The sequence below is a fragment of the Salvelinus fontinalis genome, chromosome 18 (assembly GCF_029448725.1).
Source record: "Salvelinus fontinalis isolate EN_2023a chromosome 18, ASM2944872v1, whole genome shotgun sequence".
Lineage (NCBI taxonomy): Eukaryota > Metazoa > Chordata > Actinopteri > Salmoniformes > Salmonidae > Salvelinus > Salvelinus fontinalis.
Window position 1 is genome coordinate 13,888,894 of NC_074682.1, and position 288,358 is coordinate 14,177,251.

Here is a 288,358-nt window from a genome sequence, read left to right on the forward strand (position 1 = left end):
CATCTAACCACTTCCATATTGAGTGAGTCACTGGTACTTCCTGCTTTAGTTTTTGCTTGAAAGCAGGAATCAGGAGGATAGAATTATGGTCAAATTTGCCAAATGGAGGGCAGGGGAAAGCTTTGTATGCATTGTATGTGTCTCTGTGTGTGGAGTAAAGGTGGTCTAGAGTTTTTTTCCCCCCTCTGGTTGCACATGTGACATGCTGGTAAAAATTTGGTAAAACTGATTTACATTTGCCTGCATTAAAGTCCCCAGCCACTAGGAGCGCCACTTCTGGGTGTCCATTTTCTTGTTTGCTTATGGCCTTATAGATTTGGTTTAGTGTGGTCTTAGTGCCAGCATTTGTGGTGGTAAATAAACTGCTATGAATAATATAGATGAGAACTCACTTGGTACATAGTGTGGTCTACAACTTATCATAATGTACTCGACCTCAGGCGAGCAATACCTCAAGACTTCTTTCATTTTCGACATTGCGCACCAGCTGTTATTGACAAAAAGACACACACCCCCACCCCTCGTCTTACCAGACATAGCTTCTCTGTTCTGCCGGTGTATTGAAAATCCCTCCAGCTCTATATTATCTGTGTCAGCGTTCAGCCACGACACGGTGAAACATACGATATTACAGTTCTTAATGTCCCGTTGGTAGGATAATCGTAATCGTAAGTCATCAATTTAATTTTCCAATTATTGCATGTTAGCAAGTAGAATTGATGGCAGTGGGAGTTTACTCGCTCACCTACGGATTCTCAAAAGACAGCCCGATCTGTGACTTCTTTTCCTCCATCTTTTCTTCACGCAAATGATGTGGATCTGGGCCTGTTCCTGGGAGAGCAGTATATCTTTCTCGTCGGACACGTTAAAGGAAAAAGTTTCTTCCAGTTCGTGGTGAGTAATCCCAGTTCTGATGTCCAGAAGTTATTTCCGGTCATAAGAGACAGTAGCAGCAACATTATGTACAAAATAAGTACAAAAATAAGTTACAAACAATGCAAAAAAAACGAACAAAATAGCACAATTGGTTACAGCCATGTAAAACATCAGCCATCTTCTTCACCGCCATCTTAACAGCTAGATTAAAGTCGCGTCTTGGCCAATTTTGCATTTTAGCTCACCCTAACCCTTTTCCTTACCTTAACCTATTTCTCCTAACCTGCCACGGTAATTATCCTAACCTGCCACGGTAATTATCCTAACCTGCCACGGTAATTATCCTAACCTGCCACATTAATTCTCCTAACATGCTGTGTAAATTCTCCAAACCTGCTCCAAAAAGTCACTTCTGTGACACAAAACCGGCAGACCTGCCCTGAGAACAGTCTTGATTTTCACTAGATGACTGTTTTGAAGACACTATTCCTCCATCTTGGCACCCTCCACCATTTGTAAAAAATATTTTGAAGCTATAGAACTGCATTTATGTCAACATTTGTTTATTCTATTACAGACACCTTAATGCATACTTTTAAATTATTTTATGTGAGCTAATGTAACGGTAGACTTCGTCCTCCTCTGACGAGGAGAAAGAAATGTCGGACCAAGATGCAGCGTGGTGATTATTCATATTTATTAGAATACTTTCAAGAAAGAATTAAAACCATAAACTAACAAGAATAAACGAACGAAGACACAACAGTCCCGAAATAGTGAACACTAAACACAGGAACAATCACCCACAAACCACAATACAAAACAGGCTACCTAAATATGGCTCCCAATCAGAGACAACGACAAACACCTGCCTCTGATTGAAAACCATATCAGGCCAAACACATAGAAATAGACAAACTAGACAAACAACATAGAATGCCCACTCAGATCACACCCTGACCAAACAAAACATAGAAACATACACAGCAAACTATGGTCAGGGCGTGACAGCTAAACATAAAAAGCTTCCTAAGTATCTTTTCTTTAAAGTTATAATCTTACTGCCCCCACTACAACAAAAACTACTTAAATATCTGTAATTTTGTCCTCTAAATCCATTAAATTGATACCATTGACACCATAGGAATGAATTGGACTGCTCCTTCTGGGGAGTGCCAATATGGCTAATCGGTGGCTTCAAAGCCTCTCATTGTCCAATACATGGCATCAGCAATCCAGGGTTTATATACATAATTGAGTGGTGGTGAACACGAAAGAGGCAAACCATTTTAGGCGCTACACCGAGCGGTTTCACTAAAACAAGGTTCCTGCTGGTACAAATCTGCAGATGAACACAGAACAACCACACAAATCCATCTCAAAATGATATTCATATTGACTAAAATGAAAGGGAAAACAAAACAAAACACGACAAACATTTCACCTGCACTCTCCGTGGACATCTTAGCTTGACAATTAACATAAATACACGAATGACCAACTTAAATGTAACTAGCAGCAACACAATTCATTGTGATAGGAAAGGAGTGAGATATGCATCAAAAGGCAACCAAAAAAACTGCTGTGTCTGCCTTGCATAACTAGCTAGCTAACTACAAGAAAAGAGGGTCTTCCACATAAGTTACACCTACACCCAACTAGCTAGCTAACTTTAATGTTATGCTACCTTGACCAGCATGAACGTGTAACTAAACTATTTTGTAACAATAATGCATTGCTTTTGCCCTATAATATAAGCTAGCTAACCATCCAATAAGCTGTGATGCTAGCGAACGTTACACATTTTCAAATCACCTCCCAGTTAGCCTACTATGCGAATTAAATGTTCATATTGCACTCTACAACCTTACCCCATTTTATGGTTCCACAATCCATAGGTATCAGCCTACTCAGTGACACATACAGAACAAAAAGAGTTTAAGAAAATCCATAGGTTAGGCCGTACAGTGCGTTACGAATGTTCAACACACATAATAGACTTTCCTCCAGACGTGACGCTTGGCGTTCAGGGCAAAGAGTTCAATCTTGGTTTCATCAGACCAGATAATCTTGTTTCTCATGGTCTGAGAGTCATTTAGGTGCCTTTTCGCAAACTCCAAGCGGGCTGTCATGTGCTTTTTACTGTGGGGTGGCTTCCGTCTTGCCACTCTACCATAAAGGCCTGATTGGTGGAGTGCTGCAGAGATGTTGTGCTTCTGGAAGGTTCTCCCATCTCCACAGAGGAACTCTGGAGCTCTGTCAGAGTGACCATCAGGTTATTGGTCACCTCCCTGACCAAGGCCCTTCTCCCCCAATTGCTCAGTTTGGCCGGGCAGGCTAGCACTAGGAAGAGTCTTGGTGGTTCCAAACTTCTTCCATTTAAGAATGATGGAGGCCACTGTGTTCTTGGGGACCTTCAATGCTGCAGAAATGTTTTGCTACCCTTCCCCAGATCTGTGCCTCGACACAATCCTGTCTTGGAGCGCTACGGACAATTCCTTGACCTCAGTGCATTTCAGAGCAAAAACCAAGCCATGTCAACTGTGGGACCTTATATAGACAGGGGTGTGCCTTTCCAAATCATGTCCAGTCAATTGATTTTACCACAGGTGGACTCCAATCAAGTTGTAGAAACATCTCAAGGATTATCAATGGAAACAGGATGCACCTGACCTCAATTTCGAGTCGCATAGAGAAGGGTCTGAATACTTATGTAAATAAGGTATTTCCATTTTTTTGTTTTTATACATTTGCAAGAATTTCTAGAAACCTGTTTTTGCTTTGTCATTATGGGGTATTATGTGTAGATTGATGAAGATTTTTTTTATTTAATACATTTCAGAATAATGTTGTGGTGTAACAAAATGTGGAAGGGCTCTGAATACTTTCCCGAATGCACTGTACATTCAGTGAATTGTAGGAAAATTATTATTACGCACGCCTCTATAAAGAGGGAACGCAACTCCCTGCTGCAACTCAACTCTCCGTGAAGCGAAAGAGGTATGGACCGTAGGTGCGAGAAAGGACGACAAGGGCAGAATTTACTGTTACTAGGATTTATTTCCTACACGCTAATATGGGGAAAAGGGTCTGGACGGAACCAAAGGAAAGAAAGTAAATATCAAAGCTCCCCCTCTCCTATCTAACCTGCCTACCCACTTAACTTACCTAACTTAGCACCACCTGGTGCCCTAACCAAAATACAGGGGGTGGTCCGCCCAGGTCTTACCTAGTGTGCCTAGACATTGGATATACTACGGGTATATGTATGCCCTCGGGCCTCTTGCCTAAGCACTCCCTAAGTGCCTTCCCCTTCCCCCCTGGGAACAAATGAAACAGAATAATTATTAACAATTTCACAAACACTTTACAACAAAACTGAGTAAACTAACTCAGGCCTCTAAAGAAGCTTTGACAAAGCAACAAACACAGAACATATAAAAGCTGCTACCAACAACAACTAACACATTACATACCACACTTTCTGTTAAACAACCAACACTATATCACAATCTAATTCTCCAGCAAGGATCTCAGCCTGCCTATCATCTCTCCCTCTCTCTAATCTCTCCAAAATATTCAATCTTCTCTCTAATCTTTCTAATGATTTCTCCAAAACATTCAATCTCCCTCTAATCTCTTTTCTTCTGAACAGAACACTGGCTTTTATATCTTCAGGTGGCAATGGTGATTAGAGTCAGATGCTTCTTGACGAGGGGGCGGGGTCAGCTCCAATCATCAATTAGCCTGGGGTCGACCAATCAGCTGCTTGGGGAGTTTTCAGGAATCTATCTCCTGAAACACACACACTCAAATACAAACCAGAACACAGAAACTGGGGAACGTAACAATTATGGAACACAGAGAGACTATAGCTAAATTATTGAATGTTTTTTCTAAGTACATTTTTGGGGAAAGCCTGACTCACTGCTCCAACGCTGCAGACAGAAATACCTCATATAGAGCCGACATGGTTTCTAATTCAACATATTAGAGATGCATGTTTGTTCTTGTTATGAGAATTTTGTTCTCATGTTCATTAACTAATTCAATTAAACTACTCAGTCTACTATATCAGGATTTGTAGGATACTGATAGAAATGAAAACAGAGGCCAGTCTACAATAGTCATGAATGTTTATTTACGAGAGCTCTGCTAATCATTTCCTGTACATTGGTCTATATACCTCACATTTCGTCATAAATGTCCCTCCTCCTCTCCGAGACAATGACAATATAGTTCACAAGTCTTCTCCTTCTCATACATTGTCTGCCACCTGTTATACAATCTATTACAAGCCCAAGGTCTCTCCCCTCCCTGGGTGGGGACAGAATGTCCTGTAAGGAACACAGTAGTACAGCTTGTCTGTCGATAGCTCCTCTTATCATTTGTTTCACACTTGCACCCTGCTTACATACTAAAAGGAACAAAAAGTCCTTGTTTTAATTCTGACTAAAACTACACACATCAGATTTATAGATGTATGATTCTAATCAATTTCATACAATCATACAATGACAGGGTAGAATTCTATTAGTTATAGGTCTACGTTAAATGTATACATCATTTAGTCATTATTCATAAAATTCATAACAGTTCTACATAGCATATTTGTATCTGTGAAAAGATCTGATGTGGTGGGTCAAAACCGAGAGGAAGAGGTGAAGCGAGAGGGTTTACTCTGTCCAAAATCTGTCCCTGAAAATTAGAAAACGAAGTGAGGAATTTTTGTATGGAGGTCAATGAGAGAGTTTCGAATTTGGTCAACAAAAAATGTAATAGCTAAGTTGCTACGTGAGGCTTATTTTATCGAATAAAAGTTTGGTAATGGTTAGTTTATGAATGCACTGATACAAGTGGACGCACGTGGCATTTCCGCAACTTTGAAAAAAATGTCTTTATATCAGAGTTGTGCCTATTGTTCACATTCATATCTGCCCTCTCAATGGCTAGAATGGTTCCACCTGTTCTCGCCTCCTCCCACATGCCTTCCATCTTTGAGGACATGTATTTCCATTGTTAGAAAGGTCGCTGGACTATCTTGTCAGTATAATAGATACTCTTTGGACAAAAGTAGCCTGGCTGACACGGCACAAGTGACTGACAGCGCAGGGAGAGCTGTGACACACTGGTCTGGACAGGAAGTCGTTGTAAATGCAGTATTTTCACAGAAATTGTGTGAGCGTTATGATTGGTTCTCCTTAAAAATCCTTCGGGGTTGAGGCCTGTCATTGTTTGGATTTGAAAGGGGGGCGGCACTCGGTGTGGCTGTCCATGTGGGTGTTTGAGTGAGAAAGACACAAAAGAACCAACCTGTAAATAGCACAGCCCCCTTCATTATCGATGAATCATGCAGAAAACATCAAGGAGCCTTTTCAGACTGAACTCAGGTGGACTTTGAGTTAGGTGTCAGCCAAACTAGGTCAAAAGACCAATTTGTGTGTAAAGGCAACCTTAACAACATCATGTGACTTCTGGACTCGTTTATTGGAAAAGTCAGCTGCCCAAGGTACTGTACATTTTAGTCGAAGTTCAGCAGATAGCCTTGTTTACCATAACATTTGCATAATTGCAGTCAAATGCAGAGAGAAAGTTTTTTCATGCTTCAAGTTCATAGTGTGGGATCTACATCATCCTCTAATCATAGATATTGACCTACCCACTATTTTCCCTGATTTTCTATGTTGAATTCCTTATCACATCCTTGAATGTATCATTTCTAGATATGGCTAACAGTGCCATGTCAAGTATCAATGCAGCTCCAATGTGCCCAAGGAACGTCTTACTTTGATACAGGTTTTGGTAAACATCTGTGTTTGGGAATGGGCTTGATTTCCAGAAGCAGCTTGATCTCTTTTAGGTCATTTCAAGGGAGTGTGAATCCAATCTGAAAAAAATCTACGCAGTACAAACAGTTCAGCTGAGTTCATGTGAGGAACTTCATTTTATATCTTCGAGCAAGTAAGTAGTAGTTAATTATGCATTGATTTTCTCGAGTATAGTTTTTTTGTTTTTCCAACAACATCCCTCCTGTGACTGCCCTGCCTGTCTATCACTTAATGCATGGAGATAGAAGGCCTCTATGGTAGGTCCACTTCCTTGGTGGAAAATATAAATCACTTATTTCATTTAGATTGTGGTTTCAATGGAAGGTTTCTTGGAAACATTGTTACATAACCTTTCATGACTTAAGTGGCACAAATCAGAAATCTGTTTGCAAATGATGATAATTTACAAGTTTTCACTGCCTGAGACAAGAGTTTTTGGTAGAAACCTAAAACATGTTGCGACAACGGGACAGAGGATGTGGATAAAATCTTGTTTTGTTTGATTATCAGTCAAATGAACAAATGTATAAAATACTGATTACTATGTATAGCTTTGAGACTATAAATGACCATCCACCCAGCTTTAACAAATGAACCAAACTATTGTTACACTACCGACCGACCCTCTGGCACTAATGCTAGAATTTGAAGTGACTGACTGAGGTAGCCGAAACATGTACCATTTATAATGCATAGTTTTTTTGTCCTTTGTTGATCTTTTTTCCTTTACAGAGGAAGAGGTTGATGGGGTCAGCTTTAGTATTTGAGATCGAGACGTTTTTCAAGTCTGGCTTGGAAACGTATCTCTAGCTAGTGAAGCGAATATCTTAGGGAAAGTCTATGAACTCCTTCCGCACATAACTTTTAAAGCAGTGTTTTATAAATGTAAGTATGGTCTTTTGTTTTTGTAATTTTCTGACGACCTGATATTTTTGTATGTAGCAGTTCCATTTGTACGATAGTGGTGGTATGATTACATATCTGTTGTGGGCTGAACTCACCACGGCCAGGCGTGCATACGATTTACTTTAAAATGCATTGTATTGAATGATAATTATCCAGCCCGAAGCCGGGCGGGTCGGTGAACGCTTTGGTCGGTTTGATGATCTGTTAAATTAGAACATATGCTGTATGCCGTTCTTTTTCAAGCTTATTTGAATGAAAAAATTTATAAAAGGGTTGAGGCTTTACCCTGTCTGCTAATCTATCCCAATGCCCAACAGTGCATTTACTTCCCCAAGTTGCTAACAAACGTTGCTTTCTACTGGTGGTATTGGCTAGGTAAATACTAAACATAACTGATGGGGGTTCATTCATTTTTAGTAGCAGTAACGCGTAAAATCTTGCTAGCTATTGAGCTAGGATCCGATGTGATTTTCACACGCTTTTAGTTGGTTTCACCCCTCTGCCTGGCCCTCTCCACCTGCATGCCCCTGGTGTGTTTTGCCCATATTTTATCCAAGATAAAATATTAGCTTAGCATATAAAGTCAAGGGTGTACATTGGATATGACTGTTTTTTGAAAGAGGACGTTCAGGATATAAGCCTCTGATGCACAAATACATTCAAGAGGATACACTTTTTGATCAACCGTAGCCCCAGCACTTCACACAGAAGCAACAGAGCAAAGGACACCCCGCCCAGACCAGCGAGACACCCTCCCAGACTTGCAAGACCCCCTCCTGAAGGACCTGAGCAGACCTAAGACACTATTAAATTAGTCAAAACAGGAACATTTTACATCTGGCTAGAAATTAATAAGGAAATTATCTCAACAGAGAAAAATGTCCTCCTGTGTGCTACCTATATCCCTCCAGTAGATTCCCCATACTTTAATGAAGACAGCTTCTCCATTCTAGAGGGAGAGAACTTTTTCCAGGCCCAGGGATCTCCTAAAGACGAGTCCTATATCGACATAACCTGAAAGGCTGCTCAGCAAGGAAGAAGCCACTGGTCCAAAACTGCCATAAAACAGCCAGACTACGGTTTGCAACTGCACATGAGGCAAAGAACGTACTTTTAGGAGTAATGTCCTCTGGTCTGATGAAACAAAAATAGAACTGTTTGGCCATAATGACCATTGCAGGCCGAAGAACAGCATCCCAACCGTGAAGCACGGGGGTGGCAGCATCATGTTGTGGGGGTGCTTTGCTACAGAAGGGACTGGTGCACTTCACAAAATAGATGGCATCATGAGGCAGGAAAATGATGTGGATATATTGAAGCAACATCTCAAGACATCAGTCAGGAAGTTAAAGCTTGGTCGCAAATGGGTCTTCCAAATGGACAATGACACCAAGCATACTGTCAAAGTTGTGGCAAAATGGCTTAAGGACAACAAAGTCAAGGTATTGGAGTGGCCATCACAAAGTCCTGACCTCAATCCTATAGAAAAGTTGTGGGCAGAACTGAAAAGGCGTGTGCGAGCAAGGAGGCCTACAAACCTGACTCAGTTACACCAGCTCTGTCAGGAGGAATGGGCCAAAACTCACACAACTTATTGTGGGAAGCTTGCGGAAGGCTTCCCGAAATGTTTGACCCAAGTTAAACAATTTAAAGGCAATGCTACCATACACTCAAATAGTATATGTAAACATCTGACCCACTGGGAATGTGATGAAAGAAATAATAGCTGAAATAAATCACTCTACTATTATTCTGACATTTCACATTCTTAAAATAAAATGGTGATTCTAACTGATCTATGACAGGGTATTTGTATTAGGATTAAATGCCAGGAACTGTGAAAAACTGATTTTAAATGTATTTGGCTAAGGTGTATGTAAACTTCCGACTTCAACTGTACCTGCTGGAGCGGGTGCTACGGGTGGGTGCTGCTATGGTGACCAGTGAGCTGAGATAAGGCAGGGGTTTACCTAGAAAATACTTATAGATGACCTGGATCCAGTGGGTTTGGCGACGGATATGTAGTGAGGGCCAGCCAACGAGAACATACAGGTCACAGTGGTGGGTAGTATATGGGGCTTTGGTGAAAAAACAAATGGCACTGTGAAAGACTACATCCAGTTTGCTGAGTAGAGTGTTGTGGGCTATTTTGTTAATGACATCGCCAAAGTCAAGGATCGGTAGGATAGTCAGTTTTACAAGGGTATGTTTTGTAGCATGAGCGAAGGAGGCTTTGTTGCGAAATAGGTAGCCAATGCTAGATTTAATTTTGCATTGGAGATGCTTAATGTGAATCTGGAAGGAGAGTTTAGAGTCTAATCAGACACCTAGGTATTTGTAGTTGTCCACATATTCTAGGTCAGAACCGTCCAGAGTAGTGATGCAAGTTGGGTGTAGGGTGTGGGCAGCAATCGGTTGAAGAGCATGCACTTAGTTTTACTAGCATTTAAAAGCAGTTGGAGGCCACGGAAGGAGTGTTGTATGGCGTTAACGCTTGTTTGGAGATTTGTTAGCACAGTGTCTAAAGAAGGGCCAGATGTATACAGAATGGTGTCGTCTGTGTAGAGGTGGATCAGAGAATCACCAGCAACAAGAGCAACATCATTGATATATTCAGAGAAAAGAATCGGCCCAAGAATTTAACCCTGTGGCACCCCCATAGAAACTGCCAGAGGTCCGGACAACAGGCCCTCCGATTTGACACACTGAACTCTATCTGAGAATTAGTTGGTGAAACCAGACGAGGCAGTCATTTGCGAAACCAAGGCTATTGAGTGTGCCGATAAGAATGCCTTGATTGACAGAGTCGAAAGCCTTGGCCAGGTCGATGAAGATGGCTGCACAGTACTGTCTTTTATCGATGGCGGTTATGATATCGTTTAGGACCTTGAGCGTGGCTGAGGTTTACCCATGACCAGCTCGGAAACCAGATTGCATAGCGGATTAGTTACGGTGAGATTCTAAATGATTGGTAATCTTTTTATTAACTTGGCTCTCGAAGATTTTAGAAAGGCAGGTATAGCTCTATTACAGTTTGGTTCTAGAGTGTCTCCCCCTTTGAAGAGGGGGAGACAACTTTCCAATCTTTGGGGATATCACACGATACGAAAGAGAGGTTGAATAGGCTAGTAATAGGGGTTGCAACAATTTCGGCGGATCATTTTAGAAAGAGAGGGTCCAGATTGTCTAGCCCAGCTGAATTGTAGGGATCCAGATTTTGCAGTTCTTTCAGAACATCAGCTTTCTGGATTTGGGTGAAGGAGAAACGGCGTTGGGGGGTGGAGGGTTGGGCAAGTTGCTGCAGGGGGTGCTGAGATGTTGGCCCGGGGTAGGGGTAGCCAGGTGGAAAGCTTGGCCAGCCGTGGAAAAATGCTTATTGAAATGATCAATTATCGTAGATTTATCGGTGGTTACTCTGTTTCCTATCCTCAGTGCAGTGGGCAGCTGGGAGGAGGTGCTCTTATTCTCCATGGACTTTACAGTGTCCCAAAACATTTTGGAATTAGTGCCACAGGAAGCACATTTCTGTTTGAAAAAGCTAGTCTTAGCTTTCCTAACTGACTGAGTATATTGGTTCCTGACTTCCCTGAAAATTTGCATATTGTTGTGGCTATTCAATGCTAATGCATTACACCACAGGATGTTTTTGTGCTGGTCAAGGGCAGTCAAGTCTGGGGTGAAGCAAGGGCTATATCTGTTCTTAGTTGTACATTTTTTGAATTGGGCATGCTTATTTAAGATGGAAAGGGATTCACTTTTGAAGAGCAACCAGGCATCCTTTACTGATGAGGTCAATATCCTTCCAGGATACCCGGGCTAGATCAATTAGAAAGGCCTGCTCGCTGAAGTGTTTTAGGGAGCGTTTGACAGTGATGAGGGGTGGTCGTTTGACCGCGGACCCAGTACGCATGCAGGCAATGAGGCAGTGATCGCTGAAATCCTGGTTGAAGACAGCAGAGGTGTATTTAGAGGCCAGGTTGGTCAGGATGATATCTAAGAGGGTGCCCATGTTACGGATTTAGGGTTGTACCTGGTAGGTTCCTTGATAATTTGTGTGAGATTGAGGGCATCTAGCTTAGATTGTAGGATGGCTGGGGTGTTGAGCATGTCCTAGTTTATGTCACCTAACAGTACAAACTCTGAAGATAGATGATGGGCGATCAGTTCAAATATGGTGTCCAGGGCACAACTGGGGGCTATAAGGGATTTGTCAATTCAAATCTGGTGTCAGGACAAAATGTTATTCAGAGTCACCGAATATACTTTAAGTATTTTTATTAAACTCAAGCGATAAATGGTAAATGCAATTTTCGTATATACGGGTTCACTGTACCACCCCGCAGGGTAGAACAGGGAACTGGCAGGATGTAAGTAAACAGCTGTTCTTATACTGTGACAGACTAGTTCCAACCCGTCTGTTGGCCTATCACAGTAGAGGCTGAGCGTGGTTTAAACTCTACTCAGCCTATCGCCGGCGCTCAGGCTAGTCCCAGCCTCTTTGCGCTCTTTGGTGTCCCGGCGCTGTTGCTGTGTAGATTACGCTCCCTCACCCCAGAGACTGAGGTCAGATAGCTCTGTAACATTGTCTGAGCTATTTGCACCTGCATACAGAGCACACTGTTCTCGCTCAAGGCTAACCACAGCTTCCCAGCACACTTATCTGGGGCTAACTGTTACTTCCAGCACACACACACAGACACCCAGGCGCCCAGGCAAACAGTTGCTAATATTCAATCACATGTGATATAGCATTGGGTTATAGTGCAATAAACACAAATCCTAACAGGGCCGAGGGGGGTCTATAACAACCGGCAACGGTGAGAGACTTGTTTCTGGAAAGGTGGATTTTTAAAAGTAGAAGCTCGAATTGTTTGGGCACATACCTGGATAGTATGACAGAACTCTGCAGGCTACCTCTGCAGTAGATTGCAACTCCACCCCCTTTGGCAGTTCTATCTTGTCGGAAAATGTTATAATTAGGGATTAAAATGTCATGATTTTTGGTGGCCTTCCTAAGCCAGGATTCAGACACGGCTAGGACATCCGGGTTGGCGGAGTGTGCTAATGCAGTGAATAAAACAAACTTAGAGAGGAGGCTTCTAATGTTAACATGCATGAAACCAATTATTTCACGGTTACAGAAGTCAACAAATGAGAGCGCCTGGGGAATGGGAGTGATGCTGGGGGCTGCAGGGCCTGGGTTAACCTCTACATCACCAGGGGAACAGAGGAGTAGTAGGGTAAGTGTACGCCTAAAGATAAGAACTGGTCGTCTAATGAGTTGGGAACAGAGAATAAAAGGAGCAGATTTCTGGGCGTGGTAGAATAGATTCAAGGGATAATGTACAGACAAGGGTATGGTAGGTTGTGGGTATAGTGGAGGTAAGCCTAGGCATTGAGTGATGATGAGAGAGGTTTTGTCTCTAGAGGCACCATTTAAGCCAGGTGCGGTCACCGTATGTGTGGGGGGTGGAACATAAGGGCTAACTAAGGTATATTGAACAGGGCTGGAGGCTCTACAGTGAAATAAGACAGAAATGACTAAACAAAACAGCAAAAGACAAGGTATATTGACATTAGGGAGAGGCATGTGTAGCCGAGTGATCATAGGGTCCAATGAGTAGCTAGGCGAGCTGGAGGCACAGCGATTCAGACAGCTAGCGGGCTAGCAGAAGGACCTTTGGGGGACGTCGCAACAGGAGAGCCTGTTGAAACCCCTTCGGACGGTTGCGTCGGCAGACCAGTCGTGATGGATTGGTGGGGCTCCGTGTCAGCAGCAAAGGGTCCTGGCCAATTGGAAAAAGAGGTAATTGAAGCCCAGGAATTGCTTGATGGATCTCATTCGGCTAGCCGGGAGATGTGCCTAGTTCAAGGCTAGCTCCAGGCTAACTGGTGCTTGCTTCGGGACAGAGACGTTAGACAGGAGTAGCCACTCGGATATCAGCTAGCTAGCTGCGATGATCTGGAGTAAAGGTTCAGAACTTGCTGTAGGAATCCGGAGATGTGAAGATGTGGTAGAGAAAAGCAGTCCGATATGCTCTGGGTAGATATCGCGCTGTGCAGGCTGGCAGGCTGGCAGGAGTTGCCCGGGCTGAGGCTGGCAGTCCGAGTTAGCGGTGATGACCGCTAGTACTAGTGACTGCTAGCTAGTAGCTGGCTAGCTTCTGAAGAGGGTTCCGGTTCGAAAGTGTAAAAATAGCAGTTCCATACCACATTTGGTGAGGCGGGTTGCAGGAGAGTATGTTCAGTCCGTAGATGGAAAATTAGATAAAAAATAATAAATATATATACGAAGAGAAACGATATATACAAGGGACAGGTCAAGACAATCAAAACAGACAACCCACTGCTGCACCATCTAAAAGGAAGGGATTCCAAAACCTTCCATAACAAAGCCATCACCTACAGATAAATTAGCCTGGAGAAGAGCCCCCTAAGCAAGATGGTCCTGGGGCTCTGTGCACAAACACAAACAGACCCGACAGAGCCCCAGGACAGCAACACAATTAGACCCAACCAAATCATTATAAAACAAAAAGGTAATTACTTGACACATTGAAAAGAATTTACAAAAAAAATAGCAAACTAGAACGCTATTTGGCCCTAAACAGAGAGTACACAGTGGCAGAATACCTGACCACTGTGACTGATCCAAAATTAAGGAAATCTTTGATTATGTACAGACTCAATGAGCATAGCCTTGCTATTGAGAAAGGCAGGCAAAGGCAGACCTGGCTCTCAAGAGAAGACTGGCTATGTGCACACTGCCCACAAAGTGAGGTGGAAACTGAGCTGCACTTCCTAACCTCCTGCCAAATGTAAGACCATATTAGAGATACATATTTCCTTCAGATTACACAGATGCACAAATAATTAAAAAACAAATCCAATTTTGATCAACTCCCGTATCTATTGGCTGAAATACTATTGGCTGAAATACCACAGTGTGCCATCACAGCAGCAAGATTTGTGACATGTTGTGACAAGAAAATGGCAATCTATAATTGTTTATTTATTTTTATTTTTGTACTTTAACTATTACATATCATTACAACACTGTATATAGACATATGGCATTTGAAATGTCTTTATTCTTTTGGAACTTCTGTGAGTGTAATGTTTACTGTTAATTTTGCATTGTTTATTTCACTTTTGTTTATTATCTATTTCACTTGCTTTGGCAATGTAAACATATGTTTCCCATGCCAATAAAGCCCCTTACATTGAAAATGAATTGAATTGAGAGAGTCACACACAGAGAGAGAGTCACACACAGAGAGAGAGTCACACACAGAGAGAGAGTCACACACACAGAGAGAGAGTCACACACACAGAGAGAGAGTCACACACACAGAGAGAGAGTCACACACACAGAGAGAGAGTCACACACACAGAGAGAGAGTCACACACACAGAGAGAGTCACAAACACACAGAGAGAGTCACAAACACACAGAGAGAGTCACAACCACACAGAGAGAGTCACAAACACAGAGAGAGAGACAAACACAGAGAGAGAGAGACAAACACAGAGAGAGAGAGAGTCACACAGAGAGAGACACACACAAAATAATTGTCCTATACAATGCCTTCAGAAAGAATTCAGACCCCTTGACTTTTTCCACATTTTGTTACATTAGAGCCTTATTCTAAAATTGATTAAATAAATAAAAATCTCAGCAATCTACACATAATACCCCAAGTATTCAGACCCGTTGCTATGAGACTCGAAATTAAGCTCAGGTGCATCCTGTTTCCATTGATCATCCTTGAAATGTTTCTACAACTTGATTGGAGTCCACCTGTGGTAAATTCAGTTGATTGGACATGATTTGGAAAGGTCCCACAGTTGACAGTTTATGTCAGAGCAAAAACCAAGCCATGAGGTCAAAGGAATTGTCCTTAGAGCGCAGTGACAGGATTGGTTCGAGGCACAGATCTAGGGAAGGGTACCAAAAAATGTCTGCAGCATTGAAGGTCCCCAAGAACACAGAGGCCTCCATCATTCTTATATGGAAGAAGTTTTGAACAAACAAGACAACCGTCCAGCCAAACTAAGCAATTGGGGGAGATGGGCCTTGGTCAAGGAGGTGACGAGAACCCGATGGTCACTCTGACAGAGCTCTAGTGCCTCTGTGGAGATGGGATAACATTCCAGAAGGACAACCATCTCTGCAGCACTTCACCAATCAGGCCTTTATGGTAGAGTGGTCAGATGGAAGCCACTCCTCAGTAAAAGGCACATGACAGCCCGCTTGGAGTTTGCCAAAAGACACCTAAAGGACTCTCAGACCATGAGGAACAAGATTCTCTGGTCTGATGAAACCAAGATTGAACACTTTAGCCTGAACGCCAAACTTCATGTCTGGAGGAAACCTGGCACCATCCCTACGGTGAAGGATGGTGGTGGCAGCATCATGCTGTGGGGGTGTTTTTCAGTGGCAGGGACTGGAGGCAAAGATGAAAGGAGCTTTCTGAAGGCACTGTAACTATGTTAGTATTTGTAGCTGTTGCTCGTGTTTTCTTTTTGGCACACACACAATCAAGTCTCACCAATGTTAACATCAGAGTTGAAGTTGAAGACATTGCTCCTGTAACATTTACCAAGAGTTTTCTTCTATGTTTTTACCACCACAAACTGGTGCTGGCACTAAGGCCGCACTCAACGAGCTGTATAAGGCCATAAGCAAACAAGAAAATGCTCATCCAGAGGTGTCGCTCCTAGTTGCTGGGGACTTTAATGCAGGGAAACGTTACTGACTGGCCCAATGCTCTTAACCGCTAGGCTACCTGCCACCTCCCCCACCATTGAACAGAAGTCAATCCAGGTAAAAAACACCCATCAAAACCAGATGGTAAGGGTAGGCAACCACATCTGCCACGCTGATCCTCAACACGGGGGCCCCTCAGGGGTACATGCTTAGTCCCCTCCTGCACTCCCTGTTCACTCATGACTGCATGGCCAAGCACGACTCCAACACCATCATTAAGTTTGCCGACGACACAACGGTGGTAGACCTGATCACCAACAACGATGAGACAGCCTATAGGGTGGATGTCAGAGACCTGACAGTGTGGTGCCAGGACAACATCTCCCTCAACCTGATCAAGACAAAGGAGATGAGTGTGGACTACAGGAAAAGGAAGGCAGAGCAGGTTGAGAGCTTCAAGTTCCTTGGTGTCCATATCATCAACAAACGATCATGGTCCAAACAAACTAAGACAGTCGTGAAGAGGGCACGACAACGCCCATTCCCTCTCAGGAGACTGGAAAGATTTTGCATGGGCTCAGATCCTTAAAGTTCTACATCTGCACCATCGAGAGCATCCTGACTGGTTGCATCACTGCCTGGTATGGAAACTGCTCGGACTCCGACAGCAAGGCGCTACAGAGTGTAGTGCGTACGGCCTAGTACATCACTGGGGCCAAGTGTCCTGCCATCCAAGACCTCTATACCAGACGGTGTAAGAGGAACGCCCTAAAAATTGTCAAAGACTCCAGCCACCCTAGTCATAGACTGTTTTCTCTGCTACCGGATGGCAAGCGGTACCGGAGCGCAAAGTTTAGGACCAAAAGGCTTCTTAACAGCTTCTACTCCCAAGCCATAACAGCTGAACAGCTAATCAAATGGCTTGCCAGACTATTTGCATTGACCCCCCCCCCCCCCCACTTTACCTCTATCTACATGTACATATTACCTCAACTAACCTGTACCCCCACATATTGACACTGTACCGGTATATAGCCTGTTATTTTGTTGTTACTCTTTAAAAAATGTACTTCAAGTAAATATTTTAACTATTATTTTTCTTAATTGCATTGTTGGTTAAGGGCTTGTAAGTAAGAATTTCACGGTAAAGTCTACACCTGTTGTATTCGGCGCATGTGACAAATAAAATGTAATTCGATTTTTGTCCCCGACATTCTTATACCAATTGTTTTGTTCTATTAGTATAATTTTTTACATTTTATTGTATTCTGCATTGTTGAGAAGGCCCCGTAAGCATTTCACTGTTAGTCAACATCTGTTGTTTACCAAGCATGTGACAATTTTAAATTTTGATTTAGAACTGATTATGGTTACACTTTGGATTGTAAAGCTGTTAATATGCATGAGGTATTTTTGTTGTTGTATCATACACATTTTTTAACATTTAAAGTAGTGCATAAATATCGTATAGCACATTTAATTGAAACATTTCTGAAAGTGTTGCAAATGCATTCTTTAGAAATTATGTTTTGGGTGAATATGATAATAAAATTTAAGTAAATACTGTATGTACCGTACTAAAACTTTAATACAATTAGTTTCTCATTAAAAAAATTTAATGCTGATATTATGTCGTTCTCACCAGAACACACACACATATATTATTAATATATTAAATAATTAGTCCCCACTTCAACTAGGGCTGTGACGGCTATGACATTTTGGATGAAGGTAATTTGCCAGCCACATCATTGTGGTCACCGTAATAACCGTTCAAGTATATATATTTTTAACCTCACTAGGGTATGTGGGACGGTAGCGTCCTACCTCGTCAACAGCCAGTGAAACTGAAATTCAAAACAACAGAAATCCCATAATTAAAACTTACAATTCTTTTACACCATTTTAAAGATACCCTTGTTGTAAATCCAGCCACAGTGTCCGATTTCAAAAAGGCTTTACGACGAAAGCACACCAAACGATTATGTTAGGTCAGAGCCAAGTCACAGAAAAACACAACCATTTTTCCAGCCAAAGAGAGGAGTCACAAAAAGCAGAAATAGAGATAGAATTAATCACTAACCTTTGATGATCTTCATCAGATGACACTCATAGGACTTCATGTTACACAATACATGTATGTTTTGATTGGTAAAGTTCATATTTATATCCAAAAATCTGAGTTTACATTGGCGCGTTATGTTCAGTTGTTCCAAAACATGCGGTGATTTTGCAGAGAGCCACACCAATTTACAGAAATACTCATCAACATTGCTAAAAGATACAACTGGTATGCATGGAATTTTAGATCCACTTCTCTTTAATGCAACCGCTCTGTCAGATTTTTTTAAAAACTTTACGGAAAAAGAACACCATGCAATAATCTGAGTGCAGCGCTCAGAGACCAACACAACCCCAAAAGATATCCGCCATGTTGTGTAGTCAACAGAAGTCAGAAATAGCATAATAAATATTCACTTACCTTTGATGATCTTCATCAGAATGCACTCCCAGGATTCCCAGTTCCACAATAAATGTTTGTTTTGTTCGATAATGTCCATCATTTATGTCCAAATACCTCCTTTTTGTTCGCGCGTTTAGCCCAGTAATCAAAATTCATGAGGCGCGATCACTAGGTGCAGACGAAAAGTCAAAAAGTTCAGTTACAGTCCGTAGAAACATGTCAAACGATGTATAGAATCAATCTTTAGGAGGTTTTTAACATAAATCTTCAATAATGTTCCAACCGGAGAATTCTTTTGTATGTAGAATTGCAATGGAACGCAAGCTAACTATCACTTGAACGCGCGTGGCCAGCTCGTGGCTCTCTGTCAGACCTCTAACTCATTCCCCTCTCATTCGCCCCCACTTCACAGTAGAAGCCTCAATCAAGGTTCTAAAGACTGTTGACATCTAGTGGAAGCCTTAGGAAGTGCAATATGACCCCATAGACACTGTGTATTCGATAGGCAAAGAGTTGAAAAACTACAAACCTCAGATTTCCCACTTCCTGGTTGGATATTTTCTCAGGTTTTTGCCTGTCATATGAGTTCTGTTATATTCACAGACATCATTCAAACAGTTTTAGAAACTTCAGAGTGTTTTCTATCCAAATCTACCAATTATATGCATATTCTAGCTTTTATGGCTGAGTAGCAGGCAGTTTAATTTGGGCACGCGTTTCATCCAAAATTCCTAATGCTGCCCCCTACCCTAGTGAAGTTAAGACCCATTTTCTCCTCTCCTCCGCATGCATGTGCTGCCATATAAATAGAATGGGCATTCAAATTCAAGTCAATGATGTCATAATGTATGGGGAAATCATTTATATATACACTAGATGACTGACAGGGGGCGTTGTTTTGAAGCCACCACACCTCAATCTTGGCATTCATTTACATTTTAGTAATTCAGCAGACTCTTATACAGAGCGACTTACTGGAGCAATTTAGGGTTAAGTGCCTTACTTGAGCACATCGACAGATTGACTGGCCCAACGCTCTTAACCGCTAGGCTACCTGCAGCCTCCCCCACTATTGAACACATTTTCTTGGAGCTATAGGAATGCATTTTTTATTAACATAATTCAGTCTAATTAACATTTAAAAAATCCCCATCAAAATGTGTCAGTTTAAGCTAGAGATATCCGTTTTGTTGCATGGGCTAAGTGTCAATCTACCACATCTGCGGTGGAAAGTGGCAGAGCTACAGCGCTTTTTGTCAGAACAGGAGACATTCCAAAAAACGGTTCCCAGTCGGTTCCCAGTCCAGAGCTTTCGGCGACGGTTCCCGGTCCAGAGCTTCCGGCTACAGTTCCCAGTCCAGAGCTTCCGGCGACGTTCCCAGTCCAGAGCTTCCGGCGACGGTTCACAGTCCGGAACCTCCTGCGACGGTTCACAGTCCGGAACCTCCTGCGACGGTCCACAGTTCGGAACCTCCTGCGACGGTCTACAATCCGTAACCTCCTGCGACGGTCTACAGTCCGGAACCTCCTGCGACAGTCCACAGTCCGGAATCCTCTGCGCCGATGCCCAGTCCAGGCACAGTGTCCAGTCCTGCTCCATGGCCGGAGCCCTCTGCGCCAGTGCCCAGTACAAGCACTGTGTCCAGTCCAGCTCCATGGCCGGAGCCTTCCTCTGCGCCGGTGCCCAGTCCAGGCACGGCGTTCAGCCCGGTGCCATGGCCGGATCCGGGTTCTGGGACGGAGGCTACGACCTGCCCCGGAGCCGCTACCGACACTTATCACCCCCCTACCCTCCCCATTTTGATTCAGGTTTTGCGGCCAGAGCCCGCACCTTTGGGGAGGGTACTGTCACGCCCTGACCATAGAGAGCCCTTGGTTCTCTATGGTGTAGTAGGTCAGGGCGTGACTAGGGGGTGATCTAGTATATTTATTTCTATGTTGGTGTGCTTGGTATGGTTCCCAATTAGAGGCAGCTGGTAATCGTTTTCTCTAATTGGGGATCATATTTAGGTAGCCTTTTTTCCACCTGTGTTTTGTGGGATATTGTTTTCAGTTAGTGCATGTGGCACCTCTGATGTCACGGTTCGTTGTTTGGTTCTTTTTGTTTGGAAGTTTCGCGTAAATTAAATAGGTGGAACTTTAATCACGCTGTGCCTTGGTCTGTCTGGCCACACAACCGCGACACAATTAAGGAAGACATCCTCTTCTGCAAACCATTGGAATACAGGACAACAGGAGAGGATATTTTTAAAGTACTGGACAGCTTTGTGACATGGCGCAAAAGCCATGACAGGGAGACATAGTGGAGTAGACATAGTGGAGTGCGTGCAAGCAGTTGCTCCCGACGTCACTTGGGTACACTGCAGCATCCACCGAGACGCTCTTGCTGCCAAAGGAATGCCGGACAGCTTGAAAGATGTTTTGGACTCTACAGTGAAAATGGTTAACTTTGTTAAAGCAAGGCCCCTGAACTCTCCTGTATTTTCTGCACTATGCAATGATATGGGCAGCGACCATGTAACGCTTTTACAACATACAGAAGTGCGCTGGTTATCAAGGGGCAAAGTAATGACACGTTTTTAAAAAATTGAGAGACGAGCTTAAAGTTTTCTTTACTGACCATAATTTTCACTTGTCTGACTGCTTGCATGATGACGAGTTTCTCACATGACTGGCCTATCTGAGTGATTTTTTTTTTTCTCTCGCCTGAATGATCTGAATCTAAGATTACAGGGACTCTCCACAACTATATTCAATGTGCGGGACAAAATTGAGGCTATGATTAAGAAGTTGGAGCTCTTCTCTGTCTGCATTAACAAGGACAACACACAGGTCTTTCCATTATTGTATGATTTTTTTGTGTTTAAATGTACTCAAGCTTACGGACAATGTCAAATGTGATATAGCGAAGCACCTGAGTGAGTTGGGTGCGCAATTACGCAGGTAATTTCCAGAAATGGATGACACAAACAACTAGATTTGTTATCCCTTTCATACCCTGCCTCTAGTCCACTTAGTGATATCTGAACAAATCGTGCTGTTAAGACACTGATGCCCTTTGCAACCACATACCTATGTGAGAGTGGATTCTCAGCCCTCACTAGCATGAAACTAAGTACAGGCACAGACTGTGTTTGGAAGATTATTTAAGACTGAGACTCTCTCCAATACAACCAAACATTGCAGAGTTATGTGCATTCTTTCAAGCACACCCTTCTCATTAACCTGTGGGGAGTTATTCACAGTTTTCAATTAACAAATAAAGTTTTATATGTAAGATGGCTAAATAAAGAGCAAAATGATTTGTGCCCTGGTCCTATAAGAGCTCTTTGTCACTTCCCACGAGCCGGGTTGTGACGACAACTCACACTCATTCTCATGTTTAATAAATGGATCGTATAGTGTGTGCGTGGCAGGCTTACAATGATGGCAAAAAACAACATTTGAGAGTGCGCTGACCCTGGTGCTATAGGGGGTATGCAGCTGGAGGTTGAATGTTTGAAGGGGTACGGAACTATAAAACGTTTGGGAACCATTGCACTAGAAGAATCTCATGGACAATATGGACACAGATATAAAAAATGAATACTACACAGGAATATATTTTTTTCACGTTATTCAAGTATTAAATTACCAAAGTTACCATAGATTTCCATAACTTATGTTATGTTCTTGTCACTTTGACCGGTATCTTTGAAAGCCTAATTCTGATGCTTTGGTCATGGTCCCATTATTTCCACCTACTGGTAACTTTTTGTCATGACTCTTTTCTGGCATTTTTGCTGTAAGTCACTATTAGTTCTACTGATACTCCACACAGTATTATCACTTCTGAGATAAACAGAAAAGTACACTACAACAACAGAGCTTATTATTTGCAAACTAATGTAATTTTGCTTTGTCTACCGACATCAATCAATTGTTTGATCAACCTTAGCAGTAAAGAACAAGTAAAACATGAATATGATCCCCATAGGATGCTAGTTGTGAAACGTAGATGTGTGTCTATTTCCAGGCTTTGTGTCCCTTGCTGACAAATAGAGTAGACACAGATGGGTGAAATGTCCTCAGAAGTCATTATCTGTGAACCCTGTCCAGAAGTGGCTTCCTTTCATTACATGTAGAATGGTAGTCATCTAATGTTCCTCTGTTGCTCTTAATGCCCTCAGCAGCAGGGGAGAACATATGAAAGCCAACCCTTTGGAAATCGAGAGTAGATTCTTTTCATTTGCTTAATTACCTAATTAACAGAAAGCTAATTACTTTGTTGTGTGCATGAGTGCATTTGGAGAGGGTGTTACATAACTGATAGTAATCCTCAATTAATTTGTTTTAAAGCAGCACTCTATCAAGTCAAGGCCTAATCCACAGCACATTGGTAACATCAAACCAACAATATGTCAAAACAATTCAGACAAAACACTTGTGTGTTAGACACCGTTGAGCTTAATTTGCCCCATATACAGATACGTTTAGCCGACTATTGGCTGTCTTTGCAATTGTGTGTTGTATTGTCTTATTATGGATAAACATTTTGAATTCATTTTCACAAATTAGAAGTTTGCCTAGAGAATTATCTTTTTTGTTTGCATTGTGTGATTACTGCTTTGATGTTGCAAAGAGAGAGGGGTGCCATTGTTACTATAAATGTATGCATTACAATCCTATAATGTACATCAAACTGTGGACATGCTCAAAGTGTGGAAAACTATGGAAAAAAAATAAATATATATATATACATAATTCCTGTTCCAGGAGAGTGCATCTTATAATCAATTTAAAAACTTGATTCATTTCATTGCAAACATTGTCTGATTGATCAGGCAGGTTTTGTTTTCAGGAACAATACATGTTTATTTCCAGTGCAAAATATGTATTTTTTTATTTCATTTTATTTTTAATATCCTATGTTGGAATGGTTAATGTAGATAATTTCCCTATTCCCCGGTGTTTAGGGCTATCCATAGATATTCTTCTCTGTATTCCTTTTGTTTGTGTTTTGGGTGTAATGTACTGTACATTTGTTACAACTAATATTGTCTTTTGTTGTATGTTTTCTGCATTGTCTGGAACGGCTGCACGTTTTATTGAATTGACAACATTTTCTATCTAATTTAACACCTTGTGACTGACTGCATGGTTTGGACTTCACCTGGACTAAACACAAATCCCACACCTGCATGTTTCTTTGGCTGTGTGAGAGCAGAGCAGAGCAGAGCAGAGGACCATTAAACACAACACCGTGGTCTGGTCACGCTAAGGGCCATACCGTGATTGATGTGTCTCTCCCACGCCTTGGGGCTGCTTGTTTCTCCTCAACTTCTTTACGGGGAGAATATGGAACAGTGGCCCCCACCCTCCACCATCACCAGATGTCTTCCACCGTGCTAACAATGAACCTCTAATATGTCATCAGTACTCTTTACTATATGGCTTTGTGTTTTTTCAAGATTATTCAACTAACATTTGATTTTCGGCGTAATGTAGGCCTTTTCATTTTCAGCTGCAGAGAGCTGTACAGGTTGAAGGCATGTCTAAATGTTTCATAATTTACATATGATGGAGTAATTGTGTGACTGTTACAATTTACACATTTGATTATTAAAGTAATTATCACGTTCATTAATAGTCAAAGTGTTTACTGTTTTATCATAGGAGCAATAAGATGGTACCGGCTTCAACTGCTGTCAGAGGGTGGCGCTCTATACTAAAGAAACAGACTTTTCAAGAAAACCCATCAGCCATGCTGTGCCTTTTAGATGCAGCCATGATAAATTTACTGTCGTTTGTAATGAAATGAACTGTGCTTTTCAGACCTTGATCAAGGACAAAGAGACTTAAAATATTTTCTCTTGAGGTTAAATTAATGTTGCTTTTCAACGAGTGTTAACTGGACTATTGGACCGACCTGTGATAATTATTTTCTGTAGAGGGCAAATGACAGACTTTTAATTACTGCCATAATGCCTTAACACCTTCAGTGACAGTAAAGAGGGCTGGAACATGGAAAAGTCCGTTTTCATAGGCTTATACCAGTTATTTTGAGGAAGTAACTAATAATGCACTTTATAAGATAGGTGAAGACGTCTGCCACTACAACATAGTTTCCAACAAAGTTGAGGCCGAGACATAGGATACTTGTACGTTTGCTTGCATTCATTAAAGTTTGTCCCTCTGTCGAACTTTCACCCCTCGATCTCCCTCCTTTCATTGGACAAAGTGCAGAAAAAAGAAAAGAAAGCTTTTTTCTGCTTCAATTGTAATGATAGTTTACAACTAGACATTTTTACTTTATGACAATCCGCTTGTGTCGACCCTTTCAGCTAAAGCTAATGCATAATCTCCCAGCAAAATTGCATTATTGGACTTGGTTTCTGTGTAACTGGCAACGAATGTGACTTCAGTTCTGTTCAAATTCTGTGAAGATCTGCAATGAATATTGTTTACCCAGCAGGTGGATATGACGTCACGGACTTGGAACATCAGAAAATAACAACATCCAAATCCGCGATTCCGTTTTCTTTAATAGCGCATTAAATTGTAATAACAGAAGGAGCTCGCTCTCGTATTTGAGACAGAAGGTGTTGTGAAACTCTAGATTATTCTCCCTGTAACGGCGCTCTCCGTGAATGCAGCAGAGATATCTTCTCGTAGTTAAAGTTAGTCCCCCCAAGCGGAGTAATATTGTTAGTATTTACAGTGTGGTTGTTGCATGCTTTCTTGGTACACAAGATCGCATGTACAGTTCATTATCTCTAGCACAGAATTGTCTACTGCGTTCACCTACCATTGTCGATTCCGGTAAGTTGATCATATTATAATGTTCTCTCGTTACTCATTGCCTCTACTATATCAGCTCGCTCACATGGAGTTTGTCTTTGTTTGCCACTGTTTTTTTTGTATTGTTTCTATGGCGAAATAAACAAATAAACAACACAAATAATATTGCCTGAGAGCTGAAATACTGCTCGATGTCTTGTGTTATCGCTGTAAGCAGCGTATACCTTTTGAAATGCTCAGTGATAGTATTCGAGGAAGAGATACCGCATCTTCTACTTTTCTAGAAGTTTGGTCGGTAGTTGTTGCTCTCTTATTTTCTCATGTTTGTGACCCCGGGTAAATGTTACTTTAACATTCTCAAGAGCATGTAAGAAGTGCAAGTTATAGTTTGTGAAACCATGCTCTTGGTAAACTAAGTGTTTACACTTTAACTCAACATGAGCTTTCTGAATGTAGAGAGGAAGTTTGAGTGCCGTGATTTCTTTGGACCAAAATCAAGGATAAGGGACTTTTCCCACGTGCTACCTTCCACAAACTGCAGGACAGACCAGACTCACTGTATAGCTGTGACTCTGACGATTCAAATCGCGTAATTTCATAGATTTTGACACATTATAATTTCTTATGGTTACAGTAGGAAGCACAATTTTTGATAGTTCAATTATGTACGTTGACATAACCTAATGTATAGCACGATTTGATAGTTACTGTAACACTTGCATAGACAATACCACTCTCCTATAGTGTAATAACAATTGTGGTATAGTGCACTGCAATGGTATTGAATACTCTTTTTATACTTTAAGCATCTCCATATACAGGGGACATCTTTTGTCGACTTTTCTTATTTGCTACAATTACATCCCACTGAGTTGTTAGTGCTTGGCTGTTGGAGGATGAAAGTTTTACATAACTTTTTTGATTGGGTTGTAGTAGATTATATTTATATTTCTTTGCAAGAATATATTCCATGGTGAAAGTAGAACATTGAACTTTGATAAATGACATGTTTGTTATTGTAGTGGTGCTGTACAGCAAAGACCATATCAAACGGTAGTGTTCAAGTTTTTATAAGGTAATGCTAAGTGTGGAACTAACAGATTAATTAAAACATATTTTGGTTGCACTTGATAATGGCAAGTGTGTTCAGTTATTCCCTTTATTTTCTGTTGTATTATTTACATCTTAAACTATATTAAATCATCATTATTACAAATACATTAACTACACACTGTAACTTGCACACAGGGTGTATATCATATTTTAATAATTTTGTATGTATATATATATAGACCACGATTGTTTCCCTAAGATAGGATGGAACATAACAAGCACACAGCAGTTCGATATAAATTTTCCTCACAATAAGGGCCCAAACCAAACCAGCAGCTGGTGCGCTATTGGAGCTAAAACCATCAAAAAATGAAAGGCAACCGCAGCTTTAACATCTATCATTGGCAGAGCTCCCTCTTTCTTGCTCTTTGGATTAGTCATTGTCTGAGGGGAAAAAACACTTTTTGTAGGAGAAGTAAAGTAAATAGCCTTGAACAAGCGAACCTTGACAACCCAGATTAAGGAAAACATTGAAGATCAAACAATGCTGCTGCTGGGCTGTTGTCATGCGCTGCCTGAGAGAGAGCTGCAGACTATTTGAACAGGCACTGGGGTTTGTGTGCTCACTTATGCAGAAATGGACCTTCGCAAATGCTGACCCAGGTTTAAAAAGCACAGGGTGAACTTTCTTTGATACTTTCCAGCTCTGGTGTTTTATACAGCCAGTGTCCAGAGAGCCCCAGCCTTTCTTCTCCTGTACGACAGGAACACACTAACAGTGTCCTCTCAGAATGCTTTATGCCAGATACAACTACAGTGCTTTCCCTGCCCTCTAATGCAACTGAAAATATTCAGTCTGAAAAAAGTATTCAAATCAACACAGGGTAGTCATATGCAGTTTTATTACTTAGCCTCCTTGAATTCCTGTCCAATCCGTAATGTACTTCTGTGTTATTTTCAAAAGTCCTTATTTTCAGTTTGGCCTTTTTAGTGCATACACAGGCTTGTGTTTTGGGTCCTCTGTGTATAATGAGAATTGAGGCTAAATTGGTGAGAAAGTAATCAGTCACTCATGTATTCAGTCTGAGGAGGACTCCCATCCCAGAGTGGCCGGGCTTGCTCTTTCATCTGACTGCTCAGTATTTTGTGAACACACGCTGAAATACCCAGTGCTGGGTACGGAAGGCCTGTAAACTGACTGTGCCCTCGCTAGCAGCTCAATGATAAGAAAATTTATTCTGGTGGGAATGAGCTTTCACACAACATAGAGTTTCCAGATTAGGGCTGGTGTTAGGGTATTAGTGTATTTGCCCTGTCATTATTGTTTTATACAGAGTTACTGTAATGTAAAGTGGTAGCACTTTTGGATAACTTTCCCTACTTTTGGATAACTTTCCCTGTGTATTTAAATACCATCACCTCACTGTCGGAACATTCACATCATGAGTTTGTCATGTGACTCACATATGTTTACATTAAAATTGGTCGTACATGGACAGGAAAGGATGAGGGAATTAATAGTAGGATTGTAAGCAGCACAAGTGTGACTAGTATACCTACAGTATTTATTAGTGTGCTATTGCATTCTAATGGAATGGGTAACAAAGGAAAGCAGGACAATATTTTCAGGGTAAAGGTTAGTGTTGTCCCACTCCCTGTGGGGTGCCCAGGCAGCTGTTGTCTCTCTGCGCCGTGTCCCTGGCACACTGTGCTCTCCATGCCAGGCTGCCAGGCCATTGGTCAGGGAGTGGACGGCTTCAGGTGAGATCCGAGCAGCTCCTCTGTTTCCATGGAGACTGCACACGCTCAGGACGGCCATTAACTAATTCAACCATTAATTACTGTCTTCCCCTGTCATCTGTCCATAAAAAGGGAGGGTGACATAATGTCACTGGCAACAGGGGGAAGAAAGGAAGTGTGCCATTTCTATCAATTAACTATACATAATGAATGAATTGTTGTTGCACGATAAAAAGTTAGTACATTCTTTTTTGTTGTACAGTTTTCTAATGGACATTTGATTATTTTCACACCTTTTTTTCGGTGCAATGATTTTTTGGGGAAATCATTAGCGCCTATTTTGTTACCAGTTGCCAGTTTTGTTTGTCTACACTTTAGTATTTATGTATATTTCATGTTATACTGTACATCATACAGGTTTTTCTGTTATTTTGTTTTGGTGGATGCCCCACCTGAGACCTAATTGCTTTAGTTTCACCTGCGTATCATCAATAATCCATTGAAAGGAGATCAAATCAGTTCACTTATATACTAGAATGGAAGAGTAATAATGAAAGGGCAGTAGACAATTGTGCCATTTCAATGTGTCTACGGCTGCAAACTACACTCTCTGTAGTACTGTTGGTTTGCATTGAGATGTGAAAACTTTGCATGTGTGTAGGAGTGTAGAGCGTAGTGACTATGCCTGAAAGTAATGTTTCACTCAATCTACTCATAAAGAAAGCAAATGCTTGTGCAAATCTAAACACCTCTCATATTCAAATATGTACATCTTCCATACATTTTTCTCACACATTCTTTTTTGCCATAGAGCTGACTAGTCAAACCTCAAGGGCATCTGAGATGTGAGACGTATTTTGGAGATTGAAAGGATTGCAGCAGTTTTTCCTTTTAAATAAACGGGTCACAATTGGCATGGTTCCAATCTCTTGTGGTGTGTGTATATATATATATATATATATATATATATATATACTGTAGTATACTTCTTCCATAGTGGAGAATGGAGGTGTACCCCCCCCCCCCCCCCAGGTCAGAACTCAGGCCAGCATATCATCTTCCATGTTTGACCCATAGGCTGCAGAGCTGGGCTGATTGGATTAGGACTCCGATCTGAGGGAGGGGGGGGGGGGATCAGACCCATGGGTGGGTTTCTCCCTGATCCGGGGTTCCACGGGCAGGAGCCGCATGGGTAAAGGGAGGGATCCCACACAACACTGTTCCTAGTGGTGAGACTTTCTATGAATGTGACATTTGAAAACACCAAAGGATGCCTGCTATGATCCAGACTGTTGTGGAGTCTTGATCTAGATATTTCAGTAATTTTCTGTTTCACTATACTACTCACCTGTGTGTCTCACAAGCAGGTTGTAGTGGTCACATGTCGTGATATGCACATAGCCGATGTCAAGTATTTCACATCACATATGCATGCAGTGGAATCACTGTATTGAGCAGCACCTTCTTGGCTGGGAATATGACTACAGACACTCCTACAGGTTGGCCAAAGTTTTCCTATGCCTGGTGTCCATGTTGAGGGGTGGCCTTGGTCCCTTCTTTCTGCTCTCCTCAGTGACTCAATACTTATGGCCTTTGTCTCTGTGTTTTTCAAGGATGATATACAGTGCATTCGGAAAGTATTCAGACACCTTTCCACATTTTGTGGAAGCCACTCCTCAGTAAAATGCACATGACAGGCCGCTTGGAGTTTGCCAAAAGGCACCTAAAGGACTCTCAGACCATGAGAAACAAGATTCTCTGATCTGATGAAACCAAGATTGAACTCTGGCCTGAATGCCAAGTGTCACATAAGGAGGAAAGCAGGCACCATCCCTATGTAACCGATGTGAAATGGCTAGCTAGTTAGCGGGGTGCGCGCAACAGCGTTTCAATCGGTGACATCACTCGCTCTGAGACCTTGAAGTAGTTGTTCCTCTTGCTCTGCAAGGGCCGTAGATTTTGTGGAGTGATGGGCAACGATGCTTGGAGGGTGGCTGTTGTCGATGTGTGCAGAGGGTCCCTGGTTTGAGTTACACCTACAGCTTGAGAGGATCTGTAGAGAATGGGAGTAACTCCTGAAATACAGGAGTGCCAAGCTTGTAGCCTCATACCCAAGAAGGCTGAAATCGCTGCCAAAGGTGCTTCAACAAAGTACTGAGTAAAGGGCCTGAATACTTATGTAAATGTGATATTTCATAATTTTTTTTATATCAATTTGCAAGCATTTCAAAAAAATGTTTTGCTTTGTCATTATGAGGTATTGTGTGTGTATATTGGTGAGGGGAAAAACGATTTTAATCCATTTTAGAATATGGATGTAACGTAACAAAATGTGGAAAAAGTCAAGGGGTCTGAATACTTTCCGAATGCACTGTACTCCTATTATTACCTTGGCTACACAAGCACATTTTTTCCTGACAAATTTTTAGAATACTGCACTATTTACTGAAATTCTGCATTTCTTAGCAGAATTTCCCCAGTAGAATATGTCCAGCATAGCTTAAAGTTACCCACGCTCCCTTTTGGGTGTTTCACAGGTAAGCAGCAAACACTTTTAGGCAGACATCAGAGGCCCAGCCATATGCTACAATCTGTGTTCAGCTTCCAGGCGAGACCTCTACACCTGTTTCTCTCAGCTGGCCTGTGTGTGTGTGTTTCTACATTTGTGTACGAGGTCTCTTGCCTTTAAAGTAAAGATTCACCCAATTTGGATGTAATATTGTTTTTGTGCATCTCTGAGGAATGTTCTATCGATTCCCTGGGTCATTTCATGTTTTCATGTGTATCTGAGCTATTGCTTTTCAAGCAGGCAGAAATTAGGCAGTTCTGATGTAGCGTTGCGATAAAGCCACTCTCACTACACTGGAAGTTAATAGGAATCTGACTTTTAGATTGTGTAAATGTCTATCATACATGTCAGATTTCAATACAGGAGGTTGGCTTCTCTCAAATGAGCCATTGATCATATTCCTACCACGAGAACTGTATAATTTAACAGAGGGTCTAACATATTTATCCTATTTGTTTGCCTCTTCAGTCCAGAGTACGTTGCATGGCCGTTGTCGAATGTCAGACTCCACTCTGTGAGGCACGTATATCTGCAGGTTGACTATGGTGAGATTGTAGACTCTGAAATTGATAATTGATTGCAGTTTGTTTAGGAGATTTTCTAGCTAACTAGCTACTTCACATGCTGATATTTACTTTGGTATTATTGTGTTTAGCTACGTTTGCTAGCCAGCCAGCCCATTTTGTAGTTGACTTGAGCTGCAACAGATTTCCACAACGATTTTCACGTGTTGCTAACAACATTATTATAATGACAAAATGAAACATTTGTTCACAAAAATATTGTCCTCACATGTTAGTATTATATAACATTGTAAATTATAGGAATGAGTGGTTTTGGGTGGATTTTTCCTTTAAGGTCCAGGCACCACACCCTAATATGTTCGCTATTTTCCCCTTAATCATATCACAATCAATTTGTACCAGTTGAATGTGAACACAAATATAATACTTTCCCCCCACTGAAAAATTGTATTAAATTATGCACATTTTGTAATATCATTAAATATGCTCATATTTGCATATCACGGTAGTCCATTTTGCTGGACACTGGAGGAAGTGTGCCTAAATATTTTTCTTTCATTTTGTTAAAATACTCCATGACCGGATTTACACATAGCCGATTGTGGATTCATACTTTTTTCATCTTTCCATCTGTAAAATACTAAAGAAAGGTAAGTAAAAAGCATTTTTGGCAGAACATTTTTAAGAACATGTCGTCTAAAATACAAATTTGACAACATATAAACAATTCCCTATGTATAAATCTGGAGAATACGTCTAAGGATAATCACACACAGATTATCAGCTTCTGTGGCTGAGAAAAATGTGTTGCTGTGTGGGAAGAATTTGACTTTAGGGGAATGGCAGTTTAAAGACACGGACACTGAATTTAGACTACCGAACACCAAACACCTATTTAGACCCAATCACCATCTTCAAAGTAAGTTACTACATATAGTTCAGTTTGTAACATTCTTTATGAAATGTTCTTTTAAATTATGTGTGATTCAATGTAGTAAACTTTGACATTATGGATGTATGTCAATTTAAAAGTGGTTACAATTCATGACATTTTGATGATGGTAGTATGATAAACTAATGAAAATATACATTTTCACAAACTGTTCAACATTTTTATTTTGACCTTTTGAAAATACTAATATTAATGGACCAAAATACCCCCCCCCCCCCCCCCCACCCCCCCAAAAATCTAAATTGATAAGTACATCCAAAAATGTAATTTTTGCCTCGTGTGCCTGACCTTAAGGTATTTGCCTATTGGACCACAGTCCTTCTCATCATACTGATGCTTCCACTAATCTGGGATCTGCCTGCCTGTGCAGTGTGCTTCTCGACAATGAGAATTAGCACCAAACACCGAAACATAAGCAGTAATGCCTCCTTTAGAACACCAGCAACACTAGTTTAAATCAGCTATAGTATTTCACAACATGTGCATTACGGCCAAGGGAGCAGAGCACTGCTAAGGGAGTCAGCCAGCCAGTCCCAGCCTTGGCGTCTTTGGTGTGTTCTCAGTTGGCAGCCCAACCCTGACAAGAAACATAACATGGCAGGGTCTACTCTTCCATCATCAGTGCTGGGCGGAAAGTTGCTGTGCTTTGATCATGTTTTTGGGCGCATCGCTCCAGCTTAGCCCTGCCGCTCACGATGTGATAAGCCATCACAGTACTCAGATCTGAGCCGGCAGCACTGTGGGCTTGAGGAGAGACAGGGGAGAGCATTTGCAGACGTGGAGAGCAGCAATGCAAATTTTGTTGACAGGTTGTTAATGCACTCTTTCTCTCTGCCTTTGAATTAAACAATGTTGTTCCTTTCCTCTCTCTCTCCTTTCAAGAAAATGATCCGTTTCATTTGAACTACTACTTTGAGATGGAACAACACTATTCCCACATTTCCCTGTCATATGTTCACGATTAAAACACCTTTTAATTAGAGGTGCATATTAATTACCTTATCGGAGCATGTTTTGAATGATTTAGCGAAATGATGCCAATTTAAATATTCTAAGTAAATAAAACTGATGTAACTTAACTTTGAAGTTGAATGTCCCCTTTTGCTCTAGTCTTCTTCTGTATTAGATGTTAGTACATGCATGTTTTAGAACCCTGATTTTTAAAAAGGCTGCTCTTAATTGAGTGGTTGTTGCTTGTTTATTTGATATGTATTTACCAGCTGGGTGGTAATAGGGCAGCTGTAATTCTCAGAGATGTACTGCTCTCGTTCTCTAGGAGAGGATCAGCTACTTTGATGAGCACAGAACATAGATGAAAGTCTGAAAGTTACTGTTACAACTACTCTGCCTCATTTAAGGTACCAGTAGAAGACAGTAGAGCAGGATCATTATTTGTCCTACATCCGTGAGTGGTACAATGTACCTGGGTGGACTATTTGGGAAGTACTGTAAAAACGTAAATTGTCTCATTATTAGTCGTATATTTGACAATAGTCTGAGAGGGTAAGCTACATCATGGAAAGTGACAGGTGTTACACCAAAAGTGATTTGATTTGATTGAAAGACAAGTCAACATCTAGGCTACTGGTTTGATTAAATGGTTCAAATAGAAGTTCTCCCTCCTTGAGAAGAGTTATCCAAAGAATAACTGTATGGATGGTTTACAGCTCACTCTTCACTAGGCTTATTATAGTAGGCTGAAATATAAGCGTGGTGCTCAAGGCTGGTGATTGTGGAAGGCCTTGAGGATTTAGAGTCTCTCATGAGGACACAGTACCTTTGTAGATAATGGCTGTGTTAACCTAGATTCATGACTTCTATTTTCAGAGTCCCTTGAATATTGAGTTGAAGCATACGATATTGCATATTGAAAGGAAAGGCTTTACCTAAATGAAATCATACTGATGTGGTTTGTCCAAACAACATAGTAGATGAATAGATGCTGATGGTGACTTGCCTTACCTCAATGACTCAGATGACCTGAAAATGGGGGAATTACAGTGCCTAGTGAAAGTCTACACACCCTTAACAGTATCTTCAAATTTGGCTGTCTTCACATTAAGTGAAAGAAAGTAAAAAGAAAAAGGAAAACTCAAAATTAATACACAATAAAACAATGAAATTGTCTTGATTATGTATGTCTTCACACCCCAGAGTTAAAAATTATTGGAAGCACCTTTGGCAGCCATTACAGCTGTGAATACAGCTTTTGAATACAATTCTACTTTGCACAACTCTCTTAGAGTATGTCCATTATTTTTGTCAAAATTACAGACGCACAAATATCATACGCTCCCAAAAATGCTAACCATTGTAATGGTGAGAAGTTAGCATGTCTTTGGGGGATGATATTTGTGCAAATGCAGCCAACATGTTTGTAGAGTCACAAGCTTAATGTAATCATTGCGTGCTAGGAATATGGAACCATATACTAAACTTTTGACTACTCTAGCCCTTTCCAGCAGTCAAATGACCTAGTGGCCTCATTGGTGGAATGTTATAAAAAAATAAAAAATAAAGTTTTTTTTTATATATATAATCTGGTGTTTCGATGACAAATTGTGTTGTTATATTTCAGTCGTCTCTGATGTATATAAAGTGTAATATTGGGATGCAAACTCAAAATTCAATACATTTCAACTCTATATCTGACATGGTACAGGTGTCTTCTTTTTTTAAGCCCAAAACCATGTGTGTGAGGTGTATACTTTTGTTTCAAAGTAGATTTGTTTAAGACTATCAAGAAACACTCTGTGTGACCTTGATTTAGCCCACTGCAGTGAAAGATTAATAGACATATGTGAATTTGCCCCAATACTTTTGGTACACTAAAATCGGGGAACTATGTAAACAAAAGTGCTATAGATTCTAAATGGTTCACCCGATATGGATAAAAAATGTATCAGTTCAAATCCAAAGTGCTGGAGTACAGAGCCAAAACAACAAAACATGTGTCACTGTCCCAATACTTTTGGAGCTTACTGTATGTTTCCCTAACAGTTGTGCAAGGTTGGTAGAATCTTATTCAAAATTATCCACAGCTGTAATGGCTGCCAAAGGTGCTTACACCAAGTATTATCTCAGGGGTGTGAAAACATATGCAATCAATAGATTCTCATTTTGTATTTCTTAGTCATTTAGATTTTTTTTTGTATTGCCTTCACTTTGAAAATGAGGAGTAGGTTGTGTAGATCAATAGGAACAAAATCTTATTTAATTCCTTTTTAGATTACATTTTAGGGTAGCAAAATGTGAAGACTGTGCAAGGGGTGTGTTGAAATTGAGGAGGCACTATGGATCTGTCTCCGTCAGTATGTTAGTCACACACTATTTCAGACACCACTGGCTCAATTTTGAAGGAACTTGGGTGAATGATGCATCTTACCATAGAGTTCCGGCATTTACAAAATTACATTGATTGGCCCAAGGGGGCGCTATAGTAATCAACTGAAATGTGTTTGTCACGCGATATCTCAGACACCAAACTTTGAACAAGCATATCTCCTGTCCCGTTTGAGCTACAGTCGTGACATTTTTGTACAAAATAAATAAGAGCACCTTAACCTTTTCACGTGTGAGTTCCAAATATCTCTAACGGTCGCCCCAGCGTGAGTTTTTTTTTTTATGTGGCTGATGTCAGAATGCACTCACTGTTCCAAAGTGTGATTGTTACGCAACAGGACAGTTAACCTGCACTCCCCTCAAAACAAGGCATGCTGCCCTGCAAATGATCTATAGGCTCTTTCAACTTGTCAATTTCAAATTATTGTATAACAAGTTTTATTTTCTAACAGCAGTTTGAATTGAGGTGTGTTCCGCCTCCTCATTAATTCACATAGCAGTAGCCCATTTCACTGTTGCAGACAATTTATGTTTGAGGCTTTACTGAGCCGTCTACAACGAGAGCACAAGCACTTCCCTAGTGTTTCCCCAGATCAAGAATGCAGACATTTGCACATCTCCGTTCAAAACAGAACCTGCGCAAACTTTTTCCTGCTGGCACATTTTCCGGCTGACGCCCGCATTGCCTTCATTTTTGTTTTCCTTGCTAATTAAATCTTTGGACATGTGTGCGTTCCTATCAAGGTAAGTGCCTTATTACGTTATCATTATAGTTTCTGTATATTGTCGTTTCTACTGTATGTATGGAGCATAATGTATTTACTGTTTTATTCACGTTTTTGGATGGTTGTACTGTCCAAGCCTGAACCATGAAAATCAGCCCCAGACCATTATTCCTCCTCCAAACTTTACAGATGGAACTATGCAGATTCATCCGTTGGACGTTCGGATGGTGAATCGCGATTCATCACTCCAGAGACAGTGTTTCCACTGCTCCAGAGTCCAATGGTGGCTTTACACTACTCCCGCCAATGCTTGGTGATCTTAGGCTTTTGTGCAGCTCCCGACAAACAGTTATTGTGCTGATGTTGCTTCCAGAGGCAGTTTGGAACTTGGTAGTGAGTGTTGCAACTGAGGACAGACGATTTTTTACACGCTACAAGCTTCAGCACTCTCCGGTCCTGTTCTGTGAGCTTGTCTGGCTAACCACTTCGCGGCTGAGCCTTTGTTGCTCCTAGACGTTTCCACGTCACAATAACAGCATTTGCAGTTGACCAGGGCAGAAATGTCGCCACCTGACTTGTTGGAAGGTGGCATCCTATCACGCGGCCACGTTGAAAGTCACTGAGCTCTTCAGTACGGGCTATTCTACTGCCAATGTTTGTCTAAGGAGATTACATGGCTGTGTGCTCAATTTTATACACCTGTCAGGAACGGCTCTGGCTGAAATAACCAAATCCACTAATTTGAGGTGTCCACATACCTTTGGCCATGTAGTGTAAATGGCAGCTATGTGTGGCACCGTGTTTGTTGACATCATACAATGCATTCTAGTTGTCATGTAAACGTCTGTCAGACCAAAGATGTTATAGAAATATGAGGTGAAGGGATGGTTTACTCGACTGACTTAGATTGTAACTATCGTTTCTCAGGGTTGCCAGCGCAGACCCCCCTTTCCAGGGGTTTGCCCCCCATTTATTGATAAATCCCCCATCATAGTAATATTTCCTGCGTCATATCTCCCCACGATACCTTCCCCCATTTCTACCCCACATGAACTTGAAATCCCCCTCAAATGAAATGAACCCCACAAACCCCCCTAAAATGGTTTCACCCAAATTGGGCCACCCTGTTTAGCTTTCGTGCTACTGTTAGGCTATGCATTAGGCTTGTATTTGGGGTGATGATCTGTGAGGTGATAACATTTTATTTGCTTTGTGACTTGTCAAAAACTGTAAACGACTTGTCAAGACATGTGCTCCTGTTCTTGTATACACTGTAACAAGTACATCGAAGACTTGTAATATGCTGGGAAGTGGCCACATTTTTCGGGCTTTGGGCGCAGCCGTCTTTGACTTTGTTTATTTGCGTCTTATAGTGAATGGAATTCTGGGATTAGGGAGTTTTTGCTTGTCAAACATAAACAAACATGACTGCCATCAAAGAATTTAGCTGCTGTTAGGTTAGCTGATACGCATCTCTTTTCTAAACAATATTGCATTTTTCGCTTGTGCTCACCAGAGATGTGGTACATTGTAAACAAGTTTAGTTTTTTTGTCAGTGCAACAAGTTATATAGACTAGTTTATGGAGTGAGTTTGGCTGTGGATGTGTTCTGTGTGATGCTTGGATGATGTTTGCATTTATCTTTTACAATAAAAGGTGAAATTGAGGAATAAAGTTGTGAAGACTTATTTCCCATCAGTACAAAAACATTGTTTAGATGCATGTTAACATCAGAAGCCTCATCCCTAAGTTTGCTTTATTCACTGCTTTAGCATACTCCACCAACCCTGATATCCTAGCCATGTCTGAATCCTGGCTTAGGAAGGCCACCAAAAATTCTGAAATTTCCATCCCCAATTACAAAACTTTCCGTCAAGATAGAACTGCTAAAAGGGGTGGAGTTAGCCTGCAGAGTTCTGTCATACTATCCAGGTCTATGCCCAAACAGTTCGAGCTTCTACTTTTAAAAATCCATCTCTTCAGAAATAAGTCCCTCACTGTTGCCGCTTGTTATACACCCCCCTCGGCCCCCAGTTGTGCCCTGGACACCATATTTGAATTGATCGCCCCCCATCTATTGTCAGAGTTCTTACTGTTAGGTGACCTAAACTGGGATATTCTTAACACCTCCGCCGCCATTGTTGCAACCCCTATTACTAGTCTGTTCAACCTCTTTCGTATTGTCTGAGATTCTTAAAGATTGGAAAGCGGCCACGGCCATCCCTCTCTTCAAAGGGGGAGACACTCTAGACCCAAACAGTTACAGACCTATATCCATCCTGCCCTTCCTTTCTAAAGTCTTCGAAAGCCAAGTGAACAAACAGATCACCAACCATTTTGAATCCCACTGTACCTTCTCCTCTATGCAATCCGGTTTCCGAGCTGGTCACAGGTGCACCTCAGCCACGCTCAAGGTCCTAAACGATATCATAAATGCCATCGATAAAAGACAGTACTGTGTAGCCGTCTTCATCGCCCTGGCCAAGGCTTTCGACTCTGTCAATCACTGCATTCTTATCGGCAGACTCAACAGCCTTGGTTTATCTAATGCCTGCCTCGCCTGGTTCACTAACTACTTCTGAGATAGAGTTCAGTGTGTCAAATCGGAGGGCCTGTTGTCCGGACCTCTGGCAGTCTCTATGGGGGTGCCAAAGGGTTCAATTCTCGGGCCGACTCTTTTCTCTGTATATATCAATGTTGTTGCTCTTGCTGCTGGTGATTCTTTGATCCATCTCTACACAGACGACACCATTCTGTATACATCTGGCCCTTCTTTGGACACTGTGTTAACACACCTCCAAACGAGCTTCAATGCATACAACACTCCTTCCGTGGCCTCCAACTGCTCTTAAATGCTAGTAAAATGAAATGCATGCTCTTCAACCGATCGCTGCCTGCACCCGCCCGTCCGACTAGCATCACTAATCTGGACGGTTCTGATTTAGAATATGTGGACAACTGTAAATATCTAGGTGTCTGGCTAGACTGTGAACTCTCCTTCCAGACTCATATCAAGCATCTCCAATCCAAAATGTAATCTAGAATCTGCTTCCTATTTAGCAACAAAGCCTCTCACTCATGCTTCCAAACATACCCTCGTAAAACTGACTATCCTACCGATCCTTGACCGGCGATGTCATTTACGTACTAGCCTTCAACACTCTACTCAGCAAATTGGATGCAGTCTATCACAGTGCCATCTGTTTTGTTACCAAAGCCCCATATACTACCTACCACTGGGACCTGTATGCTCTCGTTGGCTACTCCTCGCTACATATTTGTCGCCAAACCCACTGGCTCCAGGTCATCTATAAGTCTTTGCTAGGTAAAGCTCCGCCTTATCTCAGCTCACTGGTCACCGGCAGGTATATTTCACTGGTCATCCCCAAAGCCAACACCTCATTTGGGCGCCTTTCCTTCCAGTTCTCTGCTGCCAATGAGTGGAACGAATTGCAAAAATCACTGAAGTTGGTGACATATCTCCCTCACCAACTTTAAGCATCAGCTGTCAGAGCAGCTTACCGATCGCTGCAACTGTACACAGCCCATCTGTAAATAGCCCATCCAACCAACTACCTACCTCATCCCATATTTGTTTTTGTTTTTCTGCTCTTTTGCAAACTAGTATTTCTACTTGCACATCCTCATCTGCACATATCACTCCAGTGTAAATTGCTAAATTGTAATTACTTTGCCACTATGGCCTATTTATTGCCTTGCCTCCTTACTTCATTTGCACACACTGTATACAGATTTTTCTATTGTGTTATTGACTGAACGTTTGTTTATCCCATGTGTAACTCTGTGTTGTTGTTTTGTCGCACTGCTTTGCTTTATCTTGGCCAGGTTAACTAGGCAAGTCAGGTTAACTAAATAAAGGTTAACTAGGAAAGTCAGTTATGAACAAATTCTTATTTACAATGATGGCCTACCCCGGCCAGGTAAGCCAGTTAAGAACAAGTTCTCATTTACAACTGCTATCATTGTAAATAAGAATGTGTTCTTAACTGACTTGCCTAGTTAACCTTTATTTCAGTAAAAATAAAAGTTGGCTGGATGTCCTTTGGGTGGTGGACCATTCTTGATAAACACGTGAAACTGGTGAGCATAGAAAAAACAGCAGCGTTACAGTTCTTGACACAATCTTGTGCGCCTGGATCCTACTAACATACCCCATTCAAGGGCACTTAAATGTTTTTTCCTGCCCATTCACCCTCTGAATGGCACACATACACAATCCATGTCTCAATTGTCTCAAGGCTTAAAAATCCAACCTGTCTCCTGCCCTTCATCTACACTGATTTGAAGTGGATTTAACAAGTGACATCAATAAGGGATCATAGCTTTAACCTGGATTCACCTAGTCATTCTGTATCATGGAACTTGCGGGTGTTCATAATGCTTTGTACACTGTGTTTATGCATATCCTCATGAGAAACACATTTTCTATAAGCTGCATCATTTGTGGGGGACGACATGTTTACTGTTGCCTTGTTCTTTCCATGCCTCTCTTTCTCTCGCTCTGCTTCTCTATCACACACACACACACACACACACACACACACACACACACACACACACACACACACACACACACACAGCCTCAACCTTGTTTGTGTGAGAGCTGCTGTTGTTTGATAGCCCAGTCTCCCTGTAGATCCTCTGACATTGTTGTTGTTTGTCTGTGTTGGTTGGAGCGTGTGACTTGTATTTGCCCAGGCTCCTTGGAGGGAGTTTGTTTTTGTTCTCAGTGTGGTAAGCAGGGCGGGGCTCCATTCCCCAACCACTCAGCGAGAGATGCTTATTTTCTCAGGTGCTATTTTTTGTTTATCAGTTTGGTCAATAGTCTTACTAAATTATGTGTTGGAGGGGATATTTAGCTGACTTGTTTGTTTTGGTCCTTGGACTGAGAGCGGATGAATCCCACCTTATGGACGTTACATTTGCACGCAAAATCACAACTTTTTAATGTTTCACAGAATGGACAAACAAAATAGAAATCAAGCTTTTGATGTGTGTCTATAGTACCTCTTGGAGGGAGTGTATACTCAAAAAGTGGACTTCTAAATATGGGCATGTTGGAGAAATACAGAAAATAAGAAGCGTTATGAATGCTACATGAAATGGAAAAGCTTTTTGGGAAGACTAAACATATTAGCAAAAGTCTGTGAGTTTGTATGTCTTGGGCAAAATAGGTATAGCCATTTTGAAGGAAAGGCTTGGTTAAACACAAAAAATATGATTTTGAATAGATTGAATTTTCCATTCTTACTTTAAAGAGCAAAAACAAACGTTATGGATGTGACCCCCTCCGTTATGGATATTACAGAATCTGAAATAGACATTCTAATCTTAACATGTTCTTGATCAAAATCGATTTGGAATGTCAGCAGAAAGCATAATAATTTAGGATTACATAAATATAGGTGGCCTGAATAGTATACCTGGCCAGGCACCACATCATAATAGGTACATTTTTGGCAAATAAATTATCACAATATCTATATATTCTTTAATTTGATAATGATAATTATCACAATATTCATCATATAATGTTTAAAAGGTGCATATCTGCTTCAGACTCAAGAATGTCTAATGCCTGAACAAACCACTAGGCAGGTAGCCTAGAGCATTGGGCCAGTAACCGAAAGGTTGCTAGATCAAATCCCCGAGCTGACAAGGTAAAAATCTGTCATTCTGCCCCTGAACAAGGCAGTTAACCCACTGTTCCCCGATAGGCCATCATTGTAAATGAGAATTTCTTAACTAGTTGCCTAGTTAAATAAAGGCTACATTTTTTAAAATTGTGAGCTACACATAAAATTATACTTTAAGGAAAATTGTTCCATGTTTGCGGCCAGGGAGCACGTACCTGGGGTCAATTCAATTGATAAGCCTCTTGAAACCTTTCTTTTCGACTGTGCTAATTGGTAGCATGTCCTTAGCAATGCAATGCATAATAGCATTTGTGATGTCTTTGTCTTTTCGGTGTTTGCTTGTAGGGCATAAACGCTGTCAGTGTTGACCGCTTCGGGCAAACATCCCTAGATTGGCTGGTGCTTGAGGAGCGTTTATCAATACCGTGGCGCAAACTCAAACTTCCTGCATGTTCCAAAGAGTGATTTTGCTTCAGATGTTGGAAAAGGGTTTGTAGTATTACCAGACTTCGTAGCCACCCGTCTACAGCACAATTTGCACCGAACATTACTGGGCTCTTTGTTGGACTTCAAAAAGCCAAACCACTTCCAAATTACTGAAACAGTTGAACCCTTTTTATCAATCATTTCTTTGTTGGAAGCTGCTCCTTCTCCATGGCTATCACTGCCACTGTTTTCGCCTACATTACTAATTTTTCGTGGTTAGTAGTGGCTACTTCATCACTCGAGGTGCTAAGTGGTTGTTAGGGGACGTATACCTCTCCACGTGCATATTGTCACTTCTCCGCACGTTCCTGCTGCGTCAGAGGTGAAATGGTCTGCTGTACCTAATTATTCTATGTTGACATTATCGAAAATTATTCTAAACGTTTTTATATCGTTATTGAGGGAAGTAATTACCTCGATAATTATTGATATTGAATTTATCGCCCAGCCCTAGTTGGAATGTTATATAAAATCAACAAAAGACAATAATTTGTTAATTTGACAAATCTGTTGAAATCACACTGGATGTATTATACTTTAGAATTGCATTGGGGGCATACTTATTTCACTGTACAGCCTTACCTATGGATTGTGGATCAATGACATGGGATATCAGTCTACTCAGTGACACCCAGAGAACATTAGCATCGTAGCTCTTATTGTAGGACTCTGAAACAACTGTGAATTGAACCACATTTATTGTCAACCTATGTGTATTGAACACTTCCCGAGGAAAAACAATACTGCGTGGATGTTTTGGATTCTGATAACTCTGAAGAGGACGTTGGGAAAAAATATTGTGTATTTAATAGACTGCTACCCCAATTCTTAGGTAAAGCTGTACAGTGCGATATGAATGTCAATACACACATATGCTGACTGGGGAGGTGATTTCACACAGCCACAGTCCCGTGATAAGAGCTACAACGCTAATATTTGTGTAAACTCTAACACAGTTGTGTTCTGCGGGTGTCACCAAGTAGACTGATACCCCATTTCATTGCTTCATATTCCAACCTTGTTTAATAACATTATCTAGTCTAAATATGGCATGATTCCACCAATTGTAACCTTCCGCATCACTTTCAAAGAGGTAATTTTATTTTGAAGGCAAACCGCAAATTCCACTATTGTGCCTAATCCTTATTGTGGCTAGCTTCACAACACATAACCCGGTCAGGTCGAGCCTCACTAGCCAGATGAAGCTAGCTGGCTGCTCATAACGTTAGATTTTGGCAACAGGGTTAAGTATCTGGCTAGCTATTTATTTTCATGAACTGAAGTTCAATTTCAATAGGTGAACAACAAGTGGCTACCTAGCTAATACTTACAAGGATTCCTAAATCATTGCGAAGAATTGTGAAAATGACTGCAGTTTCTACTGTCATTGTTTTCAGGCTGGTTGTATTGGTGGTATCTGGGTACCAAGCTAAAGCTAGCTAGCTACCCCAGAAGTTGTGTTCGAACAAATAATGCTTTATTACCAACGCGGGATTGTAAACACATTGTTCTTGGCCGTGCTACTGATAGCAGTATTGGCGCTTGGCTTGCAAGTGCAAATTCAGAACACACAACATTCTATAATAGAACTGTGTTATTTGACGTGTCAAATGAAAAAATTATTTAACGCGTCAAATAGTGTTCTTGTCATAGTGTTGTTTGACGTGTATCTTGTTTGACACGCAAAGACGCAAACGGCATTCCATAGTATGTCTTGAAGCTGATAGCAGTGACGTTATTGCTGTGTAACTCCGGTAGTGCAACATCTGAACAATAACGCACTTAGTAATGTTAGTGTGTACCGGTGCTCGACCAGTCGGCGAGCCAACATCAACCACGACAGAGAATAGTTGATTGTCAAGGTCAATAAATTCCATTATCTTGGCGTTAATGTATTTTGCCTTTGAGTTGTCTCGCTGAAATGTTCTTACTCTTTCAAATGACTGCTCGACTTGTTGACTGCTCGATCCACACAGCAGACATTGTGGGCTAGGTTAGGAATGCTGTGTTGCACGTGCAGCTCAAAATTTTATGTGGCGTCATCACATCATGTACCTACGTTATATAGGCATGCACACAGCTTTGACATTGCTTTTTTTCACATCGGCCTTAAAGTAGACATTGGGCTAATACCGATGTTGGCATTTTTAGCTAATATCGTACAATTCCGATATGTTCACCGATATATCGTGCATCCCTAATTTATTATATATATATATATATATATATATATATATATATATATATATATATATATATATATATATATATACATACATTAACTACCTAACTAAATACTGTATATACAGTACCAGTCAAAAGTTTGGACACACCTACTCATTCAAGGAATTTTCTTTACTTTTACTATTTTCGTCATTGTAGAATAATAGTGAAGACATAAACTATCAATTAACACATGGAATCATGTAGTAACCAAAGAAGTGTTAAACAAATCAAAATATATTTTACATTTTAGATTCTTCAAAGTAGCAACCCTTTGCCTTGATGACAGCTTTGCACACTCTTGGCATTCTCTCAACCAGCTTCATGAGGAATGCTTTTCCAACAGTCTTGAAGGAGTTCCCACATATGCTGAACACTTGTTGGCTGCTTTTTCTTCACGCTGCAGTCCAACTCATCCCAAACCATCTCAATTGGGTTGAGGTCGGGTGATTGTGGAGGCCAGGTCATCTGATGCAGCACTCCATCACTCTCCTTCTTGGTCAAATAGCCCTTACACAGCCTGGAGGTGAGTTTAGTCATTGTCCTGTTGAAAAACAGATAGTCCCACTAAGTGCAAACCAGATGGGCTGGCATATCACTACAGAAAGCTGTGCTAGCCATGCTGGTTAAGTGTGCCTTGAATTCTAAATAAATCACAGACAGCGTCACCAGAAAAGCACCATCACACCTCCTCCATGATTCACGGGGGGAACCACACATGTGGAGATCATCCATTCACCTACTCTGCGTCTCACAAAGACACAGCGTTTGGAACCAAAAACCTCAAATTTGACTCATCAGACCAAAGGACAGATTTCGACCGGTCTAATGTCCATTGCTTGTGTTTTTTGGCCCAAGCAAGTCTCTTATTATTATTGGTGTCCTTTAGTAGTGGTTTCTTTTCAGCAATGAAGGCCTGATTCATGCAGTCTCCTCTGAACAGTTGATGTTGAGATGTGTCTGTTACTTGAAGTCTGAAGGGGCTGCAATTTTGGGGCTGCAATTTTGGAGGCTGGGAACTCTAATGAACTTATCCTCTGTAGCAGAGGTAACTCTAGGTCTTCCTTTCCTGTGGCGGTCCTCATGAGAGCCAGTTTCATCATAGCGCTTGTTGGTTTTTGCGACTGCACTTGAAGTTTCAAAGTTCTTGAAATGTTCCGGATTGACTGACCTTCATGTCGTAAAGTAACGATGGACTGTCTTTTCTCTTTGCTTATTTGAGCTGTTCTTGCCATATTATGGACTTGGTCTTTTACCAAATAGGGCTATCTTCTGTATAGCACCCATACCTTGTCAGAACAGCACTGATTGGCTCAAACAAATTGAAAAGGGAAGAAATTCCACAAATGAACTTTTAACAAGGCACACGTGTTAATTGAAATGCATTCCAGGTGACTACCTCATGAAGCTGGTTTAGAGAATGCCAGGAGTGTCATCAAGCAAAGGGTGGCTACTTTGAAGAATATCAAATTTATTTGATTAACACTTTTTTGGTTACTACAGTACATGATTCCATATGTGTTATTTCATAGTTTTGATGTCTTCACTATTATTCTACAATGTTGAAAAGAGTAAAAATAAAGAAAAACCCTGGAATGCGTAGTTGTGTCCAAACTTTTGACTAGTACTGTATATACAGTATTTAGTTAGGTAGTTAATGTTAGCTAGCGCTAGTCGGACACACCTGATACACACCTACTCATCAGTATTTTCTACATTCTGAGAATTGTCCCAAAGCCACTCCTGAGTTGTCTTGGCTGTGTGCTTAGGGTCGTTATCCTGTTGGAAGATGAACCTTCGCCCCAGTCTGAGGTCCTGAGCGCTCTGGAGCAGGTTTTCATTAAGGATCTCTCTGTACTTTGCTCTGTTCATCTTTCCTTTTGATCCTGACTAGTCTCCTAGTCCCTGCCGCTAAAAAACATCCCCACAGCAAGATGCTGCCACCACCATGTTTCACTGTAGGGATGGTGCCAGCTTTCTTCCAGATGTGACTCTTGGCATTCAGGCCAGAAAGTTCAATCTTGGTTTCATCCAGACCAGAGATTCTTGTTTCTCATGGTCTGAGAGTCCATTAGGTGCCTTTTGGCAAACTCCAAGTGGGCTGTCATGCGCCTTTTACTGAGGAGTGGCTTCTGTCTGGCAACTCTACCATAAAGGCCTGATTGGTGGAGTGCTGCAGAGATAGTTGTCCTTCTGGAAGGTTCTCCCATCTCCACAGATGAACTCTGGAGCCATGTCAGAGTGACCATCGGGTTCACCTCCCTGACCAAAGCCCTTCTCCCCCGATTGCTCAGTTTGTCCGGGCGGCCAGCTCTACAAAGACTCTTGGTGGTTCCAAACTTCAAACTTTATCCATTTATACCACTGTGTTTTTGGGGACCTTCAATGCTGCAGACATGTTATGGTATCCTTCCCCAGATCTGTGCCTCGACACAATCCTGCCTTGGAGCTCTACGGACAATTCCTTCGACCTCATGGCTTGGTTTTTCCTCTGACATGCACTGTCAACTGTGGGATCTTATATAGACCGGAATGAGCCTTTCAAAATCATGTCCAATCAGTTTAATCAATTGAATTTACTACAGGTGGACTTGAATCAGGTTGTGAAAACATTGGACGATGACATGGTTCCCATTATTCCTGGCTAAAACCAAACACTGTTTTCCACAATAAGAACCTTATACCAACGGTCAGGCATGGTGGCTGTAGTGTGATGGTTTGGGGATGCTTTGCTGCCTCAGGACCTGGATGACTAAACGGAAGGAAACGGAACGTTGCGGGGATAAACCTACCGGAATTTGTCCAATAAAAACTCTCATCTGCAACTTTTGGACTAATGATTACACCCTAGATCAGCTAGATGCAGGCAAGAGTGTGCAAGGCGGTATTGAATGTGTCACTGTCTGTCACCTTGATTACTCTAATTTGTCACTCAACCTGTCCACCTACGGTATAAACTTCCATTCGTAGGCTAGGTTGTAACAACCTCATGTTGCGTATAAGGCTAATTAGAGTATCATGTAGTAGCCTAAACCTATCGCTGTTACATTGAGCTGGGTGAATGGAATATGAATGACAGTCATCCAATATGCTATAATAGAAATAAGGCCATGCTCATGAAATCTTTTCATTAAATAATAAAATAATCCTCCCATATGGGCACCGACCGCTACTGCTTCACATACAGTAGGCATATAGGCTACTGTATGCATTTGCACACTCTTGATAAGGTATGTTTTAGGTAGCACTTAAATACCCTAGTTACATGAGATTTTGGGAGTCTGTGGAGTTACATGTTATTATAACATACTGTAGGTGGTGAAATGTACGTCACTACCAAAAGGACCAAAAACACAGCTTCCTTGTGTTTGAAATCTGGAATGTTACACTGACAAGGGACATCAAAGCACTTAAGTGAATGCACATCCAGTATTATTCAGTAGCAGAGCATCCAACTCACTGGTAGGATTTCTAGTATTGCCATTGTGTTTAATAACAGGCTTACAGTAAAGTTGAAAAGGTATTTGTTGTGGATGGAGAAATAAGGTTGTGAGTTATTGGACTAGTTGTTTGGATGCTGATTGGTTGATATGCGGGTGTTGTGGGACACACATGTCCTGCAAAATACCATGACGTTAATACTATCGTTGTGGAATTATGACATTATGTACACACTTTTACGTGTTGACTTATCAATATCTCAATTTAACGGCGAGCCCCACAGTTGGAAATGAGTAAATCAATATTTTCACTTAATATTACAGAGTAGTCATGTTTAGGCTTCGGGAGTGCGTTTCTGTGTACTTTATACCCAATTGTAAGTGATGATTGAAGGGCTAATTCAAAGAGTTTTAATCACCATGTGAAACTCTTGCAGTGTCATCTTTTTTTGTAAATGCCTCATAAAATGAATAGACGAGTAGCCTCTTTTTAGAGCATAGTGGATACATTAGAATATGAGATGGATGGTAGATTAGTATCCCTCACAAGATTTCTCTATCTCGGCTCTCTTTTGTATATAGCGGCCGGTCTCACATAAATGACCTAGTGGAACACAATAAGGTGGCAGATAAACTTCACATGGACAGGTTAATTGAAAACGAGAGATGATGGAATTTGACTGTTTTGTATGCAGTCATTCTTCAAAGTGGAGTCGAGGGCTGACCACATCTCCTGGTGAGATTGACTGTCGGAACCTGTTTAGCTACTATATGACTTTACACTCTGCAAATACATTGCTGTTGTTTATTTTTGTTTAGTCTCCACCTCTGATTGTACCTGGGCTTACCCGCCCATCATACCAATCACACTGGAGCTGACTCTCCTTTCCTATCATGTGAGATCATGCTGTTGGAACTGAGGTGTGTTGTTATTTGGGTAAACTTCAAGGGTAGAATAAAAAACATGAGCTGCCGCACACCCAGAAAAATGATTTTGTGTTGAGGTGCTGACTAATGGCGAATAAACTATAAACTATCAAAGTAAAGGGAGTCTCACACTCCATATATAAACTCCCAGTAATTGATTGGGTATTTACCAACGTTTCGGCATCACTGTGCCTTCTTCAGAGTGGAGTGTGCGACTCTCTTTATTTTGATAGTTTATAGTAAACTTCAAGGGGGCCAACCGACCATTGAACAACATGTCAACAAAAGACAGCCAGGTTGTCATCACCAGGCTGACATGACTCTAGTTGTTAGATGATACATTACCTGAAGATATACTGGGCCAATAGCGGAGGTCCATAAGGATGGCGGCCCCTATGTACTTACCACAAATGCCACGTTTGCTAAGTTCGCTGTATTGTACATTTCTCTCCTTGACTTTTTTGTGTATCATCATTAGCGCAGTATAAATGATCCCAATTCTAGCTCCAAGACGGCGGCACTTTGAAAAACCCCAAAAGTATATTATGCTGATTTATTGGCGTGTTGAACCAGGTTGCGCGCCGTTGTTTAAAAACTTGGTGGATAGAGGTAAAACAATAACATCAAATCTATATTCTGACATCTTTATGCACCTTCGCCATTGCAACCATCGATGGCTACCAGATTATCACCAGCTGATCTCTTGTTAAACCATCAATATGTGCTAAATTCACCCGCACAGCTGATCTCTTGTTAAACCATCAATATGTGCTAAATTCACCCGCACAGCTGATCTCAATTGCAACCATAATTGGTAACCTCATTACCGCTCCCTAAAAGATGATGTTGGTGTCACCTTAGGCTTGCTTGTAACCAAAGTCTTTCAAGATATGTTCAGCCTCAGGTTGGTATAATCATCGGAACAAATTAGTCCTACTTTGAGCAGACTAAGGGCGATTTATCCGTTTGACAATCAGTCCATACAACTGAAATAAAGTATTTCCTCATTTTAACCAGGCAAATCTACTGTGTGGGAATTGACCTGACACGTATGAATGGAAAACTAATATTGGTGTAGCCTACTGTTATTATTATTATTCAATTAGTTTAATGTAATCCAATAAATACTGTCTTTAAAAGAAAATTGTCTGGTATAGTAATCTCTTATCAAGATCGGGGGTAAAATATCCCTGTACTGTCCATGTTTGAAATGTGCAACTAAATCAAGTCAATTGTGCTTGAGTTATATTATCTTTTTTTTTTTTTTATCAAATAAAAATGTGTATACTCTAAGTATTTTTTTTACATTCATTAGCCTTTGGTTTCCAATGCTCCTGATAGGTTGATATTTCATTGGGCGTGGGAGTAGAGAACTTAGACGCAGTTGTCTGGTATCATTATCACTTGACACGGTAATAACGAGATCAACTGGTCGGCTTGTTTATTCTTGTAGGTTTTTGGTTTGCTTTAACACGCAGGTGCATGTAACACACAGTTGCTGCCTTGCTATGTTGTTGTCTTAGGTCTCTCTTTATGTAGTGTTGTCTCTCTTGTTGTGATGTGTGTTTTGTCCTATATTTATATTGTATTTATTTATTTCAATCCCAGGCCCCCGTCCCCGCAGGAGGCCTTTTGCCTTTGGTAGGCCGTCATTGTAAATAAGAATTTGTTCTTAACTGACTTGCCTAGTTAAATAAAATGTATGTAATCTCCCATTAGTAGTTTTTTAAGAAATCCAGCGCTAATGTGTAGCACAGCGCACATACTAACTGTTGGTTGCAATGCACCCACTGTATCACAGGGTGTACATTCATGCTCCATTGTTATGTGTACTTCACATTGTCAGTGATTTCCAGTACAGTAGATGTTCTACAGAAAATGGATTGCACAAAGTATCTTTTGTCCTCCCCTGTTATGGATAGGTTGTCGTTAGGTCAAATACATGTTTACAATCCTATTTACAGCCTGTGAGGCAAGGTATCTGTTAAGTAATCAGGCGTAATATTCCACAGGGCAATTAGCAGGGTAAGTGGGTGAAAATGTGGACAAGTAAATCTTTGGATACAAATATGTTCTCAATATTGTATCGTAACCCCTTGGAAATTGATCTTATTGAAGCTGTCATTGGTCCTCTGGGCCTAGTTTTTCCAAAGTTATCTATCCGTATTTCGGCGATCGGATAGGATTAAATGCATAGAAATAGAATACATAGAACCAGAGTCCCCATTCAAGTCAACGATTCGTCCGTTGTATTCATTCTATTTCTATGCATTTAATCCTATCCGATAGGCAAATCCAGATGGATAACTGGGCCCTAGAGTTGACATTATTACCGCAGATCACCTGTTAGCCAGTTAATAATGGGCGCACGTATTGTTCTCACTCTGAAACCTTCATTATGTGAGACCTTTAGATGTGTTAGGCTTTCTTACAGTTTAGCTCATGTAAATGATTTGCATGTTTGTCCCTCCTGATTTAGGTTGTTTGGAACTCAACTCTTCTACTTTGGAACCATGCCAATTGAATTTTCTGCTTCCTAACACGCTAGGAGAGTAGGGAATATATAACTTAGGGCCCGAGGCTTGATCTCCTTACGTGCCCCCCCCCCCCCCCCCCATCCATTCACATCACTCTGACAATTAGTGAGTTCGACCATCCCCAAATGACCCACTAATTAAAGAGTTGGCATTATAATTACAATGTGTTTATTGTCTGTTTATGTGTGGTGTGCTGTACATAATGTGCTGGGACATTTCTTTGCTGTAAATGGATTGAGGGTTGTTAATATACTTGCTGTAAATGTGATTTCATGTGGTTAACATCTTCTATACCTCCTTCATCAGCCGTTTGACAGTTGCACTGTTTGTCGCATGTACAACGCAATTTGGCTGACAGCGGTAACTGGCAGCCGAAATAACCAAATTATTTAGTCATGGGTTTTTAACGGGCACAACGGCAAATGGATGTTAAGTAAATGATGCAATTTATTCCCTTCCTCCTCATTGCCAGGGTGGCTGCCACGGGACTTCTGCCAGCTTTAAATAAGTGGTACCCAGATGGTATTCACATGACGCACACTTGGTTACAAAATCGTCCCCGGGAATAACTCCGCTGCCACAACAACCAATAGGTCAATTGAGCAGGAGAGCCTGTTGCTTCCACAGTACTGCATATGCAAATCTGTTAATATTGTGTCATTTCGGTAAATTCTGGGGGAAGGTTGTATCTCAGGGGTCCTAAATGAATTGGAAAGGATCCCAGTTAATGAGCGGAGCTGGAGAGAGAGAGAGAGAGGGGAGACATCCTCCGCCTCAGCTCCTTTCCTCCTTCCTAAAGCATGGCTTCCTGGCTCCTCTACCGCTCGCTCGCCTGGCCTCATGCTCCTCCGTCGTGGAGAGGGGAAGTGCATGTGATGAGGATGGACCTGTAATGACATAGTCCGCCGGGCTCTGTTGGATAGAGTGATTTTTCTACCATCTTATGAGAAAAGTCATTCTATTTCTGGAACATGAGTGTGGAAGACAATGCCTGGCCTTTTTTCTCTCTCACTCTCTCTCAATCTCTTTCTCATTCACGCACTCTCTCTTTCTCATCCTCACTCTCACTCTCCCACTATCTATGTCTCTCTCAACCTCCATCTCCTCTCTCTGTCTGCCACACTTTTACACCCGCTCTCATCAGCTGCAGCTGTGGTGCACTCTGTCTCGATTTCTCCTGGAGAAGTGGTGAACTGTGTCGTCTGCAGCCACTAACAGCCAACAGCTGCTTCAGCCCACTGCAGAGGGAGGACAATGTGGAACTGATTTTCAGAGAAGGAAAAATAAATAAACAATGAACAAAAAAAACAATACCTCAACCAACACACAGCTTATGCAAATTGGGAAAATGTGTTTGCAAATCGATAAGCCATGCTTGTGCATGAAAAGTATGGAGTGACCACTTTACACGGAGATGTTCGTTACCACAAGCAGTTCTTTATCTGCAAGATATTGACCTACACATCTGTTTTTCATTTATATATACAGTACTAGTCAAAAGTTTGGACACACCTACTCATTTCAGGGTTTTTCTTTATTTTTACTATTTTCAACATTGTAGAATAATGATGAAGACATCAAAACTATGAAATAACACATATGGCATCATGTACTGTAGTAACCAAAAACAGTGTTAAACAAGTCAATGTATATTTTAGATTCTTCAAAGTAGCCACCTTTTGCCTTGACAGCTTTGCACACTCTTGGCATTCTCTCAACCAGCTTCATGAGGTAGTCACCTGGAATGCATTTCAATTAACAGGTATGCATTTACATTTAAGTCATTTAGCAGACACTCTTATCCAGAGCGACTTACAAATTGCCTTGTTAAAAGTTCATTTCTTTCCTTAATGCGTTTGAGCCAATCAGTTGTGTTGTGACATGGTATGGGTGGTGTACAGAAGATAGCCCTATTTGGTAAAAGACCAAGTCCATAATATGGCAAATAACAGCTCAAATAAGCAAAGAGAAACTACAGTCCATTTTTACTTTAAGACGTGACTGTCAGTCAATCTGGAAAATCTCAAGAACTTTGAAAGTTTCTTCAAGTGCAATCGCAAAAACCATCAAGCGCTATGATGAAACTGGCTCTCATGAGGACCGCTTCAGGAAAGGAAGACCCAGAGTTACCTCTGCTGCAGAGGATAAGTTCATTAGAGTTACCAGCCTCAGAAATCGTCAATTAACTGCACCTCAGATTGCACCTCAGAGTTTAAGTAACAGACACATCTCAACATCAACTGTTCAGAGGAGAATGCGTGAATCAGGCCTTCAAAAAAACGTTACTGAAGGACACCAATAAGAAGAAGAGACTTGCTTGGGCCAAGAAACACGAGCAATGGACATTAGAGCGGTGGAAATCTGTCCTTTGGTCTGATGAGTCCAAATTTTAGATTTTTGGTTGCAACTGCCATGTCTTTGTGAGACGCAGAGTAGGTGAACAGATTATCTCTGCATGTCTGGTTCCCACCGTGAAGCATGGAGGAGGTGGTGTGATGGTGTGGGGGTGTTTTGCTGGTGACACTGTCTGTGATTTATTTAGAATTCAAGGCACACTTAACCAGCATGGCTACCACAGCATTATGCAGCGATACACCATCCCATCTGGTTTGCACTTAGTGGGATTATCATTTGTTTTTCAACAGAACAATGACGCAAAACACACCTGCAGGCTGTGTAAGGGCTATTTGACCAAGAAGGAGAGTGATGGAGTGCTGCATCAGATGACCTGGTCTCCACAATCACCCGACCTCAACCCAATTGAGATGGTTTGGGATGAGTTGGACCGCAGAGTGAAGGAAAAGCAGCCAACAAGTGCTCAGCATATGTGAGCACTCCTTCAAGATTGTTGGAAAAACATTCCAGGTGATGCTGGTTGAGAGAATGCCAAGCGTGTGCAAAGCTGTCATTTATTTAAAGGGTGGCTAAAATCTCAAATATATTTTGATTTGTTTAACACTTCTTTGGTTACTACATGATTCTTAGTGTTATTTCATAGTTTTAATGTCTTCACTATTATTCTACAACATAGTAAAAATAAAGAAAACCCCTTGAATGAGTAGGTGTGTCCAAACTCTTGTCTTGTTTTCGTTGAATGACAACAAACACTTTATTGAAGAATCCCTACTGTTGACCAATGACAGACGAAGGGGTGTAGACTTTGGTTCCCGAACTTCATCTTTCCTCGAGAATTTGTGTGTGTGTGCACAAACAGACGAAAAAGACCAAAACAAAAACGTCACAAAATAATATATGCACAAACTGATCCGAACTGTTTCGGATGGGAATCATGTAGACGGTTTTACTGTGTACGTGGAAAAAAACATCAGCTTTACCGGGAGAAGTTTTAATCATTGTGGTGGGAGGTGGGTCAAACTGTCAGTAGGTCAAAGGTCAGATTGGAAAAAACAAGACAATGCAACAATGGCAGATCTAATTAGTAAACACATGAATATCACTGCCAAGTCTGCTTCTACCTTAACAAAATAGCCCTCATTCATCTCAAGTATATTTACAGTATAAGCACATATAGGCCTATTTCTAGATATTTGGATTGCATTGGTTTCAAATTTAATTGGTTTGGAGCCTTGAGACCATTTATACTTAATTGTAAAAGTACAAAACACTATATTATCAGTTTATCTTAAAATGTTCAATATTCTGTAACAAAAAGCAAGAAAACGGATCCATTGATTCCTAATGAAATTAACACAGTCTCTCCATTGTTTTATTATTTTCTGTCACCTTGTAATTGTCAGGATGTCATAAGCTGCTATTAGCATTGGTAGAAAATGTTAATGTTCAGAGGCTCATCTGCTCCAAAGAATGCCTCCTATCACTCTCACATTGCTTTAAAAGGGAAAAGGAAGATGAATTTTGCCCATAAAGGCTGTATCACAAGGGCTTTTTATCCTAAATGGCTCTGGGGATTGTTATCTGTGGAAAGTGTGTCCTGCCTCCGTCGTGTTCAATCAAGTGTCCACTTAGCTGTGACTGGGAGTAATTGTTCCCAAGTGAGCCACACACTGACCTGTTAATGTCTGCGTTGACCCTCTAACCTTGTCAGCACGTCTTAGGGAGGAGTTTAAATCATGTGGATCTCCTCCTTGCCTTTGCGCTGCCAGGTCAAGTGGGCGTCACTGCTGAAAGACCACTCTCTTATAATTGTCACCAGCAGCATGGGTCAGCCATGGGTGCTCCTGGAGCCCGGCTCTTATTAGATGAGGTACTAGGAGTGCTGTGACTTAATGGGTCAAGCCATTGATCCGATCCAGCCACCATGTTCTCTCTCTTTAGTCAGATGGAGCCCTGCTAGCTACCTGATGACAGGCAGTGGCAGCTCAGGTGGACTGTGTTGGACACAGACAGCATTCTGAGGCTACCAACCCCCATTTGGTCCAAATATAATGTTTTGGTATTGACGTTTGTCAATGGGGCCCTTAATATGTGTGGTTTGATGTCCCGTTGACTGTGATCCCTCTGTGTATTGGACACGGAGGGGGGAAAAGTAGGGTGATATGGCCAAAATAATGGTAACAAACCAAACATTCAAATACCGTTTTTTAGAAGATAAAGTAAAAACCCAAACCGGTCCGTGCATCAATACCGGTATATTGTAAAATACGGTGTACTGCCCAATCATGGTATTTTTCAAATTTTTGACGGTATTCTATGTTTTTGATTAATTCAAGTTTTACATTTGCTTTATGAGTAGTGCGTGACCCTAGTGTGGCAACAGACATTCTAAATAATTTCAATGGGTCTTTCTCCATTCTGATTGTTTTATACTGTTCAATTCAACTAGGGTGGCAGGTAGCGTAGTGGTTAGAGCATTGGGCCAGTAACCGAAAGGTTGCTAGATTGAAGCCCCAAGCTGTCAAGGTACAAATCTGTCGTTATGCACCTGAACAAGGCAGTTAACCCACTGTACCTAGGCTGTCATTGTAAATAAGAATTTGTTCTTAACTGACTTGCCTAGTTAAATAAAAAATAATTAAAACTTCAACCTAAAATAACTTCCTGCATTTCTATCAATTTCTGCATTTCCTGCACTCATTTGAGATCACACACTGCCACGATATGGGCAAAAAAACTAGGCCTTATTTTTAACCAAATGTTGCAATTGCAATTTAGATCAGAATCTTTATTCACGTAGCCTGATTTAGAAGATACTGTTGCACAAACAACATTAGGTCTCCACCAGCACTGGTATCAGGCTGTATTAGCTAGCTATGTTTGCTCTGACTCTGACTCAGTACTTTTTAGCTAGTTAGCTAGCCAACGGTATAACGCCTAGCTAGCCAGCTAACTAGTGATTAGCATTAGTGGATAACACGATTTAGGCTAACTTGCTAAGAAAATACAAACAATTTGTTTGCAGATGTAAGAAACACAAACTAATTTTGTAATTATAGAACGCCTGTGTACTTATATTAAGATCAAAGTGGAAACAACATCGTTGCGTGTGCTGCATTGACCATGTAGACTGAACGAAGGTGTCTCATGGTCAAGCAACAAGCTTGACCACTCCTTAAGTGACAGGGCTAGGTCTGTGTGGAAAGCGGTGCGGAAACGGATGACTCAAGTAGCGGAGTAAACTATACAAATGGACGTTACACACAGCCTATCACATTTAACAAACCAAACATTCAAATAGCATTTTAGAAGATAAAGTAAAAACCCAAATCGGTCCGTGCATCAATACCGGTATATTGTAAAATACGGTATACCGCCCAGCCCTAGGGAAAAGTAGGTTGTCCTTGCTCCCATCCAGTTTACCTAATGTTTCATGGACCTGGGTAGAACAAAAACCTTCTCCACAAGTTTGTCATCAGATCGCTTGGAAACTTGACACACTAATAAGTATCAATTAACACACTAATTTTAAAGTGGCTGGTTACTAGTTCGCTTTGAAACTGACAAAGATTGTAATTTGGGTGAAAAGGAGAGATTAAAAACACATGCTTCTGAAGCTGAAAGTTGTGTGTTGAGCAGCTGCTGTGTGGAAGTCCACAAGTGAAACATATACAGTACAACAGCTAAGCTATGTCTATTGGATGTTGTGGCAGTGAATATGACTTTCAAGATACTGTACTGTATCATACAGTGTTTGATTGTTTGTTCAGTTTTTTGGATGGAAAGCCAGTGGCACATCTATAAACTAAACAGCCACTCTTTAACTGCTGCCTGCTAATTTGAGAAGTGAAGTAAAATGACCTACCTTCAAAAGTACTTTTACTCTCACACTTTCTTTACATCCCTTACATGAGACCATGAATCGAATCTCTTTTAGAATGATCTCATCAATTAGATTTTCTTGGAGCCATTGTACATTCTGCATGGGGGTATGCTTTTTTATTGAGTCTTTTCTCAATAGCCTGTTGAGTGCCTTCTGTGCGGGGTCTCAAAGTTACAGGGCCTTTTTGAGCCAATGCTCCTTTGAGCAAAGTGGAGCAGCCATAAATTCAGAGGGGTGAAGCCGTCTATTGGGATCAACATATTTTTTTGGAGTAATGACAGGCATGCAGGCGGGTAATCAGAGGGGTCTTATCTGGGGTTCAGAGGCTGATGGCGGGCAGAGGAATGTGGCCCGGCTGTGGAAACAATGCCGCGTTAATGGGGTTAGCTGAATTCCACACTCATGAATTATGAGGAGTTGGGATGACGGGCCTGTGGCTTGTTGTGTCTGGTTTGGAGCCTCTACACACTACTGCTGCACAGAGAAAGAGTCAGAGTTATATATTTAGTCTTTTGACACTGGCTCTCATAGGCAAGGTCAATTAATGGAGCTGGATCTCCAAGGTCTGTTCTTCTGGTGGGAGAACAAAAGTGCATTATACACTCATGCCATAAACAGATAGGCCTAAAGATATAGATGGTCACGCACACACACGCCCACACACTAGGGCTGGGCGATATGGCTAAAATATGATATCACTGTATATTTGTTTTTAAGAATGACAGTATTTGACGGTATTTTATGTTTTTGAATAATAATAGTTCTAAATTTGCTCTGAGTAGTGAGTGATCCTAGGGTGGCAACACATACATTCTAAGTGATTTCAATGGGTCTTTCTCCATTCTGATTGCTTTATACTGTTCAACTGAATCCCCCCCCCCCCCACCAAAAAAATAATCTGTATTTTCATACATTTCTGTATTTCCTGCGCTTATTTGAGATAATTTCCACACTGCCACGTAGGGCTGCACGATATGGCCAAACAATCTAGGGCTTATTTTTAACCAAATGTTGCGATTTGATTTGCCATTTAGAGCAAAACATTTGGGTGAACTGTTGGTTCCATGGAAATATAATTATTATTCTAATTCTGTAGTTAGAATATAATAGTGGGCACTTTGAATACAATGTTGTTTGACATGACAACAAATGAAAATGCCAGGAAGGAGTTATTGTGACAGGGTAGGAACCAAAGTGTTGACAAGTGTTTCCTAGGGGACCCTGTAGTCTTTGGCTACATTGAATGTTTTGTCTTAGCTACTTTATGTACTTAACATATTCATGCTTTGAGTATTCCTCTTTGATTTAGAGGATACTGTAACACAAACAACATGCTAATTTAGGTATTGGTATTATCAGGCTGTATAGCTAGTTATGTTTGCTCTGACTCACTACATTTATTAGCTAGCCAGCTAACTAGCAATTAGCATTTGCGGCTAACATGATTTAGGCCCAACTGCCTAAGAAAATACAAACTAGCAGTTTTCAGATGTAAGAAATGTAAACTAGTAGTGTAAATATAGAACGCTAGGGGATTTATAATAAGAAGCAAAGTGAAAACAGCATTGTTGTCATCAACATTGTTGCATGTGCTGCATTGACCTTGCAGACTGAAGGCAAGTGTCTTATGGTCAAGGAACAACAAATGTGCTCCATGACAGGGGGCGGGGCTTAGTCTGTGGAAACCGGAATGCAAAGAGAGAGAGCTGAGAGAGATGACACAAGATGCGGAGTAAACTATAGAAATGGACATAACACACGGCGTGTCACATTTAACAAACCAAACATTAAAATCCCGTTATAGAAGGTAAAGTAAAAACCCAAACCGGTCTGTGCATCAATACCGGTATATAGTAAAATATGGTATACCATACACACATACCAAGTTCACAAATGTAATTTTGTAACTGACTGAATTTTCTGAATAGTGTTCAGAAAACGGCCTTGCAAAATTCAGACTATTTTGAGACAGAGCTCACAGACGATGGTGTGGGTTTATAGTTCAATGTGTCACTGAGAACATGTAGAGTTTGATGAGAATCAGAGTTCTGTAGTTGTATACGTTGTTATTTTGTTAACACTGACATTTTCATCAGCAGCATCATCACCACATTATGCAATCACCACTGATCTGTCTTTGTAAAGATTAAAACAGTGACATGACTCTATGTATTTAGGTCATGAGATGACAACAGGAATCAGTGTGTCATAACTCATGTAAAATATGTGTGGTTGGAATTGATCACGTTTAATTTTCCCTCTTCACATTCACGGTTGATGTGGGTTAAGTGAACTGTAGGGAATTTCCCCACCTTTTCACATCCTGTTTGTAATAGAAATATATCTATCTCCCCTGTCCTTCTCTTCTGTCTGTCCCTCGCATACTTAAATACAGTGTCATCTGTGAACTCCTGATGATCCCGCCTCCAAAGAACCTAAGCTGAATTCTCATTGGAAGAATGGATCGCCAGTCTTTCCTACACGAGTGAACACGGTAAGTGCACATTCTTACACTATCTACATCTACCCTAAAATTGCTTTTAATTTCGTGAATGAAACAATAATGAAACAACTTAAAAGAATGTGTACATTTATCAAGAAGTTTATCATATTGAAACTTGATGCGTTGCAGAAAATATTACTACACATGTATGGATCTTGAATGGTGACTTAAATTAGACATTATATTAAACATGTTTTCTCTTTTGTTTTGTCAATTAGAAACAGTTTTAGGGTTAGGTTTCTAACGTTACATTTTTTAACAGAGAACATGTTTTGCACAAACGTCTACAGAATATCATCATACCGATGGCAGTCTTTCATTTTTAATGACTATATCATTCTAAATGATCACCTTGTGTCATATTGGCAAAATCATTGAAAAGTAGCAATCAAAACAAAAAATACACACTTACACACATACTCGCTGAATGATACACCGGTCGTAGTAGCACCGGCAGCTTTGTGTGTGTGACTGTCCTTTGTTTTTAACATCTTTGGCATGCTCTAGTCTCCCTGTCCCTCTCCTCTGTCTGCCATGGGTTCTCTGATTGGCTGAATACTTTCTGCACTCTAGTCTGGCTGACTGCCAGGGCCTGCCTTGCCACTGATCAGAAGTGAACGTGACATTTGTGCGGAGGTAATGGAATCTGTGTGCAATTAAATCTCCCGACTGTGAAGAAGAATCTATCTCCCCTCCCTTCCCCTATCCCATCAGCAGGGGGGTGGCCATGATGATGAAACCGTCCCAGCAGGCCCCTCTCCCCGGCCTGCCCCGCCAGTACCCCTTTCCTCTCTCCCAATCTCTGTCAGGTTGCGTTTTTTAACTTCTCCCTGCCTCTGCCTTGGTTTCTGCCCAGCAATTAATTACAGCAAACGTCAATTAAACATTTCCCAAAATATTGTTGGAGAATTAAATTTCAATTACAGAAATGACATTATAGGAAATCAACATTAACATTGATTTAATGAATTCTGCTGAAGGTGACAGTTGTTATTTTGTGACAAAGCATTGTGGGCCATTCAACATGTTTTGATGTAAATGTGAAATGGAGGGAGTGGAAGAGGGAGGGAGAGCGGACAAATGCATGCATGAGAGGAGAAGAGGGGTAAATCTCTCTATCTCTGCCCCACTCTGCTGCTGTGCCACTCTACTTAACGCCTCATTTGTGGTCTCTGTGGTCAATGGTTTGAGTCTTTCTCTGTGCTGATGGTGCACTTGTTCATGGCTAATACCACAGACCTCCTCTATGTCTGAAACCTAATGGGTATGTATCCTCATCAAGATCGCCCATAAACATAAAAGGGTTCCTCCCAGGCATACTGGCCTGCGCGGACGCACATTTCCCTTGAACTTCTTGAAAAGGAGTATCTATCAGAGTTCCTTGTCCTCAGTTGGTGGACTGGGAGAGAGGCAGGATTTCCATGTCAAGGGTCATCTGCAGGCTAGAGCCAGGAGGGCAGGGCTTAATCTGCTTGCCCAGAGGGAGGTCACTCCCCTGGCTCTGACATGCAGTGCCTTCATAAAGTATTCATTCCCCTTGATTTATTCCACATTTTGTTGTGTTGCAGCCTGAATTCAAAATGGATTAAGTCGATTTTTTTCTCCCTCACCCATCTACACACAATACCCCATAATGACAAAGTGAAAACATGTTTCACACCTGCCTGTATAAGGTCGCACAGTTGACATTGTAGGTCAGATCAGAAACTATACCATGAAATCCAATGAACTATCCGTAGATCTCAGAGAATTGTGATGAGGCATAATACTGGGGATGGGTATAAAACCATTTCTAGAGTGTTGAAAGTCTCCAAGAGCACAGTAGTTTCAGTCATTGGTAAATGGAAAAAATATGGAACTAACCAGACTCTGCCTAGAGCTGGCCGTCCGACCGAACTGAGCAACTGGGCAAGAAGGATCTTGGTCAGGGAGGTGACTAAGAACCCAATGACCACTCTGGTAGAACTACAGAGTTCCTTGGCTGAGATGGGAGAACCTGCCAGAAGGACAACGGTCTCTACAGCACTTCCCTAATCTTGGATTTATGGGATCGCATGAAGGCACATGAGAGCATGTCAAAAGATTCTGTGGTCTGATAAGACAAAAATAGATCTCTTTGGCCCGAATGCAAAACCAGGTACCGCTCACCATCCCTACCTGAATCGTGTTGGTGGCAACATCATGCTATGGGGATGATTTTCAGCAGCAGGGACTGGGAGACTGGTAAGGATAGAGGGAACAATGAATGGAGCCAAATACAGGCATATCCTTGATGAGAACCTGCAAACGACCTTAGACTGAAGCAAAGATTTACGTTCCAACAGGACACTGACCCCAAGCATACAGCCAAAGCAACGCTGGAATGGCTTCAGAACAAGAATGTGAAAGTCCTTGAGTGGCCCAGCTAAACCCCAGACTTGAATCACATTGAAAATCTGTGAAAAGACTTGAATATTGCTGTTCACTGCCTATCCCCATTTAATTTAGAGTGACTGCCTTTAAAAAGCAACAAATCCCTTTGAAAATGACATAAATGGCATTGATATGAGTCAGAAACAGTTATTATAGTGTCAAAATTGACTATAATCTGTAAATAGGATAATTTTTGTCATAAAGTCTCATCTAAAACAGAGTTTGGAATATTCGTGCCTCACCACAAGTAAATTAAGGTTGGATTCTGATTTGACAGTGTCCATTTGCCTACTAACATTGTGTGAACAGCTGCAGTGATTTCTCTATCAAATAGCATAGACAGTGAGACAGACCCCCCAGCAGCTCCGTCTGTTAACATAAGACAACACGTTGCGCATTTTTTTACTTGAGAAGTAATGCACCAAACACCTTAGTTAGATGTAAAATTGCGCAACTAAAACATCCTCGACAAAAGCTTTAACTCAAGAAATCTGTAATAAATGTTGTCTTAGATTCATTCTGGGGATTTAGAGGAAGTGAAATAGGTTTCCTTCTAATGGGGCCAAATATCATTAACCAAATGCGGAATTGGTCAGGAAACACACCTCCAAGACTAGTTTTTCATAACACATTATGACACGCCATACCATGTCATCAGTGATGTGTTCAAGACCACCTAAAATGAGACTCGATTTTATCCAAGACCGTAGAAAATCAAGACAGAGTCAAGACCGAGACCAGGAGGGGGAAAGGGGTCAGAGACCGAGTCAAGAACGAAACCAGAAAAAAGTCCAATTCAAGACCATTATTGTAATTTTGTCAAATCACCACCATAATAAGAGTTCAAAATGTCCAGTATTTCTGTGTTCATATTTCAGAACAACACATGGATTATTTAGACAGTCAGAATAGTGAAAAAATGCATGCAGAGGTAAAATAGAGCTACGCTACACATTTTTACTAACCCAAACACAGTGAGGAACAATGGGCCTTCTACGCCTTCGTGATTGGCTCAGTATTCTGTCACTCATGGGGTCACTACGTCATCGTGAAGTTTATGTCCTTAGTAAGGGTAGACATCCAACATTTTTGCCCTTTGGGTCCTGCCATAGAGTTTTATATTACAAGTGCCCTTCCAAGAAGGCTCAAGGTCATTGGCTACAGATGTAATGACGTCAAATCACGTTATATGTACAGTAGCTTTGATCGGACTGATCATGTCAACATCTTACTTTCAAAGTCTTAGCTAGCAGTCATCATCATGAATCAAGTCGACAATCTACTGGCAAATCCTTTTTAATCTTTGTCTTATAAAGATAAATAAGGAAGATAAATTATAGATAAACGTATCGGTGCTCATTGGCCATTGGACAAAAAATTACACAGCAGGTTGGAAATGGCAAATTCAACAATGAGTTGTTTGGAAGGAATCAGTGGCTAACTGCAAGCAGTGCAAAGCAACCAGTAGCCCGCTATTCAATGAAGTGGCTGTGTGTGTTTTTTTTGGCCGCCTTTCATTCCAGTTCTCTGCTGCCAATGACTGGAACGAATTGCAAAAATGGCTGAATTTGGAGACTTATATCTCCCTCACTAACTTTAAGCATCAGCTATCTGAGAAGCTTACCGATCGCTGCAGCTGTACATAGCCCATCTGTAAATAGCCCATCCACCTACCTACCTCATCCCCATATTGTTTTTATTGACTTTTTTGCTCTTTTGCACACCAGTATTTCTACTTGCACATCATCATCTGCACATCTATCACTCCAGTGTTAATTTGCTAAATTGCAATTACTTTGCTACTACGGCCTATTTATTGCCTTACCTCCTTACTCTATTTGCGCACACTGTATATAGATTTTTCTATTGTGTTATTGGCTGTACTTTTGTTTATCCCATGTGTAACTCTGTGTTGTTTTTTGTTGCACTGCTTTGCTTTATCTGGTTAACCTCTAACGCCTACCAAATCCGATCCGGGAGCCCCCCCATCACAAAAGCTGACTAGCATAGCCTAGCCTAAAGCCACAGGGATATCATATAATAAAATGTTCATGAAATCACAAGTCCAAGACACCAAATGAATGATACACATCTTGTTAATAAAGCCATCATTTCTGATTTTTAAAATGTTTTACAGGGAAGACAAAATAAGTAAATCTATAAGCTAACCACGTTAGCAAAAGACACCACTTCCATACTCCACCATTTTCTTACTGCATCAGTAGCTATCACAAATTCGACCAAATAAAGATATAAATAGCCACTAACCAAGAAACAACCTCATCAGATGACAGTCTGATAACATATTTATTGTATAGCATAGGTTTTGTTAGAAAAATGTGCATATTTCAGGTATAAATCATAGTTTACCATTGCAGCCCCCATCACAACTCTCACTAAAATGACTAGAATAACTACAGAGACCATCGTGTATTAGCTAATTACTCATCATAAAACATTTCTTAAAAATACACAGCGTGCAGCATATGAAAGACACAGATCTTGTGAATCAAGACAATATTTCAGATTTTCTAAGTGTTTTACAGCGAAAACACAATATAGCGTTATATTAGCTTAGCACAATAGCGAACATTACAACAGCATTGATTCAAGGCAAAAATAGCTATAGCGTATAAACCACCAAAATATATACATTTTTTCACTAACCTTCTCAGAATTCTTCAGATGACAGTCCTGTAACATCATATTACACAATGCATATAGAGTTTGTTCGAAAATGTGCATATTTAGCGGCACACATTGTGCTTATACAATGAGAAAAGTAGCCAAGAGCTCAAGCAATCTGTCCGGCGCCATCTTGGAAAGCCACCTACTCTTATCGAAAACTATTCATAAACTTGACAAAAAAAATACAGGTTGGACAGCAATTGAAAGACAAATTAGTTCTTAATGCAATCGCTGAATTACATTTTTAAAATTAACCTTACTGCGCAATACAGGCTGCGATAACACAATGCTACACTGCAAGCAATGGCGTTTCATGCATTTGACATTTTTCAACAGAACAATGAATTATCAGCATAAATAGTTCTTACTTTTCGATGAACTCTCATCAGAATCTTGGGAAAGGTGTCCTTTGTCAAAAAGAATCGTTGATAGGTTGGAGAACGTCCTCTTCAGAGTTGCAATTAGCAGTAAACATTAGCACGAAAGAGAGAGACCCACATTCCTACAGCGCCAAGGAAATAAATACCCGAAAATCGCAATATACTGACAAACTGATATAATTCGGTTCAAAATAACAACATTACGATGTCTTCAACACCTATATCGAATAAAAACACAGCCGGAAATGTCTGAGATCTATAACCGATGGTTCCAAAAGAACGTCCCCAGGTCCTCAATGCGCCCGAGCGAAGGTGAAAAGAATCAGCCACCTCGTTCCCAATCAATTTATAAACTTTGGGAACTACGTAGAGACGCCATTTCAAGACTCCCTATTCGCTAACAACCAGGGGAAGGCGTATGCAGTGCATCTCAACCAATAGAAGACAGTCAGAGTTATCCACAGGTCTGGGAACAGCAAGCAGATTTCAGCATTTTCAAATCCTCATAGGAGAATTGCTCTAAGTCTAGTTCTGTTTCACTTACAGACATAATTTAAACGGTTTTAGAAACTAGAGAGTGTTTTCTATCCAATAGTAATAATAATATGCATATTGTACGAGCAAGAATTGAGTACGAGGCAGTTTAATTTGGAAACGAATTTGTACTATGTCGAAATGGCACCCCCCTAGTGGCAAGAAGTTAAATAAAGGTGAAATAAATACAAATTAAAAAAACATGTAGCCTATAACCTGTTTTTGAGAAATGTCATCATCTAATATTGTAAGAGGTTTCGTTGTCTGCTTTCTGCCCCCTTTATTTATCCTACGGTTCTGACTTGGTGTACAGGGAAAATACTGTCAGAGCGGCCCATGTTCTGCATTCTGTCGCTGTACATTTCAAAAGTGCTGAACACAGTTATATTAACTACGTCCGTCGTCGCTCGCTCATTAATGTCTTAATCAAAATTACGGAATGGGTTTTATCAGATCGTTCCCTTATGCCATAGTTTGCACATCTCAATTGTCAGTAGAAACCACAATTGTTTAAGCAAGTCAGCCATATCAGCTATGTTTTTTTAAAAGGCAGTAAATGAGGCTGAATTAATTGTTTCGCGGCCAGACAAGTTTCCGTTGATAGCCGCGGAGAGGATTCACTCAATTGTGCTGGAAAGAAAGCTCTGCTGTTGGGACAGTGTTATGTAGGCCCTAACAGTTTGTGGGCACGGCTCGTTGCCGTTATACTGCAATTAATGTATTGTTTAGTGTTGTGTAGTGTCTTTGCTGGCATGCATAAAAACATTTTTTTTTTGAGTTTGCCCCATCAAGAGTTACATGCTAAAATCGAGACTGCACAGAAGTCCTCTTACTTTTGGGAACTTTATAGTCCTATTGATCAAACAACCATGAAAAGGTAGGCTCTCTCTCCCTCAGCTATGCACATCAAGATCAACAACTAATGCCTGTCACACTCTGCCACACTCAGACGAGAGTGCTCTAAAATCGGAGTAGATGGCTAGAGTGAATTTCCAAATGCAAGAGATATGCTAACTGTTTAACAGTCATTCAAGTTCTTGCTAGCTAACCAAATGACACCTGCATCTCTAGCTGTGTATTGCCAAAAAACAATTTGAGGGGAAAAAGTCAGTCCTTCAATGGCATGGCATGGCATGACATGACATTCTCCTAGCAGCTAGCTAGCTAGCTAGCTAATGTTAGGCTCCATGTTTTTAGCTTGCTACATAAATAGTTACACTAGCCTATTAGCCACGTTATGACTAACTTGTGATCATTGCCCTATATAGTTTGACTGTATTGTCATTCCCAGCCTTAGTTACATTCGTCTGTTTTTGTCCAGAATATTGAGTCATTGACACTGAAACAGTGCATCTTGAATGGAGGCAGCAAATGTGTGATTTACAACTCGATAGCAATATTTTGGGGACTAGCATTGAACTGCATCCATTTATTCTGCCAACAATATCTTAGTGTACGTCATGGAACATTGAGTCAAATAGAACCTATTTTTATAACCTCTTATGAAGTTGGTTTTGTGGCATAAACTGGGAATTTGATATTTTTGATTGAAGTTATGATTGTCTGTTTCATATTTTCACTTAACTTTAGGTCATCCATTAATTTGTGTGCTGAACGTGAAATGTTTTTTTGCAATGGGAAGTAATAGTTGTACATTTTGTTTGGGAAATGCTTAATGGTTGTGTTTTTGTATTCTTATGATTGGGACCTACTCGCTTATTATGTCTGTGTTTATGGACTGCTTATCCTTTAACATCATGCTGTGTGTGACTGCTGTCTTTCCATCGGCCCTATGCAGTGTTGTAGTGGTGCATGGAGAAGTGGGTATACTCTAATTTTGCCAAAACGTTCCCAAACGGCCCACCCAGCGAAGGAAAGACACACTGTGTGAGAAATCCTGTTTAAAAAAAAAAATTGTTTCCTATAGATTTTTCAGATTTTCACTCTCAAAATCACAATTTTTTTAAATAGAAAAAATACAAACATTGATGATCTAAGTCCAGAATAATGCTTAAACCACATCAATCTGATTTGGTGGGCCTGGCTCCCCAGTGGGTGGGCCTCTGTCCACCCAGGCCCATCCATGTCTACGCCCCTGATGCAAACAGCACATGATGACAATTCCGCATCACAAATAGCACACTAACCAACACTTCGGACTAAACTTTTCCAGTACCTGGTTTACATAGCCATTGTTGCCTTAGTTTTAGTATTTACTGGTAGATTTTACTGGTTGATATAAGTTGAAAAGTCTTTCCTACCCTACCCTACCCTACCGGCTACCAATGTCATTATTCTGTGAGCTGTTCCATTCCAAAACCAGTTGAGATATGATATTCTGCTGAAACTAGGCTATGTGTGCGGCGCGCGCATGTGAATATATTTCACAGGCTTTGCGATTGTGTAGGCTACTTTGTGCATGATTTCTCTATTGTACTACATCATTGATCATTTATATACTACACTACTTTGATACGCATCAGTAGGATTAAGAAGTGAGTATAAGCAATGCACTCTGAAAAAAAGGTGAGTATACGGCTTATACCTGCCTATACCCTCCACTACACTACTGGCCCTTTGTGTTTTACTAAAAGTTCACCTCCTACTTGAGTGTGCTGGTATTACGGTTGTTGTCCTTTCAGAATCACAAATCTGTCACACACTGAAGGCCTATAGGTTCACCACTGCTCAAACATGTCTATAATAGATATAAAGGCTGTTAAGATATTAATGTTAAGAAAGGAGTGTATATATTTTGCCTGGCCACACAGTTTTATGCACTGACTGAATGGAAGCTGATAATTATGAGTTTTTTTACTCCGCTGGTCTTGGCTGATCTCGGGAAGAAATTAGGAGGCCTCACTGTCCGAGACCGAATCAAGACCGAGGACAAATGTATCCGACACCTAGACAAGACCTAGACGCTCAATATGTGGTCTTGCGAGTACTACATAATGTCACAATGTCTGACATAGGTTATGAAAAGTTGTCATAATATGGTGATAACACTGTGATGACACATACCTGTTGTAACAAATATTGTGTTATTTTATGGCTGGTTATGACACCTACATAAGAGTGTCAAAACTCTTATGTAGGTGTAGGAGCAGATTTCAGGAGCAGGACAAGACACCCTCTTTGTGACTAATGACCGACTTAAGGCCAAGTACCTGATAGGCTATCTGGTTTATACAATTATAATGGTCATAATGCTTCTTGACAGTGTCATCAAGTGTATTTTCTTAGTCCAAATTAAGTGACATGGGTGAAAGTCAAATTCATTTATTCCCAGTACGAGACATCCTATATGTGCATGCGCTGTACATTTTTATGGGCCTAATAACATTTCTGTCTGTAATAAAGCCCTTTTGTGGGGGAAAAAACTGTCTCCCCAGTCAGTGGGCCTGGCTCTCAAGTGGGTGGGCCTATGCCCTCCCAGGCCCATCCATGGCTGCGCCCCTGCCCAGTCATGTGAAATCCATAGATTAGGGCCTAATGAATTTCAATTGACTGATTTCCTCATATGAACTGTAACTCATTAAAATCTTTGTTATTGTTGCATGTTGCGTTTATAGTTTTGTTCAGTATAGATAAGACATGGATATAATACATTTCTCCTCTATTCCCTTTCTCTGTAGTTTTGCTTACAAAGGCATATTCAACAGTAACATTTTGTGAAATGATCACAATCATCATGTATGTATGAATTCTTATTTGATTTATCTTACAATGCCGGTCGGTATTGACCTTTAATTTATGACTTATTTGTTTAGCTCTGCTTTTCTTTGTCATAATGAATAATTTATGTCAAGTACGACAAGCGTAAGAGAGTGTTGTCTTAGAAAATAGTAATGTCACTCAGGTCTTTTTCTCTCAGTAACTGAAGGTTAATTTAAACCAACAGTCAAATGAACCTCTCCATTTCCTTGTGGCCCTATGAAAACGGTGGTTCATACTGAATGCCACCGGGTCCTGCTTTATTCATTAACATCCTGCTGAACAAATAGACCCCCTATTCCTCACAGCTCAGTTAGTGTTTTCTTCTGTTGCGGAGGATTCTGTCTAGTTGTGTGATCAAGAGGAGAGGGTTTTGCTCAGGGACAGAGCGAGTGAGGCCTCAATGCTCTAGTGTCATTCTAATGGCAAAACAGATCAGATGGACGCAGAAAATAGTTTTAATTGTATAATTATCTGTGGTTAGCCACTTGTGTGGAAAACTACTCTGATGTGGTTGAAGGCCAAGGAAGAGCGCGGTTTGGCCTTTATGTGCTTATTTTGTCTCTGAACAGGAAATGAACAACAACTAAGAATCCTCAGGATATAGGGCTCCCTCTCACAGACACATACACACACACACAGTACATATAAGGACATACACACTTTGATACAAACACACACTCACGACACACAAACACCCCCCTCGGGCAGGTCGAGGCATGCTCAGTGAGATGTTGCCCTTTAAGTAATGTGTCTGCCCAGTGAGTCTGCTCCTCAGGCATGGATTGAACACTGTGTGGTGTAGCCTGTAGCCACCTGACCGGCATGGCAGACCTCAAAACACATTTAACAGCAGCTCAACATACGGCCCACTTAACACGACTTCCACTGTAGAGAGCAGGCGGGTCTTATCAGATCAGTAACCTAGCTTAATCACTGCTCAACGGATTGCTGATAAGATGTTAAAATAGTACTGTACCCAATAGGATCCAGATGGCACTATTCGTTGAATTAAGGTGCATCACTCACTCAGTGCATGGTGTTTCTACACAACCTTAAAGAAAAAACCCACCCAAAACCACCAATTCCTTTAATTTACTGTGTTAAATAACACTTATATGTAAGAAAAATATTTTTTTGTGAACAAGTGCTTCATTTTGGCATTATAATAAGTTTGGTAGCAACATGTAAAATCGTTGTGGAAATCTGTTGCAGCTGAAGTCGACAACAAAATCCACAATGCAATGGGCTGGCTGACAGCCATGCTATGGGCTGGCTGTCTAGCTATCTAGGTACCTAGCTAGCAAACGTAACTACACACAATAATACCAAAGACAATATCAGCATGTAACACAGCTAGTTAGCTGTAAAATCGCCTAAACAAACTGCACTATCAATTTAGGAGTCTGTTCAACCTGCAGATCGATGTGGCTTACAGAGTGGACTCTAACATTCACAACAGCAGATATACTTTTGAGGAGATGGAAAACATTGCCGAGGCTACGTGAATGGGCCACGCGGTGCATTCTGGGCAATTCTGGGACAAGGAACGCTCTCCTTCAAGGAGTGAATGGGAGTCTATTGGGCACTAGCTAAAAAAACATTAGCATGAATTTCGTCAACAAGAAGTACCACATTACAAATATTTTCAGAGATGTGAGAATTAACTTGCTATCTGTGGTATCGTATAGCTTTGGAATCATTACATTACGTGCTTATTTTCCTCAAAAGTTTGTATCTCGTCATATACACTGACTTTGAGAAGGGATTGCATGACGATTAGCTTAGCAACCACGGGACGCAGCATGACAACGGCAATGCGATTGGTCGACTGTCTGCTGGGTGGGGCGTTATACGTTACTTCATTCATTGGATTTCTATCTCCTTTCTATAATATCTCTGGCAACGGCACCATGCAATGCACCCTGGACTAAAGAGGCAGACAAATAGGAACAATGTGCTAGACTAGACCCTCCGTTAAATTACACATTTCTTGATGTAGGAATATCGCAAAAATAGGATCAATCGCTCATTTGAGAGAAGACATCCTCCAGAGTTATGATATCGGCCAGTATTGAAATCTGACATATATAATAGACGTTTTCGTGATCGGAAAGCCGTATTCCTATTAAAACTTCTTAGGGATAGGGGGCAGTATTTTCACGTCCGGATGAAAAGCGTGCCCAAAGTAAACTGCCTGTTACTCAAGCCCAGAAGCTAGGATATACATATAATTGGTAGATTTGGATGGGAAACACTCTAACGTTTCTACAACTGTAAAAACAATGTCTGTGAGTATAACAGAACTGATTTGGCAGGCGAAACCCCGAGGACAAACCATCCAGGAAAAAGATTTTTGAGGTCACTGTGTTTTCAATTAGTTCTCTATGGGAAGCCCTATTTAATAGAAACCTGGTTGCAGTTCCTATGGCTTCCACTAGATGACAACAGTCTTTAGAAATTGGTTGATGTTTTTCTTTTGAGCAATGAAGAAGTAAGGCTGTTCTTTGTAAGTGTCAAGCCAAGTGGACTCTACTGTTTTGATGCGCGTGAACTGGAGCGCGCTTCACGTTGTTTTTATCCGGTATTGAACACCGTATATTCCGTCTTAAATTTTAGCGATTATTTAAGTTTTAGGATACCTTCGGTTGGATTAGGAACGTTGTTTGAAATGTTTGGACCGAGTTTACAGGTAACTTATTAGATACTTTGTAGTCATGTTGGGCGAGTTGGAACCGGTGTATTTCTGAATATAACGCGCCAAATAAATCGACAATTTGGGGATATAAAGAAGGACATTATTGAACAAAAGGACAATTTCTGATGTTTCTGGGACATTTTGGAGTGCCAACAGAAGAAGATCTTCAAAGGTAAGGCATTTATTATATCGTTATTTCTGACTTTTGTTTCGCCACTTGCCTGGTTGAAAATTATTTTCATGTGTTTGTATGCGGGGCGCTGTCCTCAGATAATCGCATGGTCTGCTTTCCCCATAAAGCCTTTTTAAAATCTGACACTGCGGCTGGATTAACAAGAAGTTAAGCTTTATTTTGATGTATTACACTTATATTGTTGTGAATCTTGAATATTGGTATTTCTGTAGTTTGAATTTGGCGCAATGCAATTTCACTGGATGTTGTCAAATCGATCCCGCTAAGGGGATTGGCGCGCGAAGGGATCACTAAGAGGTTTTAACTTTCAGTGTAGCGAGAGCGACTTTATCACAGTGCTACATCATACCGGACGAATTTCTGCCTGCTTGAACGCCAATAACTCAGATACACATAACAACATGACTTGACCCAGGGAATCGACAGAACATCACTCCGAGATACACAAAAACAATATAACATTCAAAATGGGTGAACCTTTCCTTTAATCCCATGGATGAGTAAGTTTCATATGCCTGGCTTTTCCACTGATTAGAGTGGAAATAATGATCTGAAAATAACTATCTGCTCCTTCTTCTGGCGTCTCTCAGCTCGTGTCCTGTCCTGTCTCCCATCTATGTTGAGAAGTGATGACGTTAGACCACAGTTGAAAGTTCTAATTGGGCAGAGCTTTTCTATCGGAGTAACTGCATGTCATGTTTTGCCTTCCCCTGTTTTCTGGCAATGAAAATACAGCATAACTATAAAGATTTGAAATAGTTACCAACAAGTCCGGCATCAACAGAATATGGGTCATGTAAGACACTTTCAGCTATCCATAATTTTGCACGCACGCACACACACACACACACACACACACACACACACACACACACACACACACACACACACACACACACACACACACACACACACACACACACACACACACACACACACACACACACACACACACACACACACACACACACACACACACACACACAAGGATGTTTCAAGCCTGGTGGACAATGCTGTACAAATTGGCAGAGCAGAGATAGGCTAGAGTCAGCAGCTGCATGCACTTTTCAGCTTGACTCATTCAAATGTAATAAAACAGTGTAAGGAGTGCTTGAGGGACCGAAGGTCTGGATGCTCTCTCCATTTAAGCAAGAGCTGGAGTAGGACAGCCATTGTGATGATGATTGTTTCAGATTCTGGTGACACAATCAAACCAAATATAACTTTTTCAAGTTAATATAGATAAACATCATTCTCAAGTAGATTTTGTAGATTTTCTTGTTTACCCCTCTTATGTAACGTGTCATGTTCAGCTTCATGAAGAATGAACTGCCTTATCATACCCCTTCATTTAATAAGTTAATCACACATGCAGCCTGTCTGCAGTGCAACAGAAAGCAATTTGTCAATGGTGAGCTTGTTGTCATGTCGCCGTTGTCATGCTCTGTTGTTTAGCTGTATCTCCTCTGATAATGTATATCTGATAATGCTTAATAATACAGTCAACTGTCTCTGTGCTGCTGTACGCTACAGGCTCGCTAGGCTACTACAGGAGCCCCGTGTTTGGCCTCAAGTATCTGTGCAGCGTGCTTCTTAAACGGTCCGAGTTGCACCTAATGGTGACTTCCTGGCGTTATGGCCGCCGCCTCCCCCTGGATAATGCACTAATGAAGGGTGGCAGGAAGGACCAGGGGTCCGGGAGCTGGCGGAGCAGGAGAATAGGAAGCACCGCCGCTGAGGCGAAACTGCAGCAAGAAGCAAATGAAAGCTCATATCTGCCATCTCCCTCGCCTCTCTGCACTTTCCTGTTTGGACTTGAAGGTGATTGGAGCCAAGGCAGTGACAGTTGACGGAAGCTTTGTGAGGAGAGAGTATTTATTTACCGTGAGACGCGGTGATGCTGTTCAGGATGCGGTTTCACGCAGGATGTGCCCCCCCCCCCCCCCCCCCCCACCCCCCACCCCTCAGGTTTGATCATCTCAAAGAGTTCTGAGGCAGGTGCTGGGAGGCCCCTGCTCTAGGCAGGCTGCATTGTGTAAGAAACTGGTAGGCTAGAGGCTGAGAGGCTGGGCCTAGACTGACTCAGCAGCACTCACTCAGCACGGCTTCCTGCTCTGCCTCGGGAGGTGGGCCCAAGGTTAGCACAGGTCACTACGAAAGGGAGTGGGAAACATTAAAGGTCCAATGCAGCCACTTCTATCTCAGTATCAAATCATTTCTGGGTAACAGTTAAATACCTTACTGTGATTGTTTTCAATCAAAATGGTAAAGAAATTAACAAAAAAAAGTTTTTTAGCAAAGAGCAATTTCTCAAGCATGAATTTTGCTAGGACTGTCTGGGAGTGGTCTGAGTAGGGAGGGGAAAACTGAAAACTAGTTTTTGTTGGCAGAGGGGTTTGGAACTTTCCGTCTTATTGGCCTATTAACTGTTCATTCTAGTGTACGATAATTTTGAAAAGACAGCTTGAAATTTCAGCCTGTTTCAGTGGGATGGAGTTTTGGCCTGCCTGGTGACATCGCCAAAACTCCATCCCACTGAAACAGGCTGAAATTTCAAGCTGTCTTTTCAAAATTATCGTACACTAGAATCAACATTATCATACTTTTCACAATTTCACAGTATTATGTCAACCTCATAGTGTGGAAACATATATTAAATGCAGGAAAATCACATTTTTGACTTCACTGGGCCTTTAAGAGTGTGTTCCGATACACACACAGAGTGTATGTTCATGTGTGTGTGTGCGTGTGCCTAAGAGGGTGTGTAGACCTTGCCAGGAATTCCGCTTGGCTTGTAAAACGGAAGGGAAGGGGTGTCAGATGTTTAAATCTCCATAATTATATTGTATGGTGTAGGTACTATGTAATTATCAGTGTTGTCACCCTCCAATACAGTAATCTCTTTAAAGCAAAAAGTGTGTGTGTTTACTGTTACAATTAATTGATTAAATTACTTACCTGGTAGATCTTGCAATTTTAAATATATTACTTCTTTTTCACCACACACATTGACTTTCACCTGTCTGAGTCCTGTTGTCCTGTAGCCATACTGCTAGTCTGGAGGCAGAGGGTGTTGTCAGCTAGTGAGCATGGTGAAAAGGTGAGCCACATTGACGCCTGCCTGCTCGGTGGTGTCATGTCGGTACTAGTCCACACAGGTTTCAAAGGTCGTTTTTTATTAGCTGCCTTACGGCTGGACACCAGAGTCTCAACTCAGACCTGCCACATAAAACGCACATTTGTTGAGAGTGTGCAAAGTGATAAACCATCCGGTCTCCAGGCAGCATCACGTTAATACACTTAAGTAGCTCACTGAACCTCCTTAGCAACAGTGGCAAAAGAAGGGAATTTTTTTTATATGTCATCCTCCATTTTGCAATCAATTGAGTCTCTTTTAAATTGCAGTGTTGCTCATACTTCGTTATTGTGCAATTTCATTGTCAGTGGTGTTTTGATTTTGTTGTCAGTGCTTCTTATTGATATTGGTAAATAAAAGGAACAGTTGTCATTCAGAAATGTATCTTCAAAACGGTGATAATAATTGAGGCTGCTCTTGCAACATTCGCATCATGGCTGGTAGTATATAAGGTTAATGGCTTTAATGAGGCTTTCAAATAAAAAAAGATATTGTACCTCCATTTTGTTCATGGATCACTTCTCTTAAGTAGTGAGATATTATACTGACCGCCTCATGCTTCAAGAGATAATGTAGAACTTAGGAGGCTGTGCTTAACACTTACAATGTGGGAGTTAAGCAGTAGCTCACATCTCATTATTTCTCATAAAATTAATACTTGGAACACTGGTGTTCATGCAAATCAGAATGTGGGCTTACACTGGTATTGATGTAACAAGGTGACTCTAAATTGGTCTACTTTATCATAAACAAAGACTATCTTTGTTTTCTTATGCTTTATGTGGATGTTTCGTCTGAATTCTGCCAGGCTGTAATGTTGCGAAGACACATAGAATGCAATACCTACTTGATTATCCAGAAAATATCTAGGTTATATTATTGTCTGTTTTCCACAATAATCAGCTTTATTGTATTTGCAGCTGACCCTTAATAGAAGCAGAGACTGTACTCCTCATCTTCATTTAGCCCCCCTGGAGGAGTGGATAACGTGCAGGGTGCTCCAGTGAACTCTGCCTCTCTCTTCTCTCTCTGGGTTCAGTGTATTAGTGAGTTCCTACAGGGCACATCTCCATCTCCAGAGATGTGATCCTGCCATTGACAGGCGGATAGAAATAATCCAAACAACAACTAGATACACGTCTCAGGGCTTTTGGCCAGCTCCAGCTGTTTTCAAAGAATCTCTCTGGTAAATAACCTGAGAGAGCAGCACTATTTAGACTGGGACAGCCTCTACTGAGTCTGTTGTGGTGGCTTTGGATCCGTAAGGGAAGTGGTGGAGCTATGCTCTTTGTGGTCCACCTCTTGACAATGTCCATCCATGTGCCTAACAAGCACTGACACATGTTTTATGTCACATAAAAATTGACTTTTCTCAATTAATCTACGTGTGACCGACCGGCTCGTTTTGGTCCTATGTAGCACAATTTGAAATTGTGTTTTTAACACTCGATAAAAGTAGAGACTCAGCGCTAGAAAATGGTATATCATGGGCTCCGGAGTGGCGTAGCGGTCTAAGGCACTGCATTTCAGTGGCTCGAATCCAGGCTGTATCACAATTGGCCCAGTCTCGTCCTGGTTTGGACGGTGTAGGCCATCATTGTAAATAAGAATTTGTTCTTAACTGGCTTGCCTAGTTAAATGAAGGTTACATTTAAAAAAATGTTTTTAAATATATACACTACCGTTCAAAAGTTTGGGGTCACTTAGAAATGTCCTTGTTTTTGAAAGAAAAACATAAAATTGATCAGAAATAGAGTGTAGACATTGTTAATGTTGTAAATGACTGTTGTAGCTGGAAACGGCTACTTTTTAATTATCAGAAACGATCACTCCTGTGTTCCAAAGGCACGTTGTGTTAGCTAATCCAAGTTTATCATTTTAAAAGACTAATTGATCATTAGAAAAACCTTCTGCAATTATGTTAGCAAAGATGAAAACTTTTGCTGATTAAAGAAGCAAGGAAACGGGCCAGCTTCCCGGATGTTGACGTTGAGACTGGTGTTTTGCGGGTACTATTTAATGAAGTTGCCAGTTGAGGACTTGTGAGGCCTCTGTTTCTCTAACTAGACACTCTAATGTACTTGTTCTCTTGCTCAGTTGTGCACCGGGGCCTCCCACTCCTCTTTCTATTCTGGTTAGACCAGTTTGCGCTGTTCTGTGAAGGGAGTAGTACACAGCGTTGTACGAGATCTTCCATTTCTTCTCAATTTCTCTCATGGAATAGCCTTCATTTCTCAGAACAAGAATAGACTAACGAGTTTCAGAAGAAAGTGCTTTGTTTCTGGCCATTTTGAGCCTGTAATCGAACCCACAAATGCTGATGCTCCAGATACTCAACTAGTCTAAAGAAGGCCAGTTTTATTGCTTCTTTAAGCAGAACAACAGTTTTCAGCTGTGCTAATATAATTGCAAAAGGGTTTTCTAATGATCAATTAGCCTTTTAGAATGATAGAGTAGGTTTTAGCATTCTGACCTAACAACAGCAGTCAAGCACCCAAGCTGACTAGCTTGCTAGTTACTTCTAGACACAAATGAGAGAGCAGCTCACTCGGACCATTTTACTCACCCTAGTAAAGCTGGTCAGGATGTTTTTAATGCTATACAGAGCGTTGGTGACTGCAACTGTGCTGCTGGCAACAATTTAATTATACTTTTTTTGCCAATGTTTCCTGACACGGGCCATATTCAATGGGTGTTGCGAGTTTGTAAATTTGTCAGTTATTCTGCGAATTTACCAGCGACGTCTAAGGACAGTTGTCCCTGTGACATCATGAACATTCTATTGAAATGGTTACTTGCATCGTGGAGTCTTTTGTTTAGACATGTAGCAAGCTAGCTAAACAATGAACCATAATCCCAACTCATAGCGTTGCTACCGTGCATGAATCTGCAAGTAGCTAACCAATCAGGTTCAATGTTAGCTAACTAACATTAGGCTATAACTAGCCAAGCAAATGGCTATGAGATACGAATAATATTACTACACAGATCATACATGTAGCATTAGCTAGCGAGAGCAACACTTATGCAGCTCTACTATGTGATATCTTTAAAATAAAACAGCATTAGAATGGATTACCTACACATACTGACGAGCTCATGTCATAGACAGAAGCGAGCTACATGGCAGAACAATCTGAAATCATCTCTCGGCATATCCAGCCCACTCATTATCTCATGTATGGCTAAGGGATGGTTGTTGTTTTCCCCCCGTGGCTAAACTAACTAGGCTCATAATTTAACAATTGTATTCGTATTTACAGATGGAATACAAGTTTGTTATTAAGGCACATGAATGTTCACATGTTCCAGAAGGCATTTCTGCCAAAATACACATTTTGATAAAAAAATCTAAGTTTACATTAAACATTTTTTTTTGCTGAATTCCTGGTGATTTCATTCTTTTTTTAACCAAATACTTTGGGGGACCAAAATAAATCACTTGAGGGCAGGTTTAGTGGCGAACCAGGTGTTATCTTGGTCAGAGGGTGTGGCTAGCAGCTTTTACAAGATGAGCCTGAGAATATTGGGCTGAGAAGATGACTTCTCAAAGACACTTACCTCAGTGCAAAGATTACTAGGCCAATGATTTAATATTATTGGCTATGGGGAATAGGGCTAAATGCAATTTTAATTTAGTGATATGTTCAGTGAGTAATTGATTGAGGATACTATTCGATCTTGCATGAATAGGCATGCAAAAAACAAGTTAGATAGCGTTGCATCAGCTCGTGTATTTACCATAGATATCTGTTGGATCTCAGCCCTAATTTATGTTTTGGAAGATGGGCCCTATTGGAGCTGACATAAAGCATAATCTCAGAGAATTATTAAAAGGCAAATGCCATAGTGGTGTTTTTCCCTTCTCATGATAACGGAGGGAGCATAGATTGGTAAGAGGCAGATAATATATGTGTGAGATTGATCAGTGAGTAGCGACCCCATTATCTCCAGAGATGTTAATTATACTGTGCTCAGCTTGCATGTCAAAAGCCAGATAATTGAAGAAGGTAAAAGATCTGCGCCACACTTTATTTATGCTTTCACTTTGAGGCTGGCGGCAGATATCCTCTCCTCTCACTTTACTTTCTTTCTTTTGCTCTCTCTCTCTCTTTCCCTTATTAGCCCCATTTTATTTATTGTTCGGTAATATTATACTGTCAAAGATGATCATTTTGCAGAGGTATTATTCACAATCATCACCTCTGTGCGCTCCCTTTGTGCTGCCTGGATGGTCTCAGGTTTCGAGTGGTCGGTCGGTCTGTGTGGGACAGCAGTGGGCCTGACTGTGGACCCTGCAGGAAGGAGGACAGCGTTGTGCAGTGCAGATATAACCCCTGGATTTAGTCCTCTGGAGTAACCAAAGACCCTCCAGCTGAGACATGACTCCTCTCCTGTTGTCAATACTCCCTTAATCACACTATTATTCACACCTGTTTGTCTTCCCTGAAAAAAATAGAGGTGTAATCTGTTTTAAAGCTGTGATGTAAAGAAAAGTAGGGATTTCCCCACCTCATGGTGCTCGGCTGCCAGCTTGTTGACCTCTGTGAAATGGCTTCATTGTGTAACTGGGGATATCAACAGTTAGTTGGGTTGTGAAAATGTAGAGATAGGATAAGCATATGTGAATGCTTAAGTTTGGTATTGGTGCAAACTAGAAAGATGAGATGGGGAAAAAAAGCTTTGTTGTTGAGTGGCAAACTGCCTTTCTCCGGTTACCCAGACAGTTATCTACCTAAAGTGGTCTTCACAAATGCATTGATGTGAGAGTCAATTGAAACTTCTTAAAAGGCTCTTGTTATTTCTGTTGTTTATGTTTTGAGTGTCATTCCTCTGCCTGAACCTCTGAATTCATCTCGCAACAAAATGAAACCCTGCAAAGGGACTTTTCTTTAACACTTTCTGTCTTACAAAAGTATTTTTTTCATCACCTATCCTGCTGATAGATGTAACATCAAAACAGTCTTTCCTGTGGTTTGAGTTGTGGTGTTTCTCTGTGCTGCAATCCATATGTCTGTACGCTAACAACAGACGCACGCACTAGTGTTTTCTCTTCAACCATTTGTATGCTTCACCACGTCCTCTCTGTTGACCAGTCTGTATAAGCTTATCAAACTCTCTCTGTGACACCTCTAGAACAATTACAAAATCTGTGTTGATGTTCGTACTACTGAATTAAACAATAGCCATATTTAGTCTGTCAGGACTATACCTTGAATTTATTTCATAACATTGCTTATATATGATTCGTGAGGTTCCTTCAATTCCTTAAGTATCTCCCATCACTGACTGTGAATCTGATTAGATTTAAGCTGCAGCACAGGAGTGTGATGATGCTGCTGTATGCACGTTCCTTCTCCTCCTGTATTGTCATGGTGACTGTGGGAGGGGGTGTCCCTGTGGGAGTGGATGAACAGTGGTCATCGTTCACCTCAGGGGCTGATGGACAGATGCTGATTTAGGTTGATTTAGTGCATCACCTGGTGGACACTGCTAGGAATGATCCCATCTGAATGGTGTAGGAGCTGGCTGCGGGAGGTGTGGGTTTGGAGAGCTCTACTGATTCCACATCATACAGGGTTCTACCACAGAGGGCTTATATGAACCTCAACTCCTTATTCTATGGCCTGCAAGAGAGAGAGCGTTTTCCGACAGGAAAGAAGCAGGTCAACTCTCTGACATCACCATCCTGAGGTTTAGAAGGAGGCCTTTTTCACATACTACCCTTTTAAGTCAGTATGTCATAAACTAGTTCCTAGGGCACAGCATTAGCTATTCATCATGTTCACATTTGTGACCCACCACCTGGATTCAGTCCAATGTAGCAAAATTTGAAATTGTGTTTTTTTACATTGGATAAAAGTAGATAGAAGTAGAGAAATGGTATATCATACACTACAGTTGAGGAAAAAGGGAAAGTAATTCTGCTTTGAATGTTGATAAACTTACAAGTTTATCAACATTCAAACTTTGGAGATGTTATTAAGGTGTAACTTCTGTGTAATTCCATTAAAACAGTATATTAGTGTTTTATTGGTCTAAATAACTTTACCTTTTAGACAGTAATGCAGGAGTAAGTCACCCTGGCTCTTTATGTCTCTGGGATCAACCCCACTTTGGAGAAAATGCCCCGTGAATGTTTTGGTGCTCTTCTTTGTCTACACCCATTCAGCATCATTCACACCCTCTTAAGCTTTAGCCCCACCCATCTCTTTAAAGATTCACATGTGAGGCCATGTGCTAAACAAGAGTTAGTAGTGTAGTAAACAACCAGTTTTCAAGGCTAAATATGGTAACAGTAGTAGTCTACAATAAGGAAGTCCTTGGCCTACATCCTAATCTGACTTTGGTGCAGGTTATGTTGTTCTTCACTTTACCATCTCTGGTAAACACACACTATATCAAATAAAAGTGAATTTGTCACATGCACAGGACACAGAAGGTTAAATGGTACAGTGAAATGGTTACTAGCATATTTGCATAGTAGCAATATCAAAAACAAAGTTTCCAGATACGAATATTTGATAATTATTAGGTTACGCTTACCCCAGACACACTTGTCTAAATTGACAGGTCATGTGAAGGAAATGCTATAACCTCCCCCCAGCCACATCTAGCTAAGTGGATGGGTCACTATTGTCTAGACATGTACACATGTTCATCAAATACAATAGATGGCCGTAATCCCCCCAAGACACCCCTGGTTAATTTGATGGGTCATGTAATCATCTGGCGAAGTAGAGTCTCTTGTTTAGACATGTAGCTAGCTAGCTAAACAATGAACCGGAATAAACAAAACTCATACTGCTACCAATACAAACGTATTGTCATACGGTAGCTGTAGTATGAATATGCAAGTAGCTAAAGCTAACCGACTAGGTTCAATGTTAGCTAGCTAACTAACATTAGGCTATAATTAGCAGCGCAACTAGCCCATCACAACTTTTTCCAACTGGTCTGTCGATAGCGCCTGTGATATAACTTCAGTTGTTCTCTGTGCTTCGTAATGCCAGTATGCAGCGTTATCTGTGTTGAGGTCATTACTTTAATAGGCTTTATTGATCTCAACAACATTAGGGGTTGCGGTGATGTTATTAAGGTAGAGATAACTTCTGTGTAATTCCACTAAAACAATATATTAGTGCTTTATTGGTCTAAATAACTTTACCTTTTAGACAGTAATGCAGGAGTAAGTCACCCTGGCTCTTTATGTCTCTGGGATCTTAATAAAGCATTTCCTCTGGACAGCCTGCTGTGAAGAGAGTGAAAAACGACAGGTTAAAAGGCATGCTGGGAAGTTTCCATGCCATCACTGTAAATTATTTCTTTTGAATACACAAATAAGGCTTGAGAAGAGCTGTGAGCGGGGAGAGACCAAGGGAGAGTTAGTGGAACCATAGGCCTCAAAACATTCCCTGTTTTACACATGAATGTACTGGTGGGAGTAGTGAGTCCAAGGTTCCCCATGGTTCTCTGTGTTTCCCCGTGCTCAGAGGGACGTGGGCACCTCCGTGTAGGCAATAGCTCAGTGGTTTACCTTGTAAACACCCATATGTAGGAGTTATTACAAATGTAGGATCTTAATTTGATCACCCTGTTGCAGGAGAACTTTCTTGCAATGCGGTTTAAAAAGGCTTCTGAAGTTTGTAATTTCCACTTTGAAATTTCAAACTTAATTTCCCTTATGAAAAATGTATCAATCCCTACAAAAATGTCCATTAATTCAAATCCAAATAATAAGTCACATTTCCAGTTGCTGCAGGATTATTTTCCTGCTGTAGCAAACTGGCTCAAATTAAGATCCTATATCTATATGAGTCTTAAATACTTTTCTTCCTCTGATCCATGTGTCAGAAATTAGCTTTGGGTAGACTAACATCCTGACATATTTAACAGATTTGTAGCAATAATTAAAGTATGGGTATTGTTTGTGTTTTTGTTATTGATTAAACTGTTCATTGGTTTATACTGCAAACTTTTTAATGGACAGTTGCAATATTTCTTTCCTTTCAAGGGCACACTATATCCAATATTTATATGAAATAACGATCCCATTTATCAGGAAGCATATTTTCAGGGGAATTTTAATTTGCAGCTATTTAAAGCCTGGGTTTTGGTAATGAATTATTTTGTCATCTTGCCTCTGATGAGATTCATCTTTAATAACTGTAACAATTATTTTATTAAAAAGAGAAGCCATGCATTATGGCTATCTCGCCAAGGTCTCGAGCGGGAAAGAATTCTCATTAAGAGCATTATATTACCCCGTAGTGCTTTCATTTGGATGTCCCGTTGAAATTACATTACGTGTCAACAATGCTTGTGTTAGAAGTAAGCAGTCATATTTACAGAGGCTAGCTTTTTTCATTTGCCAGCTGACACTTGGAGATTAAAAGAGATACTAATGCTTAATATCTGATTAAGTCCTTTTAATGGGAAAACTGTTCTAAAAGGTTGACTTTTAATATAAAGTGAGGAATTGAGTTCTCTACCTTCTGGCTTTGATATTAGTTTTACATTTTGGAACCAACTTATGATTGTTTGGGACTGTGGTAATGATACTTTTGTTAAACAAACCACTGACACCCAACCCACCCAATTTGATTCCTGTCCAAATTGGATGTATGTCCTAGTGTCATGATTGATCAAACCTATGTTTATTCTACGACATCATGAAGACATGTTGTGTTGTCAGGTTTATCATGCTTTGTGTCTGTCTGGCAAAGCGCTGGCTCAGGGAGGGTTTTCGTTAATGACATGGTTGTAATTGTTTGTCAGTGTGGTAATGTGTGATTTCCTATCACCATGTGAAGTTGGGAGGTTGAAGAAGGAAGGAGGCATGGTGTCAGACAAAGTGCTGTGATTTGTCACCAGCCAAATGTCTTGTAAAATAATTTTTACTCACCCACATAGTCTTCGGGGAGGGGGTTGTAACATCATGATAATTTAAATACTGTATAACTCCTTCATATGCCATCATTTCTCTCTAAACGGAACATACAGGAAGCCCAGCAGTAAATTAGCAGTTCTCTCGTCTGTAAACGTAATAGTGAGTTTGTCCCACACAAGTGTTCCTAAGTGAAACTGTGTTTTTGGAGGAATGACAACTTGGTGATCTGAGAGATATTGTGACAAGCAATAGACAAAAGCTTTTGGAGAGAATGAATGATTGTGTGTCGTTGTGTGTGCCACATGTTTGGATCAGTGAAGTGATGCCTAGCATCTCTGTTTTAAAGGAAGACAGAAGTGAAATCACCAAATGTAACGTAAACTTTTATTTTTAGATTTTGGTTAGAATCCTCACTTCCTTAAATGTATTATTTTTAACAGAGGCTATTTCACCATCTGATGAGAAGAGATATTTCAAATTTGCTCAGTATAAGTGGAAGACTGCATGTGACCAGGTAATTTGGGGTAAATCATTTCTTCACTTCATCACATTGTTGTGGTGCCCATGTACTGTATTGGATGGGTCTACTCCTCTTTCTACCTCCATGTTGGTTTGGTAGGGGGTAGATTCCCCCTAGTTATCAAATTAATGAGTTCCAATCAGGAAACTAGCCAAACAAAGGAGAAGTGTTACAGTATGCAGATGTCTCCAGAGGGTGCTACTTATTGTCACAATTGCCCTTTTGTCCGCCCCCCCCCCCCCCCCCCCATTTCAATTCATGTCTTCATTGGTTATTCTCAGTCTGGTTTTGCACACATGGGTAGTGTAATCAGCTAAATGTAGCTGTTGCTTTCTTATTATTACCTGGGTGCTTAACACAGATTTTTTTCCTTCAAGGACAAATGGTGTACGAGAAGGCTGATCCCGTGTGAAGTCCCTGAGCTCCCGGCGAGCAGCAGATCCCTTTTCAGCACCAGCTGTTCTCTCAGATACACTGGGCCGCACTGAAATTCTCTTAATATAATTTTGGGGACTCAGGAGAATAGCGCAAAACATGCGTCCCAGCGAGGAGAGCGTTGAATTTTTCATCAGCAGGCCTCAACTCGCTGAGTTAGTGGGCAGCGCTTTCATTCATGAGCAGATGTTCAGCGCAGTTACACTCTGCAGTTAATGTGAACTTATTGGCCTCTCTGCCATTGGCTGCAAGGACGTTGGCAGCGACCTGGCATCTGAGAATTACTCCCGGTAAAAAGCGCAAGCCAGGGAAGTGTAGCCGTGGCCTTTTTTTAGCCACTTCCCAGCCCACAAGCTGTAGCCGGAGAGCAGGGGAAGGTTCTGACAGGCCATCAGTCTTAGGCTCGACAGTGATGAAACACTCTGCTGTTTGCTGGCGGAATAGCAGTGAAAATTCCTGAAGACAAGTTTATCATTCATTTCTTATGACAAACTAAACATGAAACCCACACGACTTGGCAAGAGAATGCGCTGCGTGATAGGCTAGCACAGGAAGGTACAGGTCCCAGTTGTTAGTCAATGGGTACTAGGGATATAGTGGTTTCGATACCCTTGAAACAGGAAATTCATGTAAACCAGGCAGCTGCGAACAGGTAACTTTCTCTCTGTCAGGCCCTGGTTGGTTCATGGTAGAGCCCAGCTGGTACTGAGGTCAGCCTGGTTGTTCAGACATCTGTTGAACCAAGCCTCTCAAAATGGGTTTGATGTGGCTCTCTAGATCAGTAATACTTTCCTACAAACTCTGTAAAAGGCTTGCTAAAGGATTACATAAAGGCCTATTAACTTATCAAGATGAGTACGTGACTGCGTTTAGTGGGTAACATTCGGCTCACCATGGGAGCAGTGTGAAAGTCATTGCGGTAAAGTTGTGGATGTGGGACTTTAATAGGAGAATGACAAGTACTTGTTTCTGCTGTATGTCTCATTCTCACTTTCCAATTGGTCGTTTTCAGGTTGGGTTTATGAGAGCAAAACTAATTAGTGTTTCTAAATTCAGCAGAAAAAAAGTAAGTTGGGTTGATTGTTCTGGTTTCCTCTCCCGTGTCAGGCGCTCAACAATAAAATAAGACTCTAATCATTTTCTAACTGCTCGTATTTTTAAACCAGAGTTGAATGTCATTCCCGGTCTCCTGGCATTTTGTTTGGCAAGATCAGGGAACAGCGGTTGCCCTCTCGCCGCGCTGTCTTTGTGATTCGTGGGAAGTTTAGGATGGGGCTGGTGGAAAAAACAATGCGTGGGGTTGTTTCTGCTTTGATTGTGAACGTCCTGCTGACAGGAGCAGGCTAGTGAGATTACAGTAGCTCTCTGACATTCCCTGTTGCCTTTATTAAGAGAGCTCCAGCTGCAGCGAGCCCTCAGGAAGCACCAGCAATGAGCAGAGCAAACCCGTGGGCCGCTGGCCGCCGGGAGATGGAGAGGGAGCCCTGTTTGAGTTGGCATACAGTCCCCTCTCCTCTCAGGGAAGTTCTGCTGCCTCTGCAGAAAGGCCAGTGGCGGGTAGTTCTTACAGGACGCACAGTGGTGATTCCAAGGGCAGGATGGGCTTTTTCCACCTCTCCTTCCTTTCAGGAAACACATTTAGCCTTTTCTTCCCTCCATGTTTTAAAAAGGAGAGAAAAAGTGGAGGGGGGGATGCAGACCGAGTGACAGAAGTAAGCCACAGGATGTTGGTGTTAATCTGTGGCGTTTTATTTGAGATGGGGTGTGCAATGTTCCAACAAGTTATTTCAGTGTGCTGCGTGTTCTCTGAGCCCTCGACTCGGGGCTGGGGTTTTATTTATATTGAATCCCAAAAAGTTTATAGTTCTTTTTAACAACGTGCCATAAAACTTACACTGTTTTTTATTTTTCCATCCACAGCGGAGGGATTTGTGTTCAGAGGGCAGTAATTAAGCAGAAGGAGCTGTGGGTCTAGGGTTAGGGTGGAACGGTGTTTAAATGCAATTAGAGCGCAGCTAGAATACATTTGAACTCAATTACAGTTTTCTGAATGTGCCCTTATTTGTTTAATCAAGGGAATTCTCGTTTGAGATGCTAAATATGTATCCAAAGATATTTAAAACATGGAAAAAAAATAAGCTCTGAGGAACAACCTACTTGATGCTGCTCTAATGAAGAATTGTTTGAAAGTGACCCCACTCATTCACGCATGCACACACACGCAAGCACACATTGTGACATAGAGTATTTACTAGCATAATACTGTTTCTCAATAACAGGGTGGTACCCAACAGGAATGAAATACTGTGTTTGTCGTTTTTCGATTGAAGGAGTGAGATTTCTTAATTTCCTACTGATATTAATATCTTCCTCATTTTCTCCTTTTCACTTTTATTCCTCCCCTCCCTTCTCTCTCCCCCCCTCTCTCTCTCCCTCCCCCTCTTCCACCGGCTTGTGTTTTCCTCCAGCCAAGAGACTCCAGTGGTGACCCCCTTTTGAGACAGAAATCAAAGTAAGTGACTAGAGTAAGACCCCATTGACACAACCAGAGACTCCTAATAGACATGAGAGATCTATACTCATATTAAATACACTACATCCATGGACGTGAGTTTCCCCGTATAGAGGGTTTTAACTAAACATAGGCCTAGTCAACGGAATCCACATTACACTTGTTTGAGCTATATCTCAGAGAAACATAATACATGCAAATGTTTACATCTGATGAAAATTGAGATTGCAAAACAATAAATTAGAGTTTACATACAGATGTAGGATCTTAATTTGATCACTCTTTCGTTGAGGAGAATTTTCCTGCACCACAGGCAATGCAAACTTGTAGTGTTTTCAAGGTTTAAAATGTCAGACTTCATTTGCCATAACGTAAAAAAATTATCAACCCCTACAAAAAATATCTTATAATCCACATAATAATTCACATATCCTGTTGCTGCAGGATTATTTTCCTGCTGTAGAAAACTGTCTTAAATTAAGATCCTACATCTGTAGTAACAGGTGCTATTGTAATTGATCCGTTGTTTTTTGCGTTTTAGTATTTACATTACTTTGAATGATGCAGAAATGTTAGTGACAATGCATGATCAACATAGGTTCCCTGTACCGTAACCCCCGAATCCACACCACCGTATAGTCACAGTTCCCACCGGTTACACACTGGTTGAATCAAAGTTTTTTCCACCTCAATTCAATGAAATTACGTTGAACCAACGTGGAATAGGTGTTGAAATTACATTTGTGCCCAGCGGGTTGTGACTGAATTCAAGGCAAAAACATGACCAGATACTATATGCAGGTTCATGTCTGTAAGTCTCCTCGCACCGTCTCCCAAGTCATTTACACTGTGTGTGGTGTATAAACACATCCAAAACAAACAATGACCCAGAGCACACTCCACACTGCAAAACTATTTCAAAGCCTGGAGTATACTGTAAACACTAAACATGACTGCCCTTCCTACCGACCACACCACCTTCACGCTCGGGAGGCTCAGACTTAAATCTAGTGTTTGCGTTAAGAGCTCATTTTGACCTTGGCGAGACATGTTGTAGATTACATTTATCTGTTCAGTCTCTTGTCGGTTTCAGTCAGATATTGGTCAGGTTGTATTCTGTGACCATATGGCCATGATCCTCATGATCCTCAGTCTGCAATTGAATACTTACATATGACTTAAGCCTCCACAGAGAAATCCTGTCACATTTCATATGGTAACACTGTCCAGTGCCTTGATGCGGAGATGAAACACAGTTTGTCTTCCACTGGGTTGGATGGTGTTGTTGTTGGATTAGAGTAGGCTATCAGACATCAGGTATGAGTACAGGTTATCTCTTCTAGAGCCAGTTACTGTCCCTGACTGCTAGGCAGAGCTATACTGGCTTATTTGGATAGGCCATCAGTAGATGTCTACAGACTATCAGTAACATTTTAACTATCTACTAACCCTAGCCCAAACCCTAACCTTAACCTCTATCCTAACCCTAAACTTAACCCTAGCCCTAACACTAAACCTAATCGTAAGTTTAGCAATCAGTTATTTCTAAACAGACAGTTTGTTGATGGTAGGACCATCTGTAGAGCATCTATCCAAATCCATCTATCCAAATGAAGTGTGACCCTATACAGGTTTATATGAACTATACTGGTTTACATATCCTCTGCTGTGTTACCCTCAATGGAGTCCCCATTGGTGGGGTGCTGAGAACCCCTCCTTAACAGTGGTGAAAAAAGTACCCAATTGTCATACTTGAGTAAAAGTAAAGATACCCTAATAGAAAATGACTCAAGTAAAAGTGAGTCATCCAGTAAAATACTACTTGAGTAAAAGTCTGGTTTTAAAATAAAAGTCTGATTTTAAATATACTTAAGTATCAAAAGTTAAAGTATAATTAATTTCAAAATTCCTTATATTATGCAAACCAGATGACACCATTAACTTTTTGTTGTTTTTTTTTTTTTACGGTTGCACACTCCAACACTCAGACATCATTTACAAACAAAGCATGTGTGTTTAGTGAGTCCTCCAGATCAGAGGCAGTAGGGATAACCAGGGATGTCATAAGGTGAATGCACCAATTTGTAAGTCGCTCTGGATAAGAGCGTCTGCTAAATGACTTAAATGTAAATGTAAATGTTGTTGTGATAGGGGAGTGAATTGGACCATTTTCCTGGCCGGCTAAGCATTCAAAATGTAACGAGTACGTTTGGGTGTCAGGGGAAAAGTATGGAGTAAAAAGTACATTTGTTTCATTAGGAATGTAATGGAGTAAAAATAAAAGTAGTCAAACATATAAATAGTAAAGTAAAGTACAGATACCCCAAATATCGACTCACAGTTGAAGTCGGAAGTTTACATACACCTTAGCCAAATACATTTAAACTCATTTTTTTCACAATTCCTGACATTTAATCCTAGTAAGAATTACTTGTCTTAGGTCAGTTAGGATCACCACTTTATTTTAAGAATGTGAAATGTCAGAATAATAGTAGGGAGAATGATTTATTTAAGCTTTTATTTCTTTCATCACATTCCCAGTGGGTCAGAAGTTTACATATACTCAATTAGTATTTGGTAGCATTGCCTTTAAATTGTTTAACTTGGGTCAAACGTTTTGGGTAGCCTTCCACAAGCTTCCCACAGTAAGTTGGGTGAATTTTGGCCCATTCCTCCAGACAGAGCTGGTGTAACTGAGTCAGGTTTGTAGGCCCCTTGCTCGCACACGCTTTTTCAGTTCTGCCCACAAATTTTCTATAGGATTTGTGATGGCCACTACAATAGCTTGACTTTGTTGTCCTTAAGCCATTTTGCCACAACTTTGGAAGTATGCTTGGGGTCATTGTCCATTTGGAAGACCCATTTTTGACCAAGCTTTAACTTGCTGACTGATGTCTTGAAATGTTGCTTCAATATATCCACATAATTTTCCTGCCTCATGATGCCATCTTTTTGTGAAGTGCACCAGTCCCTCCTGCAGCAAAGCACCACCACAACATGATGCTGCCACCCCCGTGCTTCACGGTTGGGATGGTGTTTTTCGGCTTGCAAGCCTCCTCCTTTTTTGTCCAAACATAACGATGGTCATTATGGCCAAACAGTTCCATTTTTGTTTCATCAGACCAGAAGACATTTCTCCAAAAAGTATGATCTTTGTCCCCATGTGCAGTTGCAAACTGTAGTCTGGCTTTTTTATGACGGTTTTGGAGCAGTGGCTTCTTCCTTGCTGAGCGGCCGTTCAGGTTATGTCGATATAGGACTCGTTTTACTGTGGATATAGATACTTTTGTACCTGTTTCCCTCAGCATCTTCACAGGGTTCTTTGCTGTTGTTCTGGGATTGATTTGCACTTTTGCACCAAAGTACGTTCATCTCTAGGAGACAGAACGTGTCTCCTTCCTGAGTGGTATGACGGCTGCGTGATCCCAAGGTGTTTATACTTGCTTGCCATTGTTTGTACAGATGAACGTAGTATCTTCAGGCATTTGGAAATTACTCCCAAGGATGAACCAGACTTGTGGAGGTCTACATTTTTTTTGTCTGAGGTCTTGGCTGATTTCTTTTGATTTTCCCATGATGTCAAGCAAAGAGGCACTGAGTTTGAAGGTAGGCCTTGAAATACATCCACAGGTACACCTCTAATTGACTCAAATGATGTCAATTAGGCTATCAGAAGCTTCAAAGCCATGACATCATTTTCTAGAATTTTCCAAGCTGCACAGTCAACTTAGTGTATGTAAACTTCGGACCCACTGGAATTGTGATACAGTGATTTATAAGTGAAATAATCTGTCTGTAAACAATTGTTGGAATTATGACTTGTGTCATGCACAAAGTAGATGTCCTAACCGACTTGCCAAAACTATAGTTTGTTAAGAAGAATTTTGTGGAGTGGTTGAAGAATGTGTTTTAATGACTCCAACCTAAATGTATGTAGACTTCAACTGTAAGTAGTACTTTAAAGTATTTTTACTTAAGTCATTTACACCACTGCTCCTTAATAAAGGCCAGCTGTGGAATGATCAAATAGTGGCTCTAATTAAAGTGCTGGTGTTCACCAATGTAGAATTCTCTCTGGAATGATAACAACCTGTGATATGTGCAGTGGAATGCGTTGGGCAGCCAACATGTTGTTCACATAGATGTCAGATGGAGACTAATGAAGGCCAGACTGATCCTTTGGATGCAGGCCTTAAACAAATAAACCCCCTCAGAATACATTAGAGACTCGTTGTAATGTTGTAGGCTATTTGCGCATTGCATATTCTTTTGGTGTGTGTTTTGATATCTTGATGATCCGTTGTTGTTGTGATACTGGTATCTTGAGGTTTGATGTGGCTGGTTGAGAGGGGTGTTCCATCGTGATGTTCTGGCATTTTATCAGTTTAATCAGTATTGTTGTGTTGTGTGGCATGATAAGCCGTGGTGCATCTGTGTCGTGTCTAGTTTTGTGCGCTTGCAAAACAAGTTGATATTGAATGGAACAAATGAATGTTGTGCTATCTGATAATGTAAATGAGCCATCTCAATATTTCCCCCACCTTCTGAGGAGGAGAGCTATTTACATAACCAGTTTGGCATTTAATACGTGTGGAAATTCAAACGTTTGTTCAATTTTCCAATTGTTATTATAACTTTTTTTTAAAAAGTGTTTTAGGATAAGAGGTATGCTAAATGTTATTTTGGTATCACAAACATTCATCTCATAATTGAAAGATAACACAACAGTAAAAGAACGCTCATTGATAGGTGTGTGTCAGCCAAGTAAGTAGTTGAGTATGATAGATAATCCTTTGCATGTAAATGTACCCTAAACTTCCAATTACCAGGCACTTTTGAATATTGATTAGAGAAGACAAGGTCACAGAAGTGAAGTACTTTTGAATGCATGAAACCCAGAGCTTTTGAAACAGTTCCATTTGTAGCAACTTCTCAGCCTCTTTAGTGCTGCTCTTCCCACTAAATGCAGGCTGGTGATGGGAAACAATGTCATTTCATTATTGCATCATGTGTACTTCATAGATGGTATGGTGAAATAATAAATTAGCAATGGTCATCACTGAAGTATTTAAGCTTACAATGTAAGTTTTGCATGGAATATATTCTGGCGCTTTCTTTAAAAGCACTTAAAGCACTTTTTACTATTATGTCCAAGTACATTGTGAAGCCTATATACCCTTTATTGAGATTTGATTTAGAGCAACAAAGTATTTCTATAGATATTGGAATAAAGTCATTGATTCTCAATATAAAGTTATGGCAATTCTGAGGAGGTCTTAGGTTAAGTGAATACTTTCCATAATTTTTTTCCTTAGATTACATTTTTCCATGGCCATTAAGAAAACCTTTTTGAATATTCTTTCAGCACTCCTTGGATGACTGATAATATACACATTGATTTCTACACTTTGCCACTCAAACTCATTTCTTTCAATACACTGAGTATTAATAGACTCTGAGTATTTGACAGTGGTTGTACAGCTAGCGACGTGTCCCACCTCCTGACCGTTGTGACTGTGGACATGCAGGTACTTGGGCCAGACTCAGCGCTGTTTGTCAACACAAAGAGAGCATGAGACGTGCGGACCAACGCGCTGCTCGAGTCATGTCTTGCTCGCAGACATGGAGCCACGACGCAATGTGACAAGCAGCAGATGTGCCACACTGCCTGGAATCAAACGAGCCATCCAACGCTGAGCTAAGCATGCAGTCAGACACGGCTCCTGTGAACTTAGTGCTGTGCTGCTGGCAGTGGCAGGCAGATGAGGCAAGGCAGTGCCAGCGCTGCTCCTTGTTTCCTGTCTGAGCTAAGGGAGGACAGGACAGGCCTGGTTACTCAACCTGGTCTCAGACCATTTCGTATTATTCTTTACGGAAATCAGAGACACTCCATTTAGTATGATATGTTACGTTTCGTATGGTATGTATTAATTTGTGTCCATCACCCATTTTGAATGATATGTTACTAATTACAAATCATATCTGTTATGAATTTGCAAAACGTACATTATGTTACGGATTTGCAAAATGTGTTATATCTTACTAATTCTAGCTAGCTGACTAACGTTAGCTCGCTGGCTAATGATAGCTAGGCTAGGGGTTAGGGTTAAGGTTAGGGGTAAATCAAATCAAGTTAGGTTAGGTTAAAGAGTTAAGGTTGGGGTTAGCTAAATGGGTTAAGGCTAGGATAAGGGTTAGCTAACATGGTAAGTAGTTGCAAAGTAGCTAAAAAGTAGTAAGTAGGTGAAAAGTTGCATTGACATTTACTATGTTACGTCTAGTCTATGAGACCAGGCTGTACTGGGCCTCCCTCTGAAGCTGCCTCCCATTCACTCTGACATCTGAGGTCTGGACAGGAACTCTGATTAGATAGACTGTACTGTACGCTCTCAAAGGCACAGCCAACGCCACAGTGTGAGGCACCGTCACAGTGAGACAACAGCCGAGAGGAATATCGTCTTAAATGCTCTTTGTTGAGCACGGAGCGATTTGACTGAGAATAACATCACTTATTGACATAAAGAATACACTTTTTGTTGTTTACTTGTTAGTACTGTAATATGGTCTCTCCCAGTTTATGGTTTTCAGGTTATGTATTTAATGAGTGGAATGGCTAGTGTCACAAACAGAGAAGAGTCTGGCTCTCTGAGAGGAAGGGACCTAAGCCACACATACTTAGCCTATCCGTCCCAGTTCATGCAAAACCGTTTTGTCTGTTTGACTGGCTGTAAAAGTGCCACAAACGTTGGTGACACGAAGAACAACGTTAATGATATCCTCTGCAATTTAATCGGCTGATCAGCTCAGGCCTGTAAGCAAATTGTGTGGGCTTGTGTAAGTGAGGGGGAGCAACAGGAATATATCATCTCAACAAGTGAATGGATGAAGTCCTGCTGACAGTTGCTTGACTGATCACTTACTAGAGACAGTCACCCTGCATCTGTTTACCACAGCACAGCCACATGATGCTGGAGCTCCATGTGTGTAATGGAGCTATTTCCCTTGGCTCCTCTGTAACCTGCGCTAACTTATAGTTATGTCCTTCAGCCCCACTCACTCACTGCTGCTCAACTTTCCATCATAGCGTAGGGGGAAAGTTTTTATGATCATAATCACACCTAGCCAACACCGCTATGTAAATATAGTATTATCGGCGATTCCAATTTGGTTAAAGTGGCATGAATGTGGGTGATACAGACATCTCTCTGTTCGGTCTGTGACACGGGCGAAATAGGCTACAGTTAGGAGTCAAGGGTAACTTGCTTTTAGGTAATAGAGGTATGTTACAGGAATATACTCATGTAAAATAAAAAAAAGAACAACTACCGCTGTTTTCAACATTCCAAAACGGAGCTGATGTTAAGAATGGAACCCACAATCTGTAATGTGCAACTCCAGTTCACACATGGAAATTTAAATGGAATATCTAGATCTGAATTGTGTTATTTCAATATTCAAATATTAATACAAAACAATTGAATGCTGCATGGCCCTAACTATTTGCATTCAGCTCTGTTTGTTATTGGAACAAAGATGACTTGGTAAAGAGAAAGGGGCATTTCAGTGAGTGGCACGCAAACAAACCCTTTGTCTTCCTATTGTAGGCAAATTAAACTACAGTGTTGATGTGCATGTACTCAAATACAATACACTTTATACTTGTTTTATTTAGCAAAACTATGTAATTCAGTATTCTGTCGTGATATACTGCAGTGCCTGAAAGGATCCAATATACTTGAATGCCTGGCTTGTATGAAGAGTCAACTCAATTCCACTGTGAAATACATTTTTTGGACGGAGCATCATCATTCCTCTTATGGTTCCAACATAATAGATTCTATTGTGTCCTGTAGATGTTTGTTTGAGTACTCCACTCACTCTCCCGCTCTCTTAGAAATACATGTTACACCCAACAAGCTGCCCTTCTCTCCTTCTCTCCTCAGTTAGCGTGGGAATTAGTCTGTAGGTCAGGCACTGGGAGGACAGACAGACAGGAAGGAGGGGGGAGGGGGAGTAGGACCCCTCCACTATTTGACAGGGTTAAGCATTGTGAAAGATTGCCAGTGCAAGCTGTGACATCTGTAGCAAGTATCAACGTGAACTGTAATTAAGTAGAATCAGTGATTTTTAATTCTATATTCTACGTAATAACAGAGCAGTAATTAATAATTTAAGGGAGGGGCAGCAGCCGGACCCTGTTTCTCCAGTGTTTAAATTTAGCCAGTGTCATTGTCCGGCACTTTGATTAATTGGTTATCTCTCTTGACTATACATCTCCATGAAATATCTCTTTCCATCTGTCATTAAACTGCACATGGAAATTGGTTCTATATATGTAATCAGGTACTGCAGGGGGGAACACCAGATCAGAAAAAAAATAGCCACCAGGATATACTGATAACCGTAGTATACCGTTATGACTGTGACCTAATATGGGGAATCATTGGGAAAGTTGCTTTTCTTTTATCTGTTGCAAATGATATTGAATTATTCTGTATGATAATAGGATACAGAGCTCATACATTTGTATGATCAGACTGAAGGAGCTGTGTGTTGCTGGTGCTAGTCCTGGCCTACACAGTGAATAGTGACCAGTCAGCCAGAGATTGGCTAGCCTGTCAAATAAAGATTAGGCCTTCATTTCTTCATCTAATCCCTGTAAATCTCTCACGGAAGAACTTTGTGAACGGAGAGCTGTTACTGGAGCGCGGCTTTACAGCTCGTGTCTCTTCCTTTATCTCTACATGTACACCTCAGTGAACTAAACAACCTGTTGTTTTCAATTGCTGTGGTCAATTCCTCCGACAGACATGTTTGGATTACAGCTTTCAAAGAGCAGTTTAAATTGGAACAGTTTCTCCAAGGTTTCCATGGTAATTAGGTGATTGATTCTTTATTTTCTGGATGGTGGAGCATTGTCAGGGTAAACTTCTGCTGTAGCAACACCACATAGTCATTAAGAAAAGCAAGTTAGACTGGGTTTTGATAGCCATTTATACTTTGCCTTCCTAAAGGTTTTGAAGTTTAATATCCTCATATTAAGCTATTGGGAAGTGTCTTCAGTTTCCTCTTCAAAATTGCTGTTTATTCTTTTTATTGAATTATTAATTGTATGTGTTGAATTATTGACTGAAGTAAATTTCTGATCAAATGAATATTAACACTCTGAAATATTCATGATCGATGTTAAAAATTATGAACTTGCAGACCTATTAATATAATCATAAACAGACACTGGAAAGGAAAGTCACAAGTCAAGTGTGCAGGCACTGACTGACCTCATGGTGATTTGTGCATAAGTTTCCCTAGATCTTCCTCTAGGGTCAGTTCATATAGGATAGCTATGTTTAGTTGGCTGCCTGTGTGCTTCCTGTCTGACCAGTGTCATGGGTGGGTGCAGCTCAGGGCATCAGGTGATGACAGGTGGGGGGGACTTGATGACCCTTCGTCTGCATGTGATCTGTCACATCTCACCTGTCTGCAGCTGACTCCAGATCAGTCACAGGGCAGGAGAGGAAAGTTACAGAGATACAGTACTTTGAGCCCCGTGTAGGGATAGGCCTTCTTTCAACTCTCTGATTGGCAGGCAGAGGACCAATGAGATCCATTTTTCACTGTTCTTTTAACCCTTCCCAACCACAGGTTGTCTGAGAATCCAACAAGCTAAAGTTAGAGTATATTTGGTTGAACAGTGTTGTTGTTGAAAACATAATTTCATTTTAGAATTTTTCCAAGTATTAGCAGTGAAATATATTTGAACCAATGGCTTAAGGAGAGTTTAATCTACTCTTTTGTCTGTTTTGATTAATCTGTAGTTATTTTTATTACTTATTCAGCAAATATATGATATATTCATAAAGTACTTTACTTTGTTCTTACAATTGCCCCATTGTATAAATACAATATGGAAATCTGAAAAAAATAAACCATTACAGTAACACTAATGAAAAGCACCTTAAAATATGGTTACAATAATTATGTTTTAAATGTTAATGTCAGTTGAGAGCATAATAAAGACTACATGATAGACTCACTATTCAAAATCTGATAGCCAGGGAGAAGCAAATTATTTCAAATATTTGATATTTAAATTATTTTCAAATGAACAGAGACATGAGCAGAATGAAAGGCGAGTAGTTTCCCCTGGTGATACTCTCGGGGCGTCTTTGTTTCCTTGGTGTGTCTCCGGCTCATTAATGTTCAGAGCATGTGAGAGAACCAGCAGCACTGTACTCCATAACCCATGGCACTGTGCTGTGTGCTGTGCTGTGTGACACCCCGGGCCCCATGCATACATGCAGCACACAGAGAAATCCCCCAGCCATTTACAGTCCACTGGTTCATTCAGGAAGGGATGGCCGCCGAGCTGTCCTGATTAAAATGACAATAGTCTAATTAACTCGACCTCGGTGTCAGTGCACAAAACGGCTGCTGGCCCGCCACTTTCTGTCTGAAAAGCCTTTGTCTTCACGCCATCCAAAAATAAGAAGTTTTTCAGGCAAATGCCTCAACCCCTTCGATGAGATTTACTAATGGCAATTATTTTTTATAAGCTAATTAAATCTATGCAGTTTCAATTTTTTTCTTCTGTGGAATCCCCGAGGGATTCGTCATTTGGGGGATAGTATTACAAGCACCTTCAAGCACTGTTAGTCGTTTTAAAATATTATATACAATTATAAAACGTTCTGTTTGTGCTCAACCTGATTTTATTTCAAACATGGTTAATTACACTCACTCTCCAGTGATCTCACTCTCTCTGAAGAAACAGAATCCCATCCCTCTGGTCCCCTCATCTTCTGCCCCCTAACTGCTAGCTTTGTGAACAGACAGACAGACCAGATAAAGACAGGCCAGAGATGGAGGATTGAAGCAAATGAACCCATTTTATAGACAAGTTGAACATTTTAACCAGATAACAATTTCATATTTCATGCTCCACAACAGAGATATTTGAGAGAGGGATTTCGCTCTTACCCTACAGTCTGTTGCCATTATTTTATACTCTCATCTAAAGGAAGCGGGAATAGAAAGAGAAAAAAAACACAACAAAAAACTTTAATGACCGAACTGGAAACTGCTTTCTCTTCTATTATCCTTCTGCTGGTGATTAGGGTCTACAGGGAGATAATTACGCTTTAGTTTTGACTTAATGAATCGAAAACTTCTCTCTTCTTCTGAAAGGAAGGGCAGATCTTTTGTGCCACTATCTGAAGACATCTTCCACCCTTGACAATGCACACTGAGAATTGGTTTTGTTTTAAGGTTGGAGTCCCCCCGCCTCCCCCTCCCGTCGCTTGTCAGTCTAGGGCTGATATGAGGGATCTCTCTCGCTCTCTCACTCACTCACTCACTCACTCACTCACTCACTCACTCACACACACACACACACACCAGTGCTGGTGTCAGATGGAATCTGAGCACTATGTGTGCATGCAGGTACAGGGGAAAACATCAAATGAAAACATCACAACATGTCCTCTGGGATGTGTGCTGAATGGACACATAATAACACCCCCTTCCAATATCTACAGCACATAAAGGGAAAAATATACAAAGGTAAATACCTCACCCACTGGTCCCGAATGTCCATCTAACAAGGACTACCAGAAAGTATCCACAAATGACAACTACTTTTTAAATATACTAAACAAAAATGTAATCGCAACATGTAAAGTATTGGTCCCATCTAAAATGTGCAGTTTTGTCACAATAGAATACCACAGATGTCTTAAGTTTTGAGGGAGCATGCAATTGGCATACTGACTGCAGGATTGTCCACCAGAGCTGTTTCCAGATAATTTTATGTTAATTTCTCTACCATAAGCCGCTTCCAACGTTGCTTTAGAGAATTTGGCCGTACCTCCAACCGGCCTCACAACCGCAGACCACGTGTAACCACGCCAGCCCAGGACCTCCACATCTGGCTTCTTTACCTGCGGGATCGCCTGAGACCAGCCACCTGGACAGCTGATGAAACCTAGGAGTATTTATTTCTGTAATAAAGCCCTTTTGTGGGGAAAAACAAATTCTGATTGGCTGGGTCTGGCTCCCAAGTGGGTGGGTCTATGCACTCCCAGGCCCACCCATGGCTGCACCCCGGCTCAGTCATGTGAAATCCATAGATTAGAGCCTAATGAATTTATTTCAATTGACAATTTCCTTCTAACTCAGCAAAATCTTTAAAATTGTTGCATGTTGCATTTATATTTTTGTTCAGTATATAATTATAAACTGGGTGGTTCAAGCCCTGAATGCTGATTGACTGACAGCCGTGGTATATCAGACTGTATACCACGGGTATGACAAAACGTTTAGTTTTACTTCTCTAATTACGTTGGTAACCAGTTTATAATAGCAATAAAGCACTTCTGGAGTTTGTGGTATATGGCCAATATACCATGGCTACGGGCTGTATCCAGGCACTCTGTGATGCGTTGTGGCTAAGAACAGCCCTTAGCCGTGGTATATTGGCCGTATACCTCATCCCCTCGGGCCTTATTGCTTAAATGAAATGCACAGGTTTAATTTACTATGGAAAACACAGGGGCCACATGTATCATTTGACATTTAACAGCCCAGAGAGACATCTCTTTTGAAATGAATGGAAGTGAAGTGTGGACTAGCCACCAGTTGGTGCTGTGTAGAACAAGTGGTGGCCAGAGAGCACATATTTAACTGTCCTTGTGGAAGTTCACATCTGGTGTGTGGAGCTGGGCGACCCGACGGCAGGGCAGTCCCTCCCCCGACGCCACTCTCACATTTCATCATCTGTTCTCCAGCACCGGGGAGCTCCGGCATAAGTTGGCTGCTCTGGATCCATCTGTTGTTATTATTTTCCACTGATAATTGGCTTGAACAATGGAATGCCTGTGTCTCCCTGCCTTTGAAACCATACACCCTGTTTATTTTCCAGACGTCTCATTTCTGCTCTCTCCTTCTCTTTCTTTCCCTCTATCTCCCCCTCTCCCCTCTCTCTCTCTCCCGCTTATTCCCTCCCTAGACCGGTGTCTGCACCCCCTCTTCCTTCATTTCTGCTTCTTCCCCTTCTACGTTTGAGAGGGGCTTGCATGAAAATGACATCTTTGACTGGGCGCATCAGTATGTGTCACTCAGCATCTAAAGCTGGGCTCCAGATTTTCTTCGGGGCTCGGCTCCCATTCTCTTTGGTTCACTTGAAGTTTTAGTCATGAAGCCTGGCAGATTCAGGCAGACACTCCAGGAGTCTCGCTCCGTTGTGAGTTTCTGCATTTATATCCCGAGAGAGGGGGATAGAGAGACAGAGAGTAAGAGGGAGGGAGGGAGGAAGAGAGAGAGGGAGAGCAAGAAAGAGAGGGTCTGTAGACTGTAGGAGTGGACATTTGCGGCTATTCTAAATCACTTTATATGTTTTTTTCTTCCTGGCTCTGAAGACCTAGCCTGTATTTCCTTTACATCCTCTAGGATGTGTCCATAGGGGTGCAGCAGGGAGCAAAGAGGAGGATGAATAAAAGCAGTAGCAGTATGATACTTTTACTGGACATAATTGAAAGGAAAATTCAAGCCCCAAAGTGACCTACCTTAACTACACTATACGGTTTTAGTTAGTCGATATATCCGTTTGAATTTTCTATAGATTATATACTATGTAACGTTTGCTTACACAAGTTAAGTGGGTAGCTGAAATTGATATTTTAAAAGTTGAAGATTAGATATTTGTTATTGATGTATTAAAAACAGACTGATACAATTTGTTTCTATTTGAAAAAAATCCTACAGCATTATACTATAGTCATGTGTTTGCATGTGTCTTTGTCTTTGCAATAAACTTTGAGCCCTCTATAACATTAAGGACAAACTCAGTAATTTTTGTTTCTGGACTGGTTGTGTGGCTGTTCTGGAGTGTGTTAATTTGTTCGGCTTGCGGAGGACAGGTAGGGTTCTCAGCAGGCGCCTGCTCCTCTCTGCCTGGTCTATGCCAGTCCTTCATTTGCTGAGTGTTTGTGTTTATGCAAAAGGGCCTCTTCCTGCATATTTAATCTAGAGCAAGGCACTGGCTTTTGTTGTGTTTAGACCACATACCTCCAGTCCCTCTGAGCACTGCAGTCAGGACTCCCTTCAGCTCTCTCACACTACAACTACTTCTACTACTTCTACTGCTACTAGCTACTACTAACACTGACAGGCTTTTCTTCAGTTTGAGAAGTGGATTGTAGACGTCTTGTTAAACCTGGAGGAATCTACATTCATGGTTCATTAATGTAATGAAACTCAGGCTCACCGTTCATGGGTAAGTCAGTAATGATTTTCATTTAGCATTTTCTCATCGTCTCTCGTCTTGTATGGGTTCATGTTGGGTGTGTGTCTGCTGTAAGTGTGTTCTGTAAGTGTTGTACAGAACTGTGCTGTAGGTAGAGATGCGTTCCTCTGAAGAGCTGAAGTTATTTTGGAGGTCCAGTGTTTTAGACTGAAGACTGCCTTCAGACGGACTTAAGGGCTGCCTGGCCGGTGGTCCACTGTGCTTGCATAGAAGAGGCTTGCATTGTGTGAACTTCACTCCTGTTCTTTAGTTCAGTAGTCTCGAGCTGTGTGATTAGTAAAGTAGTGAATGTGCTGCTCTCACGGGTTCCTCTCACCTTCTCTCCCTCCGTCCGTCTTTGTCCGGGGAAATGGAATCTGCGGTTATTGATATTAATAGCACACAGGATCTGTGGCGGGTGAATGGAGGAGCAGGGCACAGAGACTTGGGAGTGGAAACGTGATATCGCAGGAGAGAATTGACAGTCCTTCTGTTTGAAAGGGTGGAAAGGAATTGGCCGTAGAAATAGCATTGCATAATCTGGCTGTAGGTTAGCCCCTTTGTGCTGTCAATGTGAGTAGGGTGCATATCTCCGTCTACACCGTTGTATTTTTGTGTGCTCGGAGTGAGACTTCTTGAGTCCAACTCTCTCTCTCTCTCCCTGTCTGCCTCTCTCTGTCCCAGCTAGAACTCCTCAATTGTAGGAGAAACCATATGAAAAAGTGATTTTTTTCTGTTTGCTTCCTGGATCAGTAGATTAGAATTTGTGTAGAGCCAGAGTGAAGTAATTTGGGTATCCAGAGGAAGGGAATGCTCTATTCAAAGAGCTCTGTTAACATTTAAATAGTGTAAAGAAATGCGCAGCCTTGTTTGTTCTGGGTTAGGAGTGAAATTCCACTTCCTTGGTATTAAAGCGGCAAAGCTCTTTCTGTGTACTCTGTGTTTTGTTCTTAGCTCAGCAAAACGTGAGGGCAGGTCCAAAGAATCTCTGGGATCAGACAGGCGGACATTCAGCAGGCTGCACTGTTGCCTTTTCAGCTTACAGGAAGAAAAAAACTCCAAAAGGGCTTGAGGGAAGCTGGGTTTAATTGGTGGGTTTTGAGCTTGTTTGCGTGTCAGAAAGTGCTGTTGTTTACAGTCTATGTGAGTGTGCAATATAATGCCACAATCCTTGCCAATCGCATTGAGAGAGAAAATATGCTTGATATTTTGAAGCTGTTTTATGAGACGTAGTTACGTTTTCATTGAATCAGTCTGTCTTAATAAAGCATGAAAGAAATGAAGACAAAATTACTATTCAGTCAGCCCTTTAGTGAATCACAGCTGTAAACAGCTGCATTTGTTTCAGAATGAGTCATGCCTTATATCAGGGTTTCCCAAACTTTTTCACTCAGGCCCCCTTTCAGCATTGGGGAACACATGGGCACAAGCACTGTTCATGACACAAACTGTCCACATCCCTCTTGTTGGCTGAGAGAACATTTGAAATGTTTAAGCTTATTTCATGCAATTCTACACATTTTGTCATGGAGTGCAGAGAACATTTTGCCATGTCTAATGTGTATTCATGTGATATTTGAGTGACTCAAACATCTATGGACAAAATCTATGGACAAAAAAACCTAGCTAATAAACGTTAGCTGACAATATAGTGCATTCGGAAAGTATTCAGACCACTTGACTTTTTCCACATTTTGTTATGTTACAACCTTATTCTAAAATGAATGACAGAAAAAAATCCTCATCAATCTACACACAATACCCCATAATGACAAAGCAAAAACAGGTTTTTAGATTTTTTTTCAAATGTATAAAAAAAAAAAAAAAACTGAGATACCTTATTTACAGAAGTATTCAGACCCTTTGCTATGATACTCGAAATTGAACTCAGGTGCTTCCTGTTTCCATTGATCATTCTTGAGATTTGAGATTTGGAAGGACACATGCCTGTCTATATAAGGTTCCACAGTTGACTGTGCATATCAGAGCAAAAACCAAGCCATGAGGTCGAAGGAATTGTCCGTAGAGCTCAGAGTCAGGATTTTGTCAAGGCACAGATCTGGGTAAGGGTACCAAAACATTTCTGCAGCATTGAAGTTCCCCAAAAACACAAGGGCCGCCATCATATTTAAATGGAAGAAGTTTGGAACCACCAAGACTCTTCCTAGAGCTGGCCGCGGGGCTAAACTGCGCAATCGGTGTAAAAGAGCCTTGGTCAGGGAGGTGACCCATAACCCGGCGGTCACTCTGACAGAGCTGCAGAATTCCTCTGTGGTGATGGGAGAACCTTCCAGAATGACAACCATCTCTGCAGCACTCAAACAATCAGGCCTTTATGGTTGAGTGGTCAGACGGAAGCCACTCTTCAGTAAAAAGCACAAGACAGCCTGCTTGTAGGATGGAACTCTTTGGCCTGAATGCCAAGCGTCACATCTGGAGGAAACCTGGCACCATCCCTAGGGTGAAGCATGGTGGTGGCAGCATCATACTGTGGGATTGTTTTTCAGTGGCAGGGACTGGGAGACTAGTCAGAATTGAGGGAAAGATGATGGAGCAAAGTACAGAGAGATCCTTGATGAAAACCTGCTCCAGAGCGCTTAGTACCTCAGACTGGGGACCAAGGTTCACCTTCCAACAGGACAACAACCCTAAGCACACCGCCAAGACAACGCAGGAGTGGCTTCGGAACAAGTCTCTGAATGTCTTTGAGTGGCCCAGCCAGAGCCCGGACTTGAACCCAATCAAACATCTTTGGAGAGAACTGAAAATAACTGTGCAGAGACACTCCCCATCCAACCTGACAGAGCTTGGGAGGATATGCAGAGGAGAATAGTGTCATGCCTGCTCCCGCTTTCCCTCCCTGGCACTCGAGGGTGCCAGGCTGCCCAGGATTACGCACTCCTGCCACCATTATTATGCACACCTGCTCCCCTCGTCACGAGCATCAGCGATTCATTGCACTAACCTGGACTCAATCACCTGTGTTATTTCCTCCCTTATATCTGTCTGTTCCCCAGCTTTGTTCCCCGCTTCAGCATTAATTTGTCATTTTGTTACCCGGTTCTGATGCTATTCCTATCCTGTTCCATGTCTGTGCTATATTAAATATTCACTCTCTGTACCTGCTTCTCATCTCCAGCGTTGGTTCTTACAGAATGCTGAAGCTATCAAATGAATCATTGAGGTGTGCTGGCTTTTTAGTCTTGGTGGTGACATTGGGTCCGGGGCCGCCACCGATGAAACCAGGGGGGTGCCTCAGCTGGTTTGTCAGGCTTCCACACCCTAGCTGGTTCGAGAGGTTTCCTTGCCCCCAGACGGATCACCAGGCTCCCACACCTCTGCCTGTTCAACGGGCTTCTACACCCCAGCCGGCTTGTCCATCGCCCATGCCTCGGCCGGCCCCTCAGGCTCGCCCAGGTGGGACGCCGGGTGGCGCCCCCTAGAGTTGGGCTTCTGTCACGCCTGCTCCCGCTTTCCCTCCCTGGCGCTCGAGGGCGCCAGGCTGCCCAGGATTACGCACTCCTGCCACCATCATTATGCACACCTGCTCCCCTCGTCACGCGCATCAGTGATTCATTGCACTCACCTGGACTCAATCACCTGTGTTATTTCCTCCCCTTTAGCTGTCTGTTCCCCAGCTCTGTTCCCCGCTTCAGCATTAATTGTTGTTTGTCGTTTTGTTACCCAGTTCTGATGCTGTTCCTCTCCTGTTCCATGTCTGTGCTATATTAAATCTTCACTCTCCGTACCTGCTTCTCATCTTCAGCGTCGGTTCATACAAATGTGAGAAACTCCCCAAATACAGGTACCAAGCTTGTAGCGTCAATCCCAAGAAGACTCGAGGCTGTAGTCACTGACAAAGGTGCTTCAACAAAGTACTGAGTAAAGGGTCTGAATACTTATGTAAATGTTATTTTTCAGTTTTTTATTTGTAATAAATTTGCAAGCATTTCAAAAAAACTGTTTTGCTTTGTCATTATGGGGCATTGTGTGTAGATTGATTAGGAGAAAAAACGAATTATTCCATTTTAGAATAAAGCTGTAATGTAACAAAATGTGGAAAAAGTCAAGGAGTCTGAATACTTTCCGAATGCACTGTAGCTTTCGAATGTCTGCAATGACTGACATGACAAGAGGGAAACTGATGATGCACTACCAATTTCGAAATTACACCTTGTGCATTTAACTATTACAACTTTCAGGAGTAAGTTAAAAGCAGGACAATTTTTTTTTTTAAATGACCCCTCGCGGTTTGGAACCACTGCCTTAGATTGTCCTGTGTTTCAGCGCACAGACAGTGGCTCTGAGTATGCAAAAAAAAAAAAATTTGTAGTATGCGACAATCGAGTATACTTTAAATGTCCTGATGTCATATTCATTTTGGCTTTGACAACAGCGAATCAGTTACATATGGGGATGCGCTACCGAAATCAATGAATAGTGATAAAGAACGCAATCGCACATGACGCATTCTCAGTGTGTGAAAATAGAATGAGTTATAGTATGTGAATCTTCAAAAATTGAGTTTGGTTTAAATGCCAGGATGTTATACTCATTTCAGCTTTTCATCTATTAGAATTTGATGCACAGTTTTCCACAATGCGTCTCAAAAGGTGGGCTGGCTACGAGTGACAGGCCCTAGTTCTCTTCAAGTAGCCAAACAACAAAACTAGGCTACTTAATTGGGAAGATTCCGAATAGCGAAGCTTCTGCGGTGGTAATCAAATGTAGTTTTTGTTCTCCTTAAAATGATCACGAATATTGCATCGTAGGCTACATCTTTGAAAACAGAAGTCTATTATTATTATTATTATTCGTTTTTTTAAGTGAATTTCATTTTTTTAAATTGAAAAGTGTTTCTTGTCCTTTTGGCCTTTGTCAGAGCTTTTAAACTAAATACTTAACCATCTTTTGATTTCTGCATGTGTCTGCAACGGGGACTTGGGATGTGGCTGCGTTATTGATGTCACGTTAATCAGGCCTTTTGATTTGAACACATGGATTGTTTTAGTTTTGAAGGCTAGACTAACTATTTAATTTATGGATCAAGCCTTAGCAATCATTCTGATCTCGCTCCCAATGATCAATGCTTTACTTTATTATGTTGCGCTTCTGAATTTACGATGCACCCGACTGTCAATGTTGTTTTGGTGCAATAGCCTTTAGATTTGTACTAGGCTATGTCATTTAATTTATATATATGTTACAGTACTGTGGCTTCACTAACAAAATATGTTGAAATGGATCCAAATGACCTGTTTCTGTCTTCAGTCCTTTTTTAATTATGGCAGATGGGCTATATGGGCTAGGGTATAGGTTGAATGTGGTAGTCTACCTGTAACCAGCCTGAGTAGGCCTATAACTCCATTAGGTTGAATGTGGTAGTTTACCTGTAACCAGCCTGAGTAGGCCTACTCTATCAGAGTTTAGAGAAAGTAATCAAATTGGAAATGAGCTGTTATCAGGCTGGTTAATTAATGCGATGTATGTCTGTTGAATTTGGAAAGATCCACCCGCACTCGGCCCCGCCCCACCTACTCAGCTAGTCAGGAGCCACTACTGCGTTGCGGCCGTGGCATACTGCATACTTTTTACTAAACGGTATGTGCTAAAGAGTATGCGACAATGAGTAAGTATGTAGTACGCTAGTATGGGTATTGGGACACGGCCAGTGACTAGGAAAATCTTCGGTACACACACCCTAAAAACAAACACTAATGTCCTGAATATAGATATCACTGACTCTGCACTGCCTATCCTGTTGGACACCCTCTTATTATCCTTCCTAAGCTCTTTATATACATCCACCACCCATTTACAGAGACCAATGTTAATCCAATCCAATGCTACGTTATGTTTTCACATAATGGTGTTTAGTTCATGGTATGATAAATAGACCAATCTGTGTAGAATGATGCAGCTAGCGTCACTAAGTGATCGAAACATGCTGGCTAGGCTGAAAGGACAGTGAGTGAGGAACCTCTGGCATGTCCTATTGAGAGACAGCCATCGAGTTGGGCATCCATTAATATGGTAATGACGTGTGAAAGTTCATTAACGACCCGCCACGGAAGTAGCGACAAAAGTAGCCACAAATATCGTATTAAGCATGCTCAGAGTAATTAATGGAATAACTTTACTTTGTGGTAAATATTCATGGCCTCTTCTTTTCTGACAGAATGGTGTGAAGAGAGTAGAGAGCTTGTCCATTAGAAGGGCTGAAGAGCCGTCCAGAGTGGATGTGGGGCCTTTTGTTCGGATTGGGTGCGTTTCAGTGGAGGGGTATTAATTCATATTTTGAACATGCGATCCTGCAACAAAGCCAGAGGCAGCATTGATAACATACCTAGAACATGAGAGCATATTATAGAGCATATTTTGAAGCAGTGACCTCCTCTCGCAAAGGGGTTCCACTTCACAGTTCTGTCTTTGTTCACATTCAAAAACATAGTCATACCACTCAAATAGTCTGAACCAAGAAAAAAAACATTCCAATGAGATGAAATACTGTGTATTTATGCATGCATCACAATCAAGAACAAGAATGTCCATGTAGTTGAACATAACGATTATGCTTATTTGTTGCTACGGCAAACTCCATTTAACACAACATACGCTGTAGGAACAGAATTGGCACATGCTTTTAAATCAAAGCAGTCTTTCTGTGTCTGTATCTCTGTCTTCCCAACAGATATGATAAGGCGTAGAACTCCCATGATGAACACTTTTGTTGTCCTTCTTTTTCTCCTCCCCACACAACATACATGTACCGAGCTGTCCGTTCAACCGCATTTTTAGATGCTCCTCGGCTTTCTTTTGTCTTAGGAAGTTGTTGCGTTTTGATTCATGTTCTTAGCCGAGCCCTCTCGCTGAGCGGTAACATAACCCACCTGGGTGGGTAATCATCTCAACCAGGAGTTATTCTGTTCCCTCAAATCTCAATGGTGGAGTGTGTGATGGGCTCCACAAACCCAACTGGGCAGAGCAGCATGCGCTTGTTTATCCACACCCTCAGCTCTCGGCACCCCCACCGCTCTAAACGCTACTATTACAGCCGCGTGCAGTTTTAAATTGACACAATTATCTATTTAAGTGTTACAAGATGTGCATTATATTGCGGAGAAGGAGGAGGGAAAAAAGCACTGACACAGTTGCTATCAGAGTTATGTTGTTTCCTTTTTTCTCTCCAATACACATTTTCTATCATTAAAGTGATGGAACATTTATCTAAATGGATGTTATGCATTGGGTAAACTCATTTAGTTCCCTGGGCCTTTTCAGGTGATAGGGATTAATGATGTTTAGTAGTTTGAAACTGAAAATATCTGTCATTTGTCACCACTTGGCCATTGATTTACGATGTCATTGATGATATGTTAATTTACGTGTAATGAATCAGAATAATAAGAGAGTTGTGTAAGAATAGTTCATTTTTAGATAAACACTTTAGACCTGCACAAATGCCTGGCCACAGCTTTGACTGCCAAATGTAAACTTCACAAAGGAACAGTGTCAGAGAGTTGGATTTTTTTTCATATTTGGATATGCTTTAATGCTTTTATTCAAATGCTTCTGAGATATTGCCCATAGTCACTTTTCAGTTTACCATAAAAATACGATTGTATTTCTTTTTTGGGGGGGGGGTTGAGTGCTCAGTATAGAGTGCGCAGTGCATGCTGAACAGCTAGTGCCCTCCAGAATGTTCTATTATTCCAGTAAGCATAAGACAGGTGTGCTCTTCCACCAGGTGGAGTCATCTTTGACAACGGCAAGGGATATAAAAAATAAAATCTTGCAAATAAATGGTTCATTTTCATTTAACAGCCTCATTGTTCGCTTTATTGTCCTCCACAGCTACAGTATAGTGAACGACTGTACTTACGGTATCAACCAGATGGAAATGTACAGATGCGGTAGACAACGAGACTAGGATAGCTACGTGTGACTTGTAGCCTTCTGTTTGATGCTGATGGTTACACAGAAGGTAGACTCTATACATCTACAACCACTCTGAGAAGAGTCTGAAGATTTATGACACCATTAAAAGGAAAGACAAACAAAAACAGCTGGATGGAAAACAAAACATTCTACTTCTTTATAATTACCCAGGAAAAGTGTTATACCTGTTATTTCAGTAATTGTGATCAATCCTGATCATTAGCAAAAAGCAGTTGAGTGGCCTCATACAGCAAACTGTATTAATAAACATTGATTTTGTCTGTTTATCTTTCAGCCATTTTATTTGTGGTGATTGCTGATGACAAATGCGGTAGTTAGTGGCAGTGATTATTCAATAACAACCTCTAATTCCCATGTCCTCTGTCTTCAGGGCAAGGAGGCTGAAGTCACTACGCTGGAACTGAAGATTGCTTTAAACAAGCAAGTCCTTCCAGAAGGTAAACACACAATTATTCATTAGATTTCAAACTCAATGTTGAGGGTGAATGTTGTATCAGATTGGCTTAATAAATAACTGCTGCAGTCTGGTTGCCTTGTTTGTACATTTGGTGAAACGAAAACCTTGCTCTGAAGGTTCACTGTCAAACATTTGAAAATCTACATGGTGACTAAGTGTTGACATTTCTCATCATGATCATGCAATGATGAATCTATGCATGACCTATTTTAGTTGATGTTATACAGTACGGTTTGTTATGTAAGCAGAAGATGAGGTCTGTAGTGTGTAGTAGACTTTTGCATGTAGAGAGATCAGATATACTGTATATCTTAGAGTGCAAATATAGGTAGGTACATATCTGAGTAGTTCATGTTTATGGACTCACCAAAGGGCATTTTACCTAAAAGCAGTTATTGGCATGGAATTTCTATGTTTCCCCTCAGTACTGTCTCTCAGTCATGATATAGTGTATCACAGTTCCTTATGAGAAAGAGTAGATTAATACATGGTTACATATCTACTGATTATTTAGCCAGGTGACCTTGTGTACCTTTGAAAGCTCACCTTGTTTGCTTCCCTTTCATGGATCTCTTGGTGGATCAGTGTGATGTGTATGCTCCTCACAACCCTGTCCATATCTCAACTAGAGGTCGACCGATTCATCGGAATGGCCGATTAATTAGGGCCGATTTCAGGTTTTCATAACAATCGGAAATCGGTATTTTTGGACACCGATTTGGATGTGTTTTTTTTTTACTCTTTTATTTAACTAGGCAAGTCAGTTAAGAACACATTCTTATTTTCAATGACGACCTAGGAACGGTGGGTTAAACTTTCTAGGAGGAGATGCTAGCGTCCCACCGGCCAACATCCAGTGAAAATGCAGAGCGCCAAATTCAAATAAATTACTATTAAAATTAAATGTTCATGAAATCCCACATGCAATACACCAAATTAAAGCTACACTTGTTGTGAATCCAGCCAACGTGTCAGATTTCAAAAAGGCTTTACGGTGAAAGCAAACGATGCTATTATCTGAGGATAGCACCCCAGTAAACAAACACAGACAATCCTATTTCAACCCTCCCGGCGCGACACAAAACGCAGAAATAAAGATATAATTCATGCCTTACCTTTGACGAGCTTCTTCTGTTGGCACTCCAATATGTCCCATAAACATCGCAAATGGTCCTTTTGTTCGATTAATTCCGTCTATATATATCCAAAATGTCCATTTATTTGGCGCGTTTGATCCAGAAAACCACCGGTTCCAACTCGCGCAACGTGACTACAAAATATCTCATAAATTACCTGTAAGCTCTGTCCAAACATTTCAAACTACTTTTGTAATACAACTTTAGGTATTTTTAACGTAAATAATCGATACAATTTAAAACGGGATGATCTGTGTTCAATACCGGAGGAAAACAAAGTGTAGCGCGCTTTCAGGTCACGCGCCTCTAACAAAGAGTACACTTCTCTCTACCCTCATTCTGAACAGTGCTACTTCTTCATTTCTCAAAGGAAAAACCTCAACCAATTTCTAAAGACTGTTGACATCCAGTGGAAGCGATAGGAACTGAAAGAAGGTCCCTTAGAAATCTGGATTCCCAATGAAAACTCATTGAAAAGAGAGTGACCTCAAAAAAATTATAATTCTGAAATGGTTTGTCCTCGGGGTTTCGCCTGCCAAATAAGTTCTGTTATACTCACTGACATAATTCAGTTATATGCATATCTTAGCTTCTGGGCCTGAGTAGCAGACAGTTTACTTTGGACACGCTTTTCATCCGGACGTGAAAATACCGCCACCTATCCCAGAGAAGTTAACTGCCTTGTTCAGGGGCAGAACGACAGATTTTTACCTTGTCAGCTCGGCGATTCAATCTTGCAACCTTATGGTAAAGTAGTCCAACGCCCTAACCACCTGCCTCTTATTGCACTCCACGAGGAGCCTGCCTGTTATGCGAATGCAGTAAGAAGCCAAGGTAAGTTGCTAGCTAACATTAAACTTATCTTATAAAAAACAATCAATCAATCAATCAATCATAATCACTAGTTAACTACACATGGTTGATGATATTACTAGTTTATCTAGCGTGTCCTGCGTTGCATATAATTTATGCGGTGCGCATTCGCGAAAAAGGTACCTAACCATAAACATCAATGCCTTTCCTAAAATCAATACACAAGTATATATTTTTAAACCTGCATATTTAGTTAATATTGCCTGCTAACATGAATTTCTTTGTGTCACTTGCAACAGAGTCAGGGTATATGCAGCAGTTTGGGCCACCTGGCTCGTTGCGAACTGTGTGAAGACTATTTCTTCCTAACAAAGACAGCCAACTTCGCCAAACGGGGGATGATATAACAAAAGCACATTTGCGAAAAAAGCACAACCGTTGCACGACTGTACCTAACCATAAACATCAATGCCTTTCTTAAAATCAATACACAGAAGTATGTATTTTTAAACCTGCATATTTAGCTAAAAGAAATCCAGGTTAGCAGGCAATATTAACCAGGTGAAATTGTGTCACTTCTCTTGCGTTAATTGCACGCAGAGTCAGGGTATATGCAACAGTTTGGGCCGCCTGGCTCGTTGCGAACTAATTTGCCAGAATTCTACGTAATTATGACATAACATTGAAGGTTGTGCAATGTAACAGGAATATTTAGACTTATGGATGCCACCCCTTAGATAAAATACGGAACGGTTCCGTATTTCACTGAAAGAATAAATGTTTTGTTTTCGAGATGATAGTTTCCCGGATTCGACCATATTAATGGCTCGTATTTCTGTGTGTTATAATTAAGTCTATGATTTGATAGAGCAGTCTGACTGAGCGATGGTAGGCACCAGCAGGCTCGTAAGCATTCATTCAAACAGCACTTTTGTGCGTTTTGCATGCAGTTCTGCTGTTTATGACTTCAAACCTATCAACTCCCGAGATTAGGCTGGTTTAACCGATGTGAAATGGCTAGCTAGTTAGCGGGGTGCGCGCTAATAGCGTTTCAAATGTCACTCGCTCTGAGACTTGGAGTGGTTGTTCTCCTTGCTCTGCATGGGTAGCACTGCTTCGAGGGTGGCTGTTGTCGATGTGTTCCTCGTTCGAGACCAGGTAGGAGCGAGTAGAGGGACGGAAGCTATACTGTTACACTGGCAATACTAAAGTGCCTATAAGAACATCCAATAGTCAAAGGTATATGAAATACAAATGGTATAGAGAGAAATAGTCCTATAATTCCTATAATAACTACAACCTAAAACTTCTTACCTGGGAATATTGAAGACTCGTGTTAAAAGGAAACACCAGCTTTCATATGTTCTCATGTTCTGAGCAAGGAACTTAAACGTTAGCTTTCTTACATGGCACTTCTACTTTCTTCTCCAACACTTTGTTTTTGCATTATTTAAACCAAATTGAACATGTTTCATTATTTATTTGAGGCTAAATTGATTTTATCGATGTATTATATTAAGTTAAAATAAGTGTTCATTCAGTATTGTTGTAATTGTCATTATTACAAATACATTTAAAAAATTGTCAGAATAATCGGTATCGTTTTTTTGGTCCTCCAATAATCGGTATCGGTATCGGCGTTGAAAAATCATAATCGGTCGACCTCTAATCTCAACGTGTTGTGGCCCCAGGATGTGAGCAGGTAGGCTGGATTGATCCAGTGGGGCGAGGTGGGGTTGTTAACACATCAGGAGCTCTGGGCTTCAGAGGAGCACCGTGTCTGTGTTCTGTCTCTCACAGCCCAACAGACAGTGATGGGTTTTACCATCCCAGCCCTTCAGCTCACAGCTAAAGGGAGGGGCACAAACCCAGGTTTAGTCCTATAGACTGTTAACAGGGAGATGACAAACTACTTCCATAATATTATGTTGTGACTAACCGCCATAGGCCAACACTACATAGAATTCAGTGGTCTTAACTGTAAGTCCCACAGCGTGTAACAAAGTTGTGACAATTAGCTTGAAGTCTTATTGTATTTGTGGAAATTGAGAGACAACTAAATTATTTGGATGGGAAATAGGTTCACCAACAATCGAATATGTTCCTGTGTTAAGTTCAGAGGGACTCCACATGTATAGAGTCAATTTCACGCCTTAAGTATTGAATTAAAAATGAAATAAATCGTAAGCATGAAAAATAAAGTTGAATATTTTTGAGAAAAAGTGAATTTTTGGATGTTGAAATCTAAAGCTAAATCTGTAAAATTGTAAACACAAATAATGATATCAAAAGCAAAACCCCAGAACATGCAAGCAAATCATTTTTAATCTAGAGCAACACTCTAATTTAAAATAAGAACAAATTATGTATGACTGTTGGACTGTATGCTTTCCATAAACCAAGTAATTAATCTGTCCGTAAAGGGCGTAATTGTCACGCCCTGACCTTAGTTATCTATGTTTTCTTTATATTTTGGTTAGGTCAGGGTGTGACTAGGGTGGGTACGTTAGTTTTGTATTGTCTAGGGTTTTTGTATGTCAAGGGTTGTTGTACATCTAGGTGATGTGTAGGTTTATGGTGGTCTGATATGGTTCCCAGTCAGAGGCAGCTGTTTATCGTTGTCTCTGATTGGGGATCATATTTAGGTAGCCATTTTCCCTTGGGTATTTGTGGGTTCTTGTCTATATGTAGTTGCCTGTCAGCACTCATTTGTATAGCTTCACGGTTCGTTTTGTTATGTTGTTAGTTTTGTTCAGTGTTCATTCTTATATTAAAGAAGAATGTACGCATACCACGCTGCGCCTTGGTCTCCTCCTTTTGACGGCCGTGACAGTAATGTGATTTCAATCTCACAATGAATGTCTCCAGCTAGATAAACAGCTAGCTACAGTAAGTTACATATGTAATCCAGAGGACTCGTGTAAGAGTGTCATGGTGGATAAACAAATTCCTGGTCTAAATACAAGGATGGACAGTAGCTAGCTAGTTAACTGGAGACATTCGTCATGGGATTAAAATCACAATGGCCTATTCGAATGTGACAAGCACTTGGTTTAATAAAAACATATGATAAAACCTTTCACTACAGCTGGAAGTGACTAGCTACAGGCATGCAGTCTTGCATTTCATTCCATTTGGCTAGCTATTAAGCCAGCCAACTAAGCTAACGTACCTCAGAATTGTCACGGGTCAATAATGAACGGATATTAGAAGTGTATCTATCTAATACATTTCATGACAAACCATGTAACTAGATAGGTAAACATATTAGTTAAATGGGTAGAAATAGAATCGAAAAAAAGCTACCCTCCCCTGTCTATCCTGCTCATTGATTGGTTTAGGATGAACCGTCACTCCAAAACTTGTGGACCAATGGAGGCGCATTATCTACGCCTCCCTCTAAACCCCACCATCACAATTTTTTGGGTGCCAAAAGCGTAAGCAAAGAAACTAGACGAAAGCAAAGATCAGAGTAACCTAACCAAATGTAGTAACTGCAGGCAAGAGTGTAGGCTAAATTGATTCAATAGGGTTGGTTGTTGGAAAAGTTTTGCTCACACTTTTATTTTTTTTGCTTTTGATATCATTCTTTATGTTTACAATTCAAAAATGTTTGCTTTCAATTATTTTGTTGTTTGATCTCAACATCCATTATTTCACGTTTCCTCGAAAATATAATTTTTACATTTGAAACTTTCTTTTTCATATTTACGATTTATTTGACTTTGAATTCAATTCTAAAGGCATGAAATTGACCCCATACACATGACATAACTCTTTAATTTTAGTATTTGGATAAGGTTGTGCGTTTCTCACTATCAGAGGAGGAGTGAGTGTTGTGTTTGCCTTGCCTGCTCCCTGAGGAGGCTAGTAGAAGGGGCCATAGGAAGACAGGCTCACTGTAAATACTGGAATGGAATTAATGGAACGTGTAACACATCAAACATTTGGAAACCACATGTTTGACTCCATTGATTCCACTCCAGCCACTGCAGTGAGCCCGTCCTCCTATACCTCCTCCTACCAGCCTCCTCTGCTATCACCCCAGTGTGCTAAACAGCCATATACCCCTATCTGATCGAGTTCAGCCAATCACTTCTCCATTTGGAAAACAGAGATCCTCGGACCAAAGGGGGAAAAAACAAAACACCCTGCCTGGTATTTATCTTGACTGCATTCTCTGCTCAGTGTTCTGAAGCAGGTCCTCTCCAGGCCCACAGCACAACTGCTTTCTCCAGATGTAAGATCAGGACTGAAATCTTTCAAATTATTTAGTAATTCATGTTAATGTGCCAAAATCAGCCTAATTATTGACACAACTTTCCAATGCGATTTTGTGGCAGTTTATAGGATTAACATGCTTCGGTCTTTAAAGCCGTTTTGAAGTGCAATGTAGTTGAAAACGGAAAAGATACTCTTATTATTTTGGGGATGAGAAACAGTATGCTTTGTGTTTGTGTGTGTGTATTTGTCAGTGCTCATGTATGTATGTCTGCACATGCTTGTCATTTCTTTATTTGTTTCGGGATAAGGAATTAAAGCAGTCTGACAAAGGGGATGATAATAGTAAGGATGACTCTTGACCAGATAGTTCAGTTATCACTATGCTGTATGGTGTTCAGGTTCAGAGCATGCTTCATGCAGGTCTTAGTTTCTCTGCCTATTTCCATGTGTTGGTGGTGCTGAAGTCAACAGACGAAGATGCCCTATTACAAGATGAAGTTCTCCCTCAGAAGATCAGTGTATGTTTCTGTTTAGATGCCTTTTGAAATGTTCTTGTTTCTGTTTGAGCTTCATTTGAAGAACATGTCATACAAACAGTTGGCAGCTTGCATTACTCGCCACGCTGCTGTGGATTTGAATGCCTCTGAAGATCAAGTTACTTTTCTAATCTGCTGCTTTTTATAGGAGTATTAAGGATAAACAAGACAATTCATGAGTCCTACCAAAGAAAGGTTGCATGTGGAATGTTGCATGTTGGGAAGAAGAAAGCTCACATAGTAGTTCTCTTGACTGTATGTATTGCTTACTTTAAAAAGTCATTTAATTTCTTTATATCAGCATCAAGCTGAAAAAATTGCCATGTATTATAGGGTTGGTAAGCTTCTAATTCTGTGGCATTTACAGCTGGCTGTGTTTCCATGCATTTATAACACTTTGGTTCTTAAGAGTTCCTTTAATCACTTTTGCCGTGCTCCGAACATAATAAACAACTTGCTGTTGCTAAAGTGCCACATGGGGGAGATTGCTAACAAGAAAGTTAAACGTTTCTGCCACAAGCAGTTTTGTCACTGTGTTTTTCATGCTCTCTAACTACTGTAATCTACTCTCTCAGTGCTTGGCTGCAGTACAGTAGTTAAAAACGGTGACAGGCAAAATAGCTGCGAGGCTTCTCTAGTCGACTGTCTAGCTGTAAGAAAATGAATTGTTATCATGATGGGTACAAAAACATTACAATGGAGACTAACATAAAAAGCAACACTGGGTTTTATATTGACCTGTTTATCTAGATTACAGGATATACCAGAGTCTACTAAACACCCACCTGCCCTCTGTCTTCTCTCTATCCCCAGTCACAGCACAGCAGCTCTTATCAGAATGGACTCTGGGAGATATTGAAGCTCATTTTTGTCTAGCTAAACGGGTTGCACTGGTAAATGTATGCTGTATTCAGAATACAGCATGTCATAGTGAATAGAGCAGTGTTATTTTCTCTTGCGTCTCCTGCACTTATCTTCTCTTGTAAAGTAGAAAGAATTGTACTGATCGTGTTATCATAGATGTGTTATCTTGAAGCTACTTAAAATAAATACCTTTTTAGGGGGAAATGTTTGTCAATTTTCAATCAATTTTCAATCAAATCAAGTTTCAATCAATTTTTCTATCAGCAGCACACAGACACATTTGTTTATTTTTGTGGTTTGGGACATATTGGTAGGTGTATAAAATCAGCTATTTCTGGGAGATTGAAGACCTTTTATGATGTCAGGCTTCTATCAGGTGCAGACGTGTAACGTGACAGAGTCTTTGTGTGAAATTAACTGCGGCAACAGTAGTAAGCAAATTCCACCCGCCGATGAGTAGTTTTACAGGGAAACTAAAAGAAAATCACAAAAGTGAATGTAAAATCTCCAAAAGACTTTGGCCTGCTCTTTCCACCTCGGAAAATTTGAAATGGAATTAATCAGTTTGATTGATTTTAAGACTTAAATGTTCAGAAAAAGTATTACCTATAACTTTTTGAGAGGGTCAAGGCCAGCAACACCCATATTGATATTACCATATTAAAGAAATGGTGTGTCCTCTGATATAGATACAGCCATTGAGAGGTCTGATTAAAGCTGCTACTTTTCCCCAGTTATATCAAATTCCTATTTTCTGACTTGTTCTACGCATACTATGGAGAATTTAGTGAGTTATTTGGGAGCTATTTCTGGGCTTTGCAATCAGGCTTAGTTTTATGGGAACGGAGTGCAGAGAAAATAATAACTATGTAGCGAAGGAAATTTCAAAAAGTGCCTATGTTGAGTTGATAATCTTGGTTCTTATTTGGACATTTTTGACATTGCTGAATTCACTTCATGGTCAATATCACTTTGGCAGTCCTTCGGGCTCTCCATTTATTTGAGAAAACAAATCCCTTTTACGGATAAAGCACCTGGTGTGGCTACTTAATGGAATGGCTTTAGAGTTATGTAAATAAACAGCTTGCATTTTCGGTGTGAGATTAAGAGGACTGGGAAGGCTGCTAGAGAGAGTGAGTATGGAGGGAGTGATAACTAAACAAATAAAGTTGACACATGGAATAAGTATTTTTTGGGTGGGGGGGGGGCGCTCAATGTATGGCGTTCTAGTTAATGTTACCTTTTGGTTGCTAGGGCTTGGTGGACTGTTAGGCTAGGGTTGTCTAGACTCTTTCAACAGCCGCAATGTCTTAGAAAGGCCCATGAGTCTAAGACGCAAGACTTGAGTTGGCTGGGTTTGGGTGTTGGTTACAACCATACAACCATATTAAGGGGAGTTAGATTTGTACAGTTTAACACTAGAGTAACTTGGCCCCTGTTGAGGTAGCAGTGGGTAACCATTAATGGATTGAGGATGTAGCCATGCCTTATGTTTAACCTTGAGAAGATAACCAGAACCATGACAGGGAGTGAAAGGAGAGGAGAACAAGTGACCACTGAAACAAAGTAGTATGCGTGTTATATTACATTCAAATAGCTCTCCGTGCTGTTTAGATTAGTGAGAAATGGAACCCTCTGACCCAAACATATCAAATAATATCCTTTTTAGTTTATTCAGCTGCAAGTTTGCCAAACTGCTCTAATTCACGTCATACATCGTTGCCAATTAGGTTCTCCTCTTGTTCCCCTTGTTGGATTGGCAAATAAATGAGAATGTTAAAATATTTAAAATGTTGAATTAAAACTAAACAGTTAAACGACGCACACGAAGCGGAACACTTTTTTGAGGGGGAGTGGGAAGCTTTTTCATTCAAAATTGGAGTTTATTTAATGCAATCCAACAAGAAAGTCAGGCATTTTTAAACAAATATTTATTTACTGGGCTTTTGCACCGGTTTCAGTCTTGGCTCTTACATTGTTTTCATAGACAAAGTCTCCCTGGCCTAGGAGAAAAAGTACATGGCCGTACAGAGCCCTGAAAACAGGACTGACAAACACCATTAGCTGAAAAATTTCCATCTCATTGCAATGTTATTGTTGACTTTACCGTACACGTCCTAATATGGTTACCTCCCTGCTAAAGCAGCCCAGCACAGAGCCGAGGGGCCCTCGCAGGGAGACGCTTTTAACTGCCACTTAGACAATAAGAAACAAATGTCACAGCTCGGCAAAAAGGCCCAGCTTTCACAGCCTTACAATACTCAACCTTCCATGGTGCTTGGCTCAGGCTGCTGTGTGATATTTATCCACTCTCCCATGTTACCTGTTGCTGTGCCCTCTCACTATATCCCCGCCAGCCTGCCTCCCCTGCTCTCTCTTGTGCTTGCTGTCTCTCTCTCTCTCTCTGTCTATCTCTGTCTCTCTCTTTCTCTCTATGTCTATCTCTTTATGTCTCTCTCCATCTTTCTATCCGTCTCTGTCACTGTCTCTGTGTTAGCTGTTGACTGATCTTGACTGATCTGTCTCTGTTTGCCTTGTTTAGTTATTTATCAGGGGGAATAAGATTGATGTGTTTAGAGTGGCTGTTGTCTCTGCCGCAGAGCAGAGGCCAGTTCAGCTGCAGGTCATGCCCTGCCCAGGCCCCGGCCCCTATCTGATCTGCTCCCTCAGCCAGGGTGTTTGAACTGGAGGCAGCATCTTACTGACACCAGAGGCCTTCTTATTCTCCACTCTGATGAGATTGTTTGAGGCATGAGGCACAACAACAAATCTTTATTCTTGTTTAGAATGTTTTTCTTGTCTATAGACTGAAGATAGATAGTCTTGGCTGTGAGCTGTGTTGAATGTGTCGAACTGTCAATGGTTCTGTCACAATAGGCTTTGACTGATACCTGTCGCTCAGCTCCCCTAGAGGACATTGAGAATCCTTTCATTCATTTTATATGTACCATCGCTCTACTCAGTCTTCCCAGACCTGTACCCTGTAGGTAGTATTACCGTATTCCATTGGCGGATTAGGTGGTAGGTTAAACTAGCCTATGATTTCAGATACATTTCTTTCTTTTCCCTTGTTGGTTAAAGATGTTGGCAGCCTCACCTCAATCCTAAAATCCTCACGTTTATGATATTTGCCCAGCATGATCTGTGCCCATGGATGAATGGGAAGATGGGACATGTGGAATGTTGAAGGTCAGTGTCCATGATTCACACAGGGATAGAGCGTAAGAATCCTTGTGAAAATACTTGGGCCGGGATCAAACAGATGTTATGTGATATATTCTTAACATTGACCTTTAAGTGCATTTCTCTCTTTTTACTAGCTTGTTCCATATGTTTAGGAAGACCAAAGTGGAGTGGGCCTTTAAAATACATTCAATTCAAATGGCAAGTAAATGTTTTTTTTTGTTGTGTTTTTTTGTGTCTATAAATTTAGGGTGTGTGTAAGCGGCAAAGTAATAGGTTTCAGAATCATTACATAACTTGTTTGAAAGTTGCTATGTCTGCACGTGTTTAAACACAGTTTTCTAAATGAACTGAAACGCTGATATTTCAAGATGTAAACCATAACCACCTGGTCTCAATTATTAAGGTAGTGCGTTGTAATGTGGGTTTACCATCAATGTCTGACCTGGTAACTAGCTGTGTTTCTACCTACATTATTTTCTACCTCACAGCATGTGAGCGGGGCGGCAGGTAGCCTAGTGGTTAGAGTGTTGGGCCAGTAACCGAAAGGTTGCTGGATCGAATCCCTGAGCTGACGAGGAAAAAGATCTGTTGTTCTGCCCCTGAACAAGGAAGTTAACCCACTGTTCCCCGGTAGGCCGTCATTGTAAATAAGAAATTGTTCTTAACTGACTTGCCTAGTTAAATAAAGGTTACTTATGAATATGTTTGATAGTTCAGTGTTAATAATAATTAGTGAGTGATTGGTCCAGTATTGTGATCAGTGGGAGATCAGAGCAGTATGGAGAGGCTTGGCATAGAATGTGTAATACCCAGTGAATAGGTTGTTATCAATAAAACGTCACAATACGTCGCAGAGCGTTCAATTTGACTGCTGGGGGGCAAGGTGACCCCCAGCTCCGCTAAAACCATTGACAATTGTATGCCGTTTTCAAGGGATTGTTAAATAAATGTACAACTATTTGGTTTCAATATCATCACCTCTTGAAGAGCATAGTCAGAACTATACATTTCTGAATATTCCACTTTTAGCTCTATCATCAGTTATACAGCAAGTAACTGCTTGCTTTTCATGATCAGTAAACATCAATTGATCATGTATTTTCAGATATGCGAGGGCAGGTATTTGGCGTATTTGGCATGTAGCTAGCTTGCTAGCTAAGCAAACGAAATGCTTCATCAGAGATGAGGCTTTTGGAAAGAGCTTGACATCGGCAGGCCTCGTCCTGGTAAAGTAGTCAGTGTGACAACTGTCATCACTGCTATAGATGGCAAGCCAATATAGCCATCCAAGTGAATTCCCTGAAAGTTAACTTGTATCTAGCTATATTGACATGATCTGTTGTTAGCTACTGTAGCTAGCCAATTTGATGTGGTCCATTAATCAATGTAGCCATTATGTCTGTCAGCAGCGATCGGGATTAAACACTCTTAAAAACAGTGTTGAAAAGGGGATCATGTTGAAAAGGGGATCATGTTGAAAAGTGAATCATGTTGAAAAGTGAATCATGTTGAAAAGTGGATCATGTTGAAAAGTGGATCATGTTGAAAAGTGGATCATGTTGAAAAGGGGATATCATGTTGAAAAGGGGATATCATGTTGAAAAGGGCATATCATGTTGAAAAGGGGATCATGTTGAAAAGGGGATCACGTTGAAAAGGGGATCACGTTGAAAAGGGGATCACGTTGAAAAGGAGATCACGTTGAAAAGGGGATCACGTTGAAAAGGGGATCACGTTAAAAAGGGGATCACGTTGTAAAGGGGATCACGTTGTAAAGGGGATCACGTTGAAAAGGGGATCACGTTGAAAAGGGGATCACGTTCAAAAGGGGATCATGTTGAAAAGGGGATCATGTTGAAAAGGGGATCATGTTGAAAAGGGGCTAACGTTGGCTAACTTCGCTAGGTAAGCCTACGTTGGTTGGAGGGGGGAAAAGTACATTAGGTCTACTTACCACTGTTTAACCAACTGTACAAAGTTTCTACCAGTAGCTTGCAAAGTGAACATTATCAGCTAACAGTAGGCTACATCGACAAATGCGCCCTTCTGCTGCTTGAAAGGCAGATTCCACAAAGGATGGGAAATGAACCTAAACCACTCGTACTTGTCTGGTATAGTTCACCTTTATTTTATATCACTCAGATATCCAATTAATAGTAGCCAATATTCCGAGATATCGTGAGGCTACCCTACGTATCTGAAATGACGTGATTGATGTTTTCTGATAATGAAAAGCATGCAGTTACTTGCTGTATAACTGATGATACAGATAAATGTGTGCAATTGTTTTGCATTGAATCTGACATGCTCTTCAAGAGGTGATGATATTACAACCAAATATTTAACATTTATTTAACAATTGCTTCAAAACGGCAATCAGTTGTCAATGGTTTTAGCAGTGCTGTGTGTCTCCTTTGCCCCCCAGCAGGCAAATCCCCGTCAGGTTGTCATTTATTATGAATTATTACAAGCCTAGTTAAAATGTACTTCTATGTTGATTTCATTTTGGTTTTTAAGTATGGTATTTGAAGTATTCTCCCTAAGAATATTTTTCAAAATGTTTGTTTATAAAACATTTGTATTTATTGTTTTATAAAAACATTTGGTGGGGGAAATAAAGCCTGCCCTATCTGATGTTAATGAACTTTGTGGGGAGGTTGTTTGCTGACTTCAAGGTCAGTTTCTGAGAATGGCTGCACGTTTTGTTGTAAACATATTTACAGCCAAAGATGTGTAAACATTGTATACAGGTGGAGAGGCAATACTGGTAGATTTTTTTGTAATGACCTTTCCCCCCTGATACGTGCTAAAAGGCACCATGTGTATGTGTGTTAACTTGTATTTGTGTTAAAGTGAGTGCACTAGCAAAAAATGTCCCACAAAGCATAATGATGTGTCTGCTCTCAATATGAAGCTGCTGAGAGAGAGAGAGAGAGAGAGAGAGAGAGAGAGAGAGAGAGAGAGAGAGAGAGAGAGAGAGAGAGAGAGAGAGAGAGAGAGAGAGAGAGAGAGAGAGAGAGAGAGAGAGAGAGAGAGAGAGAGAGAGAGAGAGAGAGAGAGAGAGAGAGAGAGAGAGAGAGAGAGAGAGAGAGAGAGAGAGAGAGAGAGAGAGAGAGAGAGAGAGAGAGAGAGAGAGAGAGAGAGAGAGAGAGAGAGATGAGCTGAGGAATAGTTGTGGTATTAAATATGAATGAATGGAATGTTGCTCAGGCACATCTTTGGGTGTAGTGTAGTGTTGAAAAATAAAATGTATGTTGCCGGCTACCCGCCGTGAAGGTGCATTTGGACTTAGTATCCTTTAATTAGAAGTGAGATATTAGCATTTCATAGGGCTTTACGCTGGGCGAGGGAAAGGCCGGCCCGAGCCTTCATTAGCCAGCCTCTCTGCATGTGATGAGCAGCGTCATTAGCTGATGGAGTGGATTTGCCCTAGCTGTACCATGAAAGGCACATCATTTACATACTTTCAAGGAATAAGGCCTTTAATGGATTCCTCAATGAATAAAATAAAATGCCACTTCTTAAAATGTTCAAGAATCAGTTTCTGATAGTGTACATCACTAGCCAGCTACTTATTTTGTTGGATGGATGGAGAAAGGCAAAAGGGCACAAAAGAGGGAAGAAATACTGGGAAAGAGAGCTGAGATTGACTTATGTTTGAAACTTAAGGCATCGGAATTCACTTTGCGAGTCGTGTAGTGTGTCATAAATTCTGAATTAAATCAATAATGTCGGGACGTGAAGGTATAAAATCTTTGGATCAAACAGGAGAAATATGACATGCAGACTGCCTTTTGCCTCCAGACATGGGCACATAAATAAGATGTGCATGATTTGTCAGAGGAAGTGCTAGGCGTCACTTAATGGGGGCTGGGCTGGGAGATTGCGGTGTTAATATCACCATGTTTATCAGAGGGAAAGCAGGAGAGGCAATGGTTAATGATAGTGATAGTGAAGACCATTCTATGAATCAGCCGTGGAGTGATTAGTATTTTATTGATGAGCTCCTGAAGTGGCAAGTGTGGGAAATTGCGTCTTTGATCACACAGGGTTTGGGAAATGTAACCTGAGTGTGGAGCCAACCAGGTAAGACCTCCGAGCGCCACCCCTCCACAACACTCCCACCCGCCCCTGCACTCCCTGCCCTACACACAGACCTGTCGCCTGGGAAGGATCTTCCTCATCTTCTCCAAAACACATATTTATTTTGGATGTTTTCATTGAGAGTCTACATGGTGATTACAGCTGTTCATTAACAAAATTGGGTATTTGTTTTAAACTTTAACCAATCACTTTGATATGCTAATTACGGTGTAATTTCATTTGAGCCCCGTAATGATGATGCTGTTATTAAGGACATAAATGATGCAGTTAAGCTGAGAGTAATCTCATTTGCATACTGTTCATGCCAGTAAATTAAGCCCTTTCCTGCACTGCTTCAGGTTTAATTTTCCACTCCTTTTCACACAGCAGCAGCAGTATCTCTCAGCCCTGTGCCTAATATGCAGGCCAGCCTTTTTGATGTGGAGGGAGAGAGAGACGCTTCCTCACACTAAATCTACAATATGTAACACATAACAGAACTCATTACTGTGCGTCTTTAAGAAGTTGGGATTAATAAGAAGAGGTACTTTTTACTCTTTATAGTCATACAGATATATATCTGTGCCCCTTGTACCCCATGTTCATGTTTTTGGCATGTTTCATCCCCCACCTGAAAAACATTACAAGCATTACAAACTGTAAAGCTATAATGATGTCCCGAGAATCATCTGAGCCTACAGTCGTATTGATTGGCTTTCCAGTTACATGTTGATCCAGTAGATCTCTTCAAAGGGTTGATTGTATTTTGATATTCTTCCTTTGAACGAAGATGAATGAAAAGATGATTTTTATGTCCATGTTTTTTTTCTCTCCAAAAGACTCTTTATCATTAGATAATGATATAATGCATCCATGGAAAATGGTGACAGGTGTATACATACATACATGTTGTTCATGTCCATAAAAAAGTGACAAAAGAAAATACCTGAAACGACCTTATTGTTCTTAAAGGGATCAATGGAAAGGGTGTTCACAGAATCACAACATAGGTAATTGTTGATAGCGGTTTGGTACCTTCATTAGAGAAGCAGCAGCTCATGGTCTCTCATTGTGTATTGTTTGCTCTGTGAGGGTAAACATGTTTGTCACACAGAGGTGTATTTATGCTGATCAAACAGTTCAGCCAGGGGATTGTCAATGCCAAGGTCTTTTGGCTCCTTTCAGAGATGAACGCCCGTGCTGCACAACCTCCCTTACGATTCCAAAACGTACCCTTACCTTTTGTCTTTCCCTGAAAGCATCACGTCCAGCTCCAACACGGCATCTCCTTTGTATTTTGAAGGCGAGGGGGGAAACACATTTTATGGAGTTAACACTGACAATAGAATTGCCATTCAGCCAGAATGCTTTTCCGTTTTGTACCATAAAGAATATTATTTTTCTGCCAGACAATTTTCTCTGTTAGTCTCTAATTGGCTACATAAATCTCTGGCGTTGAGGGTGAAGAATGTTGCGGTGTCACAGAGTGTAATCTTCACCCTTATTTACCAATTCATTAAGATTCATTGATGCAGGATCGGCGAGAGGAAATGACAGCATAAATCAGACCTCCAACATAATGACCCTAATCAGTTGGGAATTGCAGAAAATGTCATCATGAACTATGTCCTTGTATTAGTGCCACTGTACATTGTCATTGCGCTGCTTTATGAGTGGGACGCATCCTCCTGACATCGGCTGTATTTAACCAAAAAGAGTTGTTAAAAACTGATTCCATTAAAGCGCTGAGATTCATACAAGGTCTTTCAGTATTTAGCCCGGTGCCCTTTACCTTCAATTTAACTGCTTAAACGGAAGGCACGTACCCCTCCTTTTTAAGCCACCGTGTCCTCTCTCTGGAAAGCTAGAGCTTATAAAATAATGACACAACCCAGCACTGTAACGTCTAGGAGACACAGCACCTGAGGAGGCAGTGGGAGGGGTCAGGGGTCTGACCACTCCCATGCCAGAAGCAATGAATGGGGTGCCAACATGTATTTGGTCCTTTGTCCTGATTGGTTAATGGCCACCCATTACTTATCCAATCAGTTGAAAGAAGCCATTAACGAATGTGCTTGTGTGGATGTTGTTTAGTGAATGTCAAGAGAACACTGCTTTTTTCTGCAGTTTTCCACACAATTGCATTGATTTGAACTTGAGTAGAATGACGTCCTCGTCTCATAGAATTTAGTAGCAGCATCTTGGCTCATTGGAGGCCATTGAGATTCATTATTTGTAATATGTTCTCTTTCTGTCTGAACTTGTGGTTAGCACTCTGGGCCTAAATGATTGCTCTGCTGCAATTAAACTGGTCCAACACATGACTTTCTGTATAATCCTCCAACTCAAGCACTTTCAGAATGGAATTGTATTGATTCTGTTATATGTGTTTGTTAGAATACCTCACAGATGTTGGGCAAGAGTTAAATATTACGTTTCTCTCATCACACAAGATAACTATTGAAGCCAAATGCCCATTGCATTTCTTTGCCATTATTTGTGTATAAAGGTTAATGATTGTGGCTGGCAATCAAAAGCTGAACTTTATCTCTGTGTAACTAACTCCAAACAAAGGAACTGGGAGATAAGCACCTGTACTACACTATACTCAGCAGTGACACATTTTACACCGTTTGAATATTGAACACAGCTCAGTGTATGTGGTAAGACTAATGTAGCAGGGGGGAGACTGAACTCTTGTATTTACTGCTGTTGATGATAACGATGCTATTGAATAGTGGGGTAATAGACAGTGTCTGTACCTAACGCTGCCAGGAACCTTTTCCAACAATGATATAACTGTAGAAAGTCGCAAAGACCAGCAAGTGGGTAATTTTACCCCCCCCCCCCCCCCCCCAAGACAGTGTTTCTAATAATATGGCCCTCATATGGTTTAGGAACAGAGCATTAATTAGATAAGTTCATAGGCTAAACTTCCTTTCCCTAGGAAAATGCATCTGACACATTTCCTCCTTGCAAGTCCACATTTCCACCCCCTTGGGAATGGGCCTTGCATGAATTCTAGTAAAAATGATTAAAAATATATGACATACTTTTTAAGTAATGTTAAAACAATAAGCGTTTTTACAGGTCCCATAGGATGCGGAGAGATTGAAGTCTGTGTTTTTCTTTCGGCGTGTGTGTTTGACAGGTCTAATTGGTAAGATGAGCTTGAGGGAAGCGAGGCCTGCTTTTCCCACGCATCGGGTCTGGTCAGGAAAGAGGCCCACGTCTCTCGATGTCTGTCCTCTCGCTGCAGTGTTAATCGGTGTGAGCCTCGTGTGAGTGAGATTATCAAAGTCAAATGAAGGAGAGTCGTTGAGGAGTGTGTGGTAAACCACTCCTAAAACCAGTTCACATCACACCAGTACTTTTCCATTCATGTACTACCGTTTTGAAAGTCATTAGACATTTCTGTTTACTTAATCTCAGTTGGCCGTTGTGTACTAAAAATACCGTGCCCTGCCTTACTTTTGCACATTCCGTCATTGTCTCTGCTCAGCAGGCCTGTACGTTTTGGTGTATATGGGACGGCTTCATGCCAAGGAGACAAACTGTTTGGTGTATTTTCTGAAATGATGTATCTACTTAGCCTCCCTACTGGAGAGTGTGCCTTCTGCTCCCATCCTTATTGTTCATTTATCTGAGCTTGTAGTGTGATAATAGGTTCATATTCATATGAATCATCATCCTCAGCATCAGTGGATGTCGAGCCCATTTCTCTGTAGAAAGTGTAGTAATACATTTGAATCAGAATTTTATGCTTGAAGATCCCATTATATTCTTCACAATGTGTCATAAATATGTGTTGGGCTCTTCCCTTTGCCCTCACTATATGGGGGTAAATGGGTTTGGGGCATAACTGAAATGAGAATGAAGGTTGTTTGGGAGGTGAGATGAGACAGGAAACTAAACACTCAGGGGTAGCTAGGCCTCACTGACTGGATTCACATGAGCAGATGGCAACTTGTATGCATGAAACATTCATGAACAAGGTGACATGCAGCTTGAAATTGCCCGCACCAATTTCTCTTTCGTGCTTGTTGTAATCGTTACCTGTTTCTGAATAGTTTATTATTTGCTCTAACGTGACTGGCGTAACACAGATCTCACACTGTGTGTGTGTTTGACACAAAGTCAAACCAATATTATTTTATTTGAACGAAATAGAAATAGATTCAGTATTCATTGTATTCATTGTATAACCACAGTATTCATTCCAGTATTATATGGGTAAATTATGGGGCACCTGCAGTTAAATGATTTCTGTTTGTTGGATGAAAACAACATTGCTTGTTTTTCCGTCGACCTGTCCTGATGTTATTGGGAACAGCTTCTGGGGCCCTCAGACATCCTTTGTTGTTTCCAAACCCTAGTTACTGAATAATTAAAGCAGGTAAATGTTTAACATGTTTTACAAGTTTCTTGCTGTGGTGTCGTTGAAGACACTCTGTGTTGGGTCTGTAGTAAAAGTGTCTCTACTGCCGTGTTTTCCCTCAATCCTGATGCCTCGATCAGACCGACAGCTTCGTCTCAGAGCATTTCGTATTATTCTCTAAATAAATCCGTGACACTCCGTTTAGTATGATATGTTACGTTTCGTATGGTATGTATTCATTTGCGGATGTCCATCACCCATTTTGTATGTTATGAATTACAATTTATATTATATGTTACGAATTTGCTAAATGTATGATATGTTACGAATTCTAGCTAGGTGCCAATGTTAGCTAGCTGGCTAACGTTAGCTAGGCTAGGGTTATGGGTTTGGGGTTAAGGTTAGGTTTAAGTTTAAGAGTTAGGTTAAAGGGTTAAGGTTAGGGGAAGGGTTAGCTAACATGCTAAGTAGGTGCAAAGTAGCTGAAAAGTTGCTAAAATGCTAAAGTTGTCCGTGACTAGACGATTGCGTTATACACTACTTTCATTTTGTTATGCGTTACCCACCAAAAGTAACATATCATACTAATTTGAATATCCAAGATTTAAGTTTACTATGTTACATCTAGTCTATGAGACCAGGCGGTGCACCAATACTGCCTAATAAATTCTACAGTCAAATGTTTTTCATTATGTAATCCAACATTTGTACTGGATATGTGTACAACAAAAGTTCAACATTCACCCATTGTTACTATTCCTATCAACTCCCGAGTGGCACAGCGGTCTATGGCACTGCATCTCAGTGCAAGAAACAGTCCCTGGTTCGAATCCAGGCTGCATCATCTCCGGCCATCCCATAGGGCGGCGCACAATTGGCCCAGCGTCGTGCGGGTTTGCTCGGGGTAGGCCGTCATTGTAAATAATAATTTGTTCTAAACTGACTAGTCTAGTTAAATAAAGGTTCCATTTAAAAATAAAGTCTAAGCAGACAATTGGATGCATATGCTGGATTTATCAAACATACAGTATTCACCACACAGAATGCACTGCAACTGCCTCTGCAATGGAATGCTGCAAGACAAATGCAGCGTTCCATTTGAAATGAATGTACTTCTGGTGTACCAAAACACATTGACACGGAAGGTCTGATCGAGGCTAGAGAGGAGGCTCTCTTCACCAGCCCACAACACCCTCCTCACCTCCGTCCACCCCCTCCTCGTTCACATTCATGGTGGCCGCCAGGCCAGCAGCTGTAACACACCACCTTAATGCTTCTTCAAATGTCAGGAGAATGACTGTTTGTTTGTCTTGAGTTTTCCCAAGCCATTTATTCTAGCTGGCTCTGCATTTGCATCGACCTTGATTCTCTAAGCCTGGCCCCTTTCTCCTCCCAGAGCCTGTTTACATTAGGCCTGCCCTGAGTGTCACCTATGAAATCTGTTGATCATTCCACCTGGTTAATGTTAAATTGGTCCTGCAAAGAGATGTTTGTTCATAAACACAACCCCCCCACTCCCCCTGTTTACTGTAGCCATGGCAGCAATCAGTTATTAAACAAATAGCTGCTTTGTTTGCTGGTGTGAGTGGCTGGTTATCCCCTACAAGGTCTGGAAGGAACTTTTAAAAAGCTTCTGTGTCTCTGTGAAAAAGGGGTGGAGGGATGGAGGGGAAGCCCTGTTCCTACAATGTTGTAACAGTCGTCTTGAGATATGCTTTTCTTATCTACAACTTTTGGTTGAAGTGGCTGATGAGATTAGAGGCTTGTTTGGTCTCACTGTAAAGTCTCTGTTGGCGGAATGTCATCGGTGCCGTCAGGTTTCCTTCTCGGAGAAGAGAAGGGCGAGGGATTCTTCGTTGAGTGTCAAGCGAGCCCAGATATTGTGGCAGCCACTAGCTCTACTTTGACTGTGGGAAGGTTCATGGACCCAGTCCAATTCCGACTGTCTGTTCTGTTCTGCTCAGTCCAGTATAGGGGTTATTTTCTTTAAATGTTTTTTGGGGGTACTATGAGAGGACTGATCGTGGACCTTTTGAACACATGTTCATTCAACTCTTTGTAAACAAGGTTATCAGCACTGGCATTTTTTTTGTGTTTCTCATGTTTGTCTTCAGACTTATCTTCATAACATTGAGCCAAAATAAAACTGAACACAAAACTGCAAACCTTGAAAACCCATCCAGGGGAAGCATTATGGTGTCGCGCCACCTTGGTACAAGCTGTTTGTGTTGTCTAGTCTAGCAACCGAGCCTAACCTAAACATGCAGCATCGAAATGCACTTCTCCCTTTGTCTTCTCCTTTGTCTGTCTTTATCTCTTCCCCAAGAATGTTGTGCTTTTGTTGTGTGCTTGTGTAAACAGGGGCTATGTGAGATCTATGCAAGCCGGAGCAGGTGGCCATGGAGGGTTTTCTGTCATGAGCATTAAAGAAAAACAGAACATGGGGAAAGGTCACGGCACAGCTGCGCAGGCCAACCCTACCTTGGATTGTTGACTGAATCGTGCTCTTGAATTCCAGGCTGCCATGGCGAGGGAAAGGCGTTTGAATTAGATTGAGGCTCGGCGTGGAGCAGTGAGTGGATTCGATACGAGACTGACAGGCTTGATTAGCCCTTGGTGCTGTGCCATGCTCTGAACCTGTCTGTTCAGGTGGGCGTTGCATGTGACTGTGTTTTTAATGTACTCCCCATATTAGAGGAACAAAAGCAAAACATCAACAAACAGAAACTCTGACCTTTTTTGTGATCCACTGTTTGTTCCAAACACTTGTTGTGTTTTGCAACCAGACATTCCCCCACCACCCCCCTCCAGAAGAACAGACATCTGATGATCAACAGAGAAGCAAAGCGTCTGTTTTGTGGACCGCCGTTTGCCTCATTCTAATCTCCGGGAATATCCGTTATTTAGAGCTTTTTGTTTTTGTTGTTATATTTAGGGCTGACATGCCTCATAAACAAGCAGGCCTGTTTCTCATGAACTGCCCCCTCATTTCTCTCTCTGTGTGTGTGTGTGTGTGTGTGTGTGTGTGTGTGTGTGTGTGTGTGTGTGTGTGTGTGTGTGTGTGTGTGTGTGTGTGTGTGTGTGTGTGTGTGTGTGTGTGTGTGTGTGTGTGTGTGTGTGTGTGTGTGTGTGTGTGTGTGTTCCAGCCTTGCTAAGTACAGTAACTTTGGCGAGACACTTGACCCATAATTACTCCTGAATATGCATAATTGTATAAATGGATTAAGTAAAATAGCAAGCTATTTGAGTCGTCATCACAGATTGGACCATTCCCTGAGCAAACAAAAAATAAATAAACTAGTGCCCTGTCATGTGGTTGCCTGTGTCTGCTAGTCTACATGAAGCTGCTGTGTATCTGCCTCAGTGCTGCTCAGATTAACATTGTTATCACCAGACAACTCTCCAATAAGTCTCTTTCCTATCTGGTTGATATTTATGATGGATAATGCATATTTCCCATTTTCATTTTTACGCTTTTTTTTTTTGCTTGCAATATTGCAGCTTTGAATTATTCTGTGGTAATATTAATGAGAAAGTAGATTTATGGGTTTCATTTGTTTGTCAATTCGAAAATTAATTGGGTGTTAATTTTAGCCGCCCCTCGTCAGTGCCGGTTCCAAGCATGCGCGCATTACTTTGCATTCATTGTAGCCTTCCCCTCCTTTATTGTGGGTCACTAGTTTTGCATACATTAAAATAGCCCCACGGCTCATTCTCTTGATTACTTTTGGAGATGCCATGCATTCGGAAATGTACGCCTTTCCGTTATAATTATGAAAATTTTGCATGGAATGACAGTGCGTGCATAATAACCATTACTTTCCGCCTTTTATGTAGCTTTGGAGAGAGAAAAAAAAAACAGACCCGGTCAATTCTTTTCTATGTGTGGAAAAACATATTTTATTTGAAAAAGAAGTGGGGGTGAATAACGTCAGCATGTGGTTTATTTCAAATCACATTTCATTTGGCCTGAGAATGTGTGTTTCTAATTGGTGTTTCAGAAGGAAGGGGAGTTTGTATGAGCTGAGCCCTGCAGATGTAGTTGTAGCCGGCTCCCTCCCATCCCACAGTATTCCTCTTGCTCGCTCCTTGTTTAGAAAATCCCATTATGGAGTGAGGCTGTGCCAGACTGAAGGGGTGAGCCGGGTCAACATCTGTCTGGAGAGAGAGTGGGCCGAGCTGGAGGCTTGAGGACCCAGCCCAGAGCCCAGAGCGTCCAATCCAGAGAACACAGCCCATAGCCTCGGCCCAAACTGCAGACAGAGAGGCAGGGGCTCAGAATGAGATGAGTGGGTGGTGTGACATGACAAATGAACCAATGCAGACCACAGTGTCTGATGAGTCACTGGGATGTTCTGCCTGCAAGAAAAGCAGAGACATCTAAAATTATAGTGCACTATGGTGTTGATTATTATAGCGGTAGCAACTGATTTTGCTACTTGATAATAGTACAGAAATTATTCTTTATTTCAACACAACAAATAGTAGTGTCTAATATTATTTATTGTTATAAAGGCTAATTATTCTGTTGTGATCTTGCTTATTTTATTTACTCATAATAAATGTGGACAATTGATGTCTGTCAGACAGTGTCCCCAATGGTGGCCCCTCTGCCTTAGGTCTGCTGTGTCTTGTTTGGATGGGGATCTCAGGAGACTCAGCCCCTCTGTTGAGTACACATTAACACATACTGGCCTCCCTATTACACGCCTTAAACGCAACATTATAAATCTGCATTTATGCCCATTTTCAACTCCTTTCATGATTAGGCCCAGTGTTTTAAGGGCATTTATTCTGCTTCATATAAATAATTAATCAGCCAAGTTAATTTACTTCTGCCTGACTTGGTCAGCTTCATTAACTTCTCTGGAATTGGGCGACTAGACGTGTCGCCCGTCGCCGCACCAGTGAGGCTCGTGACCAACACAAAAGATGTAAATCTCACCACTGATTTCAGGAATACAGCCCCAGATAAGCATCAGTGTCGTTCGGTTCATACTCATCCCAGGGGAGAGGGGAGGGAGTGGGGGTATGAGCTTGGGGCTGAAGGGTGAGGGGATGTCTGTCTGGGTTTTGTATCACCAAAATCAGAAACAGTACGCACTTGAAAAATAGAAAATGATGTGTCCAGAATTTTCATGCAAAAGGTACGGCTGAATAACTGTTTATTAATGGGACTTGCGACAGCAAACGTCCCACTTTAAATCTTCGTCATACATCTTCTTCTTATTATTTTGAACGCAACTCCTGCTACACCGTTTAAGCTAGATACGCAGTTCAAACTTTAAAACGTGTATACCGTTCTGGATTAAGTTGCTTGTGTACAACTTTTTGATATCTTTTATAGTTTTAAACTATTAAGCTTGTTGTCCTCCTTTTTGTCCTCCATCCACTTTCATGGGATTTCCTCAGCATTTTAAAGGTCGCATTGTGACATGACTCCCAACATTATATTCTATTCACTAAAAACAATGTCACTTTTGACAGCTACTTTGACCACTCTCAGAATAAATTAGACATCTTAGAAATATTCCTCTACTTCTCTGCCAAATCTGAAATTGGAACAACAACAATCTATTGGAACAACAATATATTCTACCAATCTAATGATACAGTTGTGTTCACATGAACACATCTTTTTTCTTCTCCTTCTGTTTACTAACAACTGACATTTTGACCACTTTCCTAGCACTTTACACAAAAACTTGAATGTTTTTTTTATTTTTATTATTATAATTTGTATGTACTGTACCAGTCAAAAGTTTGGACACACCTACTCATTCCAGGGTTTTTCTTTATTTTGACTATTTTCTACATTGTAGAATGTATTCTTTTTTAATTAACCTTTCTTTAACTAGGCAAGTCGTTTACAATGATGGCCTATTGAATATGGAATCATGTAGTAACCAAATAAGTGTTAAACTAATATGATGTAACTCTTCCTTTCCTGTGGTGGTCCTCATGAGAGCCAGTTTCATCATAGCACTTGATGTTTTTTGCGACTGACCGACCTTCATGTCTTAAAGTAATGATGGACTGTCATTTCTCTTTGCTTATTTAAGCTGTTCTTGGCTCAAACACATTAAGAAGGAAAGAAATTACACACATGAACTTTTTAACAAGGCACACCAGTTAATTGAAATGCATTCCAGGTGACTACCACATGAAGCTGGTTGAGAGAATGTCAAGAGTGTGCAAAGCTGTCATCAAGGCAAAGGGTGGCTACTGTGAAGAATCTATAATATAAAATATATTTTGATTTGTTTAACACTTTTTTTGGTTACTACATGATTCCATATGTGTTATTTCATAGTTTTAATGTCTTCATATTATTATTCTACAATGTAGAAAATAGTACAAATAAAGAAAAACCCTTGAATGAGTAGGTGTGTCCAAACTTATGACTGGTACTGTATAAACAAATACAAAATGTGTTCAAAGGCCTCTCCTGTGAAGTAGTGGTGTGCGACATGTTTCCCAAATACATTTTGAACGGCATACTAATCACATGACCAATATCTGCACTCTGATTGGAGGATTCCTATAAATTGCCCACTAGGTTGCGCTGCTGATCAAATCTAAATTCCCCAGATTATATAAAGTTTATCATTTTCAATGGAAGAATGTTGCAGCAACCATTGCTGGCAACATTCCTCAGCAATATTGTCCCAAAAAATTGCCAATGCATCATGGCCTAGCCTGGAGCTAAGGATAGCCCGTGGCTAAGAACAATGCAGTGTCAAAAGGCCTATTGTGACTTTTGACACAAATCAGTTACTCTGACCACTTTCCCAAAAACTAAGACAAAAACGTACTCTGCTATTCAAATCTGAAATATGGATACTTCTGGATTTTGGCAATGAAGCACTTTATCTGCTTCCCCTGAGTCAGATGAACTTGTGGATACCATTGTTATGTATCTGCGACCAGTATGAAGAACATTAGAGGTAGTTTCGCGAGTCAATGATAACTAGCATTAGCACAATACCTGGTATTCTATGGTAACAGCTAGCATACTTTCTAGCTGTTACCATAGACATCCAGTTATTGTGCTAGCTATTGCGCTAACGCTAGTTAGCAACTTCCTTTAAACCAAAGTAGATAAAGGGCCTCATTACCAAAATACCAAATTCCTTAAAAACAACTGACATTTTGACCATTTTCCAAACAACTAACACCTTGCCCAAACCGGCTGCGCGCGTGCGCTATCGTGCATAAATTTATTTTGCCCCCCACCAAACGCGATCACGACACGCAGGTTAAAATATCAAAACAAACTCTGAACCAATGACATTAATTTGGGGACAGGTCGAAAAGCATTAAACATGTATGGTATTTTAGCTAGTTAGCTTGCACTTGCTAGCTAACGTTAATTTGTCCTATTTAGCTAGCTTGCTGTTGCTAGCTAATTTGTCCTGGGATATAAACATTGAGTTGTTATTTTACCTGAAATGGACAAGGATCTCTACTCCGACAATTAATCCACATATAAAACGGCCAACCGAATCGTTTCTAGTCATCTCTCCTCCTTCCAGGCTTTTTCATCGTTTAAATTATATGGTGATCGCATCTAAACTTTGTATTACCATGACTACCGGCAAAACAGTTTTCGTCTTTCTATCACCCACGCAGGTATAACCAATGAGGAGATGGCACTTGGGTACCTGCTTCTATAAACCAAGGAGGAGATGGGAGAGGCAGGACTTGCAGCGCGATCTGCGTCAGAAATAGGAACGGCATCTATTTTAGCCCTTGGTGTCGCAGACGCGCGCAAGCAGTGTGGGTGCAATAATTGAATAACATGGGTTTCTAAATTTATTTTGCAACGCACGCGACGTGTCCGGTCTGGTCAGCATGTTAGACCAAAACTTACCGCGTAGAAAATCTTTGTTTACTTCTGTGTTTTTCGAATCTGAAATCATAACACTTCTTCCATTACCACAAAAATTATTTTAAAGAGCTAAAGCAAGTCTCCAATTTTACTTTTTGTTGAATTACCATCTAGTTTATTTAAAAAAAAGATTGAAATATATGCAATTATAGAGCATATACACTGAGTGTACAAAACATTATGAACTTTCGACACCTTGTAGAGTCCATGCCCCGACAAATTGAGGCTGTTCTGAGGCCAAAATGGGGGGACAATGGGAGCATGGAACTCAATATTAGGAAGGTGTTCTTAACATTTTGTACACTCAGTGTATATCCCTTTGTATACAGCATATTCTTCTTTAAAATGAAGTAATAACAGAACGGGTTTTTGGTAGACTCACGTTGGTGTTAATAGAGCACCCCTGTAGGTTTTCAGTATTTTCACTCGGTTTTAAAATGGATGTTTCTCGTGGAGATCCTTTGGCAGGCAGGCCCATCCGTTGGCCCTGTTTCCCATTAAAAAGCCATTCTGCAGTGGTTCTTCTGGGACCATACAAGTAAATATATACATTTCCATAGAAAGTGTTTTGTTTGTGAGGGTGAGTGTTTTCTTGGGCTCCTCTGCTTTGCCTTACTGAGGTTGGGTTCTTCCAAGATGTGTGTTTCTATCCCCTGCCTTCCACACAGCCATGAAGGAGAAAACTAACAGAACCTGAGCCATGCTCCTTCCTCCAACCCAGTATGGGCGTGTCATTTTTTAAGTATCTGGTCCGGAAAGACACAACAAGACACTAGTTCATCACCCAGTGGAAAGAGAGTCTATGAGAGTGTGTGCGTGTGTTTGCTTCGTTTAATACAGTGCAAGCAAACAAACAAGAAACAGACATGCATGAACCAGTAGGAAAACCGGTAATGAAAGTGGACGAAAAGTGTGGCCCGGGTTGAAACGTACTGTGTCCCCTGTACTGTGCCTTGTTTCAGAAGCTTTTTCTCCTACTCTCTGCTCCTTCAGGTTTTTAAGTCATGATGCAAGAATCTGGGACGGAGGCGACAAGCAACGGTCCAGCCAATCAGAACGGAGCAGCGAGCGTGGAGGGCGGAGCCAGGGACGCGAGGCCCAGGAGCGTGACGACACCGTCGGCGCTGGACATCGCGGCAGCTGACCTGATCCATCTCCAGCAGCACCAGGTAAACTAGGTTCCTCTCTTTATACCTGTCTTTATTAACCCATGTGAACAGCAGTCCCAAGCCCACCTCTAAAGTGCCTGTTAATATTTAATCCTGCCCAAAGTACATAAACACATTATTATAATAATTTATGTATATTCGAGGGCGTTTAGAATTTTTTAAGAGGGGGAAGTGCTCGCTCAGTGATTGTGTGTTTGGGTGCGGACATGTTTATTGTAGCATGCAGCATCTGCATTTTGGTGAAATATTTATCAAGGTAGGTCAACATATTTTAAGTGTGTTGGTGCCACACGATTCTCTGACAGTTTGAGTGCTGTGCTGTCCAATGGGCTGACAGGGTTTTCCCTTGGCTCATTGTAAACACGCCTCACACTCAACAACTAATGCCACACTCCTCTGTGTCCGACCAATGAGGCCCGAAGAATGGCGGTAGCTTTTTTATTAGTAAAGCCCAAAACATTTTCACCATCTGAGACTTGAGGCAAACAGACAAGCTCTTTCTGTTGGTGTCAGTGTTATGTGTGCCACACGACAGCGTGTTTAAGGAAACAGCATTGAAAAGATCACTGTGTCTCATGCTATTTTGCCATCACAGAATGACTGGGGTTGTTGTCAGGAGCAGTTTATTCATGATGTACAGCCTCTTTTGTTGCTGTCTGTTGTCACAGCTTATCTATCAACATCTGTATACTGTAAGGTCCCATGCTAAATCATGCATTTTGTCTCAAAGAAAATAATATAATCTTATTCATTTGAAGCACTTATCATGAAAATTAGCCTGAGAACACGTACAGCACATTTGAAGTAATAGCCCAAAAATGACATATTTGTTGCAAACCAGTAACATTAACACCCGCAAAGTTGCAAATGCATATTTTCCAGCAACTCCAGCAGCAATAATAGAAAAACCCAAGTAGACAAAAAAGGATATACTCTACTTGTGTCTCAGTGTTAGACCTGTAGGCCCACTACGTCTTTCCCTCCTATCTCCCCTCCATCACTGCTGCTCTAGCTGTCTCCCTCTCTTTTTCCAGCTCAAAACGAGTATGTCGTCAGTGAGAAAATCACAGCCATACTGAATTCATTACTGCAGTAGTCACACAAAACCGTGGATAAAATTTCAATAACTGCAAGCCACAGTTGAGTAAACAGTTGCACTGAAACTTAATTCCTGTTGACTTTTCCTTCATTCTTTGCCAGGGGCGCATTCTGATTCGCTCTGCAAAGACAACAGGGGATACAACTTTGATGAATGTGAGGCAGATGAGAGGGAGAGCAGGGAAGTGTCATGGATGCGCACTTGACACCAAGAAGAGAGAGAAAAAAAATAATTCTCCTGAGAATAGAGCCAACCATGCAGCACTGGTCCCTATTTTAAAGTCATATGGAGGGAATAATGATTCTCTCAGATCAGTCATTAATGAAAACAATTTAGAAACAACAACTTTACTAGTGAATTTAATCCTTATAAAAAAAAATCTGTGCATTTGAATAGCACATGTTTTCTTTCTGTTTGTCCTTATGAACCAAGCCCATGGTTAATTTCTGTGGCGTACCATACGGTTGATGATGGGGACGGAGAGAGGAAGGCGGATAGATTCATTGTTCTGTGTGATAAATGGTGCATGGTTTGGGATGAAGGACGAGATGTCTCATTCTCCGCTCCTGACGCTCTCCTTTGATAGGGTACTTACCAGTGGAGGATTCTGGGGGAATGCGCCTGTCTTTTTATTCTCCCATTAGGCTAACCCAGGATTTTCACTCATGCATCATGAACCATGTTAATTGTCGCATGGGCATTAAGATCTTCGCTCAATTACTTGATAACTTTTACTTTTGTGGCATTTTGCAGTCTGTCGTTTACGTTTTATTTGCTGGTTGCACTAATATAACCTGACAGACATGTGAGCTTCTGTGTCTTTGTTCTCTGAGAATCATCCAAGACACCGTTTCCCTTTTGGTGATGCAGAAATCAATCTAGAATTTTCTCTGACTCAAAGTGCGAATATATCCCCTGAGTCAGGGTGAACAACAAACCTGGGGGTGGCATATCATTTATTCTTATTAGGAAACATAACTATGAAAGACAGTGCTCATTAATAAAGATAGGGGATAAAATAATTGTAATCTGTTTGATCATCTTGATTCTGACAGGGGAATTCATCTTGTAGACCAGTCAGATTTGGGGGAAGTGGACCATAAGCTTGGTTTAAACATCTCTATTAGTAAGTCAAATATTGGGCTGGAATACCTCAGCAGCAAGGTGCTCGCATGGCTTATCTAAATCTACAATTGAAGTACTTCCTCCTTATTGCCGTTTTTTGGAGAACAAAATCTTTATTCTCTTTTTCTTTTATGAGAAATAGCTTGAGTATTTATTTGCTCATAATTTAGCAATTTCATCTAGGCTTTTGCCATGTGCAACTTTTATTTGTTGCTTTTGTGTTAGAAAGTCTGGGGATCATTTAGATGTGTCTGTTTGTGCTTTGTTGATGTCGGTTCAGAGATTTAAAATCAGGCCAAACATCTAAAGCCATTCACTGTATGGACATTTTCTGTTTGAACCAAAATATCCCCATTCGGTAGATAAATGTAGGATAATGTTGTTTCAACCAAACAGAAGGTTTACACCCTATACTTTTTGAATATGACTACTTTTTTTGAATGTTGTCGCTAAACCTTTTTGCTGCTTGTGCAGAAGTTGTGGTTTTCAGCAAGTCCCTTTCATGAGGAAATGAAGATGATAGAAATTATGAAGACAAATATGTTGAAAGGGCTATGTTTATGCAATAGCAAGAAATGTGTGGCTTTTCGGTTTGTTTTGTTGTTATTGATTTTACAAGAGGAAGTTCTGATGGCCAAAGGAGAAGTCACATAATAGAACAGACCAGATGCAGCCAGCCACATCAACAGGCAGGCAGTCACAGTGATGACGTGATTGAACATTTAGATACTGCAGGCTTTTGTGCTACTGTTGACTCCATCCAGCACATTCAAGTTCCTACATATACTGCTGTTGGTAGTGATTTATGGTTCATTTAGGCAGTAATCTCTTGCATGTTTGAGCAAAACAATTGATTATTCTGCTAGGAATTGGGTTCAGCTGATATAACTGTGGAGTATTAAATATTAATATCCTGTCTCTTAGAAGTGTCCTTTTAATCAAGTTGGAGAGATTCCTTAAATATCATCGTTCCTCAGTGATACAAAATTCCTTCCAACAATATTATCAGAAAAAGAACAATAGCCGGATGAAGCATTGCTTTTCCTCTATTGCAGAAAGATCCATCCAGGCTTCTTTGTCAGACAAATGCTCTAAAGCTTTTTTGCAAGTCACAAGATAAGGCAAACCATGATGGGAGTTTGTTCTCCCTCTCTGATGGAGAAGGGCCATCCGTACTGTAGCGTTGCATGTGCAAAAGGGAGAGATGACACTGGCTCTTCACACGTAACAGCAGAAAGAGCTGAGCAGGCACAGGTTAGCTGTTTGCATAATGCAAACCTTACAAGGTCCCTTATGGACATGGTGGAAGAGACAGCGAGCGAGATGCGCACACACACACACACGCGCGCGCGCACACACGCATTCAGCTCAGCTCTGTCTGTCTGTCTGTCTGTCTGTCTGTCTGTCTGTCTGTCTGTCTGTCTGTCTGTCTGTCTGTCTGTCTGGCTGTCTGGCTGGCTGGCTGGCTGGCTGGCTGGCTGGCTGGCTGTCCGTCCGTCTGTCGCTGAACTTTGCTTTGAGGTGCACACACCGGAGGAGGAAGTGCTAAGTGATAAGCAGACTCACATGACTTTCTCACGTTTCCAGACTACTGTAGGACGGACAGGTACAGTACAGTACAGCAGGGCCAGGGCTGCTGAAACCTCTGTTCTGGTCAGTAGGAGACTACTTAGACGAGAGAGGTTAACAGCATCAGGTCAAAGGAGAGCTCAAAGCAGCCCTCACGCTGCTGGGATGGTTGGCTGCTGATTGTGTGCACTCGACTGTGGAGTTCAGTGGAAGAGAACCACAAGCAGCTTCCTCAGTTGAAACACATTACAAGAAAGGTGAAAACGCTCCTTATCACCACACATTTGAATTGAATTGAGCATCTTTGTGTTTTCTCATAGCTGTATATCTGCTCAGTGCTGCATAGCTAATGCGTATGATAAAGGGCAGGCATTATTCTCTCAATGTGTTTCCTTGCTGAGGGTTGCAGCACACACACACACACACACACACACTCCCCATCTCAGAGAGGATCATGTTGAAAGGATACACACTGCTTTATGTCTGTCAGATCGGGCTAGGGACGGTAGGGGCTGCAACTTATTGTAAATCTGGGGGAACGGATAACATCAGTGTTATGACACTACATATTGCCCTAAATTGCTTTATTGGTAAAATTATAGTGCTCTTCCAATTTGAATAATTGTATGGAATCCCTCCCAGAACAGTTTAATTATGTTATCACACAACTCACAGCATCTGTCTTTATAGTGGAGCGGATGACAGTTTTATTACGGGCTGATTTCTTTGGTGGGTTTGGCAATTGATGTGTGATCTGATTAATAATCATACTGATGGAGGTGGAAATTGAACAGTACTGTGCTTGTATGTACAGGTAACTGCCAAAATGATGGAAACACTTGAGTAAATGAGAGATTCAAAGTATACCCAGTTGAACACTTAGAGGAGATTCTGGAGCGGTGCCTGAGATAGCATTCTCCACCTCCATCAGCAAAAATGCATCATGGAAGAATGGTGTCGCATCCCTCCAATAGAGTTCCAGACACTTGTAGAATCTATACCAAGGTGCATTGAAGCTGTTCTGGCTCGTGGTGGCCCAACGCCCTATTAAGACACTTTATGTGGGTGTTTCCTTTATTTTGTCAGTTACCTGTAGAAAATAAAACTTCATCACTGTTTTTGTCGAGGCCTAAGCCTTCCGCAATTGAACCATATTGCTTTTTGAGTCAAGTTAATTGTTACATGCAATATATTTCTCTCCCAGGGAAAGAGAGATCTGTTTAGTCTAGCGTGGTATGACTTCTGAAGCCTTTTGTCATGTCTTGTTGAGTTTTTTTCTTCATGAGTTTTGAAGGTAACCTCAATAGCAGAACCTCTCCCTATGGCTACATTCCAAAATGGCCAGCTCATGAACTCATCCATTTTGTTGAGTCTACCTCCAGCATGTCCTTTCAGCCCGCCGGGCGAGCAGCAGCAGAAAGAGCTGAAGTACACGTTGCATGTGTGCATACCATGCCATACCCCCGAGTTTAAAATAGTTGACTGTTCCGTGGGTTGACATCCTGTTTACACCCCCTCCCCGACCTGTTTCATGTGGGCAGGCGGGGGGGGGGGGTCTGAGGAGTTGTTTCACAATGAGGTAATCAGAGAGCCTCTTCACTTCCCCCATGCCCCAACAAGACAGCAGCGCTGCAAGGTAAGTCGTTCACTACTGTACTGCAGCTCACCCCGGCCACATGAAAAGAAACATGGGGGATAATGGATTTCAGGTCAAACAGTCAGCGCCTGGAAAAAGACATTAAAGGAGGAGTTGGCGGTGTGTGCGTGCGTGTGTGTAGGGGAGGGGGTGTAGTATAGTGGAAGGTGTATTGTTGTGCATCCCGTATTTATCAGGATGATGTAACGGTGCTCCCCTCCCCCTTCAACCCTCCACGCCCCTCTTTAAAGAAAGCCCTCAGAAGTGTGTTATGTTGGGTCAGTGTGGCCACTGCTTCCTATGTAAATGATGCGCCTGTATGCTGGTATCATTAGGAAGCGTGAAGTGGCTCTCATTGTGTGGAGCCCGGATGGTCTTTGATGGCATGTCTGTGTGTTAGTGCTGAAGAGGGGAACTCTAAACTTCTGAGCAGGTGTCTGGAGCAGCTGGTGTGGAGAGGCAGACAGGGAAACACGTCTGTATTGGTTCAGTGTTCAATGGCTTATTGGAAGGGCTGAACCGTCGCGAGGGTTTTGACTAAATGCATAATACCCGCATACCCACAAACCTACCCCTCAAACCCCCCATGTTCACAGTCAAGACACGCATATGCACACACACAAACACACGTGCTCAGGCACACACACACACTCTGGTATTGGTCTGTTTTTGTTGAGCAGATTGTGTGTTTAGCGGTGTAAACAAGTAACCGCTTTAACAGGGACTCAGGAGGCTTGGGTTGGGAAAGTACAGGCCTTAACATGAAAGGTTTTAATAGCCATAGTCAAAACACTGTTTTAACAAAACCCGTTATTCAGTGGAATGGAATGTTTACATCGAGTTGAATAATAATGCCTTTTTCGGAGAAACTAGTCTTTTAGGATGGCCAATTTGACCCAATTTATTAGGGATCAAGTTAAAGATACACAAGTCGTCTTGGGAAAACATTTAAGCACAGGGCTTATACATTTTTAATGAGAGCTCTACTTTAAAAACTTCATAGAATTAATATGTATCAGGAAAGTATTTTCTCCACAGAAAACTTCTGGGTAATTAATATTCATAGGCTGTGCTTGTTAACACCCCCAATGCAAGTGCAATGTAGATCCAATTAACATAGAATGGGCCCTAAGGATTTGGCAGATAAGGTTTAAACGAGCTATTGAAATTGAAACTGGGGCTTTCTCCCAATAAAACACTTATTTGTTTCAATAAAGCCCTAATCCTTGTAGCTTCATTCGCCTCAGATTAAGGCATTTATTGGGGCTCCAGAGGCCACAATAGTACACAGATAGAGAGGGTGTGTATGTGTGTATTGGGGGTGGAGGGAGGGGGGAGGGCATTACCAATGGAGATAGTAGCCTGCTAATGCAAAAGCGGTGTAGTGAAACTGGCTTTTTATGCCTTATTCATAATCTACACTTATCACTGTGGATAACAGACGTCAATGTTCATTCATGCCGTCAGACCTCAGTGCTGAGACTGGGCAGGCTGGGCCCAGGTGACAGAGAGGGAAGAGCTAGCGACTGGAGGGGAGCAAAGTGATGGCAGCAAAACGCCTGTTTACTCCTGCCAGGCGTCTGTTAGCACGCAGGCCTGTGATATTGCTCCCCAGAGCACCTTGTGAAGAATGTGCCTGCCGCCTGTTTCTTAAAGGCCCAGTGCAGTCAATTCTGTTTTTTTGTGTGTTTTGTATATCATATTGTACGACAGCTGATGAAACTAACTGTAAAAGTGTGAAACAATGTAATCAGTGTTATTTCCTGATAGTTGCAATTTCCTGAAAATGCTATCTACACAGGACCTTCTAATCAGCAGGTTTGCATGGGCAGGAGGTTCAGATTTCCATGGTGACATCACCATGCATTAAATTGGATAATAGACCAATAACAAAGAGAGTTCCAAACCTCTCTGCCAATAATAGCTAGTTTTCAGTTTTCCTTTCCCAACTCGGATCCCTCCCAGACAGTCCTAGCAAAATTCTTGCTTGAGAAACAGTTTAATGGAAATCTATTACAATAAGGTGCTTAATTGTTATCCAGAAATTATTTGATATTGAAATGAAAACGGCTGCATTGGGCCATTAACCCTGTCAGTCCAGAGACCCCAGCAAAAATAATATTTTAATTTACAGTTGAAGTCAGAAGTTTACATACACCTTAGCCAAATACAGTTTCACAATCCCTGACATTTAATCTTAGTAAAAATTCCCTGTTTTAGGTCAGTTAGGATCACCACTTTATTTTAAGAATGTGAAATGTCAGAATAATAGAGAGAATGATTTATTTCAGCTTTTATTTCTTTCATCACATTCCCAGTGGGTCAGATGTTTGCATACACTCAATTAGTATTTGGTAGCATTGCCTTTAAATTGTTTAACTTGGGTCAAATGTTTCGGGTAGCCTTCCACAAGCTTCCCACAGTAAGTTGGGTGAATTTTGGCCCATTCCTCCTGACAGAGCTGGTGTAACTGAGTCAGGTTTGTAGGCCTCCTTGCTCGCACACACTTTTTCAGTTCTGCCCACAAATTTTCTATAGGATTGAGGTCAGGGCTTTGTGATGGCCACTCCAATACCTTGACTTTGATGTCCTTCAGCCATTTTGCAACAACTTTGGAAGTATGCTTGGGGTCATGGTCCATTTGGAAGACCCATTTGCGACCAAGCTTTAACTTCCTGACTGATGTCTTGAGATGTTGCTTCAAGATTTCCACATAATTTTCCTGCCTCATGACGCAATCTATTTTGTGAAGTGCACCAGTCCCTCCTGCAGCAAAGCACCCCCACAACATGATGATGCCAACCCCATGTTTCACGGTTGGGATGGTGTTCTTCGGCTTGCAAGCCTCCCCTTTTTCCTCCAAACATAACGATGGTCATTATGGCCAAACAGTTCTATTTTTGTTTCATCAGACCAGAGGACATTTCTCCAAAAAGTATGATCTTTGTCCCCATGTGCGGTTGCAAACCGTAGTCTGGCTTTTTTATGGCCGTTTTGGAGCAGTGGCTTCTTCCTTTCAGGTTATGTTCATATAGGACTCGTTTTACTGCGGATATAGATACTTTTGTACCTGTTTCCTCCAGCATCTTCACAAGGTCCTTTGCTGTTGTTCTGGGATTGATTTGCACTTTTCGCACCAAAGTGCGTTCATCTCTAGGAGACAGAATGCGTCTTCTTCCTGAGCGGAATGACGGCTGCATGGTCCTATTGTGTTTATACTTGCGTACTGTTGTTTGTACAGATGAACGTGGTACCTTCAGGCATTTGGAAATTGCTCCCAAGGATGAACCAGACTTGTGGAGGTGTACAATTTGTTTCCTGAGGTCTTGGCTGATTTCTTTAGATTTTCCCATGATGTCAAGCAAAGAGGCACCAAGGTAGGCCTTGGAATATATCCACAGGTACACCTTCAATTGACTCAAATGATGTCAGTTAGCGTATCAGAAGCTTCTAAAGCTTTGACATCATTTTCTGGAATTTTACAAGCTGTTTAAAGGGCTAGGCGCCCTGTCAGCAGGACACCTGTCTACAACCTGTCTGCAACTATGTGAGCTTATTACAGTATTATAGACACTATGTCCTGGGATTTCCTATGATCTTCTATGTAGATGAACCGCTTACCTTTTAATGCCTCTTGTGTAGCTTGTGAGCGTCATAAACATGTTACATGTGCGTGTTCGTGAGCGTCTCAGCTTTTCAAGGATAGCTTTTAGTAGTTTGTAGATCAAACCATTCGGACTCTTCAGACGTTTTTGTTTACAAAGAAACGGCCCCGGACCTCTTCAGGATCCGCCTTTGTTTCACAAACATCGCTCTAGCTCAGCCCCCGTTAATCACACAGACTAATGGTTGGTATGCAGAAGAAATAGAAAACACACAATGTTTAAAAGGGGTTAGAAGTCCAAATCACACTGGTGTTATGGTGGGACTCATTGGGTTAAAGGGCTCAGAATGCCTCTTAGCGGTTTAGCTGACAAATGGTGATGAAGGTGCTTGAGAAAGAACCAGAGAGATTTTTCTATTATCTCCCCCACCTTCTTGTTTCCCTGCTCTACACATCAATTCTCTCTGTTGAAGAATAGAGCAGTGAGCACAGAGGATTTGTGACTTTTGAACCTCCTTGGTTTGTAACATTGGGAGTGCAGAGGCTATGGGAAATCCTTCTTTTTTTTTTACCCGTTACACCACTGACAGTCTCCCCAGCATCGCTAGCTATGACCCTAATGCTTATGCTGCACTCACTAGCTGGGAAATGACCTCCGTAGGATGGGCCATAAGAATGAGCAGCACAGACGTGTGTCTGCTTCATTCAGCACAGTCTCTATGCAGTGCTGTAATGGAGATACATGGCAAACTGACCTTGGTCTCTACACGCAGGACGTTAGGATCTCAATAAACGTAGAGGCTGTTAGTGGTGGTAGGGAGACCATGTTTCTCAGGGTTTGTATGGTGGCAGGTTATGAGTAGTTGAATGGACAATGAGACATTATTAAGTCTTTATTCAACATGACTTTCCCTTGTTATCATGAAAAGACAATATGACAAATAACTGACACCTAAAATCAATTGATTGCCTATAGAGGTAAATATATGTCTGTTTGAACCCTCACTCTGCCTCCTTTCAGAGCGCATTGGATGATTTGACTTGTCTCGTCTCCCATCGATGTATGTATCAGTGATTTAATAATTACCTCCGATGCGTTCGGGAGTGACGTGGCCTCTATTTGAGAGAAAAATGGCGAGGGGCCTGCGTGTGCAGCTGAATGGTTGTATACCATTTAGAGAATGATATGCTGCGTCTACGATGTGATGTCTCATCATAAAGAAAAGTGATGGCACCCCAGCATCCTGTGAATGACGGCTGCCATAAATAGTCACCCACAGCACCACTAGTATAAATCCTCATTCGCTCTTTCTCTCTCTCTCTTTAAAAAAAGGATATATATTATTTAAATGGACAATAAAAACAAATGTTTTCTCCACTGTGAGCATGGCGGGCAGGAGCCCCTCTGGAACACAGGGATGCATGTTGTGTTGCTCTCTAGCTGTGGGCTCCCCTGCGCTGTTGTTATTTAGTTGTTTACAATCTCTGACATGATGTAATGGGATGGCTGTGAAAGTACTAGCCAGTAAATGGCACAGATATTAAGACAGGGCTTAATGCTTGTTTCTCTCCTTTTTTTTTCTCCCGCACTGGGAATATGTTCTGCATTTTACTAAAGGAACATGAGCCTTGAATATAAGAAACTCGTTTTTGCATTAGGTACTCCCCGGAGGTAGGGGAAAATATCATGTCCCTGTGTGAAATGCGAATGTGAAATCTAGCAGAAAGAAATATTTATGACCATTTTCTGCTTGATTAGAGCTGGCTGACATGCATTAGGATACAGGGGCTGGACAAAAGGGAGAGCTTCTTCTGGGCAAATGTTTAAAAGAGTTGTTTAGAGCAGGCCCTACCTGTCCATCTGTCTGTCTGTCTGCTCGGGTGAAGGGAGAGCATGGGAACGGCAGTGGGGTATGTCCATGTCCAACAAGAGTCATCTGGGAGGGATTCATATGGTAGGGAAGTGACAGGCTCCATCAGCACCATGGTCCAGAGAGATAGGCTTCTGTCAGCTGCCATCCAGCTACAGGTAAACTAACAGGCTCCCACTAGTCACACAACACGTACAGTGACAGTCAAAAGTTTAAATAAATAAATATATATATATATATACAGTGGGGAGAACAAGTATTTGATACACTGCCGATTTTGCAGGTTTTCCTACTTACAAAGCATGTAGAGCATGTAGAGGTCTTTTATCCTTGATGTCCTTACACAGCTCTCTGGTCTTGGCTATTGTGGAGAGGTTGGAGTCTGTTTGATTGAGTGTGTGGACAGGTGTCTTTTATACAGGTAACAAGTTCAAACAGGTGCAGTTAATACAGGTAATGAGTGGAGAACAGGAGGGCTTCTTAAAGAAAAACTAACAGGTCTGTGAGAGCTGGAATTCTTACTGGTTGGTAGGTGATCAAATACTTATGTCATGCAATAAAATGCAAATTAACTACTTAAAAATCATACAATGTGATTTTCTGGATTTTTGTTTTAGACTCCGTCTCTCACAGTTGAAGTGTACCTATGATACAAATTACAGACCTCTACATGCTTTGTAAGTAGGAAAACTTGCAAAATTGGCAGTGTATCAAATACTTGTTCTCCCCACTGTATATATATACACACACACACACACACACACACACACACACACACACACATATACACACACATATGCACACACATACACACACACACACACACACACACACACACACATACAGTACCAGTCAAACGTTTGGACACACTAATTCCAGGGTTGTTCTTTATTTTTACTATTTTCTACATTGTAGAATAATAGTGAAGACATCAAAGCTATGAAATAACACATATAGAATCATGTAGTAACCCCAAAAATTGTTCAACAAATCAAAATATATTTGAGATTCTTCACTATTATTCTACAATGTAGAAATGAGTAAAAAGAAAGAAAAACCCTTGAATGAGTAGGTGTGTCCAAACTTTTGACTGGTACTGTATATATACATATATATATTTTTTTTTTTTACTTTTGACTGGTAATGTATATATACATATATATTTATTAGACTTTTGACTGGTATTGTATATAGACATATATATTTATTAGACTTTTGACTGGTATTGTATAAATACATATATATTTATTAGACTTTTGACTGGTATTGTATATAGACATATTTATTAGACTTTTGACTGGTATTGTATATAGACATATATATTTATTAGACTTTTGACTGGTGCTGTATATAGACATATATATTTATTAGAATTTTGACTGGTGCTGTATATAGACATATATATTTATTAGACTTTTGACTGGTGCTGTATATAGACATATATATTTATTAGACTTTTGACTGGTGCTGTATATAGACATATATATTTATTAGACTTTTGACTGGTGCTGTATATAGACATATATATTTATTAGACTTTTGACTGGTGCTGTATATAGACATATATATTTATTAGACTTTTGACTGGTGCTGTATATAGACATATATATTTATTGACTGGTGCTGTATCTTCTCAACATCTACATTTGTTACACTAGAACATTAATAGAACGTGGAATAGATTGCTATGTTAATATTCACGACACAAAGCAATTTTATGCTTTTATTTTTTGTTACAAAAATGTAAATCATGATTTGTATTTCACATAAACATTAAACTGGCATATAAAACCGAAAGGGCCTTTGTCTGTATAATGTAGTTGTGTGGACATTTACAATGCATAAGCTATCTTGTTTTATGGAATTGTGTGTGTGCAGGTGTTGCCAGTTTTCATATGCAAACACATTGCTGTGGCTGATACTTCTGGGAGTGTGTTAATGTGTGTGTGTGAGAGAGAGAGGCAGAGTCATTTCCCTAATGTCTGCACTTATCGACACAACTTCCTCCCATATAACAATCCCCACTACACCACTTGTGTAATATTTTTCATAATTATGCAAGCAGTCAATTTTCTTTTGTCGGGCCTCAGATAAACATTTGTGTAATCATTGCAGCTTGTAACAGACTAATCCGTGTTGTGGCATTATGGCATATCATGATACATGCCAACGTTATAAACAATCTGTTAATTACTATAGTGATGCAATTGTCGTTTCTCCATAAGCAACATTCCCTGGCAACCATTGGATTATGTCTATATTGAGGATATGACTGGCTAAAAGGCACAGGTCTTAAAGCCATTTCCTATAGACGGGTTAGCTGACAACTTGACGAAAACATTACGCACGCTTCAATGGGGCAGAAGTCCATGTGTTTTTGGGATTCTGAGGGCCAGATAGCTGGCAACAATGACAAGGAGCTGCCATTTGGGGAATTGTGGGTGGCTTGTTTCAGCTAGTTTTATTTTGTTCTTGATACCATGTCTTGTTTTGAGTTTTTTTGACTGATGTCACGTCTATACTGAAATGTCAAAAATCCGCTAGCTAACTAACTAATAACTGTAATGATGTATTTGAGAGATAACAAGTGCTCATTGTTGAAATGCATTTATGTTTTCAATGAACATGGTAGACAAAGTATAGTTTACATGTTTCAACAATCTAAGCCAACCCCATATGTTTTGCCCTATGGTTGCGCACACAACAGTTTGGTTAACTTCTTATGTCTGGGGGAATTATTGAGTAGCTTGGATGAATAAGGTTCCCAGAGGTGCCCAGAGTAAACTGCCTGCTCCTCAGTCCCAGTTGCTAATATACAGTGGGGCAAAAAAGTATTTAGTCAGCCACCAATTGTGCAAGTTCTCCCACTTAAAACGATGAGAGGCCTGTAATTTCCATCATAGGTACACTTCAACTATGACAGACAAAATGAGAAAAAAAAATCCAGAAAATCGCATTGTAGGATTTTTTATTTATTTATTTGCAAATTATGGTGGAAAATAAGTATTTGGTCAATACCAAAAGTTTATCTCAATACTTTGTTATATACCCTTTGTTGGCAATGACAGAGGTCAAACGTTTTCTGTAAGTCTTCACAAGGTTTTCACACACTTTTGCTAGTATTTTGGCCCATTCCTCCATGCAGATCTCCTCTAGAGCAGTGATGTTTTGGGGCTATTGCTGGGCAACACGGACTTTCAACTCCCTCCAAAGATTTTCTATGGGGTTGAGATCTGGAGACTGGCTAGGCCACTCCAGGACCTTGAAATGCTTCTTACGAAGCCACTCCTTCGTTGCCCGGGCGGTGTGTTGGGGATCATTGTCATGCTGAAAGACCCAGCCACGTTTCATCTTCAATGCCCTTGCTGATGGAAGGAGGTTTTCACTCAAAATCTCACGATACATGGCCCCATTCATTCTGTCCTTTACACGGATCATTCGTCCTGTTCCCTTTGCAGAAAAACAGCCCCAAAGCATGATGTTTCCACCCCCATGCTTCACAGTAGGTATGGTGTTCTTTGGATGCAACTCAGCATTCTTTGTCCTCCAAACACGGCGAGTTGAGTTTTTACCAAAAAGTTCTATTTTGGTTTCATTTGACCATATGACATTCTCCCAATCTTCTTCTGGATCATCCAAATACTCTCTAGAAAACTTCAGACGGGCCTGGACATGTACTGGCTTAAGCAGGGGGACACGTCTGGCACTTCAGGATTTGAGTCCCTGGCGGCGTAGTGTGTTACTGATGGTAGGCTTTGTTACTTTGGTCCCAGCTCTCTGCAGGTCATTCACTAGGTCCCCCCGTGTAGTTCTGGGATTTTTGCTCACCGTTCTTGTGATCATTTTGACCCCACGGGGTGAGATCTTGCGTGGAGCCCCAGATCGAGGGAGATTATCAGTGGTCTTGTATGTCTTCCATTTCCTAATAATTGCTCCCACAGTTGATTTCTTCAAACCAAGCTGCTTACCTATTGCAGATTCAGTCTTCCCAGCCTGGTGCAGGTCTACAATTTTGTTTCTGGTGTCCTTTGACAGCTCTTTGGTCTTGGCCATAGTGGAGTTTGGAGTGTGACTGTTTGAGGTTGTGGACAGGTGTCTTTTATACTGATAACAAGTTCAAAAAGGTGCCATTAATACAGGTAACGAGTGGAGGACAGAGGAGCCTCTTAAAGAAGAAGTTACAGGTCTGTGAGAGCCAGAAATCTTGCTTGTTTGTAGGTGACCAAATACTTATTTTTCACCATAATTTGCAAATAAATTCATTAAAAATCCTACAATGTGATTTTCTGGATTTTTTTCCCTCATTTTGTCTGTCATAGTTGAAGTGTACCTCAAATGAAAATTACAGGCCTCTCTCATCTTTTTAAGTGGGAGAACTTGCACAATTGGTGGCTGACTAAATACTTTTTTGCCCCACTGTATGCATATTATTAGTATATTTGGATAGAAAACACTCTGAAGTTTCTAAAACTGTTTGAATGATGTCTGTGAGTATAACAGAACTCATATGGCAGGCAAAAAAAAAAAAAAGAAAGAATCAAACCACGAAGTGGGAAATCTGAGGTTGGTCGATTTTCTACTCAGCCACTAGTGAAGATACAGTGGGATATTGGTCATGTTGCACTTCCTAAGGCTTCCACTAAATGTCAACAGTCTTTAGAACCTTGTCTGATGCTTCTACTGTGAAGTGCGGCCGAATGAGAGGGGAATGAGTCAGAGGTCTGGCAGAATGCTTTGAGCTCGTTACGCTCGTTCATGTGATAGCGAGCTCTGTTCCATTTGCTTTTCTGAAGACAAAGGAATTCTCCGGTTGGAACATTATTGAAGATTTATGTTAAAAACATCCAAAGATGGATTCTATACATCATTTGACATGTTTCTACGGACTGTAACGGAACTTCTTGACATTTCGTCTGCTCCTAGTGAACGCGCTTCGTGACTTTGGATTTGTTTACATTTACATTTACATTTTAGTCATTTAGCAGACGCTCTTATCCAGAGTGACTTATAGTAGAGTGCATACATTTTATTACATTTTTTTTTACATACTGAGACAAGGATATCCCTACCGGCCAAACCCTCCCTAACCCGGACGACGCTATGCCAATTGTGCGTCGCCCCACTGACCTTCCGGTTGCGGCCAGCTGCGACAGAGCCTGGGCGCGAACCCAGCCCAGCCTGGGCGCGAACCCAGAGACTCTGGTGGCGCAGCTAGCACTGCGATGCAGTGCCCTAGACCACTGCGCCACCCGGGAGGCCAAACGCGCTAACAAAAGTAGATATTTGGACATAAATGATGGACATTATCGAACAAAACAAACATTTATTGTGGAACTGGGATTCCTGGGAGTGCATTCTGATGAAGATCATCAAAGGTAAGTCAATGTTTATAATGTTATTTCTGACTTCTGTTGACAGCACAATATGTCGGATATCTTTTTGTCTTGATTGGGCTCTGGGCGCCGACCTCAGATTATTGCATGGTTTGCTTTTTCCGTAAAGCTTTTTTGAAATCGGACACAGCGGTTGCATTGAGGAGAAGTGGATCTAAAATTCCATGTAAAACACTTGTATCTTTGATCAACGTTTATTATGAGTATTTCTGGAAATTGATGTGGCTCTCTGCAAAATCACCGGATGTTTTTGGAACTACTGAACATAAGCGTCAATGTATACTGAGATTTTTTTATATAAATATGAACTTTACCGAACAAAACATACATGTATTGTGTAACATGAAGTCCTATGAGTGTCATCTGATGAAGATCATCAAAGGTTAGTGATTAATTTGATCTCTATTTCTGCTTTTTGTGACTCCTGTCTTTGGCTGGAAAAATGGCTGTGTTTTTCTGTGATTTGGCGGTGACCTAACATAATCATTTGTGGTGCTTTAGCTGTAAAGCCTTTTTGAAATTGGACACTGTGGTGGGATTAACAACAAGATTACCTTTAAAATGGTATAAGATACTTGTATGTTTGAGGAATTTTAATTATGAGATTTCTGTTCTTTGAATTTGGCGCCCTGCACTTTCACTGGCTGTTGTCATATCGATCCCGTTAACGGGATCTCAGCCATAAGAAGTTTTAAACGACCAATCCATGTATATATCAGATAAGTAAAAAATTGAGAGTATGATTTATAAAAAACAAATATCTCTGCGGATATTTAATAATTTTGCCCATAGATAGCCACGGCCCCTTATTAAACATTAACATGCAAAAGGAAGTTAGAATCAGAATGATGGTATTTTGAATTGGATAATGTAAAATAAATATAGAGCATAAATACAGAGCTCTGAATTACCAGCGCTTACCTGCAGTCTAAACACTATACTAATTGTTCCTCATTGCTAAATGCAAATGTAGTAACCTCCATAAAAACGTTCATTCATGTCATTAAATCTGTTTAAGGAATTACATCTACATCTGCATTGCTTGCACTTTAGGGTTTTAGACTGGGTTTCTGTATAAGCACTTTGTGACAACTGCTGATGTAAAAAGGGCTTTATAAATACATTTGATTGATTGATGTGAAATGTCAGTTTGAGGAGTACCTGCCAGGATTGTGTCTTTAATTGGTATGTAATTGAGGTATACGGACACGTTTTATTTTTTAATACACGTTCTGATAATTATTTCAAACTTGTCTTCAGCATAGAAATGCTTGGCGCCTTGATCTGTACAAGAGAGGCAACAGCGGTGTCACACGTTGTCATTTATTACCCTTGCTCCCAGAACGGAGGCGCTGTGCCTTTAAGAGGAAGCTAAGCCTGCGAGGAGGAGAGATCCACCTGGACTTCTCTCTCTCTGCTGTCTTCATCACTTTGCTCACTTCCACATAATATCATCTTCATCCCAGATAGCAGTGGCACAGGGGAACTGCATTGGTTGATCAAATTTGGCTTGGCTAACACTGCCATCTCCTCCCCCAGAAGCGAGGGGCTGTACCTGGAATGCGCGGTGGAGCCGAGCCACGGCGTGGTGATTGATTGATTCTGCCTGTCACAGGACAAGATAACCGCATCAGTAAATACTCTGTACTCCTCAGCCTCCCCCTGCACATTCACAACCGAGGGCATCACAGGGGCTACAGCACACTGATGCATGTTGGGTATTCATTGCGTGGTTCAATTGCGTCAGGGGAGGGTCTATGTGAGCTCCACCAGCGATGTTTGTTTAGTCCATTTCCTGCTTTACCCTTTCAAACCAGGGTTATGGTATACATAGGAACTGCAACACATATTTAACATGCACACATACTGAACCAGTTTGAGGGGATTTTGAATGAAGTTACAACATCATTTTTTTTTCTCCATTTGATGAGAGGTCCCGAGCTGGTGCTGCAGAATCACCATATTTGCTCATCTCCATGAGTTCAATTGAAATTGTCCTTCGAGTTAAGGCAGATGAAACTGTCTATTTTGTGCTGTATTTGTCTATATCTTGGAATGACTTTGTACTCCCCGTCATCGCTCTCAAGCGCAATGAACACAATAAGTATTGCCCTTATCTAAAGAGCAAAATCTAGATGGTGTTCAAAGGCCTGTGGCTTATTTGTGGTTGATTTGGTGAGAAAACAAAAGAGACTGGGAAATGGACACCCATCTCTCATTACCTCCCTCGCCATAGAGTGAGAGCGAGAGGGCTGTGTTTAATCACGAGAGGGCTGTGTTTCTAATGTAAAAGTGTCAAAGAGTGATGTGTGAAATTGAGAAACGGCCAGTGGGATTAGGGGGTGAGGAATCTGGGGGGACTGGGGACCCAGTGTGCCTGCCTGGTTGCTGGGTTATCCCACACCTTCCCTTCCCTCTGCTCTCTCCCACAGCCTGGGTCACTGCTACAGAGCCAACACTACCTGTTGTGGAATAACCAACAGTGCTTGCATATCAGATAGCTTATTCCACCAAATGTTTATTTGTTTGTTACTTTCATCTACAGTATTTGTTACGTAGATCCATCCATGAAGCCCTGGTGCAGTATAACATGAGACAGCATCTCAAGGTGATTCTATATAATGTCTTTCCTAGCTCTACGTTGGTATATCCCATAGATAAAGGGCCTGCTGTCCCTTGCCCTCTGCTCTGTGCAGTACATGACAGAGAATCCAGCAACAGCATGTCTTTGCTTCTCTCCCATTCTTCCGGCATCTCTCTGGGCCTGGTCTGGCTGGAGGAGAGAACAGAAAAGGATCTCTTCCTGGCAGGTGGACTCTACTGTGGGGAGCTGCAGCTTCTGCCTTTTCGCTGACTCGCCACCGAGCCAGAGAGAAACTCTAAACTAGAGGGGGAAAATGTATGTTTATACACAGAAGTGTGTGTGTGTGTTCTATTTAAACCACCTGTGCTCTAGCCAGAATGCCGGTTTTGCCCCATATTTCAAACAGATGTTGAGGAGGTGAAGAAAGCCTTGAGAGTCCCGCAATCAAAATAATTATCTTAACAGCTGCATGTTTACAAAGTGTTTATGCAATATTCTGCTGTCTGTCTCACTGAGGTGGAACTCATGTGTTAAAACACGATAAATAACCCCACCTATTAATATTTAAACACCTTTTGAGGGTGCCAATTTGACATTATTTATGTGTAAAGCAGTATCATTTATATAATGAACACCCTTGCAGAATAGCTCATTTCTTTTGCTATGATGCATAGTCACAGATCACAAGTTTGTGTGCCGCTCCTCACTGTCTCACCACGTCCCCTCCAGTCCTGCTACTGTAAATACCTGAGTCCCCCCCCCTGCTGTCTGTCTCACCTGCCCAGCATGAATCACAGGAGACGCCATGCACAGGCAGGCGGGCGGGGGGTGGGTCCTCTTTGATGGGCAGGTTGAGAAGTTATAGGAGAGCTGTAGCCATGGGGCAGCTCTGCCTTACTTTGTCCTGCTGCCAAACCCCAGTCACTGCTAGCTGCACTGGGATACTGATGCACTAGCTAAACTAAATTATTGAAATAGTTTTTATACAGAATTCAATCTTGACTTTTGTAGAGCATGTGTGCTGTATAGATATTCTAGTATCTGGAGGAATAGTTTGATATTACATTACGTTCTAGTGATAGGTGCTAACATGGCTTCATCAATAAGTGCATCGATGACGTCGTCTCCACAGTGACCGTACGTACATACCCCAACCAGAGGACATGGATTACAGGCAGCATCTGCACTGAGCTAAAGGCTAGAGCTGCCACTTTCAAGGAACGGGACTCTAACCCGGAAGCTTATAAGAAATCACGCTATGCCCTCTGACAAACCATCAAACAGGCAAAGCGGCAATACAGAACTAAGATTGAGTCGTACTACAACAGCTCTGACGCTCGTCAGATGTGGCAGGGCTTGCAAACCATTACAGACTACAAAGGGAAGCACAGCCGAGAGCTGCCCAATGACACGAGCCTACCAGACAAATTAAACTACTTCCACGCTCACTTCGAGGCAGATAACACTGAAACATACATGAGAGCACCAGCTGTACCGGAAAACTGTGTGATCACACTCTCCGCAGCCGATGTGAGTAAGACCTTTAGACAGGTCAACATTCACAAGGCCGCAGGGCCAGACGGATTACCAGAACGTGTACTGCGAGCATGCGCTGACCAACTAGCAAGTGTCTTCACTGACATTTTCAACCTCTCCCTGTCCGAGTTTGTAATACCAACATGTTTTAAGCAGACCACCATAGTGCCTGTGCCCACGAACACTAAGGTAACCTGCCTAAATGACTACCGACCCATAGCACTCACGTCTGTAGCCATAAAGTGCTTTAAAAGGCTGGTCATGGCTCATATCAACACCAGCATCCCAGAAAACCGAGACCCACTCCAATTTGCACTCCGCCCCAACAGATCCACAGATGATGCAATCTCTATTGCACTCCACACTGCCCTTTCCCACCTGGACAGAAGGAACACCTATGTGAGAATGCTATTCATTGACTACAGCTCAGTGTTCAACACCATAGTGCCCTCAAGGCTCATCAATAAGCTAAGAACTAAACACCTCCCTCTGCAATTTGAATCCTGGACTTCCTGACGGGCCACCCCCAGGTGGTAAGGGTAGGTAACAACACATCCGCCACACTGATCCTCAACACAGGGGCCCCTCAGGGGTGCGTGCTCAGCCCCCTCCTGTACTCCCTGTTCACTCATGACTGCACAGTCAGGCACGACTCCGACACCATCATTTAATTTGCAGATGACACAACAGTGGTAGGGCCTGATCACCAACAACAATGAGACAGCCTATAGGGAGGAGGTCAGAGACCTGGCCGTGTGGTGCCAGGACAACAACCTCTCCCTCAACGTGATCAAGACAAAGGAGATGATTGTGGACTACAGGAAAAAGAGGACCAAGCACGCCCCCATTCTCATCAACGGGGCTGCAGTGGAGCAGGTTGAGAGCTAAAAGTTCCTTGGTGTCCACATCACCAACAAACTAACATGGTCCAAGCACACCAAGACAGTCGTGAAGCGGGCACGACAAAACCTATTCCGCCTCAGGAAACTGAAAAGATTTGGCATGGGTCCTCAGATCCTCAAAAGGTTTAACAGCTTTACCATCGAGAGCATCCTGACTGGTTGCATCACTGCCTGGTATGGCAACTGCTTGGCCTCCGACAGCAAGGCACTACAGAGGGTAGTGCGAACGGCCCAGTACATCACTGGGGCGAAGCTTCCTGCCATCCAGGACCTCTATACCAGGCGGTGTCAGAGAAAGGCCCTAAAAATTGTCAAAGACTCCCGCCACCCAAGTCATAGACTTTTCTCTCTGCTACTGCACGGCAAGCGGTACCGGAGCACCAAGTCTAGGTCCAAGAGGCTTCTAACCAGCTTCTACCCCCAAGCCATAAGACTCTTGAACAACTAGTAAAATGGCTACCCAGACTATTTGAATTTCCCCCGCACATTGTCTCTGTACCGGCACCGCCCTGTATATATTGTTATTTTTTTACTGCTGCTCTTTAATTACTTGTTACCTTTATCTCTTATTCTTAGCCGTATTTTTTTTAAACTGCACTGTTGGTTAGAGGCTCGTAAAGTAAGCATTCAACTGTAAGGTGTTGTATTCGGTGCATGTGACTAATAAGAATTTGATTTGATAATTCTTCATGGTATACTACAGGGTTTTGCTTTGGTGTATTCATATTTCTGCATTGTATTTTGAAAGACCCTGGAATAGATGTTTCATTTTAATAATCACTGGAGTGTGTTACTTGAATAGCAGGGATAGCAGTGTCCCAGGGCAGCAGGTAGCCTAGCGGTTAAGACCGTTGAGCCAGTAACCGAAAGGTCGCTGGTTCGAATCGCCGAGCAGAGTAGGTGAGAAATCTGTCGATGTGTCCTTAAGCAAGGCACTTAATCCTAATTGCTCCTGTAAGTCGCTCTGGATAAGAGCGTCTGCTAAATGACTAAAATGTAAATGTAAGTGAATGAGGGAAAAACAGGTAATTATGCTAAGCCTGTAAATGAATTAACCGCTGACCTCGAATTATAATTGATTTCATGGAGGAAATTCATATTTATCAGCCTTTTTTATGTATTTTCATACTTTTTCTTACCTTTTTTCATGTAATTAATTGACAATTTTCTGGGGGGAAAACTTCAGTTCTTCAAATAGAGAAGATATCTGTGTCTGCTATGTTTACGAGCAGAGCAATTATACTTGGCAACATTTACTTGAAGTAATGATGTCATATCCTGGAATGAGAGCAAAGAGTTCACTCCCTGCGTAGTGATAAAGTATACAAGTATCAGTTTGTTTTTCGCTATTTGCAGAAATGCATAATGCAAATGTATTTTTTGACTCTGTTTTTCGCACTGGGCTTTCAGACGACCAAAATGATGTAAATGAGTTGAAGTGAAACAATGTCAGCAGCTGTCTATGATTCAGAAATAGCATTGTTATGCTAGTGTCTGCACTTAGTCTGGCAATGATCCGCACAAACATTCTCAAATATGTAGCGGTCAGTGACTGTGTACTGAGTTGCCATGGACAGCTTTGTGTGCAGGCACTGCTTGGCTGATGACATGGGCTACTTTACATGTAAATTCTCTAGTGATTCACCTCCAAGCGAACCCATTGAGAGGGATTCTGGCAATGGCCTAAAGACCGAGGTGTGCTTTTATGACTAGGTAAGGCATGTCCTCTCAAAGGCCCCTAAAGCACTGTATCTCTATACCCTCCCCTTTAATCACTGTATCACAGACACTCGTGTGTGTGTGTGTGTGTGTGTGTGTGTGTGTGTGTGTGTGTGTGTGTGTGTGTGTGTGTGTGTGTGTGTGTGTGTGTGTGTGTGTGTGTGTGTGTGTGTGTGTGTGTGTGTGTGTGTGTGTGTGTGTGTGTTCGCACAAACGGCCTTCCTGTTTCTCATTTTTGAACGTAATCAGCAAAAATAAAAGCCGTTGTAAGCTGGCTCATGTTAAAGAGGTGATTATTGGTAATAAATACTTTTTCATACATACTTATTACAGAGGCAGTTTTCTTCTGCGGTTAATGAGAGTAATTTGATTTGCTTGAGAGATTACAGTTCCCAAGAATTAATGTGGCAATCCCATTCCAAGATAAAGCGAGATCTAAGATTCTTCACAGGTCGTGTGCTGCTAGATGCACCCCTCTCACATAGCAGCTAATGGAGTTGAACAGCAGTCTGTCATTTCCCTCCTGCCCCCCCCCCCCCCCCCCCCCCCGCTCTATAGCCCACATGCCCTTGGTTCCTGCAGTGCTTGTTGTTTGGGCTACTTACTGTATGCCAGCTTTTCACTTCGGGTTTGTTTCATTCTCACTGCACCGTGTGTTTCTCATAGGACTGAGCGATATGGCCTTAAAATCATATATCGAGTTTTTACAAACTTATGGGTGATTCACAATATATATCTAAGAAGGTTGGTTGCACAATTAAAGGTCAAATGCACTGCATTTCAAACAGTCAACAATAATCTAATGAATTCAGGGCTTGTGAAATTATACCTATGTTAAATATAAGCCTTCCTCAACCATAAGACCCACTAATAATGTAATTATTTTATCAAAATAGTTTAACCTGCTTTTTTTCAATAATCACTGATCGGTCTTTCAAGTCTGTCTTTGAAAATACCTTTTTGTTACAAGTTTAACCAGAACCATGCATAATGCACATTCACTAATAATGACTAACTTCTTGTAGTGGCATTATATCAAATTATTAACAGGGTGGTTCAAGCCATGAATGCTGATTGGCTGAAAGCCATGGTATATCAGACCGTATACCACGGGTATGACCCAAAATTACTTTTTACTGTTCTAATTACGTTGGTAACCAGTTTATAATAGCAATAAGGCACCTCGGGGGTTTGTGTTATATGGCCAATATACCACACCCCCTCGTGCCGTATTGCTTAATTAACACAGGTCTCATAAACAACCTCTCAAGCACAAGCCCACATGCTAGCGAGGATCCAGCTAATCTTTATATTTGAAGTTTAGCCAACTTGTATTTATTTGCTAACAAGGTAGAACAGTTTAATTGTTTTGAACAGACCCTTCTGTCTGAGCATTAACTTACCAGAATCAATGTTCATTGATACTCCCGTTTTAGTAGTGTCTGCTCTGCGCAATTTGAGGAGTTGAGATATAAAAAGAGTATTGATAGAAAGGTTTCCTTCTCCACACAATGAGTTTCGGTGTCCATATGACCAATTCTGTTGGACCAGACCTCAAATACAAAAATCGAGTTGAAACCGCTTTTCAGAGAGGAAGACATGATCTCTTATCTTTGTTGTTGTGAGTGGCAGGGGGAAGTGGCTTCGTGCGTGTGTGTGTGTGTGTGTGTGTGTGTGTGTGTGTGTGTGTGTGTGTGTGTGTGTGTGTGTGTGTGTGTGTGTGTGTGTGTTTGTACCTGGGAAGGTGCACACAAGGAGCGAAGGAGATGAGACCAAAACGACAACATGAGAACAAGCGGACATAAACGCTGATAAAAGAATTATAAAATAAAACTTGATTCCAGCATCTAGATAGATTTATCACCTAATTGCATTCATTTCAAATTCATTCGTTTCATCAAGACAGATTATATACATTTTTTTTTCACCACAGTCGCCATTGTTCAATATTTCCATCACATGTTTATGTAAGCCTTTTAAGCTTGGCACGTAACTTAATTTGCGTTGTGATCATCTTCTCCTGTGACGTTTATTGAAGCCTGCAGCTCAGGAGGTGTCTGTGCAGTGTGCTGAAGGTGGCTTCAGGCTGATTGAAGCCGGCCAATTCTGTCGCCATGCTTCGCCTTGCATGCTAATTACTACAGGATGTTATGTTTGTTAAAAGTGCTTACATACACTTACATGACTTTCCCCATGACTTGTTGTTACTTTCCTCACAATTGTCCTCGCCAAAGTGAAGGAAAACGTGTGATTTGTGAGTAGGGTTGCAAAGGGAGGGTATATTACTGGGAACTAAGTTTTCCAGTAAACTACCAGAATTTAGTTAACTTTCAAGTTTTGTGGGAAAATGTATATGATGACATTTAGTGGCCTTTTTGGGTACTTCAGAATATCACAGGTGTCTGTAATTATCTCTGCACCTCTGTGTGGCCTTATCACATGTGAAATATATGAAATAATTAAATAAATTAAATGACAAAGCTGTAAAATATTATCCTAAATATAAACCATCAACAGTGAATAACAATGTTGTTTACTGTGAGGGTTTAAGCATGAAATATCCTTTATCTTTTCTTCTTTTTTTTTTACACACACTTTTATTTATTTTACTATGTCAATATTTATTTGTTTTGTCAATTATTTGGGGTCAAACTGGTGGCAGTTGTGAAAACGTTAATATTTGGAAGAGTTGCAGAGTTAATTGAAATAATGCCATTGTTGATTATATGCTTTTTTTTTAATGAATTAGGCTGTTTTCTCTTGAACCATATGGTCTATCCACTAGTAGAAACTTATGGACAATATGGACACAGATTTAAAAATGAATACTATATATGAAGATTTTTTATTTTTATTTTATTTAAGTATGAATTACTTTGGTAAATGATCAGTAGCTTTGCAACCCTACTTGTGAGTGTTTGAGTAATGCCATGTTAACACTAGAAAGGCAGAGGACGTCATAACCAAACCAAAAGAGTACGGCCACTCTTGTGTCTTTGCATTCTTTCGTCAGAACACTACGATGAATCATGTCAGTCCAAGCTGACTGGTGATCTGTCCAGACTCCAGAACCAGCCAGGAGATCATTCTAGTTTATGGCCAAAGCAATTAGATTTTTTTCTCTTCCTTTATTCCTGTCTGTCTGGGATCATATTACCCATCTTGGAATGACTTCAACAGAGACAGTGGTATTCCCAGGGAGCTGCCTCTCCACTGCAACTCAATCCACAGCCATGGCCAATTGGGGTCGCTGTGATTTATAGAAATATTCTCCCGTAGAGGAACTCTGACTCCAACCACACTGGGATTCCTCCACTGGCACCTCATAGACCTCATACAGGGGGGTTTACGTCCTTCAGGTCAAGACAAAGGAAATACGTAGCAAATTATGTACAGTGTGGTCTGAAATTGACATCCTTGATAAAGATTTGCAAAAATGACTATATAAAATAATTAATTAAAATACTGAGCTATATTGTATGCTCCCATTTTTTAAAATATTTTTTTATAGTATTTTATAGTAATGCGATGGCTCATAGAAAGAGATTTTGTTTAACAAGTAAAATATATTTTTTGGACACCCCTGTTTTCAGTACCTTTCAATACCTCACCTTGTGGAGATAATAGCACTGAGCCTTTTTCAAAAATGTTTTATGAGTTGTAGAACACATTGAGAGGGATCTTAGACCGTTCCTCCATACAGAATCCTTTCAGATCCTTGATATCTTTCACCTGCGCTTATGGACTGTCCTCTTCAATTCAAACCACAGGTTTTCAATGGGTTTCAAGTCCGGAGACTGAGATGGCCATTGCAAAATTTTGATTTTGTGGCCAATTAGCCATTTCTTTGTGGGTTTTGATGTGTGCTTGGGGTTAGCTTGCTGGAAGATCGATCCACTTGCGGCCAAGTTTTAGCTTGGAGGCAACCAGATTTTTGGCAGAAATATCACGGTACTGCTGAAGTTCATGATGCTGTTGACCTTAACAAGGGCCCCAAGACCAGTGGAAGCAAAATAGCCCCATAACATCAAAGATCCATCTCCATATTTTACAGTAGCTATGGTGTTCTTTTCTGCTCACTCATTCTCATGTGGATACCAAACCCACCGCTGGTGTGCGTGGCCAAAAAGCTCTATTTTCATGTCATCCAACAAATGTAAACACTTGGAATTTGCTAAACAGCATTGGCACTTGGATTGGAACTGGTGCTTTGGTCAGATGACATGAACATAGACTATTTGGCCACGCACATGTACAGTATATGAAGCTTGGGATCAGTGTAGCTATGATAGTTGCCATTTTCTAACGTTTAATGAGTATACCACAGATAAAGGCTCAATTGCAGTAGCAACCAAGAGATGGATTCCGGATTCATTTGGCCAAATTCTGCGTTTGTGAAATCAACCACAAGCTTTGTGAAGATAGTGTGTTTTCTCTAGGGTCAGAGCACATCGTGTTATCCTGCCCTCACAGCAGTGATAGGCTCCAGGCAATGTCACTACCTTTTTAGGTGTTTTTGATTGGTGGCTTCATATTTATAGGCCAACTTTATTTTTGGGTCTCAGACGGTTGAGCAGCAGAGTAGTAAACCCATAGTAGAGGAGCTGAGGAACGATCAACTGACAACACAGAAGCAGCTAGTGCCCTAAGCAGTCTGAGTCCCCCACATTTGTGTCAACTGTCTGATACAGAATATCAGTCTCCTCCTGAAGCAGTGCTTTGTAGCATGGTGTTGTGTATGTAATGTTACACAGGCTGTCTGTATTCATCTATATTCAGTGCCACACAAATCAGAGATTTGGGGTTTTACTGGGAGCGACTTGGGAGTTAGCTGCTCTGTTGATGAAGTTGTGTAATGTGTATGAGACCAAGAACAACAAGGCCTTCCTATTCTAAACACTACGCTATACCCGGGAGAATTCTCCTCAGAACCGTCGTTTTTGGAAGCTCCCTTTCCCAAGCACGACACTCCCAACCACTACCTGATGCAACTCCGCAGGCAAAAATGCAATAACAAACGAAACAAGGAGGATTTTGTAAGCACTGTCTAGATACCCAGCATCGTTGGCATGCCCAGGACATTTTCCGTGTTTTATCGACTTGGGGGTGGGCATCCCCAGGTGTTGCATGTTGGGAAGGGAAAGGGAAGGGCAGCGGGAGAGAGGAGCGTACAGACTGAGGTCTGCCTTGCATTGTTCCCATCTTTTTTTTTCTTCTATTCTTTATCTCTCTCGTTTTTCTCCTCCTCACTCAATCTCCCTCTCTCTTTTCCCTCTATTTCTGCCATCTAAGTGAAACCAAAGCATTGACTGCTCCCCAACTGATTTGCCTCTGTGTGACCTCCCTTCATTGGTGCCATTCACTGGCGGTGCTGAAGCAGAATGCAGCGTGGCTACCAGGGGGAGAAAGAGTGACACGCGGACGCGCTCTGATAGACTTTCCAAGTGAAGTGGATTAAATCAGCATCAGGCTAGTGGAGCTGATTACCCTGAATATGAAAATGCAGTATCTTAATGGTACATATTTTCATGAGGCAGCCCAGTTGCCTTTCATTTTGCGGCTAATATGTCTATTCTTATGAGTCATTTACTTCTTTAATTACCTTTAGCAGCAGATGCACAATGGTGTATTAATGTGAATGATTTTTACGGCCACTTTATCATACAGTGCCTGGGAAGTTGAAAGGCGTAATTGAGGTGGAAGAGAGACTCACGAGGGAAACAATATTTAGTTGACAGCTTCCCTTGTAGTCTAGGAGGGTGTTTATGAGTTTACACCGCTCTAAAGCAGTAATAAACACGCTATTCATTTAATAACTGCTGAATGCCAGGGATGGAAAGGTCCTCAAAGAGAGACTTTCATTGTTATTGAATCATGATAGGAAGTTGTTGTCCTATAATCAGACAAAACTGTCTGTGTGCGTGTGTGTGCGTGTGTGTGCGTGTGTGCGTGTGTGCGTGTGTGTGTGTGTGTGTGTGTGTGTGTGTGTGTGTGTGTGTGTGTGTGTGTGTGTGTGTGTGTGTGTGTGTGTGTGTGTGTGTGTGTGTGTGTGTGTGTGTGTGTGTGTGTGTGTGCGCATGTCTGTTTGTCCTGCCTGTGCGAAGACAGTGAAGCCATTGTTATTTTCTTACATTCGTCTAATTTAGTGTAGGTTTTGTAAATAACACTTCAGTGTGTGTGTTGTATCTACAGTATGTGTGCTTTTCTTTATATGTATGTTTTTATCCAGACCTCTTTGAATAGGGGCCTTCTTTTTGCCATCTGTTGTTAAGCTGCTGGCTAAGCAAGCCTGGAGAATCCAAACAAACCGGCGGCACACAGCAAACGGAAGCTGTCAGGCCTGCATAGCTGAGCTGACCTCCCGGGCTGCCGGTCACACTGCTGTACCCGCCTGGTGGGCCACTGTTTACTCTCTGCTCTGCGCCTGCTCCGTGCCCCCTCCTCTCTCTACCCTCTCTCTTTCTGTCTCCCTCCTCCTCTCCCTCCCTTCACTCCCTGCCGTCCATCATCAGTCCCGCTCCACAACCCCCTCTTCCATCCACACTCATGTTTAAAAACTTAATTTTCTTCCCTGTTTTTCTTTCACTCCATTTTCCCCCTGAAAACATTTGTCAAGCCATTGCATTACCTGTTATGTGGAGAACAAACAAAATGGGATTTTTTATTGAAGTCAGCTTGCAACTTATATAATTGCATGCTGTGCTTTATATTGTTTAAACATGGCAATTTGAAATGTTTAGTCTTGTCATAAATATTAATAGATTAGTTGAAAAGTGCAGCAAAGGAAGGGAATATAATGGTTTGAAGTGGGTATAAAACGTTGATTTATTTATGTATTCTACATGAATTAGTTTGGAAATCTAAACATGGGTTAGAGAGTGTTTTTCAGAGGGCCTGTAAAGCGTGAGGTTTGAACATGGGTACCTGTTTTCCATGTGGAGAGGCTTTTTGGAAATGGCATTAATGACATACTTACTGGGAATCCAGCCCTGCCTACTTTGCATTACAGATAAACGGCCATAGTATTTTTTTTAAACGCAATTAAAATAAATAGACACAATCCTCCCGTTGCTTATCCGGTCGCATGTTTAAGAATTCTGTCAAATCAAAGGCATTTCAATTAAAATGACACTTATTGTTAACACTTATAAGTTAATTCCATTACTATATGTTTGCACACTCAAAGCCCCCCCCCCTCCTCACCCACATCCTCTTACTAGTTACAATGAGTGTCAGTAACTTTCGCAGCTTCAATAAATTCACCATCAGTCTTACAATAGACGGCGTAATAAAATACAAATAAAGAATGGCTTTCCTATCCGTAGATCAATAGGAGGGAGTTCGCCTACTGTGCTATCGTCACACCAGGAGGAGCCAGAGAGAAGGGAGCTTATTGCACAGGGCTGCAGCTGAGGTGCAAAGGGCCCCTTGTTTGGATCAGGGGTAGGGGTAGAGCCAGGGCCATAAATGTCAGGTGAGTTGAGACGTGTGCTCTCTCACTCAGAAAGTTGAGCAGAGAACCTTGACATTTAGGCCATCACCACGCAAGCCCATCGAGGACTGAGACGGGGGGAGAAAGGTCTGTGTCTGCTGAGCAGGACTATTAAGAACTAACCTATTAGCTGGGGTTTTGCTGGCCGTCTGAGAGCACTGGTCTCCTATCTAATAAACTCCAGCCACTGAGTAAACAGCCAGCACTGGACCCTGCTCTCCTCTACTCCTGCTCTCCACCACCGCTCTCTGTTTCCCTCCAGTCTCCACAATGGCCACAGGGATCCGGTTACACCTGCGCACACATCTTCTAGCAATTAGGGGCAATTTGTTTGAAACCATTTCACATTCAAGGTCTTCCCTGGCGTTGGGGTTGGAGGACATTGGTGAGTCGGAGGAAATAAAGAGGGCTCTCTCCTGATGCGTCTGAGCAAACACACTAGACCAGACCCTCGTTTCATTTCTCACCACCCCTCTCTCAGTGGAGCCACCCTGAATGGAGTCCTCTCACTTTTCACACAACCACCCTCTTTGACCTGGCTCACATTTTTCTATTATTTGTCTGTCAGTTTGAAATGGAGGATGAGTGTTGTTGGTCTCCTCTCTGGGCGTAACGTAGCCTGCCACTAGACTTTCATTATAACCAGCACATTTGAATTCCTCTACAGTTGGACTTAAGTTATTTGCTATTTTTTGTTTAGTTTACTCTAAGCCAACAGATTATGTAGAGAGATAAAGAAGTGCCCTTGGTCACATGTCCAAAATGTGCGTACAATTACAACGTGGTAAAAGGTGCAGGGCTGAATCAAAGCGAAGACTTGACTCTGTGGTAATTCTCTGAGCAGGGATTTGTATGGCACCCAGAGCTGGCTTAAACAGCAGGAAACCCAAAGCCTGTAAATAATGTGCAGACGGCATATAAAGACATCCACTACTCAGCCCAATCCCTTATCGCTGTTAGATAGCCCTGGGACATGAGAGCTGCTCCTGCCTTTTTCAGAGACTATATTCACTAATATGGTGTGAAAGTATATGCAGATAAGGCAGTCGTGTTTATTGAGGCAGACCCGTTAAACACAAGGGAAAGTGTGAACTTTGAACACATTTGAAATAGGAAAATAAAAGAGGATTCCAAATGACAAGGACAAGGATACCAAATTGCATCTTCTTTGTTGACGATAAGACCTTGTCTGATCCTGGAGGGTGTTTTCTAATTAAAAGTTCCTGAAGGATTTTTACTCTGTACGTTTGTGTGTGTGTGTGTTTAAATACTGTAGTTTTCCTTGTCCTAGCTCATACTGTACAGCTACAGCTTAGCCTGTACTACAAACAACCATAGCAGGACATTCTAAGGAACCGTCTCCAGTTGAACATAGGCCTACATATACAGATTTGGCACGTACAAATATCTGAATCTGATTTGAGAAGCCTCATGTTACTCATGAGATGTTTTGCCAGATAGAAATATACACAGTTCATTCTGCTAAGGTTTTAAACATTAGAATTCGGGAAACATGCAGTATTTCCCCACTTAGCATTACATCTGCTATTCACAATAGCAAGATTGGCTCCTGTTCCCTTTGCAACTTAGTCACCATTATCTGTTTTGAGCAGTTTTTGTATCTGATCAGTTCCACCTAATATGTCTCTTGATTTGTGCTATTGTAGTGCCCAGACAACATGCTGTTCTCCTCATTTCTCTGCTCTTTAGATGCTCCGGCCTGTCATCCGCTGGCAGTTTATCGCGTCTGGAGCTGCTTTTAGACTTGTACGTCGATCAAGGCTCAGTACCTTTGAATGTGAGATCAAAAAGAGATGAATTCCAGGGAAAGAGGGGAGAAGAGGGAGAGCGAGAAGAAGGTCTGTGTGTGAAGAGAAGAGTGGGTGCTGTGTAAACATCACAGTGACAGCTCACAATGGGTTATTTTAGCACGGCATTAGGCCTCTTCAAGGCAGCCAGCTACAGTCGCCTTGTTAAACAACAAATCATTCGTCAGCCTCTAGCCGGCCTCACCTCGGAAAGACTCTGCATAGGTTCCTCAGCTAGTCCGTTTTAGCTCGTTATTTTTCAATAACGACAAAGTCATTTTGACTCATCCTGTGTCTTTTGCTCTTAAAACTATTTTACAAAGTCATTGGGTGAAACAGAGTGCCTAAACAGTCTGACTAATAAGTGATTATTGTCTGCTTGTATTTTCTCACTTTTGTCAAATATAAAAGTATTAAATAGTTTCTAGTTGATGATCAACGTAAGATCAACTTGGATGATGAGAAAATACAGTGTTGCATTGCAGTGTCACGGTTACTGTATTTCTGCTGATTGATTATAGTGTAATGTAGGCTTTTTGCCCAATTTCTTTGGCCAATGGTTCCCAGAAACGTATATCTTCATCCACGAGTGTCTGGAACTCCCATGATATCCTTTTGACTCAAGTATCCTTGTTCCAACACCCCCTGTTAGTAAACCAGACACATTACACCAAAACATCTGTGTGTCATAAGTTAGAGAAGACGTTTGAATGTTGCCCTGTAGTAATCCGCGGGCTTGTCTTAAACTATTCTGTGCTCTGTTGTGCCATGCTACCTCACCAGGTAATGTCATTCTCTCTTAGCATAAGAACCTGCTCTCCTCTTTTCCATTATACAGCTCTGTCATTTGTGTTCTATTGTCTATTAAACTTGACTTCCTGCTGCTCATTTTACATAAGTACTGTAGACAATGTGTGTATAACTTTTAACCATCAACTAATACTTACCTACGACTTGAGCTTATTGTATTACGTTGCTCTTATGCTGGATTTCTTAAGTGTTAGTAGAGCTGGGATGATAAACCAAAAATTAGCGACACCGACCAAACCGATCACTTGTTATAGGCATTTTGATGATATCGTTCATTACGATAAGTAGCCCATACTAGAGAAATGTGACGTTTGAAATGAAATAACTGCTAATATGGCTGATAGTTAATGGGACAATTGATGGCTACAACCATCAAACTAGTAGTAGTGCCAGCCTCACCAATGTGTCGGAGGAAACACCGTTCACCTGACGACGGAGGTCGCTCGGCCCGGCCTCCCCTAACCCGGGCACCGCTCTATGGGACTACCGATCACGGCCGGTTGTGATACAGCCCGGGAACAAACCGGGGTCTGTTGTGATGCATCTAGATCTGCAATGCAGTGAGCCCCCTAGTAGTAATTGTTTAATGGATAATTAAAAAGAAACTGTGTTGCACATTAAATATATACTTCGGGATTTTGGCAGTGAGGCCCTCTATCAACTTCCCCAGAGTCAGATGAACTCGTAGATACCATTTTACGTCTCTGCGTGCAGTTTGAAGGAAGTTGCTAAATAGCGCTAGTGCCATTGCTAGCTAGTGTTAGCGCAATTCCTAACTAGCGTTAGCGTTAGCATTAGCTCATGAAACTACCTCTAACTTTTTCCATGCTGGACACAGAGATACAAATGGTATTCACGAGTTCTGTCACAAGAAAAGGGTATACTATCTTTTATGAATGTGTGGGCTTGAGGTTTTCCTCTCACAAGAGAGTGAGAGACACGCCAGAAGAGTGGCCCCTGTAGCCTGTGGTCATATTCTTGCCTCATGATGTCATCCCACAGGCCTGTGTTAGAGAGGGGTCAACATATACACACAGACCAGCGCACAGCTGTTTGCCCCCGCGTCTGAGCTGCTCCCCTCTCATCTGTTCCTTTATAGAGCTTTAACAGGCCTACAGATCAACTCCTTATCCTATCACTCTCTCTTCCTCTTTCTCTATAACTCATTCACCATACCCTCTTCCTTCTGATATTTCACTTTCATACAATATTTCACACATTCCTCTTACTCTTTCACACGTTTCTTTAACTTTCCATCTTACATCCTCTGAGCGCCTCCCCCTTTTTCTTCTTCCACATACCGCTTTTAATTTGACTCCGTCTGGCAATCAACCTAACTTATCAAATAATTGACTTGAGGACTATAACTCTGCTGTGTGAGATGGGCTTGGATGTGCCCCCGACTGTTTGTTTAAGTTTGTTTAATTGTGGGAGTAAGCGTCTGAGGAACATGGAAAGAATGAGCCCAGTTATTTACTCAGATGTTTTACTGGTGTAGGTGTGAGACTGGCGGCTCACTGTGGGAACACGCGCTTGCTTTTCTTGGTATCAGTGTGGTTTTCATGACCACTGTTTTTCCCAGCTCCCCGGCTTTGTTTGTTCTGGATGGCATGTTTGATTATTTATCGTAAGGGAAAAGGGAGTAGCTGGAGCAATAAACATGTGACTGCACTGTATTTTGTTTTCCACTGAGAAGGCCGTGTCCTTTAACAGATATTTGGAGCAGCAATAAACCTTTTATTTGCTTTCTGGAGGGGGGGGGGGGGGGGACAGAGGGAAAGGAGGATCAAAAAGCACCGATCTCTTTTTCTGTTTACTGTGATAAGTGCCACTTATCAACAGAAAAATATTTTCACTGGCCGGTTGCTATTGATTTTTGTCCTTTTTTATCCACAAGTTTGTTTTGTCAACTGATTCTTGTTTGTGCGTTGAGAGGAAACTATGGAAATGTGTTTGAACGAGGCGTGGACGGAAAACATTTTTATAATGTCCGTTTTGTTTTGTTGTCTATCTGCAGTCCGAGAACACATTGCCGTTTGGGTTACATCTGTTGTGTTAAAAGCAATACGATTGGTCTCAAGAAAATGGTTGAGCCCCAAGACACAAGACAATAAAATATCTGCTTTTAGTTTGAATGTTGTTCCTTTTTTTAACCCACCATCATTTTAATCTCTATTCCAGGCTCTCCAAGTGGCTCGACAGATCCTTCTACAACAACAACAACAACAACAACAACAACAGCTGCAGCCTCAGCAAGGCACCGGTCTAAAATCCCCCAAAGGCAGCGAGAAGCAGCCAAGTCTACAGGTACTACAACACACTCTCATACAGTATTTCATGTTAACAACATGCAAACGGTATTGTTTGCTGTTGCACCAGTCAACTGTCATATTGTTACTTCCTGGTTGTAAACCTCAAGACAAACACAAGCGGTTGGACGGTTGTAAAAGTCACTTATTAAGTTGAACAATGGAGTGCTGAACTTTCTTGATCTTTTCTATGGTACACTGTGTGCTGTTTTCTGTATGTCTGTCGGGGGGGATGCACCAGGCAACCTGCATAAACAGGAAATTAAGAGAGGCAGAGCGAGTGACGGTTGTAGACCAACCACGCTCGTGTGTCTGTGTGTTCGTGGGTGGGGATTGCAATGGTGGTCAACAACATACATTTCAGACTGTGACACTTTAATGATATTACGATGTAAAAAAGACAGGATTGTATATAGCCTAGACTCACAGAAATCAGCTTCTGAGAAATATTTATGTATTCTGTTTATTTTATTTTAATTAAAGCCAAGGCAATAATGCACACATGCAGTATTTGTGTTGCGGGTCGAGGCCTGTTGTAGCAGTGGTAAGTATGTGATAGAAGGATGAGTGGCCTGTTTATAGGAAGGATGAAGAAAAAGAGGATAAAGGATGAGAGATGGGAAGATGAGGTGAGGGTTCCAACTCTCCAGCAGAGATCTGAGCCTGGACATACTTTAGGAGCTATTTGGTCTCTCTCTCTCGCTCTCTCTCGCCTCTCTCTCTCTCTAACACTCTCTCTCACTCACTCTCACTCTCACTCATATTGAGGATACACTGTTTTCACCACTAGCAGGAGGGGGCACCAGGGAGCAGACGGGGTGTGCGGATGGGGTGGGGGGTGAGAATTAGTGGGTAAGGGATGCATGGAATTTATTTGGGTAGCCTTTGTGATTTTTCATCTTTTCTGCTTTTGAATAGGAACAGCTATCCGTATCTGATGCAATATTTACGTTAATTTCAGATCAGCCGTTTGAGCTGCCTCAGATGCGTATCTTTGTTTGAACAAGGAGGGGTTGTTTGTTTCAGTGTGAAATTGCAAACGACTTCAGGGCATATTTGGTAATTAATACGAAGGCCTGTTCTGTATGTGTGTGTATATCTAATATTTAATACCCCCTTTCCCAGAGGAGGCCCTTTTTAATGAGCTATTGTAGCAGCTAGGTCTAATGTCAGGTAGTGAAAGAGGCTCTTTGTTGTGCAGATGTCTCAGGAATAGCTCCAGCGGATGAAATATGACTGTGCTGACCTTTCAGTTGTGTGCGTATTTGTCAGGATTCAAATAAGTTGAAAGGATCAAACTAAACAGTTTCCCGAGTCAGGCTGGGAATTGTGCTGCAGAGGTCAACAGTGGGGGCCACATGGAGGATTCCAGCGTACAGCCAGTTGTTGGTACGTAGTGAAGTACTAGACCATCTCCCGCAGACAAAGACAAAATTAAAATTCTAATTTATTAATGTATACAGAGATCTTGCCCAACCTGTCACTCAGCTATTGAAAAGAGAGCCTGGGCCTTTTTTCTCTTCTCCCTGCCCAGTACTTGTGAAGAGCACAGGCTGGCTGGTCATACTATCTAAATAAAATGCTAAATTGCCTCCTCTGTAGTGTTGTAGGCTATGTAACATTTTCCCTATGTTGAAACTGTCATAATGAAAAGCCACAAGTCCACAAGTGTTTATTTATCTCAGAGTAACAAACTCCACTAATTAAATACATAAATTCAATGGCTGTGTTCGTACATAATCAGAATGTGTGTGTGCATGAGTTTATAATATATTTGGTCTTTCTGCAGTGGAGCAGCCTCTTTATTCAGACACTTTAGCTAGAAGGACAAACCCACACATAGAGAAAGCACTAGAAGACCCCTTTAGTGCAACAACATTGGCATTCTCCACAGCATACTTGGGGATAATGATTTTTCTATTGAGTTGGAACAGGTCATCAAAAGACATAATACAACAATTATGAGCTATGTAGTAAGCTGCCACCCCAGAAAAGCACCTGATGTGTAGAGCTGTGTATAGCTGTCTGCGGTGAGGGGCCATTCATCTTGGCAGTCTCCCCATTAGACAGAGAGAGATGCATGACCTCTGTGACTCACTCCAATTCATTTTATTCAAGTCAAAAATAATGAAGCGCAGAATATCTGAAACATCAGAAAGAAATGACCTGCATGGAAGCGGGGAGAAAAATCAAGCAAGCAGGTGAATCCTTGATCAGCATGAAATGGCTCTTTGGTTTTATATCTCCAAGAAGGGGGGGGGGGGGTTTATCTCCAAACCCCCCAATGAAACTTGTAGACAAGATGCCGCATGTCCTGCTTGTATACAGTTACCCAGGGCCTTTAATCAGACTAAATCATACAAACAACTGTTAGCAGGCTGGAGAGCAGCGTAACATACTTGACTGGTCAAAAAGCGAGTAAATTACTGACAGAATGACACATGTAATTAAACGAGTCCATGCCACTTTACCTCGCGCTTCACACCTACAGTGGCGCAGGACGAGAGCAAGCAACTCCCACCTCGCTAATTAGCATTATCAGTGAAATGGTAGGGTTTGACTCATTAGTTCCATGTGCATTTAATTAGAGGCTGGCTGAAATTGGATTTAACTTATTACTTTTTCATGGATCACTTTCTTGTCATCACTTCAAATTGGATTGCAGCCCCAGGTAACTAATTATGCCAGCCGCAGGATCAGGAGTGGAGAAATAGGTCATTAGGAACAACACTGTCGGACCCTCGCTGGTAGTCCACTCACACCATGGAGCGAGAAGGGGGGAAAAAAGAGTCTCATTTGTGGCATTTCTTAGGAGCCTGCTCAGTTAACTACACCACGCTGCAAGGCATCCTGGGTAGACACCCAGCGCCTACAGTGGATTATGTGACATGAAGCTGGGCTGAAGATGTTATGTCAACATGGTTCCTGTGCCATCTGCGTAATGCCCAGATTAGACTTGTTCTGTTCCAGGTCTGAATGGTGGCCTTGATGGGCCTTCATTATTCATTATTCATGTCACTAGTACCATTAGGTACTGTTAGGTAGGCTGAAAGCCAACCATGGTTCTCTATATGAACCCTCAATGAAGAAAGTTCACTTTTATTAGCCAGTATTGGCAGCTCAGAAAAGACAATCCTGAGAATGTGTGTGTATTAGGACTGAAAACAGAACATGTTAATGGTTTGACAAATGCCCAGTCCACCTATTAGGCGTATTTTTATAATATTTTTGGTTGTAGACAGATTATTTGTAGCACAGGCAAATGCGTCACATAGGGCGGCAGACTACAAAAAAAAAATCCCTTGTTGAATCTTTGCGTGTTCTCTGAAAGCAACATGTAAAGATCAGTTCTTTCATATTTCTACTGAAGCTGAGTCCTTGAAGCTTGTGAGAAACGGAAAACAAGAAAAGAGAAACAGCTTTTTTAGCGTTTCCTGACTTCCTCTGTTCACTGAAATGATGCGCTGGCTTCCTTTTTATTTAAATGAAATGATCATGATTCGTCTGATAGGTCATCTTGTCAACATCCTCTGATCAATTTTGCATTGAACATTTCCGTGATGTCAAGGGAGCAGTGCTTTTTATTCTTCAGAAATTGGCAAAATATGTAAGGGAAAAAATCCAGGTGAATATCTTGGTCTCTCTCTCTCTCTCTCTCTCTCTCTCTCTCTCTCTCTCTCTCTCTCTCTCTCTCTCTCTCTCTCTCTCTCTCTCTCTCTCTCTCTCTCTCTCTCTCTCTCTCTCTGTATCTCTCTCTCTCTCTCTGTATCTCTCTCTCTCTCTCTGTATCTCTCTCTCTCTCTCTCTGTATCTCTCTCTCTCTCTCTCTTTTTCTCTCTGTATCTCTCTCTCTCTCTCTGTATCTCTCTCTATCTCTTTCAGTCTCTCCCAATCTCTGTTATACACCATTGTGCACAGTCTCACAGAGGGCATCTCCAGGTCAAAAGTTAATCTTTTCAGTTTTACATGAAGAAAGCCTTTTAAGTTCTGCCTCCCCTCCGCCGCTCATATCCTTCATTTATGGTCTTTGGGGCAGCGTGGTGTGACAGAATGCAGGGGCCAAATCTCAATCTTGACAGGCGATGAGAAGCCCCTGGCTTTCTCTACTTCTGTTTTTTGTAGTAGACCCATGGCATTGTCCTGACACATGCACACCACAGCGCTCCAAGCTGTAAGTCGTTAGCCTACCGGGCCGGGGCCTGCTGGCTGGACCTCAGCCAGGGGTCTGAGGCGATCAGAGGCGGTGTTCCGAGGCGCTCCCTCCCGCAGCCCAGCCGCCCTGTGGCCCAGAGCGCTATCCGTGGTGGCGGGCGAGGCGTCAATGAGCCCGGGCTCGGCTCACTTTGGCCCCCTGCCCAAACAGGAAGGCCAGCTGAGATAACGGGACAATGGAGGTGAGCGCATCCACTCTTTGATGAGTGCCCAAGGTGTGGACCCCAAATGAGCCAGGTTTCCCGTTTTAAACAGACACGTTCGGGTTCAGACGGCCAGTGTGGTTGGATTCTCCTTTCAACGGTCAGTAAACAGGGACTAGGCCTACTCCTTGTTTTGAACTGGGATTGAAATGGGAATGTTCTGACAGATACTGTGTTATTAGAGAAATCAATCTTTTTCAAGTTCAACAGCACAGTTAAAGATGTATTTTAGGTCCAGAATCAAATCACATATGTCTGTGGGTGTGTATGTAAGTGATGTCTCTGTCCTTTTGTGTTTGTAAAAGCTCTCAAGGTGATGTGGTAATGAATTCTTATTTGATATCTTTGTTGCTTTGAGGTGATTTAATTCGCCAGGAATGATCAACCCAACGCTGATCCCTGCATCCATGTGTAACCAGGGATCAGGATGTCTTTTTTACCGCTTGTTTTTCTTGTCATATTGTAAAAATGTATTATGTGTACTGTATATATTAGAAACAGGTTTGGATAATTCGGTCAGAATGAAGTCATCCCTTGTATTTCCAGGCAGTCTGTTCCAGCCTGTTAGTAAGCCTCAGCCATCCGATGACTGTCTGCCTGACTCCAGTCACAGGGCTTTAAGCCACTGCCATTTTCAGGAGCTTTTTATTCTGAGGCCTGATGTTTCCCTTCAAGCTCTTTCCCCGTCTCTCCCTCCCCCCAAATCTTGTATCTTTAAATCATTCTCCGCCACAGTATCTTGATGACAGCCATGTGTTGTTTGGAATGATTCACTCCCCCTTTAGGGGGATAATGGGTAGATGTATGGACTGTAAGGACAGAGCATTCATATCCATATAAAAAAACATCCACTCAAGTATCTCACGCATCTCTACATTTATCATAACCGTTATTTAACCAGGTTAGTCTCGTTGAGATAAAAATCCATTTTTCAAGAGAGACCTAGACCATGACAGCAGCATCAACACATCAGTATCAGACAGTCAGACACATGACATCAACCAGATGAAAATGACATCATCACAATAAGCAGTACATCAGTAACGAACACGTACGTGACACAAGTCAGAAAAACATCCGAGTGCAATAGGGTCAAGCGTCAGAGCTTCACAACTATACAACTCGTACATGATTTATTTTTTACTCCTCTAGGGACTTCAGGTCCTGGAGTTTTAAGTTGGCTTGGAAGGAAGTCCAAGACCAAAGGCGATAACTGATGAGCATTCTTAACTGACGCTTAACTGACCAGCGTGCTTCGCAGGATTAAAATCAGGCGTATTGTGTACACAGATACACAGTCGGTGTTATCTACTCACCCTGTTTTACTCATATGTTCTTTAGAGGGGGTGTACATTCCTGAAACAATGTATGAGAGATGTTCTGGATTGAGTGACACACCATAGATACTTATATTCCTTTTGGGCACTGAAGAGTACGTGTTTATAGTCCACGCCCTGGTAATTCATGTAGCTATGACTTGTTTCTGGATACCAAATACTTGGCACGGATGCACTCGAGTGCCCAAAATGTACTCAAACTAAGTATTTTTACCATGTTGACATAATACTGTTTGATAAAGATGACTATTTGACTGCTCATTCCATTTGGCATCATTCAACTATAGGATTTGTTTTTTCCTCAACAAAATGTCATAGTAAGGTGCTGTACTTCTTAATATAGTGTCTGATTCAAAATATCTCTATATGAATCAATCGTGAAAGAATACAGCACAAAATTTCCCCACCCCCCTAAATTCATGTTGCACATCGCTGCAGATGTTCTTGTTTTGACTAAGTGAAAACCACAGCAGACAGAACACAAAGAAACACAAACTTCGTCCTATGCTGGCTGGCATATCACCTCAGGAAATATTTATAAAATACAGACTCCAAATCTCCTGAGTTAACAATGTGTTCTTCAATGCCTGAGATTAAAAGTAAATATCCAAACCAATAACACAATAAATCCTTGTAACACTGTTTAACAGGCTTAGGTTACTGGTAACTTTCAAAGTTTACCAGTAAACTACTAGAAGTTTGGTAATTTAATTTTTTGGGGGGAATTTTATCACATTAAATCTAGTGGCCTTTTGGGGTCTCTGTAATTATCTTTGGCCCTCTGTGTAGCCTTATCACATGTAAAATATATACAATAATCAAATAAGATTTTTTGTTTAAAAAAAATATATATAGAATGACAAAGCTGTAAAACATCCTAAATATAAACCATCAACTTATGGAATACCATTGGTGTTTAATATGAGGGTTTCAGCATGAAATGTCCTTTATATTATGTCAATAATATGTCTTTGTTGTAAATGTTTTGGCGCCAAATCGTTATAAAAAATACAATATTTGGAGAGTTGCAGAGTTAATTGAAAATAATGCCATCGTTGATTTAGATGCTTTTTTCAAAATGGTCTATCCACTAAAAACTCGTGGACAATATGGACACAGATATAAAAAATGAATATTATATATGAATAAAAATGTTTTGTTTATCAAGTTCAGAATAACTTTTAATTAACATAATACCGAAAGTTCTGGTAACTTTGGTAAATTACCAGTAGTTTTGCAACCCTAAACAGGCGTGACTAAAGGAGTCCGCATTCCCATCCGAAACAGTTTGTTTTCGTCTTCGGCAAAGGTTTATTCGCTCGAGGTCAGTAGCTGAAGTCTACGCCCCTTCGTTGGGGATTGGTCAACAGTAAGGAATCTTCAATTAAGTTTTTATTGTCATTCAGAGAGACAAATTATTTTCATGCAAATGTTTTCACGTGAGAAATACTGCACAAAACATCGTAGTTAGATGTAAAATCTTATTGACACAAATGCGAAAATGAAAGACAGATTTCATTAGTTATTTTTATGTTGCAGTCTATTTTGAGTCTGCATCATCTCAAGATGGACAAACAATACTATTGCCACTTTTTTCTCTTGAAAAGCCTGCAACATGTATAATTTTTAGGTCTGGCATAGATCACATTTTACATTGGACGTAAAGTTACGACCCACTTATGACCAACTGGTGCAACCAGCCCCTGGATCTGTAAACAATTATTTACTTTTCTCAGACAAGAGGGAACCAAATAATGTTTGCTTTCTCATGATTAAAGTTAAGTTTACAAATTTTTTATCAGTATAAGGCAAAACTTTTTGTATACAGTTTATATTTTTATTTGAATTGTAAAATGAGTTAGATATATCTAGATACTGTATGTATTATACCAATATTGATATGGCTTAGAAATAATGTATTCTCCCACTTTGTTTATTAATAGGAGCTGTGTAACGTGAACTGTGTCATCGTCTTTAACCCCAGAACAAATCCCTAGTCAGAACACCAGACGTTAACTCATACTTTCACTGTAACTCAGGCAGGAAATTGAGTATTTTATTATGTCATCTCCTTACTGTGTCATACGCATAAAACTGAAAGCTCAAGGATATTGATGATCCTCTGTGTTGATAAAATGTGTTTGTAAAAATCTATATGTATCACATCGTTACATATGTGTAATTACTGTATACAGTGCAGGCTCAGGCAGAGGATGAGAAGAGTAGAGTGGGAGGGGGAGAAAGGGGAGGGTTGAACTGTATATCTGCTAAATTTATCATGAGGCCTTTGGGAGCATTGAAATGAGAACAGTGACCTATTACTGCTAAGAAGGTGTTTTATTGAGAATATGCCGACATGCAACTCCAGGGAGATACTGGGGAGAAGAGTGTGCCCAGAGCTGATACCACGTGTGTGTGTGTGTGTGTGTGTGTGTGTGTGTGTGTGTGTGTGTGTGTGTGTGTGTGTGTGTGTGTGTGTGTGTGTGTGTGTGTGTGTGTGTGTGTGTGTGTGTGTGTGTGTGTGTGAGAAAGAAAATAAAGAGCGTTTTTTCTTCTACTTAATTATTCACTAAGATATGTATTGGAATTGTCACTTTTGACACTTGAGGTTTCCCAGTCAATAATTTATATAGGTCACCCGTCTTAGCAAAGCTTGTTGTTAGTTATTAGCAGATGAAGGCAGTGGATTGTTAAGTACGGGCTGTGTTTGGTTTACCAGTGTATTTGTGGACTGGAATGTATTCCATGAGCATTCATCCTTAGACAAACTTTTAAAGACATTGATATGAGCAGTTTTGTTATGGCCATGTTTTTCTTTTTTTGTGTTTATTGACCTGGTCATTAGCTGAGTTACGTGTTAATCCTGATTTAAAGGATTATTTTCATGTCTGAAGTATTCCATAGTTATGGCTCATCTGAAACATGCTTGAATTGATTAAGTGTATTATCAGACAATACAGACATATTTATCACGGTTTAAATATCATTATTTCAAAACCAGGAAAAATACATGTAGACATGTTTTCAAATATCTATTATCTCTCGCCTGTGCAGTTCATACATATCCAGTAGGGGGCAGAGTCCTGTTCACCTGTTTTCTCTTTTATATACTAGGTGCACATGGGTGTTTAACCATGTGAGGATATTATGACAGCTAATTCCTCTTATCGTGATGAAGTAGTAGTGATACTACCAAAGGTAGTATCACTACTATCTGTTGTGTAGTGAAGTATTAGGACAAGTAGTTTTAGTAGTTTGTAGTGTCATCAAAGAGTACATCGAGTTTATTGCTTACGTTTACAATTTAGACACAAAGGGCAACATTTTTTTTAAAGATCCCCTGGAAAAAGAAAGTTGTGATAGGGTCACTGGAAAATCAGTTTCTTACTAAGTACACACAAACTTTAAAAAACGAAACAAAAATATTCAACAAACAACACATTTACAATAAAAAAGTATTTATTTTAGATATAAAAAATAAACAACAAAGCATCTCAATTGTTTGTTGGCTGTTTGTTGTTATCAGAATATAAAATGAGTTTGTCTCTTTGTCCTGGGGCTGTAAACAATTCCATTTACCAGAACAATAAAGCTTCTCATAGCAGGCTAGATTCTTTCTTTCAGCTGGATAGCTGTGTTTACTTATCTGTTGTTTAATTAAAGGGCCTCTTTTCTTCAGACGTCCATTGTTTCAATAGCGCGGCCGGAGTTTCAGCATGGGTCAAAGGGTTAACAGCCGTCAACTGTGGCTTTTTTTCTTTTTAAAGGGGCCCCACACAAAGGCATGGTTTCACCTGCAGCTCGGCCTTAGGCTCCCTATTGTGTAGGCCATTTGAATTGATTATGTTTAGGGGGCTGGTTGTGATTGGTGGAGAAGGGCGTGGTTGATTGGATAGTTTTTTATCTTGTCAGCCAGGGAGCAACCTTGTGCGTGCAATCTGTCTGTATCCCGAGGAAGGCTGGAGACGCCACAGCACAGCAGTGTCCGCCTGCCTCTTTGCCTGCCTTCCTGCCTCTCATTCTCTCTCTCTCCATCGTGCTCCTCTCCGCTCCACTCCACACTGCACGGCCCAGCTCTCTGTTTACCCTGCCAGCTAAATGGAGTTTGTCAGGTTTGTCAATATGATTGATTCTGCAATTTTGCCAGCTTTCTTGTGTAAAACTTGACAATTTAATTTGTCCAGGGAAAAGAAAAGAGGGCTTTTGTCTATCTGTTGTTGTTATATCATTGTAATTGGTTCATTTTATCATGCAGTTTGTTTAAGGGGAGAACAGATCTAGGTTTTAGTGTGTTCCGTAGGTAGGGACAGAGTACAGGCTTGCCCTGAAGGCTGTTACACTACAGGCATGTGTGATTTGTGGGAAGAAGCTGTGTTTTTAAAGATATGTGTTTAACTGCTATTAGTTGCTGATGCCATTCAGAGATCGAGATTTTCCTTTTGCTGAAATGTGCTTCAACAAATGAAACGTTTAAGTCTTTGGTTTATTTGTTTGTGTATTTAGTTACAGTTTACATGAAGTTAACACTTTACGTTAACTTTCACTTTAAATGAAGTTGTAAAGCCAATTTAGATACTGTAAACTGTAGTAAATATTCCAGTTGTGTTGGTTTTGTTTACAGTCCTGACGCTGTACTAACCTGATAATCAGGATCTGGTACTTCAGTATGTGTTGTTGAAATATGGAAAGTTCTAGGAAAAGCAGTGGGGCATGTTTCTATTTTAGACTTGAAGTTGTTTATCACATATTAGTATTTAGTATATTATACATCCCAGTGTGTAGTAGGTACATGTAGCCCTCAGCTTCGCTAGCGCTTGCTGTTGTTGTTTAGTGTAAAAGTGTGACATTAGATATTCTCAGTTTGTGTGTGTTTTTTGAGCTGTGTGTGTTTTTTGAGCTGTGTGTGTTTGTGAGCTGTGTGTGTGTGTGCCGCTCAGACTTGGCTCTCTCTCCGGGCTATCGACAGTGTTCCTGTCAAGTGAGAGAGGCAGTGAGGTGATGGGGGGGGGGGGGGGGGGATGATCCTCTCCTCACTCTGTCACTTGAAATTAAGGGAGAGGGAGGCATATCTCTACATTTGACGTCGTCACTACGTAACCATTTTAGCCCGACTCAATCATTCTAAATGTCAGCAGCGACAGTTTTCCTGAAAAGTTTTTTGTGTGCGTGTGCCCACGCGTGTGTGTTGTAAAGGGGGTGGGGAATAGAAATGAGTGGTGAAGTTGAACCTCTCTACACCAACTTCCTCCTATTTCCCTGGTGGTACATTTGAACCCCACGAAACACCCCTTAGGTATTAGACTGAAGACAGTTATTGACTTTGTGGTGCTGGTTTAACTTTTAATGATGTGAGAGCCTCCAGAGTCTTCCAAAATGACATTTTCAATTAATATATTAATGCATGCTTTGAAAAGACCCCCATTTTCCTCACTTTTAAGGCTAGTGTTTTCACCCTCTACCCCCTCTGCCATGTTTGTACTGAGCACCAGACTGTGTCTGAGGCGTTGGGAGGGAGTTTTCAGCAGCATCGTGTGTCATGGTGGTAGAGTGCAGAGTGGCTGAAGGTGTCTGGCAGAGAGGGGCCGGTGGAGGTACACATTAGATGTGAGGAAAGTGAAGTCTAAACAGCCAATGTGCACCGTAATGCTGTGCAGCTGCATTTTGGGAGAGCTGGAGTGCGAGCTGATTAGGTTGACAGTTTGTAATCAAAGTTGATTTATTGTTCATTAGTAGTGCATTAGCCCTTTCGGGCAGGGCCGTTATTTGTCCAGTGGCCTGTCAAGGCGAGAGGCTGCCAGCACCTGTCATTTCTAAACCATGACATACTGTAGGCAACCAGATATTACCCTGTACCCAGAGAGGGGGGCACGGGGCCAGCGAGAGCCCACAGCGCCCTGGGATATCCTTTACAGGACTGGCCACTGCTTTGCAGTGTGAAGTGAGTGAGGGGGAATAGTTTAGCGATGATATAGAAAACCACCAGCTGCTCTCTGCTGTTGCTGCTGACTCCTTGCTGGATTGAGGAACGTTTTGACTTGAAAAGAGCTTTTGTTCAGTTTCAAGGTGCATTACTACTCAGCGCGCTTGTTCAAAGCCTGCCTCTATTTCAGATAGGCGAATGAAGTCAAGATGTTATGTATTTCATGGGTAGAGATAGTCAGTTAACAGTATGATTATATGGTGTATAGACAGCGATGGGTGTCAAAAGAAGTATAACTAGCCTATATTTGCCAATTGTCCTGCACAACTAGAACGTATTATGTGATACTGTGTTGATTGCTGCTGGGCTCCTCAAAGAAAAAAAATAAATGCTTTATTTGTCAAAGTAGTTGTGGAATAATTCAGTAGGCAGTACCAAGATATAAGCAGAGGCATACGTGTTGGATCTCGATTTATCTCTCGAAGGCTTTCACACACACTGTAAGCCAGCTGCTGACTTCTCCCGTTTTATTATTATTAATTGGCCACATGGTTTTTCTGACTCACAAAAGACAACAACAACACAAGCCGGCGTAAAAAAGCAACACAATTTGTGGACCCTTGTCTGCCGCCATGGAAACAAGGATTAGGTTTGCGTTGCTGGTGTGCAGAGTATGGAAACAATCTGCATGAGGATGTCAGGCATTGTCTTTGGGTACATTTTCATTTGAAGGGGATTTTAAAGGCTGTGATCTTAATTAAATCTCAACTGACTCAAATAATGCATCTGAAGGCACGCAGTGTTGCGTAACGGTGCTGAGCTGGTAAACCATAAATCACGCACACAGAGGGACGCAGGAAGAGAACAGAAGAGGGGGTTCTGGTGTTGGGTGGGGACGCACGCGCCAGGTCTACGACAAGGTGAATGGTGCTATTGTAGGCAGTAGAGTTGTCATCGCATATTTTATTTTTGTAACTTGTCTCAAACTTGCCTGGTAAGTGCCTGAAAATCTACATATGGGGGTGTGGCTTGAAATGTCAGAACGTGTGAGATGTTATCAGTGAAAATGGAAACTGGAACCCTCATTTAAAAAATGAATAATTTGTGTTATAAACTTTGCTGGATTTCAGTGTTGAGAATTTTTTAAGAAGTCACTCACTTCAAAGCAAAACTTGCATAATTGTACACAGGTGTAGTGTCATAATTTGTGTTATATCACACACTTTTAGTGCACATAATTTTTGTGCAATACAGATGTATCTCTATCAGTGAATACAGTGGAACATAAATACACTGAAAGAAATCATCCTCTAATTAAGTAATATACTCTTACTACAGCCAACTACAGGAGATGGCCCCCAGTGATCATATTTAGCTGTGTGATGACTGTTTGAATAGCAGAGACGTTACGCATACTCTCTGTTCATCTCAATTCCTGAGACAGTGTATAGTGTGTGTGTCAGGGTGGGGACCATGCCCTCTGCTCTGTGCTCAGCAGTGGGCACCTGCAGTGGAGGCCTCCCTGAGTGTGGGAAAGAGCCGACACCACGCAGCTCAGCTGTTATAGTTAGGGTGAGAGGCTCGCTCACTTCTCTGTGTAGTTTGTTTGTTTTACGGAACGCTGGCCCAGCTTTGCTGAAAATGTGTTTGTTTGTGGTTTAAAAGTGAATTAAAATGCAATCTTGAGTTTTGTTTTTACAGTTGCTGCGTATCGTTTCGATCCCCTCGCAGAATAGAAATAGCAAATGGGGAGAATATGTGACTGTGATTATCCTGTTTATTTGAACTGTAAACATTTTTTAAAGCAGCTTGAATTTGGATGACAGAGAAGAATTAGTTAGGGCTTAACTGAACCAGGATGGGTAGCTCTGTTACCTTGGGTTCATCATCATGCATGTTGTAATCTGGGACTTCATACATTGGTTATTGTTTAATAATAAACAATTATATTTATATATATTTATATATATATATATATATATATATATATATATATATATATATATATATATATATATATATATATATATATAAACAAAAATACAATGTAGGAAACAGATATTCTTTCATTGACCCTTTTTTCCCAGCAGAGAAAATGTGCTTGACATATTCTCCATACCGCTACCCACCTTCAATATTTCAATAAACCTAAACGAGTCATGAAAAAATGTGTCATTCCGATCTTGTCGAGGACTAATTATGTTCATGCATCACTTCAATGCAATGAAATCCTCATTTCGGAGACATTTTCACGCTGGAGATTATATGCTATTCAAGACAGAGCGCCGTTACTTTTCCAATGTCTCAGGCCAAGGTAAACCAACAGCATCAAACAGGCTGGCTTCTATGATTTCTCAAGGGCTTGTTATTTTCTACTTCTACATTCTATTTGATGTCCTTACAAAACAAGATGACACCAGGGAGCAAGATATAAAAGTTAGATTTTTTTTTTCTCCTTTTCATCTAACCTGTTCCTTCATGGCCAGTTTAATATCAGCCATGGTCTCATTGAAGTTTGCCTCTTTTTCCTCTTTCTATTCTCCTTAATTGCCCCTGTATCACCAGGAGGGGGAGGGAGGCTAGCCTTATGCCTGGATCTGCTTCTCTCTCTCGCTCTCTCTCTTTCTCTCTCTCTCTCTCTCTCTCTCTCTCTCTCTCTCTCTCTCTCTCTCTCTTTCACCACACTTTGACCTTTGCCTTCTGGGGATAACGCTGGTTGGAGAGGGTCTTCATTAAGTGTGAATCAGTGAATTTCCGACATCGTCAGATGTGTGGACAATATTTCCTCATTAGAATATCATTTCCGTGCTTGTTCTCGATGGTGGCGCACAAAGAGAAGTTGGCTTAGTGTCTTTTGAAGGAGGCAGTCCTAACCAGAGCATAGGCTCCCATCACTGTGTGCTGTGCCTTCCCTTCACTCTGAACACGCTCTTGTCTGTTCTCCAGGCAGCACGGCATCAGACGCTGCCTGCTACACTGACCTTAGACAACTACAACTGCGTAGTTTCAGAAACAGTTTTGTAAATAGATTATATTTTAGAAATGTGGCTAACCTGTTGTAAGTTACTGTCATGATAATAATGACAGAGACGTAAGGGAGCGGTATTACTGCTGTGTTTGCATTGGGACAGTGGCATATGTGACAATTTAAACTGTCACAGTTTGCATCTTTGAAAGCAGGAAATAAAACAAAAAATAATTTAGTATTTTTTATTAATATCATTGTAGTTACATATTGTATAAAGTGATGCTCCAGAACTTTTGTATAATTTCAGCCATTCAATGGAAAGGTGGTGCTCCTGATTGGTCCCCGTGTACTCTGCCTTTCAATTGTGTTCTGTGTCATCTATTTCCTATGATATGTTACGTCCTGACAATAAATCACATGTTTTTTGGAGGGACAATTCATGTGGAATGTTATGAATCCAATTTGTACAATATGTTACAAATTTGTTGTGCTAAAGATTCCGGACTGCATGTTTAACTATATGTGTGAGTTCACATGCTATAAGGACTTTAATTGCCTTTGTGTGCATGTTTGACTTTTTGTGTGTGTGTGTGTGTGTGTGTGTGTGTGTGTGTGTGTGTGTGTGTGTGTGTGTGTGTGTGTGTGTGTGTGTGTGTGTGTGTGTGTGTGTGTGTGTGTGTGTGTGTGTGTGTGTGTGTCTGTGTCTGTGTCTGTGTCTGTGTGTGTTGGCCAGCAGGCCTGCACTGGTGTATTGCCTACAGTCACTCTGCAGCTGTGTGAGAATGTTCCAGGCTTGAATGTTTATGTACGCGAAGCACCTGGAGAGCGCCACACCTTACTGAAATCCATAAACATCATCTATTTCTGGCATGCCCAGAATGTCCTCTTTTTCACACCCGCATATTGGTGTTCAAGTAGCTGCTCAAAGAAACTCTCTTATAAACTCTCCTATCCTCTTTGAATTAACCAGACCGACAGAGAATTGTCCCTCAGACTCTCTTTATATGTACATATATTTCTTTGAATCATCTGGAGTCCTGATGTTAACCAGAGATAAGGGAGTGTGCCATATGGAGAGTGTTCTAAATGGAGACTGGCGTCCCGTGTTTGCGTTAAATAGGCATGATACACCAGCCAGGGCCATATTTTTCACTTAAAGTGGTCCCTCCCGCCCTTCCCCTCAACAGCCGCCTGTCTTAGGCAGATTTTCACTCATTCAACACAGGATTAAATGGTAGTAGTTACAATGATCAATAGGTTAAGAACCGTACAATCCCTCTCGCTGCTAATGACCTCAGTAGTAATGGGTAATAAAATGTTAGCTGTAATAGCCTCTTGCCGGGGCTCTGCCTGCCGTCTCTGGGTGTCTAGCAGTAGTTACAGTGAACCAGACCCCGCGATCATGACAGGGGGAGGTGTGAAGCTTCCTGAACCAGAGGATGTGCTGCTCAAGGTGTAAAAAAAAAAGAAGAAAAAAAAGAAATTAATTGAATGAAATTCCAATGCAATTTGTAATGGAATTGTCAGTTAAGTGTGAAAGTGTTTAAAATATTGTGTTAATTCTATTTCTCTACACTGGATCTCTATGTTAGACTATAAAACATGTACTATTGAAGATGCATAATAAAAACGGTTAAATACATGTGAAAATAACCCTGGCTACGTTTACTGCCTGTAAAGTAGAGCATGTCAAATCTAAAGTAGATGGTTTCCCTCATGTAATTTAATATAAAACATCAAAGAAGAGTCATTATTATTTATCCTTGGTGTGTGAGGTAATTGTCAGTGGTGCCGAGGCTTTTTTTTTTAACGGCAGGTCTATATCTATCGCATCACGTAGAGGGCTTATACTGTAGCGAGACACGCTGCCTGGTTGACCTTCAAAATAGTTCATCAAAATTAGTGATGCTGAGAAAAAAGGACATCAGTGTATAATGACTGTGAAATTAGGAACGGGAGCCTTGGCTATGCAAATGACAGGACAAGCCATATGAAAAAGTCAAGCTGAACTGCATATTAAGACGTAATACGGGAGGAATTAATATTGCATTTTCATCCTCTCACCGCTTCGCATTGAAAATGAGAGATGTTAAGTGCGTTGGGTCTTGGGTGGAGCAAAACCTCCTCGAGTTTCCCCTACAGGAGGACAAAACGACTCTAATCGCGTAACGCAGCGCGGAGCACCTCCTCGATGAAGTTTACAGAGAGCGTCAGCGTCAGCGCCACAGCGTCCTGTTTAACACTATTGCCCTTTCCAGCGCCGGGGGAGTACAAGCTGCTCATTATGACCCGTTTTGGTTTTGTTTTATGTTCCAATGTGGAAAAGGAATAAGGTGATATGCATGCAGCAGGTGTCAGAGAACACCCCACCTGCTAGATAGATTCTAAACAGCTACATTACATTCAGAGACGCATGAAAAATTCAAAGGGCCGTCATTAGCAATGAGGACGCGGTACAATTTGGGTAACCTTGGCAAAGACAGACTGTCACCCCTAATGTCCGCTCTATCAGCCGGGCGACATTAGCCTCAGAGACGCAGAGCACAGTTTTACCACACAGTCACGCACACACACACACACCGCGCGGCATGTTAACAGTTGCAAATGTGAGACGCTATCAAATATATCTCGGTAGCTGTTTGTCACTAAAATGTCAGCGAAAGGGGCTTTTAATGGTATCGCACATCATAGCAATGAGTGGCAGCATCCAGACACTCTGGGAAGTCACAATGCCGCCGGAGCAATTAAGGCAGCCTGACAACTGTGGGGCTCACTCATTGTCATAACAAATCACTTGTTTTGAACACTCACCTACTTACACCTTTTTTTTGGAGTTAGTTAAGGGCCTGTGTCAGTGAGCCCTCCTCGAGGCATGGTGCCAGCGTTTTATTTGTACGTTAAATAAATTCCTAATGACAATATTCTAATGAAATGCTCTCATGTGTACAACGATATGTATTGTAGCCTACAGTGGGTGGCCTATCTTTGCATGTTCTGCTGTTTGCAGATCACCTCAAATGATCAGCTTGAGAAAGCATCAAAACAGAAGCAATCGAACGTTGGACAGCCTTGTGTGCTGGGTGTGTGTTTCTGGAGAGGGCTGTTGTGCTCAAGGTCGGAGCCTGTAGTAGATTCTCCACAGGCTTACTGCAGGCCTGGCTGTCTCGTGTCATTACAGCTCAGGGGGTGTAGCGCCTCTAGATGTGATGACACTCCTGGTGATTTATCCAGTACAGACCAGAGGGGTTGAGAGGCTGGGCTATCCTTAGCTGTCTCTTTTGAGTAGCTGTTGCAGTGTGTCTAGCCCCTGACAATTAGTCTGGTTGACCTGCTGTAGTCTTTACCATCTCCGCTTGTTGTCCTATTGTCCCTAGTTACCATAGCCACAAAGTCAAAATTGCTATATCATAAAAATTTGAACATTTAATTTATGTCTATGCTTAGGCATAAGGTTAGCAGTATTTAAGAATAGAAATTGTAGCAATAGTTTAGACATAATTTTGACTTGTGGCTGTGTTAACTAGTGACAAGCTTGTCCTCCAGTTCCCTTTCTTTGCTGTGGTCATCTAATCCTATAAAGCATGTGTCCTGGCCATGTCTGTCTTTTGCTGTACCACTGTCTCTTTCATAGACCAGGTTAGTGACTGATCTGTCCTTAATGTCTCCTCTGTGTCTCTTATAGGTTCCAGTCTCAGTGGCTATGATGACACCCCAGGTAATTACTCCCCAGCGGATGCAGCAGATCCTCCAGCAGCAGGTGCTGAGCCCTCAGCAGCTCCAGGTGCTCCTGCAACAGCAGCAGGCCCTCATGTTACAACAGGTGAACACATAGGACACACACACACAGTACATAGAACACATCAACATCCCCAAACCAACTACCATATAAAAGGGAAAGATCGACAGGGCGCTAGCATTCCCTCTGAACATGAGACTGTATCAAATAGAGAACAGCCAGAGTGTTGAAAGTATCCCACGGCCCACTGCTGAGTTTAGCAGTGGGCCTGATGGATTGATTGGTTGGTGAGCTCTCACTCAGACGTAGCTCCCATGTCTTTTTCAGCAGCAACTCCAAGAGTTCTACAAGAAGCAGCAGGAACAGCTCCACCTCCAGCTCCTCCAGCAGCAGCATGTGGGCACGCAGAGTAAAGAGGTAGGCTCACTACGCTGACATCATCACCATCAGCACCACCGCACGCTGCCGCCTTACTCAACTCACATGGCGCCCCGGCAGTAAGAGCCTCAGAAAAGTGCAGAGCATGGAAGGCATTTGTTCTCTCCCTCTCGCCATCTGTTCAGAGGCTGTGATTTTTAAGAAGAAGAAGAAATACAGCAAAATAATCACTCATGCTTCTGATTAGCATGTCAGGCTCTCTGGGTCAATACCAGTAATAACTTTATAAACTAAGAATAGTGATGATTCCTCTCCTCCCAGGGACTGGGCCTCATACTGCTGCTCAGGCAGTGAAAGTAATGTTTGTGCAGTTTTTTCTTTTCTTCTTTTCTCTCGAGTAAACAAGTGTCCTACAACAAAGTGTGCCCTTCATATGAGCCCCCTTGTAGCCAATATCAAAAGGAAGTGGAAAAGAAAGGGCCTATAAATCGGAAAAGCTTCCTTGGTAATTAGCATGGAAACAGCGATTGGAGAGAATGCAGGTAATTGTGAGAGATCAGTGCAGGGAACCGCTCCCAGCCTTGTTGCCCGCGCTCTCTTTTTTTCCCCCTGGTTCATCAGCGGTGGCTCAATGCGTGTTAATGACTCGCGGATACAGGCATCACTCTGGACAAAGGAATGATTATTGTGCGGTCAAAAGAAATTCAAAGACAATCAAGGAATTTTCTCTCTTTTCCCGTCTGAGAGCCACGTTCGGGGAGGGTAAGGAAAAAGGATCTAAATTAAGCCAAATGTTAAAAACACACGCACGCTCGCGCACAAACGTGAATGAACAAACACACACGCTCACACACACACACACACACACTGTCTGAGCTACCGACTTCAAAGTCCCAGCTCTCTAATTAATGAACTGCAGGCTTCAGTTTGGACAAGTTGTGGTGTGATGCTCCCATAAATCAACGTGACAGCAGAGCTCCTCGGCCTCAGATAGGGCCTGTCACCAAGTCGCATCTGATGTACACATGACTCGAACAGGGGGGGTGGAGAGGGAGGGGGTGCTAGTCAGAAGGAGGTGCAATTGATCAGCTGAACGGAGTCTAAAAAAAACAAAAAACTTTTGAAGCGTGTTATGTATGATCACAGGAAATGGATGCAGCCTCGAGAGGCTCTCCTTCTGCTCTCCGATGTGTTGCCCCCCCCTCTCCAATCGCATTTCTAGCTGCTGCAGCCATCAAAACGCAGAATAAGAATTGCGCCGCGACTCCCCCGTGGCTAGCAGACAATAACCCCCTGTTGTTGCTTTGTGCCTCTTTTATTTTAAAGACATCAAAATTTAGTTTTTCAAAGATCTTTAACTTTATATTTGAAGCTTGACAATAAAGGGCTGCCACTGCCACTCTGTATCAATTGTCAGGGCCTGTATTTTTCTCTCCCTCGTGCCACTTCTTGTTAACCTCTTATTTGGTCTATTGAGCCGGGGGTTTTAATGTGTCTGCACGCCGGGAGAGCACAGGAGCTGCTGTCAGCTGATGAGACCACAAGAAAGAAATCTGATGGGGCGCGAGTTAAATTCATTTAATTTCTCCCATTTTTAAAAGCCACCCTATATTTATTTAGGGCACTGATGAAAGACATTGTTCCCTGTGAACTCCCGCCCCCGTAGTACCGTTAGCATCTTTGTCTTATGCTGTCAGACAGACGGGAGCTACAGTACAGAGAAGAGTCCTATTGAAGACACGAGAAACTTCCTACACTGTAGTGAAAAAGGAGCACCATAACAAAAAAAAGGGGGAGATGGGAAGAATCACACGCCAGCTGAATCACTAATTAATTACACTGAAACCCCAGTGAGCTCTTCATCAAATATGCTCCGTATAGTTTCGAACATAAACCATAGAAATAGGTGTTCATGAATACACCCTCTCACCTAGCTCCATGCGTATGTGCTAGTCCATGAATATGACACGACATGATCCTGATCAGACTAACGTAATGAAGAAGGCCTCTCCACGTCAGACCAGTGTAGTGTACTGGGTGTGTTCAGGCCTTTATTTTTACTGAGCTGTGGAGCAGAGGCTGGGCATGGGGAGACGAGGGGAGGGGAAAGGAAGCCCGGCAGACCCTCGACGGGCAGACCGGGGGGTGGGGGGGGTTTATCAGGCTATTTCAGCGGTTTCTGAGTCGCAGGCCGGTGACCTGACAGCAGCGTTGCACCGCTCAATTGTGAGACATAAACAAAGTGGTGTATCCTGTGTTTGGTAACAGGGTGTGGTACACAGCTTGGCAGCCCGGGTTGCTTTTAATGCCCCCCACCCCCCTTGACAATTGGCCTTGTATACTCATATACAGCCTAATATCCTGCCCTCTCCCAGGCTTATTTTGTTTTGCTGTCCTTATCTGTCCGAGAAAAAATAACAAGGTGAGCTTTGTCTTGATTGATCGTTATCTCCAGTTGTTGTTTAAGGAATAATAATCCATATTTTGATGGTGAAGCTGAGCCTGGGGTTAATGGTAGGGTTAAATGTCCAGTCTCTCCCCTCCTCTGTTATCTAAACATCTCCCCATTTGTTTTGATTCAAGGAAGATTAGGGATATTAGATCATTTCCTTCTATTTATTGTTCCACACCACACTATACCACATCTCTCTCTCTCTCTCTCTCTCTCTCTCTCTCTCTCTCTCTCTCTCTCTCCTCTCTCTCTCTCTCTCTCTCTCTCTCTCTCTCTCTCTCTCTCTCTCTCTCTCTCTCTCTCTCTCTTTCTCTCTCTCACACTCTCTCTCTCTCTCTCTCTCTCTCTCTCTCTCTCTCTCTCTCTCTCTCTTTACTCCCTCCCTTTACACATTTCACTTTCTAGACCGAGGAAAAAGAGTCTCTGGCTTTCCCAGAATGTTATATGTAGTCATAGTCCTGTAAGATGAACAAGATGTTCTTCACTCGCTCTGTGATTCAAATCAACTTGCTGCACTGGGGGGGAAGAAGCCCCTCCTCAAGCTCAGTGCCGCGCCTGAGAGAGTTGTGAGACTAGCTGGTGTGGCTATTAAACACTTTGATTTAGTCACACGTTGTTTGCTGAATTATGAATGGGTGTAATTAAAATCCTGTGGCTCTTATTATGAATGATTAACTATGTTGTTTCATTGTTTGTCATTTGCCTCCTGACTCCTCGTTAATTAAAAGAGAGAGGGATGCATACTGTACCTGTCTTAAGTGTGCACAGACAAACCTACATAGTGTGTTGAATGTGTGAGTGTGTATGTGGTGTGGTTCGATTGGGAGTGTGTGTGTGTGTGTTTGAGAGAAGGTGTGTGTTTTCGTCTGAGCAAACATACTGTATCCTGTTTGAGGGAACATAACGTGTGCAAAAGCATACAACTGTTCAGACATACAGGATGCCCTATATGATCAGCATGTGTTTGTCCACTGGATCATATGCCGACCCTATATTTGAACACACACTAGAATTTGCATGCTTCTGTGTTCAATCAATATGTACAGTCCAAAACAGTATGAAAATTATGTACTTTTTGTTTGCTCTGGGGCATGCATGTCCTGTTTGTGTGTTTGCTCATGGTGTGTCTCTCTCTGTGTGTGTGTGTGTGTGTTTGTGTGTTTGCTCATGGTGTATCTCTGTGTGCGTGTGCGTGCGTGTGTGTGTGTGTGTTCCTCAGCAGCAGCAGCAGGCCCAGCGATTGGCCTTCCAGCAGCAGCTCATGCAGGTCCAACAGCTCCAGCAGCAGCACCTGCTCAACCTCCAGAGACAAGGCCTGCTCACCATCCAGCCTGGACAGACCACCTTGCCCCTGCACTCGCTCACTCAGGGTCAGTGGTCTACTCTACTGTACTGTACAGCACACCACACAGGGGATTACACCTGCCCCTCCGCAGTCCCCCCCACAAACATAAAAAAATGCTAAAATACCCTACTCTACCCCAATGAAATATCATACTACATCTGCCTTGACTACAGTATCAAATCAAACTTTATTTGTCACATGTGCCGAATCCAACAAGTTTAGACCTTACCGTGAAATGCTTACTTACAAGCCCTTAACCAACAGTGCAGTTCAAGAAGTAAAAAAAAAGATTTACTATTAAATATTAACTAAAGTAAAAAATAAAAGAATAATAATTGAAAGTAACACAATAACAAGGTTATATACAGGGGGTACCTGTACCGAGTCAGTGTGCGGGGTTAGAGGTTAGCTGAGGTAGTTTGTACATGTAGGTAGGGGTGAAGTGACTATGCATAGATAACAAACAGCGAGTAGCAGCAGTGCACAAACAAATGGAGGGAGGGGGGGCAATGTAATAGTCCGGTGGCCATTTGATTAATTTCTCAGCAGTCTTATGTCTTAGGGGTAGAAGCTGATTAACTATGTTGAAAACAACAACTTTCGTTAGAAGTTTTTCCCACCTACCCCCCTTGTGTTGCTCCCGTGTGACTATCATGGTGTATAGGTTCCCCCTCTCCTTCAGCCTGTCTCTTGACTCTCCTTTCATACCTTTCTCTTAGAATGGCATCATCATACTGGGTGTTGACCTAGTGGAACCATTGAACCACTAAACTGCCACTGAACCTCTTCTTGTGAAATCTCCCATAAGGGTATGGTGGTGTGAGTCAATACTTGTTGTTAAGCCAGGAAGTTTATTTCTTAATTTGTTTATTAATATTTTCTTAAGGAGCAGCCCTATGACAAAGGCTCATTCATAGCGTTTTGGAACATGACATAGACTATTCATTCTACACTAAGACAAACAGTTTTGAAATAACAAGATAAGGCCATAAAATGGGAAGGGTGGGGGAGCTTAGGTAATAAGCAAACCAAAACAGGGTTTGTTCAGTCATGTTATTGTTTGGACTGTATGGAATCACTCATCCACTGGCAGATGACTGCCATAGGCACAGGCGGGGACCACCAATGTGCTCTTAGTGTACGTTTATGAATGACCTCGTGTCGGATATCTGGCAAACACACGCCCTGTGAGTAAAGTATTGCCCTAACGATATGGCAGCTTGCTGTTCTTTATGGAATTGCGCAACAGTTACTGGACATCCTGTTGACTCTTTGCTTATGCATAGAGTCATCAAATACCTCTAAGGCCATCTCAAACAGGATACAGTAACCATACACTCTTTGTTTGTTCAGCCTATTTTGTCAGAGGACAGTTTAAGATACAAATACGGTATCGTTTCTCTTTGTTATTATTTATACAAACTGAAATGAGGAATTGAATCTTACCGCACAGTTGGTTCGTTTCAGTATTTTAACTGAGTGGAACTTGGTTAGGCTGCCCTTGGAAACCATTGGTGGTTAACTCTATGGAAGACAGCTGTTAAAACACTTAACATCAGGCTGAGTTTCCCTTCCTATTCTACATAAGTTCTGCTTGAATGTTTGAAGTTTCTGTTTTTCACGTCAATGAACTCTTTCGTGCATCAGTAGCCAAGACCTACGGAGCTGAGATCTAATCTACAATATTCAGCAAGTAGTTAGCATCACTGCAACACTAATGATGCTGCTGCTGCTCTGTTTGGACCAAGGTGATAATGCGTTTGGACTGAGGCGATGAGTTAGGATTACTTTTATACACTGAGGCCACGATCAGACAGATCAGCCTTATTCCCCTTTATTCAAAATTCAGATATCAAAATCAAATGATTTGAAAAATTCAATCTCTCATGACATCATAATTGTATTGTGCTCTCACATATGCGTTCATGGTGATCTGAGATTATACACTTCACAAAAAGGATTTGAACAGCCCTGTAGGCGTGTATTTTATACTTTGAAAAAATGAACATGTATAACATGGTTTATTTTATTTGTGTTGTTTTGTCTGATCCTTACTGGAATTGTTGATAGAGACAGTATAAAACATTTTCATTACAAATTGACATAAAGAATTACATTGAGTTATCATTTAATACCAAACTGTGAAGGAAGTAAATGAGTAGAAGCTTGAAGAGTGATATTTGGATGACAATCAGTTGTTCTCTTTATCTGAACCTTCATTTGTTTCTCTCGCGGTAAATTCTTTTGACATTAATGTTCAAAGTCTTGGAAGCGGTCAGACAGTATCTGTTATAAATTACAATAATGTGTTTGGGGAGGATATAACTCCCATAAATATAAATTTGATCCAGCGCTGCCCTCCCCTCCTTCCCCCTAAAGCCTCTCCTCTTGACCTGTGGAGCACGAGTGAGACGGCAATGTTCGCTCCGCTCTGTTCTCCCAGGTGCAGCTACCAGGTGTGTGTGCGTGTGCGCGTGTATCACTGCTTGCCCCTCTCTGCGCCTGCCCTGATTGGCTAAAGTGTATTCTGAGGCCCTGTGGCCTCCCAGGCGGCGATGTAACAGACTGAACTCTCATCACTGGAGAACATCAGTTAAGTTGTCCAAGAGAGGGCAATGGGACAGTGACAGGACAAATTTGTCGGTAATATGAAAGCAAAGAATGTGGCGAAGCATGAAGCTGCTCTTAGTGCAGCAGCGGCACATCAGGGACAGCGGTAGGTAATACGCTCTCCCAGTCAGTGATTGATTTGGCCAGCAGCGCGACATTGGTAATAGTTCCTACAGCATTAGGAGGTAACATATTTTAGGCCTAAGGGGTGCATATCACTAGGCCAGTGATTACAGGAACATAAACAGGGGTGCACCAGAGGTCTCCGCCTGATGGAGCAATAAACTAATAGCGGTGTCACCGTCCCCCCATGGCATTGGCTCTGTGTGGAAAGCAACAGCAGAATTGAAAGAGCCCAGAGGATAGGGGCTATTTTTTATTCTGTGGATGATGGCCTGCAACTGATGTCATTATGAACGTTAAATCAACTTTCTGCTTGCTTGAACATGGTCACCTGGGTACGGAGGTACAAGGACAGGAAAAGGTTGAAGAGCTCGGCCTGTCTGGATGCCAGAGCTACCTGCGGAGGTAAAATTGAGTTGCCAGGCCGGTGATCAATCAAGTGTCCCAACAACATACATTTTTTAAAGTGCTTGTCTGTATTTCCAACCTATAATGAGTGGAATAGCATTGTTGAAAAATTGAAAAATGGAGGATAAACCAATCCTGCATTTTGAAAATGGACGGACTGGGGACACAAAAAAGGATTTAGAGATCAGTGTTCCTATGTCTACCATAGAAATCAAATGCTGCCTTCTCAGGAAAAATAGAATGCTGTTTGTCCAGACCTAGAATACAATACTGTTTGAGATTTTCATAGCATTACATTTTATTGTCATTTATGGTGTCATCATGAACAACCCTCGGTTTCAAGAGATCCAATGAGGACAAGGTAGTTTAATAACAGAAGGACATGGGACCAGGGGATAGAGAGGGAGAGAAATAAGGGGGTACGTTAGGAAGGAGACAGCTTGGTCCCAGTCCGTTACCCCTCTCATCAGAGGAGTCTATGGGACCTGTTTCATCTGAGTAAACAGTGGTGTCGGGGTCACCAGGACTGGCTGGTAATTGAGGGATAGTGGGCCACCCTGTCAGCCACACAGGCTAAAAATACATTGCCCACTGTCACCGGGCACCAAGTGGGGGGAAAATGATTGTTCCCACTGTTGAAGCACAGGACACTCACTCCACCAGTGACCTTCCCCATCCAGACAAATCATCATCATGGAAAACTTTCCCTTCAAGGATCATTCCCACCATCAAAACAACAATGAGACCTTAATAAGACAAGTGAGAAGCAACAACCAAAGGATTAGCATGCTTTTGTGCAAACAGGAACATTTGGCATGTTTTGTCTGTCAGGGCTGTGTCCTTTGATTAAGGTATGTCAAAGAATAAGAGAGAGAGAGCGAGAGAGAGCGAGAGAGAGTGAGAGAGAGAGAGAGAATACAAGACAGGCAGAATATAGGAGAGCGTGTTAAAATATTAGAATGAGGACGACACTCTTTGGAACGTGGAAAGGTTATTGATTTGTCCTGCAATCATTTCCTGCTCTTTGATATGCAAACGATCTAGTGTGAATTTACAGCAATCCTATCAGACTCATTTCACAGTTCTTAGCCCTTGCGTCTCTCCAGAGTCCTTCGCCTCATTAGGCCAATGTTCTCCATTACGAGCATAATTAAAATCTTCAGTAGCTTATCAAATTAAAAATATTTTTGCTGATCGTATTGAGATCTTCACTTCACAGTTATTTTCCACAACAGGAATAAATTAAGACTAAGCATGTTGTATTACGATCTGGCGCTTGAAAGGGCCACTTCTGGTATCTATAGAGGGAGTGATTAAAAAGGGGGGAAATCCGGAGAATATAAACCCATCCGAGATAAGCATGTGCAAATCATCTTTCATTTGCCATTGCTCATTTTGAGAATGGATTTAATTAATTGTAATGTTAAACGAGTGGTCTTGCACATCCAGTTGAATTCACAGCATATCCAAAGGGTATTTCAGTATGTTTTAAACATTTGACTCATTTAAGGACAGATCTGAATACCCAATACAAATTTGCACACATTCCCATAGTGGGTCTTTCAATATGCTCTAAAAAAAATATGAGTTAACCAAATACATTTTGGAATGACAATACAAATGGCTAGAGAACATACCCTCACGGGGGATTTATTTTTATTTTTCTTCTTATCAGCTTTTGCCTCATTTATGTCAAATGAAAGCAGGCTTCTCCGGCGCAGTGGTAACAGACACTGTACATACGGACACATACACATATACATTGTGTGCGAACAATGGCTGGGTTCTCTTAGAGATGGTGTACAGACACAGCATTATCCTTCCTCCTCCCCAATCTGAGGGTGTCAGGATCGCTGTCAGTCAGCAGGAGAGACAACATGCTCTCTCAGTGTATGTTCCAACACACGAAAATGTCTTGTCTTCAAGGGATTTTTTCTTTTCTTTCTAAGGCTGCTGTGTGAGATGCAGTGTGCTTGACTTGTTAAACGAGGTTTAAGTCTTCTGTGTCAGTTGGAGGCGGTGCTGAGCTTTAAGTATTTTGCACATTAATGCGCTTTTGAGGATATTACCCCAGGGTCCTGTTTCTGTAGAAGGTGGGGTGGTGTGGGCTGTTTTGGTTGTAACGTTGCTATTGTAAACTTTTTGTGTGTGTTCTGCCTCTCCTCTTGTTGGGGAAATGATGATGATTATTCAGATTTCATGCCTTGTCTGGATGTTAATTATTTACTGTGGGCATGAAATGCATGTGAATGCCAGGGATTTGTGTATACGAACACGCTTCAGATCACAGGGAGAGAGCAGGGGGGAGCAAGCGCTCTCAGTGTATTACCCTGTAGTGGAATATTTTTTAATTAATACTTGGCTTTGTTTACAGACCCTTTGATTTAATTATGTGATGAAGAGAGTTGGATTATCTGCTAATTGATTTAGTTATCCAATTTGTTTGTTTCAGGCATGATTCCAGCTGAGCTTCAGCAGCTGTGGAAGGAGGTGACGAACGTGAAGGAAGAGAACAGCAGCAGCAACAATAGCCACCGCGGCCTGGACCTGTCCTCGCCACAACCCCCCAAGAACCCCCTCCTCAACCAACACGCCTCCACCAACGGACAGTACATGAGCCACTCTCTGAAGAGAGAAGGGTGAGTGTCTCTCTCTCTCTCTCTCTCTCTCTCTCTCTCCCTCTCTCTGTCTGGCTTCCTCTTCTATCCGAGCTAACAGCTTCCGTGGAATATGCTGGGCACAATAGCATTTATTTCCAGGGAATGGGTTGTGACTGAATGTGTTGCTTATGAAGTTGAGCTCATTGATTTAACAACCACAGATTATGATATTCGCAACAATCTGACCTCTTTTTCTAAACTGGGGTACAACTAGGCATACATATGTCCTTTCTACTTTATGAAAAAAAATCTAACTGGAACTCATTATGTGTGACATTATCTTTACTGTCATCTTTGACTAAAGAAAACAGGAGGCCTACATAGTCCCCATTTAAAAACTGCAATTCCTTGAAGGGGCCTAAGTTGATGACATGTTCCCACAGGGCTTTGCCCACAGATGAATATTAATTTATAGTTTGTAAGTACCTTCCTATTTTCATTAAGACGCAGGCTTGTTCTGTGTTTCGGAATCCAGTTGGGGATTGCAGTGAAACACCTGGGAGCGAGGGAATGATTTCGAGTTTAGATTGCAGTAATGAAAATGGGATCAGCACACTATTAATTAGAGGGTCAAGGGTGCTGTTATTTCAGTTGCACTTAGGAAACTGCAGCTGTGACTTGCAGGGCTCCGTTTGGTTAAATAACATTCAAATTACCAACGTCCTCTCAACAACAAAGAAACACACACCCAGCAACCTTTGCTTTCCCTCCGAATTGTGACGTTTCTGACAATATGTGAAAACATATAGCAATTTCCCAATACAATACAAGAGACAACTAGCCTTCTATAGGTGTGGCGTTCAGAACATATTGAAGCCGAGCAATTCACACTGATGTACTGTATTCTTTAGTTAAATAATCATTATCATCATGTATATTACATAACTAAATAAAAAACACATTCTAACTTTAATTGGAATATGTGTCAAACAGATACCGTTTATTATTACATGATGTACAAAATACACAATCAATATTTGGAAACGATGTGGATCTGATGTAAGATCGACGTCAGACAAACCCTCTATTCGTAGGTGACTTGACGGGATATTTGTAGGTTTCCCTGAGCCGCTGTGTCTTTAAGGAAGGAATTAATTTGGCATCCAACACGTTGACTTGTTTTCTTGCACTGAGGCGCTGATCTTTGAACTGCTGGTGAGGAGCCTCCAGGCGTCATGAGCTCACTGCACAACACCTGACTTGTTTCACTGATCAAAACCTATGTGTCATTATGAAAGCACTGCAGATGAAAACACGTTTAGCGCTCTAAACCATCTGGCCTTGGGAGGTGGAGAGGGGTTCAAACACAGACAGGCAGATAGATAGTCCTCTATGGTAGTAGTGGGGAGGTACAGGCCTGCATGGAGAACCTGGCTGAGTAACTGACTATCTCACTCAGCTATAGCTTAACTTGGGAGTGCCTTATTTCGAAAGGAAATAAATGCTATATGTTTTACTGCTTACGGGATAGTAGTTCATCACATGCGTTTGTTTCAATATAATGTGAGACATTTTAGGTCAAGTGGTGTGACGTCAGTATTTTGACACTGCTTCTGTACATTTTGACTATGAGGTCTCACAGAATGTCCACATTTCACTGAGACATTACATGAAAAAAACGATAGATCCACCTCTATCCTTTTCACACACTGTCCCAGCCACGTACAGCACACACACACACAACACAACACACCGCAAGCTTCAGACACCTCTCCTAGCTCAGTGCAGACAGTATCCACAGGCCCTGGTGCATTCAATCTGCTCAGTTAGTCAGTCTGAGCTCTAGCCTCTGTGGCTGAAGATTAATCAGAGGGGAGGATATTGACACGCTCGCTTCATCACCTGCTTCAGATATGACCAAACAACAAGTCCCAGCTGAAACATTGGAGAAGACTTGCATGAGAGGCTGCCTCCGATGCCTTGCGCTCCCTGTCAGAGATTAAAGAAGACGTCAACAGCAGTTTAACACACGCTCCAGTGAAGAAGGCAGTCTGGGGTTGAATATTCACAGAGTATCTTAGATCTGTCAGAATCCCAAGCAGGTGATTTCTCAGCCGTCTCTCTGTTCTGTGCTGTGGATGGCAACACGACGTTTCCAAACGCGTTTTTCAAATATAGATGACTGATATAAATTAGAATTTAGAAAAATCCCTATTAAACACTTTATGATGCCAATTTAGATTCATACAACCAATAATCCTTGCCTGTGTTCATTTCCATGTGCTTAAATCATACAACTATCAAGAGCATTATTCATCTCTTTTGATGATGCAGACTCCATTCTAATCAGAATCCTTGGGAAAAAAATTAAACATCTGAAATATTATTAGGCATGATTATTCCATACAAAGCTATAAGAGATGTCTGTGTTATAATCCAGGGATTTGAATAATCAGGTTTTAGATAATGACCTGGACTGGGTGTAAATAGAGAGCATCCACTCATCCTCCTAGCGCTGAACGTAATGAACTTTTAATTGATGTGGTTTCGCAAGTCTTTTTGTCATGCAACAGAAACAAGCCACTCTGATGGACCTATTTTCCCGGCCGGGCTCAGATTGGTTTACAGCAAGCCCTAAGTACCATGTAGTTAGTTTCATGTGTCATATAAAATCTGCCCAGGCACAGCGACGCCTGCAACTAAAACCTTAAGTGCATCCACAGGCATCATTCACAGGTCTTTTAACTTCCGTCTTAAGGAAGGAGGAGAAATTCAATCACTGCAGAGACGAGACGTTGTTCCCACTTTTATCAGCATCCAAGAGCCCTCACTCGTAGCAGGACAGACAGGGATCCGGACTGAATACGCCCCAACATGGTGAAGGCCCTCTCCCTGTCAGTTAGTCATACTGGTCCGAGCTTTGGGATGTGAGGAGAGAAATACCCCTGTGAGCCAGGTCTCTTTGTTCAATGATTTGCTTATTTAAATGCAATGTATCCTATCTGTACCTGACATCAATTCCCCATTCTTGCACTCACTTTGTGCAAGAGAGAGAGAGATGGAGACAGAGAGAGATGTGGAGAAAAAGAGAGAGAGAGAGAGATGTGGAGAAAGAGAGAGCGAGAGAGAGGGAGAGCATCCTCCTTACAAAGCATTTGGCCCACTTACTTCCCAGCAACCATCAGTAACCACAGCTCAGGGACTTCAGCTCAGCAATCTGTTAAGGAGATAAATAATCTGATTTGGCACGACACTCCCCTCTCTCGCCTTTAATTTGTCTTACACCCGGAAAATGATAATTAAATCATTTAGGGGTAAACCCTTGAGTGGCAAGAGATATGAGAGAGTAGAGTTGGGGCAGTCATCGATACTCACTCTGAGAGATGATAGACCTTATTGTGACTGGCTGTACAGACAGACCACATCCAGACTCTGACCCAGCTTGGTAGACACATCAATCCTCTTTCTGTTTGGTAGCAATAGACTGACTGCCTCAGTGTACTGTATGACCTTGTTGATGACCTAAAGCACCTTACTTAGAAATAGACTGATTATGTACAGTGTCCTCTGCTTGTGTTTTTGCCTGCAGTATGGTAGGCCTATGTGTTGGTGGTTACAAAGTGCAACACCTGGAAGATTTGGCCACATTCTGTCAAGGTAGAGGAGCTTTTTGTTCCTATTCTACGCAGGAAGCAGATGACACGGTTTCCCTCATTGCTGTTACAAGATCATTAGAGTTCTCTTCCCCCAGGCAGCAAGGCAGCCTGACAATAATAGCATCCTAACAGACCTGCCCAGGGTGCGAGTCACATTTAACTCCACCACAGGATCAGAGAGAGAGAGAGAGAGAGAGAGAGAGAGATGAGGAGCTGTTTTTTCTCGTGTAGTACCAAATGAGCTCACAATAGGGAGAAACCCCACAGAATCCCACAAACTTCAACTATTACACTAATGTAGCTCATTTGGTGTACATTCTGTCATTTACCACTGTTTAGTCATTTGCCGTTTAAAAGGGCGCTTCTGCCGCCAGCTCCTTCCAAGCTCTGTGCTCACCGACTCCCAACACCCACTCCACAATTCAATATCTTATTAATACAGAATTAACCAACGTGCCTCCTCCGAAAGAATTAAAAAAGGATCTCTTTAAATAAAAAATCAGCGCTACTTTCAACAGTCCACACATTTCCTTGTTAAAAAGTCATTATAATAGATCTTCTACCATCTATTTATTAGCTGTATCAAAACAGAGGTCTTAATGCGTATGCATAATTCATAATTGATTTTTTTGATTTTTTTTACATGTCTGACTTTTGAGGGGAAAAAACTGTTAACCACATTCATGAATGCTTCACTGCTCCCTAATTGTAACGCAATTATCACATGTTATGAACAATGTGAACTCTTAAGCAAGTAATTATAACGCAAGAAAAACCTGTGACGAGCCTTAAAATGTCCTTCTTTAGGTACAGCTTTACCAACATCTATACAAATTTGATTTTAATCTGAACAACGGCGTAGTTTAATCCTGCAAAACACCCCGATTTTATATTTTATATATATATATATTTAATGAAAGATTGTTTCTGTAATTGTATGTGTTAGGATTGGTTAAATTGTGCAGAAGGCTTTTCAACAGTCATCCTTAGGAGAGCAAATAGTATCCATATGAATCAGACAATAGTGGTTAGACTGAATGCCTAACGACGGTACTGTAGGGATTTGGACCTAATGAATCTTCCCTTGCCCTCTCCCTTCTCAGCTCCTGCAGAATGGGTCATTACGTAAGCAGCAGTGGTGTGCTAGACTAGAGAGCCACTAGCAGCACAGGTGGTAGCGATATAGGACAGTCCCCAAGACTCTTGTAGCTGACACTTGTACAGTGCCTGTGTCCATATGGCACACTGTCTTGTTTTCTAACACACACCGTCTACACGCGCAGGCCTCTGCGTTGTACTGTTTCTGGTTATACTCTGTGTTTCCACTTGACTTGCCATATGGAAGATGTTGTGTAGTTTGTTTTTCGGGACGATCTTGGTATTTACAGCAGATGTTGTGAAGCCGTAAGCCTCTCCTCAGCTGTGCGAGTGTTTGGTCCCTTCTGACGTCGGTTGGTCCGTCCGTCGATCGGTAAATCATTTGCTAGCAGACGGGGGTGTTTGGTGTTTACTGTTTGTGCACGACAGGAGGCTGGCAGATGGATTTTGGTGTGGGACTGGCCAGCCCGTTCCTCCAGGTGGGTTCTGGGATGGGGCTCAGCGGTCAGGGTGTCTCAGGGAACCCCTGGCTGCCTGGATCAAAGTGGGCTGCTACTCGGATCACTGACACTAAATAGTGACATATTGGGTCCCTCTCACAAGGGCTGCCCCTACGAGGGCCGCAACCTCAAGCCAGACAGGAAGCATAGATCACAAGGCTTACACTGCCCACAGTTCAAAGGTCAACACAAAGACAGGCTTTTGTGTTGAGACACCACAAGGGGAATTCTCTCCAAACCCATCAGCATCCTCCACTTCAAATGGTGTAGTTCTGTATCATCAGCCATTAAGACATCCTCCACACAGGGATTGTTAATAGGCAGGCATTAATGCACGTCTGGCTTTCTCTTCCAGATCAACGTTAGACGACCACCACCACTCTCACCACAGTCACCCGCTCTATGGGCATGGGGTGTGCAAGTGGCCTGGATGCGAGGCGGTATTTGAGGACTTCCAGTCATTCCTAAAGTAAGTTTAGACTGCATCTCTGCAGTATGTTATGTAAAGTACCATCAAAAGTTTGGACACACCTACAGTACTCATTCCAGGGTTTTGTCTTTCTTTTTACTATTTTTTACATTGTGGAATAATAGTGAAGACATCAAAACTATGAAATAACACATGGAATCATGTAGTAATGACAAAAATGTAAAACAAGTCAAAATATATGTTATATAGCCAGTTTCATCATAGCGCTTGTTGGTGTTTGCGACTGCACTTGAAGAAACTTTCAAAATTCTTGAAATGTTCCGGATTGACTGACCTTCATATCGTAAAGTAATGATGGACTGTCTTTTCTCTTTGCTTATTTGAGCTGTTCTTGCCATAATATGGACTTGGTCTTTTACCAAATAGGGCAATCTTCTGTATACCACCTCTACCTTGTCACAACACAATTGATTGACTCAAATGAGACCATTATTTACACAAATGAACTTTTAACAAGGCACACCTGTTAATTGAAATGCATTCCAGGTGACTACCGCATGAAGCTGGTTGAAAGAATGTCAAGAGTGTGCAAAGCTGTCGTCAAGGCAAAGGGCGGCTACTTTGAAGAATCTAAAATATAACTGATATTTTATTTTGTTTAACACTTTCTTGGTTACTACATGATTCCATATGTGTTAATTCATAGTTGTTATGTCTTCACTATTATTCTGCAATGTAGAAAATAGTAAAAATAAAGAAAAACCCTTGAATGAGTATGTGTGTCCAAACTTTTGACTGGTACTGTATGTTACTCCAGTGTCTTGTTCCTGTGGGCATCTGGCCCTCTTCTTGAGACGATTAAGGTTTCCCCTGGGGCTCAGTGCCACTACAGGTGCAACGGTTTGTAATGTGTTTGTTTGTACATTTGTGCGCATGGGCATGTACGTGTGTGTGTGTTTGCGTGCGTGCGTATATGTGTGTGAGTGCGTGTTGGGTGTGTTGTTGTGCCTCTCTGAGGGTGTTGGGGTGTGGTCTCCACTGGGCCCTGTAGGGGCCTCTAATTCCTGTGATAAGTACCGTCCCCATGGTGATTCTGGACGTTTTTCCCAAACAAACAACGGGAGGATGTTTATCTGGGGCACCCGACACTCAGGGCGCTCCGCATGTTTGCCCTTGTCACTGGACAGGGATTGGTGTATGTGCCTTCACTTCCCTCACTCAGCTCTTTCTGCCTCTGTCTTGCTTTCTTTCTGTCTCTCTCTGTTTGCTTTTCTCTTCTCTTCTGCTGTCTTTATTTTTGTCTCTCCACTGCCTCTCTCACCAAACTTGCCTAAGAAGCTGTGTCTTTAGATCACGCCTTAGTAACAGCACCAGAACTAATTTATTTTCACGTCTCAGATTCAGTAGTTTTACTCCTCAACACCATCAATTATAACCATGCCCTTTGGACCCTCTAAAATATTTACATTTTAGTCATTTAGCAGATGCTCTTATCACGACTTACAGTACTGAGTGCATTCTTTTTCATATATATCTTCTTTTTGTTTTTCATACTGGTCTCACGTGGGAGTCGAACCCACAACCCTGGCATTGCAAGCACCATGCTCTACCAACTGAGCCACACAGGAATCCGTCTCAGGGTCTTTTGGCTTCTTCTAATTCATATCCACTCTCACCTGGGCCTGTGATGTACTGTATGGTCCCCTGTCCAGGCCTGACCCTGGTTTACTAATCAACATCGTGTGCAGTGTTCTGTGGGTAATCCAACACATGACACCATCATGGCTACAGAGACAGAGGATGAAAACATCTGTGCTGTGGCAGCAGATCAATGGGTGTCTGTCGGCCTGGATTAGTGGCACTTTAAACAAGATATGACACATTTCCATTATCCTGGGCCTAAACTAAAACAAGTAGTCAGGGCACACAGAGGTCCCTCACAAGATACAGTAGGTGGAGACTTAACAGTCACTGCAGTTCTGCTGTTCCTACTCTGTGTTTGGCTTCTCATTTCATACTATGCAGCTGGTCACTTTGAGAGAAGTTTGTTTTGAAAAGTGTCCTAAAGTGTTTACAGCACCGCAAAACACTTTGAGATCATTTTTTATGATAATAATGTAAGCTACTCTGGATTTATGTGAACTGAGAAAAAGAACAGAACGTTTGAGTCGGGTTTTTTTACTCTGTTTTTAACACATTTTCACTAAGTTGTTCAACTTAACATTACAAATTAGCAAAAATGTGTCTATTTTCTTCTCCCTTCCCATTTCAGTTCTGGGAGTGTCACCTTCAAACCATCACTATTTATTGTATTCTGACATGGCCTCACACTTTGTTTATAGAAGTGAGCGGAATTAAAATCTGTGTGCCTGGTAAAGCTCTCCTTAGGAAAAAAAAGCCTTTTAGTGCACTCTGCAATGTTTTTATCATGGCAACATCTTGTTTACTTTAGTTGCCTGCCTAAACTGCTTGGAACATGTTAAGAAAACCTTTGGAGAGAGTCTCTACAAAGCCGTCTTTGTGTAACAGCAGCAGGCAAGAGAGCAAGCAGCTCACCAAGGTGTTAACTCTCACACCCTTAAGCACTTCCACATGAAACCCAGAGACTGATACCCCACAAATAAAAACAATGAATAAATCAGGCAAATGCTAACAATACCTTTCATAAATGATTGTTCAGGCGGATAGATATGTTGGAAGTGATCTGGAGGAGACAGTAGAGACCGTGTGTATAAGAGACAGTAGAACACTGAGTATTGTGTAGGAGAGTGGGAAAGGTGAGGAGGACTCTAACGTCAAGCAGATTTTAGCTCGGCATGCCAACAGTAACAACTAACACGGGACTGAAATGTTGTTTTAAACTGGGTGCGTATTTATTCTGTCCTTTAAAGAAAGCATGAATACCTACATGCACTGTCTCGATAAATAAAAAGGGCCAAATCCTATTCCTGTTTTCAATTCAGTGCTGTGAGATGTGGGGTCCGGATCGTAGCAGAGCTCAGTGTTTTTATGAGGGTCAAGAGCCCCTCTTCCGTGGCCGTTCAAAGGTCACAGCCAGTGAAACACTGCACTGCCCTCTAGTGCTGCACCCTCTGCCTCTCTCTCACTCTCATAAAACAAACTCTCATACCTCAACATTCTCTGAGAATTGCTTAAGAAAGAATAGGCTATTTGGTGGATATGTCTTTTGTAGACAATGTTCTTCATATTTCTCGACATAGGTCTCCTAAAATATGTATTTTAAAATCGTTGAACAATATTCTTGAATATCTTATATTTAAAATGCAGTTTGGACCCGATGTGCAAACAGTTTTATTAAAACCAATGAAAATAGAAATTAAAATGTACACAATGATCAGCTACAGAGTATATGGACATGTGCCATAGTGCTGGTCCAAAGTAGTGGGTCCAGTGTATATAATTAAAACCAGTTAAAAAAAAGGCACACTAAATGATATGTAAAAAGCTGACTGTGTAAGGAATGTCTATTTAACTTGTTTTATTGTGGCAATTTACATTAGGGACTGTCATCCTGCCAGAAAGCTTTTAAAATCTGTTTCATTTCAAGTCCAGAAAGTGACACATGCCAACGTTCATAGTCTCTCTCGATGTCAATTCCCCGTATCCCCAGCTAGCTCCCTGTATCCAGACGCTCTTCTCAGGGCTGCATTAGGGGCCATTTGAATATTTCATTTCCTATTAATTATGCACTGTGACTCTCCATGTCATTAGAAGGGGAAAAAATCTCATGTAACAAAGGATGAAAAGAAGCAAGGCGCATGGCTTCCGTGAACAGAGAAATTCCGAAGCTCATCACGTAGGTCACCCTTCAATGAAAATGAGGTCTATGCCGGTTAAATAAATTGAAGTTGAAACGTCTTTACCTATTCTTTTTTTTTGTCGTAAGATGTACTGAAATGTTTACCGGTTTCAACCTACTTAATTAAATGGCCTTTTTATTTAATTCAGATAAATGTGAAGCTGAGAGTGGACAGAATTGATTTCAGCAGCCAGGGTTATCATTCACGCTTTCTTCAGATATGCCTTCATTTCTGTCTTTTTGTCAAAATAATTATATTGAAAATACTGAATATATATTACAGACTATTTAAAACTATATATACAACAGGGACATCTGAAAAGTAGTGTATTTGCCATAAAGATTTAAATCAATGTGCCCAAGGTTGAAAATAGCCCTCTGAAAGAGAAACCTTCACATTCAAGCAGAATGCCATCAATTTCCCCTCCCTTCACATAATGTCAGTTTTGTGTGTGTCTGTGGCTTTTTAATGCACAAATGTGTTGTCGGTATGTTAAGCAATCGGCCCATAACAAAACTGCCAGGGTGGCCTTTAGATTTATTGGGCCATCACTTCAGCCCGGCCTGCCATTGCTGCTGCCCCGGTCAGGTCTGGCTACTTTTTGCAATAAATGACAGAAAAGGTGTATTTGAGAAGACAGGCACGCCGTACACCATTCCCCCCTCCGCCGGCGCCACTGTGAGCGCGTAGAGGCATGCCTAGTGACAGTGACCTACATGGTCACCGAAGATGTGATATAATTTATGATATATATAATATATTGGATCCATTAGCGAGCATAATGAAGTAGTGAAATGAAAGGGTATTTGTGAAATCAGTTCAAACATCCTGCTCGGATTATGATTAAATGATTAATGAAATGCCCCTGCATAAGCATTTTCAAACAGTAATTCATGCGGAGGCTGATAAAAATCCTCCAATCATATTTCCTTCACTCGTGAACCTTATCTCCACCATTTTATATAAATCACGGAAAAAATCCTGTCTGCTGCCGGGCAAGCTACTTATTTAGATTAGTCAAAACGTGCAGGAAAAGAGAACATCTTCGCAGTATAAAATAATCATGCATAATTATATTCATAATTCAAGTTTGTGACAGATTCCATCTCTCTTCTTCTTGTTGTCCTTTGCCTTTCCGTCTGGATTCATTTGACTTCTCTTCATCTTGATGACATAATTAACTGAAAAAGCCACCAAAATAAGGAGAATGTGCCAGAAAGGCATAACCAGAAAGGCATGGTGCCATCTTTGAAAAGAAAGGTTGCACAGTGAAGCACTGTATAATTTACTAAATTAATCCAACCTGAAATTCTTAAGTCATTTTTTTATCTATGAAGTTAAGTTTGAGCACATATGGCCACCTCATGAAATATGGATTCCTTTCTTCTTTGCTTAAATAATTCCTTTTCAGGTTATGCAGATATTGTTTTATAAATCCTGGTAATATTAGGGTGGTTTTATATTTCTGGATCTGCACAGTATTTACTCATTATTATCTGTATGTGTGTTCACTATTCCTACTTTATTCCCACAGTACCCGTACAGAGGAATTACTAGATCACGTAATCACATAAAGAATTATAGGATTTGTATACAGTTGTTTAAAAGGCTGCAGTAAAACCATGTGAAGACACACTGAGCTGAGAATCTTTGTTTTCTCTTTTCTCTTTTCTCTCAGGCATCTCAACAATGAGCACGCCCTGGACGACAGGAGCACAGCCCAATGTCGGGTGCAAATGCAGGTCGTACAGCAGCTGGAACTACAGGTATTGTCTCTCGTTTTCGCCAAATATGTGTGGCTCCTTTCCTGACACTTCCTCTGTCTACTGCCCTCCCCCTGTCTCGCAAATATGAACCATGGGTCACATTGAGGGGGGTGGAAGAATAAAATGATTTTGTACATTTGTGAGTAACCAGTCATTAAAAATGTGTTATGTATGCATGACAGCAAGGCAAAGATATATGAAGGGCTCCGGGGCTAAGTAGAGAAGATAATTACATTTTGAATTTTACTGGGTTTTAAGGTTATTTATGACTTTAAACTGTTTGGCACCAACAATAAAACACTTCTTGAAATGCTCAGGCAGCAGCCAACGATGGGCTTCCTCAGTGTCTACTAGGTTTATTGGAACAGAAAGATACGGTACAATATTCCTCACAAATAACAGTGATAAGGAATATTAATGCAGTCCTGGCTATGAGTGGTCTGATAGGCACTTCGTCCATACGAGGGACCCTGGAAAATATGCATATGTACATTAAGTATGCGCTAATGGAAAAAGGGATGGCACAATTTTGGTCCATTAGTGTGCGTAAGTAAGGGGCTGTGGAGAGATGGTCTGAACACTCTGCTGGTCCCAATGCCCTCTAGGCTGGAACCAGGTGCCTTTGGGGAAGGTTTGCACATATTTTATTACAACTGAAAGGTAGACACAACAAACCATGCCATTAACTGTTGTTTTTGTGTATTTTATTGTTGCTAAGCAGGCATTGTAATCAATGGCATTTTTATGTATAACAGATTGGATGATGTATATACAGTTGAAGTCGGAAGTTTACATACACCTTAGCCAAATACATTTAAACTCAGTTTTTCCCACAATTCCTGACATTTAATCCTAGTAAAAATTCTGTCTTAGGTCATTTAGGATCATCACTTTATTTTAAGAATGTGAAATGTCAGAATAATAGTAGAGAGAATGATTTATTTCAGCTTTTATTTCTTTCATCACATTCCCAGTGGGTCAGAAGTTTACATACACTCAATTAGTATTTGGTAGCATTGCCTTAAAATTGTTTAACTTGGGTCAAACATTTCAGGTAGCCTTACACAAGCTTCCCTCAATAAGTTGGGTGAATTTTGGCCCATTACTTCAGACAAAGCTGGTGTAACTGAGTCAGGTTTGTAGGCCTCCTTGCTCGCACACGCTTTTTCAGTTCTGCCCACAACATTTCTATAGGATTGAGGTCAGGGCTTTGTGACAGCCACTCCAATACCTTGACTTTGTTGTCCTTATGCCATTTTGCCACAACTTTCAAAGTATGCTTGGGGTCATTGTCCATTTTGAAGACCCATTTGCGACCAAGCTTTAACTTCCTGACTGATGTCTTGAGATGTTGCTTCAATATATCCACATACATTTCCTGCCTCATGATGCCATCTATTTTGTGAAGTGCACCAGTCCCTCCTGCAGCAAAGCACTCCCACAACATGATTCTGCCACCCCCATGGTTGGGATGGTGATCAGAAGCTTCTAAAGCCATGACATCATTTTCTGGAATTTTCCAAGCTGTTTAAAGGCACAGTCAACTTAGTGTATGTAAACTTCTGACCCACTGGAATTGTGATACAGTGAAGTATAAGTGAAATAATCTGTCTGTAAACAATTGTTGGAAAAATGACTTGTGTCATGCACAAAGTAGATGTCCTAAGCGACTTGCCAAAACTATAGTTTGTTAACAAGAAACTTGTGGAGTGGTTGAAAAACGAGTTTTAATGACTCCAACCTAAGTGTATGTAAACTTCCGACTTTAACTGTTCTACCATTTATCAAAGTTACAAAAGCAATGACGATTAACAGAATTTTAACCTCAAACGACGAGGTTACAAGTTCAGTTAAGCCTTTCACAGCACTACCATCTTACTTATTATTTCCGCTCTGGTTGTGTGTATCATTCAGAGCAACTCGGTGTGTGTGTTTATCAGACACATTCCTCCCCCTAACCCAGCATATCTCTATAATGTGACCTGGCAGCTACTGTAAGACAGAGTGGACAGTTTAGGACAGGTAGGCAGATCAAGGGTTTGTTATTGGCAATGGGACCTAGAGTTTAACCTTGAAGAAGAGACATCTCCAGGTAGACTTGTTCATGAACATTAAGGTATCAAAATACACCGAAGTTTATAATCAGAGCAGCATATTAAATAAACAACGTACATATATGACATACAGTGAGAAACAACATAATGCATTGGATTGTACTACAGAGAATTAGATTTTTGTTCATAAAGGATTTAATGGTCGTTTTTTTCCCCTTCTCATTACAGCTAGCGAAAGACAAAGAGCGTCTGCAAGCCATGATGACGCATCTCCACGTCAAATCCACTGAGCCCAAACCCACCCCACAGCCAGTGAGTAAAACTCTCTACCATATGCCTGTTTTCCGTCCTCCTCTTCTCTCACTTGTCTAATTGCCACACTTATATGTATTAGTGTATCTCTTTATGTATCTGCTAAACGAAAGCAGCTGCTCACTTGAGAGGAGCACTAAATAATGTTTTGGTCACATATTTTGACATCCCAGATTCTATTTTTTTTCTGATGATTAACTCAGAGCACATGGTAACAGCGGTCAGTGGTGGCTGAACTGGTGTTGGTATGAGCCGACACCATAGACCTCTGTAGCGTGGTAAAATATAGACGTTTCTTTGAAACTGAAAAATCTCCTCAACGTCTTCAATTGGTTGTGAAGATGGTATCCTGGGGACTCCACCAAATAAGCTTCAGAAATACAACATGTTTCTCAAATTAAGAGCAATCGTGATGGCTGTTCGATTCCTTATCTTGACACATTTTTCGGACCATAACACCATGTCTGTTATGTCATCATGTCACGATATAACTTACTGTTTAATCCTTGTCTTACAGGGGTACCACTTAAAATACAGCGTACTGCTATTTTGTCATGTTTAAGAAGGCGCGCCATTACCATAGTTCAGTAAATGTGACAGTTCATTCATAGTGCCAAAGGCATGAGGGCCATTACACTGCTGGGCTGAACACAGAGACACACACACACACAGAGAGAACCTCTCCTCTGACAAGTTCCTTTCAAAGCCTCAATCATTTATTTACAGTCAGTCTGGAGCTATTGACGGGCAGAGTCTCTGTACGGCGCGCCGCATAGCGCAGGAAGGCAAGCAGGAAGGCAGGCAGTCAACATAAAGTGCCTGGAGATGTGACAATAGGCTGCTTGTCGGAGCTTTGCCTCTGTCACACACACACTGATTGTGTAGATTAGGCTTCAGAACGAGTGCCTGTCACAGGGACATTTGTATATGAAAAGTGGCTGGGGCAGCAGATAGCATCTTGACTTCTCTACCTCTCCCCAGGGCCAGTGGGAATGGCTGTGTCAGGGCTCTGTGCTAAAGCTCTGGGGGGTGCTGCTTTTATTCAAATAAATACATTTCCTGCATTCTCCAGCGGTGGTGCAGTGCATGCTGGTTGCTGCTATGATATGATATGATAAATGTGTCTAGCCGTGGTGTGGCTCAGTGGCTGGATCAGTGGGGGAATCCCACAGGTCAGGGCCTGAGTCCCAGCTGGAGCTCTCAGTTAGACTCGAGCTGGAGCTGACCTCAGAGTTAGACCAGGCTTTAGACCATAGACTGTTCAGGGATTGGGTGTTGATGGGAGAAAAAACATTCAGTCACGATAGACAACAGCAATTGCCTGCATTTTACAGTTACTATTTTACAGTTCGTCCTAATTAAACACATAACACATAGATATATACTGTACATACACAGTATCAACTGAATACAATTTCATTTATTCCTATGAGCTTTAAAAACAAAAAGAGCTGAAGAATGCAGTGCATAAACAATCTGTGTGTGTGTGTGTGTGTGTGTGTGTGCATGCGTGGGTGTTTGTGTTTGTCTTTGTGTGGGCGTGGGGGTGGGTGTCTGTAGTTGGTGTCACTAAGCATTCTCGTCAGAAGTCTGACCTTTTCGCAGTACATAATTAAGGAGGGACTTTTTTGTTTATTTTCTTTAGCAGCTTGGCAAGTCAAAGCCAGTATAATTAGATCACCAATTACCATTTCATTAATTTCTGTCTGAAGTCTCATTTTGTCTCTGCACTGGAGTGAGCCCAAATGCTGAGGGAAACAAAGGCCAGGCTATTACCAGGCTGTCTGGCCTATTGTTGAGAGCCACTCACTGTTTTTGGCTGGGGAATATGGATGAAACATGAAACAAAGACTGCTAATCCACAGGAAAATAAGTCTATTGATAGTATTGTGTCAGAAAACAACCAACCCAAGTGTGATTTATTTGGCCCTTGATTTAGAATAACACCCTCGTACAGTAGTGAATGTACTGTATACATTTATGTGCTTACAGTAATTGTGTAACACATTATTTGTGTAGAACTCTGCCAAAAGGCATATTCTGGCCTCAGAATTCTTAATAAACATTACATGCTGTATTTACACATCTCTATTGATGCAGAAAAAAAACAGACACAATTCCCATGTTTTAGCAAGTGTAATGCAAATGAATACAAATACACAGACTACAATTCATTCAAAATAATCACACTAGCCGTAACCTCGTTAAGTCAATGTCATGTCAAGGATAAATATAGCGGTGGTGCCAGCCGTGCAGGCAGCCCCAGATTTCTTTATTATATACCTGTCTATCATGTGAGGCCCTCTTGGTGGTAATGACTGTTAATAGGGTTGTGGTAATTGGGTGGCCGTGGAGGATCCATGTGGGGGGGTGAGATGTTAAACACTGTCTGTTCACTTTCACCTGCAAGCCCTGCATCTCCACTGTAACCCACAACCATTATCAGCTAAACTTAGACATCTGATACCTCCAAAGCAATTGACAGCGTTGGCATTTCATTAATTTGTTAGCACAATCCACAAATGATTGTCAAAGATGAGACGCCTCCTGCCCACTCTCTCTTTCTCTCTCTCTCTCGCTCTCTCTCTCTCTCTCTCTCTCTCTCTCTCTCTCTCTCTCTCTCTCTCTCTCTCTCTCTCTCCCTCTCTCTCTCTCTCTCTCTCTCTCTCTCTCTCTCTCCCTCTCTCTCTCTCTCTGTTTTTTCCTCCCCTCTTTCCTTGCAGACTGAAGTCATGTTTAATTTGGAAACTGGCCTCCTTTGGCAAATGAGCAATTAGAACAATTTTGTGCGAATATGTATATGTGTCATTAGCTTTCCTGCAAATTAATAGCAGGAGCAATGGGTCAGACTTGAATTTTCCACTTGACTGCTGCTCCACTGTGGAGGCTTGGCAGAGTTTGGAAGCAGCCACAGCTGCTGGAAGCCATGGTATACGTTCAGAGCACTTGGCTTAATTCGTTTACCTTGTAGCAATTATTACTAATATCCCTCCCCACGCCCCCACCCTTGACAGAAAAGCAACCCCTCTCATTCTATCTCTCTAATATTTGGGATGCATCTTGCACCAGACAGCGTAGCCCAGGTGATGGGGTCATTCAGATACAGCATTTAATCATCTGATCACCTCCATAAGCATCTCCTAATTAGAGTCCTTACAATACAATTTCAGCTTGTAATTAGCCCAGATTGGCCGCTTCCTTTCCGTGGCTTATTAGTAGCTGCTCAGCGGTAGGTAAGAATCACATTGTCATTTGTCAGGGCTGTTAGGGCCACCCATCTCCCCTCGCCAGTCGCCACGGATGTGATGCCAGCAGATCAAACAAAGGGAAGAAAACAGAGAGCAGGGAGCTGAGCCGTTAGAGGAGTAGGAGACGGGAGGTGGAGAGAGCATGAGCAGTTCCTCGGTTGTTTTCTAAGTGTTTAGCGAACGTTCACGGATCATCCTCGGGGTTGGCCATAATTAGAGCTGTGATCAGCCTAGCCAATGAGGCATCTGAGACGCTGGGTAATTAACGAGCTTTTGTCTGTCTGTCTGTGTTTTGTTTTGTTTACTCTCCCTCCCAGCTCAACCTGGTGTCCAACGTCACCCTGTCCAAAACAGCCCCCCCTGAGGCCTCGCCCCCTCTCAGCCTGCCCCAGACCCCAACCACACCCACGGCCCCCCTGACGCCCCTGTCCCAGGCCTACTCCGTCATCACCCCCAACAGCCTCCACCACAGCGTGGGCCCCATGCGCCGGCGCTACTCTGACAAGTACAACATGCCCATTTCCCCAGGTATTGGACGCATATACCACACACACATAAACACACACACACACACACACACACACACACGCGCACATACAATTTCAAATCTATCAGACTACAAATGTATGTATAATAGTTACTAACTATGGCCTTTCTCTATGTTCGTCTGTATGCTGTGTTTGCTCCCTTTGTACAGATATTGTCCAGAACAAAGAGTTCTACATGAATGCTGAAGTCAGACCTCCCTTCACATATGCCTCACTTATACGCCAGGTAAGGATCCTCTGGTCGGATGCCTCCGCTCTGCACTTCTCTGAGCTGGTAACTTGCAATGTATTTAATCTGTCATTTAAAGGAATAGGGCCTTTAATCTGCTTCAGTGGCTTCTGTCGTTAACAGAACACGCAGTAGATAAATATTCAGCCAAGACACAGATTGCTTATTTTCCGCTTTTTTTTCTCTCCCTTCCTTGTTAAATTTCAAATACAATTTAGACGCGCAGCAGAAGATTAACCATCTGCAAATTAGTACAAGAATGCACTCGGGACTCCAAAAAACGGCCATAAATAACATTTGCTTTTGATTAAGCATTAGAGTGGATGTGATTATTATGAAATTAATTTCACACAACAGTAGGGATGAGCCTGTTTTAAGATGGCCAGTCAATTATCGGCCGGCCCGCAGTAATCTGTGATCTCAGGAATTTTTCTAAACCTGGCATAATTGCTGGCCTGTAATCTGCTTGAGAAATGTTTTCGCCTCCCTCCATTTACACTGACAAAAGAAATATATTCAAATTGTGAAATTTGAATGGGAACCAGACAGTGTTCCATAAACAAAACGAGAGGGTACACATCATCCACATCATCACACGGACAGACGATGAAATGTAGTCTGTGTTCTTTCAGGAGAGCACACACAACCTGCATGCTACTTGTGAATAATTGATTGTTTTTCATAGGGAACAAAATGTTAAATGTTGTTTCTGTCTCTTTTTCCAGGCTATCCTTGAATCACCGGAAAAGCAGCTAACACTAAATGAAATTTACAACTGGTTCACACGAATGTTTGCATATTTCAGGCGCAACGCCGCAACATGGAAGGTAAAATCACTCTTCACTTTGACAACCTTAGACTAATATAAAGGGCAGGGACTGTTGTGTTGGTCTTGTGGAATTAAATGATAGTCAAATGTATCAAGTTTAAATGCAATGAATGAGTCTTTACCCAATTCATAACTTTGCCCCCTTATTCTATCCGAATAGAGCCACCCCTAACACAAACTGTCTGTAACCTCGCAGAATAAATTATGAGGGAAATTGTGCATTCTTGTAAAAGAAAATCCCCACCTAATATTTGGAGATGTTTTTGGTAGTGGGTGGAATTGGTTTAACTCCCTACTGTGCTGCCAGGGACTCCTGGCCGAGACACTCCCACAGAATTTAAACTGAGAACACCTTTTCCACTGGGCCACACACACACACAGGCAAACAAACCCCCAGAGAAACAGACAGAAAAAGAGAGGGCTTAGAAAGAGAGGGCAGACTAAAACCAAAGGAGAAGCTGAGGAGTAAGAGAAAAGAGAGTGATGAAGCATTGAAGGCTACCCTCATAAGGCAGGGAGGGCCTGTAGTGTAGCGTATCCACAGTGCAGCTGTGAATAAACCCCTGATCCCCCCCACCAGCCCCCCTCCCCACCACCAGCCCCCTTCCACAGCTCACTGTCCTCTCTCTTTAACTGCCTGCCTTCGCAGGCCGCTGACAGCCCTACCATAGGGGCACATTGGAGTTATAAACACCAAATCCCACACTGTGAAACACTCCTGCATAGAGGCATGCATGTACACGCACACACACACACACACACGCACACACACACACACACACACACACACACACACACACACACACACACACACACACACACACACACACACACACACACACACACACACACTCAATAAAGCACTCAGATGACAAAGGGCCATACGTATACAGAGTTCCAATCTCATGTGTCAGTGATTGGTTTATTTAAAAGGGCAATCTGCAGTTGTTACATTTTTGGAAATGCCTCATGAGCTTAGTTTAGCTGTGGTTCCCCATCAGAACCCAAAATATAAGCTTATTTTACGCATATTTTAAACAAAATAAATGTCAACAAACACTGTATAGCCTCAAAACATGGTTAAAACTATAATTCGATGGCATGGATGGTCACCGTTTGCATCCATAGCTCTGTCTTTGGATTCTCCAGCCTCATGCCTCAGCTTTTTACCGAAACAGTGGCGGGGAAAGCATGTTGTTATTGTTTCAACTGCTGATTGCCACTTTAAGAAAAGTAACCCGCATACTCTGCAAATGATCTTATGAAAAAGCTTATCATATAACCCACAAGCTGAAGCTTTTGGAAATGTGTCTTCTCCATTATTGTTCAATTGTAGGTAAGGTCATAACTGAAACTGACAAACCAAACAGACTGGTTTATTTGATCAAGGTCTTTGTTCAGTTTGGGTTTCTGTTATCAGTAGGCTCTTCTCAAATGGCTCGTCATAAATTCAAGCTCTATGAAAGATATTTTAAAAGGATGTTGATGAAATGAAACTGTATTGCCATAGTAACTGGAAAATATTTCCACAATGTTTTTGTCATTTGAAACTTTTGGCAGTCTACTGCCAATAGATCACTGATACTTGAAAGAATGTACTGTATTTATGTCCACGTTCTATCATGTGTCTGTCTAAATGTTTCTTCTCTGAAATGAAATGGTTCATTATTTGACATTTTCTTGTGTTGATAGAATTTTTGTTCTCCCTTCTCTTTTTTACACCAACTGCAGAACGCAGTCCGGCATAATCTTAGTCTTCACAAGTGTTTTGTGCGAGTAGAAAACGTTAAAGGGGCTGTGTGGACAGTGGATGAACTAGAGTTCCAAAAGAGAAGGCCACAAAAGATCAGTGGGTAGGTCTGCCATCTCTGGCCGACTCTGTCGTTTGTCTGGTTGTGGATCTATGGGAAGAGGCTGCTCCATGTCATTGTCTGCGTGCCACGATGTCCCCCAAAGTCGCTGTTTGCTTTAGTGTGCAGCATCCCCCGTGCTTTCCGTGTTCTACTCCTGGTGGTGTAACCATAACCCACATTGCCTTGTGCTTATTTTCATGTTGATCATCTCCCTCTCCTCCCTTGTCCCTCTGTTTGTGACTGGTGTTGGTCTGTCTGTCCCTCTGTCTATCTGTACCTGTGTTGTTGTGATCACTGCATCTGCATCTGGCTGCCCTGATGCTTGTCTCCTGCTCAGGGTGCCATTCGCACCAACCTTTCCCTGCATAAGTGCTTTGTGAGAGTAGAGGATGAGTTTGGGTCCTTTTGGACTGTTGATGATGAGGAGTTTAAACGCGGCCGCCACGTACAGCGAGGCCGCCCTCGGAAATACACCGCTGATGAGAACTTTGATGAGCTGCTCGTACAGTAAGCACTTCCGCCTGGCCCACTCTGCTTCCTGACCCCCAACTTCCCTCAGACCCCCCCCCCACCTCCTGCATGCTCCGCCTCTGTGTTCCCATCAATGCCTCTGTGTTCCCATCATGCCTCTGTGTTCAGCTCTTCCATCATACACCATGCTTTTACACAACCTGCTTTCATCAAACTGTTTTGTCTTCCTTACAATGAATTTAAATGATTCTGTGTGCATTTGGGGATTGATAAAACTGCATGGAATATATTAAATGAATGATGAGCATTTTCTAAACTAAAGTTGTTTTCTGCAGAAGTCCAGCATTAGTGAAGAACATCCAGACCAGCTTGGGTTATGGGCCAGCTCTCTCTGCAGCCTTCCAGGTAAATGTGAATAGTGACTCAGTCTCAAGCTCTCTGGGCGTTCACCACTTTACCTTTTAACCTTTTCCTGTGAGGGAAAGAAAGGCAGGAAATAACAAACACAACACTGTGTCCACCTCCTATTCCTGGTCATTCTTCCTTGTTTTGGATGTACGGGTGGTGGGTTGGCAGGCTGAAAAGTGCTGACAGTTTTCTTCCGTTTCACTGTTTTAACACTGTGCATGCTTTTCAGGCTTCAATGGCAGAAAACAACATACCTCTATACACTACTGCTTCCATTGGAAGTCCCACCCTCAACTCCCTGGCGAATGCCATCCGAGAGGAGATGAACGGAGCGATGGACCATGGAAACAGCAACGGCAGTGACAGCAGTCCAGGACGCTCTCCCTTGCCAGCTATGTGAGTGGCTCCTTACTTTTTATCTACACTATTTGTTTAAGACTGGAGGAAAGGAAATAGTTTCAGCTGGTCACCACTGATTCAAATAGATCCCACATATAATGGATTTTGATAGAACATTTAAATATCCACCCAAATGCTTTAGAGTTTGATATTAAATGTCAATGTTATACTAAATGAACAGTGGTAAAAAGGATTATAAATAAAGAGAGGATGATATTGGCGCAGTTGAATGAAGGGTCAGGGCACTGTGGCTGCAGCCCTCCCTGAAAATGGAAACTCCACCTTCTGGGAGGTTTTAAAGCCAGGCAAGGCCGGGAAGAAAAGACCGAAGCCCTCTGTTATTTCAACACAAAGTTTATAAACTCTTCTTTATTACGGTTCAAAAATGTGTCCTGCCATCTGCTGAGTCCAGCCATAATCACCTCTTGAATTTATTAAAATACTTACAAAATGCCAGAAAGAAAAGTGACAAAGCTGCTGTCTCCTCCACACTGAAACATGACCTCCAACACGTTCAGAACCCTCTGAGCCGTCGAAAGAAAAACAACAAAAAAGCATAATTATTCTAGAAGAAATAGTCCCAAGATTCCCATGTAGGAAAGCTGTGGTCGGCCTGGAAACCGCAGTTCCCTATTCACTTGTTGTATAGGAGTGTCTGCTAAGTTGTTTGAAGCCTAAAATAATATGGGGCAGGCAGCATCGTTTCCAGATGTGGGGCAGACCACCGATGTGCAGCTCTGCTAGATTTAGGGATGGTCCCGTAAAACATCAGAGCTAGAGGGAAGTTGTGCCGGAAAACAAAAAGGTGCAGTATTGAGCTTGTGGCGAAATGGAGAAAAGTGCCATCCCTAATCACTGTGAACATAGCTTTGGGCATCGCTCTGGAACAGGAAAGGCAGAGACAGGATGGGTGTGCTGGCCCAAAGGCTGCCTGTGTCTCTCTCCCTCACTTTATCTTGAGGCTGATTAAACCCATATTCTGAGCTTTTTCACAATTACTCCGTGTGGATAAGCTTTATACGAGTACAAAATTCGTCAGAGCGTTCAACTTCAGTGCGTTTGCGCAGCGCCACATTTCTTCTATCTTCTATGAAGCAGCACGCCTTCAAACAAACGTTCAGGTTTACTAGCTAGCACCCTCTATCGCTCTCAAGCCGGCTCCCTCTCTCCTCTCTGTTCTCCAAGAGATGCACCTCACACAATCTACAGACTCGCAACATCCTCGTCCCACCCGAACCAAACCTGGCTCACAGCTCTTCACCTGGTGTACAGACATCAGGCTGACTATGGAGTGGCCCAGGCCTTACATGTGTTGACCAGCTGCCTATCTCACAGCCCTGCATGGTGTTTGTCAGAGTTAGGCTTTTAACACAGAGAGGAAAACAGGGGCTGTTCTATTTTACAGGAAGACTATAATCAGGTATCCAGCCTCAGCCAGCTAATTAAAAGCAGAGTGTGGAATCAGCATGCAGTTCAATAGCATAATAATAACAATTTCATGTTTGCCCTGCAGCTAGGGATTGAGACCTGAGGCGATGTGACTTGTGGAGTTACTTTGATCTGAAACCAATAGAAAAGCTGACTTTACTTTTCTCCCTGTTTTGTCAGCTCGTTTGTGTTGAACTTGTTTTCAAGTCTGTGGGTAAATAAATCTAATTTGTGTAACGTTTGTGGGTAAATAAATCTGGAACATGCATGTCACTGGTTGCTGGAAATAAATGTATACAGTTACACATCGCCATATTATTTTTGAACGATATTATATCGATATTTGACTCCGTGTATCGATTTCTAAAAATAACAATTGAAATGGTTAGAAAAAGGGAAAATATCCCGCAGCTGCTCATAATGTATTACCTTTTTCCCTCCTCTCTGCGCCTGTGGAGCCTCCTTCCCGTGCGCTTTATTCCTGCAGTGTTTCTGTAATGAGAATTTGGCAGATCTCATCTCTTTAGCGCCTCCTTTGCCCAGGCAGTGGGCTAGGTTCATGTTTTGCCTTGTTTACAACTGACAGCGTTATTATTCTCGTAAGGGCTCTGTTTCTTATCACAATGTTGTGTTGAGTGTGCCTTTCTGCTCTGCTCTCGCGCCTTCCTGCCAGTGCTTTTCTTCTCTTATTGACACTTGGGTGAAAATATGCATTAATTTTGGAGTTTAAAGCATGTATAGCGGTGTCTGGTCGCTGTGTTTGCTTGAAGTTGATTAATGATAGAAGCTGGCTCGGGGTCATCCTCTGGAGACCCGCCTCGCAGGTTGTGCATGTTAACGAGTAGGAAGGGGAACACACAGCACGCCACTGATCCACCGCCACCAGGAGGCTGACAAACCCCCCACTCGCTCCCTCCGCAGAGTCCATTCTTCTCTCTCCCCGTCGCATGTTGTTAATCTTCCTCATTTATCAATTCTAAGTGAATACCCTGTTGTCAGCTGCTATGAAAATAAAGCCTGCCGGTTTCCTGGGATTGGAATACCTCAAAGGAAGGTGAAATTATCATCGAGCCCAGCCCAGTGAGGCCCCTCTCAGAGATTCATTAGAGCCAATCATTTGTTTTTGTTTCTAATTTCTGAATCAATACATGTCTGTGCTTCTGTTTTCGAGAGAGAATGAAAGGTTCAACAAGGGTTTAACCAGCTAAAGATAAACTAACTGGACCATCCCCTGTCTGTTTGTGTTCTGTTTCCACGCAGGCATCACATTAAAGAGGAACCGCTGGACCCGGAGGACCACGAAGGCCCCCTCTCCCTTGTGATGACGGCCAACCACAGTCCAGATTTCGGTCACCACAGAGATTACGATGACGACCAGGGCCACGATGACATGCTGTAAGGCCAGGCCCCCAGAGGCAGAACTAACCTTAGTCATCTGTGAGATGCCACGACGTCACAGATACAAGACTGCAGTCTCAGCCCTCTGATGACAGCTATCAAATGTTTCCAATTGACTTTTAGTGCCATTAAATACATAGTGAAAAACACAAGAACGAGAATACGTCTCACTTGGGAGTATTTTTGATTTATATCTACTTTTTTGGTTTAAGTGAACGAAAATATGAAGAAAAAAAAAAAGAAATTTATACTCAACATGCATTGGATGGACATGTTTGGTACTGGGGACTTCTTGGTTAGTGTGGTGATTTCAAGTCCAGGATGGACTTGGACCTGCACTGTGCAGCCAGTATGGACTGCATGCAGCCCACTCAACCACACTGAGCACGGACTGCTGAGGGATTCTCTGTCTTTTTCTCTCTCACACACACACACACACACACACACACATATGCCCATAAACTCAAGAGATATGGACTGACATTTAATTTACACTATGTGTGTGTGTGTGTGTGTATATATTTTGTTCATTGTCACTGCCTTCAAAACTTCATTGGTTGGCTTCCATCTAGGGTGGGAGGGATGTTTTTTGGTGTGTTTTGAGGGTGAGGGGTTTAAAATATAAATATATGTCTTTTTCATTGTTCATTGCTCTTTATCGCATTTGATTTCTTTAACTGATCAGACCTCATGCCCGTGCTGTGGAGATTCTGTATGGTCAGCACTTGATGAATGTTTATATGATTTCCTTTCATGTTGTCTCCATGTTGTTTTTTACATGAAGCAGAATGTCAAAATACCAAGTAGTATTTTTCTGTCATTTATTCCACATGCTTCAGAATGCCACCTCCCTGACATGTAGCCCATCCCCACCCCATCCCCCCAAGCTCATGAAGTCCATCTGCAATGCACTACTCGTAATGAAGGCTCTCTCCACGCATCAATGAAGTTTAATTTAAGATGGGAATGAATGACAGAGAAATCATGCAGGTTATGATTTATCCTCATGAAATGATATTTGAGAACAGCCCTTCACGGCAGTGCATGTTAGCTGCATCCAGATTTCTGATCATTCGCAAGCTCCCAGTTTTAGAAAGAAAATGAAATGTCAGGTGTGCAGGACAAAGATAATATTTTAGACCAGCTAATTGTGATTCCTGAAGACAACTGTCATCGTAGATCAAACCTGTCCAGTTTTCCACACTGTAATTTCACTCATGGAGGGATTGTTTGGCCATGCTTGAAGATATCAAAGTGCATTCCCTATAGTTGTCATGTTTTTTACCATATGCATGACCAGTTGGCTCTCTCAGTTTTGAGTGATTATTAATAATTACACACATCAGATTAAATATTAATGTCCTTAATTTAGGGATAATCCCAAAACGGGCAATAAGATCTGATCATTGCTTCATTCCAGTATTTGTCAGCCATGTTACGGCCCCAGACGCCCACCCTTACACAAGGGAACTGATGATCTGGCACAGTCAGGAGTCAACATCAGCAGAACCCAATGACCAAGGCAGAGTAGTGATGTAGGCCCTGCAATAGAGTGAATGGGATTGATGCAGGGACTGTGAGGCTGAACACAAATGGGCTTGATCCTAGGTTTGGTATATTGATATGAAACGGAATATGCTCGTACAAAGACTCACAAAAATGACTTTTTAAAGACTGCAACCACTTTGCATTTTTATTTATTATTATTAGTTCAGTTTTTAGTTTTACTTTTGTATTTAGTTGTTGATGTGTCGGATATCTTGTTCTGTGACTACCAAAGATAAACTACAAAGTAAAAACGATGTTCTCTGTTTCATGCAATAGCAGATAAGGCCAAATATCCTCCATTCTCTCCCATTGGATGTGACAGGATCTATTGATGGAGTATAGACTCAGCTTTGTCAAGCCAATGGCTGATTTATTAGAGAGGGCGCTCCTCAAGCAGTCGGACTGTCATTACCTTTAAAGCCAAAGGGGTGTCTTGACGAGTACAGTAGCTGCAGGACTTTGCAGTGACCAAAACTTCAAGGGAGATGCAGTCAGACAAACATTATGACCAAATTAGGGTAGCATGGTCTTTGGCCCAATGAGAGGGAAAGGGATCACTCTGTCCATCTATCAGCAGCAGATTACTGTGCAACATAAGGGGATGGATAAAAGGAGATTATGATAGTAACGATGCTGATTTACCAGTAGACAGGAGAGCTTTGCAGAGAACAATGTGAAAAGGATTCTTTACTTCAACTGGACCACACAATGATTAAATATTTTGTTTATTTTTTATTCTTTATGAATTTGTACCCTTTCCAACGATTGTATGCCACTCTTTAGTGAGTCCTGCTATCTTGACGGGATTCTACTGTTCTTTGTTAACATTGGCAAGGCTTTATGATTGTGTTTAGTTTCTGTCAACGTATTACTTTTTATATTAAAAAACACTCCTGTCAACTAATAAGCTGGGTACAAGGTACTTTATGGCAGTTATTTGAACATTTCATCATGCATTTCCTATTACTAATGAAAAGGGCAATCTGTGGTTTTCAGAAAATGTATTTAATATCCAATAGCAGGCAGCTGTGGGATGGGTCAGTAACAGCCGGACTGGGATCGTGAGAACAACTCGATCTCATCCAAAGCCAGTCTTTTGCTGATTTGCTTGGTATTCTGAAGGGGGAAAAGCTGGTAGATTAGAACATTCTCAGCATGTGTAGCTTGACATTACTAAAGATAACAGCATGAGAAAATTGTTAGTACACAGACCTCAGTTCAAACCTATAGGGAATGATTAAATTAAGAGAAAAAAAAAATGTTTTTCGCTCAGTTGAATTTAGTTGTATGTCTTGCATGTGTAGTCTAAAACTGTAGTGAGTGAAAAAATATTTTTTTAAGGCAAAAAAAATGATAAGAATACTACATTTGAGCTTGTTTATCTTGAGGGTCTCACATCCTTTTTGCAAAATCAATCCAAACCTCAGGCCTTTTTTCATTAAGAAATCACCTAACTTTATTTGATCCCATTTTTCACAATCTATTGTCAGTCGCTTGGTCGTGGGCTTTACAACAGTAGGTTGTTAGTATAGCCTTGTCTTTTTCTTGTCGTTTTCTTTGCTTGTTTCTTTCAAAGATCAAAAATACATGTGTGTTATTCTTTTTGCTTTATCACAACTGCTTTGTGTTAACTATAAAAAAGCTTTGAAAAATTGCTGTATGTATTGGAATAGCAAACTGTACTGCAAATGTATTTTACTTAGTAATCCTTGCTTTAAAAAGTCATACATGCAGACATCTGTGCGAGATGGGCGGGGCAGGGTGGGGGATTATCCCAGATTTTGGATTTTAAACTGTAAAATAGAAAACAGACTTTTCTCTGTTATCATTGACCTAAGGATTTTGTACAGATTTTGTTCTTCCTTGTGTTAAGCTGTTTTTGATACTTCCTTTTGATGGTCCAACCACTGCCTTCTGTGGCTATATGTTAAACATTACTGCTCGGAGAAAGGGCAGACAGGTATATTTCCTCTACAAGACTGAGGTATCTTGCATGACTATTTCCAGGGTCACAGAGATGAGAAATAATAGTTAAGTGGTCAGTAATAGTGTAAGGGTGTATCAATCTAATGATATTTTATATGAAACTAATAGGAAAAATAAGAAAAATATGCAGTGCCAAGATGTAGAGAGTATTTGTTAAATGCTTTGTTTTTATTCCAGAGGAATCGATTAATTCATACATACATCATCAGTGATGTCATCATCATCAGTCCATCGTCATTAGGTGAAATACATACCGTTTTTATTTTGTAATATTTTTATCTCAACTTGTTTTTTCATGATAAGTAAAGCCAAGCACATCAGGTAGCAGTCTTAAGTGGAGCACAAAGGTTAAAGGTTAAACGTTTGATGTGAGTCAGACTGTACTCGTCCTTGATATACTGTATGTTGAATTTTGAACGAGAAATATCAACCCAAGTCGAGTAACCTTTTGACCTTGCTGTGCTCTGTGTAGGTGGCATCAGATTCCCCCTCAAGACACTTGTGGCCATGCTAATTTGCCACGGTTCCATCAATCATGATCCACCCCACTGTCGTTCACCACTGTGTTGTACCATCATCCTCTCAACCCGTGCTTCTGGCGGAGGGAGGGAGGGAAGAGGGTACAGCAGAGCAGCTGTCACGGTGCTTTAATGTTTCAGCAGTTAGGTTAGTTTTCTGTTGAAGCTGTAGTCTGTAGTTTTCTGTTTTATTAACTAAATATTCTGCTCATCACCTTTATCATCAGTCTGTAATCTCCTCATCATTCCTGGTCTGTCTGATGCAGAATATTCTGTTGTACAGTCAGTCTCGATAACTGACGTAAGCATTCTAAAAATGCAATAAAATGCTGGTTGTTCACGTTTGTTTCCTGAAGTCATTTCTTACTTGGTTGAAATGGTAGGGATCTGCATACAAAAAATACTGAAATCATAGTTGCCTTGTCCATGTGTACCAACGCAGGACGCAGCAAACGAAAAAGGCCACTTGATCATTTATTTCCTCATGTTATCTTGCCATAGCAAATGGGTACTTTATACTCCAAAAATCTCCTAAAAGCGATTGCACCTACACTATACAATGATTTTTTTATTTTTATTTTTATTTTTTATAGGTTAGATTGTCACAGATACAGGCCTGTTTGTCACCTTCTGCAGGACTTCTGAGTCTGTGATAAGGACCACCACTATCATATCAGCCTCAACATTAAATTATCTTGTAATTAAAAATAGACAGTTAAACTGTTCTAACATCAATTTAGGTAACAGCATTTGATAAGCTATAAATTGTAACTGCATTAAAATTCCAGAAATATTAGCGATATGGATTTCTTGATGGGAATTAACGCTGATGACCAAGACTTGCTTTTTTATGACGGAAGCACAGGTCATGTTGGCCACAAAACAGGAGACAGAGATCAAGTCTAAGCACTTTTAATCTTGTGAAACAAGCAATTACAAATAGCTGCATTGATTCGTTAAAAAGCTTTAGGTGACATAAATTGTTTCTCGCTTAGCTTATTGCTCCTATACATAAATGTCACAAGTATATTATTAATTAAAGCCATTGAAAGACAAGATTTAATAGAAACAATATAAAATCATGACCAATCTTTTTGCTGGCAATATTTTATCTAGCATTTGGGGTCCTGAATTTCCATGTTGTATCTCCAGTCATAAACAGTACAGTTGGCTGGTGAATGATTGGATCTCTTGATAAATAATGAAAATACTGAGCTATATTGTATGCTCAACAAAATGAAAAAATTATATTATTTTATACTAATACAATTGCTCAGAGAAATAGATTGTGTTTAACAATCTCAAAAAGGTAGGTGTCAAAATTATTGGATCCCCTGTTTTCAATACTTCAGCACCCTCCCTTTGCGAGGATTACGACACTGAGCCTTTTTCTAAAATGTTTTTTGAGATTGGAGAGCTCATTGGGAGGGATCTTAGGTCATTCCTCCATACATAATCTTTCCAGATCTGATATCCTTTGTCTGCACTTATGGAATGACCTCTTCAATTCAAACCACAGGTTTTCAATGGGGTTCAAGTCTGGAGACTGAGATGGCCATTGCAAAATGTTGATTTTGTGGTCAATTAACCATTTATTTTTGGATTTGATGTGTGCTTGGGTTTATCTTGCTGGGAGAGTCAGCCTCCTGGCAGAGGCAACCAGGTTTCTGGCTTAATGTCCTGGTAGTTGGTAACGTTCATGATGCCGTTGACCTTAACAAGGGCCCCAGGACAAGTGGAAGCAAAATAGCCCATATCATTAAAGATCCCCCACCTCTTTCTCTAAGCAATTGTATTAGTATAAAACAATATACTTTTTCGATCATACAATCATAAAATAACTGCTATTATATTCTCATACAACACTGTAAACAGAACACAAAACAACCCAACTTTCGTTATTCCAAACGCAAATCAGTGTACATTGTATGTTATTATAAACTGGGTGGTTCAAGCCCTGAATGCTGATTGGCTGAAAGCCATGGTTTATCATGGCACATTGTGTCGTGCAAAAAACAGCCCTTAGCCATTGTATATTGGCCATATACCGCACCTCCTCAGGCTTTATTTCTTATTTCTTAAATATATATTCCAAAACGGATTTGAAAAACAAAACTGATTTGAGAATGAAGGCCTGCAGTTTGAACAAAGCTTACTAGAGTTGCATAGAGATATTCTATGACTAGAGCCAAACCAACCTCAGAGAAACCCAATGGGCCGATTAGCCAGTCATCCTATTTACCCTGTTGGACCCGCAAAACACCAGTCTCAGCGTCAAAAGTGAAGAGGCGACTCTGGGATACTGGCCTTCTAGGCAGAATTCCTCTGTCCATGTTTGTGTTCTTTTGCCCATCTTAATCTTTTATTTTTATTGGCCAGTTTGAGATATGGCTTTTTCTTTTCAACTCTGCCTAGAAGGCCAGCATCCCGGAGTCGCCTCTTCACTGTTGGCGTTGAGACTGGTGTTTTGCGGGTACTATTTAATGAAGCTGCCAGTTGAGGACTTGTGAGGCATCTGTTTCTCCAACTAGACACTCTAATGTACTTGTCCTCTTGCTCAGTTGTGCACCGGGGCCTCCCACTCCCCTTTCTATTTTGGTTAGAGCCAGTTTGCTCTGTTCTATGAAGGGAGTGGTACACAGCGTTGGACCAGATCTTCAGTTTCTTGGCAATTTCTCGCATGAAATAGCCTTAATTTCTCAGAACAAGAATAGATTGGCGCGTTTCAGGAGAAAGTGAATTGTTTCTGGCCATTTTGAGCCTGTAATCAAACACACAAATGCTGATGCTCCAGATACTCAACTAGTTTAAAGAAGGCCAGTTCTCTTTCTTCTTTAATCAGAACAACAGTTTTCAGCTGTGCTAACATAATTGCTAAAAGTTTTCTAATGATCAATTAGCCTTTTAAAATGATACATTTGGATTAGCTAACACAACGTGCCTTTGGAACACAGGAGTGATGGTTGCTGATAACAGGCCTCTGTAGGCTTATGTAGATATTCCATAAAAAATATGCAGTTTCCAGCTACAATAGTCATTTACAACATTTCTGATAAATGTATGTTATTTTAATGGACAACAAATGTGCTTTTCTTTAAAAAACAAGGACATTTCTAAGTGATCCCAAACTTTTGAACGGTAGTGTGTACTGAGTGTACAAAACATCTTTCCATGACAAACTGACCAGGTGAATCCAGGTGAAAGCTATGATCCATTATTGATGTCACCTGTTAAACCCACTTCAATCAGTGTAGATGAAGGGGAGGAGACATGTTAAAGAAGGACTTTTAAGCCTTGAAACAATTGAGACATGGATTGTGTATGTGTGCCATTCAGAGCGTGAATGGGCAAGACAAAAGATTTAAGTGGCTTTGAACGGGGTATGTTGCCAGGCGCATCAGCTTGTGCGTGTCAAGAACTGCAACGCTGCTGGGTTTTTCACACTCAACAGTTTCCCGTGTTTATCAAGACTGGTTCACCACCCAAAGGACATCCAGCCAACTTGACACAACTGTTGGAAGCATTGGAGTCAACATGGGCCAGCATCCCTGTGGAACGCTTTCAACACCTTGTAGTGTCCATGCCCGACGAATTGAGGCTGTTTTGAGGGCAAAAGGGGGTGAAACTATATTAGGAAGGTGTTCCTAATGTTTTGTACACTCAGTGTATGTATAGTAAGCATGAATAGAAATCAATAATTTAGTGTGCATCTGCATCAAATTACAGGATAGTCTTACTTTGATTACATCAAAGGTTGAGTGGCATGCTGTTGAAAAATAGCCTGGCTGAGTGAGAGAAAATCTTTTTAGCCCAACAATGCTGTGGTGCTCATCCATCAACATGCATCTGCCGTGGTGAGAAAACACCATATTAAATCAAACCACTAATCATTCATTTCACTTTTTCAAAATAATGAATCAGATTATGGGCTTTGCTGTGTTGTGATACTGTAGGCTCCAGCGCTCCTTATAGAACAGTAGGCTCCATTCATCAATCAGCAAGACAAATTAAGCAATTATTTACTGTACCAGTCAAAAGTTTGGACACACCTAGTCATTTGAGGGTTTTTCTTTATTTGTACTATTTTCTACATTGTAGAATAATAGTGAAGACATCAAAACTATGAAATAACACATGGAATCATGTAGTAAAAGTGTTAAACAAATCAAAATATATTTTAGATTTTAGATTCTTCAAAGTAGCCACCCTTTGCCTTGATGACAGCTTTGCAAGCTCTTGGCATTCTCACAACCAGCTTCATAATTTGTTTAACACTTTTTTGCTTACTACATGAATCCATATGTGTGCTTTCATAGTTTTGATGTCTTCACTATACTTCACTACAAATAAATAAAAACCCTTGATTGAGTAGGTGTGTCCCAAACTTTTGACTGGTATCGTATATTGCAAGACAATATGAACAATCATTGTATGAATATGATAGTGTAAAAAAAAAGAATTTTGGATGAAACCCTACAATACATAGAAATATCTGGTCATCGTTGTTGTATTCTCACATTTCAGTCATTGTAGTCTACAGCCAAGTTTTTTGCATATCAGATTCAAATATTTTCTTTTTTCAGCATTCTGAACAGCCAAAGAGCGATATCGAATCAGATATTTCAAGCCACATTTCAAACAACATCTGAAATCAGATTTAAATCTGATTCTTGGCAATGTGACTTGTGTTTGAACAGTCAAATCTGATTTATTTGCCCTCAAGTGGTTATTCGACTGTCAAGTGGTTTTTAGACAGTCAATAGACTACTTCAAAATGGAGATGGCCTCAATGGCTGTAACGGCGTTCCTCTCTCTCTTCATACGAAGAGGAGGAATATTGATTGAACCAAGGCGCAGCGAAGTTTGAACACATATTTATTAAACAAGACGAAAAACGAACACGAACTATTCTTGAAATGATACAAAATAACAAACGACGTAGACTGACCTAAACATGAGAACTTACATAGACACGAAGAACGCACGAATAGGAAACAGACTACATAAACCGAACAAACCGTATACAGTTCCGTATGGTGCAAACATAACACAAACACGGAAGACAATCACCCACAACGAACACTGTGACAACGCCTACCTAAATATGACTCTTAATTAGAGGAACGCCAAACACCTGCCTCTAATTAAGAGCCATACCAGGCAACCCAAAACCAACACAGAAACAGAAAACATAGAATGCCCACCCAACCTCACGTCCTGACCAACTAACACACATAACAACTAACATAAATAGGTCAGGAACGTGACATTACCCCCCCCCATAAGGTGCGAACTCCGGGCGCACCAGCACAAAGTCTAGGGGAGGGTCTGGGTGGGCATCTAACCACGGTGGTGGCTCAGGCTCCGGGCGAGGTCCCCACCCCACCATAATCCATCCTAGCTTCCTCCCTCTAAGAATGTCCACCCTCCTTTTACCCCCACAAAATCCTCTTAATAACATCACTGATAGGGACAGCACCGGGACAGAGAGATAGATTAAGACAGAGGGATAGATAAGAATATAGAGGTAGATCAAGATAGAGAGGGAGATAATGATAGAGGGGCAACTCCGGACTGAGAGGCAGCTCCGGACAGAGAGACAGCTCTGGACTGATGGGCAGTTCTGGGTATCTAGCCGTTTCAGGCTGAAGGGCAGCTCATGGCTGACTGACGAATCTCGACGCTCATGGCTGGCTGACGGCTCTCGACGCTCATGGCTGGCTGACGGCTCTCGACGCTCATGGCTGGCTGACGGCTCTCGACGCTCATGGCAGGCTGACGGCTCTCGACGCTCATGGCAGGCTGACGGCTCTCGACGCTCATGGCAGGCTGACGGCTCTCGACGCTCATGGCAGGCTGACGGCTCTCGACGCTCATGGCAGGCTGACGGCTCTCGACGCTCATGGCAGGCTGACGGCTCTGGCTGCTCATGGCTCTCTGACGGCTCTGGCTGCTCATGGCTCGCTGGCGGCTCTGGCTGCTCATGGCTCGCTGGCGGCTCTGGCAGATCCTGTCTGGTTGGCGGCTCTGGCAGATCCTGTCTGGTTGGCGGCTCTGGCAGATCCTGTCTGGTTGGCGGCTCTGGCAGATCCTGTCTGGTTGGCGGCTCTGGCAGATCCTGTCTGGTTGGCGGCTCTGGCAGATCCTGTCTGGCTGGCGGCTCTGGCAGATCCTGTCTGGCTGGCGGCTCTGGCAGATCCTGTCTGGCTGGCGGCTCTGGCAGATCCTGTCTGGCGGACGGCTCTAGCGGCTCCTGTCTAGCGGACGGCTCTAGCGGCTCCTGTCTGGCGGACGGCTCTGTAGGCTCATGGCAGACGGGCGGCTTTGCAGGCTCATGGCAGACGGGCGGCTTTGCAGGCTCATGGCAGACGGATGGCTCAGACGGCGCTGGGGAGACGGATGGCTCAGATGGCGCTGGGGAGACGGATGGCTCAGATGGCGCTAGGGAGACGGATGGCTCAGATGGCGCTGGGGAGACGGATGGCTCTGGCCGGATACGGCGCACTGTAGACCTGGTGCGTGGTGCCGGAACTGGAGGCACCGTGCTAAGGATAAGCACCTTCCTACTAGTGCGGGGAGCAGGGACAGGGCACACTGCATTCTCAAAGCCCACTCTATACCTGATGCGAGGTACCGGCACTGGTGACACCGGGCTGAGGACAAGCACATCAGGATTAGTAGGGGGAGAAGATACAGTGTTTTCAGGACTCTGGAGACGCACAGGTGGCTTAGTGCGTGGTGCCGGAACTGGAGGCACCGGGCTAGATACACGCACTACAGGGAGAGTGCGTGGAGGAGGAACAGGGCTCAGGAGACGCACTGATAGCCTAGTGCGTAGTGTAGGCACTGTAGGTACTAGGCTGGGGCGGGGAGGTGGTGCCGGAAATACCGGACCGTGGAGGCGTACTGGCACTCTTGAGCATTGAACCCGCCCAACCTTACCTGGTTGAATGCTCCCGGTCGCCCGACCAGTGCGGGGAGGTGGAATAACCCGCACCGGCCTATGTAGGCGAACCGGGGAAACCATGCGTAAGGCCGGTGCCATGTATGCCGGCCCGAGGAGACGCACTGGAGACCAGACGCGTTGAGCTGGCCTCATGACACCTGGCTCAATACTCAATCTAGCCCTACCAGTGCGGGGAGGTGGAATAACCCGCACTGGGCTATGCACTCGTACAGGAGACACCGTGCGCTCTACTGCGTAACACGGCGCCTGCCCGTACTCCCGCTCTCCACGGTAAGCCTGGGAAGTGGGCGCAGGTCTCCTACCTGCCCTAGGCCCACTACCTCCTAGCCCCCCCCCAAGAAATTTTTGGGAATTACTTACGGGCTTTTTGGGCTTCCGTGCCAGACGCGTTCCCTCATAGCTCCGGTTCCTCTCTCCGGTAGCCTCTGCTCTCCTCAGTGCCTCCAGCTGCTCCCATGGGAGGCGATCCCTACCAGCCAGGATCTCCTCCCAAGTGTAGCAACCCTTTCCGTCCAATACATCGTCCCATGTCCATTGCTCCTTCTTTTCCTGTCCATTTCTCCGTTGACTCCGCTGCTTGGCTCTGGTATGGTGGGTGATTCTGTAACGGCGTTCCTCTCTCTCTTCATACGAAGAGGAGGAATATTGATTGAACCAAGGCGCAGCGAAGTTTGAACACATATTTATTAAACAAGACGAAAAACGAACACGAACTATACTTGAAATGATACAAAATAACAAACGACGTAGACTGACCTAAACATGAGAACTTACATAGACACGAAGAACGCACGAATAGGAAACAGACTACATAAACCGAACAAACCGTATACAGTTCCGTATGGTGCAAACATAACACAAACACGGAAGACAATCACCCACAACGAACACTGTGACAACGCCTACCTAAATATGACTCTTAATTAGAGGAACGCCAAACACCTGCCTCTAATTAAGAGCCATACCAGGCAACCCAAAACCAACACAGAAACAGAAAACATAGAATGCCCACCCAACCTCACGTCCTGACCAACTAACACACATAACAACTAACATAAATAGGTCAGGAACGTGACAATGGCGCTACCCACGTGCTCACAAAAGCCATAATGCGACAGATACAATGATGAATCCTCTATCATTCTCTATGGTCTGAACACACACAAATCCGATTTGGTCACCTAACTTGCTGTTTGGACAATCAGTATTCCAAAACTGATTTGAGAATGAAGGCCTGCAGTTTGAACAAAGCTTACTAGAGTTGCATAGAGATATTCTATGACTAGAGCCAAACCAACCTCAGAGAAACCCAATGGGCCGATTAGCCAGTCATCCTATTTACCCTGTTGGACCCGCAAAACACCAGTCTCAGCGTCAAAAGTGAAGAGGCGACTCTGGGATGCTGGCCTTCTAGGCAGAGTTCCTCTGTCCATGTTTGTGTTCTTTTGCCCATCTTAATCTTTTATTTTTATTGGCCAGTTTGAGATATGGCATTTTCTTTTCAACTCTGCCTAGAAGGCCAGCATTCCGGAGTTGCCTCTTCACTGTTGGCGTTGAGACTGGTGTTTTGCGGGTACTATTTAATGAAGCTGCCAGTTGAGGACTTGTGAGGCATCTGTTTCTCCAACTAGACACTCTAATGTACTTGTCCTCTTGCTCAGTTGTGCACCGGGGCCTCCCACTCCTCTTTCTATTTTGGTTAGAGCCAGTTTGCTCTGTTCTGTGAAGGGAGTGGTACACAGCGTTGGACAAGATCTTCAGTTTCTTGGCAATTTCTTGCATGAAATAGCCTTAATTTCTCAGAACAAGAATAGAGTTGCATAGAGATATTCTATGACTAGAGCCAAACCAACCTCAGGGAAACCCAATGGGCCGATTAGCCAGTCATCCTATTTACTTCTATTGGATTTCACTAACACAACTTGATTCCTGCTCCTCATTTCATTCTAATTAAAGCATAGCAGAGCAACAGCAATCCACACAAGAGCTTTACCTAAATAGCCAAAGCTGGCACATTCCCAATATTGCAGTGTGTGGCAATTAGCAGCCCTGCAGTATTTGCTATTCATGGTTTGATGTAAAAACTTGTTTATTAAGATGGGCTGGAGGCGCTGGTGTGCAATAGACCTGCCTGTAATTAGATACCAATTATTTGTCTGTTTCTGATATTGTAAACTGGCACTTACCACATCAGTTAAATTGACACACTGCGCTGCTTGGTTTACTCTGTAATTAAAACATGTTCTGTTAATTAGATGATGACCACTTTATTCCAGGGCTCTTGTGTTTGGGCTTTTCTGTAGCGGCACTGTTTGGATCATGAGTTGCCAGACGCTTCGCTAATCAGCCCTTGTTTTGTTTCAATTACCACCTGCTGTTCAAAAGGCATGCCTGGATGCCCCCTCCCCCAGTCTAAACAAGGCTGGGCCTGCATGGCTCCCAGCTCCCAGTCCCAGCTCCAACAGTATACATATTAATACTCGCCTGGCTTTCTTCTTCATTAGGAGCCACATCTAGGTTTCAAAGAGAGTCCAAGCAATTAAAAGGGAAGTTAGGAAGAGCTGATGAAAGAATAAAGGTACTTATCACATCAGTTATAGCACTCCTCTGTGTGTAGCCAACGCTAATTACTCCTGTTGAGTAAATAGCAAAGTGCCTTGGACGTCTCCTTGTATTCTATACACCATTACAGAGGAGGGGGAACTGTTGTGCGTTATAATACTGACATGAGTACTGGAGTGTAACCTTGTGTGATAGTGAATGATGGAGGGTGCTTTTGTACATGTTTATCAAGTAGTTTGCCAAATATGGAGCTTATCTCAGATGGTTTGGGGTCTCCTAGAATTAGCATGAATCAGCCCGGTAAAGCAAGCTCACCTCACCCATCACCTTATTGTGTTCCAGTGACTTTCCATGACCTCTTAATAACACAGAAACTGCAAAGAAGAAACGTATCGTCAAAGTCAGGCCTAATTTGCAGAGATGTACCCAACAACTGCGTGGAGAGTTTGTAGATAGGATAGATGTATGAAACGTTTGTATAATATTGTTCCTAAACCATCACACATACAAACTGTTAAGTTGTCTATACCAGTGTTTTCCAACCAGGGGTACTGGGACCCCTGGGGGTACTTGGCCTATCCACAGGGGGTACTTGAGAAGACTCATGAGACCATAGGCCTAATGGTAAAATGCACATGAGGGGGTACTTCAGGGGTACTTAAGGCAGAGCAAAATGTACTTAGTGGTACAGTTACCGAAAAAGGTTGGGAACCACTGGTCTATACTACAGCAAGTCAATAAGACTTTGGTTAGTTGCACCTTTTGGTTTTTGCCCTAGCACTACACAGCTAATTAATAATCAAAGCTTGATGATGAGTTGATTATTAGAGTCAGCTGTGTAGTGCTAGGGCAAAAAACAAAATGTGCACACCTTGGGGTCCCCAGGACTGAGTCTGCGAAACACCGAGCTAGGACTTACAATAAGAAGAAGTAGGAGGGCATCTGGAAATTGCATCATTATATGCGACTGTGGTATTAATTACAGGTATCTGTGTTCTTCCCTTTGTCTGAACCCCATGACCAAATAAGAAAAGAAAGGCACCCAAACAAGCAGCCAAACTCTATTAAGATGTATTTTTTTGTCATGTTCCAATATTCAACATTAAGCAGTGTTCTTGAGTTTGAATAATTGAAGAGATGCAAAACAACATGAATAATTACAATTCCCTCTCCCGCTTTATGTCACAATGAATTAATGAATGACACCAAGTTGTTGTTTGAATTTGGATGTTAAAAATTCTCGAGAATTATATGTGTTGATGCCTACCTGGTCACAAAGGAACACTAACATAGACAATTACATGGAGAGACATGCAGTTGAAGTCGGAAGTTTACATACACCTTAGCCAAATACATTTAAACTCAGTTTTTCACAATTCCTGACATTTAATCCTAGTAAAAATTCCCTGTCTTAGGTCAGTTAGGGTCATCACTTTCTTTTAAGAATGTGAAATGTCAGAATAATAGTAGAGAGAATGATTTATTTCAGCTTTTATTTCTTTCATCACATTCCCAGTGGGTCAGAAGTTTACATACACTCAATTAGTATTTGGTAGCATTGCCTTAAAATTGTTTAACTTGGGTCAAACATTTCAGGTAGCCTTACACAAGCTTCCCTCAATAAGTTGGGTGAATTTTGGCCCATTCCTCCTGACAAAGCTGGTGTAACTGAGTCAGGTTTGTAGGCCTCCTTGCTTGCAAAAGCTTTTTCAGTTCTGCACACAACATTTCTATAGGATTGAGGTCAGGGCTTTGTGACAGCCACTCCAATACCTTGACTTTGTTGTCCTTATGCCATTTTGCTACAACTTTCGAAGCATGCTTGTGGTCATTGTCCATTTGTAAGTCCCACAACATGATGCTGCCACCCCCGTGCTTCACGGTTGGGATGGTGTTTTTCGGCTTGCAAGCCTCCCCATAACAATGGTCATTATGGCCAAGCAGTTCTATTTTTGTTTCATCAGACCAGAGGACCAAAAAGTACGATCTTTGTCCCCATGTGCAGTTGAAAACTGTAGTCTGGGTTTTTTATGGCAGTTTTGGAGCAATGGCTTCTTCCTTGCTGAGCGGCCTTTCAGGTTATGTCGATATAGGACTCGTTTTACTGTGGATATAGATACTTTTGTACCTGTTTCCTCCAGCATCTTCACACGGTCCTTTGCTGTTGTTCTGGGATTGATTTGCACTTTTCACACCAAAGTACGTTCATCTCTAGGAGACAGAACGCTTCTCCTTCCTGAGTGGTATGATGGCTGCGGGACCCATGGTGTTTATACTCGCGTACTATTGTTTGTACAGATGAGTGTGGTACCTTCAGACGTTTGTAAATTGCTCCCAAGGATGAACCAGACTTGTGGAGGTCTACAAAAAAATGTCTGAGGTCTCGGTTGATTTCTTTTGATTTTCCCATGATGTCAAGCAAAGAGGCACTGAGTTTGAAGGTAAGCCTTGAAATACATCCACAGGTACACCTCCAATTGACTCAAATGATGTCAATTAGCCTATCAGAAGCTTCTAAAGCCATGACATCATTTTTCTGGAATTAAACTTCTGACCCACTGGAATAATCTGTCTGTAAACAATTGTTGGAAAAAATTACCTGTGTCTTGCACGAAGTAGATGGCCTAACCAACTTGCAAAACTATAGTTTGTTATCAAGAAATGTGTGGAGTGGTTGAAAAACTAGTTTTAATGACTCCAACCTAAGTGTATGTAAACTTCCGACTTCAACTGTACAGTGTCATTACAAACAACAACAGTTGGCTTGACACATGAACATATAGAATCCAACCCATAACCAAACTAACCAACAACTTTTACATTATTACTAGATTATTAACTAACCCTGACCCTACATTATTACATTATTATTAGAGCTGTGATTGAAAGAATACTCCTCATTTATCCAACCAAATCCCTGGCAAAGCGTATTATTCCAAATGGAAACGAGGTTTGATGTTTGTGTGAACACTCAATCTCTCTCGGTCTCCCTCTCACATTTCCCTCTAAATGTAATACTGTCTCTTTCATAAAAGCTATCATTTAAACATGTCATGGCCAGTGTTTACCTGCAGTGAACCTTGATTGAGGCAGTCTGCGACTTTACACTGATGCCTCCCTAATCTGTATGACTGACATGCTAATTTCCCTGACGCTGCCATTCAAAACACAAACATGAAATGTTGGTTTTAGAACTGGGAGACTTGGTAGAGTGAATTTCAAGTACTTATTCAAATATTTCATTAAAATGTAAATTTTACACTGGTGTACGTCTAGCTGTGCACAAGGCATGACTTAAGAAGTTATGAAGTTATAACAGCATTTTTCTTTCTGATGCCAATTAACTAGGACTATTATGTCCTTACCTTGTTTTATCTTCAAAAACAGCATGCCAACAAATGCATCAAATGCAACAGGGGTTTGAGGGAGCAGTATTGACTATTAAGCAACGTGGGCTGCAAAAAAAGAAAACCCAATTAAACACGAAGCCTCCAGAAGACTGGTAGCTAATCAATTCTCTTATCGCCACAAAGTGCAATTCACTGATTAAAAGTGAGGCTGTGCTACAAAAAAAAGTACACTGAAACACAATTGTAAATGAGAAAAATGCCTCCGTATGCGGACATATAATCTAAGGCATTTGCCAGGATGGGAAAGAATCTTCAGGAAGCTTGCTTAATAACGTCTCCCTGCTGTCAGTCAGCTCAGCTTCAATACCATTACTCATAGGCAGGATTACACAGTGGATCTGTGCACACCTAGAGGCATTGTCAATACATTTATCAGCCGTAAGGAATTTAACAGACATCCTAATTACTGACACAGCTCGTAAATAAACACAGATCTTTGGAGACCATGTCTCTGTGCTTTGAATATAGATCCTGATGAAATAGACTTGCTTATTAATAAGAAATGATGTGTATACAGACTCTACTCCTATATCTTCATGTCTACACACATCACTAACTACTCACGTCTAAGTCTGCCACCTATTCAAGACAGGAATCAATGAATACAGACACAGTCGTGATGATGGCAAGCTTTTTTAAATTCTTTTTTTTATTTAACCTTTATTTAACTAGGATTCAATTTATTATGCAGAAATAATACACTTTTGGGGTGTTTTCCCACAAAGGACAAATGCTCAAACTTAAGAGTCTGAGAAGCATTGAAAAGCTTGTGGTATTCACTGTCATGTGTTTTCTTTCTTTTATTTCATTGTTAACTTGCAAGGGGAAGACAAAATGGTTGCAGGTGGTGATGAAAATAAAAGCCATCCATCATTATTTATTAGGAATGAAAAAGATACACAATAATGTAATTTAATCTCTCAGCAGACAATTATTTCCACATATTGATAATGCAATGGGGAAAGTACCATGAATCCTAATATGATGTTTGCTTTTATTGGTGTATAATACAACCAGAACAAATAATGTAATTGTATCAGGAAGAAAATGTAATTATTTGTACATGCTAACATTATAATACCAATCTGGCGGAGACAATGGCATCATATCATTTTGCTGTGCTTAACTAGTTAGAATTTGCATTAAGTTATTATGTCTAGGTGGTGATAAAGACAGATTCCTCCTTGTGGTCTGTGTCGCATCTTTTCAGTTTTCCATTTAGCTACATTTCCCAAAACGTTTGAATGTTTCAAATCGAGTTGCTACAACTTTTCCTTTAGTGGGTCAAACTTTCTATCAGAGTGTATTCTTAACTGAAGTGGAACAAAAATTACATGATGATTACAAAATCGATCATATATTTGTTAATCTATAACTTTTAGTTCTACAACTCAGCATGTCAGCATGAGGTCCATGAAAAGCAAAGAGCATCTGAGGGGAGAAGTATCAAGACGACAGACAAGTGATGAATGATGAATCCAGAATATATATATTTTTTACATAGAAAATGAAGTACTTTCGAATATGTGCATATTGGTGAACTTATTTGATACTGATTTGATTATTTGCAATTGCGCGCTGATTAACATTAATGAAGGACCAGCTTTATGCACCAACTGTCAGGCCATATCAGGCACCCAGGCCACCTCTTCGTCGTTTGCATAGAATGGCATTCACGCCAAACTGAACTAATGACCAAGTGAGTCCATGTAAAATTAGATCAAGGATCTAGTATAGTGTCTTCCCTGACATTATGAACATGATTTATTGATGACTCATTGTAGGCAGTCCGGCATTGAGGTGAGTTCGATCCGCCCAGTTTAAAGATGCAAAGTGTAATATTAATAATGCCCGCTAAATAATTGATATCAGAATCAAAACCATTTCAGCACAGGATATGTACATATTTTAGTGTCTCATTTGCATATTCAGAACAAACACCACAAAACCATTAGACAATCATAGTAATGAGTTGTTTGAGTGATTGGTTTTTAAGAGATAAGACAGGGAATCACAACTGAATCACTCTTCTTATGTGTACAGGTGTCACGTTGGATTTCTCCCCTGTTCTTCCTCCCACCAAAATGTTGGATCTCATTGAGTCTCTGCCAAATGGCGAGCGCATAGCCTACTGTGTAGACTCGTCATCTTCCACCGGAGGCTAAAGGACTGTTTGCAAGTCATTAGTGATTTGTAAATGATATTTGCTCCCTCGTGACATATCATTTGAAATGGGTTTCTAATAATAACACCCACTGATATTAAAATAAGAGGCCCTCATGTTGTGATTATGCGTTTCACAAATTTGGTCTTGAAAAATTGCACAGAGACAGAGAGACATGTCTATATGAATTGTGCTCCTAAGTCTAATGGATATTAAAGATTCCCCAAGGTTTCTCATAAAGACTCTTGAACAACTATGCAATGATATTGCAAGATGAAACCAGACATTCAAGACAAAACTTTTCATTTATTGTCCTGAAAATGCCACAATACAGACTTTTAATACAGACTGGGATTCTATAAGAAGTCAGGGTCAAACTTATTTCCTGCATCCTAACCATGCAGCTTAGTTGTGTTGAACTCACATTCATTGTGGCTTTTTGTACAGTATTGCAAATACTAAAAGCTGTTCATTTGACTGTCACCTCTTTCCTTAATGACTCCTGACAAATTCCCTGGCTTCATGTGGTGCATTTCCTGTATACCTCGGCACAAAGGGAGTTGGCACGCGGCTCACTATGCCTGGTGCATGGAGACCCACACCATTGCTCTAACACCATTTGCCATGTATTTCATGAAATGAACCACCAGCTCAGAGATCAATAGGCCCCCATGGTGAATACGAACAACGAGAGTGAGCCCTTATCTGAGCCCCGCTGCCAATCTGTGGCAAGCGAAGCCTGCACCTTCCTTGGATACACCATTGGTCTTTGAAATTAAAGTCGGAGTCTGTAATCCACGGAAATGGCCCCTCTACTCTTGCTTAGAACCGGTTTAGTTTCACCTCAGCTGATGATAAAGCATGACAGAAATACAGAGCAATATATTCTTGCAGGGGTTGATAGCTTCTGCCAGCTTATCAGGAAACAGGCAGCTAACCTTCTTGTGCTTGGCCCGTGGACAGAATTGAGGAGTCAATTTACAAAAGATGCCATACCAGGTGGCTTGTAAATAAAACCTTATTTTCTCAGGAAAATACAAAAAAGTGAAAGAGTGAAAGAGAAAGAGAAAAAAACTTGCCAAAGCTTTTGTAACCTTTTCCCCCAAAACTAAGTAAATGTATAATACAGGAGGCTAAGCTCAAGTGATAGAGTGTATTCATGTAAATCCGCCCAAGCACAGCTGCAGGAAATTGACAGGGATCTACTGGAGCGCTTTGCCTGTAAAGGGTGGGATTTACATGCCTAACTAGGGCTTAAACACCCTCCCCTGAGTTTACCTGTTACACCTACGCCCTCTGATCACACGTCTGTATGGGCTAGGTTTCACTGCTGATTTCTAATGCCTTTTCATGCGCATACATATCTGTCAGTCTTGAAAATGAACGTATTAACTGTGTTGGTTGAGGCTACTCAATATCAGGGATGACAACTTGTGAGGGCCAAAAATTAACTCGTACTGAGTAGAATAGCGCCATATAAAGTAATCAAATAAAATTAAATACAATTGCATTTGTCACATACGCCGAATACAACAGCAGCTGAAATGCTTACTTACAAGCCCTTAACCAACAATGGTGCTTTAAGAAAATTGAGTTAAGAAAATATTGACTAAATAAACAAAAGAAAAAAAGAAAATACTAAGTAACACAATAAAATAACAATAACGAGGGGGTACAGGTTAGTAGAGGTAATTTGTACATCTAGGTAGGAATAAAGTGACTATGCATAAATAATAAACAGCGAGTAGCAGCAGTGTAAAAACAAAAGGGGGGGGGGGTGTCAATGCAAATAGTCCAGGTGGCCATTAGATTAATTGTTCAGCAGTTTTATGGCTTGGGGGTAGAAGCTGTTAAGGAGCCTTTTGGACCTAGACTTGGTGCTCCAGTACAGCTTGCCGTGCAGTAGCAGAGAGAACAGTCTATGACTTGGGTGACTGGAGTCTTTGACAATTTCTTTGGGCCTTCCTCTGACACCGCCTAGTATATACGTCCTGGATGGCAGGAAGCTTGACCCCAGTGATATACTGGGCCGTACACATTACCCTCTGTAGTGCCTTATGGTCGGATGCCGAGCGTTTGCCATACCAGGCGGTGATGCAACTAGTCAGGATGGTCTCGATGGTGCAGCTGTAGAACTTTTTGAGGATCAGGGGAGCCATGCCAAATCTTTTCAGTCTCCTGAGGTGGAAAAGGCATTGTTGTGCCCTCTTCACGACTGTCTTGGTGTGTTTGGACCATGATAGTTTGTTGGTAACGTGGACACCAAGGAACTTGAAATTCTCGACCCACTACACTCCAGCCCCGTCGATGAGAATGGGGATGTGTTCGGCCCTCCTTTCCTGTAGTCCACAATCACCTTGTTAGTCTTGCTCACATTGAGGGAGAGGTTGTTGTCCTGGCACCACACTGCCAGGTCTCTGACCTCCTCCCTATAGGCTGTCTCATTGTTGTTGGTGATCAGGCCTACCACTGTTGTGTCGTCAGCAAACTTAATGATGGTGTTGGAGTCGTGCAGGATGGGGACTGAGTGCACACCCCTTAGGCGCCCCCGTGTTGAAGATCAGCCTGGCAGATATGTTGTTGCCTACCCTTACCACCTGGGCCCGTCAGGAAGTCCAGGGTCTAGTTGCAGAGGGAGGTGTTTAGTCCCAGGATCCTCAGCTTAGTGATGAGCTTTGTGGGCACTATGGTGTTGAACACTGAGCTGTAGTCAATGAACAGCATTCTCACATAGTTTTTCCTTTTGTCCAGATGAAAAAGGGCAGTGTGGAGTGCGATTTAGTTAGCGTAATCTGTGGATGTGTTGGGGCGGTATACGAATTGGAGTGGGCCATGTTGATGTGACTAGCCTTTCAAAGCACTTCATGGCTCCCGACGTGAGTGCTACGGGGCGGTAGTCATTTAGGCAAGTTACCAGGGACTATGGTGGTCTGCTTGAAACATGTAGATATTACACACTCGGTCAGGGAGAGGTTGAAAATGTCAGTGAAGACACTTGCCAATTGGTCCACGTATGCGTCAGAGCCGGTGTAGTAGGATCCAATCTTAATCCTGTATTGACGCTTTGCCTGTTTGATGGTTCGTTTGAGGGCATAGTAGGATTTCTTATAAGTGTCCGGATTAGTGTCCCACTCCTTGAAAACGGCAGCTCTAGCCTTTAGCTCGGTGCGGATGTTGCCTCTAATCAATGGTTTTTTACCATTTCACTTTTTGGTTGGGATATGTTCGTACGGTCACTGTGAGGACAACGTTGTCGATACACTTATTGATGAAGCCGGTGACTGAGGTGGTATACTCCTCAATGCCATTGGATGTATCACGGAATATATTCCAGTCTGTGCTAGCAAAACTGTCCTGTAGCATAGCATCCGAGTCATCTGACCACTTCCGTATTGAGCGAATCACTGGTACTTCCTGCATTCGTTTTTACTTGTAAGCAGGAATCAGGAGGATAGAGTTATGGGCAGACTTGCCAAATGGAAGGTGAGGGAGAGCTTTTTTCTCTGTGTGTGGAATAAAGGTGATCTAGAGTTGTTTTCCCTCTGGTTGCACATAGAAATGAGTTAAAACTGATTAATGTTTGTCTGCATTAACGTCCCCGGCCACTAGGAGCGCCGCTTCTGGATAAGCATTTTCTTGTTTTCTTATGGCCTTATATAACTTGTTCAGTGCTGTCTTACCGGACATAGCTGTTCTGTTCTGCGGATGCACGGAAGACCCAGCCAACTTCATATTATCCATGACGTCATTCAGCCACGACTCAGTGAAACATAAGATATTACAGATTTTAATGTCCTGTTGGTAGGATAGTCTCGAACAGAGCTCATCCAGTTTATTCTCCAGTGATTGCACATTGGCCAATAGAACGGATGGTAGAGGCGGGTTACCCACTCACCGATGCACAAGGCACCCTGATCTGCGCCCCCTGTATTTCCTTCTTTTCTTCATGTGAATGACAGGGATTTGGGCCTTGTCCAGGAACAACATTATATCCTTCACGTCAGACTCATTAAAGAGCAAATCTTTGTCCAGTTCATGGTGAGAAATCACTGTTCTGATATCCGGAAGCTATTTTCCGCTGTAAGAGATGGTAGCATCAACATTATGTACAAAATAAGTTGCAAAAAAACACACAAAATGGCACAATTGGTTAGGAACTGTTCATTAAAATGGCAGCCATCCTTATCTCTGTATGATGATAACTAATTGTTCCAGCAGGATTCCTGTAGGATTGTTCCTAAATAACTTTGCATCCCTATATATATGTATTCATGTGGAATTCAAAAAATTATTACTTTGTAGATTTTCTGTTCTATTTGTTTGTTGTCACACAATTCTCATATTAGCTGAAACATTTGCAAGTCACTCGAGTGTGCTGATTGTAGCTATTGTTACTGTGAGAGACACGTTCCCTCATTAACATTTTATGAGAGGATGTGACAAACACTAAACGAGGCTAACTCAAAGTGCATTGTTTTAATCCATGAGGTGTGAACATTAGCCTGCCGCTGCTTTGTGGGTAATAGAAATTTGCCTAATTCAACGGTTTCTCTTCCAGAGAAAACTGCAAGCATGCTCCTTTTGCGCAGGACGTGGCTTTGGGCACGGTGGCTTATGGGTGTAGCTCCTGGGCACTCCCTAGTGCTTGCTGAATCTCAACTCCTTTAGGCACCAACATACACTGTTCATGGAGTTTTATGTTGAAAGCAAAACATGTATAATAGACAAGCTATTTCCTTGAATTTGATGTCTGTAAACAAAGAAGCACCAAACATATACAACATGCAGTCTAAACAAGAACAACAAAATGTTTCCTCATTTGTTTTCGCTGATGTTAGATTTCTGAGATTGTACAGAACAAGTAGGCATCAGGAATTGCCTTTAATGCACTTATTATATCACACAGGAACCAACTGCAAATGTGAAATGCTCCCTTTTTTGTTTTGTGTGGTTTTGTATTTTTCCTAAACAATGATTTTCAGAACTGGAGCCGCCGCCAATAAAATTAATGGGAGAGTTGTTAAGTCCATACAGGAAGTGGGCTTTTTAAATAAACACATTGTTTCCAAACTAATCCACACCCCTATTGTTTACAGTTAGAGAGCTGGGCAGGACGGGTTGCAGAGACTGCCTGTCACTGTAGTCTGCCCTAATGAATCCTGCCTGTCATGGCCAGTCCTCCCACAGAGAAAATTAAACAAAAAAGAGGACACAAGCGTCGACAGATACAGCGTTTTCTCTTCTTAAAATACATGAAGAGAAAGTGATCAATGTATTTAAGTATCAGCTTCAATTTTCCAAATTAATGATACATCAGTGGCTACTAGGCCTACTGTAAGTGATACAATAAAATTTCACATTTGTACTTAACATCACATTTTGTATACAAAAAGTCAAGAATTACACAGGGTAGTAATATTACACTGAAACTGTTGTCCTGTCCCTAAAATGTCATTGCAATTCAGAGGGTTATATCAAATGAATGTATTCCACTGTGCAGAATGATCTATTTGTTGTCAGATTTAAGGCCCCACATTGGAAATATCACTGTGTATGCAGACTTATACCTCAGTCATCTCGTTCTCTCTTATCAACTCCAACATCGCTATTTTTTAAAATACTACTTCTCACTTACAAGGTCATTTACATAATGTCCTGAGAAAATCTTTTCAGTTAGATTGTAATTCATATATCCGCTCAGTTCGTTCACCCTGATACTTCACCAAGTTACCTCAGGTTTCCATTTTAATCAATGATTATAGCTAGCTTTTCAACTCTGAACCACTGAAAGTAAATATGTGACTCTGCTATCTAGATCACACAGCAACTAACATGAATAGTGTGTTTTGGAAATGAATGTGGTGCATATTTGTCATACATTTGATATGTGCTGCAAGTCATATTAGACACTTTCGTAATTGTTATTCACGTGTCCATAAATCAAGTATCAAAGGGTTAGTTTTTTAGTTTTATTTTGTTTTATTTTGTTTTTATTAAAACCTCTTAAGGATCCGCCCATTTTTTCCATTTTCGCCTCAAATTAAATACCCAAATCTAACTGCCTGTAGCTCAGGACCTGAAGCAAGGAAATGCATATTCTTGATACCATTTGAAACGAAGCACTTTGAAGTTTGTGGAAATGTTAAGTTAATGTAGGAGAATATGACACATTAGATCTGGTAAAAGATAATACAAAGAAAAAAACTTGTCTAATATTAGCAAAATAAATTGATTTTTATTAGCACAATTTGACTGTAACTGTGAAACAATCCCTTCCGATGTATTTTTTGCATAGATGGTTTAAACAAGTGGCAGTGGAACATGTAATAGTGTCAGAACTGAAGCAAAAGCAGAGCACACGGATGAAACCGTCTGTGGCTCAAAGACGTTGATGAGAAAAGCCTGAGTCCTTGTGTCAAAGGCAGGGCTCAAAGTGAAACCAGGTTATCCCGTCTGTCTCCCTTCTAGCAGCTTTGAATTCCACTATAGGAAAGTGCTGCGTTTGGAAAACTTCAGTTCCATGCACTCCAGGGTTGGCTGGTCTGCTAGGGGGCCTACAGCCATGGTAACCCAATCTCCAACTCCAAAGGGAAAAATTAGTTTGGTCGTTGAGTCATAGTGAACTGTTGCTACTCACATTCATTACTTTTTAATTGCTCCTTTATTGGAATGATGTTGTGTCTCTTGGAACATTGCGGGGATAACAGGGGTTCATGGCAGTCCTAAGGGGCTTTGTTTACATGTTAGGTTGTTTGTTTAGGACTGTTCTGCAGAGTCTTCTCTGGTCTACCATGCAACAGAAAAGAAAGAAAAAACGGAATCATAATAATCACATCGCCACAAACTGCTCTCTCGGGCCTTCTGTTTTCCAGCTCTGGTTACACACATGTTGGCTCAACAGAATATTCAATAGACATTTATAGGAAATAAATTAAGAGATGAACGCAAACCATATGGCATTCTGAGGTTTATTTGTAAAGCGCCTGCATCAAACCTTTTTCAGATCACACCATATTAGCTATGTTTTTCCAGTCCAGCAAAATCAGGAAGGTAACCACAGACTTCCCTGATGGGAAACACATGAGCGTGGCTGTGAGACAGGGAGCCTCATGCATGGAGGAGGCACTGCATCATGGAGCATCAGTAAAAACAATTACCCTTGCATATCTGAATGTCATATGGTACCACAGTCCCACTTCAATAGGAGAGGCTATTCCCCGGTTCAGATGAAGCTGCGTCCCTCTAATGCAGGGAAATGGGATATCTTAAAAAACACTGGCTGAGTGGTACAGCTTGGCCCATAGGGCATCACCCATTCACATTTCTCCACACGGGTGAAAGAGAGACAGGCTGGATGCAGGCCTGGGGTGTGGGCTGGCTAAAAGAGACTGGGAAGGGAGCCAAGAAGAAATGGTTGTGCCCAGCATATACACTTCCACCCCTGTTTGTGCATGCATGACCCCATGACCCCGTGACCCCACGCCTACCGGCAAGACAAGTTTACCCCATCCATTTAAGTGTGAAAGGAGAAATGCACTGCATGTGACAAGCCCAACAGCAGGGGTACATCAACACCCTAGGTGGTTTCTGCTCCCTCTGTTGATCTTGGTCCCATTTGCTACAGAGTTCTTGCCAATGTTAAAAATCAAATCTAACTACCAATAACATCGACTTTTATGAGGAAGGTATTATTTTGCCATTGAGACTCACATTTTCTGAAAAATGTATGAAAGAAAGCTTGTTTGTGAGTTATTACATTTAATAGGGGCTCCCGAGTGGGGCAGCGGTCTAAGGCACTGCATCTCTGTGCAAGAGGTGCCACTACAGTCCCTGGTATCACATCCTGCCGGGATTGGGAGTCCCATAGGGCGGCACAATTGGCCCAGCATCGTCAGGGTTTGGCCGGGGTAGGCTGCCATTGTAAATAAGAATTTGTTCTTAACTATCTTGCCTAGTTAAATACAGGTTAAATAAATCAATCAATAGAAGGCCTTTCAAGTCAACATATCCTCCGCTAGCGCCCAGTATCAGACCTTTAGCCTCTCTATTCATGTAAGGTTCTGCTTTTCTTTTTTTAGTCAACCTTGTGTTCTTTTTTGTTGTGTTCTTGAACGTGGCCCTGTCTTTCATTTTTTGTTCATTGATTTCACCTGTGTTCATTTCTCACCTGGTCTCATCAGCTCCCTATTTAGTTCAGTTCTTTCTGTTTGTATGGCTGTGAGGTATTGTTTGTTTTTGACTGCCTACCTGTGGTTGACCATTGCCTGAGACCACAATTCCTGCCTTCTGCGCGTGGATCTTCTGCGCATGTATCTACACCTTTTTCTCTCCCGGAGTATTCATTGCAATTCACACGTTGTGTAAGTTATTCACTATCATGTTTTTCCACAGTACAGTTGATGGTGGCTGTATGACTCACACACACACACACACACACACACACACACACACACACACACACACACACACACACACACACACACACACACACACACACACACACACACACACACACACACACACACACACACACACACACACACACACACACACACACACACACACACACACACATAACTCTGTGTGTATGATAGGCTCCGTATCTTCAGAGCCTGCTGCGCACTCATCGGGCAGTTTACCTCAGGACCTAAAGAAAAGCACTTCCAGGAAGAGAAAAGCCAAGGAATCCAGCTGGGGGAAAATGCATCAAAGCTCATGGCTTAAGGCTATAATTAGCTGCTGTTTTGTTTGAAATGTGAAAGAATTAAATCTTTGGAGGAATAGCATTGTTTATTTATTTAGGTTTGTTGTTAAAATTTTCTCTCAAAATGAGAAAATTTGACCAAGACTTGTGCCTGATTGAGTGTGGCGGAGATGTCTGCAGCATAGTTAATTAAGGCTGGGTCAAGGTGTTGAATGCAGAGTACTGTTCAAGGATTATCTTTTAAATAACCCCAAAAGCATTGTATAGTAGCATTGTGGTATCGTTGTATTTTACCATCTGTCTGTTGTCCAGTGAACTAACTGAAAGTGAATCAATGGTGCTACTGTCGCAAGTGGCAAACAAAAACTGTTCTGAGAAGTCAAACGTCACATATTAACAGCTCTATTCAATCCGCATCGCGGAAGTTCAGGTTTACAGTGTGATTTAAATTTAAAGGCAATGTTCCTGCTTTAGCGGAAACTGCATTCACGATAAACGCTGCATATGTCGGCTCATTCGGAAATTCACTTAAAAAAGGGTATTGCGCAAACGTTTCAGCTTTACAGTTTGAATAGAGCCCTTAGTCTTTCTTTCCTCAACTGAACAGAATACATGTCTATTCTTCATTTGCTGCCACAAGCACATCTGGACAGAGCTTATTGCCTCACCAATATCCTCCTGTAAAGAGATTTATTGATATTTAAAATTTCCTGATGGTTTTATGCACTTTGAATGGATATGGTATAAAACGCATATTCACGGAGTGGTCCGAAAATATGTCTGGTTGTAAAATAACCTTCGATACCATGGAATCTATCAAGAGAAACATAAGGAGGGCACAAAACTCAGCAGTATGGTACCTCACTTGTGAATGCTATTTACTCAAATCAAACTGTTTCAGAGTTATCAATTTGGATATAATGCCTCTCTCTCTTTCTCTTACACACACACACACACACACACACACACACACACACACACACACACACACACACACACACACACACACACACACACACACACACACACACACACACACACACACACACACACACACACACACACACACACACACACACACACACACACACACACACACACGGAGGCGCTTCGCTTCTGAAAGTAGTATTGACGTATAACCTGACTCTGTGAATGGGTTCATCGGGAAGTGCATAGAGGATGTTGTTCCCACTGTGACGATTAGAACTTATCCAAAGCTGTGGATAGATGGCTGCATTCACGCAGAACTAAAAGCACGAACCATCGCATTTAACCATGACAAGGTGACTGAGAACATGGACTTGTACGATAGGACCAGCTACGACCTTTGTAAGGCAATCAAAGAGGCAAAACGACAGTACAGGGACAATTCAACGGCTCAGACACAAGACGTATGTGGCAGGGACTCCAAACAATCATGGATTATAAAGGGAAAACACCGACACCTCACTCCCTGATGAGCTAAACACCTTCTTCGCCTGCCTTCGAGGAAAACACCATTGAACCATGTTGCTTACGAGGATTTTATGCTCTCGTTTTCCATGGCCTACATGAGAAAGTAATTTAAGCGTGTTAACCCTCGCAATGCTGTTGACCCAGACGGCATCCCAGTCCGTGTCCTCAGAGCATGTGCAGACCAGCTGGCTGGAGTGTTTACAGACATATTCAATCACTCCATATCCCAGTCTGTTGTCCCTACTTGCTTCAAGATGTCCACCATTGTTCATGTACTCAAGAAAGCGAACTGAACTAAATTACTATTGCTCCGTAGCACTCACTTCTCTCATCATGAAGTGCTTTGAGAGTCTAGGTAAGGACCATATCACCTCCACCTTACCCAAAACCCACTACGATTCGCATATCGCCCCAACAGATCCACGGACGACGCAATCACCATTGCACTACACACTGCCCTATCCCATCTGGACGAGAGAAATACCTGTGTAAGAATGTTGTTCATCGACTACAGCTCAGCCTTCAACTCCATAGTACCCTCCATGCTCATCAATAAGCTCAGGGCTCTGTGTCTGAACCCGTCCCACATGCTGGTCCTCAACATGGTCCCTACAGGGGTGCAATCATCAAGTTTGCTGACAAATCAACAGTGGTAGGCCTGATTACCAACAACGACATGACAGTCTAAAGGGAGGAGGTGAGAGCCCTGGCAGAGTGGTGCCAGGAAAATAGCCACTGCCTCAACGTCAACAAAACGAAGGAAATGATCGTGGAATACAGGAGACAGCAGAGAGAGCAGGGCCGCAGTGGAGAGGGTCAAAGCTTCAAGTTCTTCGGCGTGCACATCACCGACAACCTGAAATTGTCCCTTCACACAGACAGCGTGAAATGGTCCCTTCACACACACACAAAGCCATACACTTAATTGTTCAACGCAGCTGCCTTATCTAATTTTCAAATAATTTCTGGGTAAAAATTAAGCGCCGTAGTGTGATTGTTTTCAATAAAAATTGTCAAAAATATATATATATATCCTAGTAAAGGGTAATTTCTCAAGCAAGAATTTAGCTAGGACTGTCTGGGAGAGGTCTGAGTGGGGAGGGGACAAACTGAAAATTAGATGTTATTGGCAGAGTGGTTTGGAACTCTCTTTCCTATTGGTCTATTATTTTTTACAATTGTATTTAACTAGGCAAGTCAATTAAGAACAAATTCTTACTTTACAATGACGGCCTACCCCGGCCAATTGCGCCCCGCCCTATGAGACTCCCGATGATGGCTGGTTGTGATACAGCCCGGGATCAAACCAGGGTCTGTAGTGACGCGTCCAGCATTGAGATGCAGTGCCTTAGAACGCTGCACCACTCGGGAGCCTCAACTTATTTACCGCATGGGGATGTCACCATGGAAGGTCAAAACTCCATCCCACCAAAACAGGCTGAAATTTCAGCCGGTCTTTTCAAACAGCTCTTACACTAAAAGGACATTATCATCATGATCACAATTTCCCAGTATTGTTCCAACCTCATAGTGTGGAAACATATATAACACACAGGGAAAATCACATTTTTGATTGCGCTGGGCCTTTAAACTTTGTAGTATGTGCATGGGGAAGAAGTGATCCATCCAAATGGAACAGTTTCAACTTGAAGCAATAAGATAACTGTTTACTCAGGGTACTCTATATATTGCACCTTTGCACATCAAGTACAGTACAGCTAGCAACAGAACAAGTCATTTGTAAATGTTGGCAATCTGGCATCTGTCTCTCAATCATCTTTGACCGAATGCATGACTTTCAGCAGTACTTTAGGATATGTATAGAGTCCCTATTGAATAGTCATTTGCAGATAGAGTTGTGACGGTCATGGAATTTTGGATGATGGTAATTGGCCAGCAAAATGACCACGGTCACCGTAATATTATTATAATTTGCTTTATAGATGCGCATTTTCTCCTCTCCTCCGCTCCTGACTGCATGTGCTGCCATAGAAATAGAATGAATAGAATGGGAGTCGCCATTCAAGTCAATGATGGCATAATGGTTGGACTGGCGGTCATTGCGAGCGTACCCATAGGAGCAAAGCAGGAAGTAAAATATGTGGTAAAATATGTGCTGTGATTTGTTGATTCAACTCAACTAACATTGCAAAAAATACATTCCATTGCATGAGCCACATCAGTTAACATAATTTGAATGACAATTCTACATTACCATGGAAATGATTACCTCACAATACCAGGCAGCCATTGCGAATGTACCCATGAGTTTACCAGTCAAATTGCTGGGGTTAGTGGTTCCAAGCCTGTTCTATTCATTATATTTCTATGTGTGCTGCTGCTGCATTGTGATCATTCAGTCAGCTGTTTGTACTTTTTTTAGGACGGTTATTTTATTTTCACAACGGTCTTCAACCATCTTCATTCAAGACCGTCTGTTACGCGGTTATAACGGTAATTGTGCCAGCCCTATTCACAGACTTATCCAATGTTATACTGACATTTTTCTTGGCGTATTGTGTTTGATTAACCTTCATTTGCAACAATTTCTTAGACCCTTAGCAGATGAGGTCAGTGTGTTTTTGCTCCAGAGAACGTGGACTAAGTGCAAAACCATTGAAGAACCGTTTCAGCACATCTAAATCGCTGAAGATATCCATAACTCTTTAAGCCTCTTAATTTGAAACAGCTATTCACGCCCCGTCTGAAGGAAATAACTGTTTATAAATTCTCTAGCTCAATAATTCTTTGTGACTGGATCTATAAGGAGTGTAAATTTGTTTCTGGTTTACAACTACAAAGGCAGAAGGCTGTAGCAACTGGCCGCATACAAAGGCCTGCCAAGCGAACTTATATTTTTGGGTGTAGACCAAGTTTCCCCGAATATGGACAACAGATTTTTGTTGTTAAAATCACCACATTTGCACTTTGCAACGGTGACACTGAAAAGATGGAAAGACATTCAGTGGAAAGTGATGACGAGAAGTACATTTTACATCCAATAACATACCAAGTCCAAAAAGGTTGGATTTAGACTAGGACCTATTTTTTATTTAACTAGGCAAGTCAGTTAAGAACAAATTCTTATTTACAATGACAGCCTACCCCAGCCATTTGTGCTGGGGTGGGCTATGCTGGGGTAGGCTAGGTTCCCTATGGAACTCCCAATCACAGCCAGATGTGATTCAGCCTGGATTTGAACCAGAGTCTGTAGTGATGCCTCCAGCATTGAGATGCAGTGCCTTAGAACGCTGCGCCACTTGGGAGCCTCAACTTATTTACCGCATGGGGATGTCACCATGGAAGGTCAAAACTCCATCCCACCAAAACAGGCTGATATTTCAACCGGTCTTTTCAAACAGCTCTTACACTAAAAGGACATTATCATCATGATCACAATTTCCCAGTATTGTTCCAACCTCATAGTGTGGAAACATATATAAAACACATGGAAAATCACATTTTTGATTGCACTGGGCCTTTAAACTTTGTAGTATGTGCATGGGGAAGAAGTGATCCATCCAAATGGAACAGTTTCAACTTGAAGCAATAAGATAACTGTTTACTCAGGGTACTCTATATATTGCACCTTTGCACATCAAGTACAGTACAGCTAGACACAGAACAAGTCATTTGTAAATGTTGGCAATCTGGCATCTGTCTCTCAATCATCTTTGACTGAATGCATGACTTTCAGCAGTACTTTAGGATATGTATAGAGTCCCTATTGAATAGTCATTTGCAGATAGAGCTGTGACGGTCATGGAATTTTGGATGATGGTAATTGGCCAGCAAAATGACCACGGTCACCGTAATATTATTATAATTTTCTTTATAGATGCACATTTTCTCCTCTCCTCCGCTCCTGACTGCATGTGCTGCCATAGAAATAGAATGAATAGAATGGGAGTCGCCATTCAAGTCAATGATGGCATAATGGTGGGACTGGCGGTCATTGCGAGCGTACCCATAGGAGCAAAGCAGGAAGTAAAATATGTGGTAAAATATGTGCTGTGATTTGTTGATTCAACTCAACTAACATTGCAAAAAATACATTCCATTGCATGAGCCACATCAGTTAACATAATTTGAATGACAATTCTACATTACCATGGAAATGATTACCTCACAATACCAGGCAGCCATTGCGAATGTACCCATGAGTTTACCAGTCAAATTGCTGGGGTTAGTGATTCCAAGCCTGTTCTATTGATTATATTTCTATGTGTGCTGCTGCTGCATTGTGATCATTCAGTCAGCTGTTTGTACTTTTTTTAGGACGGTTATTTTATTTTCACAATAGTCTTAAACCATCTTCATTCAAGACCGTCTGTTACGCGGTTATAACGGTAATTGTGCCAGCCCTATTCACAGACTTATCCAATGTTATACTGACATTTTTCTTGGCGTATTGTGTTTGATTAACCTTCATTTGCAACAATTTCTTAGACCCTTAGCAGATGAGGTCAGTGTGTTTTTGCTCCAGAGAACGTGGACTAAGTGCAAAACCATTGAAGAACCGTTTCAGCACATCTAAATCGCCGAAGATATCCATAACTCTTTAAGCCTCTTAATTTGAAACAGCTATTCACGCCCCGTCTGAAGGAAATAACTGTTTATAAATTGTCTAGCTCAATAATTCTTTGTGACTGGATCCATAAGGAGTGTAAATTTGTTTCTGGTTTACAACTACAAAGGCAGAAGGCTGTAGCAACTGGCCGCATACAAAGGCCTGCCAAGCGAACTTATATTTTTGGGTGTAGACCAAGTTTCCCCGAATATGGACAACAGATTTTTGTTGTTAAAATCACCACATTTGCACTTTGTAACGGTGACACTGAAAAGAAAGATATTCAGTGGAAAGTGATGACGAGAAGTACATTTTACATCCAATAACATACCAAGTCCAAAAGAAACACAAAAAAATTAAGTGCATGTAGGTTGGATTTAGACTAGGCCCTATGACTTAACATTTACTATAAAAGTGTTGTATAAAATAATACATAGCACAACATGACAGACTTGCCTTCCTCTAAAATCCAGCAAACATTTATCAAGTAACTTTGTTTGTTATTACCCACACTTAAAAGAGAGGGGCCTATAACTGTGTTAATCTTACAGGTGAGGAACACACAGGTCATTCAAACAGTGTCTGTATCCAATTTCAATACGATAGACAATGGGAAACAATTGCTCATTCAGAGTAGAATGCAACATAAATTTGAATCATTTAAAACGTTTGTCAATCAAATAGAATATTTCATTCACTTAAAAAATGTCCTATGTGGTGCATTCTCAATGGGTGAACAGCTTTGCGTCAATGGTAGAAAAGATTATCTGCACAAGAGAACCAACCCTCAAAAACGATTGCACTTCACGACTAAAAGGAAAAATAATGAAATGCTCCTCGAAACCTAGCACTGAAAATCAAGATTTTGTCATTGGTGAATCTTGGATAGTGTGGCTACAAAACAACCTAAAATGCTCTGTGCTATTGTTGCATTCTTCAGATCAAAAGAGTTTTTAATAAGGCCATTATAAATACATCAGAAAATCCACTCTGGTATTCAGCAAACATGTCAATAAAGGATGCACCCCGCTCATTGGTCTTTTATAGCGGCACCGTAGCCCTTCATCTGAGGCTAGCTCTATAATGAAGGAATACTGTGCAGGGTTTGGGGTCCCTGCTGTGTTCAAAGATGTCAGTCAATCTAAAGTACTTTATCATGTAAATAAAGGTAATCTTTCCATCCCTTTGAGGTAGAGCAGGGCATTCTTCTCCTGTTGGCTGGATAAGATGTGTAAAGACCAGGTGGTGGTGGGAGTCCATTAAAGAGAAGGAGTGGCTGGAGAGGGAATCCATCGCCACCACCACGCAGGCCAAAGAGAGGGGCTGAAGTACCCCTCTACCCACTACTGATGTCCCTTCATGTTTGGAGCTCTACAGTACCAACCACAATGCATCTCTCTCAAACAGCGAGAGCCATACATTATAGGTCTGTGACAATGGCCTATGTACTGCAGACTTGGTGCACTCTGACTGTGTGATTCTGATGTTGATGACATGACCAACAAGACAGCGATTTGTTTCAGGGCATTTTTCAGGATGTACTTATCTCCTTTACTATTGTCAAATTGCTTTAGAGAGTGCAATAGGCCTTGTGTATGTGTTATCATGTATTCAACAGCTGGGCCAAGCTCTGTGTATCCCTATGCTTCATACAGTAAAAGTATATTCCTAGTATACACTTCCCCTCACTTATTTAAGGGTTGCAGACATGGTCGTGCATTAGGCCACAGCACCCCTCTCTGCTAGTGCCATTTTACTTAATTCCAATAACATATGAATGAGCAGTCAATCCCCTCAGTGGAGCAGGGCTCCCTAAAAGCCTCTCCCTGGCCAGGAGGCCTGCTGGGAGGGGAGACTGACTCTATCTGACCCCATGGGCCACAGTGTGCCACAGTAAGAGCACACAGGTTTGATTGGGACCATTACACCCACGCAATCCAAAGACAGGGAGAGATAAAAAGGGTATTTGCCAGGTAGCCAATTCCTTTGACTATATTAAACAGAGTCATTTTTTAATGTCAGTAATGCACATTCACTTGTGCAGCTTTTGGTGTCATTGTACCAAAAAATACATAGAGCAGCTTTTATACAAGGACAGAGGGTGTCAGATCACCATATGAGATAAGATGCTTCACCAGATCCAATACTTATTCTCCCCTCACACACAGAACAGTCTGGCCGGCCACTACTCTCATCTCCATGTATGCAATACAAACCTTCATGGCATATTGCAATATTTACCGAACCTTGTTTGGAGTACATTAACCTGGCTCACAACAATAGATATGCACACCCTGAGGGGGATAGGGGTTTATTGACTTCCTGCAACGTTTTCTCGTCTGTTGGTTAACTGGACACGTTTCAGTACGCAGGAATGCAGGTGCATTTGGAAAGCTAAAAACACGTTGAAAGGATTTCATCTGAAGAGGGATTGGGATGTCTCCTTAATGCTGGAGGGGTTATTTAGTGGTGGTCATTTTCTTACCAGTGGTCTACCAAGGGATTGGAAGGATATGTGAAGAAAAGCAAATGAGCAATTACAATGTATTATAAACACTGACAATATCTAATATGGATATTATGTCAGTCAAGAATCTGATTTTCACCAATAAAGAGTTACATACCAAAAATATTTATTGCATTCCCCTAAAAGCGATCGATACAATGATATTTCCAACATGTATCTGTTTGGTTAAGAATTACTGATCCCATCTTAACCACATTCACATTGAAAAAGTCTGTAACCACACCAGTTAAAAGGGCAAAGTTAAGAATTGTGTAATGAAGTTCTGGCGACTTAATGGCTAACCATGGTGGTTTACACAGTCAACTTTTACATGAATTCGTTCAAAGCAAACAGATGAGGAGACAAGCTTCTGGGCAGGTTACATAAACAGAGCTGTTTATCAAAATAAGCAGCAAGTCCAGAGTGGTCAGCCTATTGATTTCCCTGCCAAATGTAATCTGCCTCACCATCATACATCGTGTGGCTGACATTTACACAAAGCCCTGTTTTAGCCAAACACTGCCAAGTAAGGCTGTTTATTCACTGATCACCTGATAGTCTCCATGACAACGCACACCACAATTAGACAACTGTAATCCTGCCTTCAAACATGCGCACAGTTAATTATTTCAGCTGAGGTGAGAGTGAGAAAAACTGTGAAGGGGGATCCAGACCAAAGCTGGACTCCAAGCCTACTGTTTCTCCCTGTCAACAGACACTACAGCACACAGCTGTGGATGTACTCGTTAATTAGATAAAAAGGAAACAACATTGAGGGATTTAAACATCAAAAACAAGATAGAAGAAGTGGGGAGTGGATGGAAAAACCTTTGCTTGAGGTCAATATGAGTTCAAAATAATATCCATATCCATTGTATTCAAGGAACAACTGTCAGGCTGTGAATAGAGCTAATGGGAGAATAGTTCATTGGTGTCAATACATCTTTGTAAATTGCAAAATGCTGTACATTTAGATGGTAGCAAGCTAGACTCTGTCTCTTGGATTACCAACTGTTTAAACACACACACAGAGACACAGTAGTTTATTGTCCACGGAATGCTTTCTTTCCCATCACTTTCTTTCCCAATGTTGACTCAGACAGCAAAGCTATTCCCAAGAAGCCCACCACAAGCACCATTTGCTTCCGCTCCTACCATGTTAACAGAAAAAACTCATTTGCCATGTATTGTTAAAATTTTTATTAATAGCAATTTATGTCACTCAGACAGCGCCTCCTCAAAAAAAATAACATCCAAGCCTTGTACAAATCTATCACTCAAGTTGTCAGAAAAATTTGTTCTCATGCAATATAAATAGGCACTGAGTCTGTGGGTAGAGAGATGGGATCTGTTTCTGAGAGGGCGAATGAGTGGCTGTTTAGAGGCTCCCAGGAAAACAGGTCATGCCGTTCACATCATGAAGGCTCAGTCACAAACAAATGTTTTATTTAAAGAGCCAAAGCGTTGTTTACTTGAGTCTGCTTACTCTCTCTCTTGTTCTTCCTCTCCATCCCTCTCTTCTCCGTGTTCAGCACATTTGAACGCTGGAAGCCAACTAAAAGGGAACAAAAATACTTCTGACAGGAAGCACTGCCCTGCCACCAAACAAATAGGTGGTCGCACACTAAGTGAACAAATTATGCCAACATGGTTTAATAAATTAAGCGTTCAGGGAGTACAAATGTGTTAACCGTTGCAGATCTGGCAACTACCGTAAATAAACCATTTTCCTTTTCTTGTTTGTTGAGTGAATGTGTGAGTAAATGGGGGTAAAGTTTACAGAACACAGTAAAGCTCAAATATATAACACTGATGAAGACGCCCCACATAGGCTCCAGAACTACAGCATTGTCAGGCTCCTGTGTACTAATTTCACAGCATTATGAATGCTATTGAAGAATCTAAACTGGCTCAAAGTCCTGTCTGTCCTTATATTGATTTCATCAGTGATTAAACGTCAATTCTGTTGACAACGCAACAGAGAAGATGTCTATTACTCTCAATCTATTGCCATGCGCCATATTATCCACCAAGCTTATAGCCGTCTTTTAATCTAATGAATAAACAAAAAGCTGCCGATACTCTGCATCCCCTCCTCTTATTCAACCTTTACATTTACAGCTGAGGATCCATTTTAAATGACATCTTGCTTGGCAACCTCGTCCCCAGGCTATTGCCCAAAAATCAAATGAAATCAAATGTTATTTGTCACATGCTTCGTAAACAACAACAGGTGTATACTAACTTAGAAATGCTTACTTACAGGCCCTTCCCAACAACGTAGAGATCGTTTTTTGGGGAGAAAAATAATAATAATAATAACAAAAGGAATAAATACACAATGAGTAATGATAACTTGGCTATATACACGGGGTACCAGTAACGAGTCGATGTGCAAGGGTACGGGGTAATTGAGGTAGATAATATGTACATATAGGTAGGGATAAAGTGACTAGACAACAGGATGGATACCAAACAGTAGCAGCAGCATATGTGATGGTTCAAAAGAGTTAGTGCAAAAGGATCAATGCAGATAGTTAAATAGTTAACCAATAGCTACCGGACTAACTATTTAGCAGTCTTATGTCTTGGGGGTAGAAGCTGTTCAGGGTCCTGTTGGTTCCAGACTTGGAGCATCGGTACCGCTTGCCGTGCGGTAGCAGAGAGAACAGTCTATGACTTGGGTTGCTGGAGTCTTTGACCATTTTTAGAGCCTTTCTCTGACACCGCCTGGTATAGAGTGCATATAAGCCTGGTACATCAACGATGTAGGTGGGAGTGACCAATGGGAGTGAGCATAGAATTGTATGGGATACCTTACTGAGTAAAGTATTTGTCATAATTTAATTTTAGGGAATCACACAACTGTGAGACGTGGATCTGTGCTTGCGGTGTGGTTTCCACTAGATAACATAGCCACAAAGTCAGAATTCTCTCTCTCAAAAAAAAAATTCATTTAGAGTTGAGGTTAGACAGTGTGGCTAAGGTTAGGGTTAAGGTTAAGGTTAGGGTTAAAATCAGATTTTAAGAAGATACATTTTAGAAATGGGTGGGGTTTAGCTGTAATTATGACTTTGTGGCTGTAACTAGTGGCAACCATGTTGTGTGCTAGCAAATTTTATTGAACCTTTATTTTATCAGGGAGTTATACTGAGACCAAGATCTCTATTACAGATAAGCCCTGAATTACATAAATTACAGAAAATACACACATCAATATAAATACAAAATCACTAATAAGGTTCTCAGTCAGCCTTCTGAATTGCCTAAGAGGCACCAAAGCTATACCTTACCACAGCTGCATCAGCGGAGCCTTGTCTGGCAGCGAAACAGTTCATTCAGCCTCATTTACTGCCTTTAAAAAAAACATAGCTGACATGGCTGACTTGGTTAAACAAATGTGGTTTCTACTGGCATTTGAGATGTACAAACTATGGCATAAGGGGATGACAAGCTGATGAGGCAATCCGTAATTTCGATTAAGACATCAATGAGCGAGCTAGGACAGACGTAGTCAATATAACAATTTGTTCAGCACTTTTGAAATGTACAGTGACAGAATTCAGAACATAGGCCGTTCTCACAGTGTTCTCCCTGTACACCAAGTCAGCACAGTAGAATAAATAAAGGAGGCATATAAGCAGACAATGAAAGGAAAGCTCTTATAATATTCAATGATTACATTTCTCAAAAACAGGTTGTAGGCTGTTGGTGCATCACCAAGTCAGAACAGTAGGCAAAATTAAGAGGTGAAAATAGACCAAATTATCAGGGTGATCATATGCAAATACTCCACTAGACAAATATTTATGGGGGTTATTAGTAAGAATTAAATCAATCAATAAGGAGATAACAGGGTTTTTCACATTTAGCCATGTGGGTTTCGAGATCAATTGAGTCAATTAAAATCAATGCATATACTTTTAAATTGATCTGAGGCCTGGAATAGCCAATTCAGATTCAAATCCCCTAAAATGGCCAACTCCGAGGACAAAAAAAGGTGTTAAACACTCGGATATAGCACCAATAGAATCCGCCATGGCAGCAGGGGAGCAATAGAAATCCCAGCAACAAATAAATGTGTATTCTGGTTTATGGACACATCTACAGTTGAAGTCAGAAGTTTACATACACTTAGGTTGGGGTCATTAAAACTCGTTTTTCAACCACTCCACACATTTCTTGTTAACAAACTACAGTTTTGGCAAGTCGGTTAGGACATCTACTTTGTGCATGACACAATACACTTTTCCAACAATTGTTTACTGTTACAGCTTTCATATTCCTCCACCTCGGACGAGGAGAGGCGAGAAGGATCGGACCAATACGCGGAGTGGTTAGTGTCCATCATTTATTAGCATTGAACTGAACACTATATGAAGCAAGATAACAAACGTGACCAAACCGACAAACAGTCCCGTGTGGCACAAACACTGACACGAGATACACTTGATAATTACAAAACAACAAACGACGTTAAACAGACCTGAACATGAGAACTACATAAAACGAAAAACGCACGAACAGAAATGAACGAAACGAACGAGACGAGACAGTACCGTGTGGTGTAACAAACACAGACACAGCAACAATCACCCACAAACAAACAGTGAGAACAGCCTACCTTAATATGGTTCTCAATCAGAGGAAACGTCAAACACCTGCCTCTAATTGAGAACCATATCAGGCAACACATTTAACCCAACATAGAAACACATAACATAGAATGCCCACCCCAACTCACGCCCTGACCAACTAAACACATACAAAAACAAAGGAAAACAGGTCAGGAACGTGACATTTACAGACAGATTATTTCACTTATAATTCACTGTATCACTATTCCAGTGGGTCAGAAGTTTACATACGCTAAGTTGAAGTCTGGTTCATCATTGGGAGCAATTTCCAAATGCCTGAAGGTACCACGTTCATCTGTACAAACAATAGTACGCAAGTATTAACACCATGGGACCACGCAGCCGTCATAGCGCTCAGGAAGGAGATGGGTTCTGTCTCCTAGAGATGAACGTACTTTGGTGCGAAAGTGCAAATCAATCCCAGAACAACAGCAAAGGACCTTGTGAAGATGCTGGAAGAAACAGGTACAAAAGTATCTATATCCACAGTAAAACGAGTCCTATATCGACATAACCTGAAAGGCCGCTCAGCAAGGAAAAAGCCACTGCTCCAAAACTGCCATAAAAAAAGCCAAACCACGGTTTGCAACTGCACATGGGGACAAAGATCGTACTTTTTGGGGAAATGTCTTCTGGTCTGATGAACACAAATAGAACTGTTTGGCCATAGTGACCATTGTTATGTTTGGAGGAAAAAGGGGGAGGCTTGCAAGCCGAAGAACACCAATCCAACCGTGAAGCACAGGGGTGGCAGCATAAGGTTGTGGTGGTGCTTTGCTGCAGGAGGGACTGGTGCACTTCACAAAATAGATGGCATCATGATGGAGGAAAATTATGTGGATTTATTGAAGCAACATCTTAAGACATCAGTCAGGAAGTTAAAGCTTGGTCGCAAATGGGTCTTCAAAATGGACAATGACCCTAGGCATGCTTCCAAAGTTGTGGCAAAATGGCCGAAGGACAACAAAGTCAAGGTATTGGAGTGGCCATCACAAATCCCTGACCTCCATCCTATAGAACATTTGTGGGCAGAATTGAAAAAGTGTGTGTGAGCAAGGAGGCCTACAAACCTGACTCAGTTACACCAGCTCTGTCAGGAGGAATGGGCCAAAATTCACCGAACTTATTGTGGAAAGCTTGTGGAAGGCTTCCTGAAACGTTTGACCCAAGTTAAACAATTTCAAGGCAATGCTACCAAATACTAACTGAGTGTATGTAAACTTCTGACCCACTGGGAATGTGATGAAAGAAATAAAAGCTGAAATAAATCATTCTCTGTAGTATTATTCTGACATTTCACATTCTTAAAATAAAGTGGTGATCCTAACTGACATAAGACAAGTAATGTTTACTAGGATTAAATGTAAGGAATTGTGAAAAACTGAGTTTAAATGTATTTGGCTAAGGTGTATGTAAACTTCCGACTTCAACTGTACAACCAGGTGCTCAAATATCTTGGGAACAGAAATATTTAAAGATTGGGATGCCATGAAATTAGATTTTACATATATGGCCACTCCTCCTCCTTTCTGTAATACATTATAATAATTTACTTCAACGTCTTTATCAGATACAGAACCATTTAACCATGTTTCCAGAGAGAACCAGAATGTCAGGACAAGAGTCCTCCTGTACCCAAATGTCAATTGTGTCCATTTTTTTAATCATACTTCACACATTAAGGTGCATTAGCCCAAGCCCCCTATGAGATTTAAAGTCAGAGGGGGTATTCAGCTCATTCTCATAAGAGCTAACCGGCATAGGGTCATCTGCAGCTATTTGTTGAGTGAGCTGAGACTTTGCCAAGGTCACTGGCCAACCACGTGAGAGCAGAGTAGACTGAGCATTTGGCAGACCTCCCTTAAGTTGCTGGATGAAGGGGTGGGAACTGGGATAGCAGTGTTGGCAGAGCTCAGTCCATCCTGATGAAGCTCCCGCCAAAGGAGTGGAGCTGCGGCAGGGGATTGGAGTGGCTGCCAATGCTCCATTCTGGGTTTGCACAGGAGGCCTTGGTGTGGCTCCTGTTGCAGGGTTAAGGCTGCCATGGGGGCCGGGAAGGTTGCAGGCCTATCATGGGGATGGGAATAGGGATGGAAACCAAAACTAGCCTGAGAGGTAGGTTGTGGGGGGAATTGAGGATGGTGGTGTGGAGGGCAGTGTAGCTGGTAAAGCTCCAAACTCTCAGCATATGAGGGCTGATGATGTGAATGATACATGGTGTGGACTGCATCATGTGGTGCACTGCCCTCTACAGTGTTTTGCCAGACCCTAGGGTAGTGGTCGGTGCTGTGTAGAGCTGGGCTGAGTTGAGGTGGGCCTGGTCTGGTAGAGCTGTGCTGTGACGGGCCAGGTTTGGTAGAGCTGTGATGAGGTGGGCTGGGTCTGGTTGAGCTGTGCTGTGATGGGCCAGGTCTGATTATGCTGTGCCGTGATGGGCCGGGTCTGGTTGTGCTGTGATGGACTGGGTCTAATTGAGCTGTGCTGAGGCGGGCCTAGTCTGGTAGCATGGGAGGGAGGTTGTAGGGGGAGTTGAAGAGGTTTGTGTGGATGGCAATGTGGCCTGCGATGCTCCAATCTCTGCATGGGGCCTCTTTGACTGCATGCTGCTTGGGCATAGCTCAGTGTATCTACATGCAGTTCCTGGGAGAGAAGGGTTGAAATCTCTCCTCAGAGCAGGGTAGATATGACTATTTTCGCAAGGAGGAAGATGGTGGAGGCTCTCTCTATCACTCCCATTAGTGATGTAAGCTACCCTCTCCTGTTGGGCACGCCGGTTGTTGATCCCCGTGCGAATGAGGATATGGCTTGGGGAGACAAGCTGGGCCACAGTCAAGAGCTCCATAGCGTGGGGCACCAAAACTTTGACACCTTTTTATTTGGGCAAAGTTTATTCTCTAATATAAACTTTCCATTGGAGTCAATTATTAATATAATGTCTGGTTTCTCGTCAGGTCTATGGAGGATGGCAGAAGTGATGGGAGTAATTACAGGCCGTGAGATGAGGATGGAGGGGTCAGCTGGGTTGGTTGGTTGAGTTGGTTGGTTGGGTTGGTGGGTTCTGGGATATTGTGGGACTTTTGTAGAGTGGATTGTGGTGGCTGAGAAATTCCTGCCTTAGCTCATGTAACTCCTTCTGCAATTTGTGTATTTGGCTGGTGTTGACTGTGCTGGACAGTTCCTCTCTAAGTCTACACACTTCCTTCCTGAGAGCCTGGCTGTCCTCCTCAACATTTCTCATTGCACACTGCAGCTCCCGGATCTCAACCCACCAGGCTGATCTCCTCGTCTATAACATGCTGTGGTACTGCAGGTGTCACGTGTGAGAGAGGCATTCTCAGGGCTGTGTCTGCTGCAGGTGAGGGAGGGAAAGTGCCACTGGGGACCACATGCTGGGGCACAGAGGGAGTGGAGGCTGTTCTAGGTAGTGACAGTGTAGAGGTTATAAGTTCAGCAACAAGAGGTTTCATTTGGTCGAAGTAGTGGACACATTTATCCAGACTGGCCTAGGAACCTTGAACCATCACAGTGACGTTATTATAAATATTAATGTTACATTTGGGGGTGGAATCAATGTACAGTTGCCTCATTGTTCTGTTTTCTGACATTTTAAGTTGATTGTTGGTCTTGTGGAGAGCTGTGTGCCAAGCATTAGGATAATTTTTGTAAAACAGAAGGTCTCCTTTTATTTCCTTATTCGCTTTTAGGATGAACTCTGCCCTCAGAGTCTCTGGGGATTATCTTTACAATATATTTTTGAATGTCTTTTTTCCTGACTTGTAACATTTCCAGGATTAGTGATGGCAAGGTCTCTGAAACAATGTTTAGAGAATGCATCCATCTTCATCTCCATGGTGAACTCTTTAAACACTGCACTCTGTTCTAGAATTATGCGAATATGCCTCTTGATAAAAGCACTTATTTAAATAATGCACCTATAGATAAATGCACTTTTTAAGGAATTCACTTTTTTGAGTAATACAAATAAAACATTTTAAATGTCTTTTTCAATTAAACAACACATTACAAATAAATTAAGATTCTCTCTCAATGTTCAGAATGTTTCTACCTCCTTTCCATGTGCTCTTTTGCGTGTTTGTTTGTATGGGGAGGGTTAAGGAGGAAGGTGTTGTGGGAGATGGTGTTAACGCCCTGGAGTCGATTGATGCACCGTTGCATCAATCTAAGGGTGTGTTTGTAAATTCACTCTGGCTATCTATACCGATTTCATAGTCCTCTCATCTGAGTGTGCCATAGTGCAGAATAACTGATGAATTTCTGAACGCTCACCACCCATTAAACGTTGGCAAAAAAGCGTAATTAAATTGTTGCCAGCAGCACAGTTAAAGTCGCCAACACTCTGGATAACATGAAAACAGCCTAACCAGCTCAGCTGGGGCGAGTAAAATTGTCAGAGTGAGATGTTCTCTCATTTGTGTCTGGAAGTAGCTAGCAAGCTAGCCAACGTTAGCCAATTAGCTTGGGTGCTTAACTGCTGTTTTCAGGTCAGAGCGCTCAGATCAACCCTACTTCTTGGCCAGAGCGTCCAGCATATACTGTGAGCAAAACGATCTGAAATTACAAATGGATAGTCTGACAAAGCTCTGAAATTACCAACGCCCAGAGTGCACTCTGAGCGCACTCTGGCACTCCAGAGTGAATTTATGAATACACCCTAAGTAAATCTGTCAGTTTAAGCAAGAGATATTTTTTCAATACAACGCAACCGCCAATGTAGCACTTCTGCATCTGCAGTGAAAGGTGACAGAGATAGAGCAGTGTTTGTCAGACCATGAGACATCTCGAAAATCGGTCTTCTCAGGAAAACGTCTGTAGCGTCCAAACTATTATGACAAACTATTATGACCACTCTATGGAAAGATAAGACTCTCACAAACAAGATGGTGGTTTCCACAAGTGTCACGGGACTCATCTGAAGGTAACTGGTACAGGCTATAAAAAATAAATGGAAGTATGAAGGTAGTTTTGTGCCTACTCCAAAAAGGGGTAAATATGTGTAAAAATACATTATATATATTTCCTAAGCTTTCTTATAACTCAATATAGGACAAACACTTCAAAACCGAGTTTCTTATTATTTATTGTTTGACTGTCTTTTTTGCCATTTTCGAATGTGTTTCTCTGGGCTATAGTATTTTGTATTTATTAGGGATCCCCATTAGGCAGCAGCTACTCTTCCAGGGGTCCAAACACATTAAGGCACTTACATTACACATAAAACAAAAGATAAAACAGTACATCATATAACATCAATACACCACTACATATCTACAATACAAAATGTATAATACCACCATACACCAATATTACTATGTACTTGTGTGTAGAGTGTGTGTACAAGCATTTGCGTGTGTATGCGTGTGTCTGTACCTGTCTCTTCACAGTCCTTGCTGTTCCATAAGGTGTATTTTTATATGTTTTTTAAATCTGATTCTACTGCTTGCATCAGTTACTTGATGTGGAATAGAGTTCCACGTAGTCATGGCTCTATGCAGTACTGTGCACCTCCCATAGTCTGTTCTGGACATGGGGATTGTGAAGAGACTTCTGGTCTTGTGGGGTATGCATGGGTGTCCGAGCTGTGTGCTAGTAGTTTAAACAGGCAGCTCTGTGCATTCAGCTTGTCAACACTTCTTACAAAACAGGTGTGATGAAGTCAATCTCTCCTCCACTTTGAGCCATGAGAGATTGACATGCATATCATTAATATTAGCTTCCTTTGTTAATTTAAGGGCCAGCCGTGCTGCCCTGTTCTGAGCCAATTGTAATTTTCCTGTCCCTCTTGTCGGCATCTAACCACAGGACTGAACAGTAGTCAAGGTGCAACAAAACTAGGGTCTATAGGACCTGCCTAGTTGATAGTGTTGTTAAGAAGGCAGAGCAGCGCTTTATTATGGACAGACTTCTCCCCATCTTAGCTACTGTTGTATAAACATGTTTTGACCATAACATTTTACAATCAAGGGTTACACCAAGCATTTTAGTCTCCTCAACTTGCTCAATTTCCACATTATTCATTACAAGATTTAGTTGAGGTTCAGGGTTTAGTGATTGATTTGTCCCAAATATAATGCTTTTAGTTTTTGAAATATTTAGGATACATTTATTCCTTGCCACCCATTCTGAAACTAACTGCAGCTCTTTGTTAAGTGTTGCAGTCATTTCAGTCATTGTAGTAGCTGACATAGTGTTGAGTCATTCGCATACATAGACACAATTGCTTTACTCAAAGCTAGTGGCATGTCGTTAGTAAATATTGAAAAAAGTAAGGGGCTTAGACAGCTGCCCTGGGGAATTCCTGATTCTACCCAAATTATGTTAGAGAAGCTTCCATTAAAGAACACCCTCTGTGTTCTGTTAGATAGGTAACTCTTTATTCACAATATAGCTATATAACACATGCATTTTTCCGCAGCAGACTATGATCGATAATGTCAAAAGCCACGCTGAAGTCTAACAAAACAGCTCCAACAATCATTTTATCATCAGTTTCTCTTAGCCAATCATCGGTCAGTCGTGTAAGTGCTGTGCTTGTTGAATGTCCTTCCCTATAAGCATGCTGAAAGTCTGTTGTCCATTTTTTTACTATAAAATATCATTGTATCTGGTCAAACACAATTTTTTCCAAAAGTTTACTAAGGGTTGGTAAAAGGATGATTGGTCGGCTATTTGAGCCAGTAAAGGGGGCTTTACTATGCCAGGTAACGGAATGACTTTTGCTTCCCTCCAGGCCTAAGGGCACACACTTTCTAGTAGGCTTAAATTGAAGATATGGCAAATAGGAGTGGCAATATTGTTTGCTATTATACTCAGTTATTTACCCTCCAAGTTGTCAGACCTCTGTGGCTTCTGATTGTTGATAGACAACCATAATTTTCTGTCTACATACCACCACAGACCAATGCTGGTACTAAGACCGCACTCAATCATCTGTATACCGCCATAAGCAAACAGGAAAACGCTCATCCAGAGGCAGCGCTCCTAGTGGCCAGGGACTTTAATGCAGGGAAACTTAAATCAGTTTTACCAAATTTCCACCAGCATGTTAAATGTTCAACCAGAGGGGGAAAAGGTCTAGACCACCTTTACTCCACTCCACACACGCGTACAAAGCTCTCCCTCGCCCTCCATTTGGCAAATCTGAACATAATCATATCCTCCTGATTCCTGCATACAAGCAAAAATGAAAGCAGGAAGCACCAGTGACTCGGTCAATAAAAAAAGTTGTCAGATGAAGCAGATGCGGGTAGAGCTGCCGCTTACCATCAAACAGGCAAAGCGTCAATACAGGACTAAGACTGAAACGTTTTGGCATGGGTCCTCAGATCCTCAAAAGGTTCTGCAGCTGCAGCATCGAGAGCATCCTGACTGGTTGCATCACTGCCTGGCATGGCAACTGCTCGGCCTCCGACCGTAAGGCACTACAGAGGGTAGTGTGTACGGCCTAGTACATCACTGGGTCCAAGCTTCCTGCCATCCAGGACCTCTATACCAGGCGGTGTCAGAGCAATGCCCTAAAAATTGCCAAAGAATTGCCAAAAAATTGCCACCCTAGTCATAGACTGTTCTCTCTGCTACCGCATGGCAAGCGATACCGTAGCGCCAAGTCTAGGTCCAAGAGGCTTCTAAACAGCTTCTACTCCCAAGCCATAAGACTCCTGAAATCTAATCAAATGGCTATTTGCCCCCCCCCCCCCCCCATTTACACTGCTGCTACTCTCTGTTATTATCTTCATAGTCACTTTAATAACTCTACCTACATGTAAATATTACCTCAATTACCTCGACTAACTGGTGCCCCTGCACATTGACTCTGTACCGGTAAATACTGTAAATAACCTCGCTATTGTTATTTTACTGCTGTTCTTTAATTATTTGTTACTTTTATTTCTTATTCGTATTTTTTTAGGTATTATTATTATTTTTTAAACTTTTTACCTTGGTTAAGGCTTGTATGTAAGCATTTCACTGATGTTTTCGGCTCATGTGACATGTTTTTTCTTCATTTGATTTGAATTCAACATTACAATGCCTGTCTTTCATAATTTGGTCAGATGTAGTTAGATGTGTACTGTCAGTGTTTGTTGCTGTCATGTCTAAATTTGCTAATCTTGTCAATGAAAATGTCATTAAAGTAGTTGGCAATATCAGTGGGTTTTGTGATGAATGAACCATCTGATTCAATGAATGATGGGGCTGAGGTTGCCTTTTTGCCCAAAATGTAATTTAAGGTGCTCCAAAGCTTTTTACTATAATTACTTTTAGCTTTGTTTCATAGTATACTTTCTTCTTCATTTTATTCAGTTTAGTCACATGATTTATCAATTTGCTGTACATTTGCCAATCGGTTGTGCTGCCAAACTTACTTTTGTATCATCCCTCTCAACCAAGTGTTCAATTCCTCATCAATTCAAGGGGATTTAACAGTTTGTACAGTCATTTTCTTAATGGATGCATGCTTATTAGTAACTGGAATAAGCAATTTCAGAAATGTGTCAAGTGCAGTGTCTGGTTGCTCCTCATTACACACCACAGACCAGCAAATACTCTTTACAACATCAAGATAAGAATCACTACAAAACTTATTGTATGACCTCTTACACACTATATTAGGCCCAGCCTTTGGAACTTTGGTTTTCCTAGATATGGCTACTATATTGTGATCACTACATCCTATGGATTTGGATACTGCTCTAAAGCACATTTCTGCAGCATTAGTAAAGATGGGATCAATACATGTTGATGATTTCACATCCTGTGCTGTTTGTAACTACCCTGCTACTGTAGGTTGACTGATAACCTGGTTACAATTTGAAGATTTTTCTTGAGTGGGCTTCTTGATGAAAGCCAGTCAATATTGAAATCACGCAGAAGATATACCTCTCTGTTGATATCACATACATTATCAAGCATTTTACCTGACACCCAAAAGTACTTGTTACGTTTTCAATGCTGAGCAGGACAGGAAAATGGTCAAATTCACGCACTTATCAATACAGCACATGGTCATCCCTTCTACCTCTGATCTGGCGGACTCACTAAACACAAATGCATCTTTGAAAATGATGTCTGAGTGATGGAGTGTGCCCCTGGCTATCTATACATTTTAAAAACAAGAAAATAGTGCCATCTGCTTTGCTTAAAATTATTTTTGAAATAATGTATACTTCTACTTTTGATACTTAAGTATATTTTTGCAATTACATTTACTTTTGATACTTAAGTATATTTAGAATCAAATACTTTTAGACTTTTACTCAAGTAGTATTTTACTGAGTGACTTTTACTTTTACTTAAGTAACTTTCTATTAAGGTATCTATACTTTTACTCAAGTATGACAATTGGGTACTTTTCCCACCACTGCAGGTGTGTGATGCCAGTAGGCTGCTGAATCTTTCACACACGCGTCTTTCTGTATTGGCTGACGAAGGCCAAATTTGGCGCATTGGTCCACCAGACTCTTCGCCCATTTGGGAGGAATTGTCTGGAAACGAGCTTAACTGCTCCGTATCAAAATCAAATCAAATGTATTCATCATACAGTTTACAGGTATCACATTCATGGTAAATGTTTATTTGGAGTAGCTGTTAAAGTTATTTATCTATTTTTACATAACAGTCCTGTTGGTATTCTGCTGATGGGCAGATGATTGTGTTTGAGCCTCCTCATCAGTGGGGAGTTAGTAGTGATTATGTGCTGGACACTGATCAGCAGTGCTTTCCCTCAGGACCGGAGATGAATTTACAGGCTCTCTCTCTCTGTGATTACTGACAGTGCAGTAAAGAGCTGCTCCAGTACACTACAACTGCCTGCAGCTTTAATGGACAAATCCACCCAAAACCACTCATTCCTTTAATTTACACTGTTAAATAACACTAATATGCGAGAACAATATTTTTGGTGAATAAATTGATTATTTTGGCATTATAATAAGGTTGGTAACAACATGGGAAATCATTGCTAGCCAGCCAGTCCATAGAGACAACATTGCATTGTAGATTTTGTAAAAGATTTCCACAATGATTTTCCATGTTGTTACCAACGTTGCTATGAAATGTTTGTACACAAAAATATATTATTCTCACATATTAGTGTTATTTAAAGGTTTAAATTAAAGGAATGAGTGGTTTTGGTGGATTTTTAGCAAACATAGCTACACACAATAATACCAAAGACAATATCAGCATGTAACGTAGCTAGTTAGCTGTTCAACATTACAAATATTTTCCGAGATGTGAGATTATTAACTTGATATCTGTAGTATCTTATAGCTTTAGAATCGTGACATTAGGTACTTTCGGGGAAAATAGGCACGTTTCTCGAAAAATAAACACGGACTTTGAGAATGTATTGCATGACGATTAGTTTAGCAACCGCGTGAAACAGCATGACTGTCACGACTTCCGCCGAAGTTGACTCCCCCTGCCTGTTCGGGCGGTGCTCGGCGGTCGTCGTCACCGTCCTACTAGCCGCCACCGATCCCTTTTTCGTTTGTCTGTTTGTTTTGTCTTATTAGTTGCACCTGTTTTTGGTTTCGTAATTAGCTTCCCTATAATTAGGAGTTTAACCCGCCCTTGTTTTGTGCGGGATTGTTTTTTGTTACGTGTGTGATTTTTGGGTGTTTGGCAAGTGTTCTCTCTGCGCCCTGGATGTTCGGGCTTATTTCAGTTTTGTTAAGTAAAAATATAAGGAATATTTTTTCCAAGCGGCTCTCTCTCTCTGCGTCTGGTTCTTTCGCCAACCTAGTCCCGCGTGACAGAATCCAGCACCTTAAAAATGGAACCAGCAGGAGCAGCCGCATCTCCTCTCCCATCGATGGAGGAAAGGGTCCTCCATCACACCAGTGTTCTCCACAGAATTAGGTCGGCGATGGACCAAATGATGGAGAGGATGGATCGATGGGAGAGGAGTGCCTTCCCACCTCATCTCCAGCACCCCCTCCTCCAACACCTCCTGTTCCTGTTACACCATCCGGCTCCGGGGCTCTTCGGCTGGCGCTCCCACGGGAGTATGATGGAACGGCGGCCGGGTGTCAGGGGTTTCTTCTCCAGCTGGAGCTTTACCTGGCGACCGTTCGTCCTACTCCCTCCGGAGAGGAGAGCGTGAGCGCCCTCGTCTCCTGTTTGACTGGACGAGCTCTTGAATGGGCCAACGCAGTGTGGAATGGCCCAGACTCGGCGAGGGATCATTACCCTGAGTTCACCCGCCGATTCCGAGCTGTGTTTGACCACCCACCAGAGGGTCGTGCGGCGGGTGAACGGCTGTTCCACCTGCGTCAGGAGACGAGGAGCGTACAGGACTTTGCCCTGGAGTTCAGGACCTTGGCTGCAGGAGCAGGGTGGAACGACAGGGCCTTAATAGACCATTTCCGATGTAGCCTTAGGGAGGACGTCCGCAGGGAGCTAGCGTGTCGGGACACCACACTCACGCTGGAGGAACTTATTGACATGGCCATCCGTCTCGACAACCTGCTGGCTGCCCGCGGACGTTCGGAACAGGTCCTGTCGTTTCCACCTCCCAGCTCTCCTGCTCCTATCCCTATGGAGTTAGGGGGGGCAGCGTCAAGGGGGACCGGAGGAGGAGTGTCCTCCTGCACCAGTTGTGGTCGGCGAGGGCACACGGCCGACCGGTGCTGGAGGAACTCTTCTGGGAGTCGGGAGGGCAGGCGGAACACTACTCGATCACCCCAGGTGAGTCAGCACCAGACTTACCCAGAGCTTCCTGTTAGTCATATGTATGTGTTAACCTATTTCCCCGGGTTTTCTCCCTCTCTACAGCCTAAGGCGCTAGTCGATTCAGGCGCAGCTGGGAATTTTATTGATCGGGGGCTCGCATTAAGGCTAGGGATTCCCCTTGTGTCGTTAGACCTACCTTTCCCCGTGCACTCCTTAGATAGCCGACCATTAGGGTCAGGAATGGTCAGGGAGGCCACGGTACCACTGGACATGGTAACGCAGGGTAGTCATAAGGAGCAGATTAGTCTGTTCCTTATCGACTCACCTGCGTTTCCAGTGGTATTGGGAATTCCCTGGCTAGCTCAGCACAACCCGGTGATTTCCTGGCAACAGGGGGCTCTTAAGGGGTGGTCAGAGGAGTGTTCAGGCAGGTGTCTAGGAGTTGCCGTTGGTGCGACTACGGTGGAGAGTCCAGACCAGGTTTCCACCGTGCGCATTCCCTCTGAATATGCCGATTTGGCTATCGCCTTCAGTAAAAAGAAGGCGACCCAATTACCACCCCATCGACGAGGGGACTGCGCGATAACCCTCCTGGAGAACGCTGCACTTCCTAGGAGTCACGTGTATCCTTTGTCCCAGGAGGAGACAGCGGCTATGGAGACATATGTTACTGAATCACTGGGACAGGGATACATTCGGCCCTCCGCATCACCTGTCTCCTCGAGCTTCTTTTTTGTGAAGAAGAAGGATGGCGGTTTACGCCCGTTCATTGATTATCAAGGTCTAAATTCCATCACAGTGGGGTTTAGTTACCCACTACCTCTCATCGCTACGGCGGTGGAATCATTTCACGGGGCACGCTTCTTCACAAAATTGGACCTGAGGAGTGCGTATAATCTGGTGCGTATCCGGGGAGGAGATGAGTGGAAAACCGCATTTAGTACTACATCTGGTCATTATGAGTACCGCGTCATGCCATATGGGTTCAAAAATGCTCCAGCTGTCTTTCAATCCTTCGTAGATGAGATTCTCCGAGACCTGCTCGGGCAGGGAGTGGTAGTGTACATTGATGACATCTTGATCTACTCTGCCACCCGCACGGCGCATGTGTCTCTGGTGCGTAAGGTACTTGGGCGAGTGCTGGAGCATGACCTGTACTGCAAGGCGGAGAAATGTGAGTTCTTCAAACAGGCCGTTTCCTTCCTGGGTTATCGTATTTCCACCGACGGGGTGGTGATGGAGGATGACCGCGTTACAGCCGTGCGTAATAGGCCGACTCCGACCACGGTGAAAGAGGTGCAGCGGTTTTTAGGGTTTGCCAATTACTACCGGAGGTTTATCCGGGGTTTTGGTCAGGTGGCTGCTCCCATTACCTCACTGCTGAAGGGAGGACCGGTGCGCTTGAGTTGGTCAGCAGAGGCGGACAGACCTTTCTGGCGTCTGAAGGAGCTGTTTACCAATGCGCCCGTGTTGGCGCATCCGGACCCCTCTTTAGCGTTCATAGTGGAGGTGGACGCGTCCGAGGCGGGGGTCGGGGCCGTGCTGTCCCAGCGCTCGGGCGAACCACCCAAGCTCTGCCCTTGTGCCTTCTTTTCGAGGAAGCTCGGTCCGGCGGAGCGAAACTATGATGTGGGGGACCGGGAGTTGTTAGCTGTAGTCAAGGCTCTGAAGGTGTGGAGACATTGGCTTGAGGGGGCGAAACACCCTTTTCTCATCTGGACTGACCATCGTAATCTCGAGTACATCCGGGAAGCGAGGAGACTAAATCCGCGTCAGGCTAGATGGGCCATGTTTTTTACCCGGTTCCAGTTCACCATCTCGTACCGACCAGGCTCCCAAAACACCAAGGCCAACGCGCTGTCCCGTCTCTATGATACCGAGGAGCGTTCCGTTGAGCCAACTCCCATCATTCCACCTTCATGTCTCGTGGCACCGGTGTTATGGGAGGTGGACGTGGAGATAGAGAGAGCCTCACGGTTAGAGCAGACCCCTCCTAACTGTCCAGCGGGGGTTCAGTACGTGCCAGGAGGGGTCCGGGATAAGCTAATCCGTTGGGCTCATACTCTCCCCTCCTCGGGTCATCCTGGCATCGAGAGGACAGTGCGGAGTCTTAGAGGGAGATACTGGTGGCCCACGTTGGCTAAGGACGTGAGATTTTATGTCTCCTCCTGCTCGGTGTGCGCTCAGAGCAAGGCTCCTCGGCACTTGCCTAGAGGGAAGTTACAGCCCCTCCCCGTTCCACAACAGCCGTGGACACACTTATCGGTGGACTTTCTTACCGATCTTTCCCCGTCCCAGGGAAGCACTACGATTTTGGTCGTTGTGGATCGGTTTTCTAAGTCCTGCCGTCTCATCCCGTTGCCCGGTCTCCCTACGGCCCTGCAGACTGCGGAAGCCTTGTTTACCCATGTCTTCCGGCACTATGGGGTGCCTGAGGACATCGTTTCTGATCGGGGCCCCCAATTCACGTCCAGAGTTTGGAGGGCGTTTATGGAAATACTGGGGGTCTCGGTCAGCTTGACCTCGGTTTTTCACCCCAAAAGTAATGGGCAGGTGGAGCGCGTAAACCAGGATGTGGGCAGGTTTCTGCGGTCATATTGCCGGGACCGGCCTGGTGAGTGGGCGAGGTATGTTCCTTGGGCTGAGCTCGCTCAGAACTCCCTCCGCCACTCCTCAACGAACATGTCCCCGTTTGAGTGTGTGTTAGGTTACCAGCCGGTCCTGGCCCCATGGCACCAGAGTCAGACCGAGGCTCCTGCGGTAGAGGAATGGGTACAGCGCTCCAAGGACACCTGGAAAGCCGTCCAGGAATCGCTAAAGTTAGCAGGACAACGGCAGAAGAGGAGCGCTGACCAGCACCGCAGTGAGGCCCCCGTGTTCACACCGGGGGACAGGGTCTGGCTCTCGACCCGAAACCTGCCTCTCCGCCTGCCCTGTCGGAAGCTGGGGCCGCAGTGTGTGGGGCCGTTTAAAGTCCTGAGGAGAATAAACGAGGTGTGTTATAGGTTACAACTCCCTAGGTATTACCGTATTAACCCCTCGTTTCATGTGTCTCTCCTCAGGCCGGTGGTGGCTGGTCCCCTGCAAGAAAGTGAGGTGCCTGAGGTCCCTCCACCCCCTCTGGAGATCGAGGGGTCCCCGGCGTACACAGTACGTGCCATTCTGGACTCGAGACGCCGGGTGAGGGGCCTACAGTACCTCGTGGACTGGGAGGGGTATGGTCCGGAGGAGAGATGCTGGGTTCCGGTGGGGGACATTTTAGATCCTACTCTACTGAGAGACTTCCACCGCCTCCACCCGGATCGCCCGGCACCTCGCCCTCCGGGTCGTCCTCGAGGCCGGTGGCGGCCCGCTGCGGGAGCCGCGCGTCAGGAGGGGCGTACTGTCACGACTTCCGCCGAAGTTGACTCCCCTGCCTGTTCGGGCGGTGCTCGGCGGTCGTCGTCACCGTCCTACTAGCCGCCACCGATCCCTTTTTCGTTTGTCTGTTTGTTTTGTCTTATTACTTGCACCTGTTTTTGGTTTCGTAATTAGCTTCCCTATAATTAGGAGTTTAACCCGCCCTTGTTTTGTGCGGGATTGTTTTTTGTTACGTGTGTGATTTTTGGGTGTTTGGCAAGTGTTCTCTCTGCGCCCTGGATGTTCGGACTTATTTCAGTTTTGTTAAGTAAAAATATAAGGAATATTTTTTCCAAGCGGCTCTCTCTCTCTGCGTCTGGTTCTTTCGCCAACCTAGTCCCGCGTGACAATGACAATGTGAATGCGATTGATCGATAGTCTGCTGGGAGGGGCGTTACACGTTCCTTAATTCCTTAGATTCCCAGTGGTGGGCCGTCAAAGCCAGCAAGGCCTTCACTGCTGGCCTAAACATCATCAGAATACATATTTTTTTTAAATATATTTTCCCACAAATATGTATTAAATTATTCCCCAGAGTAAGAGTTATACTCTTCATTTTATAGCTTTCCTCTTGGTTGCACTGCTTCCAGCCCCAGGTTGAGATTTGGAGGGCTGGTATTTATGTTAGATCTTTTATGCAATCATATTCAGCCATCATGTGTTGCCAGGGGTCTAAAATCTGCCCTCAGGCCTTCAGAATCAACAGTGCGGGCGCTTGTAGCTTATAGTGAATGGAAATGAACATTTTGTGTCAACCAATCAGCTTTAGAGTTGGCTATTGTACGCCTGCTGGCTGGCTCCAGTGTTACACAGGAGCCAACTAGCAGGCGTAGTGCGTGCACGTCTTTTGATTGGATTACCAATATTGAGAGGCAGGTCCTATGGGCAGGTCTATGCAGATCTAGGAAACTGAATTTGATAAACAAATTAATTTGCGTACTACTAAGCTGTTTTTTCAACCCACAATGGCGGAAGGAGGAGAAGATATCGATTTGGTCGAGGATATAATTATAACGCCATTCTCAAGACAAACTTTTCAAGAAAAGTTAGACATTGTAAGGAGAGGTCGCCCGCCACTTTCAAAGTTTCAACTACGAGCGCTATCAATGGCTCACAGGCTCCGAGAAGCACTGCAAACTGTACTGCTGGGAATGCCTATTATTTGCAAGTGATCGATCTGGTGTTTGGAGCCACACTGGCTTTGCAAACTTGAGTTGTCTAACCAAGGTAGCAACGAGACACCAAAGTACGGCTGGGCACTTACAAGCAATGGTGCTTTTGAAAACTTTTGAGGACACCGGAGTGGATCTACAGCTCAACGAAAAAGCGCACAGGGCAACGGAGCTGCACAATGAAAAGGTGAAGGGAAACATTGAAAAGACTCATTGATTGTGTCATGTTTTTGGGTAAACACTGTTACACAAAAATGTAAATTTGTCAATTTCAAGGTGACGCAACGCCTGGTTATACTGCGTTTCTGTCTAAATGTATAGTGTCTAGAGCCATGGCATCATAATGATGGTAATAAGAGGTGGATTAATTTGGGTGGGACTGTGTAGTACCTCACTGAAGGTCCAGGCCCCAGGCCCACGGCACGCCACTGTAGATTCCTATCTCCTTTTTACAATATCTCTGGCAACAGAACCACGCAATGCACCCTGGACTAAATAGGCAGACAAATAGGAAAAATGTGCTAGACCCTCTGATCAATTACACATTTCTCGAGGTAGGAATATCACAAAAATCTGATCAATGGCTCATTTGACTTCTTCCCGAGTTATGACATCAGCCAGTATTGAAATCTGTGATGTATGATATACTTTTTCGCAATCTAAAAGTTGTATTCCTATTAACTTTCAGTGTGGTCAGAGCGACTTTATCACTGCTACTTCATACCACTGCCTGCTTGAACACCAGTAACTCAGATATATCTGAAAACATGAAACTACCCAGTTAATCAAAAGAACATCTCTCAAAGAAGCACAAAAACATATAACATTCAGAATGGGTGAACCTTTCCTTTAAGTGTCCGTGTGTCCTATTGCAAACACATGGCAAGGCGAATTTAGCACAGATTAGACCTGATAAATGGAAACAGTTATTCTAATGTTTAATGTATGAGTTCTAAAGATTCAGATTTTAATACAAATAGAAATATACAAACATAACTTCGTAAATACACACAGTGACAGAAATGAAAGCAAGGCATTCTAACAGAGAGAGTAACTCAATAACTTGCTTACACATACAGGAATTGTGACACGATTTAGGGGGTTATGAGTCTCTATTAGGTTTTAATTTGACAACAAACTGTGATCAAGACAAATATGCTGCTGCCTTTGATTTTTACACTGGTCTTTCCCTCAGCTTTTCCCTAACAGAGCATGTGTGTGTGATGTTCTCAGTGCTCCAGCACTGAGAGCCAGGGATACAGACTGAGGTGGTAGAGCCCAGGCAAGGTGCAGCTCTCCTGGCCAGAGGCCTGCTCCTCTCATCCATGTCTTCCTCCAGCGCTCAGAGCAGAGCAGCTCCACAGAGTGAGACAAAGGTGAAGGGTAGGGGGGTTAACACAGACCCACAGACCCAAACCCCCACCTGTCCCCTCATCCCCCTCCCACTCCAGCTGCCCCTCTCCCCATCATCCCACTTCCCTCGCCCCTCTTCCCTGCATCCCTGACACCCCATCCCCACCTTCAGTCTCAATCTGCAACTAGCTGAAGGTTAACCTTCTTTTAATTATATCTAAAACAAAAAGCATGTGAAGTAAGAGTGGGGCTTTTGAAATATTTAAAAGGCTTCGGCGGCGAACATTAAATAGCAAATTCTACGGCTAGCTCAATAACAAAGAATGGTGACACGTGGGAACATAGGACTTCAAATGACGCAACAAGACAGTGGAGACAATTAGCAGGAGACTCTGCAGACTGTGATCACACATGTGAAACAAAGACACTTGACATTTGGATTTGATGACATGGAGTCAGTATGGACCGTTCCACTTCAGATCAACACTGAGGGAAAGGTGTTCACATGAACACACTCAGTCAGTCAGTCCAGCCTTTCCCTTCTAGTTATTTACCTGCTAACCACACGTCTCTGTCTCATCACCACTGGGCCACAGGATCACTTTTGTTCTGACAGCCATAGCTCCAGAGGCAGAGAGAATCTCTACCCCTCAGGGCAAAAAACATAATTAACATTATTATTGTTTGACTTTTTTCTTCAGTAATTCAAAGGAGCCATATTTACATGCCGGAGCTACAGTATTGACTGTATAATTTTCTATAGCGTCCGAATATGTAAATGCACTCTCAAACACTAGAAAAGACATACCCTATGTGCAATTATGTAAATTGTCTTTGGTTATTCATTCATTTATTCACTCTTGTATTCGCTCATGCATTCATTTGCCATATTAGGGGCTGGTAGAGATGCCCTGAAAGCGGCAGGCTCTCTCCACAGGCTCCTTGGGCAGACAATGGGCAGGCCCTGGACACAAATCCCCCTCTCCAGAATTGTGGGGTAAGTTGACCTGCTCGCTGCAGAGCAGAGCATGTGGAATGTGATCTTTTTAAAGAGCCTTGCGCAGCCCAGCACACCGGTATAAAACAAAGAGGTGAGGGATGAACAAAGACCAAGACCAACCCACTCATACCTACTTCTATGTCTATAACGTGTTTATAACCTATTGGTAAATTCATATATTTTATATTCAACTTTGATGGAAATCATATTCAATTCTAAATGACATAACATATCTTGCAGGTAAGGCTTAGTATTAGTCACAATCAAATTACAAATTACTATACAAACTCTTATTATTCATGACAGACAAATACAATCAGAAGTGTGGCGTAGGAAGGAGAAAACAAACAACTTCATAGCAACTTTATAGAATTAGATGAAAACAAAGTTACTGGCCAGGATGTGGCGTAGTGAGTGAATATAATCCTTAGGCAAGTTTGAATAATTCAATATTGTATCTTCCCAATTCATCTCTGACTAAATTCCAAGTGACTAGACAGTAAGCTCACAAATATGTTCTCCAAGTCCTCGGATGTATGGGCGGGTCATTGAAAAGGCGGATTTCCACAAGGACTGATGCAAAAATGCACATGCCACATGGTTCTGATCAGCTGTCTGACCTATATGAAACCTTCAATCACTAATTATGAACTTGCTCATGTGCTTGGTATTGAGGCTGACATGCAGAAAAAACAAGAAAGCTTAAACAAATAGAGCAGGCAGTGAACAGTATGAGTCATAACTGACCAGTCGTGGTGAGACATTTCCATTCCAACACGACAACACGTAATGGAGGGCTCAAGCAGTGACATGCCTACTGATCTCACAGGTGTACTACAGGGTCTCACTATGATGTCATCTAAGCCAAGTCTATCTGTCTCCGTCTCCTGCTCAGTATATGGTTGGCCAGAAACTTTGTTCATAACATTAGCATAATGACTTATGGAG

The 288,358-nt window shown here is 41.8% G+C and overlaps 1 protein-coding gene across 9 annotated transcripts; it reads left to right on the top strand.

Annotated features, from left to right (window-relative positions):
- The first annotated feature begins 25,054 nt into the window (after positions 1-25,054).
- On the top strand, positions 25,055-232,157 carry LOC129815017 (forkhead box protein P1-B). Of its 9 annotated transcripts, none has more exons than XM_055868274.1 (20): positions 25,055-25,584; positions 60,372-60,470; positions 88,551-88,594; positions 111,202-111,268; positions 139,393-139,568; positions 174,898-175,023; positions 193,348-193,485; positions 193,729-193,818; positions 197,451-197,601; positions 203,170-203,356; positions 208,927-209,040; positions 214,501-214,588; positions 216,871-216,954; positions 220,520-220,730; positions 220,900-220,976; positions 221,705-221,806; positions 223,999-224,168; positions 224,468-224,537; positions 224,770-224,936; positions 227,628-232,157. In XM_055868274.1, exons 5-20 carry the CDS (start codon positions 139,404-139,406, stop codon positions 227,764-227,766), a joined length of 2,079 nt encoding a protein of 692 aa, XP_055724249.1. In that variant the 5' UTR covers positions 25,055-25,584; positions 60,372-60,470; positions 88,551-88,594; positions 111,202-111,268; positions 139,393-139,403; the 3' UTR covers positions 227,767-232,157. The 9 variants fall into 9 exon arrangements, with proteins under 9 accessions (XP_055724249.1, XP_055724246.1, XP_055724245.1 ...); XM_055868271.1 differs by lacking the exon at positions 223,999-224,168 and adding an exon at positions 223,540-223,661 and having other exon boundaries at positions 25,059-25,584; positions 224,471-224,537; XM_055868270.1 differs by lacking the exon at positions 223,999-224,168 and adding an exon at positions 223,540-223,661 and having other exon boundaries at positions 25,060-25,584; positions 197,454-197,601.
- The last annotated feature ends 56,201 nt before the right edge of the window (positions 232,158-288,358 follow it).

Bases quoted from the DNA above. Each gene is read 5' to 3' on its own strand.
- LOC129815017 (XM_055868274.1), top strand. From the start codon at position 139,404: ATGATGCAAGAATCTGGGACGGAGGCGACAAGCAACGGTCCAGCCAAT. The intron at 220,731-220,899 runs GTATTGGACGCA...CCCTTTGTACAG, and splicing joins CAACATGCCCATTTCCCCAG to ATATTGTCCAGAACAAAGAG. The intron at 224,169-224,467 runs GTAAGCACTTCC...TGTTTTCTGCAG, and splicing joins TTTGATGAGCTGCTCGTACA to AAGTCCAGCATTAGTGAAGA.